Below are 217298 nucleotides of genomic sequence, written 5' to 3'. Positions count from 1 at the left end.
AAGGTAATAAAACAGAATGCTCTTAGATACTTCAAATAAGGAAATTGTGATGGGTTAAAAAAGATGTCAGGAGTTAGCAGTCCCATATTTATCTAACTTATTACAGCCACTCAAGGTCTGAATCCCTATGCATACCAAACATTTGTATTTCATTATGATAGTTCTTTGCATTTTCAATGAGACGAAAGAAAGATGGTGTCATTTTTAGGCTTCGATATTAAACTCATTAGAGTCAGGTGCAGTATAAGTTATCTGCACCCTGAAAATGATAAGCTTTGGAAAAAAGAATGTGAACCGAGCAGTGAATTAAATAAAAAATTCAGCAAAGCAGCAGTAAACTCTAACTTGTAGGGTCAGAACCAGGTTATTGATAAATCAAGTGTTAGCATGTCAGCACTTGTATGTAAATAAGCATTCAAACAAGTGGATGTGAGCTTTGAAATTCTCCACCGGAACAAAAAAGAACCCACTCAGAATAGTATGTCATTGTGAATGACCAGAAATTGTGATGTCAGTTTGCTAGAACACTGCACTAGGTCTTACTTTTTCATCCATAACAGTGAACACTCCATCATAAATTCTGTGGTAAAACTTCAGAGAAAGGTATCTATCAATTAATCCACATGGTGGCAGGTCTACATACTGCCATTATTTTAATCACTAAAAGAAGGGGACTTTGTGAAAAAACAACATCTATAACAATGTGTGTGGGTTTATTTTAGCCTTTAAAATGGAGCAAAATGTCAGCTTTAGCCTTGATTGAATATTGAAATGGTGGCCACCACTGTTTAAATCAGTTTAATAGACCCCATAATCTTTTTTCATATACAGAAAACAACCTTGTCTGTTCATAAGAATTTTCCCTAAATGTTTAACTATTCTTAAAAACACCCACGAACTAAGCAAAGATGGAAAATGTAAATCTCTAAAATAATGGCATGATAAAAAGGGACATATTAGTAACCCAAATTACCGATTAGCTCTGTTAGTAATGAATTTCACCTACTATATATATATATATATATATATATATATATATATATATATATATATATATATATATATACAGTCACCTCCAAAATTATTGGCACCCTTGATAAAGATGAGCAAAAAAGGCTGCATGAAATAAACAACACAGGTAATGAGCTATATTTGATGCTCAAATATATGGGAAACCCATATTCTTTTATTCTAATACAATTGCTCAGAGAAAAAGGTTTTTATTAACAAGTAATAAACATTTTCTCAAAAAGATAGTTGTCAGAATTATTGGCACCCCTAAAGATTCTTATAAATAAAATCAAACAAAATTAAATCTGCATTAACATTCTACTTCTTTAAGTTCATCTCAGTCTTAAGGAACTGAATTGTGGCCTACCATGGCTTCCTGTTTCACTGGGGTATAAAAATGAGGTAAGACGCATATGAAATCCATTTGTAATCCATCACCATGAGGAAAGGCAAAGAACTCACAAATGAAAAGAGACAAATGGTTGTTGACCTTCATAAATCAGGCAATGGGTACAAAACAATAGCTAAAAAACTAAATATACCACTTACCACTATTAGGGCAATAATTAAGAAGTTCAAAACCACTGGAACAGTGGTAAACTTGCCTGGTAGAGGACTCAAATGTTCTTGCCCCCACGCACAGTGAGGCAGATGGTTTGGGGGGCAAAGGGAAATCCAAGGGCCACAGTTGGAGAATTACATAACTTGGTTGCATCTTGGGGTCACCAAGTCTCCAAATCTACAATTAGACGCCACCTCCATGCCAATAGGCTATTTGGAAGGGTTGCCAGGAAAAAGCCTTTATTGAGAGCAACCAACAAACGTAAGCGCCTGGAGTTTGCTAAACGGCATTGGCACTTCGATTGGAACCGGGTGCTATGGTCAGATGAGATGAAAATAGAGCTCTTTGGCCACACACACCAGTGGTGGGTTTGGCATTGAAAGAAGGATGCTTATGCAGAAAAGAACCTCATACTTACTGTAAAATATGGTGGTGGATCTTTGATGTTATGGGGCTGTTTTGCTTCCACTGGTCCTGGGGCCCTTGTTAAGGTCAATGGCATCATGAACCTAGTACCAGGACATTTTAGCTAAAAACCTGGTTGCCTCTGCCAGGAGGCTGAAACTTGAATCTTCCAGCAAGACAATGACCCCAAGCACACATCAAAATCCACAAAGAAATGGTTAATTGACCACAAAATCAACATTTTGCAATGGCCATCTCAGTCTCCGGACTTGAACCCCATTGAAAACCTGTGGTTTCAATTGAAGAGGGCAGTCCATAAGGGCAGACCGAAGGATATCAAGGATCTGGAAAGATTCTGTATGGAGGAATGGTCTAAGATCCCTCCCAATGTGTTCTCCAATCTCATTAAACATTATAGAAAAAGGCTCCTTGCAAGGGGAGGGTGCACAAAGTACTAAAAACAAGGGTGCCAATAATTGTGGCACTTCATTTCTTTTTTTTAATAATTTGAGAAATGTATGATTTTGGTTGATTCCATTGAATCATTAATAGAGTCAAATATATTCCACATGTTGGAAAATTACAATATAGCTCAATACTGGTATTATTTATTTTATACAGTCTTTTTTGCTCATCTTTATCAACGATGTCAATAATTTTGGAGATGACTGTATATATATTGTGGGCATGTGGGTCACGCAGAGAAGGTAGACAGGTGTTTTCCAATTAAAACCAAGGGTTTATTGAGATTTACTTGTTTAAACAGAAAAGACAATCCCGTTACTCTGACGTATTCAAACTGGCAATCAACAATTCAAACAGTATTAAAAAAAAGAAAGACGAAGAGTGGTGTAAGAGTGCTTTCGCCCGGCAGTAGCTGGTCAATAACTGTCCCGAATGTCAGTACAGGAGTCCCCATTTCCATCCCGTTGTTGTTGTCGCACTCAGTCTCCGAATCCCCGATTGGAACTCCACGCTGGGTGTTTGTTTATAAGTCCCGCGGTCCAGACTCCAGCTCTACAGGTGGGTCTCTGCTGATTAGTCCTGGATACGAAACTGAATTTGCTTTTAAAATAAGGTTCCTAGAATTACAAATTGCTTGTGCGCATTAGTAATTACTAACTATATTTGAGACAGTGCATTAGTCTGACAATAGCACAATGGAAGAGTATGCTGTTTTTGCCTTATTAAATCCTGATCCTATGGGTATTGAAAGAGCAGATAAAATTGCTTTCACTAACCCTCTTTATCTTTTACTTGGAAAAGCACAGAATGACACCCAGCACACTGGTGAGATTGTCTTTTAAGACACTGTTTAACAATGTTCTACAATGCTGTGACAGCCCTTAGAGCACAGTTTAAATGATGATTCCGGTTTTCTCTCTGAAATGCTCATTTCACTCTCCATAGATCCTTGTGTAGACACATCTGTAACACAGCTACTGAACTGTTGAGTTCTGGGGCTCATTCGCTTTACAAAACACAAAGGATTAATACAAATGTAAATACTTTTTTATAAAACAAAATCTAGCTACCAAAATAATAATAATAATAATAATAATAATAATAATAATAATAATAATAATAATAATAATAATAATAATAAGAGAAAGCATTTTTGATTTGTATTTTACTGGTGGTAATTGCCTTTGTTAATTACTTTGAACCTGAAAGATGAGATTGAGCTTTGCAACTCATTTTCAAAAACACTGAAAGTACACTGTTAACACGATACATGCAAAAATAGAAAAGCAATGTTATATTCCATTAGTTAAGGAACCTTATAACAACAAATGAGAAAAAAATCTGTTGTATAGGCTAGTAAGAAAAGTCATTTAAATAAAACTGAATGGAATATAATTCTGCCCCAACAATTAGGCCATCATCCAGAAACAAAACAAAATGCAAATAAACAGACACACCTTCAATGAAATTGTACACAATGAGTTATTATTGTAATTACACTGTATTTGCATATGTGGTATGGAAGAACGCAGGCAATTCCAGTGTAAATACAACTTAGTAAGAGAGTAAACTTATACAAGTATATTTATTGACTAAAAAACAGGCACATACTTTTTAATATATTTTTTTCCTACAGTATAGTAGTTTTTGTGTTTTCAGTCACAAAGTCCATCAAGACGACACAATGGGTCCTATTCACTATAACGTATTTGCTTAAAAAACCAAAACTTTAGTTGTGGATGATAATAGGAATGTAAAACAACATTTTGGTAAAAATTGTTTTTCCTTTTTGTAAAAATTCTGTTTTTATTCTCTAGCTTGCTGTGTTTGTAAATACGCCAGGAAAACTCTACTGAATTCCTCTGGGAGCGGAAATTCTACAAGCAGCCGCTGTGCAAGCTTTAGCATTGTGCTTCGCCAATGTCCCTAAACCCTGTGTGATTGGATTACAGTCTGTGAGCGGACTGTTAGGTTAAAATACCTGCCAGGTCATGCCCTCTGAAATTATTATCCTGCCCATGATGGTTCTGAACCTACCTGAAGGGAATAGGGTTCACCATACCAGCATGTATTATTATAATATTAGACAACCATGATTTCTTTGGATGAGACTGAAATTCTCCCCTGTCTTGTTACTAATCACAGCATCTAGCGTATGAAATGTACAGGGGTTGGACAAAAACTTACACCTGCCATAACAGTGGGGTAGAAGACCACCATGCGAAGCCTCGAGATTTGTATTGCATAAGAAAAGTCAGAGATGCTATTAATACATCATAAAATTAGCTTGTATTGAAACAGGCTCTACCAGGAGATTTCAATGTCAAACATGTTTTTTAGTAACTGTTTCACTTTGTGAAAGTCACAGGCCTCACGTGTCTTAAGTCTGCATTTACTGAATCTATGCCTGCTACACTGGGGTTTACTATTTCAACTGCCTTGCACATAGCTTGGCAATCCTACAAACACTGTCAGCTTTGAAAAATAGAGTGGAAAATATGTCACCTGGTGTATGAAGCAAGGCTTTCCGAGAATGGATTCACAGATCTGTCAGTTGAGATATATTAGAGACACATCACTGAAGTGAAAAGGGTGAGTTGAGCCGTGGCTTTCCACTGGTAATCACAGTACTAGAATGCACTAACATACACATTGCACTTGTTTTTCTGATCTTTGCTACCTTAAACCTGATCTTAAAAGTGGGTAAATGGGAGTTTTACAGGGGTCATGGAGCTTTTTTATTTTATATGTAGGCTCTCTCACATATTGGATTCGCATAAGTAATCCAGAGGATATTACCAGTATGTAAGCTTCTCTTTACAGAAACAATCAAACCTTTTTTTTCAAAACCAGAAATATGCTTACATCCCTTCTTAATTTCTGTAGTTATATCAATTGAAGCAGTTCTCTCATTTTAGGAGTGTTGCTCACATGCACATTTGTATCTGTTTTTATATGCATAAGATTTACTGGCTGTAGGAAACATTACAGGTGACACATTGATGCTATTCTTAGCATCCTAATGCAACCATTGCAATGGGTGTTCATAAATAACACTTGCACATGATGTAAACTCCTGGATGATCCAAGTTTTGCCCTTTCTCGTTCGTTTTCAGAAAGCTTGATAGCGAAGGCGACTGTTTCATTTGAGTTATGCCGTATACAGAAGATAGTCTTGTTACTATAATCGCACTTACAGTAAAGCTCTTTCCTCATCATTAAATAAATACTTTTCTAGATGCATGTAAAATAGATGTAAAAAAGTCTGACCTGCAGACTGACAGATAGTCATAAATGTCAGATGCTGTCCACTGAAGAGGCTCTTACACCAAAAATGGATAAGCAGTTCTATGTATGCACATAACTAACTTACATGCTATTGGATAAGCAGTTCTGTAATTGTATGGCAGATGGGCACATTATGATAACTTGTGCTAAAGAGGTTCTCTAGATATATTCCAACATATAAAGTGAGATACAGGTATAAAGCAATTACATTTAATTTTTTTTTTTTTTAAATAAATAATTTATTGTTTTGTATAATCTAATTGTCACTTATAACAAATCCAATCATGCAAGAAATACATTTGACTTAAAATGTATTAACAACTTTGTAAAAGCATTCGCAAGCTACATGCCTCTTCATAATTCGTCACTGGCAGCAATATAGGTGTGCTTGCGTGGTCTTACAATACGGTAACAAAAATGGAAACACTGGTTAACGTAGCATTCCGATTTGCAAATCGACTTTTTGTTTTAGCCTATTAAAATATTTTAAAGATGGTGTGTTCTTCTGCTACTATTTCAGTGTCTTCATGTCTACCTAGAAAGAAAGAACAAAGACCCCTCACATTTACCTTTGTGGAATTTGTGGCCAGTTTATGTTACAACAATTAAACTAACTTTACAAAGATGCATAAAATTAAGTAAATGAAGTACTGTTGTAGCAATATAAATACAGCCAAGACTGGAAGTGGCAATTGGGATACATTGCATGACTATAATTTACATATACTGTGTAGTATGCACAGCATTGTTGAGAAAACTTGGCTCTCCTAATTGTTTTTGTGTTACCACACTTTCCATATTAAAAAAATAAACAAAACAAACACAAAGTATGCTATTCAAATCCATATGAAGCCTTGGTATATAATTATATATAATTAAACTTACTTAAGTAAAGACAAAGTAGACCACCACTGCACATCCCACAATCCAACCAACCATGAGAAGGACTGGCATAACTAATCGTGAAGCATTCATTTGACCTTTAATGAGAAAAACTCATGAGTGAGGAAAGCATAACGCATGCAACTTGGTTGAGGACACTTTCTTTTGAAAACAATTTGAACCCATTACAGAAAATTGTGAAAATGTTATAAAATCTTATAAATATGCCACCTGAGTCATCTGTGATCAAAGGAGAACAGTGAGTTCAATCCCGATATAAAAAGTTTAAGATAGATAGATAGATAGATAGATAGATAGATAGATAGATAGATAGATAGATTAGCAATCACTCAGAAACTGAATAAAAAGCCAAACAAAAGAGATAATCTGGAGATGACTATATGTGGGAATAATGAAAGTCACAATGAGTTGTAAGTTGTACTGGAAAAACAAAGAAACAGATATTGTAATATTAATTCTGACTTACCTGAGTTGCCCATTGCTTCCCTCGTTTAGTTGTCCGATTATAAAGTTATGGTACAACAACTGCTAACCCTTTGCCAAATGTTGCTTTAAATAGAGATGCAGTGGAACGTAGCTGCTCTCCTTCCCAAATATGCCATCATACTTCTAGAAGAAGCCAGTATAAATTCATAAAAGTCGTATCGTTGTGTTCCTAACGAGTGCACTGTAGTGTGCTAACAAGCAGAACAGTGCACACGGAATTCCTTTTGTAGATCACATCATCAATATAGATTGGTACAGCTCCCGACAGCTGTTTACAGTGTGTACAGTACATTTTAGCAAAGATTGGGCTTTGTTAAAAGCTATTCCCTTGTGACAGAAGCGTTGTCTCATACTGACAAACAGATTAGGAATATTTGCCATTTTGCAAGCTGTATTTTTTCTACAGTGCTAAGGTAAATGTAAGAACTTGAGGCCCTATAAAGAAATAGAACAGTGTAAATGTTAGACAATGTTTTGATTATGAGGTCCAGATTATTATTCTTGAATGGAGCTCAATCCAATGTATAGAATGCAAGACTTGAAAACAGATTATAAATATTTTGCCTTTCATAATTATTTCAATGCAGTTCAAAAGTATTCAAGGAGGGGATTTTAATGTTACAACATTTTTTTTACTAACAGTTTGCACATTGTGTTACCATTTTGAAAAATAAAATACTGTAGTACAGCCATCTGTAGTACAGTTCACATTTGTAATTTGAATGGTAAAAATAAATATTCTGAAGGTACTACTTTATATAATAACTATTGCTAGTCTGTTTCTTTGTCTGGCATTGAGCAGTTAGATCCCATTGGCTATTCATAATCTAATTATAAACTTCATAGAAGTGCCTGAAATAATTTCCAACTGAGACAGACAATAGATGGAAAGCAACCAACAGCGAATGGCCTTCACCACATAGATAACTGTTGCATCCTGGTAGGCCTGCCTTTTCTAACAACATATCTGCCTTCTTTCACAAAGCTTATCCTTCTGATTAATCTGAAGAATGGTTCTGGGCTGCTTCACAGTTCATGACTATCACACTGTATTTTATTCATAAAAAAAAAAAAAACAAGAAAACATTTAGTTAAACAACTCTGGCTCTTTGTGCTTTGCAATGTGTGGTGTCAGTCAGTTCATGGCGTCTGTCAAATGTTTTTTGGCCTAGCCTTTCCTCCCTTTCTTTAGACTATATGCATTTGTTATTACTACCTTAATAATAAAAAAAAAACAGACACAAGGTACACAAATCAAAGTTCAGTCACAGTAAATATAAATAGCGTTCTGTTTTATTTGACTGGCTTTGATTGTCCAGGGGATTTCAACAGTTGTGCCAGTCAGCTGTGCATTTCCAGTGGCTTATTTTTCCTGACCTGGGTACAGTTTCCATTAGTGTGATAGAACAGACCCAGGTGCCTCGGACCCTACTCAGATCCCAAGCGGTTTCTCTGTATGACTCGCTTCCAGATGCGTTTACCTACAAGACCTCCGTCTGTTAATGACATTTATAAAAATGTCTTAAAGCTTATCACTAGGAACATATCTTACACATATGGGTGAAAAACAAACAAATTATCTTATGCTTTAGGTTATTGCAATTATTCAATTATATATGATTTCCCCCATGATATTCACGCAGCTGTGAACTTTGTTCAGAACATGGTACCTTTTTTATTATTAACCCAGGTGACACTAATCTGTGTTCCCCAGTGGCATGTGACATGTTTACAGATAGTTCTACACAGAGTGTAAATCATGAGATATTACTGATATGAAAGCTTAAACAGTGTATTTAATTCCAAGGTGACATCACAGTAACTCCGATTTTATGTTTCCCACAGATTAAATCAAACATATTGATTAAGGTACTGTAATGGGAAAACTTTGTATTTAATAAAAAAAATAACCATGATTAGAGGGTATATACCATCTGGTAGTTGACAGCCTTTTAGTTTCAATTATTATTAATATTCTCTTACATGTCTGGTTCCACAAATAACTCTAACCACAATCTTGCAAAACCTTGTACAGCCTTTGCTCATTTATATCATTTATAAAGAACAACACAATGGCTGATACAATGACTGCCATAAAAATAGTGCATAATATATACATACTGTAATATAGGCCCATAAAGCGGACTTACACACTAACCATTTACTGACAAATGTTTTTTGGTTTTTTTGTGTGACTATTCTTTCTGTTAAAGCTATTAGGTGTAAGAAATAAAACACAACTGAGAATGGCTCTGTTTGGCTTTGTTTGTAAGGGATATACAATTAACTTTATTCCTTAAGGGTTTTCTTTTCCAATTACTTACACGTTCCTGCATGCAAAACTACACAGCTGCTGAGAGCTCTGTATTTAGCTGCAGGTAAAACATTATATAAGAGTCCTTAGAAGACAACACTCGCTGTCTCTTTCTCTACCTCTGTCCAAGGTAACAATGTATATGTATTTATTGATTTATTTGTATTTCATTTTTAACAGATGTCTATATCGAGCTGAAGAATCCACTTGCCGACATCATGGGCAACCCGTTTTAACAGGACTATATAAAAAGGGTGACATTAACCTGGGAGGGTTATTCCCTGTTCACTTCAGAGTAGTTAAACCTGATCATTCTTTTAGGTCCAAAGTTGAATCATCTAAATGTGAAGGGTAAGTAACATACCGCATTGGGGGAATTGTACTTGAAGCCATTAGTACAAGAACATATCAACTTGTCAATGACTTCCAAGTGTATCCAAATGTTAATCCAATCTGGGACTAATATAAAGTGGTAACAAGTTACCTGCTTGTAATTGTTTTGTTTTTTTTATTGGTAATTTTATTGTTATTGTTTTTCAGTAGGTAATAATATCATGTGTGAAACACTGCAGACCTGGGTGTTTTTCAGAGAGGTCTTAATTAATCTCTTTGATATTAGTTTTTATTTCAGAGCTTTCCGGTGGGTGCAGACAATGATTTTTGCTATTGAAGAAATAAATAACAGCACTGAACTGCTCCCTAATGTCACACTGGGCTATACCATTTTTGACACCTGCGCTACTTATCTAAATGCACTGGGAGCAGCTATGGCACTTGTGACTGGAGACGAGGAAGCTGTGTCTAACTCCATGTGTGGAGAAGCCCCACAAGTACCTGTGATTATTGGGGATGCAATTTCAACTGCTTCCATAATTATAGCCAGAACACTTGGAGTTTTCAGAATTCCAATGGTAAGATATATACCCTAATTCCATTTAACACTATGGGAGTTTATGTTTATTGCCTCAGTGTTCTCAGGTCACACAAACAATAGTTTGGAGCTCAGTTCTATTAAGCACACAAACAATAGATTGGAGCTCCACGTTCTAAACATAAAGAAGGAATCAAGCAAGAAACCAACATATTAGAGCCATGTGTGAATATGTTTTTCTGGCTCTACTTATACAGTGGTTGTGCTATGGACATATTATAACATGAATGTGCTTGACTGAGGCAATATTCATAGGCATCTTTACGATTGTGCCACTACTGACTATACTTAGTGTGCCAGTAAATGCAATTATGCACTATACATTCATTGATACACCAATGGTTTATGAGAACGGAACCAAATGCTATGAGGTTCCCTGGAGTATGTAGATTATAAATGTCATTCTGTCTCAGTTCTTTGTTTTAATAAATGTTGATAGTGTTGTTTTCTTAACTTATCTGGTACATTAATTTGCTGGATCTGTTTTCAATGTTTTACAGGTTAGTTACTTTGCCTCCTGTGCGTGTCTCAGCAACAGAAAAGAATTTCCATCATTTTTTAGAACAGTTCCAAGTGATAACTTTCAAGCCAGAGCAATGGCCAGGCTTCTCAAACTGTTTGGCTGGACTTGGGTAGGAGTAATAGCAGGTGATGATGACTACGGCAAATATGGAATACAGTTATTCAGGGAAGAAATAAAAAAATCAGATGTCTGTGTTGCATTCTCTGAAATTATACCCAAGGTATATTCTAAGAACAAGATCATGCAAATTGTCAAGACAATTAAGCAATCTACTGCAAAAGTCATTGTTACGTTCGCCATTGAGGGCGACATTTATTCAGTACTTGAGGAAGTGATACGTCAAAACATTACTGACAAACAATGGATTGCAACTGAAGGCTGGATTACATCTACGTTGATTTCAGCGAAAGAAAACTTTCAGTCTCTGGGAGGGACCATAGGCTTTGCGATCCGCAAGGCAGAAATCAAGGGGCTGAAACCTTTCCTTTGTAGAATCCATCCCCAAGCAGACCCAGCTGATCCATTCATTGTAGAATTTTGGGAAACAATGTTTGGATGCTCACTAGACTCTTCAGTAAATGAAACTGTTGAATCTCCATCTTCTAAGACAAGATGTACAGGTTTGGAAGACTTAAATAATATCAAAAGCATCTATAATGATGTGTCACAGCTGAGAGCCACTTACAATGTGTATAAGGCTGTGTATGCAATAGCACAAGCTGTACACGATTTGCTTTTGTGTAAAAGTGGAAATGGACCTTTTGAGAATGGAACATGCCCAGACATGACTAACCTTCAGCCGTGGCAGGTAATAATCAATGCACTGAAAGACAAACATAGTGATTAATGTACAGATTTAACATTGAACTTTATAGGGTTTAAATTAATTGATTTTTGTTTATCTTTGAAGCTCACCCATTACCTCAGTAAGGTAAATTGCAAAAGCCCAGTAGGAGAATATATACATTTTGATGAAAATGGAAATCCAAGCGCAGCATATGATATTATTAACTGGCAGATGGCTGCAGATGGATCTGTTAATTTTGTTCAAGTGGGCCAGTTTGATGCAACAGAGGAGTCTAAAAATGAATTTGAAATTGATGAGGAGAAGATTGTCTGGAGTGGAGGGCAAAGCAAGGTAAGGATACAGTTCTGTTTTGCTCTATAAATGTGAAAACAAATGAAAGATACAGTTAAACAGAATTATAATCCCAGCATATCAGGTCGTCTTTAAAATGATTGGGTTTTGTCACACATTTTCTAGTATTTAAAGAATGCCCTGAGAGGCTGTTCAGTGAATACCTAAACAAATGAAGTGTAATACAAGTTTAAAAGGTAAACATTTCTGATCTACTCCATAAAACTCAATCCTGCATACCACAAATGTGTCTGTAAATCAACAGGTTCCGAAGTCAGTATGTTCAGAAAGCTGCCTGCCTGGGACACGAAGAGCAGTTCAAAAGGGACAGCCGGCCTGTTGTTTTGATTGTTTGCCATGCCCTGGTGGAGAAATTAGCAATCAAACAGGTATGTACTGCATGAAAAAATACAAACATGTAGATTGTCCAAGCCTTTTACTGTTATAGTGGCCCCTTTCTCAGACTTACAAAGTTAAATATTTTCCTGTTCTCTATAAAAAGAAAGTGCCATCTATGCTTTTTCTTTCAAGAAAGAAGTACAGCAGCACTTGTTACAGACTTCCAAACAAATGCATACTGTTTTTCAGAGTACTTTGTTCTTTAGGTAACATCAGATTACATCTAATTGTAGCAATAAAACTGAACCTGCAGTTACGAATGAAAAAGATTGTAAACTAATGTTTTCCATGATGTTCTTCATTGCAGATGCAATAGAATGTGAGAAATGCTCAAGCAATTTTTGGTCCAACGTCCAAAAAACCAAGTGCATTCCAAAAGAAATCGAATATCTGTCCTATGAAGAAACCATGGGAGTTATTTTAGCTGTAGTTGCAATATTTGGAGCTGGCATCACTGCAGCTGTAATCACTGTCTTCTTCTATTACAAAGACACTCCAATTGTAAAAGCCAACAACTCTGAGTTAAGTTTTCTGCTCTTGTTTTCACTGATATTATGTTTTCTTTGTTCGCTTACCTTTATTGGCCAGCCTTTAACTTGGTCATGCATGCTGCGACACACTGTGTTTGGCATCAGTTTCGTTCTCTGCATCTCATGTGTTTTAAGCAAGACAGTTGTTGTGCTAATGGCATTCAAAGCTGCGCTTCCAGGCAGCAATGTAATGAGATATTTTGGTCCTATGCAGCAAAGAGCAGGCATCTTTTTCTGTACATTGGTGCAGGTTGTGATTTGTATGCTGTGGCTGACACTATATCCTCCATTTCCCTCCAAAAACACCCAGCAGAGCGAAAAAATTATTCTAGAGTGCAACATTGGCTCTGTGTTGGGCTTTGCCTCTGTATTAGGTTACATCGGTTCACTGGCATGCATGTGCTTTGTCCTTGCATTCCTAGCTAGGAAGCTTCCAGACAACTTTAATGAAGCTAAGTTCATCACTTTCAGCATGCTCATCTTTTGTGCCGTTTGGATCACTTTCATACCAGCTTATGTTAGTTCCCCTGGAAAATACACAGTAGCTGTAGAGATATTTGCTATTTTGTCTTCCAGCTATGGCCTCCTTGTCTGCATATTTGTCCCTAAGTGTTACATTATCTTGCTAAAACCAGAAAAGAATACTAAAAAGCAGATGATGAGTAAATGATCAGCCAATGCACAGTTTTGAAAGGTCTTTGTTTGTCTATTGCAGCATAATATTTAACATATCTTCCTGGGGTATTTTGAAGTATTACCATAGTGACGAAAGGCTACAGAAGCATGGAAACCATGAAAGAAATAGGCGTTTATGTCTGCAAAAAGGGACTGTCCTGAATCACTGGTTATTCTCCGATATTTCCCATTGAGCAACTAAAACAGATGTGAAGCCTCAATGTTCTGTTGATCCTTATCATCTTTATTCTATCAGATACTCCCAATTCCTATTGCGTAACTTATCTGAATCCACTCATATTTCGGAGTCCCCCAAGCTTAAATGACTTCCTTCTGAATACACAATTATAGTACTCTGCTATTTAAACCAACCTCAGCTATCTAAACTGATGCCAGGTGTGTCATTGTAATTCAGAAAGTGTTTGTTAGAGAAAAGACATTAAGTGTTTATCATTGTAGTCTCTATAGGCATGGATGCTGGTAGATCTGTCTTCTGCTTTAGCAATGCAATTGAAAGAGCTTTTCTGTGTAAGACAAAAGTTGTGATAATATTCCCCAGGGCGATATGGACGAAAGCAAATGTTCTACCGCTGCTTTAAAAGAGCCAGGCTGTGTTACTACAGCAGTAGGAAACACATCTTTAGTTTTGTTTTGACTTTCCACAGCTTACACATGAAGAACACTTCTACTTTGTTTTTTTAAAATATACAGCAGCTTAAATAAAGTGTTACAAAGCATGTGTTTTGCTGAAGCAATGTTGTAAAGTTATCCCATAACTATAAATTCCTTTGAATGTGATATTTAAAAGTTTTAATGAAATAAAAACTAATTTGGAAAAATAGGTGTGGGTCTTTCTAGTTATTCAAGATAAAGTAACTGATTCTCTTGTGTCACACTAGGTAATGTACTGCAGTGTGGAGTAGTGGTTAGGGCACTGGACTCTTGACCGGAGGGTTGTGGGTTCAATCCCCAGTGGGGGACACTGCTGTTGTACCCTTGAGCAAGGTACTTTACCTAGATTGCTCTAATAAAAACCCAACTGTATAAATGGGTAATTGTATGTAAAATTAATGTGATATCTTGTAATAATTGTAAGTTGCCCTGATAAGGGTGTCTGCTAAGAAATAAATAATAATAATTAGAGGAACAGGCAATGCAGGCCAATGGGAGAAGTACTATGAATCATTCTTGTAACATCCCTTCACGCCACCTTGACTGCTGAAATTCAAATAAATACTGAATTATTTGGTTGAATTTTAAAAATAATACCTGGGATTTATTTTAAATAACCTTAAATATTACATCATAAAGTTTATTTTTTTACGATCATTTTATATTTCCTTTAATATGCATAAACAAAACTAAAAATAAACAAAGTACAATGCTTTTAAAAAAAGAAAAAAAAATAGAAATATAAATCTCAAGCACTGACACACTCGAAACTTTGATGACCCAGTGAAGCCAGCTTGAAAGGCAGCGGTGAGGAAGATATTTACCACTATTGTCTTTACATGTTTTATTAGAGTTATAATTTCTATTTACTTTCCAAACATCCCATGGTTGTTAAGCTGGAATTGTAAATGCTCTTAGTATTTTATATCCCCCTGCTGCAGAGAATTGTAAATCTTTTTATTGCACAGTTCAGATAAATAATATTATTATTTGATATTGCATAGTTGTAAATAGTGCACTTTTATTATTATTTGACATTGCATAATTGAGATTTTTGATTTTATAAACTCTTAGTGTAATGCCTGTCAGCACAAACAATTTCTCATACTACTGGAACTGAACCCTCCTTTTTGGCATGATGGTGGTTTATTCCAAAACAAACCCACCCCCTTCAGATGGAGTGCTCTGACACATGACTGGTCACATGATGTACTGAGGGGATATTTGTGAAAAAGCTATATAAATCCCCTTTAACATGGTCTTTTATCACTGTTACTTTTACAATGTACATGACTGTATACATAATGTAAATTTATGAAGATAATTTGCACATACAGCATCTAAAACCAAGGGTGTGCCTTGACATACAGACACAGGTGTGTATGGGGCTAATATATTAAATCAAATGAGTAACTGCATTCTCATATAAAACAGCGTATACCCAAATATAAGCCCATGCATGTTTCACACATACTGTACCATTACTGTGTAGACTGATTGTGATGCACACCCACTGGACCTCACAGACTGAAATTCTACACCACATCTATCATAGAATTTGCAGCCAAGGGTAACATTCGCTAGAAGTTTATCTCCTCTGTAATAAAAATCATTGCTTTTGACCAAGAGAATTCTCTAAAAATTAATTGTATTAGACACGTCAAGACCCCAATGCTTTTTAAATATCATACGGTATGTTAAACCTAAGAGTGCTTAAAGAGATCCTAAATTGCACACTGGTCTTACAGTGAACATACAAATTATTATGTAATTACAACTGCAGTTCCATCAAATCTGTACCAATTTAACTAATACTGTACTTACCCACCTGGTCACAAGTACATGTATTCAATAGTGCAATGTGTACAAACTATGCAAGTACCAATGTAACTTATAAGAATTACAGTATTGCCATATAAGTGAGATTTTTTTTTTTAACCTCATCCATAATGCAGGTTAAAACTAAAATACTGTACCCTTCAAGCTAAGGTGACCATATGGCTCTGTGTTCAGCGGGACAGTTCAGCCTTTTCAACTCAACACAGTGCATTCTGGTAAGCGTAGTCCTGCTTCTCTTAAATGTAAGAATGGTACCTGAGACAGGTACAGTGGCTCTCAAAAGTATTCACCCCTCTTTGACTTTTCCACATTTTATTGTGTTACAACATGGAATCAAAATGGATTTAATTAGGAGTTTTTGCCACTGATCAACACAAAAAAAGTCCATAAAATCCTAAACTGTCCCGCTGAACATGGAGCCATATGGTCACCTTACTTCAAGCAGACCAAAATTTTGGCTAATGCCTTTATCAGTGTTTGTCTACTTAACTTACCCGAGTTCATGCACTGGAAACAGCATTGTAAATGCAGTGCAATTAGAACGTAGTTAAGGTATACAGCTCTAGCTTTGACATTTTATGTTGTTTCACAGAAAAGTTTTCACTGTCAGTCTGCCAACACAAATACAAAGCTGAGCTTGTTGCTGTCCAAGACTTTCACAAAAAACAAGTAACATGTTTTTTTATCAATGCATATTTTCTCCAGTAGCAATAGAAACAAATGAACAATAAATCTAAGTCAGCCTTCAAGCTAGATTGTGTGGTTCATCTGAAGACTATAATAACTGCACTGATATTATAATTACTATTGCAGCGTAGTAGTGGGTGGTCAAGGCTGATCAGCGGCAGAAATAGCAAACCCCAGACACGGAACACTTTTTTTTTTTTTTTAACAAATGAAAGGTTTAAACAAAACTCTTACATTAAACAAACTCTATCAAAATAAACCAAAAAACAGCACCCAAGCTACAGCTATCCCGGTGCAGGGTAGGAAGCACACTGTCACACAACCTCCCACTTGTGTACAACACACATGGCCACTAACCAGCCACCTCCTCCCCCCCTCCTTGAAAACACAACCATTACCCCCCCTCCACCCCCCTTAAAACACAAACAACCTCAAGTTCCACATTGTCCATCTTTATATTCTCTTCTTCAGGGAGAGTTGGCCCACAGTCCGGCGCCCCGACCCAGAGACCGAGATCCAGCGACAGGGGACAGGTCCGCAGTGGATGGGGCATCGGGAGTGCAGGACAGTGACCAGGCGGCTGCAGCAGCTGGCAGAGGCGAGAGCCCCAGCGATTGCAGAGAGCATATGCTAGTTTATCACAGTTAACATAATCAATTCTTTAAATCTATTATCAAGTTTATTAAAACAATGTATACCCTGGATGGAAAAGCATTGTGCTTTCTAAATATTATGGCCATTCAGTTTCCAACTTAAGACAAGAAAGCAGAACCTGCCAAAAAGAAAAGTGTATTTGGGGAAAACCAGTATATTTTATAATTTTATTTCATTTAAGTTCTGTGTTGAGAAGAGCCATGTGTTCCCTTCTTTTTGTGGCAGCCTGTTTTCCCATTTCTCTAGGTTAGGGTATGCAATTACTTTGTTAACTGACATCTGGGTCTTAACAAGTCTTCTTTGGGACCTACTGTAAGTACTTGAAGCTTTTTTATTGGTCCCCTGTAGTGACATACATCACTTAGTGGAAAAGGACATGTGGGCCTCCATTATATTTTACAATTGCAGCTCAGACTTATTATATGAAAGGTCCTTTTGATCTCACACCCTGCTATGGAACTGGGTAGAAGCAGGTCCCTCCAAAACACATACTAACTAACTTTGACTGACAATGTCAATATCAGAATGACAACCATTCTTTCCCCCTTCAACTGTGGAAATCAGACTACTATATATAGAGTGAGTCGTTGTGCACAATTAGAATAGCACATTCTGCTTCCTGGGTAATGGAGTAGTGAGGGCAGAGAGAGGTTAGTGGAAATCTATTTTCTATGGAGAGTGTGAGCATATTATTATCATCCTGAAATAAGCCAGCTTTCTCTGGCGCGCTGAAACGTTTTCAGGTTTCAGGAAAGTTAAAACATCTCATCAGGAGAACGTGTTTTATTTTAGATTGCTGAGTTTGTGGTGGGGCAGGTTAACATGCTGGTGCCTTGCTGGTTTTTTTTGTGCTAAATGTTGGCTTACCCTACCTATGTGTCAAATTACAGTTTTTAAATGCGGCATTTACAGTTCCCATATTTGGTTGTTAAGAGTCATCAGGGAATAGATGCACTGCATGCCCTTTTAAAACCTGATTAAGGGAAGCAGGCAGTTTTTTTTCTGTAGGGCAGTGAGAAATGTAATGTACCAGCGTGATGTTGTTTTGTATCCTTTGCATATTGAGAAATTAGGGATGCCACAGTGATTAAAAAACAATGTTATCACCTTTATTGTTAAATTTGATTGACAATTTCATTTTGTTCTGTCATTTCTTTTAAATACAATGTAACAGGGCGAGGAGCCCTGTACGTATTTGTTTGTTTATTTTTAGAACGGGGTCTCCCCCTCCGCCCGTGCAGTTTTATTTTGTATTTGATTTGTGTTTTATGATTTAGTTGTGTTTATTGACGGCGAAGCGCCGTATGTTTTGTTATTGTTTATTTGTATTTAAATGACGGCGAGAGCCGTGCGCCGTAGGTTTTGTTATTGTTTTGTTATTTATGTATAAATATAGCGGCATAGTCGCATTTGGTGTTTTTATTATTGTTTTGTTTAGTTGTGTGGATGTAATTAAAAACCTCGGGCAGAAGGTGGCCATCTCCCGAATTAATTAAGTGATTGATTTGTTGCTAATCGGGAGATGGTCACCTGCATAAAAGCCTGTAGCTCGCAGCACTCGTGGTGGGTGTAGGAGAGAGCGAGAGAGTGAGAGTGAGAGTGAGAGTGAGAGTGAGAGTGAGAGCGAGAGCGGGAGCGGGAGAGCGAGAGAGCGAGAGAGCTTAAAAATAAAAATTAAATATAGGAACAGTGACAGCAGTTGCCCAGCCTGACCTGTGTTATTTAATATTTTGTGTTTGAGATTTGTTTTGTTTGAACTTTTATTTTCGCTCTGTGAGCACAGTGTGTTTTTGTTTAAACCTTTTATTTTTGTATTATTTGAATAAACAGCGCCGCCGCGTCTTTATTATTTTGAAAGTGCAGTACTACTAGTGTCAGTTTGTTTACGTTCCTGCTTCTGCCTTGACGTCACCGCCCAGCCACCCTGTAACATACAGTTACATGTTTTAAATAATGACGAAAGATTACCAAATACAGAGACTTTATCAGCTTTGGAACTTGATTTAATCCTATTGATAAATGATGTTTACTGTAACAGTAATATGCCCAGAAAAGAAACTTAGAAACCTAACACATTAAGATCTTCAATTCTGAAATGTGTTTTGACTCTTATACTTGTATCGCTGGGTGCTGTGGCGAAGGAGTATTTTCTGATAAAACAAAATATACATGTTTTCTGGTAACACTGGTATGCTCTCCCCCAATTTCTCTGGACCTGTTCTCTCACTCCTTTTCAAGACCTGTTTTTTTTACATGTCTTGCCCTGTCCTGGATACATGCATAACCTGCTCGCATCTCAACCATTCTGATTTAACAGCACACCCTAGTGGTGAAATGAAAAATACAGAAACAGAGGGAGAGTGTATTATTTAATGCATTCAAAATCCACTAATAAACATGTGTACAGTACAAAGAGCAATGTTTTCATAAACAGTGTGAAACTCTTACAAATTAAACTTTGCCTGTGCCCGGCCTGCCCAGTAAGTGCTTCTTTGTATTCTTCTCAGGATTAAGCAATATAATGTAACATTTTGGAGCAAATATACATATGAGCACCCCAAAACTAGAAGACAGAATGGCAAATATTTCAACTGCGACAGTGTATTTTCCAGGGGAACTTACATAAGCAGGGATGAATGTTATCCACACGGCACAGAATATTAACATACTAAATGTTATGTATTTTGCCTCGTTAAAATTGTCAGGCAGCTTTCTTGCTAGAAATGCTAAAATGAAGCACAAGATAGACAAGATTCCAATATAGCCTAGAACACAGCAAAATGCTGTGACTGATCCTAAATCACACTCGAAAATAATTCTACTGTTAAAAAGCTTTGCATTCTTTTGTGGAAATGGGGGTGCAATTACAAGCCAGAGGATGCATATTAATACTTGAATAAATGTAAAGAAAAATATACTCAGTCTTTGCTGCATGGGACCAAACCACTTCATGATGTTGTTTCCTGGAAGTGTCGATTTAAATGCCATCAATACTACTAATGTTTTACCCAAAACACAGGAAATGCAAAGAACAAATGTAATTCCAAATGCTGCATGTTTTAACATACAGGACCAGGGGGATGGCTCACCAATAAACAAGAGGGAACAGAGGAAACAAAGTAGTATTGCAAACAAGAGCAGAAAACTAATTTCAGAATTGTTAGCACGTACAATAGGTGTGCTTCTGAAATGAAAGAAAACAGCAGCAACAAACAGTGTCAGGCACGCTCCGAAAACTCCTAGAACAGACAGTATAATCCCCATGATTTCTCCAAAGGAAAGAAACTCGATCACTTTCGGAATGCAGGTGTTTTTCATTGGGTTTGGCCAGTAATTCCATGGGCATTGTATACAATCTATTGAATCTACAAAGAAAGTAAGAGTTGTGATAACTTCAACTTAATGGCATACAACATTACTGGGTGGAGTTCACAAATCTACACTCAGTTTGAATTAAACAGGGTTTGGTTTATTTTTGTGTTTAGAAACTGGAGCACTTGAGATCCTAATTATAGTGTAACAATCCTACCTGTTGTGTTACTGATTTCATCTTGTGCACACGACACACAGTCAAAGCAACAGATAGGTTCTCCTTCTCGAGATGCCTTTCTTGTCCCTGGTGGGCAGCTTTCACTGCACACAGACCGTATAACCTAAGGATAATTATACATATTATTTGCATTTCTTAAAAATATACTCTAAGTTTCAATATCCCTAGTTTACAGTTCAGCAATATTTAATCATTTGGAGCCCCAAGAAACCAACAGGTGGCACTAGTGTTCTTCATAATGTTCTTCATTTTTTTTTTTTTGCACCTTTTGTGATTTAATCCTATTAAAAATATTTAGACCTATAATTGAAGTATTTTAAATGGTTGCCTTACTGTCTTTTGACCACCATTCCAGATTATAGCATCCTCATTTATTACAAGTTCATGTCCTGGGGGTGCTGACCCATCGTAGTAGCCTATGTCCACGTACTGCACGTTGCCGTTTGTGTCTAATTGCCAATTAATTATATCATAAGCGGGAAATGGGTCCCCGTTTTCATCAAACTGTACTTCCTCTCCAGTTTGTGTTTTAAATTTGACTTCCTTCAAGCTCTGTGTAACCTTTAACAGAAAAAAATACATTTGGAATTAACATAATATCAACTAGAATTGTCTATACTTGCTCAAAAGAAAGAAAGAAAGAAAGAAAGAAAGAAAGAAAGAAAGAAAGAAAGAAAGAAATAAAGAAAAATACCTGCCAGGGCTTAATATTTCCTATGTCCGGACACGTCTTGTTGCCTTTCTCATTTTCACAGAGCAAGATTTTGTTTAGCGCGTGGGCAATAGCATAAACCCCTTTGTATGTGTTGTATGTTATTCTTAACTGTGAGACATCTGTATAAATGTTTTCAGCAGTTTTTAAATCCTCCAAACCACTGCATATCTTCTCTGGGTACAACGACTGAGGATTCTCCAAGGAGTCATGAGATTTTAGAGCACAATTAAATGTTTCTTCCCAAAACTCCTTCACATAGACATTTCCTGGATACTGGGAAGGATGGATCCTGAGAAGAAAGTCCTTTAATCCTTTAATATTAGCTCTCTGAATTCCTAGCCCCAATGAGCCCCCGAGTGTTCCAAACTTTTCTTTGGTTGATAGAAGTCCGGCAGTGGCCCAGCTTTCACTGGCCAGCCAAACAATTCCTGTAACGTTCTGCACCACAAGTTCATTTATCAATATGTAAACATCTATCTCGGTGGCAAAGACAAGAATCACCTTTACTCTTGTTTTTTTAATAAGTTCTACATGTTCAAGGATTTTTTCCTTTGTATAAACTGCTGGAAAGTATTCAGCAAAAGCGACGCAGACATTAATGTCCTTCACTTCTTTCGAAAAAGATTGGATTCCAAATTGACCATATGCATCATCTGAACCAAAAGCTCCTACCCAAGTCCAACCAAAATGCTTCACAACTTTCACCCAAGCTTTTATTTGGAAATAATCACTGGGTATTGTTCGGAAAAATGTGGGGAATTCATGCTTGTTGCTGAGGCATGCGCAGGAAGAGAAATAACTTATCTGTAGGAAACAGTAATATTTGTTGAGGGTATAAAAAAGAAAATAATATGATCAACCCATTGAAATTAACAGTTTACTTTGCTGACAATGTTTTGTTTTTTTCTTCAAAACTGACAAAATAATAACTTGCTATGTAAAAGGTCACTTTTTAAAATACATGCATTGCTCTCCTGTACAGTATATCAGGTTACAAGGTTAATAATTATTTACTTCTTAGCAGACACCCTTATCCAGGATGACTTACAATTGTTACAAGGTAGCACATTATTTTTACATATAATTACATTATTTTTTACACATTATTTTTACATACAATTACCCTTTTATACGGTTGGGTTTTTGCTGGCGCAATCTAGGTAAAGTACCTTGCTCAAGGGTACAGCAGCAGTGTACCCCACCTAGGATTGAACTCACAACTCTCCGGTCAAGAGTCCAGAGCCCTAACCACTACTCCACACATGACAACTTTGTGATCATGTTTTCTAAATGAGCTAAACAGAGGCAAGGGATACAATGATAATTAGTCATGATTCAAAAACGCAGCTGTAACCTCCAAATATTATAATTAGTATTAGTATTAGTAATGACCTTAATATATATATATATATATATATATATATATATATATATATATATATATATATATATATATATATATATATATATATATATATATATACGAGAATGCCTTACCTGTGGTATACCAAAAGACCCCAGCAGCCTTGCTATTGTAATTGACTGAGTTGACCCAGAGCAGCCAATGACTGCAACCACAGGAGAGCCCTCCTTGCATGTGAAGTTTGAAGTGGTTTGCTCCTCACCATTCACTAGAGTTAGAGCTGCTCTGAGGGATTCTGGAGGGTTAGCACACGAGTCCTGGATCCTGTAGCCCAGCGTTACATTCGGAAGCAAGCTTGGATTTTGATTAATTTCCTCTATTGCAAAAATCATTCCTTGTGCCCAACGGAAAGCCCTTAAATTGAAACTTTTTGACATGGTAAAGAACTGATAAATAACATGTTAAGCTTTCATTAAAAAAAATACATCATGTGAACAAGAAAGGATCCACTGATAAGTTAAGAGATTAAGGGTAATATACTTAAGTCTACTGTGTGTTTTTAATTGACTCATCCCTTTATGCTGTTGACAAAAACAAACACATCACACATCAGAAATGTGCCACATATTAAATAACAGACAATACTATAATTCATAATAATAATAATAATAATAATAATAATAATAATAATAATAATAATAATAATAATAATAATGTTTTACATTCAAACCACTGCTTAATGACAATATTTCTATATTTTGATAGATCAGTTCGCAGTTATAATATAGCCTAATTTTTTAAGCATTAAATATTGGCTTGCCTAACAATAGTGAAAATAACTTGTACTCACCCTATGCATCCTGGGTTTTTTGGACTGGTACTGTAAGATATCTGTGGAACTGCTCCCTTGTAATGAAGAGTAAAGATCCCACCAATAACAACATCTCCATCTTGGGATAAAGCTGATGGAGTGAACCTTCCATTAAGTCTGCATTGAGGTTCCCCAGCTCCCAACACAGCACAATAGAGGAATATGAGACAAAAAGCAACACCCATTTTAATGTTGAGAATCTGTCAAAACATGAGAAGGATTGGGTTTTATAAGCTTCCAAATAAACAACCTGGTATTACACTGTCCCAACAGGGACACAGTGTTATATACATTTGCATAATTGTGAAGCCTTTGGCAATTTATTTTATTTTTGTATGTTTATGATATTTTAAATAACCACTAGCCACACTAAAACGTGGCTTTGCCTGTCTATTTGTTAACCTGAATTATGTTAAGAAGGGGGGGGGTATGATAATAATCATTTTAAAAAATCACCTTTTTACGTGTGACCCTTTCGAGGTTTGTTTTTGTTATCCTTAATCAAAAACACTGGACCGTGATTTATCTAGGTTTTTTTTTTTTTTTTAAGTCAAAGTGCAAAGGAAAGTAACTATTTCCACATTTTTTAAAATGTTTTTTTTTTTTTTACTTAGCCTTGTTTTGTTAGTGACAACTTTAAAAATAGGAAACAGCCTTTTTTGGTATGAAGCTTCATGTTCAAAAGGCTGCTTTTATTCCCATTTATTTTGGATCAAAGATATTTTGTGTGTGGAACCTCCACAAGATGGCATCAAAGCTCTCTTGAATTGAAGGCTGGTTAGCAGGCGGTAGGATCAGCAACATTCTGTGCTCATGAAAAACAAAAAAGATCTTTGGTTGCTTCCTCGATATCTGTTCCTGGTTTCGTTTTATTGCTTTATTTTAATTAAAAACATTTAATGTGCACTTGTTATTATCTTAACAACTTGTCAGAAACCCAGGTTTGACTGTGCAGGTTAAATTGTGCAGCAGTGTGGAGTAGTGGTTAGGGCTCTGGACTCTTGGGTTCGTGGGTTCAATCCCTGGTGGGGGACACTGCTGCTGTACCCTTGAGCAAGGTACTTTACCTAGATTGCTCCAGTAAAAACCCAACTGTATAAATGGGTAATTGTATGTAAAAATAATGTTTTTTAAGAAAAAATATATATAATGTAAAAATAATGTGAGATCTTGTGACAAGTGTAAGTCACCCTGCATAAGGGTGTCTGCTAATAAATAAATAAATAATAATAATAATCTGGAAACAACACCTGCTAAATGTTTTTGAAGGTATGGGTCGATTGCAGCATACAGTGACTTAGGCCCGGACCAAATCAAAACTTTGACAACCCGCTAATCACACTTAACAAAACTGTATTTAATAGCTTTGTGTTTGTTTTGTAAGTATCTTATTTCTTCTACTCATAAAAAGAAAACGCAATTAAATACAGTTTTGTTAAGTGCGATTAGCGAGTTGTCAAAGTTTTGATTTGATCCCAGCCTTAGTCCACATCAAGTGGATTAAAATGCAGTCTAGCAAATCCTGCAGCTCTGTACAAAGTTAGTCCTGACTGCAGTGTACCAAAAAGTGAATCCTGAAAATTGGATTAGCTGACCTGAACAAGTGGAACAAGTTAGACCGATAATGAGGACTAACCCATAATAAGCCATTACAAATGCTGATGGAAATTCACAATGTAAAGTGTGAAGACAAACTCGCACATGAAGATATTGAACCTGCAAAAAAGTCAAAAATATGAAAAAGTATGAAAAAAACAAATAATTAATATATTAATGATAAAATGGTAAAATCGTTTCTATTACATTAGGCGTGATTCGGGCAAACACATTTAAGTAAAAGTACCCCCATATTCATAATATAATTGTAGCCTACTACATGTCTTTTTCTGCACATTCCGCACACGGATCATACTTGCATTTTAACCTGCCGGTAGCCTCTTGCTGCTTGACACTGAACATTAAGTTATAAATGTGTTGTTTATATTTAATACACATTACACTGACATTTCAGGTTAAATTGAATACATCAGACGTGCATGCTTTTATATTATTTAAATACAGAGTATCTTGTGCGGCACTTTATTAAAATGGACTAACAGGTACACTGCAATCGACCCTATGTGTCTTGATACGTAATACCGGTATTTTTACACTGCTGGGTCACCTAAGCAATGTTCTACCATTATGGAATCATTACATAGCACTTTTTTCGTTTTTAGATTTAAAGTTGTAAATAATAATAGTAATTGTAAATAATAATAATAATAATAATAATAATAATAATAATAATAATAATAATAATAATAACAACAGGTTGAAATGTTTATTAATAATTTCAATTTTTTAAATATGTCCACAAAACTGGCGCTGTCACGTGGCGCAGTGGCACGTGATCTGAAAATAAACGCCTGCCTTAAATTTTCACAATGTTCTGCTGTATGGCCTAGTACTTCGACTAGTCGTGTGAAACTGTATATGCTGGTCTGTCCACATCGTCTTTCAGGTACTAGTACATAAATACATTCTCTTCTCCGGACAAACATGTTTTCATTAGTAGAATAATTCAATCTATATATATTGTAAAGGATATTAGTTGAAAACTCATCGCAAGTGCAATTGTAACGTTAGATGTTTTGTCGCAGTTTGTCAATGTTGTTTTTACGTAGGTATTGGTGAACACTGAATGAATATACTGGACACATATCTGTGACTCAAAACCACGCCTATTGTGGTACGTCTGTTGACATGACGTTATTATTTGGTCCTACTTTTCAACGCCTACCTTTAAAATAATGGAGTAGATTATTTGCTTACAATGTTCAGTTTTGTTTATCACAGCATTAAAGTTATCTGGTGGCTTTCTAACCAAGAATGCCGTCACAAAACATATACAAGACAGCATACCAATGTAGCCTAATACCAAGGAGTATCCTATTGCTGACCCTATGTTACACTAAAAAAATAATATTTTCTTTATATCATGTTTTAAATTTTATTTTACTGGAAAATTAGGTGAAAATTAAGCCACAAAGCACAAATAATTATTTGAACTGCTGTGCATGCAAAAACAATCATTTGCTGCTGCATTGGTCCAAATAGTTTTGTCATATTACTATTTGAAAGAGTAGCTTTAAATGCTAAGCAACTATTGTTTTTCCCAGCACACAGGAAATGCTAAGAGCAAATGCGTAATGTGTGTCGCAGCATGCTGGACCAGGCCGTTGACTCACCAATAAAGGTAAGGAAACAGAGAAAGCAAAGAACCAAGGAAAACAGTAACAGGCAGCTTAGTTCAGTGTTGTTAGCTTTTACAATTGGTGTGTTTTTATTGTAAATGATGACTGTTGCAGTGGCTACTGTGAAGCATAGTCCCTTCAATGCCACTGTAGTCCAAAAGGCTTCACTGAAGGAAATAACTTCAGTTTCTTTGGGTATGCATTTATCTTTTTTTGCATTAGACCAGTACTCCTCTGTACACCTCATACATTCTCGTGAGTCTGAAATGTATCACAGAGAAATTATTACTTATGTTATGTTGCAAGGTTAATTATACTTTTCAGAACAAGGATGCATTTTTATAAGTATAAAACCCTTAGATTTAAACCCAGAACTCTATTGGGTAATAAATACAGTATCATGACCAAAAATAGCTTGTGCTGTTTCCTACAAATCGGTCAACTATTCCCTCTGACATCACACCCAAGGCCAAGCTGCACAATCTGATACCCATCTTTTCAAATACCACCATACAAAACCATAAACTTTAAATTGGCAATTGAGGAAATGGTGGCATCTAGTGGAGAAAAGAAAATATAACACTTAAATGTCAGTGCTTGCAGTTCCCTTTGCAATCCTAGTTCAAATGAGTTATGATGTTAATTCCAATGGAGCTGTTATTCATTAGTCAAGCTAATTGATCTCTCATTACAGAGAGAAGCAATTACACTTTTTTATTTATTTATATTATTTATTAAGGTTATACTGCAGTTGTTGTCTTAAATTAACTGAACTTTGGTTTTCAGATATACTATATTTTAAGGTACAGTTATGAATACAATTTCTTTAGACACCCTATAAAATAAATTTAGTACATACCTGTTTCATTACTTATATTACCATCAGCACACGGAATGCAGTCAAAACAGCAGATAGGTTGTCCCGTTCTTATTGATTTTCCTGTACCAGGAGGACAAGTTTCTGTGCACACTGATTTTGGAACCTTTTAGACAAAATACATAAATTGTGCAGTCGCATGTGTATTTGTGTTGCTGTGCAGAAACAACATAGTGTGTATATATCATAATATACTACCATAATAAGCTTGATCCGTTGATTTAGTATATTGCAATGTTTTCATGTTTAGGAAGTAGTAGGGAGACAGTGTTGAATACTCAAAATGTTTGTTTTATTTGAAACTACAGAGAATTCCTGGCAGGGGCCGGAATTCACGGCACCAAAATAATAACCCTATGTTTTAGTCTTGGCAGTTTCACTGCATATTCTCTTCAGTCACAGCTCACATGCTCGCTCAGTCGCACCCACAGTTTCTCATTCAAGTTCAGCTCTGGACTGTCTCCAGTCCCCAGGCTCATGCACCCCCTTATTATATAACCTCCCACCATTTCCTGCTGCTGTCCAGCTCATCAACCAGTCACCTCCATGCTCTGCAACCCCCAGAAATAACAACACACATTCTCCCCACTTATTCACTCACTCCCCCTTCCCATGCTAAGTAACAGTGTGACCTGCTCTCCTTACAATACATGTAACATATTAGGTGAACAAAATCTGTATGAAGACATGCTTACCATTTTCCCACTATTCCAGATAATGCTATCTTCATTAATTACAAGTTTAGTTCCTATATCAGAGGATGCATCAAAATAGCCAACTAGCACATGATCAACTATTCAATTTTTTAGGTGCCAATTTATGATGTCTAAAGATAAAAGTCACTAGGTACAGTGCACAGTAGTCTAAATACATTGATTAATCAGAGTAATTTCACTTTACCATGAGCATTCTTAAGGGTCCAAATGTCCTTGAAATCGCTATCGATTGCGATGACCCAGACTCCTATTATAATAACAGGGACTGAAGAAGGACATCCAGAATTGTATTTTGTTTCTTCTTGCCCATTGAGTAGAGTGTGAGCTGCTCTTACAGCTTTGGTTGGAGAAGCACAAGAGTCAAAGATTGTATATCCCAGTGTCACATTAGGTAACAAAATATGGTCCATGTTTATTTCTTGTATTGTAAATATCACCATCTGTGACCAGCGAAATGCTCTCAGATCAAACATTAAAAAAAAAAATTAAAGTTATTAGTAGTATTATTAACAGTACTATTCTGCTTGTGTTTTAAATACAAAGCATAAGTTACATGTTGGGGAAATCATTGTGTTATCAAGAAATAAGATATTTTTTTTCCAGCAATTGTTTAATATGTACTACACAACATCAATACAAATTAACTTACCCTACACATTTTGTTGTTGCTGGTTCGGTTTCAAACATAGCATATCTTCTTTCTTTATTATAAACAAGAAAAACGGCTTCTTACAATGCAAGTGGATAAGCCAGACTGTTAGGATTTGCCAGTGATAGTTTACTGTGACAGTGTAAGAGGAGAATTAAAAATGGTTTCCAAAAAGCAAAACATGTATAGCTAGCTTTGATTCTATAATTCAGGAACCCCCCGCCCACCACTCAAAAAAAAAAAAAAAAAAAAAAAAGGGTAGGTAGGTATTTAATTAACATATCTGAGGCAAACATTAATGCAACGTTGGGTAGGCAATACCTAAACTTAAAAATAAAACAGTGTTCTGGGGGATTTTATTAAGTTTCTACACAGAAACAACTTAGACTTTGTTGTAAATATTTTGTATTCATTGAATGTGCGTCGGGTAAGTAAGAACCTTTAACAGCCCTAGAGCAATCTCATAATGAAGATTCAAATGTGCCTCAAACCACCGCAGCGGTGCACAGGCAACCAATTAGTTCTGAAATTATTATTATTATTATTATTATTATTATTATTATTATTATTATTATTATTATTATTATTATTATGGTATTTCGTCCGTTTAGAATGCCACTTGAATGACGGTGAACGTTTTAGCACATGATAGTCGGTGACTTTTTTGTTTTTTAAAATGCGTATACTAAATGCAGTTTACTAGTTGTTTTTTTTTTCTTGTAGAAATATTTAAAAATACGACACAAACATAGCACAAGTTTTAAAATGCCAACCATTCAAAACTCTGATTCCTCAAAAAGACGATATAAGCTTTTAAACATGTATGAAGATGTATGTATTGTTGCATTGTCAGTGTGCAGGGAAACCCCTTGAGTGCATGGGTGGGGAGGTATGAATCACAAAGGCAAATCGGCTCGGGGATTTTTTTAAAACAGGCTTTAGATAGAGCTTAGAACTTATTCATACAGCGATATCGGAAAATATATTCAGATCCGATCATATTGGAGTGTCTTTAATAAAATACTGTAAGAACCGAGGCGCGTCACCTATAATGCAGGAGTGTCTTCAATTTCTATATTGATCTAGAAGACACTAGACCAGAGAACACACAGGATACAAACATACCAAATGAAAGAAAATACCAAAGACCATTTGCTGAAGTCTACAAAGGTATGTGCTATTAATTATTATTTTTGTATTTTGTGCAAAATAATGTCATTTTAGAACTGCACTCGTTTGCCCTTTAGTTGATCAGGAATGCTGAAACACAGTGACATAACCACAATTATTTGAGGATAGATGCACAATATTCACGCATATGAGGCGCTGTTCAGGAAATAATTAATTGGTTAATTTATTAACAGTATGGTTAATTTATAAACAGTATGGTTGGGACTTTAAATGGCACTGTGAAGGACACGCTTTGGGTCCTTACTGTCATACCCTAAAGATATTTTGGAGGTTCTGCTACAACGCTACGTCGAAGAGGTATAAAACTACGATTTTTAGATATCTGAAGATATTTGAAGATATCTTTACGTATTTAAAGATATCTCTAAGTCATTTTGAGATATCTAAAATACATTTAGTGATATCTTAAATTGATTTACAGATATCTCTAAATGGAGCTTTAAATGGGATATCTAAAATGCACTTTGAGATATCTTTAAATCATTTAAAGATATCTGAAATTCAATTTAAGATATCTAAAAATAACTTCATGTTTATCAGTGATATCTCGAAATCATTTACAGATATCTCGAAATAACTTCCTGTTCATTTAGAGATACTTCTAAATCATTTAGAGATATCTCAAAATAACTTCATTTTCATTTAGAGATACTTCTAAATCATTTAGAGATATCTCGAAATAACTTCATTTTCATTTAGAGATCTCTCTAAATCATTTAGAGATATCTCAATACAACTTCCTTTTCAGTTAGAGATATCTCTAAATAACTTCCTGTTCATTTAGAGGTACAGTGGAACGTCACATACCGACCGTCACATAACCGCCCTGATCAATTAACTGCCTCGCTAAATAAATAAATAAATAAATAAATAAATAAATAAATATAAAAAGTAGGCTACAAGAGTAATGGCATTGGCAGCAAATGCAGCTTCCGCGATGGAAGCAGAAAGAAAGTGTTATAGCAATCAGCCTTTTGGTGTGTTCCCCTTTAAGAGAGGTGGCTGTGTGCGTATGTCAGTCAGCTGCGTGTAGCAGTGACGTTTCAATACACGTGTCAAGAAAGTTTTTTGTGTGCAATGTGTTTTTATGATGGAGCGCACGCTTGCAGATATTGGCGGCAAGCTTTAGGGTAGCAGTGTGGAGTAGTGGTTAGGGCTCTGGACTCTTGACCGGAGGGTTGTGGGTTCAATCCCTGGTGGGTGACACTGCTGCTGAACCCATAAGCAAGGTACTTTACATAGATTGCTCCAGTAAAAACCCAACTGTATAAATGGGTAATTGTATGTAAAAATCATTTGTAAAAAATAATGTAATTGTATGTAAAAATAATGTGATATCTTGTAACAATTGTAAGTCGCCCTGGATAAGGGCGTCTGCTAAGAAATTAATAATAATAATTCATAAACGCAATGCTTACCGGCCATTTGTTTAAAATAGCCGAAGCAATATTCCAAACCGAGCTGCTTATCAGCTACTGGCAATATCAAGAAAGAGTGCAAAGTACCGTGACAGAGATATTAAAAAAGCAGAGGCAGGGACTTCTAGAGTTAAGAAAGAAGCCATCAGTTGCAGGCTACTGTACATTTACCGTTTGTTTTGTATTTTTTCTTTAAAAAGCTTTGCATGGAGATGGCTTGTATTTGTAGCCTAATTAATCTTGTTTACGTTTGCTTACTTTTAAAGCAAAACATTTCTCCATGTTTAAAGCAGTCTGTGAGTTGTTTTTGTTCGCTAACCTATTTATGGATGTGTAAATTCTTTTCCTATAGATGATCGCAAATCCGACTTTTTCACATATCCGTCTATACCCCCAGTCCACAGGGGGCCAGGTCTGCGATGTTGTACTGTATCTCTGAATGGACAGGAAGTCCATTCAAAACATAGAGCATTTTCACAGGAAGTCATTTCGAGATATCTTTAAATGGCTTCCTGTTCATTTGAAGATATCTTCAAATGATTTAGAGATATCTCTAAATGAACAGGAAGTTATTTTGATATATCTGTAAATGATTTAGAGATATCTCTAAACAAACACAAAGGTATTTAGAGATATCTCTAAATGATCAGGAAGTTATTTTGAGATATCTTAAAATAATTTAGAGATATCTCTAAATCATTTACAGATATCTCTAAATGATTTTAACCCTTTGTGGTCCAATGTCGGACCAGGTCCGACATCATCAAAAAGATGTAAAACACAGGTCTCTAGTTGTTTTTTCTCCGGAAAAAGCCGAGAAAACCATTCAATGGCCGAGTGAGACCGATAGGAGCTGAGAGAAGCCGAAAAAAAAGGGCGGATCTGAGCAATACACATAGCCCCGGCACCACAGAGATAACACGGACATAAACAAATAAGATAGCTGCTTCTGCATTCAGCGCTCAAAGAATATCACAGACATTTGCAGAGCTTTTTGAGATGTTCTAGTAATTAAATAATGACTTGGATCGCATTATTGAGGAGTTTGGTGATAAAACGAGTGATCAGGAGATGATTTATCTGTATGCACAGCTATGAAGAGGTATGTGAAAAATACAGCGAACAAGGGGTGGGGCGGGACTGGAGATGCAGTACTGAGTGTCCTGTTGATATGCGGTGCCTTTTAAACCTGTTTTATAGGAAAAAAATACTTTTAAACAGCTTGTCTAAAATAAACTGCGTGTGTGAAAATAAATTGGACCTGACGAGCCTGAGACACGCTGAATAAATGGACTGCAAAGGGTTAAGATATCTCAAAATAACTTCCAGTGTTTTTGTTTCTTTATATTTTTGCAGTTCTGCATTTATTTAAATAAGAAACTCATTCAGTGCTGAAAATAGCATAACAATACAGATGAGACCAGGACTTTAATTTAGCAGTTAACAATGTAGATGGAGAAATTGCTAATGGTTACCTAACAGTAGGTACGCATGGGTCAAGGGATTCAATTACACTTACTTGAAAAAGGGAGATTTCACTTTTATATAATACAAAAAACGTGTCTTGAAATGCATATAATTGAGTCATGTATATGATAGCCTTTATACACCGCAGTGTGTGCTTCATATTTCAGGTGTGTTTGTCAAACCTCTGACTATAGAGAAGCAGAAACAAGGTGGGGGGCCCTTTGTGATTGTGTAATTTCAAAAGGAATACAGTTACAGGTTTCCTCCATACAGGAACAGGTTAGCTAAGTATGCATGGGTGGTACATCTGAATCTATTTCCCTATTCGTATTCCTAATTTGAAAATCGTACTAATATCATTAGCTGTGTACATTTAAAGAAGTACAACTTCTACACATATACTATGCTTTTGTTTGTATTTGCTACTGTTCTTAAACCTAACTAGATCCATTCACTCAGGGGTCTTCTTTTGGTATAATAAGGTAGCCAGGTAGATTAGTACTCTATGTGAAAAAACGTTTAGGACATTTATATATATATAGGCCTACATATTTTATGGTGGACAGAGAGCAATTTTTATTAGTGTGAACCTGCAACTGGAAAACAATATCCAAGACTGGAGTAGAATACAGTTTGAAAAATACATTAGTTTGAATGTACAGATATATGAAACACCTACAAAATACGTCATACATATATACCATGACATCTCTACAACATATTACAATTCTACCCCAAAGCATGCTGACCAAGTTATAAATTGTATGTCTTGATAAATAATAGTACATTGTAAATGCAACATTCCATTTTGGTAAGCCATATAGACATACGTCCAGTTTGTATGAAGGAAAAGGGATGTGTCATAAAAAGAAAAAGAACGTCAAACTGATTTTGTGGATGTTCGGCCCATCAAGTGCTTTTTTGTATTTTTCTCAGGTTTAAGTAATATTATGTAACATTTGGGTGCAAAAATACAGAAAAGCAAACCAAAACTTGAAGCTAACATTGCAAATATTTCTACAGCAACTGTGTACTTCCCAGGTGAGCTGACATAAGCTGGTATAAAGGTGATCCAAACTGCACAGAATATGAGCATGCTAAATGTAATGTATTTCGCTTCATTAAAGTTATCTGGTAGGTTACGAGCCAGAAAAGCAAGCACAAAGCACATAGCAGAGAGAAATCCAATATACCCTAACACAGCATAAAATGCTGTAGCAGATCCCAGGTCGCATTCTAATATAATTTTATCCTTGTAGTGTCTCATATTTCTATTTGGAAAGGGAGGTGATATCAGTAGCCAAAGTGTACATATTAAACACTGAATGAATGTGGATGTAAAAACACTTAAGCGCTGCTGGGTGGGACCAAACCATTTCATAATATTCTTACCCGGTAATGTAGCCCTAAACGCCATTAACACGACGATTGTTTTTCCCAGAACACAAGAGATGCACAGGACAAATGTGACCCCAAATGTCATGTGAGACAGCATACAGGACCATGAAGAGGGCTGACCAATAAAAGTAAGTGAACAAAGGAAACACAGTGCTAAGGAAAACAAAAGAAGGAAACTTAGTTCAGAATTGTTGGCTTTAACAATAGGGGTGTCAATGTAATAAAAGAAAACAATCGCTACAGCTATGGTTATGCAAGATCCAGTCAGTGAAAATATCACAAGCAGCATCCCCATAATTTCTCCAAATGACAGGAATTCAATGTCCTTTAAGATACATTGATCTCTTTTCACATTTGACCAGTATTCCATAGGACACTTTAAACAATCAATGGAATCTGCAAAAAAATGTAAAAGAATAAAAAAAATGTTTAGATTATTTGTAGTAAATTTGGGTGATGCTTTTGCTTCCCATGCTGTACTTTTAACTGTTTTTTATTTTTTTACCACGCTTTAACACAATATACTATTACCTCCCACTGGAGATGCAAATCCCCTGCAAAGGGGATACAGTGGAGGTGGGTGTACATGTTTGCATTTTTTAAGTTTAGCATATACCTAGAGAACCGCTATTCAGTGTGTCTGGGGATATTTTGTACGGAGGCTGTCTGGCTGTCTGACCTTTTGTCAGTGTGTTACAATTACATGTTTACATTGACAGAACTGCTTATCAGGTTGTGATAAAACTTGGTAAGGCCATTCTTAAGCAAAGTGAATTAATAGTAGTAGAATATGGGTCTAAACAGAGGCTGTCTGTATGCCCGATTTCCTGTCACACATTATTACTTTTATCTAGACATCCGCTTAACCAATCATCTTGAAACCTGAAAAAGACATTATTTAGCGCAAGTTTTTAACTATCGGAATATGTGGTATATGCAGAGAGCCTTCTGCTTTTTTTTGTCCCTTTGTAAATCAAAATTATGTTTTTAATATATAACTAGAGAAACTCAATTAAGTTGTAATGAAACTTGATTTGAGCATTCTTTAGCACACTAATAAAACATAAACAATAAATCCTTATACAATTTCAATGTTAGTTAGTTGATAATGATAAATAAATTCATATTGACAATACATTCTGGAATCGTACACAAGTGAATACGGAACATGTATCAAATTTTGCAGTTTTTTTTTAACTGACCTGTCTGATTGCTGATTTCTCCTTCAGCACATGGTATGCAATCAAAGCAACAAACAGGCTTTCCTTTCTGAACAGCCTTCCGAGTGCCTGGAGGACAGCTCTCACTGCACACTGATTTAGGCACCTAGAAAACAAATTAAACATTTCTTAATAGACATTAATCTTATGCTCTAATGGTTTAAATTACTTTCAATATACAATTTTTAACTACTTCTAAACTGTTATTCAGTGCTCAAAATGTATAAAATCTTTAGCCTTACCTCCGTCTTGTCACCAGCCCAGATAATCCCAATGTTCTTGATAGTAAATTGTTGTCCATATGGTGCAGATGCATCATAGTAACCTATTGTAACAAATTCAGTAATTCCTTTGTTATTAAGCTGCCAGTTCACTAATTCATAGGTTGCTGATGGATCTCCATTTTGATCAAAATAGACTTCTTCTCCATGTTTGGTTTTGAAATTCACATTTTTCATATAATGAAGAAGCTATATATAAATGGGGCAAGTTAATAATTAAGGCAACAGATAGTTCAGATTGCTGATTATGGTATTGTAAAAAAGAATGGACCTTTTGTAACCTAATTCTTTTAACAAGCATGCAACATTCACCACCTGTATGGCTGTAAAAACAACATTAGAGTGATCTGTAATGTAAAAAGGTAACGTAAACATATAAGTGGGACACATAGACACCACATACCCCAAGATTATGATACAATACTGGAACTTGCCCTAAAGAAGGTCCTTTGCGAGTGTCATCACAATTGGACAAGCGGTTCTCTAGATCTATACAAAACTTAAAAATGTGTCATATGTACCCATCCCTTCACCACTCTGCAACCCCAACAGTATGAATGAATTAGTTTTGGTGTACATAGTTAATTAGCAAATATTATTTAAAATGGACAAAACAAGATTCCTTACCTGCCAGGGTTCAAAACGTATGTTGTTAGCACAGGTTTTATTGCCAATGGTACCTTGTCCATTTTCGCATGTAAACATATTGTTGAGGGAATAAGCTATGGCATACACAGCTTTATACACATTATTTGAGATTCCTAACTGAGATACGTCAGTAAACGTGTTATTTAGCTCACGTAAAGACTCTGAACCAGTGCATGAATTACTATATTCAGATTTGATATGAGTTGTATTATCTGGCATACTGCAAGAGAATGCTGTTTCCCAAAACTCCTTTAAAATTGAGTTACCAGGGATTTGAGATGGATGAACTTTTTGCAGAAACTCCTCCAAACCTGGGATTAAAGCTTTACGGATTGCAAATCCAATTGACCCACCCAGAACTCGATGGTTTTCTTTGGTTACAAGGTTTGTGCTTGTAACCCATGCTTCACTGCCTATCCACTGTATCCCAGTAATATTTTCTCTTACCATTTCTGTTAGCAAAGCAAACATATCACTTTGAGCTAAGAAAGCAACAATGACTTTTGCAGTAGACTTCTTTATTATGTTGACAATTCTAAGAATCTTTTCACTGGGATCATTTCTATAAAAGGCCTCTGAATATTCAATACAGACGCCCTCTTGCTGGGCTGCTTGAGTAAATGTAGCCATTCCTGAGTTGCCATAATCATTGTCACTTCTAATGGTCCCAACCCAAGTCCATCCGAAATGCTTCACAAGCTGTGCCAGGGCTCTGCTTTGATAGTAATCACTTGGTATGGTTCTGAAAAACGTAGGAAACTCATTCCTGTTGCTGAGACATGCACAAGTAGCAAAGTGACTAATCTGTGTAAAGATAAAATGTAAAAACACTTTAATAAATTGAACTTTTAAATGCTGAAAAACTTTTTTTTAAACCATTTAAAACAGTGACGCTCTTTTACAAAATTATTATTTTCAGTTTATTCTGTATATATTGAGTAATTCATTATAATACCAAAATGCATAAGAAATACTTTTGTGATCTATGTACACACATTATCTGTTATTATAAAATTGTAACTTGGGAAAAAAAGTGATGATTTGAAACATTTCTTATTTAAATATTGTATTATGTCACACCATTTAAATATTTTATTATGTCACACAAATATATATATAGAAAATTAAACTTTCTATTGTCATATCTCTTGGAACTATGTATGCAAAATGCATTATTTATAAATCTCTTTTGTGCAACTTACCACAGGAATTTGAAATGGCCCAACAGTCCTGGCAATTGCTATAGTGGGTGAAGATCCAGACTCTGCTATTATTGCAGGTACAAAGGATGGTTTTGTACAGGAGCTATTAGAGGAGAACATTATTTCATGGCCATTCACAAGTGCCTGTGCTGCTCTGATTGACAAGGGTATGGAAGCACAAGAGTCGTAGATCTCATAGCCCAATGAAATATTAAAAAGTATTTCAGTACTGTTGTTAATCTCTTCTATGGCATACATAACAGTTTGTGCAAACTGAAATTCTGTGAAATCTAATCTAAGAAAAATATGCAAGTAAGAGAGGTTTTAGACATACTAAATATTTCTAAATCTGCCCCCCCCCCTCATTTATTTAATGTTGCCATGTATTTTGGTGTTCCTAAAGTTATAGAAACACAGTGTGTATATATATATATATATATATTTTTTTTTTTTTTTTCTTACAGCACATGTACTAACCTTTGGCATTCCCGGGGTTCTGGTTTAGTTCTGTAGTCAAGTCTCCTGTCAATAACTTTCCTGTGAAGGGAAAAGATTGCTCCAATTGTAATGTCTCCGTCTTTTGACAGCATTGGAATATTTGTTGCTCCTTGAAGTCTACAGACAGTTTCTGTTGCCCTTATCGAAAGGGGAATCATCAGTAAAGCTACACAGACTAGCATCTCAAAAACCAGTGTGGGTGATGGTTCCTGTCCTGAGCTAAAATAATGTAACCTGCTATGTTTATATAGAACCCATTTTCTCCCAGGTGTTTAGATGTACGTGGTGCGAATTTGATATGACAAGGGATATTAATTAAGTCAAATCCACAGGTAGTATACGTTCAGTGTTTTCAGTATGCCATAAAAGCATTGGTTCTCATAAGTAGGATGTTATACTGTGCTTTTGGAAAAAAATATGGAATAGTTGCACCCAGAATAGGGTCCACTTTGTAATTACTTTGAAAACTAACTGGTAGTGCTCCTGTTATATGAAGTGTTTCTTTGTATAATGTGTCAGAAAAAATTGATAATACACAAATATGGAATATGGTCCTCTAAAACTGTGTTAATGCTGCGTAATTGTCAACTGGATAATTAGTATGCATTTATCTGGGGGTCTTTTTTTAATACTCATAACAGCAGCAGATCTTATTAGCTATTAGCTTATTAGTTATAAACATTGTCTTTAATAGACCTAATTCTACTGTATTTTACTATATTTAGTAAGATTAATAAGTGCAAAAAAAAGAATCACCTCTAGGAGAAAATACAATGCAGCAGCCGGTCAAAGGGTATCTACTAACACACAATGTTATTTTGATTGAGAAATCCATGGTTGTCAGGTGACATCTTGTCTGAGTGAAACTCTAAAGCACAGTGTTAAGCTCATGTAATAAAGCTGTGATTTGTAAATGCCTCGTGCCTGGTTGTTTAATAATCTGTTTTACTGCTCTTGCCCAAATTGTTTTTCAAATGTCCATTGATGGGGTGACATATCGATAGCAGTGAATAATATTTCAACTAATTTGTCACATGACTTATTAATTAAAGAAAAAAGAACATAATTAACCCAGAGGTATATAATTAAGCTGTCCAACCTAGCTATTGCAGATCACCATGGCTGAAAACCGGTGTAGTGTTTATTTACAGGTACACAGATAAAAAGTAGTACGCAGCGCACTGCGCATGCCTAAACAACTTTTAGCTCAGGGTCCCGGTAATCATCCGGTTTGATGTCTTTTCAGGGGCGCCTCTGCCTTTTAAAGAGGGCAAATGGAAGCTGTCAGCTTCCCCACGGGGTATGGTGCTCTGTATTTTTCTCAGCTTTGAGAAGTGTATCATGGATACTGGTTTGGGGTCTACCAAAAAAGCGATAAACTATTAGTAAACTGAAAGTAGCCTACATATTTTATGTTATTAAAATTTCTCTGCGGGATAATAAGCAAAAGCTCCCCATTTAGCAAATGTGTAATGCTTATTTGTTGCTTAATTTTGTCGTGGTGATTGATCTAGCACTGCTTGCTGGTAAAAGAAGGATATTCAGTTTGTTGTCTCAGAGAGCTTAACATTTCCTTGTTTTTGTTCATTTTTTAACTGACGTGTATGCTATTGACATGTCCTGTATTTTTTTTTTTTATTATTATAACCATGATTATAGATACAGAATTGATTGATTCATTATTTGTCATTAAATATTGGTCTCCAACCCTGGTCCTGTAGAGTTACTGGGTCTTCTGGTTTTCGTTTTAACCAAGCTCTCAGTTACTTAATTGCACCAATTATTGACTTACTCAGTTAAGATTAACAGGTGTTCCAGATCTTTAGCCAGTGATGATGTAAAGACACCTAGAAAACCTGCAGGATCGGTGGCTCTCCAGGACCAGGGTTGGAGATCCCTGATAGAGACAGTGTTTATGTTTCTTTATATTATTGCAATTCTGTATTTATTTAAATAAGAAACTCATTCAATGCTGAAATGTAGCAAAGCAATACAGATCTGACCAGGACTGTAATTTAGCAGTTATTTATTATTTTTTTTCCTTCTGGACTATGAATTCACTGTTCTTTACAATGAGAAACCATGGTAGTTACTACAATATTTTACCATACTTATCTGTGATTTACTGTGGCTTCCTATGCTTTGCCTATGCTTCTTCTTCTTATAATTTCTTAGCAGACGCCCTTATCCAGGGCGACTTACAATTGTTACAAGATATCACATTATACATTATTTCATATTATACAGATATCACATTACTTTACATACAATTACCCATTTATACAGTTGGGTTTTTACTGGAGCAATCTAGGTAAAGTACCTTGCTCAAGGGTACAACAGCAGTGTCCCCCACTGGGGATTGAACCCACAACCCTCCGCTCAAGAGTCCAGAGCCCTAACCATGCCCACTTTGCAATGATTTTATCATTGTATACCACAGTAAAATGTTATAGCAGTTGATTCCAACAAACAAGAAACAACTTGGATGTAATTAAGAGCGCTATTCTTTAAACCAGGGGCTCCCAAACTTTTTTACCCGAGGCCCACCTGATCAACTGCATTAGGCACTGCAGCCCACTATTAGCACTCCTTGGGAAAATGTCAAATTAAAAACATTTTATTTTTTAGACCTGTAACATTACAAATAAACTTAATCTAAACTTTCCTTTATTCATTTTAATAAATATTGTGAAATATTGAAATCACATAGAATATGCACGAGTGAAAATAACATTTTTTGAGACACTTTAATTTTAGTAAATAAAATAAATTGCAAAAACTAAACAGATGTTTTTTTATCAAATCTTTAAATTAAGCACCTTTGTATAATTGAGCATTTTAGAAATTCAGTTATTTTTCTTGGTTATCAAACAAGAAAGAAGTGCATGTCTCTTATTATTCCCATTCACAAATACCTGAACAGGAATCACTTTTGACTAAAACCAGTACAACGTGCACAAAAACATAACTCTTTGATCCTAATTTCTGAACACTGTGTAACTAAAACGTCCAGCCGTTATCTCTCACGCTGATCATGCACAAAAAACGAATGTGCACAATACAGAAGAAACGAGAGCCTTGCAGAAGTTACTTTTTTCGCCACTACTCGTACAACCAAATACAAAATTACATTCAGTTGGCTTACAACATCTCCACCCCCCCCCAAAAAAAAAAAAAAAAATCGGAGCTAAGCTGCGGCACTTAACCAAAAGAAAACTTATGAAAATAAATCCATCTGCCACGAAATTGGAATTAGTCAAAAAACTTTGTTTTTTTTGTTTGTTTTTTTTTCCAACAAAACATATTCTAGCGTTATTTTAAGACGACTGTGGACGAGCCAGTAATCAGTAAAATAGCAGTGTATCCAAACACTTTAATAAATCAATTACTGGTATGTAACAAGATTTATGAGTTTGATTAATATAACTTGATTTAGTTCATATTGAAACATACATCAAAGTACTCAATATTTTAAATGTTAATACTGTAGCTAATTAGTCACAAAAACGTATTCATCATAGGCATCAATTGAATTTTTAAATGAATGTTATCAAGTACAAAAGTTAGTATGAAAACATTTCTGCAAAATAAAAAAAAACATTCCAGCACCTCAAAACTGAGTCCACTGTACTAATGCTTTCAAATTACTGTAACTGCCTTTTTTGTTCTTTATACTTTGCAAAACGTATTCTTTGGGAGCGGATTCGACTTATTTTAATTTTATTAATACTGAACACACTGTTTACATCTGCCAGCAGAGCGATCACATGACCTTAACACTGCCGAGTTCTCGCTCTACGTCCCACCTACAGGAAGGCAATATGTTAGCTCTGATTTGTTAGTTTCAGCTTTGATTGACAAAAAAAAAAAAATATAATACAAAAAAACTTTGAATTGCATATAATTGAGTCATGTATATGATAGCCTTTATACACCGCAGTGTGTGCTTCATATTTCAGGTGTGTTTGTCAAACCTCTGACTATAGAGAAGCAGAAACAAGGTGGGGGGCCCTTTGTGATTGTGTAATTTCAAAAGGAATAAAGTTACAGGTTTCCTCCATACAGGAACAGGTTAGCTAAGTATGCATGGGTGGTACATCTGAATCTATTTCCCTATTCGTATTCCTAATTTGAAAATCGTACTAATATCATTAGCTGCGTACATTTAAAGAAGTACAACTTCTACACATATACTATGCTTTTGTTTGTATTTGCTACTGTTCTTAAACCTAACTAGATCCATTCACTCAGGGGTCTTCTTTTGGTACCATAAGGTAGCCAGGTAGATTAGTACTCTATGTGAAAAAACATTTAGGATATTTATATATATATAGGCCTACATATTTTATGGTGGACAGAGAGCAATTTTTATTAGTGTGAACCTGCAACTGGAAAACAATATCCAAGACTGGAGTAGAATACAGTTTGAAAAATACATTAGTTTGAATGTACAGATATATGAAACACCTACAAAATACGTCATACATATATTCCATGACGTCTCTAGAACATATTACAATTCTACCCCAAAGCATGCTGACCAAGTTATAAATTGTATGTCTTGATAAATAATAGTACATTGTAAATGCAACATTCCATTTTGGTAAGACATATAGACATACGTCCAGTTTGTATGTAGGAAAAGGGATGTGTCATGAAAAGAAAAAGAATGTCAAATTAATTTTGTGGATGTTCGGCCCATCAAGTGCTTTTTTGTATTTTTCTCAGGTTTAAGTAATATTATGTAACATTTGGGTGCAAAAATACAGAAAAGCAAACCAAAACTTGAAGCTAACATTGCAAATATTTCTACAGCAACTGTGTACTTCCCAGGTGAGCTGACATAAGCTGGTATAAAGGTGATCCAAACTGCACAGAATATGAGCATGCTAAATGTAATGTATTTAGCTTCGTTAAAGTTATCTGGTAGGTTACGAGCCAGAAAAGCGAGCACAAAGCACATAGCAGAGAGAAATCCAATATACCCTAACACAGCATAAAATGCTGTAGCAGATCCCAGGTCGCATTCTAATATAATTTTATCCTTGTAGTGTCTCATATTTCTATTTGGAAAGGGAGGTGATATCAGTAGCCAAAGTGTACATATTAAACACTGAATGAATGTGGTTGTAAAAACACTTAAGCGCTGCTGGGTGGGACCAAACCATTTCATAACATTCTTACCCGGTAATGTAGCCCTAAACGCCATTAACACGACGATTGTTTTTCCCAGAACACAAGAGATGCACAGGACAAATGTGACCCCAAATGTCATGTGAGACAGCATACAGGACCATGAAGAGGGCTGACCAATAAAAGTAAGTGAACAAAGGAAACACAGTGCTAAGGAAAACAAAAGAAGGAAACTTAGTTCAGAATTGTTGGCTTTAACAATAGGGGTGTCAATGTAATAAAAGAAAACAATCGCTACAGCTATGGTTATGCAAGATCCAGTCAGTGAAAATATCACAAGCAGCATCCCCATAATTTCTCCAAATGACAGGAATTCAATGTCCTTTAAGATGCATTGATCTCTTTTCACATTTGACCAGTATTCCATAGGACACTTAAAACAATCAATGGAATCTGCAAAAAAATGTAAAAGAATAAAAAAAAATGTTTAGATTATTTGTAGTAAATTTGGGTGATGCTTTTGCTTCCCATGCTGTACTTTTAACTGTTTTTTATTTTTTTACCACGCTTTAACACAATATACTATTACCTCCCACTGGAGATGCAAATCCCCTGCAATGGGGATACAGTGGAGGTGGGTGTACATGTTTGCATTTTTTAAGTTTAGCATATACCTAGAGAACCGCTATTCAGTGTGACTGGGGATATATTGTACGGAGGCTGTCTGGCTGTCTGACCTTTTGTCAGTGTGTTACAATTACATGTTTACATTGACAGAACTGCTTATCAGGTTGTGATAAAACTTGGTAAGGCCATTCTTAAGCAAAGTGAATTAATAGTAGTAGAATATGGGTCTAAACAGAGGCTGTCTGTATGCCCGATTTCCTGTCACACATTATTACTTTTATCTAGACATCCGCTTAACCAATCATCTTGAAACCTGAAAAAGACATTATTTAGCGCAAGTTTTTAACTATCGGAATATGTGGTATATGCAGAGAGCCTTCTGCTTTTTTTTGTCCCTTTGTAAATCAAAATTATGTTTTTAATATATAACTAGAGAAACTCAATTAAGTTGTAATGAAACTTGATTTGAGCATTCTTTAGCACACTAATAAAACATAAACAATAAATCCTTATACAATTTCAATGTTAGTTAGTTGATAATGATGAATAAATTCATATTGACAATACATTCTGGAATCGTACACAAGTGAATACTGAACATGTATCAAATTTTGCAGTTTTTTTTTTAACTGACCTGTCTGATTGCTGATTTCTCCTTCAGCACATGGTATGCAATCAAAGCAACAAACAGGCTTTCCTTTCTGAACAGCCTTCCGAGTGCCTGGAGGACAGCTCTCACTGCACACTGATTTAGGCATCTAGAAAACAAATTAAACATTTCTTAATAGACATTAATCTTATGCTCTAATGGTTTTAATTACTTTCAGTATACAATTTTAACTGCTTCTAAACTTTTATTCAGCACTCAAAATGTATAAAATCTTTAGCCTTACCTCCGTCTTGTCACCAGCCCAAATAATCCCAATGTTCTTGATAGTAAATTGTTGTCCATATGGTGCAGATGCATCATAGTAACCTATTGTAACAAATTCAGTAATTCCTTTGTTATTAAGCTGCCAGTTCACTAATTCATAGGTTGCTGATGGATCTCCATTTTGATCAAAATAGACTTCTTCTCCATGTTTGGTTTTGAAATTCACATTTTTCATATAATGAAGAAGCTATATATAAATGGGGCAAGTTAATAATTAAGGCAACAGATTGCTGATTATGGTATTGTAAAAAAGAATGGACCTTTTGTAACCTAATTCTTTTAACAAGCATGCAACATTCACCACCTGTATGGCTGTAAAAACAACATTAGAGTGATCTGTAATGTAAAAAGGTAACGTAAACATATAAGTGGGACAGATAGACACCACATACCCCAAGATTATGATACAATACTGGAACTTGCCCTAAAGAAGGTCCTTTGCGAGTGTCATCACAATTGGACAAGCGGTTCTCTAGATCTATACAAAACTTAAAAATGTGTCATATGTACCCATCCCTTCACCACTCTGCAACCCCAACAGTATGAATGAATTAGTTTTGGTGTACATAGTTAATTAGCAAATATTATTTAAAATGGACAAAACAAGATTCCTTACCTGCCAGGGTTCAAAACGTATGTTGTTAGCACAGGTTTTATTGCCAATGGTACCTTGTCCATTTTCGCATGTAAACATATTGTTGAGGGAATAAGCTATGGCATACACAGCTTTATACACATTATTTGAGATTCCTAACTGAGATACATCAGTAAACATGTTATTTAGCTCACGTAAAGACTCTGAACCAGTGCATGAATTACTATATTCAGATTTGATATGAGTTGTATTATCTGGCATACTGCAAGAGAATGCTGTTTCCCAAAACTCCTTTAAAATTGAGTTACCAGGGACTTGAGATGGATGAACTTTTTGCAGAAACTCCTCCAAACCTGGGATTAAAGCTTTACGGATTGCAAATCCAACTGACCCACCCAGAACTCGATAGTTTTCTTTGGTTACAAGGTTTGTACTTGTAACCCATGCTTCACTGCCTATCCACTGTATCCCAGTAATATTTTCTCTTACCATTTCTGTTAGCAAAGCAAACATATCACTTTGAGCTAAGAAAGCAACAATGACTTTTGCAGTAGACTTCTTTATTATGTTGACAATTCTAAGAATCTTTTCACTGGGATCATTTCTATAAAAGGCCTCTGAATATTCAATACAGACGCCCTCTTGCTGGGCTGCTTGAGTAAATGTAGCCATTCCTGAGTTGCCATAATCATTGTCACTTCTAATGGTCCCAACCCAAGTCCATCCGAAATGCTTCACAAGCTGTGCCAGGGCTCTGCTTTGATAATAATCACTTGGTATGGTTCTGAAAAACGTAGGAAACTCATTCCTGTTGCTGAGACATGCACAAGTAGCAAAGTGACTAATCTGTGTAAAGATAAAATGTAAAACACTTTAATAAATTGAACTTTTAAATGCTGAAAAACTTTTTTTTTCACCATTTAGAACAGAGACACTTTTTTAGAAAATTATTATTTTCCATATATTCTGTATATAATTCATTATATTACCAAAATGCATAAGAAATACTTTTGTGATCTATGTACACACATTATCTGTTGTTATAAAATTGTAACTTGAAAAAAAGGTGATGATTTGAAACATTTCTTATTTAAATATTGTATTATGTCACGCCATTTAAATATTTTATTATGTCACACACACATTTATATATATATATATATATATATATATATATATATATATATATATATATATATATATATATATATATATTTCAGATAGACAATTGTTCATCATATTAGCTTTGGAAAATTAGAAAATAAAAACTTTTTATTGTCATATCTCTTGGAACTATGTATGCGAAATGCATTATTTATAAATCTCTTTTGTGCAACTTACCACAGGAATTTGAAATGGCCCAACTGTCCTGGCAATTGCTATTGTGGGTGAAGATCCAGACTCTGCTATTATTGCAGGTACAAAGGATGGTTTTGTACAGGAGCTATTAGAGGAGAACATTATTTCATGGCCATTCACAAGTGCCTGTGCTGCTCTGATTGACAAGGGTATGGAAGCACAAGAGTCGTAGATCTCGTAGCCCAATGAAATATTAAAAAGTATTTCAGTACTGTTATTAATCTCTTCTATGGCATACATAACAGTTTGTGCAAACTGAAATTCTCTGAAATTTAAACTAGAAAAATATGCAAGTAAGAAAGGTTTTAGACATACTAAATATTTATAAATCCCCCCCCCCAAAAAAAAAAACTAAACCCTGATTTATTTAATGTTGCCATGTTGCTAAAGCTATAGAAACACAGTGTGTGTGTCTGTGTATATATATATATATATATATATATATATATATATATATATATATATATATATATATATATGGCATACGTGTCCTTTAGATATTCAGAATCATATAAAATGTATTATATACAAAAAATGTATAAGAACTGTTTAATTTACTCAATATTGATTGTGTACAGCACATGTTTTAACTAACCTTTGGCATTCCCGGGGTTCTGGTTTAGTTCTGTAGTCAAGTCTCCTGTCAATAACTTTCCTGTGAAGGGAAAAGATTGCTCCAATTGTAATGTCTCCATCTTTTGACAGCATTGGAGTATTTGTTTCTCCTTGAAGTCTACAAACAGTTTCTGTTGCCCTTATCGAAAGGGGAATCATCAGTAAAGCTACACAGACTAGCATCTCAAAAACCAGTGTGGGTGATGGTTCCTATCCTGAGCTAAAATAATGTAACCTGCTATGTTTATATAGAACCCATTTTCTCCCAGGTGTTTAGATGCACCGAAGTGGTGCGAATTTGATATGACAAGGGATATTAATTAAATCAAACCCACATGTAGTATATATTTCGAGTTTTCAGTATGCCATAAAAGCATTGGTTCTCATAAGTAGGATGTTATGTTATAACTGTGCTTTTGGAAAAGAATATGGAATAGTTGCACCCAGAATAGGGTCCACTTTGTAATTACTTTGAAAACTAACTGGTAGTGCTCCTGTTATATGAAGTGTTTCTTTGTATAATGTGTCAGAAAAAATTGATATTACACAATATGGAATATGGTCCTCTAAAACTGTGCTAATGCTGCTTTATTGTCAACTGGATTAGTATGCATTTATCTGGTGGTCTTTTTTTAATACTCATAACAGCAGCAGATCTTATTAGCTATCATGAATTTTATAAACATTGTCTTTAATAGACCTAATTCCAGTGTATTTTACTATATTTAGTAAAGTTCATTAGTGAAAAAAAAAGAATCACCTCTAGGAGAAAATACTAGGAAGACTAATTCAAGAGCGATATTTAGATCTACCATTATTTTCATCCTTAAAATAGACACCTTGGCTTTCATGTAGCAATTTCCTAATGTCTCCATATTTCTGGGCCACTGTAATGTAATACTGCAGCAGCCAGTCAAGGGGTATCTACTAACACACAATGTTATTTATATATATATATATATATATATATAAAAATTCAGTAAGCTTTCTTTACTACCAAATCAAAAAAGAACATAATTAACCCAGAGGTATATAATTAAACTGTCCAACCCAACTATTGCAGAACACCATGGCTGAAAACCGGTGTAGTGTTTATTTACAGGTAGAATCCTCTGAATTACTTCGCTTAGTCCTACAATGTCCCACTTGATTCTTCCAAGTTCTTCTTCTAACTCTTGAAGTCTTGCTTCACCTGAAAGAGATCTGCAGTTGTACGTGGCCAGGGTCAGTGTTCTGTGGCAGCCTAAAATCGTAACCCGTGATTCTTAGCACCCTCTGCCTTCGTGCCTAATCCAGCCTCTGGGGATTGAGGGCCATGTTTTTGTCTGTGCTTTCATTGTGGTGGGGGTTGGCCATAACTCACCACGCTTGGCAAGGCAGGTTGGTGAGTGCCCCTTCCACTTTGGCCAAGTATGTTACTCAAGGTTTCACAGCATGGTTGAACCTGCCAGAGTCTTAAGAACCCGCTGTCACCCACTTTGAGGCAGTGGAAGTTAGACTTTAGGAGGGATATATATGTGTGTATATATATATATATATATATATATATATATATATATGTGTATATATATATATATATATATATATATATATATATATATATATATATATATACACATATATATATATATATATATATATATATATATATATATATATATATATATATATATTTCTCCTTGGGATTTCAGGTCCAGGTTTGTATCGATTTCAGAATCAAAGGGACTTCGGATCCAATTCAAATGTTTGTTTTCGAGCTGTGGAAAGTATTCACTGAACTACTGTTGCAAATTAATCAAACGAGACACGATGAGTGGCAGGATGCTGCTAGTACTAATGCTGGAAGATTTAAGTTCTTCATGTAAAAGTGGAAACATTTCTGTCACTCCTTCATTAAGTTTATTTTCCCAAAGCAATTTTTTTAGTGAATGCTCTAACTTTGTCTTTCATATTTAATACAGTTACGTCACGGCCTTGGAGCATTTAACTGGCCAAATATATCCAACAAGTACGCAAGTTTCAGAATCCATGTAGGATTTTCAAAACAACTTGTGAGTTGGCTATTCTCTGTTGATAAGAACTGCTTCCGCTCATGTCGAAGTTCAAACACTCGTTGCATGACTACCCCCCTTGACAGCCAGTGTACTTAAGAGTGGAGCAGTAAGTGCTCGTGGCTTGCACCCATTTCACTACAATTTTTATCACATCCATACGTTTGGCAACAAGTGCTTCACGGTGAAGCATGCAATGACTTGCAACAGCGTTTGGAGATTTTGCCTTTATAAAAGCTACAACACCATTACGTTTTCCGGTCATAGCAGCCGCACCGTCAGTGCACACTCGAGACCTCGAGACCAGTCTATTGAATTTTCTTGAATATATCCATCTAGCATTCTGGATATTTCCTCACCAGTTTTCTTCGACAAATTCCCCCCCTTCTATAAACCTAACATATGTGGGTAGCTGTGCAGCATTTGCAACATCTGTACTTTCATCTAACTGTAAGGCAAAGTACGGGCTAGCACGCAACCTATCCAAAAGTTGAGCAGAAACATCTTCTGCCATGTCACATATCCTGAATAAATAAATAAATACAAGTTTGCTTACATTCATATTCCTAATATATGTAATAACCACCGACATCTAACCACTGACATCTAACCACTGACATCTAACCACAGCAGTGTGGAGTAGTGGTTAGGGCTTTGGACTCTTGACCGGAGGGTCATGGGTTCAGTCCCAGGTGGGGGACACTGCTGCTGTACCCTTGAGCATGGTACTTTACCTAGATTGCTCCAGTAAAAACCCAGCTGTATAAATGGGTAATTGCATGTAAACATAATGTGATATCTTGTAACAATTGTAAGTCACACTGGATAAGGGCGTCTGCTAAGAAATAAATAACAATAATAATAAAAATAATATCCTTCAGCACACAGTGTTGTTTGACAACGCCCCCACTAGAAAAGATGCCTTTAAGGCTCTCTCTGGAACAGTACCGTGCTGCTTAAAAATACTCACTTGTTTTAAAATTTGGGATTCTTTTCTTTTAAAAAAATCTATAGATTTCCCAGCTTCATTTGGGTGTTTTTGTTGTAAATGCCATTTCAACTTTGATGGCTTGAGGAATTCATTAGATAAGATTTCGAAGCACATCACACATTTTAGGTAATCAAGGCCATCTTTCTTCGTAATGCAAGAAAACCTGAACTGAATGTACTCAGCATCATATTTTCGAGATTTAGATTTTCATGGCTGCTCATTTGTACAGATGGTACTTGAGGCACTGGTACTCGTGGAAGCATTACTGCATTCATTTTCTTCCTCAGGCTTCTTTCATTGACGTTTCAGAAACCGCTCCATTTCGACTGTTATACTCTGTCGAGTTCTCACTGTATATGTGCAGAAGTGGAATGTTTTATTTTATCAACAGCAGGGGGAGAAAATATATCTAGAAGTTGAACAAAAAAAATATAAAATGTTTTTTTTTTTAAATAGTATTTCGAGACATTCTGCTTTATATTTAATTGTAGTCAGAATTTTGTAAATTGCATTAATATAGCTGTTTATCCATCCATCCATCCATTATCGATCCGCTTCTCCTGGTAAGGGTTGCGGCTATAGTTGTTATTTAAATTGTAATTGCAATTCACCCTGCTTTTGTGATAATGGTACATACTCTAAGCACAAAACAAGCAACCAGGGACATTCAAAGTACATATGCAGGGCAGGGGGTGTGAGGGCAAGAGTTTTAAGATTTGTTTATTTAATGTTTAACCCTTTGCGGTTTATTCAGCCCGTCTCAGGCGTGTCAGGTCCAATTTATTTCACACCCGCAGTTTATTTTAGACACGCTGTTTAAAAGTATTTTTTTCACAGTAAAACAGGTTTAAAAGGCACTGCATATCAGGACACTCAGTACTGCATCTCCAGCCCGTCCCACCCCTTGTTTGCTGTATTTTTCACATACCTCTTCATAGTCGTGTACACTGATAAATCATCTCCTGATCACTCGTTTTATCACCAAACTCCTCAATAATGCGATCCAAGTCATTATTTAATTACTATAACATCTCAAAAAGCTCTGCAAATGTCTGTGATATTCTTTGAGCGCTGGATGCAGAAGCAGCTATCTTGTTTGTTTATGTCCGTGTTATCTCTGTGGTGCCGGGGCTATGTGTATTGCTCAGATCCGCCCCTTTTTTTTTTTCGGCTCCTATCGGTCTCACTCGGCCATTGAATGGTTTTCTCGGCTTTTTCTGGAGAAAAAGTGACTAGAGACCTGTTTTTTACGTCTTTTTGATGATGTTGGACAGGGTCCGACATAGGACCGCAAAGGGTTAAGATTTGCTTTTAAATATTTCACACATAATTCTCTTTTGTTCAGTAATTTTACATATTTGCTGCAGACCCCCTGAAGCTTCGCAGGGGTCCACGGACCCCAGTTTGGGAACCCCTGCTATAGAGCATGTGGAACCAAGAGAGCTTAAATGTGTGGTTAGATGTCAGTGGTTAGTACATATATTAGGAATGCGAATGTAAGCAAACTTGTATTTATTTATTTATTTATTTATTTATTTATTTATTTATTTATTTATGTGTTTGTTTATTAGTACAACAGTGTAACATGTGCAATAGTTTACAGTCAACCACCATACAGGCAACTGATTATACACTAGGATTGATTGTATGCATGCTGTACTATCTGTATTAGAATTTCGAAAACACTTTCATTATGTTTGTACGTATTGTAGTGATACAGGTTAACGCAGGCCAGCGCATCACACAGGGCGAGGCAATCCACACACAGGTGGAGGGCGGGCACGAACCCGGGACCTCTCGCACTAAAGCATAGCGCCGATACCGCTGTACAAAAGAGCTGGCTCCTTTGCAAGGTGCGTATATAGGGCTTATGTCTTCGTGTGCGATTACGTCACCTACCAGCCCTGTTGTTGCCTACCCCCGTGCATGCTACAATATGTTCACAATTTGCAGCATATATGCATTGAGGATTGAGACATAAAAAAAAAAACCAAAAAAAAACATATGAACATATTTTAGATATTTTATTTAACATCATGTAATCAAGGAAGGGACAAAATTACATCGCAAAAGTCTACCGGAAGCCATAATAGTAGTACAGTATTTCATCTTAGATTTCAAAATGTCATGTTTTTTTATTTTGTCAGTTTTTTTTTTAAGTATATGGACAACTGCAAAGCAATATGTAATTCAATATGTTAATGTGACATTATTCAGCAGATTTCATTCGACTTTATGAAGCAAAATGAGTTAATTGTATACTTTTGGCCATAGCTGTAGACCATTTAGTATGTTCCCTGAATTTAACAAAAATGATTGGGATCTAGCAATATAGATAAATACCAGTAATATAAGTTTGGCTTACTCCATAGCAGGGGAATGGCTTTAAACTTTTTAAAATAACACTTTTTAAACAGACACATAACCTTTTTTCTAATGTCAGTTCTTCTCACATATCATGTAAACACTCAAATGATTGTTAATATGATACTAAAACAGCAGTACAACTGAAGTAAAACAATAAATACAAAAGCATGTAAGATCAATTATTATTATTTTTTTTTTTTTATTGCACTTTACCCATTAAATGTTTTTTGGTATTCTGTTCAGGTTTCAATAATATAACATAACATTTGGGACCAAAAATACAGAAAAGCAAACCAAAACTGGAAGCCAGAATAGCAAATATCTCTACAGCTACAGTATACTTCCCAGGTGAACTGATGTAAGCTGGGATAAAAGTGATCCAAACAGCACAGAATATGAGCATGCTAAATGTAATGAATTTAGCTTCATTAAAGTTGTCTGGCAGCTTCCTGGCCAGAAAAGCGAGCACAAAGCACATGGCAGCAAGAAACCCAATATACCCTAACACAGCACAAAAAGCTGCAGCAGATCCCACTTCACATTCCAAAATGATTCTGTCTTTGTGGGATTTTATGTTTTTGTTTGGAAAAGGAGGGGATATAGCCAACCAAAGTGTGCATATTAAACCCTGAATGAATGTGAGTGTAAAAACACTTAACCTTTGTTGGATGGGTCCAAACCATTTCATAATATTATCACCAGGAAGTGTAGCTCTAAACGCCATTAACACAACTATTGTTTTCCCCAGAACACAAGAGATGCACAGGACAAATGTGATCCCAAAGGCAGTGTGGCGCAACATACAGGACCACTCAGAGGGCTGGCCAATGAAAGTAAGTGAACAAAGGAAACACAGAGCTAATGAAAACAAAAGAAGGAAACTAAGTTCAGAGTTATTAGCTCTTACAATGGGGGTCTCCCTGTAACAAAAGAAAACAACAGCTATAGCTATGGTTACACATGTTCCAACCAATGAGCATATCACCAGCACTATTCCCATGATTTCTCCAAATGATAAGAATTCAATATCCTTTAAGATACATTCATCTCTTTGCTTGTTTGACCAGTATTCCACAGGGCACTTCAAACAATCATTGGAATCTACAATCAAATCACAAACATACATAATTTAGTTTAGTTTATTCAGTTTGGACCTGCAGAACCAGCACAGGTATATCTTAATAGTACAAGCACAATAAAAAGAGAGACATAAGTATACCCTACTTAATAAAATAACAATACAACAATAAAATAATTCCAAACAATTGCTATACATCCATAAATAATACATATACATACATAAATACATACACTATGCATACAGATACACATATATACACAAACACACACACAATAATAATAATAATAATAATAATAATAATAATAATAATAATAATAATAATAATAATAAGCAAGCAGGTTAACACCTTAGTTACTGAAATCAGTTCTGTTTTTATATCCCCACCCTCACAAGGTTTGTTGTAGGAAAGGAACTAAATAGCTGTGATTTACATTTCCTCTCTTTTGTTCTCAGAAAAAAACAAAAAACAAACAAAATCCTGGTATGTGGAATATCACAACTTACTTTACTTTAACTCCTGTGTTAGTGTTTTATTTGTCCTTTCCTCCTTTAACCTACCTGTCTGATTGCTGATTTCTCCTTCAGCACATGAAATGCAGTCAAAGCAGCAAACAGGCTTTCCTTTCTGAATAGCCTTCCGAGTGCCTGGAGGACAGCTCTCACTGCACACTGATTTAGTTGCCTTGGAAACAAGGAGAATAACACATATTAAATGCTGTTTAAAAGATTGCATAGTATATTAGCAATGGATATACATTTGCATGTACATTTATCTTTATATACAGTCATCTATTTCATAACAAAAAGTATATAAGCAGAAAATTATTAGACATTTAAAGGTGATTAAACCCTTACTTTGTCCTGATCATTTGCCCAAACAATGCTGATGTTATTCATTGTAAATTGTTTCCCTGCTGGTAAAGATGCATCATAGAAGCCAACTGTAACAAATTCAGTTTGGCCATTTTTATTAGGTTGCCAGTTTACTAATTCATATCTTGCTGCTGGGTCCCCATTATCATCAAAAAATACCGTCTCCCCAGTTTTGGTTGTGAAATTAACTGTTTTCATGTAATGGAGTACCTAAAAAAAATGTTATAGATACAGTTTTAGCATTAACTCAATATACTATGAACAAATAAAACTGAAAACTGACAATCCCCCTTTCAGATTCGAAGATGCATCTCTAACAGGTTTATGTTTTTTTATAAATAAAATATATACTTAAAAATATTTTTTCTTAAAAGGAAATGAATATCTGAATGACATCTTCCTCCTGTTATATGTAGTTCTGGACCAGCTTTAAGATTAGTCAGCTCATTTGCGCTCTCCTGACTGGACCGGAACTAACTGCCACCACTATTGCCTTATTCCTTAAATAATTAAAGATAGCCTCCTACCTGCCATGGTTCAATCTTCATGAGGTTTGGACATGTTTTATCAGGAAAAGGACTTTGCTCATTTTTGCATGTAAAAAGATTGTGAAGTGAATTTGCTATAGCATACACAGCTTTGTATACATTATTGGAAACTCTCAGCTCAGATACATCGGTGAACTGGTTATTCACATCTCTTAAATTTTCAGACCCTGTACATGGGTTTATATTTTCTGTCTTGTCTCGTGTTGTCAGTGTACAACTGAAAACAGTTTCCCAAAACTCCTTCAAAAAAATGTTGTCAGGGTCATTGTATGGATTAACATTCAGTAAAAATTCCTTCAAACCTGTAATTACTGCGCTACCGATTGAAAATCCTATTGCCCCACGCAGAACATTATAACTTTCTCCGGTTGCAAAGTTGCTGGCAGTAATCCAAGATTCACTGCCTATCCACTGCATGCCAGTGACATTCTGAAGTAACAATTCTTCTAACAAAACTGTCATTTCTCCTTTAGCCAGGAAAGCAACAATAACCTTTGAGGTGGACTTTTTAATAACATCTATAATTCTTAAAAGCACCTCTCTTGGGTCAGTTCTTATAAATGCTTCTGAGTATTCAATGCAAATACCCTCCTGTCTGGCTGCTTTCACAAAAGTAGCCATTCCTGAGTTGCCATAATCATTGTCACTTCTAATTGTCCCAATCCAAGTCCATTCAAAATGCTTCACAAGCTGTGCCAGGGCTCTGCTTTGATGATAATCACTTGGTATGGTTCTGAAAAACGTAGGAAACGCATCCCTGTTGCTGAGACATGCACAAGTAGCAAAATGACTTATCTGTATAGAAGACAAAGATGAGGGAAATCAAAAAAATAATCATGAGCATCTCAATGAATAATGTTTCTCCTGTTCCTTTAGGAGAAATGGATTTGAAAATGGATGGTATATAGGATAGAGAAATATAAAAAACAATTAAGCACGACAGCAGAACAGGGTATCTTTTTGTGGGTTTGAACCACTGCTCCAAATTTAAGACTGGATTTACAATATTATGCTTTTTAAATATCTAATAGCTCAATCTCTAATAGCTTTACAATTAAAAACCAAGACAATATTAAGTGCAATGTTTTCTATTAGATTAAACCACCTGGTTCTGCTTTTAACCACACTACCACATTTACACATATATGTTCAGTCTAGTTTACCTTTATCCATATATCCGTATATATCCTAATAATACACATTAAGATACAGAGGAAAGATAGTACAGTGCTGGATATTTATTAAATATAAGTATTTCTCACCACTGGTATACGGAAACCTCCAATTGTTGTTGCAATTCCTATGGTTGGTGATGAACTGGAATGCCCTACAATAGCTAGAGCTGTTGATGGTTTGGTGCAAGACTTCTCAGAGAGTGTACCTTCTTCCTGCCCATTCATTAAAGCCATTGCCGCTCTTATAGCCAGAGTTATAGAACCACAAGCATCATACATCTTATAGCCCAGGGAAACACCAGGAAGAATATCTGTACTGTTATTTATTTCTTCTATAGCAAACACCATGGTTTGAGAAAACTGAAATTCTCTCAAACTTAATCTATGAAAGAAAACATTGAAAAAGACATTTGTCAAAATGTGTATCTGCCTTATCTTAGTGTATTTTGATAAAAAAAAACAAATTGAAAACAGTGCATGCAACTGTACTTGAAAACTTAAAAAATGATTTAAAAAAAAAAATGCTTTGCATTTTCTACTTACAGTATTTTTTATAAGGTTCCATTATAATGCACTTTTTACTTACCCATGGCATTTAATAGCTTCTGGAATATTCGTGAAGGTCTGTGTTCTGGGAACAATGCTGCTACGGAGTGAAAAGATTCCTCCAATTATTATGTTTCCATCCTTTGAAAACAGAGGCAATTCCGGTCTTCCTTGTAACCTGCAAACAGGCTCTTGTGCCCTTGTCAAAAGAGCAAGCAGTACTACTTTCAGGAATACCATTTCAAAATATTCTTTCTGTTCACAGGCACAGTTTGTTGTTTTTATAGTGGTAGTTCTGTCTCTTGGGTGCCTAAATCAAAATTAAGTTAGGTTCTGACGCCCACCAAAGCATCGATTCTCAAAGGCTCAATTTTTTACGCTCTTAAGGAGGAATAACACTTAAGCAGTTGCACTGAGAATATGGTCCCTTAAGTAATTATTTTGGAAAACCTAACAGGTAATGCTCCCATTTATTGTGTAATACTGCTGAACACATTTTCTTTGTGTAAGTGAAAAGGTAGAACGATAGGTTGCGGATGCAATCCCGGTTCCCTGAAAGAGAAAATAACCATCAAGTATGGGATATTGCTGTCAGGCAGTAGGGATTGGCTGAGCTTTTATAGCAAAGCTGCCGATAGGCCTCTGCGTGAGCTGCCATGTAAGCCCGCCCCCTTGGGAGCTTACTATACGCAGCGTGCAGAGACTGTCTTCCTCTTTTGCTCTTCAGGCCGTGAAGGCTTCCGGAGTGACCTCGCGGCTTGATGGTTATTTTCTCTTTCAGGGAACCGGAGTTGCATCTGCAACCTATTGTTCCCTTTCAAGTCGAAAATAACCATCAAGTATGGGAACAGTGTACCCAAGCCGTCGCGAGGGAAGATTCTCGGCAGTAGGACAGACTTACGTCATAACGCAATTGCGTAGGCAATACATCTACGCATATGCAGAGCCGTGCCTCAGCGTCTACGCTCGCAATGACACCTATCCTAAAGTGGAGTCAACACCATATCGTGACAATACTCAATATGACCGCCAACTAAGGCGTCATAGAGTGTAACACGGATGCTCCGAATGACTGAGCAGAGGATTCCAGTACATTTAAACGGTAGAACCTCATAAAAGTATGCGGTGTAGCCCATCTGGCTGCAGCGCAAATGTCAGACACCGGCACCCCTCTAAAGAGGGCCCAAGATGTCGCCATACCCCTAGTGGAATGTGCCTTTAACTGCCCTGGTGGCGGAAGGCCTGCAGATTCATATGCTAATTTAATAGCATCCACTATCCAATGGGAAAGGCGTTGTTTAGACAACAGCTGACCCAAAGTCCTAGAACCATGGCATATGAACAGCTGTTCTGTTCGCCTCACAGTCATTGTACGGTCAATATAACACCTCAATGCCCGCACGGGGCAGAGCATGTGTAACCGTTCTTCCTCTGGGGAAGAAAAAGGAGGAGGATGGAACGCCATCAACTCGACTGGTTGGTTCATATGAAACGGGGATATGACCTTGGGTAAAAAGGCCGGATTTGGACGCATGGAGACCTTAGAACCGTCTCTTGCGAAACGAGTACATGATGAATGCAATGATAGTGCATGTAACTCGCCCACGCGTTTGGCTGATACCACTGATAGCAAAAACGCAGTTTTCATAGACACAAGCTTCATATCCACGCTGTGGAGAGGCTCGAACGGTGCCTTGGTAAGGGCTTCTAACACCACGTCAAGGCTCCATGACGGTAAACTGGTCATCCTTGGAGGCCGCAAGCGTCTTGCGCCTTTCAGGAACTGAGATGCCAGAAAATGGCAACCTGGTGATAAACCGTCAATGCGTACATGGCAAGCCGATATGGCGGCTAAATACACCTTAAGTGTAGAGGGAGATTTCCCTTCATCTAACAGTTTCTGTAGAAACTGTAATATCACTGCCATAGGGCAGGATATTGGGTCATGGCCTTCCGCCAGACACCAATCTTGAAACAACTGCCATTTGTACGTATATTGCGACCTAGTAGAGGGCGCTCTAGCACTCTGAATGGTCGAAATCACCGCCGTCGAGAGCCCTAAGGCTGACAGGCGCTCCCGTTCAGGGGCCAAGCCCATAGCTGCATGAGCTTGGGGTTCGGGTGCCAAAGCCCTCCTTTGGCCTGGACAATAGGTCCGCTCACAGGGGGAGCTCCCTTGGGCGACTGTGCAGCAACTGCACCAGGCTCGGGAACCATATCCTCCGAGGCCACCGAGGAGCGATCAGAATCACTGTCGCTTGCTCTACCCTGACCTTCTCTAAGAAGGCGGAGAGCATCGGAATCGGTGGAAACGCATATAGGAGCCCTGGCGGCCATTCCTGAGCCAGTGCATCGACTCCTAGGGGGCTGTCGAGGTCCTTCACCGAGAACCATAGGGGGCAGTGCGTGGTCTCTTGCGAAGCGAAGAGATCTACTTGTGCTATGCCAAACCATTCCCAAACGCACTCTACCACCTGAGGGTGAAGACGCCATTCGCCCGCATGAGGGCCTCCTCTGGATAGGAGATCCGCTATGTAATTGACTCTGCCCGGTAGGTGAACTGCACGCAGAGAGGTTAAACGCGGTTGTGCCCATAGCAACATCCGTGTTACCATCTGGTGAAGGCGAGGGGACCGTAGGCCGCCCTGGCGGTTGATATACGCCACAACCGTGGTGTTGTCTGACCGCACTAACACGTGCTTGCCTAGAAGCACTGGCAAGAAGTGCCGGAGGGCGAGGTCCACCGCTCTGAGTTCCAGAGCATTGATGTGGGCTGACCTCCAGGGTCCTGACCACACTCCGCGGGTCCCTGAGCCGTTCCAGACTGCTCCCCAACCTTGGTTGGAAGCGTCGGTCGTGATAACCTCCCTTCGGAAGATGGGACCCAAGCGTACGCCCTGGCGGATGTTCGTTGGAACTTTCCACCAGCACAGCGCTTCCCAGCAGGTTCGGGATACCCTCAACCTGTGGTGTTTGTCTCTCCGCGGATGCAACGCGAAGGCATTGAACCAGGCCTGCAGAGGTCTCTGGTGTAATAAGCCCAAGGGAAGGGCTTGCGAGGCGGCAGCCATCAACCTCAGCATGCGCTGACACAACTCCATGCTGACTGTTTCTCTCAACCTGAATAGGGAGAGACACCGCTCCATCGAGGCAACTCTTTGTGTCGACAGGGTCGCTTCCATGGACACTGAGTCCAGATGCAGACCCAAGAATTCGGTCTGTTGGCTTGGCACAAGGCGGCTCTTTCCTGAATTGACCTTCAGACCTAGCCGCTGAAGATGGTCTGTAACCATCACTGTGTGCCGTGCCGCCTGCTCCTTTGACTGCGCGCAGACGAGCCAGTCATCCAGATAATTCAGCAGTCGGACACCTAGAGCCCGCAAGGGAGCTAGAATGGCATCCATACATTTCGAAAAGGTTCGGGGAGCTAGTGACAGGCCGAATGGAAGGACACAAAACTCGTAGACCCTGCTCTGAAATGCGAACCGCAGATACTTCCTGTGACCCGGGAAGATGGGAACGTGAAAGTACACATCTGTCAGGTCCACGGTGGTGAACCAGTCACCTTGTCGGACAGACTGGATGATGTGCCTGTGCGTAAGCATCCTGAACGATAACACCCGCAGGTATTTGTTCAGTAGCCGCAGATCTAAAATAGGACGGAGCCCACCGTCCTTCTTGGGCACCAGGAAGTATTTGGAATAGAACCCCTGGTCGGTCAGAGCAGGGTCTACTTGTTGGATGGCACGCTTCCTGAGCAATGCCTGTGTTTCCACATTCAGAGCTGAGGACTGAACCGAGTCCTTCACTGCAGTTACCACCACTCCCCGGAAGGGGGGGGGGGGGGGGGGTTAACCGGAACTGAAGTGTGTAACCGGTGAATATAGTTTTGCGCACCCAGCTGTCGTTGGTGCAGTGTTGCCAGAACTGGAGGTGTGGGACAGTGTAGGAGTGGGTTAACAGCTGCCTGGAGTTTTCAGGGCTGTTTTGGTTGCGCTCGTTCGTGAGGGGCCTGGCCAGAGCCACGAGAGCGTGGCCTGCCACCTCCTCTAGGGCGCCACCCTCCGCGCTGCGGTCTTACAAACGCGGGTTGGCCGCGCGCTGATGAACCTGAAGGGGAGGTTTTATTACCCCGTGGTTGCGCCTGCTGCTGTGGCGATGTCCTGCGCCACTGGTGTTCCTGTGGCTGCTTTGGCTGGAACAACACCCGCGCCTTGGCGGAGCGTTGCAGCATCTCCTCCACCACCGGGCCAAATGTGTGCCCCAGTGTGATTGGGGCATCCAGCAACGGGGCCTTGTCAGGCTCCTGCACTCTCGCCTGCGAGAGCCAGAGCTGCCTTCTGGCCACCACCAGAGACGCGATGCTCCTGCCCTGAGCCCGCGCATTCAGCTGGGCAAGCTTTACCAGCAGCTGAGTGACCGTCCCCAACTCGGTCCTGAGGGCCGCGGAAGGGCACTCAGGTAGGTCTCTTATGAGTGCCGCTTGGTAGACCGTCAGCAGGCTGGCCACATTTGACAGCCTGCCCGCCTCTGTGGCCGCAGCATACCCCTTCTTGAGGTGTACCTCTGTGATCCTGCATTGCTTATTGGGGCATGCAGGATCCTTTGTCAGCCCCGATAACGTTGGCTTCTTCACCAACGCGGCGAACGCAGCGTCCACCGATGGGAAAGACGCCAACCCAGCTTCACTTGCCCCTTGCATATTAAAGGCCAAGGCCTTGCGAGAAGTCACAGGGGCAGAGGCCGGAGCTACCCAGGTGGACTGCACCTCCTTGATAAAGTCCGGGAATGCCAGAAGCATCCTGGACTGATGGGGCTGGGCTGAAGGCGACTCAAACAGGCAGCGCCGTGGTAGTTCCGCTATAGGCCACTCGATGCCCAAGTGGCGGGTTGCTCTCTCAACCACAGACCACATAGGGTCATTGGTATCCAACATCTCGAGCTCGATGCCCTGTTCCGAGTGCTGGGAGGCTACCTCAGCCTCTATACTCTCCCCTTTCAGAACGTCAGATGCGTCTCTGGAAACTGCATCGACATCCCACGCCCCTTGAGGTTGCATTGGAGGTGTGGGGACCGGTGCCAGTTGTGAAGGAGCCACTGGCTGGCTAGCAATGGGCCCAGCCAGTTGTTCTGAGACTCGGGGCACCACATTTGCTAGGGACATGAGAAGGGACTGCTGCCCTATCATAACCTCCATAAATTCTGACATCTTCGATGTCAGTTCCGCCACCCCCGACCTGTCTCTGTATCACTTGTCCTGACGAGGGAAACGAGAGCGTCCCCTTCGTCGAGGCGATCTGGAGTGCGATCTAGACTCCCGACGGGGGCGTACCCTACGAGGGGAGGGGCTGCGGGAGCGTTCCCGAGCGTGTCTAGTCGGGGACCTCTGACCAGCTGTCAGCTGGGAGGACGGGCTCCTGGAGAGCTGTAGCCGCACCGGCGGTGTCGCCGTAGATGACGGCGGGGCAGAACTGGTATGGGATGATCCCGAGGAGGGAGAGTGCCCACCAACTGCTTTCTTCGCCCTTTGGCGAAGGGTGCGTGTCTGGAAGCCAGCACAGAGGTGACAAAACGTCCTATCCGCCAAAGCGGATGCGGCGTGCTCTGGCCCCAGACACGCTACACAATCATCGTGCGGATCGCTGGCAGGCAGCTTTGCCTGACAGGTCACGCAATGATGAAAGCCCGACATCTCACCGAGGCGTCGAGCGTGGAGCAACGATCGCCGAAGCATCGAGTGCCAAGCACCGAAGGTGCACGCGTCGAGCACCGAGCGTCGAGCACCGAGCGTCGAGCACCGAGCGTATATATATATATATATATATATATATATATATATATATTAACAATATCATTTATTACAAAAACCCAAAACACAACATTAATAATTAAAATAATTATTAGTAATTAAGCACAGGAAAGACGAAGACCACAAAAAGAAAAACAAAAAGCGATGCCGAAGCAAAGCGTGAAGGAATATATAATTGTAACACAAAATATAATCCTTAAATAATAATAATAATAATAATAATAATTACTCTGAAGAGTATAACTGAAATAAACTCGGAGAAGGGGCAATAACCAGCTTCTCAAGCCTAAGCTTAATGAGTACAGTCAGTTAACAAGCTCTAATGACCTACCGCTACCGATGCTGAAGACAAAAGAGGAAGAGAGTCTCTGCGCGCTGCGTATAGTAAGCTCCCAAGGGGGCGGGCTTATGTGGCAGCTCACGCAGAGGCCTATCGGCAGCTTTGCTATAAAAGCTCAGCCAATCCCTACTGCCTGACGGCAATATCCCATACTTGATGGTTATTTTCGACTTGAAAGGGAACCAGCTTTCACAATGATTATGGTGAATGTTAATGAATTAACCTGACAGGTTGAATGCATTTAATATTTTTGCAGTGTAATAAAAAATGCCCAGTCAAATGACAAAAATACTTCAAAAACAAGCATACATTTAAATAAATAAATAAATAACTAAATAAATAAATAAATAAATAAATAAAAACAAATATATATTAATAAAAGGGCTCCCGAGTGGCCCTATAGCCTGGAGGTTGTCGGTTCGAGTACAGGCTATTCCACTGCCGACCGTGGATGGGAGTTCCAAGGTGTCCTTGGCCCACCGCGCACCAGTGACCCCAGTAGAGTGGCTGGGCATCTACGGGCCTGTCTGTAAGTTGCCCAGAGCTGCGACGCTGTACCTCTGAGGCGGCTGCATGGCGGGCCTGCAGAGTCAAAAGAAACGGACAGCTGACGGCACACTTTTCGGAGGATGTGTGTGTCCGTCTTCATTTCTCCCGAGTCAGCGCGGGGGTGGCAGTGGTGAGCTGGGTTGAAATAAACAATAATTGGGCTTACCAAATCGGGGAGGAAATAAGAAAATAAGAAAAATAATTGGCGATTCCAAATAAAAAATAAAAAAGGAACTATGATACATAGCTCCAGAAATATAATTTCTAGATTTAATAATAATAAACTGTATGGAAGTTAGAGTTAATAGTCTATAATCCACATAATATGGTCCCATAGGTTCTCTAAATCAGTCCCCAGGCTGTATTTACTGGCAACATGTTGCTGTTATAGTCTACGAATTTAGGAGCACCTCCTAAGAGAACACTTTGGCTTAGGAAACAACCTTGTCGTGGAACAAAATTTTGCCAGGAACTTCGCTAAAAAGAACACCTTTTTGGCACTGAGCAATTTGTTACAAACCAATTCAAAACTGATACAGTGCGGTTTTGTAACCTGATAACTCATCATTGTAAAACTCAAATTCAAATGGTTGATGCATTTTTTTTTACGTGTGTAGGGGTGCTGTGTTAATAGCCATTGTGTTAAAATTCATTTTCGTATTCATAATTAGCCGCTGCTGCATTTTTTACTGTAGGTAGGGAGAGCTTTGTTAATTTAGTTTGTCAGTTATTTTATAAACTAGTTTGTCAGTTAGTTTATTAACATATGCTTGCCTATTGATTTTCTCTTACTTATTTTGTTCATTTTATATGTTGATGCACATGTGTCATGACATATATAATAAATACATTTGTATTTATTGATTCATGTCGTGATTGGTCTTGGCATATTGTGTCTGGAGGTCAACTCTGTCTAAGATAACACTTTGGCTAAGAGAACACTTCGCTTGCTTCCTGAGGGATGTCCTCTTATCCAGAGACTACTGTACAGCAATAACAGGTGGAGAAAGAAACCTTATGGTGTGAGCAGCACTTCCATGTATTACATGTTAGTTTTGTGACCCACCCATTCAGGCTTTCATTTCAACCCGTTTTTCACTAATCATCCCTTTGAGATTTGCTCATTTTTCAGTGTGCGTTCCCGTCTGTGCTGCAGAATGAAATGCCAATATGCAGGGTTAGAAACTAACAATATTGTGCTACTAGTCCAAAGGACTAGTACTTTTGAAACTTGGTAGTCCTGGTGTAAACTTACTAGTCCTTATGTGAAGTGCCTAAGTTGGAATCAACAGCAACAGTCAGGGTCCCTAAAATAGGCTTAGATTTTATTTACATTTTTTATTTAACAAAGGACCTTCATAAACGTCCATACAGATCGATCAATCACCTGTACTGTGATTGACCCATCTGTATGCGCTAACTAACTGTACTGTGTGCTGAAAAACTGACACTGACAGCACCAGACGGGATGACAGAGGAAAAAATTCTCTCAGCTGTGTCACCTTGCCGACCATGAAGCTCCGCCTGAAATTGACACCGATGATACAAGTAAAATGTTTATTTCATGTGTTGCTAGTTACAAAAATGCTGATTGGCTATGAATTACTATCTACAATAATTAATGTACTCACGTACACATGCAGTCTTCGCTAAAGTTCGAATTTAAAGACAGTACGTTTCACTGTAGCCCTCGGGTTGAAATTGTTAGCCAGGTGGCTAGCAGGTATAGTAGAATCTGCCAGAACTGACGAACGCTGAATCTACTATATATACTAATGACCGCATAACAAATAGAAGAAAGCTGGGAGACTTTGTATAAATGGATTTTATATTTGTAAACGCTGCAATAACAGTTGTGCTTGTGAAGCATCCACACTATATATTGACAGAACAGGTGATTTATTTGCACTATGCAGGACCTTATGTTCCCCCATTGGTGCTTGAGCCCCGGAGCGCTCACAGAATCACCCACCTGTGCACCTAGTATTATCAGTGATTAAAGCATGGTTTTCAAGCGAACTGATTATCACTCACCAGTACTGTATTGGTATAAGAAAAGTGTTGTTTTAAAAAAGTAATTTCAGCTTCCAATCACTTAAAATATGCTGACGATAATGTAAACAACACCAAGCTACAGACGGAGAGTCCCAAGCTGTAAACGTGTTACTGTTTATAGATAAGAACTCAACTTTATTATGAATATATTGTGTTATTATGTTTTAAGCAACATACTACGATAATGTTCATTATGGTAATTGTGTGTTTATTAGTTTTAAAATGTTTAGTAAAACGTGGCCTATTGTTTGACCTTGTTAGTACAACCGGCCCCCTTTTGCTAATGACATCTTCAGTCAGGGTTGTAACCCAGTATAAATCTCCATATTTTTGTAAAATGACTTTACACTTACTTCAAAAGATGCAACGTTTTTTTCAAAAAAGGGAGAACAGAAACATAAAACATCATTAAGTGGGGTTGGCATTGCAGGGGAGATCAAGGGAGGTTTCAGTTCCGAGTGACTGTTTTATAAGCATTATTTGTGAATGCTTATTCACCATTGCTACACCCCGTAAGATAATTGACTTCCCTGCATTTTTTTAACGCAAGACTGAACGTGAGAGTATATGTGTACATTTGTTTTAAGTACTCGCCCAGAGGACTACTGAGACACAGACATCAACTTAGTCCTCATCAGATTTAATTTGCCTCGGGCAAGCAGACGAGCATGAGTTTCTAACCCTGACAATATGTTTTGTACTATGTATTGCATTTAATTGAAGCTAGGAAGATATAACAAGCACCAGTGGGATTACCAGGGGAGTACTACCATTACAATCTGTACATGCCTGGCGATGCAAATACATTTTTTTTGTAGTCAGGGTTTGTGGCAGGGCGGAAGCCCTACACATGGGGAAATATGTAGTTTTATTGTATATTTTTGCATTATTTGTTGTAAATTGATTTAATTAACTGTTTAATTGATGTTGCGCTCCGCCGGGGACGATTACCTGTCTGCGTGGAGCAGCAGCTGAAAGCAATGAGCTGTTCCAGCAGGCAGGTGGGCGTGTCTCGGCAGAGCGTTAGTATAAAAACATAACGATCGCTGTGATCGGGGCTGCTGCAAGGCCTGCCGTTTTCACGGCACCTTTGATTTATAGTTTGTTGTATTGTGTTTTTATTTTTGAGTGTTTGTACAGTCGTGTATCGTCCTCTGTGCGCTACCATCGCTGGTAGCGTCACATGACATTATTGTTTACTTTTTGTTTATGTTTATTGATTAAATCCCGTGCGCCTGTGTCGGCGTATCAACGTCAATCTCTATCTCAGTCTCGTCTGTGTTCTCCTCGGCTACCTGAGGCAAGTTTGCCAGGACTCTATCACAGGGTTGTAAACTAAAGTGCATTTAGTGGAGAAAATTGAGGCTGGACTGTATATTACAGCAAGTGGTTTGATACTCCTTGACATCTCATGCAAACTCCAGACACTATAGTGTATAAAATCCCCTGGTATTTTATTTTGCTGAGTAATATTTCATTCTTTAATTCTCTCCCATTTTTTTTTATTGTTGTTATATAAAAAGGTATTGAAATATCTGTGAGACTTAAATTTTATTATTTGTTTAATTTTACTCAGTCTTCATGATTAAGTGTTGGCAGTTATAGTAATATTCCTATTGTACATGTAGATAATAGATTGAATACATTTCTGGGTGCATTAATGTTAGGGTTAGGGTTAGTGCGCGTGTTCAGTTTCATAGGGGAGTGCCACACACATTGACGTGATATATTTATTCATTTTTTATGCTGTCATAGACAAGTGGAAATACTGTAGCGATGTATTGATTGGGTTAGAGCAAAGAGATTAATAAATACATTAGGAATTAGGAATACACACTTTTATTAAAACCTTTTATTTATGTTTTATTGAACATCAAAGGGTAGGCTATAACAGGCAAGTACAGTTTCTAAAATTGCAGGACACAAAGTTAAAATCAATGCTTTGCAACCATTCAGGCAACTAAATATACATTAGAATTGATTGAATGCATGCTGTATTTTATAATTATAAACTTATGTATGTATATATGTTCAGAATTGACTCAACAAGTATCTTAAAAGATATAACACCTATAAGAAGCTACGAATATGGCAAAGTTTGGAAAAGTTTGATAATTCAAGGATATTATCGTCTATACCAGGTAGAATGTGACAGACAGACAGACATGATCACTGCATTTTGGGGATGCTGAATTTGACAAAATGTTTGATTCTCTGACAGCTGGAAATTAAATATAGATATTGATACATCATTAAGTATTTGGACAGATAAATGACTTTAAAATATCAGTTGTACTTACTGTACATACTATGCAAGAACCCTCTACTACAATTGTGTTCTATTTAATAAATATGTTGTAAAACATTGTCAGAGTGATATTAAACAACTGAAGTGAAATATATATATATTTATATATATATATATAGTGTATATATATATATATATATATATATACAGAAGTTTGTCATTTTCTTTCTCAAAGGGATTTTGATTGTATTTTACCCATCAAATGTTTTTTGGTATTCTTTTCAGGTTTCAGTAGTATAACATAACATTTTGGACCAAAAATACAGAAAAGCAAACCAAAACTGGAAGCCAGAATAGCAAATATTTCTACAGCAACTGTGTACTTCCCAGGTGAACTGATGTAAGCCGGGATGAAAGTGATCCAAACAGCACAGAATATGAGCATGCTAAATGTAATGTATTTAGCTTCATTAAAGTTATCTGGCAGCTTCCTGGCCAGAAAAGCAAGCACAAAGCACATGGCAGCAAGAAATCCAATATACCCTAACACAGCATAAAATGCTGCAGCAGATCCCAGGTCACACTCTAAAATGATTCTGTCTTTGTGGGATTTTATGTTTTTGTTTGGAAAAGGAGGGGATATAGCCAACCAAAGTGTGCATATTAAACCCTGAATGAACGTGAATGCAAAAACACTTAACCTTTGCTGGATGGGTCCAAACCATTTCATAATATTATCACCAGGAAGTGTAGCTCTAAATGCCATTAACACAACTATTGTTTTCCCTAGAACACAAGAGATGCACAGCACAAATGTGATCCCAAAGGCAGTGTGGCGCAACATACAGGACCACTCAGAGGGCTGGCCAATGAAAGTAAGTGAACAAAGGAAACACAGAGCTAATGAAAACAGAAGAAGGAAACTGAGTTCAGAGTTATTAGCTTTAACAATGGGGGTCTCCCTGTAACAAAAGAAAACAACAGCTATAGCTATGGTTACACATGTTCCAACCAATGAGCATATCACCAGCACTATTCCCATGATTTCTCCAAATGATAAGAATTCAATATCCTTTAAGATACATCCATCTCTTTGCTCGTTTGACCAGTATTCCACAGGGCACTTCAAACAATCATTGCAATCTACAATCAAATTACAAAAAGTCAATATTAAATGTATGTGGCACACTTATTTAGCCGTCCATCTTCCTGTGACTATTTAGGTAAATAAAAATGATGTTATACATTTGTGTGTAAAACAATGAATTATAAAGCTAATACAAGCTTGAAAAAGAAAATTAATATTAAACTATTAGGAATATTAGATGTTTGGTCATCACACAAACAGTAGGAAACTTGTGGAGTCTGATTTTAAATCCACAAAATAAAATAAAAATAATACTTTATAGACAGTGCACAAACACATATAAGAGGTTACCGAATGTTGCATATCTTCAAAAACGAAATCCCATTGTACTGGTTTAGTATTTACTTAATTAATTAGCATCGCTAAATGAGAAAACTGTTAAAAAAAAAAAATAGTAATAATAATACTAAGAATAATAATAAGCAAACACCTTAGTTTCTGAAATCAATTCTGTTTTTAGATCCCTGTACTCACAAGGTTTGTTGTAAAAAAGGAAATCAATAGCTGTGATTTACATTTCTTTACATTCAAAAAACCCCCCCCAAAAAAACCAAAAAAAAACCAATCATTCTCTCCTGGTATGTGGACTATCACTGCATACCTTACTTTAACTCCTGTGTTAGCGTTTTATTTGTCCTTTACTCCTTCTTAACCTACCTGTCTGATTGCTGATTTCTCCTTCAGCACATGGTATGCAGTCAAAGCAACAAACAGGCTTTCCTTTCTGAACAGCCTTCCGAGTGCCTGGAGGACAGCTCTCACTGCACACTGATTTTGGTGTCTTGAAAACAGGGAGATAACATATATTACATGCTTTTTAAAAAAGATTGCATGGAACATTAGCAATGAATATACATTTACATATACATTAAACTTTAAATACATGCATCTCTGTTAAAAAGTATATAATAAGCAGAAAATTATCTAACTCGGATTTAATTTAATCAGCGACTTCCATTAGAAATTTAAAGGTGATTAAACCCTTACTTTGTCCGTATCATCTGTCCAAACAATGCTGATGTTATTCATTGTAAATCGCTGCCCTGCTGGTAAAGATGCATCATAGAAGCCAACTGTAACAAATTCAGTTTGGCCATTTTTATTAAGCTGCCAGTTTACTAATTCATATCTTGCTGCTGGATCTCCTTTATCATCAAAAAATACATTCTCTCCAGTTTTGGTTGTGAAATTAACTGTTTTCATGTAATGGAGTACCTAAAAAAGTGTTATAGATACAGTTTTAGCATTAACTCAATATACTATGAACAAATAAAACTGAAAACTGACAATCCCCCTTTCAGATTCAAAGATGCATCTCTAACAGGTTTATGTTTTTTATAAATAAAATATATACTTAAAAAATTTTCTAAAAGGAAAATAAAATCTGAATGACACCTTCCTCCTGTTATATTTAGTTCTGGACCAGCTTTAAGATTAGTCAGCTCATATGCGCTAAAAAACAGAACTAAAAATGAAACCATCCTAGTATTGCCTTATTCCTTAAATAATTAAATATAGTCTCCTACCTGCCATGGTTCAATCTTCATGAGGTTTGGACATGTTTTATCAGGAAAAGGACTTTGCTCATTTTTGCATGTAAAAAGATTGTGAAGTGAATTTGCTATAGCATACACAGCTTTGTATACATTATTGGAAACTCTCAGTTCAGATACATCAGTGAACTGGTTATTCACATCTCTTAAATTTTCAGACCCTGTACATGGGTTTATATTTTCTGTCTTGTCTCGTGTTGTCAGTGTACAACTGAAAACAGTTTCCCAAAACTCCTTCAAAAAAATGTTGTCAGGGTCATTGTATGGATTAACATTCAGTAAAAATTCCTTCAAACCTGTAATTAATGCGTTATTGATTGTGAATCCAATTGCCCCACACAGAACATTATAACCTTCTCCTGTTGCAAAGTTGCTGGCAGTAATCCAAGATTCACTGCCTATCCACTGCATGCCAGTGACATTCTGAAGCAACAATTCTTCTAACAAAACTGTCATTTCCCCTTTAGCCAGGAAAGCAACAATAACCTTTGAGGTGGACTTTTTAATAACATCTATAATTCTTAAAAGCACCTCTCTTGGGTCAGTTCTTAAAAATGCCTCTGAGTATTCAATGCAAACCCCCTCCTGTCTGGCTGCTTGCACAAAAGTAGCCATTCCTGAGTTGCCATAATCATTGTCACTTCTAATTGTCCCAATCCAAGTCCATTCAAAATGCTTCACAAGCTGTGCCAGGGCTCTGCTTTGATAGTAATCGCTTGGTATGGTTCTGAAAAACGTAGGAAACGCATTCTTGTTGCTGAGACATGCACAAGTAGCAAAATGACTAATCTGTAAAGAAGACAAAGATTAGGAAAATCAAATAAATAATCTGATGACAATGTTCCATTTCGAGAAATTATTGAAAAATTGATGGTATATAAGCAAGATAGCAGAACAGGGTATTTTTTTTGTGGGTTTGAGCCACTGCTCCAAATTTAAATCTAGATTTACAATACTATACATTTCAATCTCTAATACCTCTTTATTTATTTACAATTAAAAACCAAGACAACATTCACTGTGATGTTTTCTATTAGGGCAGTGGTATAGAGTAGTGGTTAGGGCTCTGGACTATTGACCGGAGGGTTGTGGGTTCAATCCCAGGTGGGGGACGCTGCTGCTGTACCCTTGAGCAAGTACTTTACCTAGATTGTTCCAGTAAAAACCCAACTGTATAAATGGGTAATTGTATATAAAAAATGTGATATCTTGTAACAATTGTAAGTTGCCCTGGATAAGGGTGTCTGCTAAGAAATAAATAATAATTAGATTAAACCATCTGGTTTTGCTTTTTACTCAACTACCACATGTACACAGATCTTGTCAGTCTAGTTTACCTTTATCCATACTATTATTTGTTTATTTAGCAGACGCCTTTATCCAAGGCAACTTACAGGAACTATGGTGTGTGAACTATGCATCAGCTGCAGAGTCACTTGCAACAACGTCTCACCCAAAAGACGGAGCACAAGGAGGTGAAGTGACTTGCTCAAGGTCACACAGTGAGTCAGTGAGTGAGCCGGGGATTTGAAGCGGAGACCTCCTGGTTTAACCACCGGACCACACAGCCTCCTATACTAATAATACACATTAAGATACAGAGAAACGAGAGAGTACAGTGCTGGATATTTATTAAATATAAGTATTTCTCACCACTGGTATATGGAAACCTCCAATTGTTGCTGCAATTCCAATGGTTGGTGATGAACTGGCATGCCCTACAATAGCAAGAGCAGTTGATGGTTTGATGCAAGATTTGTCAGAGAGTGTACCTTCTTCCTGCCCATTCATTAAAGCCATTGCCGCTCTAATAGCCAGAGGTATAGAACCACAAGCATCATAAATTTTATAGCCCAGGGAAACACCAGGAAGAATATCTGTACTGTTATTTATTTCTTCTATGGCGAGTAGCATGGTTGTAGAAGCTTGAAATTCTCTGAAGTTTAATCTGAGGAAAAGGCATTGAAAAAGACATTCATCAAAATGTTTGTCTGCTTTAACTTAATCTCTTTTCATAAAACTATTTGAAATAAAAAAATGATCAGCACTTTAAAATGAGGTTAAACATATATATATATATATATATATATATATATATATATATATATATATATATATATATATATATAGTCATAATAGGTGTAACAATATTATGTTGATATTGTATTTAATTTCTCCATTTTCTACAAACAGTACCTTTCACATTTCAGAGGCTCAGGAATTGCTGTGAAGGTCTGTGTGGAGAGGATGACATTGTTATGAAATGAAAAGATTCCTCCAATTATTATGCTTCCATCCTTTGAAAACAGAGGCAATTCCGGTCTTCCTTGTAACCTGCAAACAGGCTCTTGTGCCCTTGTCAAAAGAGCAAGCAGTACTACTTTCAGGAATACCATTTCAAAATATTCTTTCTGTTCACAGGCTCAGTTTGTTGTTTTTATAGTGGTAGTTCGGTCTCTTGGGTGCCTAAATCAAAATGAAGTTAGGTTCTTACTCCCACCAAAGCATCGATTCTCAAAGGCTGAATTTGTTATGTGCTTAAGGAGGAATAGCAATTAAATAGTTGCACTAAGAATAGGGTCCCCTTATTAATCACTTTGGAAAACTTAACAGGTAATGCTCCCGTTTCTTATGTATACTTGCTGAACACATTTCTTTGTGTAAGTGAAAATGGAGAACAAGCTGTTATAATGAATATGGTGAAAGTTAATTAATTAACCTTACAGGTTGAGTGCTTTTAATAATTTTGCAGTGTAATAAAAAATGCCCAGTCAAATGTCAAAAATACATATAAACAAGCATTAAAGGGTACATAAGGACCTTTTCATTTTATTGTGTTACATGTTCTAATGTGTTGCTACAACTGTTTGCATAAGGTGTGTGTATTATTTTAATTTTCTTTTTCTTTTTTTTTTTTTTTACATTTTAACCACTTTTTTAAACTTTTAAATTGCATTCCCTGCCATCGTGAGGCAGGGAATTTAATTTTAAAGTGGTCAAAATGTAAAAAAAAAAAAAATTAAAACAATACACACACCTTACATAAGCAGTTGTAGCAACACATGGGAACATAACACAATAAAATATAAAGGTCCTTATGTGCCCTTTAATGTTTTTGTTTTTTTAATAAGTAAATATGTAAATACATAGCTCTAGAAATATTATGTGTATATTTAATAATAGGATGTAAAATGGTGGGTGGTCCAGCAATAAAAAGAAAGACAGTATATTGTAGTTGCAAACAAAAAGGGGTATGTATGTTTCTTTTTTTTCTTTATCACAAAATTCATAAACTGGGCTAGCCTATGTGCGTGTTTCGGGGGGAGAGAGCCGGGGCTCCACTATGCTTTGCCTGTCAATCTTCTCTTATTTCCTATTTAAGTCTCAATCTCACACAGCTCGCTTTCTAGCATTTCAGTTTGTTTTTCACTCTCTCCTCCCCTCCTCCTCCTTCCCACGTTGCCCTTACAACAAGGTCTCCTCAGGGTGGTAAGTGAGGCTCACTTCCCCGACCTCTATGGCCGCCCCAGCTCTTGCCCCTTGAAATGGAAGTTAGAGTCAATAGTTTGTAATTCACAGAATGTAGTCTAAGAGGTTCTCTAAATCAGTGCCCAGGCTGCATTTATTGGCAACATGATATACCTTTCAATGCATCTATTTTTATAGCAATAAAACAAAGAGAGTAAATCTTTTGGAGCTCTAAGTGTGAGCTGCACTTTCACACATTACATGTTAGTTTTGTGACCCACCCATTCAGGCTTTCATTTCAACCGTTTTTCACTAATCATCCCTTTGAGGTTTGCTCATATTTCATGTGTGCTCCCTCCTGTGCTGCAGAATGAATTGCTAATATGTTTTGTACTATGTATTGAATTTACCATTTGAAGCTAGGAAGGTATAACAAGGACCCGTGGGATTACCAGGTGAGTGCTGTTATTACAATCTGTACATGCTTGGCGATTTTTTTTTTTTGTAGTCAGGGTTTTAACCACCGTAAAGTGCATTTACTCAGGCTGGAATGTATTTTGCAGCAAGTGGTTTGATACTCCTTGACATCTCATGCCAGGGCTAAAAGTTAACTTTTTAAGGCAGTAGTGAGGATTTGCTACCTGCCTGGAAAGTAGGTAGCAAAATTGTCTTATTCGGTAGTCCAATAATTATATATTTAAATAGACTGAATATCCCAAACTATCACACAGTAGGCCTATATTCTGACTAGTGTTAGAAAGTGGTACATCGTCAGAATGTGATATGTTGTCACATTGAAAGTTGTATGCTGTCAGATTTTGGTAGATGTGCAATCACTTGCGATCTGATGGGTGTTTTCCTGTTGTCAAAGAGAGGTACATGTACCATTAATTATATATATATATATATATATATATATATATATATATATATATATATATATATATATATATATATATATATATATTTGCAAACATAAACTAGAAACAGACCATCAATTTCTCTAAAAAGAAAAAAAAATCCACAACGAACATGAGAAGTCCACCACAAAGTTAAAAAAGTAAAAAGTGCACAAGTAAAAAATGACCCAATGTATTGCATATGATAAATAGTCGCATACTACTGTATTTTCTTAATGGTGGAAAAATATGATAAATTACATCAACAACAATGTAAAAGACTGGAAAATATGATATATTCAATTTAAAGTGATGTAAACAACATAACGTACCAGATTTGAATGGGCACTTCCCTGCTTTCTTAGCGGAAGTTGTTTAGGCATGCGCTGCATAGCACTTTTTACCGCATACCTGAAAATAACAGTACACCAGTAATTATGTACGTGTTCACTCGGGGTCAGTCATATAAACTGCAGTGCAAGTTATCACAAAAACACTACTGCATAAAAAAAATAGCAAATTCTGTGTTTTTGTGTAACAAAATGGTACCAAATATATGTAAACTTTGAGCCTTGTCTCATGCAAACTCAAACTCTATATTGTGTAATATTTATTTTTGCTTAGTAATATTTAATTCTTTAATTCTGTCCCATTTTTTTTTTAGTTATAAAAAAAGGTATTGAAAAATCTGTTCTACTTAAAGTTTATTACTATTTGTTTAATTTTAATCAGGCGTCATGATTAAGTGCTTACAGTTATAGTAATATTCCTATTGTACATCTAGATAATAGATTTAATACATTTTTTCGTGCATTAAAGAGTAAGTAGTGGGGTTCTGAAAAATATAGCGTTACACGTCCCCACATATTGCTACAACTGTTTAAATAACGTACCTGTATTTTTTATTTTCATTGTTAACACCTTGACAACTTAAAACTTTAAAGTCTGTTTCAAAGCTTTTTTTCAAAATGGCTGCTCTAGTGTACTGATAGTGTGAGGATTATTTCCCACACTATCAAACAGGTAACACAGCAATAACGATCCATGATGCTGATTTAGAGGACAGATCTCAAACCCCAGTGCACTAGAGCGGCCATTTTGAAAAGAGCATTGAAATAGACATTAAAGTTATAAGTGGAAATACTGTAGCAATGGTGTTGATTTGGTTAGAGCAAAGAGATTAATAAATACATTATAAATTAGGAATACAATCTTTTATGTATGTGTCGTTATCTCATTGAATGTCAGCACATGGTATGCAGTCGAAGCAACAAACAGACTTTCCTTTCTGAACAGCCTCTGGAGGACAGCTGTCACTGCACACTGATTTTGGTGCCTTATGAAACAAGGAGATAACATATATTAAATGTTTTTAAAAGATTGGATAGTACATTAGTAATGAATATACATTTGCACATATATTTATCTTTAAATACAGTCATCCGTTTTATAACAGAAAGTATATAATAAGCAGAACATTATTAGTCATTTAAAGGTGATTAAACCCTTACTTTGTCCGTATCATCTGTCCAAACAATTAATTGTAAATCACTGCCCTGCTGGTAAAGATGCATCATAGAAGCCAACTGAAGCAAATGTAATTTGACAATTTTTATTAAGCTGCCATTACTAATTCATATTGTGCTGCTGGATCCCCATTATCATCAAAAAATACATTCTCTCCAGTTTTGGTTGTGAAATTAAGTGTTTGCATGTAATGGAGTAGCTACAAAAATAGTTATAGATACAGTTTTAGCATCAACTCAATATGCGGTGAACCAGTGGAGGCTCCTTAGAGGAGGCAAGTGATGCAGTATCTCCTCAAAATTTCAGTGAAAAACAATAAAAATAAACATTATATATATATACAGTACTGTGCAAAAGTTTTAGGCAGGTGTGAAAAAATGCTGTAAAGTAAGAATGCTTTCAAAAATAGACATGTTAATAGTTTATATTTATCAATTAACAAAATGCAAAGTGAGTGAACAGAAGAAAAATCTACATCAAATCAATATTTGGTGTGACCACCCTTTGCCTTCAAAACAGCATCAATTCTTCTAGGTACACTTGCACACAGTTTTTGAAGGAACTCGGCAGGTAGGTTGGCCCAAACATCTTGGAGAACTAACCACAGTTCTTCTGTGGATTTAGGCAGCCTCAGTTGCTTCTCTCTCTTCATGTAATCCCAGACTCGATGATGTTGAGATCAGGGCTCTGTGGGGGCCATACCATCACTTCCAGGACTCCTTGTTTTTCTTTACGCTGAAGATAGTTCTTAATGACTTTCGCTGTATGTTTGGGGTCGTTGTCATGCTGCAGAATAAATTTGGGGCCAATCAGGTGCCTCCCTGATGGTATTGCATGATGGATAAGTATCTGCCTGTACTTCTCAGCATTGAGGAGACCATTAATTCTGACCAAATCCCTAACTCCATTTGCAGAAATGCAGCCCCAAACTTGCAAGGAACCTCCACCATGCTTCACTGTTGCCTGCAGACACTCATTCGTGTACCGCTCTCCAGCCCTTTGGCGAACAAACTGCCTTCTGCTACAGCCAAATATTTCAAATTTTGACTCATCAGTCCAGAGCACCTGCTGCCATTTTTCTGCACCCTAGTTCCTGTGTTTTCGTGCATAGTTGAGTCGCTTGGCCTTGTTTCCACGTCGGAGGTATGCCTTTTTGGCCGCAAGTCTTCCATGAAGGCCACTTCTGACCAGACTTCTCTGGACAGTAGATGGGTGTACAAGGGTCCCACTGTTTTCTGCCAATTCTGAGCTGATGGCACTGCTGGACATCTTCCGATTGCGAAGGGAAGTAAGCATGATGTGTCTTTCATCTGCTGCAGTAAGTTTCCTTGGCCGACCACTGCGTCTACGGTCCTCAACGTTGCCCGTTTCTTTGTGCTTCTTCAAAAGAGCTTGGACAGCACATCTGGAAACCCCCTGTCTGCCTTGAAATTTCTGCCTGGGAGAGACCTTGCTGATGCAGTATAACTACCTTGTGTCTTGTTGCTGTGCTCAGTCTTGCCATGGTGTAAGACTTTTGACAGTAAACTGTCTTCAGCAACCTCACCTTGTTAGCTGAGTTTGGCTGTTCCTCACCCAGTTTTATTCCTCCTACACAGCTGTTTCTGTTTCAATTAATGATTGTGTTTCAACCTACATATTGAATTGATGATCCTTAGCACCTGTTTGGTATAATTGTTTAATCATACACCTGACTATATGCCTACAAAATCCCTGACTGTGTGCAAGTGTACCTAGAAGAATTGATGCTGTTTTGAAGGCAAAGGGTGGTCACACCAAATATGGATTTGATTTAGATTTTTCTTCTGTTCACTCACTTTGCATTTAGTTAATTGATAAATATAATCTATTAACATGTCTATTTTTGAAAGCATTCTTACTTTACAGCATTTTTTCACACCTGCCTAAAACTTTTGCACAGTACTGTATATATATATATATATATATATATATATATATATATATATATATATATATATATATATATATATATATATATATATATACACACATACACACACACACACGGCAATTTTGCTGCACAGCTTGTCTGCGCCCCTCCCCTAAAACTTCCACTAACAACTAGTTCAACTTCCACTAACAACTAGTGGGGCAGCAGTGTGGAGTAGTGGTTAGGGCGCTGGGTTCAATCCCAGGTGGGGACACTTGAGCAAGGTACTCTACCTAGATTGCTCCAGTAAAAACCCAACTGTATAAATGGGTAATTGTATGTAAAAATAATGTGATATCTTGTAACAGTTGTAAGTCGCCCTGGATAAGGGCGTCTGCTAAGAAATAAATAATAATAATAATAATAACTTCAGGTAGTGGACAAAAAAATGGAAACACCTGGGTAAATGAGGGACACCAAGTATATTGAAAGGAACGGCTTCCACACAGGTGTGGCTCATGCGTTAATTAAGCAAATAACATCCCAGCATGCTTAGGGTCATGTATAAAAATGCTGGACAGGCCTGGTTGCCTATAATTATGGCTAGCATGGCTGCAAGAGGAGACCTCAGTGACTTTGAAAGAGGGGTGATTGTTGGGGCGCTTTTGGCAGGAGCTTCAGTGACCAAGACAGCTCAACTTGCTGATGTTTCACAAGCAACGCTGTCTAAGGTGATGTCAGGATGGAACTCCGAGGGAAAGACATCATCAGCAAAGGGCAACAGTGGGTGGAAGCACATACTCCAGGATCATGATATCCGTGCATTAATTCAAAGTGCAAGGCAAGGTCAAAGCTAATCGCTACTTAATGGTACTGAGTGATCATCTTCACACATGTTTTAGCTTTTCTTTCCTGCCGGGGGGGGGTGTCTTCCAGGATGACAATGCCCCCATCCACAGAGCACGTGTGGTCGCCCAGTGGTTTGATAAGCATGACACTGTCATCCATATGTCATGGCCTTCTCAGTCACCAGATCAGAACCCAATCGAGCATTTATGGGATATTCTGGTTCGACGCCTGAGACAGCGTTTTCCACCTTCATCAACCAGGCGTGAGTTGATTGACTTTCTCATGCAACCACTAAAAAAAAAGGTGCCTACAATATTCAACAAACTGTTTTAGAACTTATTGATGCATTTCCTTATTTTATTTATGTGTGGTTTTAGATTGACGTTTTAACATGTTCAGTGAGTTTAAAAATTGAATGTTAAAATATAAGTAACGTAATTAATTTACAGTCAGCGTGATACCTCGAAAAAGATGCGCTGAGCCAATAAAGAACCTTATAGAACACATGCGTGGTTGTACAGTACTAGTTCAAAGTAGCATTGCAGTTAAAATGGAAGGCTCTTTTTTAATGCCTACCCCATTAACATTAAAGATTGTACAGTATTTATCGAGATTACTAATGACTTCAAGATAGAGCCCTGTGTTTTTCACAAATACACAATAGCACGAAATAAAACTAATGCAAATATAAAACAAAATAAAACGAAAACCCATTATAAAGTAAACATAGAATGACATTTTTTTAATTGGGAGGTTTATACAAAAAATACTTTAAATACTTGCAATCGTAGTTGTCAAGGGTCAGCCATTACCATAGACACGGTCTGAAGGGAAACGGAAGCTCTGACTAGCACTTGCGCAGATGTATAATTTGGAGCTGTACGTTACTGTTACTGCCGCTAATGAGACAGTATGGTAACTAAATTATTTTTTTGTGCGAGGTCTGTTTATGTCAAAATGTTAAAAAAAGCAGATTTTATTATATATATATATATATATATATATATATATATATATATATATATATATATATATATATATATATATAATTACAACAGAATTGACAACAGGTAGAAGGCACAGGTGTCATATGTGCCATTGAACAGGGCTGGTAGGTGATGTAAACACACACGCCGGCTCTTTTGTACAGCGGTATCGGCACTATGCTTTAGTGCGAGAGGTCCCGGGTTCACGCCCGCCCTCCGCCTGTGTGTGGATTGCCTCGCCCTGTGTGATGTGCCTGTCTGTGTTAACCAAGATCGCTACAATCGCAAAACACGTGGTCAATTAAAAATGTTACTGTTTCTCACCGGGACAAAAAAAAGAAGACTCTACTTATTTCATCAGAATATGAACTAAACTATGCGCAAAATGTTTACTTTCGAGTGGTGTTACCTTGTATAGTTTATTTTGATTATGAAGCATCTCATAGTTGTTTTTCTGTTTGCTATTTGTCATTTTTAAAGCAATAAGTGTATAGTTGGTACACAATTCTATTCTAAGATTCTCTCAATAAAGTTCCACTGTAGGTGTTGTGCTGTGAACATTAACCATTTTAGTGCCATGCTCTTTTTAACTTCTGTACATATCAATGATTTTTCTTTTTCACATTTGCCTTTTACTTCATGTTTACAAACCATTTGATCTGATATGTCATATGCATTAAATTTTGCAACTGGAGAAGCTTTGTTTTTGTTAAAAAAATCTCCCATTCCCAGTTTATTTATTTTGCACTCAAATTTCTGCGGGTCATAATGGGCCAATACAATTGAAATACACCAATTTAAAATTATGTATAGTGGTTGACAATACAATCAGGATTCATTTAGATGGTATGCATGTATATATTTTATTAAGCAAACATATTTTTTTTCATAATATTACTTAAATATGCTTAGCAGAATATTGTTACACGTACAGTAATTATACATAGACAACAATTTTGAATTAGTATGTTTTAGTATTTTAATTCTTCGTGGATACCATGCAATCACTGTTAAGCTTGTAAGCTTAATTCTCAATGTGATTTTGTTTGCACTTTACCCATCAAATGTTTTTTGGTATTCTTTTCTGGTTTCAGTAATATAACATAGCATTTGGGACCAAATATACAGAAAAGCAAGCCAAAACTAGAAGCCAGAATAGCAAAAATCTCTGTAGCTACAGTATACTTCCCAGGTGAACTGATGTAAGATGGGATAAAAGTGATCCAAACAGCACAGAATATGAGCATGCTAAATGTAATGTATTTAGCTTCATTAAAGTTATCTGGCAGTTTCCGTGCCAGAAAAGCGAGCACAAAGCACATGGCAGCAAGAAACCCAATATACCCTAACACAGCATAAAATGCTGCAGCCGATCCTAGGTCGCATTCTAAAATGATCCTGTCTTTGTAGGATCTCATGTTTTTAGTTGGAAAAGGAGGGAATGTTATTAACCAAAGAGTACAAATTAAGGCCTGAATGAATGTGAATGCAAAAACACTTAACCGCTGCTGGGCGGGCCCAAACCATTTCATCATATTATTACCAGGAAGTGTAGATCTAAACGCCATTAACACAACTATTGTTTTCCCCAGAACACAAGAGATGCACAGGACAAATGTGATCCCAAAGGCAGTGTGGCGCAACATACAGGACCACTCAGAGGGCTGGCCAATGAAAGTAAGTGAACAAAGGAAACACAGTGCTAATGAAAACAAAAGAAGGAAACTGAGCTCAGAGTTATTAGCTCTTACAATAGGTGTATCTCTGAATCGAAAGAAAACAACAGCTATAGCAGTGGTTACAAAAGCTCCAGCCAATGAGAATATTACTAGCACTATTCCCATGGTTTCTCCAAATGACAAGAATTCAATATCCTTTAAGGTGCACTGATCTCTTTTCTCAATCGACCAGTATTCCAAAGGACACTTCACACAACCAATGGAATCTGTAAGAGAATAATATGAAGGCTTTAGTACATTTCTGTGGCACAATATTTAAGTGCATCATAGTTTGTTTGCTATTAGACATTCAAACAATAGAATACTATAAGAAAACAATCACTTAAGGATTGTTTTACAGACATGTTAATGTTTGATACATCTTATCCTGATCAGTGAAATTTAGTTTTTGTTATCCAGCAGTTTTACAGTGCCTTGCATAAGTATTCACCCCCCCTTGGAGTTTTCCACATTTTGTAGTGTTACAACCTGGAATTAAAATGGATTTAATTAGGATTTTTTGTCACTGATCTACACAAAATATGTCGAACTGGGGGAAAAAATCTACATATTTTTCAAAATTATTTACAAATAAAAAACTGAAAAGTCTTGATTGCATAAGTATTCACCCCCTTTGCTGTGACACCCCTAAATAAGCTCTGGTGCAACCAATTGCCTTCAGAAGTCACATAATTAGTTGAATGGAGTCCACCTGTGTGCAATTAAAGTGTCACATGATCTCAGATTAAATACACCTGTTTCTGGAAGGCCCCAGAGTTTGTTAGAGAGCATATCTAAACAAACAGCATCATAAAGACCAAGGAGCTATCAAAACAAGTCTGGGATAAAGTTCTGGAGAAGCACCAATCAGGGTTGGGTTATAAAAAAATATCCCAAACTTTGAACATCCCCTGGAGCACCGTTAAATCCATTATTAAAAAATGGAAAGAATATGGCACAACCTCGACTCTGCTTAGAGAAGGCCGTTCTCCAAAGCTCAGTGACCAGGTAAGGAGGGCATTAGTCAGAGAAGCAACCAAGAGGCCAATGGTAACTCTGAAGGAGCTGGAGAGATCCACAGCTGAGATGGGAGAAACCGTCCATGGGACAACTATAACCCGGACGCTCCACGAAGCTGGGCTTTATGGAAGAGTGGCAAGAAGAAAGCCATTGCTGAAAAAAATCCATATCAAATCCCATTTGGATTTTGCCAAAAGGCATGTGGGAGATACAGCAAACATGTGGAAAAAGGTTCTCTGGTCTGATGAGACCAAAATTGAACTTTTTGGCCTTAGCACAAAACGCTATGCGTGGCGCAAAGCCAACACTGCTCATCACCCTGAGAACACCATCCCCACGGTGAAGCATGGTGGCAGCATCATGTTATAGGGATGCTTTTCATCGGCAGGGACTGGGAAACTGGTCAGGATTGAGGGCAAGATGGATGGAGCCAAATACAGGGAAATTCTAGAGGAAAACCTGTTTCAGTCTGCAAGAGACCTGGGACTGGGGCGGAGGTTCACCTTCCAGCAGGACAATGACCCTAAACACACAGCCAAAGCTACACTGGAGTAGTTTAAAAACAAGAACCTGAATGTCTTAGAATGGCCCAGTCAAAGCCCAGACCTCAATCCGATTGAGAATCTGTGGCAAGACTTGAAAATTGCTGTTCACCAACGGTCCCCATCCAACTTGACAGACCTTGAGCAATTTTGCCAAGAAGAATGGGCAAAAATTGCAGCATCCAGATGTGCAAAGCTGGTAGAGACTTACCCAAAAAGACTCACAGCTGTAATTGCCGCCAAAGGTGCTTCTACCTAGTATTGACTCGGGGGTGAATACTTATGCAACCAACAAATGTCTTTTTTTTTTTGTTTAATTAACTTTTGTGTCGCAATAAAAAATATTTTGCACCTTCAAAGTGTTAAGTATGTTGTGTAAATCAAATGGTAAAAATCCCAAATTAAATCCATTTTAATTCCAGGTTGAAACACTACAAAATGTGGAAAAGTCCAAGGGGGGTGAATACTTATGCAAGGCACTGTATTTGACCTTCCCTGGGTAGTTTTGACATACACAGAAAAACAAATACATAGAAACTGCATATAAAAAAAGCATTGTACTGGTAACAAAGAAAGTGCACCAATGCTCTTCTATCCATTCATAACATGTGGATTTACCCTCCTTTTTTAACCTACCTGTCTGATTGCTGATTTCTCCTTCAGCACATGGTATGCAGTCAAAGCAACAAACAGGCTTTCCTTTCTGAACAGCCTTCCGAGTGCCTGGAGGACAGCTCTCACTGCACACTGATTTAGGCGCCTTGAAAACAGAAAATGATTTGATTTCAGTTTACATTTACTTTAAACATGTCGTTTGCCTTTGCAATGCATTTGAATACCAGCATTTTGTTTTGTTAATAGCATTAGTGATTTTTTTCAAACTTAAACTTCTCTCATACCATATACTGTACATAGTATTAAAATATGAAAATCTGGTTTTAATTAATCAATGACAGACCAATTAGAATATAAAAGAAAATTCATCCTTTACCTGATCCTGATCATTGGCCCAAACAATGCTGATGTTATCCATTGTAAATCGCTGCCCTGCTGGTAAAGATGCATCATAATAGCCAACTGTAACAAATTCAATTTTCCCATTTTTATTAAACTGCCAGTTTACTAATTCATATCTTGCTGCTGGATCTCCGTTATCATCAAAAAATACATTTTCTCCAGTTTTGGTTGTGAAATTAACTGTTTTCATGTAATGAAGTACCTATAAAAATGATAATATATAATATTTTAACAATGAATCAGTTGTTATATGAACAACTAATTATTTTTAACTGAACATTCTAAATCATTCTGCAGTTAAGGTATCTGAAGGCCACATTTCCTTTATTAACTTATGAAGTCACTAGCCGAAACGTTTCCCTATTTGATCAGGTTTCTTACAGATGATACCTTATAAAAGTTTGCCATATTAATTTTGTTCTGAAATTTTGTCAATGGTTTTATTATGCATTTCCAATGTGTTACTATAGTATGTCTGATTTGCCATTCTTGCATGTGCTCTACCAGTGCTTCCCTATTTATTAACTGTTTTGTTGATTTAAATGATTGGCTACACTTTATTATGCTTTTGTAATACCACAACAACCTTTGTGAAGCCCTCATCTTATTTGCTGTGTAATCTGGACCTGAACTATCAATACAATTTTCTCAGTATATTCGTATTGCTTAAATAGTTTGCAAAGATTGTCTCCTACCTGCCATGGTTCAATCTTCATGAGGTTTGGACATGTTTTATCAGGAAAAGGACCATGTCCATTTTTGCATGCAAAAAGATTGTGAAGTGAATTTGCTATAGCATACACAGCTTTGTATACATTATTGGAAATTCTCAGCTCGGATACATCGGTGAACTGGTTATTCACATCTCTTAAATTCTCAGACCCTGTACATGGGTTTACATTTTCAATCTTGTCTTGTGTCGTCAGTGTACAACTGAAAACAGTTTCCCAAAACTCCTTCAAAAAAATGTTATCAGGATAATGAGATGGATGGACATTCAGTAAAAAATCCTTCAAACCTGTAATTACTGCGTTTTTTATTGTAAATCCAATTGCCCCATGCAGAACTTTATAACCTCCCTCTGCTGCAAGGTTTTTGGCAGTAATCCAAGATTCACTGCCTATCCACTGCAAGCCAGTAACATTCTGAAGCAACATTTCTCGTAGCAAAACTGACATCTCTGCTTGAGGCAAGAAAGCAACAATAACCTTTGAGGTGGACTTTTGAATGATTTCTAGAACTCTAAATATTTTCTCTCTTAGGTCAGTTCCAGAAAAGACCTCGGAGTATTCAATGCAAATACCCTCCTGTTGGGCTACTTGCACAAATGTAGCCATTCCTGAATTTCCATAATCATCATCACTTCTGATTGCCCCAACCCAAGTCCATCCAAAATGCTTTACAAGCTGTGCCAGGGCTCTGCTCTGAAAATAATCACTTGGTACAGTTCTGAAAAATGAAGGGAACTGATTTCTTTTGCTCAGACATGCACAAGAAGCAAGGTGACTGATCTGCATAGAGAGAAAAAAAGTTTTAAAAAAAATGAAAAAAATGCACACACATTTTTTACAGGGCAGCTTCTATTATATTTAATATTAAAGAACAGACAATGGGTATTTTGCCTTGCCTGACACACAGCTATCGTTTTAATAGGTATAAACAGATGGCTCAAGTGTGTTGCGACTGGTTACATAATATATTTCAATTTGCCAAAATGTACTATTCCTGATTTGTTGTAAGTTTAGGTTTTACACACACACATTATATATATATATATATATATATATATATATATATATATATATATATATATATATATATATATATATATATAATGCTCTGGTGCTTATCATTTTTCCCCATCTTATCCTTAACTGGTCAAAGATCATATAAATCACTTTGCAAGTACTATAGAACCCAATATCTAAACCCACTCCTAAATCTATTTGGTAATCATTTTTTAAATTCAAACTAAGATGGACACAAGTGATGCACAGTGTAGTAATTGTGGTTCTTACCACTGGAACACGAAAAGGTCCTATTGTTGTTGCTGTGCCGATTGTTGAGGTCGATGCTGTCTGTCCTATTATAGCATGAACACTGGATAGTTTGGTGCAGGACTTGTCATAGTGTATTTCTTCTTCCGGCCCATTCAATAAAGCTAGTGCTGCTTTTATAGATAGAGGTATATTAGCGCAGTTTTTATAGATTTTATAGCCCAGGGAAATATCCGGAAGAATATCTGTTCTGTTATTTATTTCTTCTATGGCAAATATCATGGTTTGAGAAAATTGAAATTCTCTTAAATTTAAGCTGAGGAAAAAAACATTGGAAAAGAAGCTTTGACAAAATGTTTTTCTATCTTACTTAATTTCTTTTACGTAAAACTAATTCAAAACAACAAAACAAAAAGATGAAACAAAGTAACAGTGACACTTGAGACTTAACAAACTTGGGGTTAAATAGACAAAAAAGATAGCAATGTATTACATTAAAATGATGTAATATAATAATGATTTGCATTTTCCACTTACCTTTTGCATTTTAGTGGTTCAGGAATGGTGGTGAAGGTCTGTGTGGTGCGAACAAAACTGTTGTGCAAGGAAAAGATTCCTCCAATTATTATTGTTCCATCCTTTGAAAAAACTGGAAATTCTGGTCTTCCTAGAAACCTACAAACAGGCTCTTGTGCCCTTGTCAAAAGAGCAAGCAGTGCTACTTTCAGGAATAGCATTTCACAGCGTTCTTCTCTGTTCAGAGTGAAGTACTATATTCATTGCATTTATATAGTCTCATAGGTGGTGCTTAAATGAACATGAAATGAAGGTCTAACTCCCATTAAAGCAATCATTCTCAAAAGTAAACTGAATATTTGAATGTGCCTCAGGAGTACAAAAGTAGTTATTACTGTATCTAAGGCTGATGATGCCCTGAGAATAGGGTCCCCTTAGTAATTACTTAAAAAAAATGTCGACTGGTAATTCTTATGGTTATTGTGTTGTAATAGTGCACATGTTCTGTATGATGTGTATTTGAGTTCATAAAGCAAAAAAAAATGCACTACATGAACAATAGTTACAGTTCTGTTAAAACATGCTGCCTAATTGGCAACTGGTAATCATCTTAGTTCTGTTATTGAAGAATATGTAAAAATAAGCATGTACTGTAGTACAGCAGTGTGGGGTAGTGGTTAGGACTTTGGACTCTTGACCGGAGGGTCGTAGGTTCAGTCCTAGATTGCTCCAGTAAAAACCCAACTGTATAAATGGATAATTGTATGTAATTGTAAATATCACATGGGAGATACTGAAATTGAAGCAGGAATCTATGAAAAAGACCTAGGAGTTTATGTTGACTCAGAAATGTCTTCATCTAGACAATGTGGGGAAGCTATAAAAAAGGCCAACAAGATGCTTGGATATATTGTGAGAAGTGTTGAATTTCAATCAAGGGAAGTAATGTTAAAACTTTACAATGCATTAGTAAGACCTCACCTAGAATATTGTGTTCAGTTCTGGTCACCTCGTTACAAAAAGGATATTGCTGCTCTAGAAAGAGTACAAAGAAGAGCAACCAGAATTATCCTGGGTTTAAAAGGCATGTCGTATGCAGACAGGCTAAAAGAATTGAATCTGTTCAGTCTTGAACAAAGAATATGCGGTGATCTGATTCAAACATTCAAACTCCTAAAAGGTATAGACAATGTCGACCCAGGGGACTTTTTTGACCTGAAAAAAGAAACAAGGACCAGGAGTCACAAATGGCGATTAGATAAAGGGGCATTTAGAACAGAAAATAGGAGGCACTTTTTTACACAGAGAATTGTGAGGGTCTGGAACCAACTCCCCAGTAATGTTGTTGAAGATGACACCCTGGGATCCTTCAAGAAGCTGCTTGATGAGATTCTGGGATCAATAAGCTACTAACAACCAAACGAGCAAGATGGGATGAATGACCTCCTCTCGTTTGTAAACTTATGTTCTTATGTCAAAAATAATGTGATAGCTGTATAATGTATAATGTGTATAACGTGATATCTTTTAACAATTGTAAGTCGCCCTGGATAAGGGCGTCTGCTAAGAAATAAATAATAATAAATAAGCATGTACTGTATGTGTTGTATTTCACTTGTACTATACCAAACACATATAAAGATGTGACCTTTACAAGGCTAAGTTAATAAAAATGAGCAGCCCAGGAAAAAAGAATACTTATGATATGGGGACCAGAACTGTACACAGTATTCTAGGTGTGGTTATACTAGTGCATTGTATATAGATTTGAATTCAACTGCCATGGTTATATAACCTAACATTCTATATGCCTTTTTTTATAGCTTCTCTGCACTGTCTAGTTGACTTAAGAGATTCATCCACTACTACCCCCAAGTCCTTTTAGTACATAGCTTCCTCTATATTGTTACTATTCATGTTGTACTTGCCTATGATGTTTTTGCGCCTTATGTGCAAGACTTTACATTTATTCACATTAGATTTCATCTGCCATTTGTCATTCCAAGCGTGACTCTTGTCTAAATCTCTTTGCATTATTAGTTGCTGATTGGGAGCTGGCTATCCCTTCCAGTTTTGTTGCTGCAAATTTGCATATCTGATAAAGGCAACTTATGTGTCAAATGTATTGTTTGTTATTTGTTTATCATTTATTTAAAAATGCCATTTGGTTAGCAAAATAATCTATTTAGTTCTGGTTTCAGCTATTTTGTCATCATCGTTTTTTTTTGTTTTGTTTTGTTTTGTTTATTTTCTCCAAATAGTTATTATCGTGTGTAAGATGTTCAAGAATTAATTGGACGTTATCTTAATTTTAACCACCTTGGGTCCTGTCCAACTGTGGATTTTCATTGGGAGACAGTGGTGTGTGAAACAGGGCATGTGTGTTTAGTTTTGTTGAATGGGGATAGTCCCTGCTTCTGAAACTGAAAAACACTCAGCTATTGACATGCAACTTTCAGTGGAATTGAATCAGCTTTGACATAAGGATGACGTATGACAACAGTACACAAAGCTGTTTTCACAGACCATGATTGGCACTAATCTTAAACTAATTTAGGTAAAATATGAATGTTATCAGTACAATACTCTACCTGCAAATTTATGGCTCTCTAAAGTAGCAAAAAGACGCAAAGCATGAGTCACTTTTGCACTGCGATTAAGTGTACCACGACCAGCTTTATCATTGATACTCTCATTATGTCTGTTGTGTACAGTAATAATCTCTGCATTATGTGAGAGGCAGTTGGTCTTCACTGTGAATAGTCTTCAGGAAATTAGGACTCTAGAATTACCCCTCTAGAGGTTGTTTGAATGCATTTTACGGTATTGTGACAATCCAGGGGTTTGCCAACAAATGGCAGCATGTTACTCTCCCATTAAAGTCAATGCATTGTAGTTCTGTTGTGACTTAGTCCATCCAGAGCAATGTATGTAAATGAGCTAGAAATGAGTATGGTAATGGGACAAAATGTGTTAGATAATCGGCTATAAAAAAAAAAAGAAAGTGTTTATTGTGAATTTTGGAAGCCAGAAATGTGATAGTTTGCTAGCTAGTTTGCAAGTCACAGTGATGTCTTGGGGTGAATGTGGTTTTTAGTACCTTAATGTGTTAATGTGTTTTCTGGATGGAGTAGCCTCCTATATATGCGCCAATTAAACTCTTCACCACATGCTGCCTATTGTTTTGGCTGTGATGCTAATAAATACAGCCACTGGCCAATCAAACTGACCTGTATGAAGCATGAGCTATGTGCCTTGTGCTGCCTTGTAAGCAGATGCCACTCCCCGGGCACACTGCAGTATGATTATTCTCTGTATACTATGTACATAAAGTGCAGTTTAAGCTTAAAGCACTGAGAGTCCAATTTATCCCATGAAGTTCTGTGATGCCTATGATGTGAACTCTGAATGCTGTTCTTTCCCACTACTTCTCTCCTTCAGTGCCATGTTTTGTTTTGTAACCCTCTTGGTGTGAGATCTTGTGGAGACTGTGAGCGACTGGATATCTAGTGCAGTGGCATCTTGTATTGGTCAATAAAGCTGATCACTGTCATGTTTGTGTATCTGTCTTCTTATCACTGACCTACAGTACTATATTGTTATGATAACTTACTCTAATTGCGTAAACAGCAAGGGTTAAGTCTAAATGTAATCTATCAAGCTTTTTGATTTTTTCAAAGAAAACTATATTTGTTACTTAATGGGTTAATAACAGTTATGCAGTACTCAGGGTTCTAAACCTAACCTCACAAGTACAGCGTTATTTTCAATATGAATAAAAGCAGAGCTATGCACATACATATTTTTTAAGGGTCAAAAGGTGACCTTTAAAATTGTCATTTTAAAATTAAAGGTATTATAATGATACTTTTATAAAACTATTGTAAAGTGTTAGCAAGTCTTGTTCTGTCTGTTTTGAAAATCAAGCAATGTGTGCAAATGAAAAGAACAGAGGATTGCAGTCTATTTGGAAATAATCACTAAAACATCCATAACTGTACCTTTAATAAACTATGCAATCAAAATAACTATTACACATATAAATGTCTTGACATTTTGAATATCATAACATAAGGTGTATTGTTGAATGGCATGCAGACTAATAAACTGTCAATTTTCACTTTAAATTGTCATTATATATGATAGAATTCTGCTCCCGGAAGTGTAGTGAATGAAGAAAATGGTATCGTTGAATTAAAGACATATATTACAAAATAATTCAGTTAACATAATGATAATCATAACATCATTAACAGTAGTTTTAACAATAATGTAAAAAAGGATTGACACAATAGCTTGCCTATTTCTCACATTGATTTCGAGGTTTTACCCATCAAATGCTTTTTGGTATTTCTCTCTGGTTTCAGTAATATAATATAACATTTTGGAGCAAAAATACAGAAAAGCAAGCCAAAACTAGAAGCTAAAATTGCAAATATTTCTACTGCTACTGTATACTTCCCAGGTGAACTGATATAAGCTGGGATAAAGGTGATCCAAACAGCACAGAATATGAGCATGCTAAATGTAATAAATTTTGCTTCATTAAAGTTGTCTGGCAGCTTACGAGCCAGAAAAGCGAGCACAAAGCACATGGCAGCAACAAATCCAATATACCCTAATACAGTGTAAAATGCTACTGCAGATCCCACTTCACATTCCAAAATGATTCTGTCTTTGTAGGATCTCATGTTTTGGTTTGGAAAAGGAGGGCATGTTATTAACCAAAGAGTGCAAATTAAGGCCTGAATGAATGTGAATGCAAAAACACTTAGCCGCTGCTGGGCGGGCCCAAACCATTTCATCATATTATTACCAGGAAGTGTAGCTCTAAATGCCATTAACACAACTATTGTTTTCCCCAGAACACAAGAGAGGCACAGGACAAATGTGATCCCAAAGGCAGTGTGGCGCAACATACAGGACCACTCAGAGGGCTGGCCAATGAAAGTAAGTGCACAAAGGAAACACAGTGCTAATGAAAACAAAAGAAGGAAACTGAGCTCAGAGTTATTAGCTCTTACAATAGGTGTATCTCTGAATCGAAAGAAAACAACAGCTATAGCAGTGGTTACAAAAGCTCCAGCCAATGAGAATATTACTAGCACTATTCCCATGATTTCTCCAAATGACAAGAATTCAATATCCTTTAAGGTGCACTGATCTCTTTGTGCATTTGGCCAGTTTTCCAATGGGCACTTCAAACAATCATTGGAATCTATAAGGAAATCACAAACACAGTTTTCAGCGTTTTTCATAGTTTTCAGTGCTATAATCACTTTTGTCACAAAATCTATGTTTGTAAACACACTGTATTACATTTTAAAAAGCCAGGCAGTCATGAAGTATTTTTCAACCCTTGTTTGCTTTAAATGTATTAACCCACCAAATGACTAACTAAGTAGTTGGATGAACAAAGTCACTGAGGGTCTGTTTGTTCATGAAACACTAAACTATTACAGTATCTATACAGTTTTTATTGAAATATCTTTTGAAATACCTGTTGTATTGCTGATCTCTCCTTCAGCACATGGTATGCAGTCAAAGCAACAAACAGGTTTTCCTTGCTTGACTGCTTTCCTAGTGCCTGGAGGACAGCTCTCACTGCACACCGATTTAGGCACCTTAAAAAAAAAAAAACATGCAATTCAATTAGTTGACATTCCTAAAGCATTCTATACATTGGAATCCAGTTGTGAAGAATAATGCATTTTATTTTATACTTTAGTTACAGGATGTTTCATGGGAACATATCTGTTTTTATATAAATACTTGCATTTCAAGGTTTTTGTATAAATGTGTCATAATTGTGATATCACAAAACATATTAACATTTGAGTACCTGAAAATTACAAGTTATTATTTGAAGCTTTCAAATAGTGGACCAAAGGAATAATTAAAACCTTACCTTTTCCTTATTCCCTGCCCAAACAATGCTGACATTATTCATCACAAACTGTTGTCCTACTGGCAAAGATTCATCATAGTAACCCACCGTGACAAAATCAATGATTCTGTCTTTATTGGGTTGTAAGTTTACTAATTCATATTTTGCTGATGGATCCCCTTTATCATCAAAAAATACTGTATCTCCATTCCGGGTTGTGAAATTCACTGTTTTCAAGTAATGTAGTACCTATAAGGAACAAAGTCAAATATTTGCCATAGTATAATATTTTTTTTGTATTTTAAAGATTTTAAAATCAGTACAATAATTCTCTAATGTATTAAAAAATTAATTATATAAAATACAGCCCATTACCTGCCACGGTTCAAACTTCATCTTGTTTGCACATGTCTTGTTAGCAAAAGGACCTTGTCCAGTTTTGCATGTAAAGAGATTGTGCAGTGAATAGGCTACAGCATACACTGACTTATATACATTGTTGGAAAATCTCAAGTCTGATACTTCAGTGAACTGGTTATTTATTTCACTTAAACTTTCAGACCCTGTACATTGATTTGTGTTTTCATTCTTATCTTGCGTAGTCAGCGTACAACTAAAAACCATTTCCCAAAACTCCTTCAGAAAAGAGCTCCCAGGTGTATCAGATGGATGGACCTTCTGTAAAAAATCCTTCAATCCTGCTATGTGTGCATTACTGACTGCAAATCCAATTGCTCCACTGAGAATTTTATAACCTCCTTCCTTTATAAGTAATTTCTCAGTAATCCAAGATTCACTTCCTATCCACTGCAAGCCAGTGACATTTTGAAGCAGCAGTTCGTGTACCAAAATTTTGATTTCTATGTGAGACATGAAAGCAATAATAACCTGTGAAGTAGATTTCTTTATAGTGTCTACAATTTTAAGAAGCTTGTCTCGTGGTCCAGTTCCCAAAAATGCCTCTGAATATTCAATGCAAATACCCTCCTGTCTGGCTGCTTTTTCAAATGTAGCCATTCCTGAGTTGCCATAATCGTTGTCACCTCTAACTGCTCCTACCCAAGTCCATCCAAAATGCTTCACAAGCTGTGCCAGGGCTCTGCTTTGATGATAATCACTTGGTATGGTTCTGAAAAACGTAGGAAACTCATTCCTGTTGCTGAGACATGCACAAGTAGCAAAGTGACTAATCTGTTTTGAAACAAAACGGTACAGAAATACAGTATGTTGAGAATAGAAAAAAACACCTGTAGCAACAGTAGTAATAATAATAATAATAATAATAATAATAATAATAATAATAATAATTACAGATTGCTAATTCCATGTTTTCCATGTCACAGTACAACAGACCACGATGGGACCTATTGTGTTTTGCAGTTAGCTACCAACAACAAAATACCCTGGAAAGGTTTTAGCTTTGAAGTGTAACATTGGATGGAAAAGCCTGATGTGGGACTCGAAATTCAATATGAAAATAGTAAATGTTATCAGTGAAATTGCATATTTTCATGTTATCCAGTTGTATTAATTAATGTTAAATACAGTACATCAGCATTTCAGATTAAATAACTCCTAAACCTAGACTAAGAAAAAAACAACCACAGAATATGTGAGGACACAACAAATAAAGCAGCTATTGACGAAATAATTGTTATAATGTTATATATGTTAATTTTTTCATATGTCAAGCGATTTCTGAATTTAGGAAGTATTAACATCTTAGACATAACATACAAAAGAATAACACATTTCTCACCACTGGTATCTGAAAAGGTCCAGTTGTTCTTGCGATTCCAATTGTTGGTGTGGATGCAGAGTGTCCTATTATAGCTTGCACAGTTGATCGCTTGGTGCAGACATTGTTGGTAAATGTTTCTTCCTGCCCATTTATTAAAGCCATTGTTGCCTTTAATATGTTAGAGAAACTACATGAATTATAGATCTTATAGCCAAGGGAAACACCAGGAAGTATTTCTGTATTTGTATTTATTTCTTCTATGGCAAAGATCATAGTTTGAGCAAACTGAAATTCTCTGAAATTCAAACTAAAAGAATTCCACAAATAAATTACCAGTAATTTATAAAATCCACAAAATAATGAAAAAATGGTGACGCTTTAAGTCTATGACAATCATGGACCTTTCTTGGTTTAATTAAACAAACAATGACGTAGTTTGTACAAGGCTTGGACAGTTCAAGTGATAACTGAGGACATGGCTGGAACAACTTACTGGTGGAATGGGCCAGAAGAGTATTGCTTGAATATATTGTTATATAGCACTATAGTATACTTAGTAGATCAGAGGCAACATGTTTAAATAATAATAATAATAATTTGATTTTTGATTTTTGATTTTTTCTCTAGATTGTTTAAATAATATATTTTCCAAAACAATAAAATATGTAATGGCAGAATATGTCGAATTTCATCTCAGTCTATTTATACTTACTTTTTGCATTTTGAAGGTCCTGGCATAGCTTTGAATGTGTATGAAACACCATCCAAGCCTGTTCGAAATGAAAAGATCCCTCCGATTATAATGTCTCCATCCTTTGATAACTCAGGAGATTCTGGTCCTCCTCGTAAACTACATGCAGGCTGTTCTGCCATGGTTAGAAGAGCAATCAGTACTACCTTCAGGAGCAGCATTTCAAAATGTTCTTTCTGTTCGTAGTTCAGATGCTACAGATTATTGTGTTTATATAGTGTCTTGGGTCTCACATGTGCTTACATTGAAACTAAGTTCTTACCTCACCAAATCATCAATTCTCAAAGGTAAATTCACTGTAAAATCTGCCTGAGGAGAGAGAACAACAATAATAACCAGGAGGTCTATGCCACTGAGTGTTTTTTTGATTAATTGAAACTTCTGTTTTTAGTGTGCATGTGTGTATGTGTGTTTACTTTGGTTTAGCTTACAGTATGTATATATGACTAACTTCAAGTAGGCTTAAGTGTCAAAATGTTGGTGCTTTTTCAAATCAAATCATGAATGCATGTCACTCTGTTAAATGCCCAATATTGATCCTTTTGATATGCTGTGAATTGTTGATATTAATGTAAGCTGTACATCTCAATGAGGCTGCATTTGTGAAAGAATATTTAAAGGAAACCTCTTTGTAGTTAATATGCCAGAACTCCAACAATAACAGAAAATCAAATACCTGTAGGAGATTCGTGATTTTAACTTTTACCAGGTGCATTAGTAAGAGATACCTCTTTGTGTCTTTCAAGATCATGATTTTCTCATCACATTGATGTTTAAGAGGTTGAACTAGACCTGCCGTTGAAATAAAAAAAATATTTAGAAAGCAATGAGCATCACATTTTGGTTCTAAATGTCAACATTCTTCAAACAGAATTCATAAAATATTAGGGCTTAATGTGCGTTAATCACACTCCTCTGTTTTGACCCTCTTAGCATACAATAATGCATTCCCTGTGGCACCATTTTATAATATACTCACAAACTTGCAACGCAATGGGTGCCGTCGGCGTTAGCATAGAAAGTTTATCATACAACTGCATTATGGAGCAAAGTACTAAAAGTGAAGAACTTGTGAATGGGAAGTTTATTTAAAAAAAAAAAAAACCTTCTAGGGGTCCCCGAGTGGCTCACCTGGTAGAAGCGCAGCCACGTGGTGCGCAGGGTGAGGATACTGGCAGTGCGAAGTAGGTCAGTCTTCTCTGGGGACTCCGAAGGGAGCGTCGCAGTGGCTCAGGCGCTCCTGTGGGTTAGGGAGGTAAAATTGGCCTAGGACTGTTTCTCCTCATTGCTCTACAGCGAACCCTGCTGGCTAGGCGCCCAGTGAACTCAGACCAGACACCCTCAGGGCTGTCCCTTCTCCTCCAGAGGTCAGTAACTTACTGACATCCGCTCTCCAGTTCCTGGGTGAAAAAGGAAGCTGGCTTGCTTGTGGGATCAGAGGACATCCACTGAATCTTAGGGTCTCCTGAGCCATGTGGGTAATTGCTGCGGTGAGGAGAAAAGCAATTGGGCATTCCAAATTGGGAGAAAATTGTGGGGAAAATTATAATTGGACACACTAAATAATTTTTTTTTTTTTTTAAACTGTCTGACGTATTGTGGCAAAGTGCGCAGGTGTAGAGGTGATGTGATACGTAACAGAAGACAGACAACAAAGTTCACGATCCAAACAGATATTTATTTTGTAATCCCGGTCTGGCGACCGCGAATCATAATTCCAGGCAATAACGTACAAGTGGTGAAATACAGTTTATTAATGTACAGTTGTGAAGTGTTGTCCAGGTTGTACTGTTGTACTGTGACAGTACGTGTTAGCCATCTAATAACAAAAAAACGAGTAGAATTAGACATGACAAAACAAACAAACACTAAACACTCACGATCAGATCGCTTAGCCACGTCCCCTTTTGTACCGTCAGTCACACCCCCTTGGTTAGCGAATGCAGCCTTTTCTCCTCCAATCTGCAGTTGCCACATCGCTTCCCTTCTGGGGCGATGACTTGGTGTACAGTGGCCCCGCCCCCTTCCTAGATGGCCGACTCCCACCTTTCCCTGGAATGAACTGTCAGACCATCCAGTCCGGGGCACACTGTTCCCTTTACACAGCAACCTCACGGGTCAGGAGGGAGATTTATAACCAAGATTCACATATTTACTGTCAACTTGAGTTTCAGTATCATAAACATAGGCTACATCTAATCTGAAGTCCCACCTGCATGCTAAACAATACACTTCCTAACAACACCACAAAAACAAATTCAGGTTCACTGCAAGCCCATGAATCAAGCTAAGGGCCGGACCAAATCAAACCCCCAATCGCTCTTGCGAAAGAGTGTTTATGTGATAATATAGCATATCGCATTTTCTTTATCATAAAACCAAAACTAGCCATTTCCAATCCACGAAATCGGCAGAGAGAAGTTTTGCAGGAGTAGGAGGGACCGCTGAACATAAAAACAGCTGTTGACCAATCCCCAGTCGGTATTTGTGACATTTTGAAGGGGCGGAAACAAGGCAGTGACATGCGAAAAAGCAGGCAGCCAGGGTAGAAAAAAAAGGCTGTGTTGTACTACTGTTTCGTTTGAATATCAGTGAATGAATGATATTACACACAACTACTACTATGAGTAATAATAATAAAAATACATTTAATAATAATAACAATTATCTGCTTTTATTTTTATTGTGTAAAATATTGAAAAATACGGACGTGAGTTTGAAAGAAAACACACACACACGCACACACACGCGCACACGCACACGCACACACACACACACTTACTTGGCAATTACCTCGTTTCCACGACGTCTGCAGCATCGCACTGCATTGTTCTGTCACTGTTATGAAAGCGTGCCACATTGTTTTCATGATTTTTGTAAAAATTCATACTGCCCAGAGCCCTGTTGTGCACAAGGCTGTATAGTAACTGCACAAGAACAAAGATTAAAAAAAAAAAAAAAAAAACATCCAAAAACCAACACTGTTGCCAGGATCAATACCGGTACATATTATACAATAAGCAGATTTATAAACTTCATCTTGATGCTTCTGAGATTACCTTTATAGGTATTACGTAATTTTGTTATCTACACGTATTTATATGTTTCGAGGGGACCGCTTAGCCTGCTGATATATATATATATATATATATATATATATATATATATATATATATATATATATATATATATATATATATATGAGAATATAACTGTTACTCAATGAATGCTTTTTTTATTTAGACAATTAAGTTATTGATAAAAGACAATACTTTTTTTTTTTTTTAAACAGAAATGAGAAACATTAGTAAAGGAAACTGATAAGAAAATATACAGTGTAATTCGAAATGCATTAAGGCGAGGCCCCTCCGGTGAGTGACATCCTTGGTGCCGCCTACCGAGGGATTAAGTAGTCACTCCGCCATGATCACTTTCTCTTTTGCTTCTCACAATCAGGTAGGTAAGGTAAGTATACTAACCTTTCCAGTTGCTGTGATTGAGTGTGAAAGAGCTCTCACTATGAGTTTTCTGGAAGTTCCCCTGCAGTTTTATTGCTAGGAGTTGGACTGCTACTTCCCTGGAATCAGAAACTCAGAAGGCTTCTGAAGACTGAACTATAAACGCTGTGCAACTGCGCTCCATTTCATTTTTTTCTTTTCAACAGCCTACATTGCCTGGCGACTATGGTCTGTTTTTCTTAACCCTACAGCTCTGCTGTGTTGTCTTGTCTTTAAACTCTGCTAATTGCAGCTAAACAAAAAAAAGAGAAAAGAGAGATGTGATTCCTCCGCTCTGCCGCGCCCGCTGTTGAGTCGACGCTGCTGGATTGACTCGGCCTGCCCTCTCAGTGTGCGCGGCCCAAAACAAACAAACAAACAAACAAATAAATAAATAAATAAATAAACCCTAACCCTTCAGCTTCTACTGTGTGTGTGTGTGTGTGTTCTTTTCCACTTTTTCTTACTTCTTACTGTCTGTAGACTGTGCTCCACGCCGCTGTAAGCTACACGCTGCTCCGGTTGTGTGACTGCACGTGGTCCAAAGTAGACACCCAGCCCAGTACCCTCAGTGCCCTTGGTGCCTTGGTGCTTTGGCGCCCTCTGTGTCTCGGTGCTTCAGTGCCTTCGGTGCTTAAATGCTTTGTGCCTTACCACCCTCGGTGCCTCGGTGCCTCTGTGCTTCAGCGCCTTGGGGGCTCAGACTCTCCCTGCATCGGTGCCCTCGGTGCCTCTGTGCTTCGGCACTCTCGGTGCTCAGATGTTCCCTGCATCGTTGCCCTCGGTGCTTTGGTGCCCTCAGTGCCCCAGAGCCTTGGCGCCGTCAGTGCTCAAACGCTCTCTGCATTGGTACCCTCGGTGCCTCGGTACTTCGGCACCCTTGACGCTCCCTACATCGGTGCCTTGGTGCCTCAGAGCCTCGGCACTGATATACTTTCCCAAAAGTATTGGTTGTTGGTCATCTTCGAATTGAAAGGGAACGTTCGGTTATGAATGTAACCCTGGTTCCCTGAAAGAGAAGACGACCAACAAACCTTGCGAGGTTGCATCACTCGTATTCGCGGGTTTGATGCAAAAGAGAAAGTGATCTCTGCAGAGTGACTACTTAATGCCTTGGTAGGCGGGACCAAGTACTTCACTCCCCAGAGGGACCTATCAGCAACTCTGACATAAAATGCTCAGTACATAAATAAGCAATTAAAACCAAGATTAACTAAGATTAACATTTTTAATTGCGATTCATTTTTTAAATTGCTTGACAGCAATATAAAATATACTTTATTATGGATAACTAATTTCTTTTTGACAATTTTTTCCTGCATTTATATCCTGATCTCATATTTTTTTCATTGCATAGAAGATGAAACATCTTACATGTTATCAACATGTTTCTAAGACAGACTGTGTGGAAATTTGGTCAACTGAGAAAGTCATTGTCTTTACGTGAAACAGGGAGTGGCTTCGATTGTTTTATCAGAGTGGGTGTATAAGTTGCCTGTTGCTGTAGATCGCTCAGCTCCTCAGCTGTTGCTAATGACTTCTTTGAGGGTGGGTCCAATCAGATGTGCATGTACAGTAAGTGTTGAGGGTCAGTGTGCTAAAAATGTGCTTGAACAACTGAGACAGCTATGGAGGGGTAACAGCCTTGGTATTTACATGCAAGGATGTCTTAATTTTCTCATACTTTATAAACTGTTTAAAAATATATAATAATAATAATAATAATAATAATAATAATAATAATAATAATAATAATAATAATAATAATAATAATTCAAAGTAAGAAAAGTTTCAAACTTATATTTTCACTTTTATGGAAACTATGGACAAAATCTAACAGAGTCCTAAAACTGCTGCCTTTTTTGGTCATGTGAATTTTTGGGTTCCTGTTAACAAAGACCTAACCTTTTGAGGTATTGACTTCATATTTAGTAACTGTAGTCTATGATTCTCTTGGTCAAGTGTGATTTGGATATCATCCAAGAAAAGAAAAACTTGATTTTATAGATTTTGTCTGTATGACATTCATATAAGTTATATAAACACTGGTATGCTACTGTACATTTGTCAGTGACCTTTTGATGTTGACCTTTAAGCCAATGTGGCTACCAGTAAAAAAAAAAAAAAAACACAACACAAAGAGTTCAATTAAGTAACTGAGCTCTCAATTACTTAATTGAACCCTTAATTGAACTATAATTTGCCTAATCAGAGCTATTTAATTAGTTTAAACAGTTGGAGGTTCCAAGTTAAATATAAAATTATATAAGGAACTTGAATTCTCCAACTTTATGTAAGATAAACAATTAAGAAAAAGTCAAATTCAGCTAATTATTAGTTCAATTAAGGTTTCAATTAAGTAATTGAGAGCTCGGTTGGAACAAAAACCAGCAGGACAGTGGGTCCCCAGGACCAGGGTTGAGAACCACTGCCTTATGTGATACCCCTGGTGATGCATTACTTTTGTTCACAAAAACACTACATCTGTCGTGGTTAGATATAAATGCAAATGTTTATTGAATACAGTACCATGTACATGTCTATCAAAAAAGGCTTAACAATCGGCATATAGTTCATTGGAATATAATTCATGTTTGATTACTAAACCGGAAATCTCACCAGAGATTTGCTATACTATGTAGGAAATAGCTGTCAATTTAGGAAGTGTGTGTACCTTTAATGCACCCTATCTCCAAGCACATTGTGTTAGTATGAATCGGTCCCTTTTTATAGTACATCCTTTTGCTTAAGTGATGCTTCACAATTTGTGGTGAAGCCATTTGAATAAATATAACCAGAAACTGTACTGTTGCAGATATATATGAAATCGACCCATCTGGGTATGGATAAAAACTGGAATAGGCTTATGTGTTCAGAAATCTTTTTTTTGTATTAAGCCGATGAAGGACTTCGAAACGTCCTGATAATTGATTTGTAATCAATTCTACCTTTTTAAGTACCTGAAATATCCTTTTCTTTTTTTCTTTTTTCATATATATATATATATATATAATATTATAGAAAATAGTTATTGACACAGAAGCCTATATATTTCAAAGTGATTTTGAGGGCATTTTACCCATTAAATGTTTTTTTGTATTCTTCTCAGGTTTCAGTAATATAATATAACATTTGGGAGCAAATATACAGAAAAGCAAGCCAAAACTAGAAGCTAAAATAGCAAATATCTCTACAGCTACAGTATACTTTCCGGGTGAACTGATGTAAGCTGGGATGAAAGTGATCCAAACAGCACAGAATATGAGCATGCTAAATGTAATGTATTTAGCTTCATTAAAGTTATCTGGCAGCTTACGAGCCAGAAAAGCGAGCACAAAGCACATGGCAGCAAGAATCCCAATATACCCTAACACAGCATAAAATGCTGCAGCAGATCCCAGGTCACACTCTAAAATGATTCTTTCTTTATAGTATGTCGTGTTTTTATTAGGAAAAGGGGGGGATAGTGATAACCAAAGTGTGCAGATTAAGGCCTGAATGAATGTGAATGCAAAAACACTTAACCTCTGCTGGACAGGCCCAAACCATTTCATAATATTATTGCCAGGAAGTGTAGACCTAAACGCCATTAACACAACTATTGTTTTCCCCAGAACACAAGAGATGCACAGGACAAATATGATCCCAAAGGCAGTGTGGCGCAACATACAGGACCACTCAGAGGGCTGGCCAATGAAAGTTAGTGCACAAAGGAAACACAGTGCTAATGAAAACAGAAGAAGGAAACTGAGTTCAGAGTTATTAGCTCTAACAATGGGGGTATCTCTGTAATGAAAGAAAACAGTAACTACTGATATTGTTGCACACACTCCAAATAATGACAGTATCATTAATAATATGCCCATGATTTCGTCAAATGATAGGAATTCAATTGCCTTTAAGATGCACTGATTTCTTCCCTCATTCGACCAGTATTCCAGATCACACTTAAAACAATAAATGGAATCTACAAGAAAATAATAAAAAAAAAAAAATAGTTTATTCCAACTGATCCAACAAATTTCAGATTAGGAAGAAGGACTAAAGAACAGCTAATGTATTGGCAAGTGGAAACAATTGTGTAATAGGGTGTATAAAAGTACAAGCAAGGTGACTGTTTCTGAGTACTAAACATTTTAAATAATGCATTTGGCAGCCCAATGTGACTTTTGATACTCCTGTGGAAAAGAAAGAGAGTCAATCAGTGTAATTGTAGAAAATTATAATAATAAGGCATAAAAGGAGGGGACCCTCTTCGTACTGATCTTACTATTACATAACTCGGCATCGTTTTTTGTTGGTGTTGTTTTTTTAAATTACCTGTTGTATTACTGAATTCTCCTGCACCACATGGAATGCAGTCAAAGCAACAAACAGGCTTTCCTTTCTGAACAGCCTTCCGAGTGCCTGGAGGACAGCTCTCACTGCACACTGATTTAGGCACCTAGAAAACAAATGAAACATTTCTTAATAGACATTTAAGTACAGATCTCAGTGTTTTATTTGTCCAGTGCTCCTTCCCTTACCTGTCTGATTGCTGATTTCTCCTTCAGCACATGCTATGCAGTCAAAGCAACAAAAATGAAAGCATTTCTAATGACATGCACAAACTGCTATTCAGAGATACATGCATACAGTATGAAGTCAGCTGTGCTCAAATATTTACATGTGTTCATTAAAAGGTATGTAAAGTACTGTAATTACATTCATTTAAACTACTTTAGATATTTACACTGTACGTGTTTACAGAGTTGCTTTTGGCTAATCAGAGTAGGAGTATCATTCATTTATTACACAACAACAGTACTAATTAGGCACACAGCTATGTACATATTAGCTACTTAAGAAAAACTATTTAATTATACTTACAACCACAATGGCACATGCCCCACCATTTAATTATACCAGCAGAGTTATATGCAGTACTTGCATTCCACATGCTTTACAACTGAACACGGATGAATTCTAAAATGAATGAATTACCCAATTACACTATATACAAGCAGTTCATATTAACTTAGTGTTTTTAAAAGTGAAATAATTTCCAAGGGGAAAAAGGACCATTGCTATACTAGATGATCTTATTTATGTAATTCAACAAAATCAATGTAGGCAAAATGTTAAAACTAACTAAACTTATCTGAGGTATGATCAAGCCTCTAGAATGATTTCCCGTGGCCAGCACTTGTGTTTACTAATGCATGTCATGTGTACAGAATCTCTCTGTAACCAGGTACCAGTGCTCTGTTCTGTATTTAATACATGCAACTTAATAATCCTTTCCTTCCCTTATACAAAAGAGAAGTCATTAACAAAAAAAAATGAAATGTCTTAAGCTATTATCCAATTGTTAGCCCTTCAAATGTATAATTCTTCAGTGTAGTTAATAACACTACAGTATATATACAAAAGGCTGGTTCCACAGATCCTGATTAGCACTCATCTTAAACTGCCTTACCTGAAGCAACATTAGATAGACCATAATTAGTGATAATCGAGGTCTGTGAAATCAATGAGTAAAAGTGGGAAATGTGTTTTAATGAAGCAAAAATCGTACCTGACTCTGCCCATCTGCCCAAACGATGCTGATATTTTTTATTGTAAACTGCTGTCCTGCTGGTAAAGATGCATCATGGTAACCTACTGTGACAAATTCAGTGATTCCATCTTTAAGCTGCCAGTTAACTAATTCATATGTTGCTGCTGGATCTCCATTATTGTCAAAATAGACTTTCTCTCCATTTTTACTTGTAAAATTAACTCTTTGCAGATAATGTAGTACCTGTAAGAAGCCATGTGAAACACTTGATTATTTTATTTGAAATATAAATATTTACAAAAAAAAAAGTAGAACATAGCTCCTACCTGCCATGGTTTAATCTTTGTCGAGTTTGCACATGCCTTGTCAGTAAAAGGACCTTGTCCAGTTTTGCATGCAAAAAGATTGTGTAGTGAATTGGCCACAGCATACACCGCTTTATATACATTATTGGAAATTTGCAACTCAGATACATCTGTGTACTGGTTATTTACTTCACTTAAATTCTCAAACCCTGTGCATGGATTTCTATTATCAGTCTTGTGTTGACTAGTCAGGGTACAGCTAAAAACAGATTCCCAAAACTCCTTCAGAAATGGGTTGTCAGGGTCATCAGATGGATGGACATTCAGTAGAAATTCCTTCAAACCTGTAATAACTGCATTACCAATGGCAAACCCAATTGCCCCACCCAGAACTGTATAGCCTTCTGCTGATGCCAGATATCTGTCGGTAATCCAAGATTCACTGCCTAGCCACTGCAAGCCAGTAACATTTTGAAGTGCCAGCTCATGTAACAAAATCTCCATGTCTAAGTGAGAGGTGAAAGCAACAACAACCTTTGAGGTGGACATTTTTATGATATCTACAATTGCGAGAATGTTCTCTCTCTGATCAGTTCTTAAAAAGGCCTCTGAATATTCAATGCAAACCCCCTCTTCTTGCGCAGCTTGCACAAAGGTAGCCATTCCAGAGTTGCCATAATCATTGTCACTTCTGATTGCTCCAACCCAAGTCCATCCAAAGTACTTTACAAGCTGTGCCAGGGCTCTGCTTTGATAATAATCACTTGGTATGGTTCTGAAAAATGCTGGGAATTGATTTCTGTTGCTCAGGCATGCACATGTAGAAAAATGACTTATCTGTAAAGAAAAAAAAAACGACTCTCCTATTATCTCTTTAAAACATTTGTATATATTGCCTGTTTCTTTTTATTATTATGATACACATTAACTGCAAGTATCTACACTTTAGCTTACATTTGATAATATTTTACACACAGAAAGAATGAATCAGAGGTTGAATCTCATATTTTTTTAAATACTTTTTACAAATGATCTCACCACTGGTATTAGGAATGGTCCAATTGTACTTGAGATTGCTATAGTTGGTGTCGATGCAGACTCTCCTATTATAGCTTGAACAGTAGCTGCTTTGCTGCAGGGCTTATCAGTGAGTGTTTCTTCTTGCCCGTTCACTAAAGCCATTGCTGCTCTTATAGACAGGGTTACAGAACCACAAGCATCATAGATCTTATAGCCCAAGGAAACATCAGGAAGGATTTCTGTACTGTTATTGATTTCTTCAATGGCAAATATCATAGTTTGGGCAAACTGAAAATCTCTGAAATTTAAACTTTAAGACAAATAAAAACTTTAATATTAAAATGGTCATCGAAAAGTACATTCAGTATATCTATCCATATTAAAAATGAACTAGCACCGGTAATATTTAAGTAAAAAAAAAAAAAAAAAAAAAAAAAAAAAAAACACACACAATAAATACATAACATGTTATGTTTTGTTAATAAATATATTAAAATGAATATTGTGTTATATTATAATTATTCTTTTTGTTTTTACTTACTGTTTACATTCCAATGGTTCAGGCACTGTTTCAAAGGTTGGTTTTGTACCATTCCAGCTGCTGTGGAGTGAAAAAATCCCTCCAATTACAATGTCTCCATCCTTTGATAACTGTGGAAATTCTGGTTTTCCTCGTACAACACAAACAGGCTCTTGTGCCCTAGTAAAAAGAGCAATCAGTATAACCTCCAGGAACAGCATGTTCTTTCCATTTCAAATACAAGCATAAAAATGAGTTGTCTTTTTATAGTATGATGGGTGTCACAGGTGCTTGAATTAACATGAAGTGAAGTTCATATTCTCACCAAAGCATCAATTCTCATCCAGGTGCCTCCAGAGAACCACATTGTAATCATCTTGGCCTGTGCCATTGTGAATATGGTTTATTTGCTAATTGCTTTAAGAAGTACAAGTCCATTATTAATTGATGCTTGAATTATGTTGCACACTGTGTTGTGCAAACATATTTTATGACTCAGGCAGTTAGATAAAGAACTGGTATGTAGTCTTTAGGGTGGTGTTTCTTACAATGATATTTAGATGTGTTTTTTTATAAAGCATTCAGGTGTCACATCTTTTCATGCATATGCTAACAATTAAATAAACCTCCAGTAGGTATAAAGCAATGAATTAAAAGGAAGCCTACTGAAAGTTCTGTGTTTTATAAGAAGTGTAGCCAGCATATCCTTTGTTGTTGGCCTATTAACAGGCTTATATAGTAGCTACAAGGACACTTAAATCTTTTTTTTTTTTTTGTACACAGTTCTGTTGCTGAAATATTGATATTTAAAATATTTTCGCTTGTACTCAATTTTACTGGCTGTATATTGCTTACTGGTCTGTTTTGCTTCCACCTCTGAAGCAAGTGCAGTCCACAGTTGGCCAATAAAGCACAACCAGCATTTAACACTGTTTTTTTTATATCCCTATATGCTATATCATATATATATATATATATATATATATATATATATATATATATATATATATATATATATATATATATATATATGTATATATATATATATACATACATACATGGATGAAGGCTATATTTGCATCCTGAGCCATTTGAAAAAAAGGCATAATAGCACAGTAGTGGTCAAAATGTCATAATTCCTCTAGAGGAAAATATACTTGAACTTTGACCCATTCGACTCATCGAGACCACTTTCAATTCAAACACAAAATACCTAGTTTTCAGTCACTCGACAACACCCACAGTAGAGAAATGTTCTTTAATGATCAACAAAATGAGAATACGTTTAAAAAAAATAAATAAATAATTGATATAAAGCTGGTACATTCGTATTGCAGAGAAACTATAGAGGAACGGGAAATTAAGACATTCCTGTCAATGACTTTCAACATTTAATCACTCGACAACACCCACAATTCGTGTTTTTTAGGCAAACGAGACACTTCAGCCCCACCCTGCTCCGACAGCAGAACCTGGGGCGAGCCCATTCCCTTTTCCTCTCTCTTCTTCTCGCACTTCATTTGCTTGTCTGTCACTTTGAACTGAACTTCCGACCGCCGTTTAGCCAGGCTATTTATAGTTTAAAAACTGTTAATTAAAATGATCCACGAGTGGGAATGTTACCTTTTAATTTTGTAAAAAATATAGCGTTGATTACATGGTGCTTTATGCATGGTTAATTCATGGAAAGTTACATTTTTGCTTCACTGTATGTGCATTATAGATCGTAGAGAGGGAGTTATTTTATTTTGTATTTTAGTCATATGCCAAGGGAGCATTGTATGTATACACACACACACACACATATATGGTGTTAAAGTATTATTACTGTTTGGTCTATGCTATAAGTAACAAAACTGGGCTTTGCACAGCACTTTTGTTCTGCATCCAAAATACTGTTTTCTGGAAAATACATGTACAGTATATGTCAACAGAAACCCGCATGGGAGAGGAATACAAGAATTTGTTTTCCGCAACTGGTTTTAGTGTTTTGCAATGCCTGTAGTATAATGTTTGATTTTTGTCATCATTATTGGCGAGAGTCATTTTTAATCTCAAAGTTCTGCTGTTTAGAGCAGTATAATCTTGTGTGTCATTAAAGGTAAACATACAAACAATGTCATTTGAGGTTTCATTAGCTGTCAGAAGGAGGGGGCTTTTGATTTATAGTCCTAATTCTTTTTAGAGTGTATGATATATTTAATACATTATTTAATTTACTTTATTATATGCAGTCATTTGAGTTTTTACACAGATTCATTATTATTATTATAAGGAATGTGATCCAAAAGCTCTCCCATCCTTATTCCTGGCTTTCCTAAGTGGAATGAATTGATCCATCTTCCTGTGTAATCTTGCTTTCCCAAATACTGACTCTGTATGGAGTCTCTCTAGACCTAACCTCAAGATAATGGTAGTGTTAGAAAAACTGGGGTTACACTTTGTAGGGCTGTTGATTGTCATGTGGTAAATGTATCAAAAGAGCATAAGGCTCATCGAATATACGGACGCCTGTGGGCGTTGTGAGGTACGAGATGAAGTCGAGTAAATTAATTTAATTAAAACATGTAAAAGAAAGTACATCTTTATTTTTGATATTGTGCCATTGAACAAATACACCAGGGGGCGAAGTTGAGACAGCTCTGACTTATTTTTTTATCCTGTCAATCAGTGCAGACACACTGTTTGAGCAGAACAGATGTGAGGAATAAAGATTTGTTCAATGTCTGCGTCAGAGAGGGGTGCATAATGTGCAGAAGTGTCTTTTTGTGTTTTTCTTTAGCGTTTACAAACCACTAAAAATACATTATTTGAAGTGACCGTCAGGGTGAGTGAGTATAAAGTATTTTTTTCTATTTTGCTATAGTTCATTTAATTGCTCTTCATCCAAATCAGCATGTCTGCATACTACTTTGGGATTTTCTGCAGGTAATTAGTCACTCAGTTTCATAGTTACAGCTGTACATCTGTAACTGTAAGTGTGTAAGCAAGATGGCTACCGATACTCTAAATTCTGTGAGGCAGCAAAGTGATTTAGAATATGTGACAAGGCTCCAATTGTCCGTATCTATCCAATATACGGACAGCAGGAACCTTGCTCAACCAATCACACTGCTTGTTTCACACTCCATTACCAGCCCTGGATTATATATATGTACAGGTAATGGACAAAAAAATGCAAACACCAATGTAAAGTCACTTAATAGGGCGTTGGGCCACTATGGTATCCCGCTCTGTGGAGTTCTCGGCGGACCGATTTTGCGCCCCAGGTTGAAATTTGCAGTCAATTGATCTGCAGTTGCTCACCTGTTTTGCATTGCACTTCAAATTAATGCACCGATATCACGATCCTGGAGTATGCACTTCCACCCACTGTTGCCCTTTGCTGATGATGTCTTTCCCTCGGAGTTCCATGCCGACATCACCTTAGACACCGTTGCTCGTGAAACATCAGCAAGTTGAGCTGTCTTGGTCACTGAAGCTCCTGCCAAACGCGCCCAAACAATCACCCCTCTTTCAAAGTCACTGAGGTCTCCTCTTGCAGCCATGCTAGCCATAATTATAGGCAACCGGGGCTGTCCAGCATTTGTATACATGACCCTAAGCATGTTATTTGCTTAATTAATGCATGAGCCACACCTGTGTGGAAGCCCTTGCTTTCAATATACTTGGTGTCCCTCATTTACCCAGGTCTTTCCATTTTTTTGTCCACTACCTGTAGTTGTTAGTGGAATATTTAGGGGAGACGGGGGAGGGGCGCAGACAAGCTGTGCAGCAAAATTGCCATGTGTATGTGTGTGTGTATATATAATGTATGTGTGTGTGTGTAATTTTTTTTTTTATGTGTCCACTACCTATATATATATATATATATATATATATATATATATATATATATATACTTTCATTGACTTGGATATTTAATCTACAGGAGGAATTTGATTAAAATCGGCATTCCAGGTGCTTGTCTGCACAAAAATGTTTATGACACATTTCCCGCCACTTCCTTTTGCATGTATGAAGGACTCTTAATTAGTGCAGGCTAACAGGGGAAACATGGCTGCTCTATAGTTTAATACATTCTGAACAGTAAAGGAAAGAATTAAAAAAAGTTTTAAATATATGGTAACAAAAAAAGATTATAATACTTTAAGATCTCACATCATTAAAGAAAATGCCCCAAAGATCAAACCATTTTTTTTTAATTAAGTGATCATTTGCATTCTTAAATTGTTTTTCATACATAAACCAAAACAAACAATGAAGAAAAACCTAGAGGTCTACACAACTGATGCAGAAAAATAACATACTTCAGTACATTTATTACATGTGTTATTAAATGACATTATTTGAGACCATTTATAATGACGTTACAATTTATGTATGCACTAATTGAGTTTTTATACTCTTCTAATTGTTTTCCTATTTGTTTAATGCTGAAATTTGTACTATGATATTTCAGGTCACTTTTCTGTATATAGGTACAGTATAAATATGGTGGTTATAGGAATCATCTATTCTATGTATTTCTATGTATTATATAGGTCTACTGTATACCTACTACTGTATTTCTAATGTGATGTTGATGGCATTTTGCCCAACAAGTGTTTCTTTGTATTAAGCTCTGGTTTCAGTAATATTATAAAACATTTAGGGACAAAAATACAGAAAAGTAAACCAAAACTAGAAGCTAAAATTGCAAATATTTCTACAGCTACAGTATACTTCCCAGGTGAACTGATGTAAGCTGGGATGAAGGTGATCCAAACAGCACAGAATATGAGCATGCTAAATGTAATGAATTTACCTTCATTGAAGTTATCTGGTAGGTTACGAGCCAAAAAAGCGAGCACAAAGCACATGGCAGCAAGAAACCCAATATACCCTAACACAGAATAAAATGCTGCAGCAGATCCCAGGTCACACTCTAAAATGATTCTGTCTTTGAAGGAGTGCATGTTTTTATTAGGGAAAGGAGGGGATAGTATTAACCAAAGTGTACATATCAAGACTTGTATGAGTGTAAATGAAAAAACACTTAACCGCTGCTGGGCGGGCCCAAACCATTTCATCATATTATTACCAGGAAGTGTAGCTCTAAACGCCATTAACACGACTATTGTTTTCCCCAGAACACAAGAGAGGCACAGGACAAATGTGATCCCAAAAGCAGTGTGGCGCAACATACAGGACCACTCAGAGGGCTGGCCAATGAAAGTAAGTGAACAAAGGAAACACAGAGCTAATGAAAACAAAAGAAGGAAACTGAGTTCAGAATTATTAGCTCTTACAATGGGGGTATCTCTATAAAGAAAGAACACAATAGCTATAGCAGTGGTTAAACATGCTCCAATCAATGAGAATATCACTAACAGTATTCCCATGATTTCTCCAAATGATAGGAATTCAATGTCCTTTAAGATACATCTGTCTCTTTGCTCATTCGACATGTATTCCAAAGGGCACTTCACACAATCAATGGAATCTGCACAAACAAAAAAGAAAAATGCATTGTTTTTTCACTTAACAGGATGCTAGTAAAAGCAAAATTTCAACAGTTAGTGCCTATTGGCATGTGGAAAACAAATGTGAGATACAAAAAAAAAAAAGAGCTGATCATGTTAACACATAAATAGTTCCAGCAAATTGCACAATTATACATTTAAACTTTTCTTCAAAGTAGAAAAAAAAGAAGGTAACATTTTTTTTGAAGCCTTATGTGTTGCCTAGAACAATAACTATACATTTTTATAGTTAATATAAACACAAAATAACTGTGCTTGCAGTATCCTACAATCATGTTCAGTGTTTCACATAAATATGATTCCTGGGTGAATGTTTACCGTATTCTGCCATAGTTCAGTCTTCTGTGCATTCTGCTTTGTCATAAACCAGTTATTGTTTGCGTACCACTTTGTTAACATTACCAAATTCTGCAGGCATGCATACAAGACTCCTCCCTCCTGAGCCACACTTCGATCTAAACAGCCACCCTCCCTCTACTACCTGCTACTGAATGCAAATTGTCTGTTTTAGCACAGGGAAGCATAGAAACATATTAAGACAAGGAAAGAAAGCAGACCACCCTTACACCCCGTTGTTTAAATGGCTAGTGTTTTTCTATACTGATTGTTTGTAAAGCTAAGTGTTTATTCATCACTTGCTCATTTTTAGCTTACCAGTTGTATTGCTGATTTCTGTTGCAGCACACGGTATGCAGTCAAAGCAGCAAATAGGCTTTCCTTTCTGAACAGCCTTCCGAGTGCCTGGAGGACAGCTCTCACTGCACACTGATCTAGGCACCTTGGAAACAGTTAAAAAGGGTTGAGAATTCAGAGAACCTAATCACACTAGCAGGTGTAGTTATATATTTAAATGTGTTTAATATGTGGTTTTTATTATTTTACTCCGGAGATAATATAAATCACATAAAAACACATTACGAATAATTTTAAAAAATACAGATTTCAAGTATTATGTAATTTTTTTTTTGTTTTTGATCACTACACCTCATGTTGGCCATCTGCCCAAGCAATGCTGAAGTTATTCATTACAATCTTTTGTCCTTCCGGCAAAGATTCATCATAGAGGCCAACTGTTACAAATTGCGTTTTGCCCTCTTCATTGAGCTGCCAGTTTATTACTTCATATCTTGCTGCTGGATCCCCATTCTCGTCAAAATAAACACTCTCTCCACTCTTGATAGTGAAATTAACTGTTTTCAGATAATGTAGTACCTAAAAAAAAGACAATAAATTAGTACAATGGTGCACACATGGATTTTGTTTCTGATAGTATTAACATTGTAGTAAAACATTTACTGTACCTGCCGTGGTTCAATCTTCATATCGTTTGCACATGGCATATCTGCAAAAGGTCCATTTTTGCACGTAATCAGATTGTGTAGTGAATGGGCTATAGCATACATTGCTTTATTGACATTATTGGTAATCCTCAGATCAGATACATCAGTGTACTGATTGTTTATGTATTCGAAACTCTCTGATCCTGTGCATGGATTAACTGTTGCAGTCTTTTCTTGAGAAGGCAAGGTACAACTAAAAATGGATTCCCAGAATGTGTTCAAACCCATGTTCCCGGGTGTATAAGATGGCCGAACATGCTGTAAAAATTCTTTCAATCCTGTTATTTTTGCATTCCTGACAGTAAGTCCAATTACCCCACCAAGAACTCTGTAACCTGCTTCTCTTTTATGAGATTCGGCAGAAGTCCAAGCTTCAGTGCCTACCCACTGAAATCCAGTAACATTCTGAAGCAACAGTTCTTTAAGCAAAACCTCAAGATCTAGGTAAGCAGTGAAAGCTACAATAACCTTTGAAGATGACTTTTTTATAACATCTACAGTTTTAATTAGTTTTTCTCTTGGATACGTTCTGTAAATAGTCTCTGAATATTCAATGCAAACCCCCTCCTCTTGGGCTGCTTTCACAAAGGTAGCCATTCCTGTGTTCCCATAGTCATCATCATTTCTAATTGCCCCAATCCAAGTCCATCCAAAATGCTTCACAAGCTGTGCCAGGGCTCTGCTTTGATAATAATCACTTGGTATGGTTCTGAAAAACGAAGGAAACTCCTTTTTGTTGCTGAGACATGCACAGGTTGCAAAATAACTTATCTGTGTTGAAGGAAAATAGGAAATAATAAAATAATTTAATTATACAAATAAAATAAAACATTATGTACATGTGTATGTTTTTGAGACCAGTGTAAAACGTAAGGCAACCTTAAAAGGCGACAACATATATAATTAAACATTTTATTTTAAATAATAACAAAATTAAATAAATCTGTGTTGAAAGAAAATAGCAATAAACTAAAACTTTAAATTATTAAAAGATGAGAAAATTCCTATCATCTTGATACAACAGCAATAACAAAAGAAAGCATTAGCATATTACATGATAACTATGAATACAAAGTAAAGCTGTGAGATTAACAAGGTAATCCAAAAAAGTACAAGTGCATTGTTTATGTAAACAAAACATATATATATATATATATATATATATATATATATATATATATATATATATATATATATATACTGTATATATGTATATATATATATATATATATATACATACACACACACACATATATATATATATATATATATATATATATATATATATATATAATTTCATACAACTGCAACATTACCAACATGTGAATTAAAAACACCATTGCTACAGTAAGTTGATGATCAGATCAATTTAAATACGTTTATTTTTCAGTGAAAATTTCTTTTTGCAAAAGGTTTAGGGCTTTGATTAAACATAATATTATAGCTTTACATGCATTTATCAATAGCAAACAAAGCATTTTTTATAAGCTTGACTTTTACCACTTATGTCAGTAGCTTTAACTTTGTCAGATAACATGCTATACTTTATTTCTAAAAAAAAAAAAATGTACATGATATTTATCATATAAATATAATATATTTCTCACCATTGGAATTTGAAAAGGTCTAAGAGTTGTTGCGACTCCTATGCTTGATGATGACCCAGAATGTCCTATAAAAGCAGGAACAGTAGATTGTTTGGTGCAGGAGTTGAGATCCGTTCCTTCTTCCTGTCCATTTACTAGAGCCAATGCTGCTCTTATAGCCATAAGTGTGGAACAACAATCATCATATAACTTGTAGCCCAGAGAAACACTAGGAAGTAGCTCTGAACTGTTATTTATTTCTTCAATGGCAAAGATCATACTCTGAGCAAACTGAAATTCTCTTAGATTTAAACTGTAAGGAAAATGCACAAAAAAAAATAATTAAAAAGGCATCAGGCCTACAATAAAAAGGAAGTCTTTTCTTGTTTTAAATCCCTTTAAGCTGAATCATTCCTGTACACTTAGCCTAGTATAGATACCGTAAAACTTCAAGTAATCGCCGGTCTCAAATACTCATCAGGTCTCTAATAAGCGCTGGGACTTCTGAGAAATATGGTAAATGGACGCTGGGTCTCTTTTAAATGCCGGGCTATGAATAATAATATAATTCATACTGAATGTTCCAGTCAATACACACACATGGCTGTACAGCGAGCTTACCAATTTGTTTTTCAACAGCGATGAGGCTCAGGAGGAATGATAAGAAAACTGAATTTAACTTATTTTAAGGTACACGTAATGCATATTTTTTTTTGTGATGTTATTCATTTTAAAACCAGTTGTGAAGCTTTTTTGAGCGTGTTGAAAGTAAGTAAAATACAAACTTGTTTTCTGATGTTAACAGGGTTGCCTTTTAGTGTATTTGTAAGGTTTTTTTTTTTTCGTATTAACAGTACTTCTTGCATTGAGTCTTGCCATGAATATTCATATTTTGCTCCTTTTCCAGCATTCTTATTTATCAATGTACACGTTATAAAAATTAGTCACTTTTGCTTTGATTTTGTGATAAAACTGGTACTTGTATTGATTTTATTGTTAATCTTTAAACAGTTTGAAGCATTTTTGAGTGTGTTGTGGGCCAACAGTATGAACCTATTTTTCGTATTAACACAGTATTTCATGTGGTTGTTTTGCAATGAAGATTCGTTGCTGGTTAATTTTTAATCGATTGTCCATGCTTACCAATGTACACATTTTGAGGGTGAACAATAAATATAATATGTGTTAATAAAGATTATACTTATTGCTTTTATTAATTTTAAAACCATGTTTGTTTTTTTTATTGTGCTGCAATCATACCTTAATACACGCATGTGTTCTGGTATTTACAGGTCAGTCTTTAGTGGATTTTACTGTTTTTATTATTATTACAATACAAACTGTTATTACCCACTGACACAACCTTTAATGATGTTGCTGGAATGTTGTAATTTACTTATGTCGTTTCTATAAGTGCACAGGCAGCTTTTTCATGATTGCATCTGAAGTATTTCCAGATGTTAGTGATCTTACATAATAAACGCAGAGGCTACTGGCAAATATTGAAAATATAAACGCTGGGGCATTTATTTAAAGTTTTATGGTGTGTATATATATATATATATATATATATATATATATATATATATATATATATATATATATATATATATATATATATGTTTGCTTTATTTTTACTGTAAATCAATTTTGGTTTAAAAAACCTCCCAGGCTGACATAATACACTAAACAATGAAAAAGCAGTCACATGATAAAGTTAGAGAAATGCACTTAATGCAATTAATTTATTCTATTGAACAATAAACAAAACATCAATTATATGATTCAAAACAGACTTGATCCACCATCCATTTAATATATGAATCAATTAATATTCCCATTTCCCACATTTTGTTAAATTTTAGGCTATTGTTTAAAGGGGAACAGAATGTAAAGTAAAATTATAGTATAAAAACGAGAGAACAAATTGTATCTGTAATTATCTTACCCTTTGCATCTTGGTGGTTCAGGGGTGACATTATATGTGGGTTTGGCATCAAGAAAACTGTCATGAAATGAAAAGATTCCTCCAATTATAATGTCTGCATCCTTTGAAAAATGAGACTGAACTTGTGTTCCTTGTAACCTGCAAAGAGTCTCTTCTGCCCTTGTTAAGCGAGCAGTTAATACGACGAACAGGAGTAGCATTTCAAAATGGTCTTTCTGATCAGACTTGCAAAACTATGACTTCATGAGTTTAAATAGTATGTTGTGAAATCACCTGAGATTAAATTACCCAAGTTAAGTTCTTACTCTCAAATCGTGTATTCTCAAAGGTAAAATCAATTTTTAATCTGGAAGACCAACTGAATTGTAATCATAAACTTGCTGTAGGTATGAACTTGCAATTAATCAGAGCACTTAGTGATTGCTACAATGACCTTGCTGGAGTTTAAAAAAAATAAAAATAAAAATGACCAAACACAATATATTATCTCCCACTGGGTATATTAGACATGCAGCATGTAACAATGTACAGTCTTACGTATTTCTAGAGAACTGTATAGTTTAATTGTATTCTTTAGCAAAAGTTATTGAATATTAGAATCCATTGCAGGGATTTACAGTATAGCGGCACCATCCATATCTCACAATCTCTGTTGCGTGTCTCTACAGCAGTACATATTCAGTTGAGATCAGAGATATTAAGAGTCTTGGAATCTGGTGGTATATGGAATACATTCTGTTGATTATGCCCCTGGGTATGTTTTGTTTTTGTTCACATTTCGTCTTCATTTATTACTGTTTCCCATTTACCATGTTTTGTAAAGTCACCAGCATTTTTATGACAGTCTCTGAGCAATAGCGTGCAAGGTGGAAATGTTCATCTTAAAATGTTTTTGAGACCAGTGTAAAAATGTCCACAGGGGTGCACTTGGTGTATGTGCCGGTCAATTCATTCCCCCTGAACCAGTGAGTTTGTCTGATAATTTCTATTGAAGAAATGACTAGTGATCATTTTAAAACAGACTTAGGGCTTGATCAGAGACTGTCCCAAAGGTAAAACATACTAGTCAGAGCTAAAACATAAATATATGGTGATTTAGAACACATACTGTATCATGGGATAATCAAAAGATACACAAATTAATATTATTGTAATTCAGATGGGAGAAAGTATTTCTGTGTAAGGTGCTAATACTGTGTTCCTGTGAGTGGCAGGACCTATTGCATCCCAGTGAGCATCAACAGCACAGATGATGAAAACAGACATGCTGCATACAGTACTGTAAAACAGATTTGAGAAGGGAAGGGGCTCATTTGTATTAGCAGCTTCTCTTGATTGAAATCATCTTAAGAAGTTTGATGGGTTATTTAAAAAAAATAACGTTGTATTCTGAATATATTATTAACCTATAATATTGTGAATGTAATACAGTAAGCTATAAACTCAAGTAAAATGTTATCTGTTTAGGTTTTAGAATATAGCATCCATCAAATGTTTTTTTTTTGTATTCTTCTCAGGTTTCAGTAATATAACGTAACATTTGAGAGCAAAAATATAGAAAGTAGCAAATATCTCTACAGCTCTACAACTCATATAAGCCAGGATAAAGGTGATCCAAACAGCACAGAATATGAGCATGCTAAATGTAATTAATTTACCTTCATTAAAGTTATCTGGCAGCTTCCGGGACAGAAAAGCGAGATGTGAGCCAACTTCCCAACGTTCCAGTATGTTTAACATACCTTTGTCAAGGAAAAGTGTGTTTGAAAACAAACATTGGAGGTATTTACAGGCTTTTTGATGCCAGGGTAACCATATATATATATATATATATATATATATATATTCGGATACAAAAATCAGATGTTCATATTCGCTACAAATGACAACGTACTCACCAGAATTTGTTTAAAAAAAAAGGCAGTGGTGGAATGTCACAGTGGTGGAATGACCTTCCTACAGATGTCAGGACTGCCCAGTCCCTGACCACATTTCGGCACCTCCTCAAGACTCACCTCTTCAGAAAGCACCTGTAGAACTACTCTGTTTTTCCCCTGGGACACTTATCACCCTTCCTTAAATGCACTTTACTTGCTCTTATCTGCCTCCTATTTTACTGCATTTAATCCTGTACTTTAGATTACTGTAATCTACCAAGTGTTATTTAATCTGTAGTATTTTGTATTTAATTATATCCTGATGTAAGTATCACTGACACTGCTATCAGCTGTATTATTGAATCGTATTTTGTCACACTTGTACTTGCTTGAACCAAAGTCATTGTATTTATCTTGCTCTTAATTGTATTATTACTTGTACTGTGATTCTTGAAATGTATTTGTTTAAGACTGTAAGTCGCCCTGGATAAGGGCGTCTGCTAATAAATAAATAATAATAATAATAAAAAGAGCTCAGTGTGATATGTGAGATTAATATATATATATAAAAACACAGAATCAACACAGCAGCTCTTGAGCATCTATTTCAAAGTTTTAGACATCAAAAAGTAAATAAACCAGATTATGCGCATGCATAGTGATCTCTATGGAAAGCCATCTGGTACAAAAATGTGTTGTGCTGCTCTAGAGAGAGTCAGAATCTCATGGGACAGAAAAAAAGTAAGCACGTCATTCTGAAATGCCTTGCTTAAACAGTACCCAACTTCCTGAAAATGTTGTGTAGTGATTCTTATATAGACTGTATATATTATATATATTTTGTTGTGACTTTCTGTTATGTGGAATGTAATAAACGAGAATCAAAGTGGTGAGTTTTTTTCCTCCCTTCACTTTACAACGCCATTTCCACGTTTTTGTTTTATTTGAAGTGTTTAAAGTTAAATTTCAGTTTTCGTTTGCTTGTTTAGCTACAAAAAGGCACAAGTAAACCTCATGTTATTACTTTATGAAAACGTGTCTATGGCCACTGTTTACTGTGAAGAAATGGCAATGGCAAGGAATGAAAATAAATAAATAAAATTTGTTGTCAACTGATGTGATGTACTATTTATTTTGGGAATAAACAAAACAAAACAATAACTTGAACTGCTATTTGCATCCTTTGTTTTGTAGTTAATTCACTGGGGTAAAGTAAGTCCTACATAACTTATTCTTTACTCATGGGATATTTTTCTATTTTAATGTGTTACATATTGGAAGATCTTGCTGTAAAATAAAGGCACACACATGGGCCACGGCCACACCCCCTGCTCCTGCTGCTATGCTCTCTGTCTGCGTTCAGAGCAATATAATGGGGGCGGAACAACAGTCACGTCACACTGCTCTGATGAGAAGTCTTTGGTATAAAGTTTTCAGGTTCGGGTGTCTTAAAGGGAAACACCCATTTTGTATTATTATTGTTTGTTTATTTAGCTCACGCCTTTATCCAAGGCGACTTACAGAGACTAGGGTGTGTGAACTATGCATCAGCTGCAGAGTCACTTACAACTATGTCTCACCCGATAGACGGAGCACAAGGAGGTTAAGTGACTTGCTCAGGGTCACACAATGAGTCAGTGGCTGAGGTGAGATTTGAACCGGGAACCTCCTGGTTACAAGCCCTTTCCTTTAACCACTGGACCACACAGCCTCCTATTTGTGATGGTTAACATTCCTATTTCAGGGAAGCCTTTTAATTTTTTTGCAGGAAAAACAATAAACACAGACTGCAATTCGATCAGTTACACGTTTTAATGACTATGTAGTTTACAGTAGAGCTGCTAAATGTAGATGTTATAATCCAACTCCAGTTTTCTCTTTGATATATAATCACTTTTAAATTCCCACGGGCAACCAGCTTTTCTATTGTCTAGTAGATCTAAAGGATAAAAGATATGATCACAGCTGTTTAAATGTTACATTCATAGCATAAAATGGTATTCAATCAGTATGCTAGATAGCAACAGCGCTGCTGTAATCAAGGCTCTGTTGGTTTTAAAGAGAAAGCTGTAAAAGTGACATCATAGCTGAAGACATGTTCTTCTGATTTGGAGAAAATGGTTGGTTCCCAGGCATTAGATAAATAAGCAATCATTCATATATCATGTTGTTTTATATGGAATTGACTTCTGAACATAAGTTTCCACAACAGGCCAATGACCTTGGACAAACTGATAATAGGGTAACCAGGAGGTCAAATCCCACCTCAGCCACTGACTCATTGTGTTACCCTGAGCAAGTCACTTAACCTCCTTGTGCTCCGCCTTTCGGGTGAGACGTAATTGTAAGTGACTCTGCAGCTGATGCATGGTTCACACACCCTAGTCTCTGTAAGTTGCCTTGGATAAAGGTGTTTGCTAAATAAACAAATAATAATAATAATAATTTATATTTATGTAAGCAATACTGTTTAAAACACCTGTTTAGACCTTATGATTTTTTGGGGGGTCAAGGAAAAATAATTATGTTAAGTTTTGTGAAAATAAAAAAGTAAGAAAACATGAAAGACGTGCATTATTGTTATTATTATTATATTTTTTTTTTTTGCTGCACTTTATTCAAACAGTGGCTGTTGATGAAAATATAGCCTACAGTTGAAATGTTCCAATACCGAAATAAACAAATTAAGATATCTCTAAACACTCTTAGATAAATATCTGTGTATGAAATATTTTTCATTCAAATCCTACAAACTGTCAAAAATTTTACTAGCAGTCACTTAACAACAGGGCATGTGTAAAACGTATTACAGAATTTATAGCACCCAACAGTGTATAGTAAAACCTGCCTAATCTTGGTATCACATGGGAACAGAAAATTCTGCCTGACAGTACAGTGTGCTGGTTTACAAACATAGCTACTTTAAAATATGTTATAATACTGTAGCTAGAAGAAAAATATAGAAATGACAAACTTGGTATGATATAATGCCCATTTTATATTTCATTTATATGTTGTGTCATTGTTAATTTTCAAGCATGCTGTATAAGAGCAACTTTGAAGCTGTCTTTAAAAAGGGACATGCATTACCTAATGCGGGGGCTGCAGTGCTTGACTGAATGTGTTTTTATACCATGTTAAAGTGACACCCCCTGCATGGCAGTGGTTGTAAATGTAATACAACACCTCAAATTAAGTGAATGTTTAACTTTTCATATTTTAGAACATCTTTATTATTTTTTTTCAAAGTGACTTAGAGGGCACTTTTCCCATCAAATATTTTTTTGTATTCATCTCAGGCTTAAATAATATAATATAACATTTAGGAGCAAAAATACAGAAGAGCAAACCAAAGCTGGAAGCTAAAATTGCAAATATTTCTACAGCAACTGTGTACTTCCCAGGTGAACTGATGTAAGCTGGGATGAAAGTGATCCAAACAGCACAGAATATGAGCATGCTAAATGTAATGAACTTTGCTTCATTAAAGTTGTCTGGCAGCTTCCTGGCCAGAAAGGCAAGCACAAAGCACATGGCAGCAAGAAATCCAATATACCCTAAAATGGCATAAAATGCTGCTGCAGATCCTAGGTCACATTCTAAAATGATTCTGTCTTTGTAGGAAGTAATGTTTTTGCTTGGAAAAGGAGGGGATATAGCCAGCCAAAGTGTGCAAATTAAAGCCTGAATAAATGTGAATGCAAAAACACTTAGCCGCTGCTGGGCGGGCCCAAACCATTTCATAATATTATTACCAGGAAGTGTAGATCTAAACGCCATTAATACGACTATTGTTTTCCCCAGAACACAAGAGAGGCACAGGACAAATATGATCCCAAAGGCAGTGTGGCGCAACATACAGGACCACTCAGAGGGCTGGCCAATGAAAGTAAGTGAACAAAGGAAACACAGAGCTAATGAAAACAAAAGAAGGAAACTGAGTTCAGAGTTATTAGCTTTAACAATGGGGGTATCTCTGAATCGAAAGAAAACAGTAGCTATAGCAGTGGTTAAACAAGCCCCAATCAATGAAAGGATCATCAGCAACATCCCCATGATTTCTCCAAATGACAGGAATTCAGTGGCTTTTAAGATGCATTGTTTTTTTTGGTTAGTCGACCTGTATTCCAAAGGGCACTTCATACAATCAATAGAATCTGCAAGAAAAAATAAATAAAAAATGGTGCAAAGTCTGCAGTTACACCTGAACATCTTATTTACAATATTATTATTATTATTATTATTACATTTAAGTACAGATCCTCTGAGGTGCAATGCAGTGCTCCTTTTTAACCTACCTGTCTGATTGCTGATTTCTCCTTCAGCACATGGAATGCAGTCAAAGCAACAAACAGGCTTTCCTTTCTGAACAGCCTTCCGAGTGCCTGGAGGACAGCTCTCACTGCACACTGATTTAGGGACCTTGAAAACAATTACAATATATTACATTTTATCAACATACTCACAATATTCAATTATCAAGACATTGGGCTGTATGTATTAAGGATGTTCATGTCATGGGGTTTGGGGACAAAATCGTAACGCTGTTATTTCATTTTTAACTTCTCTGTGATGTATACACCTGTCTTGTTTCACCATAAGTGATCGACCTGTGACCGTTTTCGTATTCAACGAGTACAACTTAGCTTCCAAGTTCGTATTGTACATGGCGTCCCCCAAAGTATTATTATTTTAAAGCAGGGATGGACATGGACTCCTAATCCAAGTTTTAATAGGAGCTTTATTAGCCACAGTGTAAAGGTAACAAGCTCAGGTGTATCTTATTAAACTCCTAGTAAAAACAAGAATAGATCAAACTGCTATTTAATTTCAATCAAGAGGAAATTGATATACTGGTTACATAAACTAAACAAAAAAATAAGTTTTCTTTTATTTTGTCTTTGCCTGTTGACAGGAATCTTGGCCACAAAATCATATAGCGTAGCAATTCCTTCATTTATTAGTTGCTAGGAGAGGATAGTAGCCTACACATACAGTAATAAAAGCCTGATACATGTACTATAGACCTTTTTGTGCAAATGTGCAAACAAATAAAGCATATAACATGTCAGCTGTTTTTAATTTTCTGCAACACACCACCTATAAGTAGTTAAAAGTAATAAACCACAAAACATCCCTGGAGGTACACCGCCATGGGGCAAGCGTAAATTATTAGGATACAAATGGAGAACATATGAACAGATGAAAGATTATACATCCAACATAACCCAATTAAACTAATATTCAAATTACATTTACGAACCATGAAAATAAAATGAAGAGCTGACAGACTCGAAAGTATGATTTTTGTCGACTGAGCATATAATATGGTTAAGACAATATGAAACCTTAAACCTAATTTATACTGTACCATACATAAAACACGTCAGTGCACCAAAAAGAGTTATTTACGTACATAAAACATTTATATATACAGCCCATTATCTTGAATTATTATCCCCTGCTAGTGATGAATCTAGTGCTTACTACCTATGTTTTAATCTCTAAGTCTGTCATTCACCCTGTCCTACGCTGTGTCTGTATTGCACACTTACATTTGTACGCATAGCTATGAACATTAATACAACATTGATAAAGTACAAATAGTATTAGGTAGACATTACCTTAGCCTGACCACCTGCCCAAACAATACTGACGTTATTCATAATAAACTGTTGTTGTTCTGGTAAAGATGCATCATAGAGACCAACTGTAACAAATTTTGTGATGCTCTCCTTATTGAGTTGCCAGTTAATTAATGCATATCTTGCAGCTGGATCCCCATTCTCATCAAAATAAACATTCTCTCCATTCTTTGTAGTGAAATTAACCGTTTTCAGATAATGCACTACCTACAAAAAGACAGGATGTTATCACAGTGATTCACACAGGAATGTAATTCCTAATAGTATAAAACATAGTCGCTTACCTGCCATGGTTCAATCTTCTTCTTATTTGCACATGTCTTACCAGCAAAAGGTCCCTGGTCACTTTCGCATGTAAGCAGATTGTGTAGTGAATGGGCTACAGCATACACAGCTTCATAGACATCATTGGCATTTCCCAGATCAGTTACATCAGTGTACTCATTCTTTACCTCTGCTAAATTCTCAGACCCTGTACATGGATTAACCGATGCAGTCTTGTCTTGGGTAGTCAGGGTACAACTGAAAACAGTTTCCCAAAAATATTTTAAGCCTGAATTCCCAGGGCTGTCAGATGGACAGACATTCATTAAAAACTCCTCCAAACCTGTAATTACTGCATTTCTGACTGTGAAACCCAATGCCCCACCAAGAACTGTGAAACTTTCTCCTGCTGCAAGGTCTTTGTCAGAAATCCAAGCTTCAGTGCCTATCCACTGAAAACCAGTAACATTCTGAAGCAGAAGTTCTTTTATCAGGAATTCCAGATCTATTGGCGATGTGAAAGCCACTATAACCTTTGAAGAAGCTTCTTTTATAACATCTACTGTTTTAAGAAATTTCTCTCTTGGATTAGTTCTGAAAATGGCCTCTGAATATTCAATGCAAACACCCTCCTGTCGGGCTGCTTGCACAAATGTAGCCATTCCTGAGTTGCCATAGTCATTGTCACTTCTAATGGTCCCAACCCAAGTCCATCCGAAATGCTTCACAAGCTGTGCCAGGGCTCTGCTTTGATAATAATCACTTGGTATGGTTCTGAAAAATGAAGGGTACTTATTCCTGTTGCTCAAACATGCACAGGTAGCAAAAAAACTTATCTGTATAGAAAACACATAATAGAAAATGGTATAGAGATATTTTATGTACCAGATCGTTTACTTTTCATTAAACACAGGTTTTTGCATTTAAAAAGCAATGCAGTATTCAAAGCATGTTAAAAGGTTAGTCAGTATAATCTTAATAGTAACATATCAAAGCTATTACCCCTAATAACTATATAGTCTAATTTAAATAATTTGATGTTATAGTATTTCACAATTTTTCAAAGCATTATAGTTGATGTTATCACATCATACTCACTTACACAAAGCATCCCTTTTAAATACTAGCTGCTAGTTAGACCATGCCTATCGTATGGGTCTGAATATAAAATGGTACTGTTGATTTGAAAGGGGTAACCCACCTCCAGCAAAAGAGCCACCTACAGATGTCATTAAATAAATAAATGTATGCTGCTGCTATTGTAACACACTGGACATAAGACAACACATATGAAAATAGAGGCAGTAAAAAATATGTGTTACATAACTATTATAAATAAACCTCTAATATGGTACTATATACTTATTTTGAAAAAGTTTTATAAAATGTGAAGTTTTTCTCACCACTGGTATGTGAAAAGCTCTTATTGTTGTCGCAATTCCTATAGTTGGTGAAGAGCTAGAAGGTCCTATTATAGCATGGACAGTAGATGGCTTGGTACAGGACTGGTTAGAGTACATATTTTCTTCCTGTTCATTCATTAAAGCCATCCCTGCCCTTATAGCCAAAGGTATGGAACTACAATCATCGTATATCTTATAACCCAGTGATATACCAGGGAGTATATCTGTCCTGTTGTTTATTTCTTCGGTGGCAAAGATCAGAGTTTGAGCAAATTGGAATTCTCTGAAATTTAAACTGGAAAAAAAAATACACAGAATAATTATACAGATAACAACTAAATAAATAAACCCTCCCCATTCAACAGAGCCATTGGCTCCAATCCAATCCAAACCGCTCCTTCCAGGCTTACACTGACCCTTTAAGCTTCTTATAGTGATAATGAAGTGAAAATATGAACCGCATGCAGGAATGAAATCACTAAATATGATACTAGTCATGCCTATTACTGTTGCAGAGACACATTTTTTGTATACCCCCACCCCCCTGTTAATTCTGCACTGGTGGTAATTGGATAACATTGTGTGAATACAAATACATTCAGAACAGCACTGAAACACTGGTTAAAAAAAAAAAAAGAAAAGTACACACAGTCCATTGAAATAATCAAATATTGGACAAGTACCGTGTTTACCTGTGACCGGATGCATACCTGCAAATTATTTATGTGATTACAATACATCAATACCATTGTGACTTTTACTTATTCATCTGGTCATGTTCTATAAATAATAATGTGATACATGTTATTGGTTCTATAATGTAAATGTCATTCTGGTCATAGTGTACATTTATTGAGTACTGCAACTACTGTGTCATTTCAGTTTAATTATGAATGTAGCTGTATTTGATAATAAAAAATACATAAACATGAAAGTGTTTTAGCAAACTTAAGAGTCTGTAACATATAAATAACAGTATTTAAAACTATTTTAAAGTTTTAATTTTTTTCTTTAATTTTGTTATGCTTTGTAGGTTTCACTTACTCTTTGCATTTTCGTGGTTCAGGCTCTCCTTTAAAGTCAGGTTTGGCATCTACAAGGTTGTCGTGTAATGAAAAGATTCCTCCAATTGTAATGTCTCCATCCTTTGATAATTGAGGCAATTCTGGTCTGCCTCGCAAACTGCAAGCAGGCTCATCTGCCCTTGTTAAAAGAGCAGTTAATATTACTGCCATGAGTAGCATTTCAAAATTGACTTTCTGGTCAAAGTAAAAATAGGACAATTTCTTGAGTATATATACTGTAGTACAATGCTAATCACGTGATTAAATTAATATGAAGTAAAATTCTTACTCTCACCAAAGCAGTAATTCTCAAAGGTATGAATCTGCCTGGGGAAAAAGAACAACTGTGTTTTAATGATCTAGGTCTAAACCACTGTGACTCTCATGACTTAGCAATTACAGAGTGCTGTTTGTTTGTTTATTTATTTATTTATTTATTTATTTATTTATTTAAATAAATTTGGCTGACATTATGTATGATGTATGTTAATTCTAAATACAGTATAACTAGCAAGTAAACTTGTAAATGTATACCGAGCATCAAAAGAAACTTATCACTATTATAACACATTTATTTTCGAAAAAAAAATAAGGTATATAAATGATGGACATTGATTAAATGTTTTTGGTTTCTTTTTAATCACTCGATCATTCATCCTTGACCATGATACGCTTGACTGACTATGACTGAAGCAGATGCACTTAATCACCTAATTAGTGAAACAGTTGATTGGACACTGGATATGGAGTGATTTCAGCTGCTGAATTGCAAGCTTGAATAAAAACAATAAAGAAAATCACAAAAAAAAAACAATATGCCACGTCTGTCAAGAGTGCAGCGCCTTCGTGCAATCGGCATGTTGGAGGCTGGACTAGGGCAGCGTACTGTGGCTCGTCGTCTCGGGTGCTCACAGCCAGCAATTTCAAACCTGACGAGACGGTATAACCAGACACACTCTGTCAATGACAGGCCACAAATTGGGAGTCACAACACCTGCCCTAGATTGACAGATCATTTTGCAGCACCTTCGTGATGTCAGTTGTTAATCAGCACAATAAAAAGTCACTGCACCTGCTCTAAAACAGAGTTTGTCATTTTTCAATCACATCTAGTGAATTTTATCCAAATATAAGTGATAAGTTTGTTTTGATGCTCAAATTTAAGTGATACATTTCTTTTGATGCTCAAATATAAGTGATACATTTCTTTTGATGCTCAAGTATAGAATCACATAAACAAAAATGTTTATGTTTTAACTATGCATTGTACCGGTAATTACAAAGGCCTAGGATTTTCTAGTTGTGTTGAAAATGTGCCTACCTGTATATTTAAATCAAATATCAAGGGTTCAAGGGAGATGCAATATGAAAATAAATGTAATTTAAGAGTAATGCACAGATGGAAATAATCCTGTTGCATAGCAGTTTCACCCATTTCAGGTCTTAATACAATATGTGCTTGATTAGCCCCAGTATATATGTAACAAGCTCAGGAGAGTCTAATAAAACTATTATACAATCGGAGTCTTTGGTCACTTTCACACCTAGTTTGTTTGACCCTTTGATGCGGATTGAAGCGCGGTTCGGTTTGTTTGGAGTGATATGTGAAACCTCTGAGAACCACGTAATCGCACCAGGATGCACATCAAATCAAGTGTACCCAGATCACTTGAAATGGTCATGTGTGCTTTGGGTGAACTTCCGTCCCAGTTTCAGCTTTCTTGCAGAGGGCAGGAGGTTTTCCTCAAGGACTTCTGTGTACTTTGCTCCATACGTTTTCCCTTCTATCCTGACAAGTGCCCCAGTACCTTCCGATGAGAAACATCCCCATAACATGATGCGGCCACCACCATGCTTCACAGTAGGGATGGTGTTCTTTGGGGATGCGCTGTGTTGGGTTTGCGCCAAACATAACGCTTTGCATTTGGGCCAAAAAGTTTGGGCCACTTTTTGCCACATGGCTACAGAATCTCCTGAGTGTTTTTTTGCATACTTCAAACGGGATTCAAGGTGGGCTTTCTTGAGTAATGGCTTCCTTCTTGCCACCCTACCATACAGGCCAGATTTGTGGAGTGCTTGGGATGTTGTTGTCACATGCACACTTTTTCCAGTCTTGGCCATAAAAGCCTGTACCTCTTGCAAAGTTGTTATTGGCCTCTTGGTAGCCTCTGATCAGTCTCCTTCTTGCTCGTTCATCCAGTTTGGAGGGACGGCCTGATCTAGGCAGGGTCTTGTTGGTACCATACGCCTTCCACTTCTTAATAATCGTCTTGACCGTGCTCCAAGGGATATTCAAGACCTCTGATATTTTTTTATACCCATCCCCTGATCTGTGCCTTTCAACAACTTTGTCCCAGAGTTCTTTTGAAAGCGCCTTGGTGCTCATGGTTGAGTCTTTGCTTTGAAATGCACTACCCAGCAGAGAGAACCTACAGGAACTGCTGAATTTATCCTGAAATCATGTGAATCACTACAGTTTAACACAGGTGGAGGCTACTTAACTTGGTGTGTGATTTTGAATGGGATTGGTTACACCTGAGCTAATTTAGGATTGCTATTACAAGGGGGGTGGACACTTATCCAACCAAGCTATTTCAGTTTTTATTTTTAAATAATTTTCTACAAATTTCTAGAATATTTTTTTCACTTGGAAGTTGTGGGGTAGGATGTGTAGATAAATGAAAAAAAAAACAATTTTAATGCATTTTAATTCCAGGCTATAAGGCAACAAAAGGTGAACATTTTGAAAGGGGGTGTAGACTTTCTATACGCACTGTATATATTCAATTATTATACTGTTGTTTTTGTGTGTCTATCGACCCTGTCACACAACCCCGCTTTGCCTGTGTTGTGCTGTGAAAATTATCTACAGTGCAGTGTATTAAAAAAGTGTGCTTATTCCCCTGTTGTTTTTCTCTGTTGTGTCCCACTGGTATATGCTGCGTGCTGACCAGGTGTGTGACATGCGGTCAGGGTAGGCACCACTGCATTAGCTGCCCCCCGGTGCTTCGGTACCTTGGTGCATGCTCAGCCCCTGGTACTTCAGTGCTTCGGTGCACACGGTGCTCGGTGCCTCGGTTGCACAGCGTCTTAGTGCATGTGGTGCTCGGTGCAGGCGGTGCTCGGTGCAGGCGGTGCTCGGTGCACGCGGCTAGATTCCCTTACGATGCGAGCCTACCTGTCGGACGACAGAGTAGCTGCCATTCGCAACTGTCTGGCCCTGTTCAACAAGGGTTCACAGTACAATTGGTGTTGTGTTAAAAACTATTGGGTCTGATGGCCGCAGCCTCATCAGCCACCCAACTGGGGTTACTCCACATGCGCCCGATCCAAGTGTGGCTCAGTGCCTTTCGGCTACACCCCAAGCGTGACAGACACAGTCGGTTGACCGTGCCTCGCCTATTCTGGGAAGCCCTACGCTGGTGGAGGCAAGCCTCTCACCTGAGCGAAGACATAAGGATAGGAGTGATACACAACCGTCAATTGGTGACGACAGATGCATCCAACTCTGGTTGGGGGTCGATCTAGGCAGGCAGAACAGACATGTCTTTGTCCATACGGACAACACATCAGTAGTGGCGTACGTGAACCACCTTTCGGCTGTTGATCTGGGCTCAGAAGCACTTACTTTTCCTCCAGGCTGTCCATCTCCCAGGAATAGTAACCTTGAGTTATGCGGTTCTGACGTGTCCCCCGTATGGTGCCGTTTTGTCTCCCTCGCGACTGCTCTGGTATACTTTCCCATAAGTATGTTGATGGTCATCTTCGAATTGAAAAGGAACGTTAGGTTACTTACCGTAACCCTGGTTCCCTGAAAGAGAAGACAACCAACAAACCTTGCAAGGTCGCATCCGTCGCCCTCGCGGGTTCGATGCAAAAAGAGGAATGGCTTCCGTGGGTTGACTGTTTTGATCCCTCGGTAGGTGGGGCCGAGGACGTCACCCCAGGAAGGGGCCTATCGGCAGCTGTGATATAAAGAGCTCAGTAATACCTACCAATAGGCAGGCATATCCCATAAGTATGTTGTTGGTCGTCTTCTCTTTAAGGGAACCAGGGTTACGGTAAGTAACTTAACGTTACAGACAGTTTCAATGATTTCTCACTTCCTTCATCATTTAAATGGGAAGCATAAGTAACGGGTTGTATCATGAAAAGGAACAAAGGCTGATGAAACAATAAGAGCTTGTGTCATTTAACTGGAACAATGTGTACACTGCCCCACACAAGGTGCGTGGTTATCAGAAAAAGCCTACGTGTTCCAGTTGTATAGTGTGTTATTATGCGTTCCGTGACACTTACCTAAAGTTATAGCATATCACTTTTAACAAAAGTAAATGGTTTTAGAACCAGTTTAAACTGGTTTGATTATGGTTTGTACATAGGCTCAAAACAGCTTATTAAACAGAAACAAAGGTTTTATCATCCCTCCGAGGTCACAGCTGAAATCTGCGTTATGAAAAGCCAGTTACTCCCTACAAGGCCAGGGCAATACATAGGCAAGAGTTTCAAAATCCTTACATACTTTTGTAAAGCATGCTATTAATAAAATATGCCTATGATAATATGGTAGCACATAATAGCATATACAGTGGGATTCATTAATTTCTGTACTGTGAATATATTGATTTGCAAGCTACAAAAGAACAGAGAAAAGTGTAAACATGCACAATTATATTTTATCCATTAATAAAGACAATCTTTAGAAAAATTTGAAATTAAGAAATGCTCTTTTATTTAATTTTTTAATTTTTTTTTGAAGCTGAGGTCATTCTACATAAAGAGGATAATTAAAAAAGATATGGCACAATCCATATGAGGTTTTAAACAGACTTTCAAGTTTAATCTATCATTCCTTAATATGTTTCTTTTTATAGTACATTATATTGAATTATAGTCCTGTATTTCACAGCTGCATACGCTATTTTTTTAATTGCCTAACTAATGTCCTGTTTGAAATGTACTATTTGGCCTACTACTACCATAAATGTGTTAAGTAAATGCAGAGTAAATATAAATGCTAAAGTGTGTGTCAATATTTAGTATTGAGACCGTCAGTACATTATAGATCATTTATATTCAAGCCTATCACCAGTGATCTATTTATGAGGTGGTGTAGGGTTGCACTAAATAAAATAGTAAAGCCTTTTAGTTTTGCTTAGGAAAAACAATAAACACAGACTGCAATTAGATCAATTACACATTTTAATGAGTATGTAAGTTTACATTAGAGCAGCTAAATGTAGATGTTATAATCCAACTCCTGTTTTCTCTTTGATAATCACTTTACAATGTATTATCACAGCTGTTTAAATGTTGCATTCATAGAAGAAGGGTATCCAATCAGTGTGCTAGATATCAACAGCGCTGCTGTAATCAAGGCTCTGTTAGTATGACAGACAACGCGTAACCTCTGTAAAAGTGACATCAGCTACAGTATCTACAGACACGCTCTTATGATGTGGAGAAAATGGTTGGTTCACTGGCATTAGCTAAATAAGCAAACATTCATATATCATTTTCTTTTATATGGAATTGACCTCTGAATATAAGTTTCCACAACAGGGCAATGACCTTAAACAAACTGATAATATAATATACTGTAATGTTTATTTATTTATTTATTTATTTTTTATGTTTATGATCCTTATGTTTATGATGTTTATGATATTAAATACATTTAAGGGCAACAGAAAACGTTTATGTTAATTGTTTATTTTCCTATGACATTTTTTTTTTTCTGTGCTTCATTCAGTGGCCTGAAACATTCCAGTATCAAAATAAACAAATAAAGATATCTCTAAACACTAACAAGTAATATCTCAGCTAAAAATGTTTGTATGAAATCTTTTTCATAGGAAGCCTACAAACCATACAAATATGTTAACAGCATTCACTTAACTACAGAGCAATTATAAAACTTACTACAGAATTTGTAGCATCCAATAGTGTATAGTACCAGTAAAACCAGTCTAACCTGGGAACAGAACATTCTACCTGATAATACAGTGTGCTGGCTTACAGATGTAGCTACTGTAAAATCTAATACTGTACCTTGAAGAAATGTATTAATGACAAACCTGGTATGATTTAATTCCCATATTATATTTAATTTATATATTGTGTTATTGTTTTTTAAGCATGACTTCAAGCATGCTGTATAAGAGCAACTTTGAACCTGTCTTTAAAAAGGGACCTGTGTTACCTAATGCGTGGGCTAAACTGCTTGAATAAATGTGTTTTTATACCAAGTTAAAATTACACTAGCTGCATGGCAAGGTTGTAAATGTAATACAACAACTCAAATTAAGTGAATGTTTAACTTTTCATATTTTAGATCATTTTTATTATTTTTTTCAAAGTGACTTCGAGGACACTTTTCCCATTAAATGTTTTTTTGTATTCTTTTCAGGCTTAAATAATATAATATAACATTTAGGAGCAAAAATACAGAAGAGCAAACCAAAGCTGGAAGCTAAAATTGCAAATATTTCTACAGCAACTGTGTACTTCCCAGGTGAACTGATGTAAGCTGGGATGAAAGTGATCCAAACAGCACAGAATATGAGCATGCTAAATGTAATGTATTTAGCTTCATTAAAGTTATCTGGTAGGTTACGAGCCAGAAAAGCAAGCACAAAGCACATGGCAGCAAGAAACCCAATATACCCTAACACAGAATAAAATGCTGCAGCAGATCCCAGGTCACACTCTAAAATGATTCTGTCTTTGAAAGAGTTCATGTTTTTGTTTGGAAAAGGGGGGGAAATTATTAACCAAAGAGTGCAAATTAAGGCCTGAATGAATGTGAATGCAAAAAGAGTTAGCCGCTGCTGGGCGGGCCCAAACCATTTCATCATATTATTACCAGGAAGTGTAGATCTAAATGCCATTAACACAACTATTGTTTTCCCCAGAACACAAGAGATGCACAGGACAAATGTGATCCCAAAGGCAGTGTGGCGCAACATACAGGACCACTCAGAGGGCTGGCCAATGAAAGTAAGTGAACAAAGGAAACACAGTGCTAATGAAAACAAAAGAAGGAAACTGAGTTCAGAGTTATTAGCTCTTACAATGGGGGTATCTCTGAATCGAAAGAAAACAATAGCTATAGCAGTGGTTAAACAAGCCCCAATCAATGAAAGGATCATCAGCAACATCCCCATGATTTCTCCAAATGACAGGAATTCAATGGCTTTTAAGATGCATTGGTTTTTTTGGTTAGTCGACCTATATTCCAAAGGGCACTTCATACAATCAATAGCATCTGCAAGAAAAAATAAATAAAAAATCAATTAATACCATGATGTAAAGTCTGCAGTTACATCTGAACATCTTATTTAGAATATTATTATTATTATTATTACATTTAAGTACAGATCTCAGTGTTTTATTTGTCCAGTGCTCCATCCCTACCTGTCTGATTGCTGATTTCCCCTTCAGCACATGCTATGCAGTCAAAGCAACAAACAGGCTTTCCTTTCTGAACAGCCTTCCGAGTGCCTGGAGGACAGCTCTCACTGCACACTGATTTAGGCACCTAGAAAACAATTACAATGTATTACATTTTGTCAGCATACTCACAGTATTCAATAATCAAGACATTGGGGTGTATGTATTAACAATGTTCATATCATGGGATTTGGGGACAAAATCGTAATGCTGTTATTTCATTTTTAACTTCTCTGTGATGTATACACCTGTCTTGTTTCACCATAAGTGATCGACGCGTGACCATTTTCGTATTCAACAAGTACAACTTAGCTTCCAAGTTCGTATTGTACATGGCGTCCCCCAAAGTATTATTCTTTTAAAGCAGGGATGGAAATAGACTCCTAATCCAGGTTTTAATAGGACCTTGATTAGCCACATTGTAAAGGTAACAAGCTCAGGTGTATCTTATTAAACTCCTAGTAAAAACAAGAATAGATCAAACTGCTATTTAATTTCAATCAACAGGAAATTGATATACTGGTTACATAAACTAAACAAAAAAATAAGTTTTCTTTTATTTTGTCTTTGCCTGTTGACAGGAATCTTGGCCACAAAATCATATAGCGTAGCAATTCCTTCATTTATTAGTTGCTAGGAGAGGATAGTAGCCTACACATACAGTAATAAAAGCCTGATACATGTACTATAGACCTTTTTGTGCAAATGTGCAAACAAATAAAGCATATAACATGTCAGCTGTTTTTAATTTTCTGCAACACACCACCTATAAGTAGTTAAAAGTAATAAACCACAAAACATCCCTGGAGGTACACCGCCATGGGGCAAGCGTAAATTATTAGGATACAAATGGAGAACATATGAACAGATGAAAGATTATACATCCAACATAAACCAGTTAAACTAATATTCAAATTACATTTACGAACCATGAAAATAAAATGAAGAGCTGACAGACTCGAAAGTATGATTTTTGTCGACTGAGCATATAATATGGTTAAGACAATATGAAACCTTAAACCTAATTTATAATGTACCATACATAAAACACGTTATTTACGTACAGAAAACATTTATATATAGAGCCCATTATCTTGAATTATTATCCCCTGCTAGTGATGAATCATTCACCCTGTCCTACTGTGTGTCTGCATTGCGCACTTAAATTTGTACACATATCTATGAACATTAATACAACATTGATAAAGTTCAAATAGTATTAGGTAGACATTACCTTATCCTGACCACCTGCCCAAACAATACTGATGTTATTCTTAATAAACTGTTGTCCTTCTGGTAAAGATGCATCATAGAGACCAACTGTAACAAATTTTGTGATGCTCTCCTTATTGAGTTGCCAGTTAATTAATGCATATCTTGCAGTTGGATTCCCATTCTCATCAAAATAAACATTCTCTCCATTCTTGGTAATGAAATTAACCGTTTTCAGATAATGTACTACCTACAAAAAGACAAGATGTTATCACAGTGATTCACACAGGAATGTAATTCCTAATAGTATAAAACATAGTCGCTTACCTGCCATGGTTCAATCTTCTTCTTATTTGCACATGTCTTACCAGCAAAAGGTCCCTGGCCACTTTCGCATGTAAGCAGATTGTGTACTGAATGGGCTACAGCATACACAGCTTCATATACATCATTGGCAGTTCCTAGATCAGTTACATCAGTGTACTGATTCTTTACCTCTGCTAAATTCTCAGACCCTGTACATGGATTAACTGATGCAGTCTTGTCTTGGGTAGTCAGGGTACAACTGAAAACAGTTTCCCAAAAATCTTTTAAGCCTGAATTCCCAGGGCTGTCAGATGGACGGACATTTAGTAAAAACTCCTCCAAACCTGTGATTGCTGCATTTCTGACAGTGAAACCCAGTGCCCCACCCAGAACTGTGAAACTTTCTCCTGCTGCAAGGTCTTTGTCAGAAATCCAAGCTTCACTGCCTATCCACTGAAAACCAGTAACATTCTGAAGCAGAAGTTCTTTTATCAGGAATTCCAGATCTATTGGCGATGTGAAAGCCACTATAACCTTTGAAGAAGCTTCTTTTATAACATCTACTGTTTTAAGAATTTTCTCTCTTGGATTAGTTCTGAAAATGGCCTCTGAATATTCAATGCAAACACCCTGCTGTCTGGCTGCTTGCACAAATGTAGCCATTCCTGAGTTGCCATAGTCATTGTCACTTCTAATGGTCCCAACCCAAGTCCATCCGAAATGCTTCACAAGCTGTGCCAGGGCTCTGCTTTGATAATAATCACTTGGTATGGTTCTGAAAAATGAAGGGTACTTATTCCTGTTGCTCAAACATGCACAGGTAGCAAAAAAACTTATCTGTATAGAAAACACATAATAGAAAATGAAATAGAGATATTTTATGTACCAGATCGTTTACTTTTCATTAAACACAGGTTTTTGCATTTAAAAAGCAATGCAGTATTCAAAGCATGTTAAAAGGTTAGTCAGTATAATCTTAATAGTAACATATCAAAGCTATTACCCCTAATAACTATATAGTCTAATTTAAATAATTTGATGTTATATACAGCAAAAGAGCCACCTACAGATGTCATCAAATAAATAAATGTATGCTGCTGCTATTGTAACACACTGGACATAAGACAACACATATGAAAATAGAGGCAGTAAAAAATATGTGTTACATAACTATTATAAATAAACCTCTAATATGGTACTATATACTTATTTTGAAAAAGTTTTATAAAATGTGAAGTATTTCTCACCACTGGTATGTGAAAAGCTCTTATTGTTGTCGCAATTCCTATAGTTGCTGAAGAACTAGCTGGTCCTATTATAGCATGGACAGTAGATGGCTTGGTACAGGACTTGTTAGAGTACATATTTTCTTCTTGTTCATTCACTAAAGCCATACCTGCCCTTATAGTCAAAGGTATGGAACTACAATCATCGTATATCTTATAACCCAGTGAAATACCAGGGAGTATATCTGTCCTGTTGTTTATTTCTTCAGTGGCAAAGATCATAGTTTGAGCAAATTGGAATTCTCTGAAATTTAAACTAAGGAAAAAATACACAGATTAATTATACAGATAAAAATTAAATAAATAAACCCTCCCCATTCAACAGAGCCATTGGCTCCAATCCAATCCAAACCGCTCCTTCCAGGTTTACACTGGCCCTTTAAGCTTCTTATAATGATAATGAAGTGAAAATATGAACCGCATGCAGGAATGAAATCACTAAATATGATACTAGTCATGCCTATTACTGTTGCAGAGACACATTTTTTGTATACCCCCACCCCCCTGTTAATTCTGCACTGGTGGTAATTGGATAACATTGTGTGAATACAAATACATTCAGAACAGCACTGAAACACTGGTTAAAAAAAAAAAAAGAAAAGTACACACAGTCCATTGAAATAATCAAATATTGGACAAGTACCGTGTTTACCTGTGACCGGATGCATACCTGCAAATTATTTATGTGATTACAATACATCAATACCATTGCGACTTCTACTTATTCATCTGGTCATGTTCTATAAATAATAATGTGATACATGTTATTGGTTCTATAATGTAAATGTCATTCTGGTCATAGTGTACATTTATTGAGTACTGCAACTACTGTGTCATTTCAGTTTAATTATGAATGTAGCTGTATTTGATAATAAAATATACATAAACATGAAAGTGTTTTAGCAAACTTAAGAGTCTGTGACATATAAACAACAGTATTTAAAACTATTTTAAAGTTTTAATTTTTTTCTTTAATTTTGTTATGCTTTGTAGGTTTCACTTACTCTTTGCATTTCCGTGGTTCAGGCTCTCCTTTAAAGTCAGGTTTGGCATCTACAAGGTTGTCATGTAATGAAAAGATTCCTCCAATTGTAATGTCTCCATCCTTTGAAAACTGAGGCAATTCTGGTCTGCCTCGCAAACTGCAAACAGGCTCATCTGCCCTTGTTAAAAGGGCAGTTAATATTACTGCCATGAGTAGCATTTCAAAATTGTCTTTCTGATCAAAGTAAAATTAGGACAATTTCTTGAGTATATATACTGTAGTGCAATGCTAATCACATGTGATGAAATGAGTATGAAGTAAGTTTCTTACTCCCACCAAAGCAGTAATTCTCAAAGGTATGAATCTGCCTGGGGAAAAAGAACAGCTGTGTAGTAATCGTCTAGGCCTAAACCACTGTGACTCTCATGACTTAGCAATTGCAGAGTGCTGTTTATTTATTTATTTATTTATTTATTTAAATACATTTGGCTGACATTATGTATGATGTATGTTAATTCTAAATACAGTATAACTAGCAAGTAAACTTGTAAATGTATACCGAGCATCAAAAGAAACTTATCTACCTAAATCACGATTTCGCGGAAATCATGAAATTGAGGGGTCACCGCGAAATTCAAAACCTTGTTTAAATGAACTACTGCACAACGCAAGCAACGCAAACTATGTATCTTCCTTCTGTAGATAGCCCTTTTTTATCCATTCGTCATCCTGTGTGCATTGCACTTAAGCAAAAACAAACAAACAAACAAAAAACATCCACAAATAACATTTACACAAAAAAATTATCCAAAGAGGTTAACGTTCTTGTTTACTATTCAAATGACAACGTTTTAATCAGCCTATCAGTGCGTCTTTACTGCTTTTATGTGATCTGTACAGGGTGGGACAAAGTTGGTGCTGCATTGTTTTGATTTAGGTTGCTAAAATCTAGTTTTCAGCATTGGAGGCTAAATAGTAGAAATGGACGACAAAAAAAGCGAAGTATATTTCGGCTGATGATCGTTTCAAGATATTTCCCAAAGAAACTGTACATGCAGACTGAGGTAATTGTTTTGCATATGTTAATGTGTCTTTGGAGAAAATACGATCGATCGCTATTTAGCTTCAGAATCACACATTAAACAAAAGGCTACTACAGAGGCTGCTGAACAGAACGTAAAATAAACAGCTTTCAGAAACTGAACTGGAAAGTCAGCCCAGACAAAAAGTATTCCTGTCTGCAAGTTAAATCAGTAGCCTACTAAAACGATCCAGCACAGCCACCTCGCTTCAACCTGCTGCTTACTTTTTCGCAGTTGGAGTTTTAGACCCGAATAGCCACGTTCTCTATGTTTTGACTCGGTACTAATAAAATAAATTATTAGATGGGACAAATAATGACAACGAACGTGCTGCATACATTGCCTTTATTAAAGTATGCCAGATGCCCTCGTGTAACCAAGTTTTGGGGATGTTTTCTAATGGATTTCCACATCTATATAACTTGGCAAAGCTTTGCCTTAACTTCCAACCAATTCAGTGGATGCAGAACGTGCAATCTCAGTGTATGGGCAAGTCAACTACAGGGTGATGCTGCATGCTTGCTTTTAACAAATGACAGCACTCTGTTTTAGTAAGGAAGCAAGTACCACTATTTTTAGGCTTTATAGTGTTCTACGGCTAGCTGGGCTACGCCGCATACTTTCTGTAGGTTCTATCGCCTTAATGTGATAGATCCTTCCATTGCCTTCATTAGGCACGAGGGTCCTTGAGGTTGCACGCTCGAACCGCTAACCTTTTAGTATGCGGTTCTGACATGTCCCCTGTTCTGTCTCCCTTGTGACTGCTCTGGTATACTTTCCCATAAGTATGTTGATGGTCATCTTCGAATTGAAAAGAAACGTTAGGTTACTTACCGTAACCCTGGTTCCCTGAAAGAGAAGACAACCAACAAACCTTGCAAGGTCGCATCCGTCGCCCTCGCGGTTTCGATGCAAAACGAGGAATGGCTTCCGTGGGTTGACTGTTTTGATCTCTCGGTAAGTGGGGCCGAGGACATCACCCCAGGAAGGGGCCTATCGGCAGCTGTGATATAAAGAGCTAAGTAATACCTACCAATAGGCAGGCATATCCCATAAGTATGTTGTTGGTCGTCTTCTCTTTAAGGGAACCAGGGTTACGGTAAGTAACTTAACGTTACAGACAGTTTCAATGATTTCTCACTTCCTTCATCATTTAAATGGGAAGCATAAGTAACGGTTTGTATCATGAAAAGGAACAAAGGCTGATGAAACAATAAGAGCTTGTGTCATTTAACTGGAACAATGTGTACACTGCCCCACACAAGGTGCGTGGTTATCAGAAAAAGCCTACGTGTTCCAGTTGTATAGTGTGTTATTATGCGTTCCGTGACACTTACCTAAAGTTATAGCAGATCACTTTTAACAAAAGTAAATGGTTTTAGAACCAGTTTAAACTGGTTTGATTATGGTTTGTACATAGGCTCAAAACAGCTTATTAAACAGAAACAAAGGTTTTATCATCCCTCCGAGGTCACAGCTGAAATCTGAGTTATGACAAGCCAGTTACTCCCTACAAGGCCAGGGCAATACATAGGCAAGAGTTTCAAAATTCTTACATACTTTTGTAAAGCATGCTATTAATAAAATATGCCTATGATAATATGGTAGCACATAACAGCATATATTCATTAATTTCTGTACTTTGAATATATTGATTTACAAGCTACAAAAGAATAGAAAAAAGTGTAAACATGCACAATTATATTTTATTTTATCCATAAATAAAGAAAATCTTTAGAAAAACTTGAAATTTAAAGATGCCTTTTTTATTTTATTGTATTTATTTATTTATTTATTTTGAAGCTGAGGTCATTCTACATAAAGAGGATAATTAGAAAGATATGGCACATTCCTTATGTAGTTTTAAACAGACTTTCAAGTTGAATCTATTTTTCCTTAATATATTTATTTTCATAGTACATTATTTTGTAATATATCCCTATATTTCACAGCTGCATACACTATTGTGTTTAGTAGCCTAACTACCTTCCTGTTTGAAATGTACTATTTGGCCTACTACTATCATAAATGTGTTAAGTAAATGCAGAGTAAATATAAATGCTAAAGTGTGTGTCAATATTTAGTATTGAGACCTTCAGTACATTATAGATCATTTATATTCAAGCCTATCACCAGTGATCTATTTATGAGGTGGTGTAGGGTTGTACTAAATAAAATAGTAAAGCCTTTTAGTTTTGAGTAGAAAAAACAATAAACACAGACTGCAATTAGATCAATTACACATTTTAATGAGTGTGTAGTTTACATTAGAGCAGCTAAATGTAGATGTTATAATCCAACTCCTGTTTTCTCTTTGATAATCACTTTAACACTGATAAATCCCCATGGGCAATCAGCTATTCTAGTGTCTAATGGATCTAAAGGATACAATGTATTATCAGAGCTGTTTAAATGTTGCATTCATAGCAGAAGAAGGGTATCCAATCAGTGTGCTAGATATCAACAGTGCTGCTGTAATCAAGGCTCTGTTAGTATGAAAGAGAACGCGTAACCTCTGTAAGTGTCACATCAGCTACAGTATCTACAGACACGCTCTTCTGATGTGGAGAAAACTGTTGGTTCCCTGGCATTAGCTAAATAAGCAAATATTCATATATCATTTTGTTTTATATGGAATTGACTTCTGAACATAAGTTTCCACAACAGGGCAATGACCTTAAACAAACTGATAATATAATATACTGTAATGTTTATTTATTTATTTATTTATTTTTTATGTTTATGATCCTTATGTTTATGATGTTTATGATATTAAATACATTTAAGGGCATCAGAAAACGTTTATGTTAAGTGTTTATTTTCCTATGACATTTTTTTTTTTTCTGTGCTTCATTCAGTGGCCTGAAACGTTCCAACATCAAAATAAACAAATAAAGATATCTCTAAACACTAACAAGTAATATCTCAGCTAAAAAATTTTGTATGAAATATTTTTCATAGAAAGCCTACAAACCGTACAAATATGTTAACAGCATTCACTTAACTACAGAGCATTTGCAAAATTTACTACAGAATTTGTATAGTACCAGTAAAACCAGTCTAACCTGGGAACAGAATATTCTGCCTGATAATACAGTGTGCTGGCTTACAGATGTAGCTACTGTAAAATCTAATACTGTACCTTGAAGAAAGGTATTAATGACAAACCTGGTATGATTTAATTCCCATATTATATTTAATTTATATATTGTGTTATTGTTTTTTAAGCATGACTTCAAGCACGCTGTATAAGAGCAACTTTGAACCTGTCTTTAAAAAGGGACCTGTGTTACCTAATGCGTGGGCTAAACTGCTTGAATAAATGTGTTTTTATACCAAGTTAAAATTACACTAGCTGCATGGCAAGGTTGTAAATGTAATACAACAACTCAAATTAAGTGAATGTTTAACTTTTCATATTTTAGATCATTTTTTATTATTTTTTTCAAAGTGACTTAGAGGACACTTTTCCCATTAAATGTTTTTTTGTATTCTTCTCAGGCTTAAATAATATAATATAACATTTAGGAGCAAAAATACAGAAGAGCAAACCAAAGCTGGAAGCTAAAATTGCAAATATTTCTACAGCTACTGTGTACTTCCCAGGTGAACTGATGTAAGCTGGGATGAAAGTGATCCAAACAGCACAGAATATGAGCATGCTAAATGTAATGTATTTCGCTTCATTAAAGTTATCTGGTAGGTTACGAGCCAGAAAAGCGAGCACAAAGCACATGGCAGCAAGAAACCCAATATACCCTAACACAGAATAAAATGCTGCCGCAGATCCCAGGTCACACTCTAAAATGATTCTGTCTTTGAAAGAGTTCATGTTTTTGTTTGGAAAAGGAGGGGATATTATTAACCAAAGAGTGCAAATTAAGGCCTGAATGAATGTGAATACAAAAAGAGTTAGCCGCTGCTGGACGGGCCCAAACCATTTCATCATATTATTACCAGGAAGTGTAGATCTAAACGCCATTAACACAACTATTGTTTTCCCCAGAACACAAGAGATGCACAGGACAAATGTGATCCCAAAGGAAGTGTGGCGCAACATACAGGACCACTCAGAGGGCTGGCCAATGAAAGTAAGTGAACAAAGGAAACACAGAGCTAATGAAAACAAAAGAAGGAAACTGAGTTCAGAGTTATTAGCTTTAACAATGGGGGTATCTCTGAATCGAAAGAAAGCAATAGCTATCGCAGTGGTTAAACAAGCCCCAATCAATGAAAGGATCATCAGCAACATCCCCATGATTTCTCCAAATGACAGGAATTCAATCGCTTTTAAGATGCATTGGTTTCTTTGGTTATTTGACCTGTATTCTGAAGGGCACATCATACAATCAATAGAATCTGCAAGAAAAAAATAAATAAAAAATCGATTAATACCATGGTGTAAATAAGTCTGCAGTCACACCTGAAAATCTCATTTACAATCTTTATTATTATTATTATTATTATTATTATTATTATTATTATTATTATTATTATTATTATTATTATTATAACATTTCAGTACATATCCTCTGAAGTGCAATGACCAGTGCTCCATCCCTACCTGTCTGATTGCTGATTTCTCCTTCAGCACATTGTATGCAATCAAAGCAACAAACAGGCTTTCCTTTCTGAACAGCCTTCCGAGTGCCTGGAGGACAGCTCTCACTGCACACTGATTTAGGCACCTTGAAAACAATTACAATGTATTACATTCTGTCAGCATACTCACAATATTTAATAATCAAGACATTGAGCTGTATGTATTAAGGATGTTCGTATCATGGGGTTTGCAGACTAAATCGTAATGCTGTTATTTAATTTTTAACTGATCTGTGATGTATACAACTGTCTTGTATCGGTAGTGGCCACCATAAGAAATTGCGAAGGAATACAAAACAGGTTCATTATACACCAGCTTACATTATTGCATATATTCATTGAGGTCAAATTCAGGTATTCAACAAGTGCAACTTAGCTTCCAAGTTCGTATTGTACATGGCATCCCCCAAAGTATTATTCTTTAAAGAAGGGATGGAAATAGACTTCTAATCCAGGTTTTAATAGCAGCTTGACTAGCCACAGTGTAAAGGTAACAAGCACAGGTGCGTCTTATTAAACACTTTGTAAAACCAGGAGTGGATCAAATTGCTATGCAATGAGAGTCTTATTTCTAACCCTAGAAAGTTTAACGAAGAATACCCAATAGAAAATTATTGTACAGGTTGAAGAAATTGAACAAAAAAAAGTTGTATTTGATTTTGTCTCTGCTTGTTATCAAGAGAGAATAGTAGCCTACACATACAATAATATAAGTCTGATACATGTACTATAGACCTGTTTGTCCGTAACCTAATAAATACAAGTACCATAAAAATAGGTATTTACAAACTAAAAACATATAGCCCATTAACTGGAATGTGATTTATGTTCATAAAAAAAGCATTGCTAATGTTATATGGAAGTGGAGGGGATATCGGGAATATAATACATTATATTTTTTGTATTATTGTAAAATCATTCAAAACTAACCAGACTTATTGATCCCCGCTGGTGATGAATATAGTGAAGGCAGGCATACATTGCTTATTAACTGTCCTAATGTGTGTCTGTATTGCGCACTTACATTTCTATACATATCTATGAACATTAATACAACATTGACACAGTTCAAATAGTATTAGGAAGACATTACCTTAATCTGACCACCTGCCCAAACAATACTGACATTATCCATAATAAACTGTTGTCCTTCTGGTAAAGATGCATCATAGAGACCAACGGTAACACATTTTGTCATGCTCTCCTTATCGAGTTGCCAGTTAACTAATGCATATCTTGCAGCTGGATCCCCATTCTCATCAAAATAAACATTCTCTCCGTTCTTGGTAGTAAAATTAACTGTTTTTAGATATTGTACTACCTACAAAAAGACAAGATGTTAGCACAATGATTCACACAGATATGTAATTCTTAATAGTATAAAACATAATCGCTTACCTGCCATGGTTCAATCTTCTTCTTATTTGCACATGTCTTACCAGCAAAAGGTCCCTGGCCACTTTCGCATGTAAGCAGATTGTGTAGTGAATGGGCTACAGCATACACAGCTTTATAGACATCATTGGCACTTCCTAGATCAGTTACATCAGTGTACTGATTCTTTACCTCTGCTAAATTCTCAGACCCTGTACATGGATTAACTGATGCAGTCTTGTCTTGGGTAGTCAGGGTGCAACTGAAAACAGTTTCCCAAAAATCTTTTAATCCTGAATTCCCAGGGGTGTCAGATGGACGGACGTTCAGTAAAAACTCCTCCAAACCTGTAATTACTGCATTTCTGACAGTGAAACCCAGTGCCCCACCCAGAACTCTGAAACTTTCTCCTGCTGCAAGGTCTTTTGTGTCAGAAATCCAAGATTCAGTGCCTATCCACTGAAAACCAGTAACATTCTGAAGCAACAGTTCTTTAACCAGCAATTCAAAATCTGTATAAGAAGTGAAAACTACAATAACCTTTGAAGATGACTTTTTTATAACATCTACAGTTTTAATTAGTTTTTCTCTTGGATACGTTCTGTAAATAGTCTCTGAATATTCAATGCAAACACCCTGCTGTCTGGCTGCCTTCACAAAGGTAGCCATTCCTGAGTTGCCATAGTCATTGTCACTTCTAATGGTCCCAACCCAAGTCCATCCGAAGTGCTTCACAAGCTGTGCCAGGGCTCTGCTTTGATAATAATCACTTGGTATGGTTCTGAAAAACGAAGGGTACTTATTCCTGTTACTCAAACATTCACATGTTGCAAAGTAACTAATCTGGAATTAACAACAAAAAAAGATTTTTAAAAATATTGAAGAATTAAATAAATAATTTATGCAAAACATGAAAAAAAGCATTACAAACATATTTGTTATACAACTATTATAAATACTGTACATCTCTAAAATGGTACTATATACTTATTTTTAAAAGATGTTTATGAAATATGAAGTATTTCTCACCACTGGTATGTGAAAAGCTCTTGTTGTTGTCACAATTCCTATAGTTGGTGAAGAACTAGAGGGTCCTATTATAGCATGGGCAGTAGATGTTTTGGTACAGGACTGGTTAGAGTACATATTTTCTTCCTGTTCATTCATTAAAGCCATCCCTGCCCTTATAGCCAAAGGTATGGAACTACAATCATCGTATATCTTATAACCCAGTGAAATACCAGGGAGTATATCTGTCCTGTTATTTATTTCTTCGGTGGCAAAGATCAGAGTTTGAGCAAATTGGAATTCTCTGAATTTTACACTGTTGAGAATGAAAAGACATTAAGAACAGCACTGAAGCTGTTGAAAAGTACACATAGTTCATTGATATAATCAAACATTGGACAAGTACTGTGTGCTTACCTGTGACCGGATGTATACCTCCAAATTATTTATGTGATTACAATACATCAATAACACTGCAACTTCTACTTATTCATCTTGTCATAGACAATAAATAATAATGTGATTCTATAATGTAAATATAATTCTGGTCATAGTGTAGGATTTTGTGATAAGCACATGTATTGAATACTGCAACTACTTTGTCATTTCAGTTTAGTTATTAATGTACCTGTCAGTAGTAAATTTGATAAAACAAAAAACACATAAATATGAAAGCACTTTAGTGTTTTCACTTACTCTTTGCATTTTAGTGGTTCAGGCTCTCCTTTAAAGGCAGGTTTGGTCTCTACAAGGTTGTGGTGTAACTGAAAGATTCCTCCAATTGTAATGTCTCCATCCTTTGAAAACTGAGGCAATTCTGGTCTGCCTTGCAAACTGCAAACAGGCTCATCTGCCCTTGTTAAAAGAGCAGTTAATATTACTGCCATGAGTAGCATTGTGATCAAAGTAAAAATAGGACAATTTATTGAGTATATATACTGTAGTGCAATGCTAATCACATGTGATGAGATGAGTATGAAGTCAAGTTCTTACTTGCACCAAAGCAGTAATTCTCAAAGGTATGAATCAGCCAGTGGAGGCCTTTACAGCAATTAGATGTACTATCTTTACAGCAATTAGATGTACTACGGCACTTGTGAAAGGTGTTGTTTTATTCATAATTATGGAGATGAATATCTATTCAGGTCTATAATGTGGACTAAATGTGATTCCATGTACAGACGTGCTCATATTTGTTGGTACCCTTACAGCTCATTGAAATAATGCTTCATTCCTCCTGAAAAATGATGAAATTAAAAGCTATTTTATCATGTATACTTGCATGCCTATGGTATGTCATAGAATAAAGCAAAGAAGCTGTGAAAAGAGATGAATTATTGCTTATTCTACAAATATATTCTAAAATGGCCTGGACACATTTGTTGGTACCCCTTAGAAAAGATAATAAATAATTGGATTATAGTGATCTTTCAAACTAATTAGTTTCTTTAATTAGTATCACACATGTCTCCAATCTTGTAATCAGTCATTCAGCCTATTTAAATGGAGAAAAGTAGTCACTGTGCTGTTTGGTATCATTGTGTGCACCACACTGGACATGGACCAGAGAAAGCAAAGGAGAGAGTTGTCTGAGGAGATCAGAAAGAAAATAATAGACAAGCATAGTAAAGGTAAAGGCTACAAGACCATCTCCAAGCAGCTTGATGTTCCTGTGACAACAGTTGCAAATATTATTAAGAAGTTTAAGGTCCATGGAACTGTAGCCAACCTCCCTGGGCGAGGGACCCCAGATTGAACAGAAGGATAGTGCGAATGGTAGAAAAAGAACCAAGGATAACTGCCAAAGAGGTGCAAGCTGAACTCCAAGGTGAAGGTACGTCAGTTTCTGATTGCACCATCAGTCGCTTTTTGAGCGAAAGTGGGCTCCATGGAAGAAGACCCAGGAGGACTCCACTTTTGAAAGAAAAACATAAAAAAGCCAGACTGGAATTTGCTAAAATGCATATTGACAAGCCACAATCCTTCTGGGAGAATGTCCTTTGGACAGATGAGTCAAAACTGGAGCTTTTTGGCAAGTCACATCAGCTCTATGTTCACAGACGAAAAAATGAAGCTTTCAAAGAAAAGAACACCATACCTACAGTGAAACATGGAGGAGGCTCGGTTATGTTTTGGGGCTGCTTTGCTGCGCCTGGCACAGGGTGCCTTGTGCAAGGCACAATGAAATCTCAAGACTATCAAGGCATTCTGGAGCGAAACGTACTGCCCAGTGTCAGAAAGCTCTGTCTCAGTCGCAGGTCATGGGTCCTCCAACAGGATAATGACACAAAACACACAGCTAAAAGCACCCAAGAATGGATAAGAACAAAACATTGGACTATTCTGAAGTGGCCTTCTATGAGTCCTGATCTGAATCCTATCGAACATCTATGGAAAGAGCTGAAACTTGCAGTCTGGAGAAGGCACCCATCAAACCTGAGACAGCTGGAGCAGTTTGCTCAGGAAGAGTGGGCCAAACTACCTATTAACAGGTGCATAAGTCTCATTGAGAGCTACAGAAAACGTTTGATTGCAGTGATTGCCTCTAAAGGTTATGCAACAAAATACATGTGAGAATGTGGCTGGAAGCCTTAAGTGTTTAATTGTTAATTATTAGTTAATTGGGCTCCAGCCACAGACTATAAAAGACAGCTGAAACCCTTTGTTAGGGGAGGGTGATTTGGAGTGTTTGGTTTGAAGAAAGAGACAGAGTAGGTGTTATCTGTAAGCCTTTGTTTGATGTTTAAACCTTTTGTTTGGCCCTTGTCCCTTTTTATTTGTGTTTTGTCAATTAAAATATTTTGGTTTTACTGCATTTTTTGTCTCCGAGTCTTCCCTCTGAGGCTATCCTGCAACAAATACATATAGGGTTATTAATGATAAAAGTGTTTTTATTAGGCTACATAATCTATATCGATAGGCCTAATTGTAAATGTCTTTTTGTGCACATTCCACACTATCGGATCATACTTGTATTTTAAGTCGCCGGTACCCTATTGCTGCAATGACACTGAACGTTAAGTTCTAAATTTGTTGTTTATATAATACTAATTATACATGTGACGTTTCAGTCTGTTAAATTGAATACATCAAACGTGCATTTTTTCATTATTATTATTTAAATATAGGAGTATCTTATTGTGTGGCACTTTATTAGTTTTTGCAACATTTTTATGAATAAAACAAAACCAGAATATTTTGTTCCTCAACCATAATAAATGAGAAAAAACAAAAAAGGTGCTGCATATTTAAATTGTAGGCTACCTTTTCGGTCTACCTAGAAAATGTATAATTGCTTAATATTGTGTATCAACGATACAAGGTAATAATTTAAAATATTGTATATAGTTCTGTATTCTGTTACATTTTGAGCATGAAGCGCTTCATGCAACATCGCGAGCAAACCTTACTGAAGAAAATGCTTCAAAAGGCTTCACTTTTCATTTTAATACCTTTCAGACGTAATTTCAGAGAATAATGGAGCTGTCTTTGTTTTAAAATGTGCTGTATAAACGTAGGACGAGCAAGCTTACTAAGTTAGTCTTATACTTCGTAGTAGTAGGTTAGTCCGCCTGAACAGGATCATCTCACATCGGATTTGGTGCACTGCAATCAGGATCTTGCTTAGTCCGATTTAGCGGATGATCCACCTGTGGTGATTATCGTCTGGTACGCTGCAATCGGGATTAACAAGTGTACTAACTTTAGTCCAAGCAAGTGGACTAAACCTGCTTAATCCACTAATTAGACGCATCAAGTGGACTAACTTTGGTACGCTGCAATCGACCCGCAGGTAGTCACCCTCTGGCAGTGGAGGTGGGAGCAACAAGCGGTCTGCTTCTTGTGGTAGAGGTGGCAGCTGCAGATAGTCTCCCTCTGGCGGTGGAGGTGGGAGCAACAGGTAGTCTCCCTCTGGCGGTGGAGGTGGGAGCAACAGGTAGTCTCCCTCTGACGATGGAGGCGGGACAGCAGGTAGTCTCCCTCTGGTAGTGGAGGCGAGAGCAACAAGTGGTATCCCTCTTGTGGTGGTCGGAACTGTAGATAGTCTTCCTCTGGCGGTGGAGGTGGGAGCAACAGGTACTCCCATGGTGGCGGAGGCGAGAGCAGCGGGCAGTAGGAAACCATATGTGAACAGGCTGCCTGGTGGTGACGTCAGACCCAGAAGACAGTGGACACAGACAACAGTGCTGGAGTAATGAAAGAGCTGCAGCGCGGTTTAATAATAAATAAACAAAAGGTTTAAACAAAACTGAAAATAAACGTCACGTTTACCAAAAACAGACAAAACAAACAGACATGGAACAGACAAGTATTGTGCTAGTCTAAACCAGCACGCATAGCAATTGTTATTCTTAGCTTTCCTTTGCTTTACCTCCTGACCCTCGTTCCACCTCAATAATTACTAGCCGCAAGTCACGCATTCTCACAAGGTACTAAAACAATAACAAAACAGCGTGCTTTAAATACATAAAACAGTACATTTAAGTAATACAAATGCAAAAATAATACAAAACATAATATGCACAGTGTCGGGGTGTACCCTGTCACACATGCTTATGATAATATGGTAGCACATAATTGCACAGTTGACTAAACCAAATATACAGTGGGATTCATTGATTTCTGTACTGTGAATATATTAATTTGCAAGCTACAAAAGAACAGAGAAAAGTGTAAACATGCACAATTATATTTTATCCATTAATAAAGACAATCTTTAGAAAAATTTGAAATTAAGAAATGCTCTTTTATTTAATTTTTTTTTGAAGCTGAGGTCATTCTACATAAAGAGGATAATTAAAAAAGATATGGCACAATCCATATGCAGTTTTAAACAGACTTTCAAGTTTAATCTATAATATGTTTCTTTTTATAGTACATTATATTGAATTATAGTCCTGTATTTCACAGCTGCATACGCTATTTTTTTAATTGCCTAACTACTGTCCTGTTTGAAATGTACTATTTGGCCTACTACTACCATAAATGTGTTAAGTAAATGCATAGTAAATATAAATGCTAAAGTGTGTGTCAATATTTAGTATTGAGACCGTCAGTACATTATAGATCATTTATATTCAAGCCTATCACCAGTGATCTATTTATGAGGTGGTGTAGGGTTGTACTAAATAAAATAGTAAGGCCTTTTAGTTTTGAGTAGAAAAAACAATAAACACAAGACGGCAATTAGATCAATTACACATTTTAATGAGTATGCAAGTTTACATTAGAGCAGCTAAATGTAGATGTTACAATCCAACTCCTGTTTTCTCTTTGATAATCACTTTAACACTGATAAATCCCCATGGGCAATCAGCTATTCTAGTGTCTAATAGCTCTAAAGGATACAATGTATTATCAGAGCTGTTTAAATGTTGCATTCATAGCAGAAGAAGGGTATCCAATCAGTGTGCTAGATATCAACAGCGCTGCTGTAATCAAGGCTCTGTTAGTATGACAGAGAACGCGTAACCTCTGTAAAAGTGACATCAGCTACAGTCTCTACAGACACGCTCTTCTGATGTGGAGAAAATGGTTGGTTCCCTGGCATTAGCTAAATAAGCAAACATTCATATATCAGAAACATTCCGATATTGAAATAAACAATTAAAGATAGCTCTAAATACTAACAATTAATATCTCATCTAAATATGAAGCCCTCAAACCATTCCCTTAACAAGAGAGCATTTGTAAAAACATATTATGGAATTTCTAGCATCCAATAGCGTACAATAAAACCTGTCTAAGCTGGGAACAGAAACTGCTGGCTTACAGACTTAGCTATTATAAAATATAATAATGTACCTAGAAAAAATGTATACATGACTAACTTGGTATGATATAATTCCCTTTTATAGTTCATTAATATATTATGTTATTGTTTTTTTAAAAGTGAATCTTCAAGCATGCTGTCTAAGAGCAACTTTGAAGTTGTCTTTAAAAAGGGACATGCGTTACCTGATGCGGGGGCTACAACGCTTGAATGAATGTGTTTTTATACCATGATAAAATGACACCCCCTACATGGCAAGGTTGTAAATGTAATACAACAACTCAAATTAAGTGAATGTTTAACTTTTCATATTTTAGATCATGTTTTATTATTTTTTTCAAAGTGACTTTGAGGGCCCTTTTCCCATCAAATGTTTTTTTGTATTCTTCTCAGGCTTAAATAATATAATATAACATTTAGGAGCAAAAATACAGAAGAGCAAACCAAAGCTGGAAGCTAAAATTGCAAATATTTCTACAGCTACTGTGTACTTCCCAGGTGAACTGATGTAAGCTGGGATGAAAGTGATCCAAACAGCACAGAAGATGAGCATGCTAAATGTAATGTATTTAGCTTCATTAAAGCTATCTGGTAGGTTACGAGCCAGAAAAGCAAGGACAAAGCACATGGCAGCAAGAAGCCCAATATACCCTAACACAGCATAAAATGCTGCAGCAGATCCCAGGTCACACTCTAAAATGATTCTGTCTTTGAAATAGTTCATGTTTTTGTTTGGAAAAGGAGGAGATATTATTAACCAAAGAGTGCAAATTAAGGCCTGAATGAATGTGAATACAAAAAGAGTTAGCCGCTGCTGGACAGGCCCAAACCATTTCATCATATTATTACCAGGAAGTGTAGCTCTAAACGCCATTAACACGACTATTGTTTTCCCCAGAACACAAGAGATGCACAGGACAAATGTGATCCCAAAGGCAGTGTGGCGCAACATACAGGACCATTCAGAGGGCTGGCCAATGAAAGTAAGTGAACAAAGGAAACACAGAGCTAATGAAAACAAAAGAAGGAAACTGAGCTCAGAGTTATTAGCTTTAACAATGGGGGTATCTCTGAAACGAAAGAAAACAATAGCTATAGCAGTGGTTAAACAAGCCCCAATCAATGAAAGGATCATCAGCAACACCCCCATGATTTCTCCAAATGACAGGAATTCAGTGGCTTTTAAGATGCAGTGGTTTCTTTGGTTATTTGACCTGTATTCTGAAGGGCACATCATACAATCAATAGAATCTGCAAGAAAAAAATGAATAAAAAATCGATTAATACCATGGTGTAAATAAGTCTGCAGTCACACCTGAAAATCTCATTTACAATCTTTATTATTATTATTATTACATTTAAGTACAGATCTCAGTGTTTTATTTGTCCAGTGCTCCATCCCTACCTGTCTGATTGCTGATTTCTCCTTCACCACATGCTATGCAGTCAAAGCAACAAACAGGCTTTCCTTTCTGAACAGCCTTCCGAGTGCCTGGAGGACAGCTCTCACTGCACACTGATTTAGGCGCCTTGAAAACAATTACTATGTATTACATTCTGTCAGCATACTCACAATATTCAATAATCAGCACATTGGGGTGTATGTATTAACAATGTTCATATCATGGGGTTTGCAGACTAAATCGTAATGCTGTTATTTAATTTTTAACTGATCTGTGATGTATACACCTGTCTTGTATCGGTAGAGGCCACCGTAAGAAATTACAAAGGAATACAAAACAGTAATATGGTGGTTCATTATACATCAGCTTGCATTACTGCATATATTACGTGAGGTGAAATGGAGGTATGTGATCGACGTGTGACAATTTTCGTATTATTATTATTCATTTCTTAGCAGACACCCTTATCCAGGGTGACTTACAACTGTTAGAAGATATCACATTATTTTACATACAATTACATTATTTTTTACATACAATTACCCATTTATACAGTTGGATTTTTACTGGAGCAATCTAGGTAAAGTACCTTGCTCAAGGGTACAGCAGCAGTGTCCCCACCTGGGATTGAACCCATGACCCAACGGTCAAGAGTCCAGAGCCCTAACTGCTACTCCACACTGCTGCCCAGTATTCAACAAGTACAATTTAGCTTCCAAGTTCGAATTATACATGGCGTCCCCCAAAGTATTATTCTTTTAAAGCAGGGATGGAAATAGACTCCTAATCCAGGTTTTAATAGGATCTTGATAATCCACAGTATTAGGAAGACATTACCTTAATCTGACCACCTGCCCAAACAATACTGCCATTATCCATAATAAACTGTCCTTGCGGTAAAGATGCATCATAGAGACCAACGGTAACACATTTTATGATGCTCTCCTTTTCGAGTTGCCAGTTAATTAATGCATATCTTGCAGTTGGATCCCCATTCTCATCAAAATAAACATTCTCTCCATTCTTGGTAGTAAAATTAACCGTTTTCAGATAATGTACTACCTACAAAAAGACAAGATGTTATCACAGTGATGCACACAGGAATGTAATTCCTAATAGTATAAAACATAGTCACTTACCTGCCATGGTTCAATCTTCTTCTTATTTGCACATGTCTTACCAGCAAAAGGTCCCTGGCCACTTTTGCATGTAAACAGATTGTGTAGTGAATGGGCTACAGCATACACAGCTTCATAGACATCATTGGCAGTTCCTAGATCAGTTACATCAGTGTACTGATTCTTTACCTCTGCTAAATTCTCAGACCCTGTACATGGATTAACCGATGCAGACTTGTCTTGGGTAGTCAGGGTGCAACTGAAAACAGTTTCCCAAAAATCTCTTAAGCCTGAATTCCCAGGGGTGTCAGATGGACGGACGTTCAGTAAAAACTCCTCCAAACCTGTAATTACTGCATTTCTGACAGTGAAACCCAGTGCCCCACCCAGAACTCTGAAACTTTCTCCTGCTGCAAGGTCTTTTGTGTCAGAAATCCAAGATTCAGTGCCTATCCACTGAAAACCAGTAACATTCTGAAGCAACATTTCTTTAACCAGCAATTCAAAATCTGTAAAAGAACTGAAAACTACAATAACCTTTGAAGATGACTTTTTTATAACATCTACAGTTTTAATTAGTTTTTCTCTTGGATATGTTCTGTAAATAATCTCTGAATATTCAATACAAACACCCTGCTGTCTGGCTGCCTTCACAAAGGTAGCCATTCCTGAGTTGCCATAGTCATTGTCACTTCTAATGGATCCAACCCAAGTCCATCCGAAGTGCTTCACAAGCTGTGCCAGGGCTGTGCTTTGATAATAATCACTTGGTATGGTTCTGAAAAACGAAGGGTACTTATTCCTGTTACTCAAACATTCACATGTTGCAAAGTAACTAATCTGGAATAATAAAAAAAAAGTAAATTATTCAAAAATGAAATACATAAATTTATGCTACTAAGGCAAAATATTTTGTAACATACTGGACATTATTAAGACAACACATATGAAAAGAAAGACGCATTAAAACATATTATAAATTATTATAAATAATTATAAATTAATTATAAATACCATAAAACTTCAAATAATTGCCAGTCTCTAATAGGCGCCAGGGCTGCTGGGAAATATGATAACTAGACGAAGGGTCTCTTAAACGTCGGGTTTGCAATAATAATATAAGTAGGGCTTCTGATTTTCGATTTTAACCGATAAAACCCATTAAGTCACCTCCGATACAAAACAGTGAAATTGATGGATAGCCAATAAACACCGGACAAACCGTGGAAATGGTTAATCAATTTACGTTGACTTTACCCTTTTCCCATTAAAAAAATAAAACCTACTAGAAAAATAATAATAAATACATTTCCCGCCTTCCTGACTTGTATCTATCATTTGTTCTGAATAAATTAAACCCGCCCCAACTACTGAGTGACAGCACATTCCTATATTTCTATGAGACTCCGCTTGCGAGATTTAAAACGAGATTACAATCAAGAATGGAAGCTTGTGGGATTTTAAACTGTATTACAGTTAAAACACGGAGGATTTAAAACAGAATTGTGCAAAATGTACAAAAATGCCTACACACAAAAACCCCAGAAGAATGTGTCCGTGACCATAGCGGGATTTCGTTGTGGAAGACAGCAAAGGAAAGAAGGTACAACTTAAGTTAAGTGTGCAAGTACTGTCCAGGTACTACTAGACATATTTTGACAGAAAAAAAAAAGCTCACGCATTTTGGAAACTAACCGAAAACAGTAATTTCATACAGTATATCAAAAACGACTGCCCCGAAAAAAACCTATTTACATAAAACTCGAAAATAGCTTAAAAAAAAAAAAAAAAAAAAACCCCACCGAAAATACAATAAATAAAAAACGAAAAACAGAATCCCTAAATAATGCGCATCCTACTGAATGTTCCAGCCAACACACACACGGCTGTACAACTACGAGCTTACCAATTTGTTTTTCAACAGCGATGAATAGACCCTGAGGCTCAGGATGAATGATACGAAAACTGAATTCAAGGTACACGTAATGCATACATTTTTTACTGACGTTATTCGTTTTAAAACCAGTTGTGAAGCATTTTTGAGCGTGCTGAAGGTAAGTCAAATACACACTTGCTTTCTGATACTTTAACATGGTTGCCTTAAGTTCTACGTGTGTGTGTTTTTTTTTTCGTATTAACAGTATTTCGTGCATCTTGGTCTCGCAGTGAATATTCGTATTTTGCTCCTTTTCCAGTATTCTTGTTTATCAGTGTACACGTTATAAGAACAAATGTCACTTTTGCTTTGATTTTGTGATAAAACTGGTACCTGTATTGATTTTATTGTTAATGTTAAACAGTTTGAAGCATTTTTGAGTGTGTTGTGGGCCAACAGTATGAACCTATTTTTCGATATTTACAGGGTTGCATTTTTTTTCGTATTAACACAGTATTTCATGTGGTTGTTTTTCAATGAAGATTCGTTGCTAGTTATTTGTTCATCGATTGTCCATGCTTACCAATGTACACGTTTTGAGGGTGAACAATAAATACAATATGTGTTAATAATAATAAAGATGATAGGCCTATTGTTTTCATTAGTTTTAAAACCATCTTTGTTTTTTTTTTTAATTATTATTATTATTGTGCTGCAAGCCTACCTTAATACATGCTTGTGTTCCGATATTTGCAGGGCTGTCTTTAGTGGATTTTACTGTTTTTATTATTATTGTAACACCCGCTCAGCTACAGAAATGGGAGAATAATTAATAAAATATTGTAGACTGACCACGCCACTGGAGAATTGCACCCTTGAAATTACATATGTGTAAATGTGAGGTTAGCACCAGGTTATTTTATTTGGGCCAGAGGAGAAGGTCTGACAGCAGCAACTAATTTAGATCAAGAATACATAGTCTCATTTCACTCTCGTCTTCAAACACATACACACACAGCACTAGCACAAACGGGAGATTTTACCAAATTAAACACAAACATAAAGTAAACGAAAAAGACAGTGCTCAACATAAGTGACAAGAAAAAGGCAGGCTTGCCCTTGGAGTCAGGGATGGCAGCGGAGCTTTCTTTCAAAACCGAGTTCCAGGGACCGCTATGGATACCCAAAATGCACATCATCTCGCAAACACAGGTGCTTCCCAACTCAGCGCGTAAATTGCTTCTCTGCAGCCATCCGCTGCAACCGTGCCTCCCAGGGCGAGTCTAAAACACAAACGGAACCGCACCGAATATTTTCCCGGCAAGGTTCGTTTTTAAAACGAAGTATAAATGATCAACAGTACGCGCAGGGGAAGGAAGGAAGGACGGACGTACACAAAAACAAGGTGCTCAATTCTAAATCATAACACGTGAAGGTACAAATTAAAGTGCAAAATAATAAAAATTCAAATCAAATATGCATACCAATACAATGAATCCACCCTGTTACATTATTATTATTATTATTATTAATATTATTATTATTGTTAACAGTGGTAGATGCAATTGAGCTTTGCAATATAGTTTTGTTATTCTGCTTGTTCATTTTCCAAAGTTTTGCATATCCCTGTTTACCAAGCAAACTAACAAACTAGCTCTTAATAATAAGAGTTTAAATGCTCTTTACTGAGCTGCTACAGCAATACTACTAGCACTGAACTTGGCAGAGAACAGAGACAAATAGAGGGGAAAGAGGGGTAGCCTACTCCAAGACGTGACCTGCCACATGAGTGTTGAGCACACAAAATATGAAGAAAACACATAAATGGTGAAGGAACACAAAGGGCATGCACATTTAGATATAATTGTGCAACCGTGCAGCACATTTAACACATAATAACACAAATTACACTACTATTTGCAATCTGCCCCGCAATGGATTCCAGTTTAACGTAATTAGATATAATGGTATTTAATCGTAAACTACACATGACTTTTTTTTTTAAACTGGTCCGTTAAAACAGAAAATATCAGTTTTTATTTTTTTTAATGTAAAAAACTTGTAAAAATAAACATTTTCTTGTTCTTAGTATGAAGATAATTTGCTTTTAAACTATAGGTAAATTGTCATTTTATAAGAGAAGGCATTTTACCTTCACTATTTACCATATTTCTACTGTTGAATTTACAGACATTATTTTACAGTGTGTGTGTGTGTGTATATATATATATATATATATATATATATATATATATATATATATAATATACTTTTGTTTATACTTGGCGGCGTACAATACAAACTGTTATTACCCACTGACACAACCTTTAATGACATTGCTGGAATGTTGTAATTTACTTATGTAAGGTTGTGTGCAGGCAGTTTTTTCATGATTGCATCTGAAGTATTTGAAGATGTTAGTGATCTTACATAATAAACGCTGAGTCTCAAATAGTCGCCGGGGCTACTGGCAAATATTGTAAATAAACGCCGGGGCATTTATTTAAAGTTTTACGGTACATCTCTAATATGGCACTATATACTTCTTTTTAAAAATATTTATAAAATATGAAGTATTTCTCACCACTGGTATGTGAAAAGCTCTTATTGTTGTCGCAATTCCTATAGTTGCTGAAGAACTAGATGCTCCTATTATAGCATGGGCAGTAGATGGTTTGGGACAGGACTTGTTAGAGTACATATTTTCTTCCTGTTCATTCACTAAAGCCATCCCTGCCCTTATGGCCAAAGGTATGGCACTACAATCATCATATATCTTATAACCCAGTGAAATACCAGGGAGTATATCTGTCCTGTTGTTTATTTCTTCAGTGGTAAAGATCATAGTTTGAGCAAATTGGAAATCTCTTACTTTTACTCTGTTTAGAATGAAAAGACATTAAGAACTGCACTGAAACACATGGTTCAAAAAATATGAAAAGTACACACAGTTCATTGATATAATCAAACATTGGACAAGCACTGTATGCTTACCTGTGACCGGATGTATACCTGCAAATTATGTATGCGATTACAATACATGAATAACATGGCGACTTCTACTTATTCATCTTGTCATAGACAATAAATAATAATGTGATTCTATAATGTAAATGTCATTCTGGTCATGGTGTAGGATTTTGTGATAAGCACATGTATTGTCATTTCAGTTTAGTTATTAATGTACCTGTTAGCATTAAATTAGATAAAACAAAAAAACACATAAATATGAAAGTACTTTAGCATAGAAAACTAAGAAGCCAGTAACCTATAAATAACAATATTTAAAACTATTTGAAAGTTTTTTTTGTTGTTGTTGTTGTTGTTGTTGTTGTTGTTGTTTAATGTTATCACTTACCCTTTGCATTTTAGTGGTTCAGGCTCTCCTTTAAAGTCAGGTTTGGCATCTTCAAGGTTGCTGTGTAGTTGGAAGATTCCTCCAATTGTAATGTCTCCATCCTTTGAAAACTGAGGCAATTCTGGTCTGCCTCGCAAACTGCAAACATGCTCATCTGCCCTTGTTAAAAGAGCAGTTATTATTACTGCCATGAGTAGCATTTCAAAATTGTCTTTCTGATCAAAGTAAAAATAGGACAATTTCTTGAGTATATATACTGTAGTGCAATGCTAATCACATGTGATGAAATGAGCATGAGGTCACGTTCTTACTCGCACCAAAGCAGTAATTCTCAAAGGTATAAATCAGCCAGTGGAGGCCTTTACAGCAATTAGATGTACTATCTTTACAGCAATTAGATCTACTACTGCACTTGTGGAAGGTGTTGTTTTATTCATAATTAAGAAGGAGATAAATATCTGTTCAGGTCTCTAATGTGGGTAAATGAGAAATAAATGTCACCTTATCATTCGTCTCCTATAACATTTTGAGGTACCACTGCTCTTGTGATAGTGCTTGCCCATTAAAATGTGCCTATATTTCAAGAAGGGAGAAGAACTACTGTAACTACTGTACCATACTTAACTTCATGGTAAATCTATATATATACAGTGCCTTGCAAAAGTATTCAGACCCCTGACTAATTCTCTCATATTACTGAATTACAAATGGTACATTGAAATTTCGTTCTGTTTGATATTTTATTTTAAAACACTGAAACTCAAAATCAATTATTGTAAGGTGACATTGGTTTTATGTTGGGAAATATTTTTAAGAAAAATAAAAAACTGAAATATCTTGCTTGCATAAGTATTCAACCCCTGTGTTGTGGAAGCTCCCAGTTTACACCGATGCAAGAAATTGCCCTAAAGAGGACACAATTACCTTACCATTGGCCTCCACCTGTGAACCATTAAAGTTGCTGTCACATTTTCTGGATAAAAACCCCACTGTTGAAGGATCATTGGTCAGGCTGTGAATCTGAAGGAAAATGAAGACCAAAGAGCATTCTACAGAAGTTAGAGATAAAGTAATACAAATGCATAGATTAGGGAAAGGATGCAAAATATTATCCAAGTGTTTGGATATCCCAGTGAGCACAGTTGGATCAATAATCAGGAAATGGAAACTGCATCACAACACCCAGGCACTGCCAAGAAAAGGCCGTCCCTCAAAACTCAGCGCTCAGACAAAAAGGAGACTTGTGAGAGAAGCCACAGAGAGGCCAACAATCACTTTGAAGGAGCTACAGAGTGCAGTGGCTGGGAGTGGAGTAATGGTGCACCAGTCAACCATATCAAGAGCTGTGCATAACACTGGCCTGTATGGGAGGGTGGCAAGAAAGAAGCCGTTACTCAAAAAGTACCATCTGAAAGCACGTCTGGAGTTTGCCAGAAAGCATGAGAGTGACCCAGCTGCGATGTGGGAAAAGGTTTTGTGGTCAGATGAGACCAAGATAGAGCTTTTTGGCCAAAACTCAATGCACTATGTGTGGCGCAAACCTAACACTGCCCATGCCTCAAGACACACCATCCCTACAGTGAAGTATGGCGGTGGCAGCATCATGCTGTGGGGATGCTTCTCATCAGCAGTGACTGGGCATATTGTTAAAATTGAAGGAAGAATGGATGGAGCAAAATACAGGGAAATACTGCAAGAGAACCTGCTTCAGTCCGCTAAAAAACTGAAGCTTGGGAGGAAATTCACCTTTCAGCAGGACAATGATCCCAAGCACAAGGCCAAAGCAACATTGGAGAGGCTCAAGAACAAAAAGGTGAATGTCCTACATTGGCCCAGTCAAAGTCCTGATCTCAATCCCATTGAGAATCTGTGGCACTATTTGAAAATTGCGGCCCACAAGCGTCGTCCAACCAACCTGAACAACGTGGAGCAAATCTGCCAAGAAGAATTTACACTGTGTGCAAAGCTGGTACATACTTACCCCAAAAGACTTAAAGCTGTTATTGCAGCGAAAGGTGGCTCTACCAAATATTAATGTGTGGGGTTTGAATACTTATGCAAGCAAGATATTTCAGTTTTTTATTTTTCTTAAATATTTCCCAACATAAAACCAATGTCACCTTACGATAATTGATTTTGAGTTTTAGTGTTTTAAAATAAAATATCAAACAGAACGAAATTTCAATGTACCATTTGTAATTCAGTAATATGAGAGAATTGGTCAGGGGTCTGAATACTTTTGCAAGGCACTGTATGTGTGTGTATATATATATATATATATATATATATATATATATATATATAATATACAGTACTGTGCAAAAGTTTTAGGCAGGTGTGAAAGAATGCTGTAAAGTAAGAATTCTTTCAAAAATAGACATGTTAATAGTTTATATTTATCAATTAACAAAATGCAAAGTGAGTGAACAGAAGAAAAATCTACATCAAATCAATATTTGGTGTGACCACCCTTTGCCTTCAGAACAGCATCAATTCTTCTAGGTACACATGCACACAGTTTTTGAAGGAACTCAGCAGGTAGGTTGGCCCAAACATCTTGGAGAACTAACCACAGTTCTTCTGTAGACTTAGGCAGCCTCAGTTGCTTCTCTCTCTTCATGTAATCCCAGACAGACCCGATGATGTTGAGATCAGGGCTCTGTGGGGGCCATACCATCACTCCCAGGACTCCTTGTTCTTCCTTACGCTGAAGATAGTTCTTAATGACTTTCGCTGTATGTTTGGGGTCGTTGTCATGCTGCGGAATAAATTTGGGGCCAATCAGATGCCTCCCTGATGGTATTGCATGATGGATAAGTATCTGCCTGTACTTCTCAGCATTGAGGAGACCATTAATTCTGACCAAATCCCCAACTCCATTTGCAGAAATGCAGCCCCAAACTTGCAAGGAACCTCCACCATACTTCACTGTTGCCTGCAGACACTCATTCGTGTACCGCTCTCCAGCCCTTCGGCGAACAAACTGCCTTCTGCTACAGCCAAATATTTCAAATTTTGACTCATCAGTCCAGAGCACCTGCTGCCATTTTTCTGCACCCCAGTTCCTGTGTTTTCGTGCATAGTTAAGTCGCTTGGCCTTGTTTCCACGTCGGAGGTATGGCTTTTTGGCCGCAAGTCTTCCATGAAGGCCACTTCTGCCCAGACTTCTCTGGACAGTAGATGGGTGTACCAGGGTCCCACTGTTTTCTGCCAATTCTGAGCTGATGGCACTGCTGGACATCTTCCGATTGCGAAGGGAAGTAAGCATGATGTGTCTTTCATCTGCTGCAGTAAGTTTCCTTGGCCGACCACTGCGTCTACGGTCCTCAACGTTGCCCGTTTCTTTGTGCTTCTTCAAAAGAGCTTGGGCAGCACATCTGGAAACCCCTGTCTGCCTTGAAATTTCTGCCTGGGAGAGACCTTGCTGATGCAGTATAACTACCTTGTGTCTTGTTGCTGTGCTCAGTCTTGCCATGGTGTATGACTTTTGACAGTAAACTGTCTTCAGCAACCTCACCTTGTTAGCTGAGTTTGGCTGTTCCTCACCCAGTTTTATTCCTCCTACACAGCTGTTTCTGTTTCAGTTAATGATTGTGTTTCAACCTACATATTGGATTGATGATCATTAGCACCTGTTTGGTATAATTGTTTAATCATACACCTGACTATATGCCTACAAAATCCCTGACTTTGTGCAAGTGTACCTAGAAGAATTGATGCTGTTTTGAAGGCAAAGGGTGGTCACACCAAATATGGATTTTTTTTTATTTTTCTTCTGTTCACTCACTTTGCATTTAGTTAATTGATAAATATAATCTATTAATATGTCTATTTTTGAAAGCATTCTTACTTTACAGCATTTTTTCACACCTGCCTAAAACTTTTGCACAGTTCTGTATATATATATATATATATACATAATTGTGTTTCAGGTAAAGTATACAAATGAGATGCCAGACATTTTTAATTAAATATGAGTAAAAATTAATATATAAAAGGGAAATATAACCGCAGGAAATGACAACATACCAGTATTGTTCCAAGTATTATAAACATAATGTAGTGCACTACATTGAAATAAATATATAGTAGTTGATTAAAAATACAGTAAACTATATTTTATAAGCTGAGTGTGATAGAGTTTGTACTATTCATTCTGCACTAGGAATTACAATAGTTATTGATTGAAAATACATGCATTAAGATAATATCAACAGTATACTTTAGTAAAGCATGCTATTAATAAAACATGCTTATAATAATATGGTAGCACATAATAGTACAGTTGATTGAACCAAATATACATTGGGATTAATTATTATTATTTGGCAGACGTCTTTATCCAAGGCAGTTTACAGAGACTAGGGTGTGTGAACTATGCATCAGCTGCAGAGTCACTTACAACTACATCTCACCCGAAAGACAGAGCACAAGGAGGTTAAGTGACTTACTCAGGGTCACACAATGAGTCAGTAGCTGAGGTGGGATTTAAACCTGGGACCGTCTGGTTACAAGCCCCTTTTCTTTAACCACTGGACCACACAGCCTCCTATTTCTGTACTGTGAATATATTGATTTGCAGGCTACAAAAGAACAGGAAAAAGCCAAAGAGATGTTATTTTCGATTTGACAGAGGCATTTGTTTGTGCTAATATTCCCCTGAAAAAAGCTGATAATCCCAAACTACGTGCATTTCTGAACAAACATGTAATAAATGTGGGAGTAATTCCTACAGCAGGTCAACTGAGAAGGGAATATCTACCCCAAATTGCTGAGTTGCACAAGATGAAAATTGTACAACTGGTAAAGATGACTGATGGTGTATCTGTAGTTACTGACGAGTCTACAAATGCAAAAGATCAGTATGTTTTGCACATTTTGTTTGTTCTCCAAGGACTATCGAATACCTTCGAACTGAAAGTAATATTAGCCGATACAGTTAATCTTCACTCTGTAGCACAGGGCGTTGAGAAATGTTTAAATGCACCACGGCCTTGTGTACCGTGGGAAGCCTGTGGCTTGATTAGCCGTTCCTTCCCGGGATCCTAGTACATTAGACTGACTCGCTCCAGTTGGAGTACCAACATATAAAAATATATTTTTCTGTAAATCTTATTGTGTATTTATTACATGTAAATAAATATAAGAATATTTTGTGGACCGTGTGGTTTTACGCTTTCGTTTTCACCGGAGTGTATATATGTTTTTCTGTTTTCATTCTTACAGAGGTAAGTATTGAAAAATTCCGAGCAGCTATTGTAGGCGTTCCTACTAGCAACTTGATGCTGTTTTAGTCCTGCTTCTGCATTGCTATTACAAAGGTCCACCCGGACTTCCTGTACAGTCCAACTGGGAACAAAGTGCCCATCCCCACCACGCAAGCCTGCAACACAATGGCACCCTGGCTACAGCTGCAGAAGAATAGAAAATATGGCACATTCCATATACAGTTTTAAACAGACTTTCAAGTTGAATCTATTATTCCTGATTATGTTAATTATTAATATATGTATTTTTATTTTATTAATATATGTATTATTTTGTATTCTAGTCCGTATTTCACAGGTGCATACACACTGTTTAGTTGCCTAACTACTGTCCTGTTTGAAATGTACTACTTGACCTACTGCAACCATAAATGCGTTAAGTAAATTCAGAGTAAATATAAATGCTATAGTGTGCATCAATATACAGTTATGGCCAAAAGTTTTCCATCCCCCTATAGAATAAACTAAGTTTGCTTCATAAAGTCGAATTGAAACCTGCTGAATAATGTTAAGTTAACATATTTTATTACATAGAGTTTTGTAGTTTTCCATATACACAAAATGTCAAAATGTGACATTTTAAAATCTAACATGAAATACTCTATTACTATTATGGCTTCTGGTAGACTTTTGCAATGTAGAGTAGTGGTTAGGGCTCTGGACTCTTGACCGGAGGGTCTTGGGTTCAATCCCAGGTTGGGGACACTGCTGCTATACCCTTGAGCAAGGTACTTTACCTAGACTGCTCCAGTAAAAACCCAACTGTATAAATGGGTAATTGTATGTAAAAAATAATGTGATATCTTGTAACAATTGTAAGTCATCCTGGATAAGGGCATCTGCTAATAAATAAATAAATAAATAAATAATAATAATAATAATGCAATAGCCATAGCTTTACACTATTGAGACCTCCAGTACATTATAGAGAAGTTCTATTGAAGCCCATCATCAGTGATATATCTAGGAGGTGGTGTAACGTTGCAGTAAATAAAGTAGTAAAGCTTTTTAATTGTCCTTAGGAAAAACAATAAACACAGACTACAATTAGATCCATTACCCATTTTAATGACCTACTACAATGTATTGGCCCTTGTGCCTTTTTATTTGTGTTTTGTCAATTAAAATATTTTGGTTTTACTGCATTTTCTGTCCTCTGTGGCTGTCCTGCCACAGGTGGTGTCAGAATTGGGATAGCGCCCCCTGGAGACTCAGAGCGGAAGTGCAGGTTTTTTTTGTTTTGTCTGGGGGAAAAAAAAAAAAATTGAATTTAAAAAATGGGCAAGAAGAGCAGGCAGCAGCAGAAGCTGAAACAGCAGCAGAAGCAGCAACAGCAACAGCTGGAGGATCCCTCTGGCGGTGGAGGTGGGAGCAACAGGTAGTCTCCCTCTGACGGTGGAGGCGGGAGCAGCAGGTAGTCTCCCTCTGGCAGTGGAGGCGAGAGCAACAAGTGGTATCCCTCTTGTGGTGGTTGGAACTGTAGATAGTCTCCCTCTGGCGGTGGAGGTGGGAGCAACAGGTAGTCTCCCTCTGACGGTGGAGGCGGGAGCAGCAGGTAGTCTCCCTCTGGCAGTGGAGGCGAGAGCAACAAGTGGTATCCCTCTTGTGGTGGTCGGAACTGTAGATAGTCTTCCTCTGGCGGTGGAGGTGGGAGCAACAGGTACTCCCATGGTGGCGGAGGCGAGAGCAGCGGGCAGTAGGAAACCATATGTGAACAGGCTGCCTGGTGGTGACGTCAGACCCAGAAGACAGTGGACACAGACAACAGTGCTGGAGTAATGAAAGAGCTGCAGCGCGGTTTAATAATAAATAAACAAAAGGTTTAAACAAAACTGAAAATAAACGTCACGTTTACCAAAAACAGACAAAACAAACAGACATGGAACAGACAAGTATTGTGCTAGTCTAAACCAGCACGCATAGCAATTGTTATTCTTAGCTTTCCTTTGCTTTACCTCCTGACCCTCGTTCCGCCTCAATAATTACTAGCCGCAAGTCACGCATTCTCACAAGGTACTAAAATAATAACAAAACAGTGTACTTTAAATACATAAAACAGTACATTTAAGTAATACAAATGCAAAAATAATACAAAACATAATATGCACAGTGTCGGGGTGTTCCCTGTCACACATGCTTATGATAATATGGTAGCACATAATTGCACAGTTGACTAAACCAAATATACAGTGGGATTCATTGATTTCTGTACTGTGAATATATTAATGTGCAAGCTACAAAAGAACAGAGAAAAGTGTAAACATGCACAATTATATTTTATTTTATCCATTAATAAAGACAATCTTTAGAAAAATTTGAAATTAAGAAATGCTCTTTTATTTAATTTTTTAATTTTTTTTTGAAGCTGAGGTCATTCTACATAAAGAGGATAATTAAAAAAGATATGGCACAATCCGTATGAGGTTTTAAACAGACTTTCAAGTTTAATCTATCATTCCTTAATATGTTTCTTTTTATAGTACATTATATTGAATTATAGTCCTGTATTTCACAGCTGCATACGCTATTTTTTTAATTGCCTAACTAATGTCCTGTTTCAAATGTACTTTTTGGCCTACTACTACCATAAATGTGTTAAGTAAATGCAGAGTAAATATAAATGCTAAAATGTGTGTCAATATTTAGTATTGAGACCGTCAGTACATTATAGATCATTTATATTCAAGCCTATCACCAGTGATCTATTTATGAGGTGGTGTAGGGTTGTACTAAATAAAATAGTAAGGCCTTTTAGTTTTGAGTAGAAAAAACAATAAACACAAGACGGCAATTAGATCAATTACACATTTTAATGAGTATGCAAGTTTACATTAGAGCAGCTAAATGTAGATGTTACAATCCAACTCCTGTTTTCTCTTTGATAATCACTTTAACACTGATAAATCCCCACGGGCAATCAGCTATTCTAGTGTCTAATGGCTCTAAAGGATACAATGTATTATCAGAGCTGTTTAAATGTTGCATTCATAGCAGAAGAAGGGTATCCAATCAGTGTACTAGATATCAACAGCGCTGCTGTAATCAAGGCTCAGTTAGTATGAAAGAGAACACGTAACCTCTGTAAAAGTGACATCAGCTACAGTATCTACAGAAACGCTCTTCTGATGTGGAGAAAATGGTTGGTTCCCTGGTATTAGCTAAATAAGCAAACATTCATATATCCGAAACATTCCGATATTGAAATAAACAATTAAAGATAGCTCTAAATACTAACAATTAATATCTCATCTAAATATGAAGCCCTCAAACCATTCCCTTAACAAGAGAGCATTTGTAAAGACATATTATGGAATTTCTAGCATCCAATAGCGTACAATAAAACCTGTCTAACCTGGGAACAGAAACTGCTGGCTTACAGACTTAGCTATTATAAAATATAATAATGTACCTAGAAAAAATGTATACATGACTAACTTGGTATGATATAATTCCCTTTTATAGTTCATTTATATATAATGTTATTGTTTTTTAAAAGTGAATCTTCAAGCATGCTGTATAAGAGCAACTTTGAAGTTGTCTTTAAAAAGGGACATGCGTTACCTGATGCGGGGGCTACAACGCTTGAATGAATGTGTTTTTATACCATGATAAAATGACACCCCCTACATGGCAAGGTTGTAAATGTAATACAACAACTCAAATTAAGTGAATGTTTAACTTTTCATATTTTAGATCTTTTAAATAATTTTTTCAAAGTGATTTTGAGGGCACTTTTCCCATCAGATGTTTTTTTGTATTCTTCTCAGGCTTAAATAATATAATATAACATTTAGGAGCAAAAATACAGAAGAGCAAACCAAAGCTGGAAGCTAAAATTGCAAATATTTCTACAGCTACTGTGTACTTCCCAGGTGAACTGATGTAAGCTGGGATGAAAGTGATCCAAACAGCACAGAAGATGAGCATGCTAAATGTAATGTATTTAGCTTCATTAAAGCTATCTGGTAGGTTACGAGCCAGAAAAGCAAGGACAAAGCACATGGCAGCAAGAAGCCCAATATACCCTAACACAGCATAAAATGCTGCTGTAGATCCCAGGTCACACTCTAAAATGATTCTGTCTTTGAAATAGTTCATGTTTTTGTTTGGAAAAGGAGGAGATATTATTAACCAAAGAGTGCAAATTAAGGCCTGAATGAATGTGAATACAAAAAGAGTTAGCCGCTGCTGGACAGGCCCAAACCATTTCATCATATTATTACCAGGAAGTGTAGCTCTAAACGCCATTAACACGACTATTGTTTTCCCCAGAACACAAGAGATGCACAGGACAAATGTGATCCCAAAGGCAGTGTGGCGCAACATACAGGACCACTCAGAGGGCTGGCCAATGAAAGTAAGTGAACAAAGGAAACACAGAGCTAATGAAAACAAAAGAAGGAAACTGAGTTCAGAGTTATTAGCTCTTACAATGGGGGTATCTCTGAATCGAAAGAAAACAGTAGCTATAGCAGTGGTTAAACAAGCCCCAATCAATGAAAGGATCATCAGCAACACCCCCATGATTTCTCCAAATGACAGGAATTCAATGGCTTTTAAGATGCACTGGTTTCTTTGGTTATTTGACCTGTATTCCAAAGGGCACATCATACAATCAATAGAATCTGCAAGAAAAAAATAAATAAAAAATCGATTAATACCATGGTGTAAATAAGTCTGCAGTCACACCTGAAAATCTCATTTACAATCTTTATTATTATTATTATTACATTTAAGTACAGATCTCAGTGTTTTATTTGTCCAGTGCTCCATCCCTACCTGTCTGATTGCTGATTTCTCCATCAGCACATGCTATGCAGTCAAAGCAACAAACAGGCTTTCCTTTCTGAACAGCCTTCCGAGTGCCTGGAGGACAGCTCTCACTGCACACTGATTTAGGCGCCTTGAAAACAATTACTATGTATTACATTCTGTCAGCATACTCACAATATTCAATAATCAGCACATTGGGGTGTATGTATTAACAATGTTCATATCATGGGGTTTGCAGACTAAATCGTAATGCTGTTATTTAATTTTTAACTGATCTGTGATGTATACACCTGTCTTGTATCGGTAGAGGCCACCGTAAGAAATTACAAAGGAATACAAAACAGAAATATGGTGGTTCATTATACACCAGCTTGCATTAGTGCATATATTACGTGAGGTGAAATGGAGGTATGTGATCGACGTGTGACAATTTTCGTATTATTATTATTCATTTCTTAGCAGACACCCTTATCCAGGGTGATTTACAACTGTTAGAAGATATCACATTATTTTACATACAATTACATTATTTTTTACATACAATTACCCATTTATACAGTTGGATTTTTACTGGAGCAATCTAGGTACAGTACCTTGCTCAAGGGTACAGCAGCAGTGTCCCCACCTGGGATTGAACCCATGACCCAACGGTCAAGAGTCCAGAGCCCTAACCGCTACTCCACACTGCTGCCCAGTATTCAACAAGTACAATTTAGCTTCCAAGTTCGAATTATACATGGCGTCCCCCAAAGTATTATTCTTTTAAAGCAGGGATGGAAATAGACTCCTAATCCAGGTTTTAATAGGATCTTGATAATCCACAGTATTAGGAAGACATTACCTTAATCTGACCACCTGCCCAAACAATACTGCCATTATCCATAATAAACTGTTGTCCTTCCGGTAAAGATGCATCATAGAGACCAACGGTAACACATTTTATGATGCTCTCCTTTTCGAGTTGCCAGTTAATTAATGCATATCTTGCAGTTGGATCCCCATTCTCATCAAAATAAACATTCTCTCCATTCTTGGTAGTAAAATTAACCGTTTTCAGATAATGTACTACCTACAAAAAGACAAGATGTTATCACAGTGATGCACACAGGAATGTAATTCCTAATAGTATAAAACATAGTCACTTACCTGCCATGGTTCAATCTTCTTCTTATTTGCACATGTCTTACCAGCAAAAGGTCCCTGACCACTTTTGCATGTAAACAGATTGTGTAGTGAATGGGCTACAGCATACACAGCTTCATAGACATCATTGGCAGTCCCTAGATCAGTTACATCAGTGTACTGATTCTTTACCTCTGCTAAATTCTCAGACCCTGTACATGGATTAACCGATGCAGACTTGTCTTGGGTAGTCAGGGTGCAACTGAAAACAGTTTCCCAAAAATCTCTTAAACCTGAATTCCCAGGGGTGTCAGATGGACGGACGTTCAGTAAAAACTCCTCCAAACCTGTAATTACTGCATTTCTGACAGTGAAACCCAGTGCCCCACCCAGAACTCTGAAACTTTCTCCTGCTGCAAGGTCTTTTGTGTCAGAAATCCAAGATTCAGTGCCTATCCACTGAAAACCAGTAACATTCTGAAGCAACATTTCTTTAACCAGCAATTCAAAATCTGTAAAAGAACTGAAAACTACAATAACCTTTGAAGATGACTTTTTTATAACATCTACAGTTTTAATTAGTTTTTCTCTTGGATACGTTCTGTAAATAGTCTCTGAATATTCAATGCAAACACCCTGCTGTCTGGCTGCCTTCACAAAGGTAGCCATTCCTGAGTTGCCATAGTCATTGTCACTTCTAATGGATCCAACCCAAGTCCATCCGAAGTGCTTCACAAGCTGTGCCAGGGCTGTGCTTTGATAATAATCACTTGGTATGGTTCTGAAAAACGAAGGGTACTTATTCCTGTTACTCAAACATTCACATGTTGCAAAGTAACTAATCTGGAATAATAAAAAAAAAGTAAATTATTCAAGAATGAAATACAAGGCAAAATATTTTGTAACATACTGGACATTATTAAGACAACACATATGAAAAGAAAGACGCATTAAAACATATTATAAATTATTATAAATAATTATAAATTAATTATAAATACCATAAAACTTCAAATAATTGCCAGTCTCTAATAGGCGCCAGGGCTGCTGGGAAATATGATAACTAGACGAAGGGTCTCTTAAACGTCGGGTTTTCAATAATAATATAAGTAGGGCTTCTGATTTTCGGTTTTAACCGATAAAACCCATTAAGTCACCTCCGATACAAAACAGTGAAATTGATGGATAGCCAATAAACACCGGACAAACCGTGGAAATGGTTAATCAATTTACGTTGACTTTACCCTTTTCCCATTAAAAAAATAAAACCTACTAGAAAAATAATAATAAATACATTTCCCGCCTTCCTGACTTGTATCTATCATTTGTTCTGAATAAATTAAATCCGCCCCAACTACTGAGTGACAGCACATTCCTATATTTCTATGAGACTCCGCTTGCGAGATTTAAAACGAGATTACAATCAAGAATGGAAGCTTGTGGGATTTTAAACTGTATTACAGTTAAAACACGGAGGATTTAAAACAGAATTGTGGCGAAATGTACAAAAATGCCTACACACAAAAACCCCAGAAGAATGTGTCCGTGACCATAGCGGGATTTCGTTGTGGAAGACAGCAAAGGAAAGAAGGTACAACTTAAGTGTGCAAGTACTGTCCAGGTACTAGACATATTTTGACAGAAAAAAAAAAAAAAAAAAAACTCACGCATTTTATAAACTAACCGAAAACAGTAATTTCATACAGTATATCAAAAACGACTGCCCCGAAAAAAATCTATTTACATAAAACTCAAAAATAGCTAAAAAAAAAAAAAAAAAAAAAAAAAAAAAAGCACCGAAAATACAATAAATAAAAAACAGAATCCTAAATAATGCGCATCCTACTGAATGTTCCAGCCAACACACACACGGCTGTACAACTACGAGCTTACCAATTTGTTTTTCAACAGCGATGAATAGACCCTGAGGCTCAGGATGAATGATAAGAAAACTGAATTCAAGGTACACGTAATGCATACATTTTTTAATGACGTTATTCGTTTTAAAACCAGTTGTGAAGCATTTTTGAGCGTGCTGAAAGTAAGTCAAATACACACTTGCTTTCTGATACTGTTTAACATGGTTGCCTTCTAGTGTATGTGTACGTGTGTTTTTTTTTTTTTTTTTCGTATTAACAGTATTTCGTGCATCTGGGTCTCGCAGTGAATATTCGTATTTTGCTCCTTTTCCAGTATTCTTGTTTATCAATGTACACGTTATAAAAACAAATATCACTTTTCCTTTGATTTTGTGATAAAACTGGTACCTGTATTGATTTTATTGTTAATGTTAAACAGTTTGAAGCATTTTTGAGTGTGTTGTGGGCCAACAGTATGAACCTATTTTTCGATATTTACAGGGTTGCATTTTTTTTCGTATTAACACAGTATTTCATGTGGTTGTTTTGCAATGAAGATTCGTTGCTAGTTATTTGTTCATCGATTGTCCATGCTTACCAATGTACACGTTTTGAGGGTGAACAATAAATGTGTTAATAAAGATGATAGGCCTATTGTTTTCATTAGTTTTAAAACCATCTTTGTTTTTTTTATTATTATTATTATTGTGCTGCAAGCCTACCTTAATACATGCTTGTGTTCCGATATTTGCAGGACTGTCTTTAGTGGATTTTACTGTTTTTATTATTATTGTAACACCCGCTCAGCTACAGAAATGGGAGAATAATTAATAAAATATTGTAGACTGACCACGCCACTGGAGAATTGCACCCTTGAAATTACATATATGTAAATGTGAGGTTAGCACCAGGTTATTTTATTTGGGCCAGAGGAGAAGGTCTGACAGCAGCAACTAATTTAGATCAAGAATACATAGTCTCATTTCACTCTCGTCTTCAAACACATACACACACAGCACTAGCACAAACGGGAGATTTTATCAAATTAAACACAAACATAAAGTAAACGAAAAAGACAGTGCTCAACATAAGTGACAAGAAAAAGGCAGGCTTGCCCTTGGAGTCAGGGATGGCAGCGGAGCTTTCTTTCAAAACCGAGTTCCAGGGACCGCTATGGATACCCAAAATGCACACCATCTCGCAAACACAGGTGCTTCCCAACTCAGCGCGTAAATTGCTTCTCTGCAGCCATCCGCTCCAACCGTGCCTCCCAGGGCGAGTCTAAAACACAAACGGAACCGCACGGAATATTTTCCCGGCAAGGTTCGTTTTTAAAACGAAGTATAAATGATCAACAGTACGCGCAGGGGAAGGAACGAAGGACGGACATACACAAAAACAAGGTGCTCAATTCTAAATCATAACACGTGAAGGTACAAATTAAAGTGCAAAATAATAAAAATTCAAATCAAATATGCATACCAATACAATGAATCCACCCTGTTACATTATTATTATTATTATTATTATTATTATTATTATTATTATTATTATTATTATTATTATTATTATTATTATTATTATTATTATTATATAATAATAGCAGCAGTGTGGAGTAGTGGTTAGAGCTCTGGACTTCTGACCGGAGGGTCGTGGGTTCAATCCCTTGTGGGGGACACTGCTGCTGTACCCTTGAGCAAGGTACTTTACCTAGGTTGCTCCAGTAAAAACCCAACTGTATAAATGGGTAATTGTATGTAAAATAATGTGATATCTTGTAACCATTGTAAGTCGCCCTGGATAAGGGCGTCTGCTAAGAAATAAATAATAATAATAATATTATTATTATTATTATTGTTAACAGTGGTAGATGCAATTGAGCTTTGCAATATAGTTTTGTTATTCTGCTTGTTCATTTTCCAACGTTTTGCATATCCTTGTATACCAAGCAAACTAACAAACTAGCTCTTAATAATAAGAGTTTAAATGCTCTTTACTGAGCTGCTACAGCAGTGCTACTAGCACTGAACTTGGCAGAGAACAGAGACAAATAGAGGGGAAAGAGGGGTAGCCTACTCCAAGACGTGACCTGCCACATGAGTGGTGAGCACACAAAACATGAAGAAAACACATAAATGGTGAAGGAACACAAAGGGCATGCACATTTAGATATAATTGTGCAACCGTGCGGCACATTTAACACATAATAACACAAATTACACTACTATTTGCAATCTGCCCCGCAATGGATTCCAGTTTAACGTAATTAGATATAATGGTATTTAATCGTAAACTACACATGACTTTTTTAAAACTGGTCTGTTAAAACAACAAAAAATATCAGTTTTTATTTTTTTAATATAAAAAAACTTGTAAAAATAAACATATTTTCTTGTTCTTAGTATGAAGATAATTTGCTGTTAAACTATAGGTAAATTGTCATTTTATAAGAGAAGGCATTTTACCTTCACTATTTACCATATTTCTACTGTTGAATTTACAGACATTATTTTACAGTGTATGTGTGTGTGTGTATTATATATGAGTCTCAAATAGTCGCCGGGGCTACTGGCAAATATTGTAAATAAACGCCGGGGCATTTATTTAAAGTTTTACGGTACATCTCTAATATGGTACTATATACTTCTTTTTAAAAATGTTTATAAAATATGAAGTATTTCTCACCACTGGTATGTGAAAAGCTCTTATTGTTGTCGCAATTCCTATAGTTGCTGAAGAACTAGGTGCTCCTATTATAGCATGGGCAGTAGATGGTTTGGGACAGGACTTGTTAGAGTACATATTTTCTTCCTGTTCATTCATTAAAGCCATCCCTGCCCTTATGGCCAAAGGTATGGCACTACAATCATCATATATCTTATAACCCAGTGAAATACCAGGGAGTATATCTGTCCTGTTGTTTATTTCTTCAGTGGTAAAGATCATAGTTTGAGCAAATTGGAAATCTCTTAATTTTACTCTGTTGAGAATGAAAAGACATTAAGAACAGCACTGAAACACATGGTTCAAAAATATGAAAAGTACACACAGTTGATTGATATAATCAAACATTGGACAAGCACTGTATGCTTACCTGTGACCGGATGTATACCTGCAAATTATGTATGCGATTACAATACATGAATAACATTGCGACTTCTACTTATTCATCTAGTCATAGATAATAAATAATAATGTGATTCTATAATGTAAATGTCATTCTGGTCATGGTGTAGGATTTTGTGATAAGCACATGTATTGTCATTTCAGTTTAGTTATTAATGTACCTGTTAGCATTAAATTAGATCAAACAAAAAAACACATAAATATGAAAGTACCTTAGCATAGAAAACTAAGAAGCCAGTAACCTATAAATAACAATATTTAAAACGTTGTTGTTGTTGTTTAATGTTTTCACTTACCCTTTGCATTTTAGTGGTTCAGGCTCTCCTTTAAAGTCAGGTTTGGTCTCTACAAGGTTGTTGTGTAGTTGGAAGATTCCTCCAATTGTAATGTCTCCATCCTTTGAAAACTGAGGCAATTCTGGTCTGCCTCGCAAACTACAGACAGGCTCATCTGCCCTTGTTAAAAGAGCAGTTATTATTACTGCCATGAGTAGCATTTCAAAATTGTCTTTCTGATCAAAGTAAAAATAGGACAATTTCTTGAGTATATATACTGTAGTGCAATGCTAATCACATGTGATGAAATGAGCATGAGGTCAAGTTCTTACTCGCACCAAAGCAGTAATTCTCAAAGGTATGAATCTGCCTGAGGAGGCGTTTACAGCAATTAGATGTACTACTGCACTTGCGGAAGGTGTTGTTTTATTCATAATTATGAAAGAGATGAATATCTATTCAGGTCTCTAATGTGGGTAAATGAGAAATAAATTTCTCCTTATCATTCATCTCCTATAACATTTTGAGGTACCATTGCTCTTGTGATAGTGCTTGCCCATTAAAATGTGCCTATATTTCAAGAAGGGAGAAGAACTACTGTACCTTACTTAACTTCATGGTAAATCTATATATATATATATATACAGTACTGTGCAAAAGTTTTAGGCAGGTGTGAAAAAATGCTGTAAAGTAAGAATGCTTTCAAAAATAGACATGTTAATAGTTTATATTTATCAATTAACAAATTGCAAAGTGAGTGAACAGATGAAAAATCTACATCAAATCCATATTTGGTGTGACCACCCTTTGCCTTCAAAACAGCATCAATTCTTCTAGGTACACTTGCACACAGTTTTTGAAGGAACTCGGCAGGTAGGTTGGCCCAAACATCTTGGAGAACTAACCACAGTTCTTCTGTGGATTTAGGCAGCCTCAGTTGCTTCTCTCTCTTCATGTAATCCCAGACAGACTCGATGATGTTGAGATCAGGGCTCTGTGGGGGCCATGCCATCACTTCCAGGACTCCTTGTTCTTTACGCTGAAGATAGTTCTTAATGACTTTCGCTGTATGTTTGGGGTCGTTGTCATGCTGCAGAATAAATTTGGGGCCAATCAGATGCCTCCCTGATGGTATTGCATGATGGATAAGTATCTGCCTGTACTTTTCAGCATTGAGGAGACCATTACTTCTGACCAAATCCCCAACTCCATTTGCAGAAATGCAGCCCCAAACTTGCAAGGAACCTCCACCATACTTCACTGTTGCCTGCAGACACTCATTCGTGTACCGCTCTCCAGCCCTTCGGCGAACAAACTGCCTTCTGCTACAGCCAAATATTTCAAATTTTGACTCATCAGTCCAGAGCACCTGCTGCCATTTTTCTGCACCCCAGTTCCTGTGTTTTCGTGCATAGTTGAGTCGCTTGGCCTTGTTTCCACGTTGGAGGGATGGCTTTTTGGCCGCAAGTCTTCCATGGAGGCCACTTCTGACCAGACTTCTCCGGACAGTAGATGGGTGTACCAGGGTCCCACTGTTTTCTGCCAATTCTGAGCTGATGGCACTTCTGGACATCTTCCGATTGCGAAGGGAAGTAAGCATGATGTGTCTTTCATCTGCTGCAGTAAGTTTCCTTGGCCGACCACTGCGTCTACGGTCCTCAACATTGCCCGTTTCTTTGTGCTTCTTCAAAAGAGCTTGGACAGCACATCTGGAAACCCCTGTCTGCTTTGAAATTTCTGCCTGGGAGAGACCTTGCTGATGCAGTATAACTACCTTGTGTCTTGTTACTGTGCTCAGTCTTGCCATGGTGTATGACTTTAGACAGCAAACTGTCTTCAGCAACCTCACCTTGTTAGCTGAGTTTGGCTGTTCCTCACCCAGTTTTATTCCTCCTAGTTAATGATTGTGTTTCAACCTACATATTGGATTGATGATCATTAGCACCTGTTTGGTATAATTGTTTAACCATACACCTGACTATATGCCTACAAAATCCCTGACTTTGTGCAAGGGTACCTAGAAGAATTGATGCTGTTTTGAAGGCAAAGGGTGGTCACAGCAAATATGGATTTGATTTAGATTTTTCTTCTGTTCACTCACTTTGCATTTAGTTAATTGATAAATATAATCTATTAATATGTCTATTTTTGACAGCATTTTTTCACACCTGCCTAAAACTTTTGCACAGTACTGTATATATAAATTCCATGTACATAATTATGTTTCAGATAAAGTATACAAATGAGATGCCAGACATTTTTAATTAAATATGAGTAAAAATTAATAGATAAAAGGGAAATATAACCGCAGGAAATGACAACATATCAGTATTGTTCCAAGTATTATAAACATAATGTAGTGCACTACATTGAAATAAATATATAGTAGTTGATTAAAAATACAGTAAACTATATTTTATAAGCTGAGTGTGATAAGAGTTTGTACTATTCATTCTGCACTAGGAATTACAATAGTTATTGATTGAAAATACATAATATCAACAGTATACTTTAGTAAAGCATGCTATTAATAAAACATGTTTATAATAATATGGTAGCACATAATAGTACAGTTGATTGAACCAAATATACATTGGGATTAATTATTATTATTTGGCAGACGCCTTTATCCAAGGCAGCTTACAGAGACTAGGGTGTGTGAACTATGCATCAGCTGCAGAGTCACTTACAACTACATCTCACCCGAAAGACAGAGCACAAGGAGGTTAAGTGACTTACTCAGGGTCACACAATGAGTCAGTAGCTGAGGTGGGATTTAAACCTGGGACCGTCTGGTTACAAGCCCCTTTTCTTTAACCACTGGACCACACAGCCTCCTATTTCTGTACTGTGAATATATTGATTTGCAGGCTACAAAAGAACAGGAAAAAGCCAAAGAGATGTTATTTTCGATTTGACAGAGGCATTTGTTTGTGCTAATATTCCCCTGAAAAAAGATGATAATCCCAAACTACGTGCATTTCTGAACAAACATGTAATAAATGTGGGAGTAATTCCTACAGCAGGTCAGCTGAGAAGGGAATATCTACCCCAAATTGCTGAGTTGCACAAGATGAAAATTGTACAACTGGTAAAGATGACTGATAGTGTATCTGTAGTTACTGACGAGTCTACAAATGCAAAAGATCAGTATGTTTTGCACATTTTGTTTGTTCTCCAAGGACTATCGAATACCTTCGAACTGAAAGTAATATTAGCTGATACAGTTAATCTTCACTCTGTAGCACAGGGCGTTGAGAAATGTTTAAATGCACCACGGCCTTGTGTACCGTGGGAAGCCTGTGGCTTGATTAGCCGTTCCTTCCCGGGATCCTAGTACATTAGACTGACTCGCTCCAGTTGGAGTACCAACATATAAAAATATATTTTTCTGTTAATCTTATTGTGTATTTATTACATGTAAATAAATATAAGAATATTTTGTGGACCGTGTGGTTTTACGCTTTCGTTTTCACCGGAGTGTATATATGTTTTTCTGTTTTCATTCTTACAGAGGTAAGTATTGAAAAATTCCAAGCAGCTATTGTAGGCATTCCTACTAGCAACTTGATGATGTTTTAGTCTTGCTTCTGCATTGCTATTACAAAGGCTTTTTGTATTTTTGTGTGCGAATTTAGAATTAGCCAGTGGCTGAATCGCAGGTGGGCATCCCTGTTGATTCACCATATACAGTGACTGCGACTCATCGCCCCCGATCCTTAGGGACCGAGGTTACTGTTTCAGTGCAGGCTGCTGCTGGTTTTGTGTTCACACTGACTATGCAGTTTAGCCAGTGGCTGACTTGCATGTGGGCATCCCTGCTAACTTGCCACTTGCAGTAACTGCGATTTATCGCCCCCGATCTCACTTGCAAGTTTGAGGTTACTGCTTTGGTACCGAGGGTCTTTACCAAGTGCATCGAGTTAGTGCGGAGTGTCGGTGCCGAGAGAGTACTGTGTCGGTGCCAAACGTCTGTACCGAGAGACATATCGGCAACATACAGAGTGCCTAGGTGCTAATAAACAATACCAAAAAAATAAATAAATAAATAAATCCACATTTTAGTGTATTGCACAGCATTGTTAACATACCTGGGTTCCATGCATGTACCACTTGCAAAGCCAATCTGCCTGCACAGGACGGTCATATGGAGTGCATTGTGTGCCTCGGACCCAAAAAAGGGCTTTGACAAGCATCACTTTGTGTGATATCTGTGCATTGTTCAAGAAACGTGCTTTCGAGAACCGAGTAGCACTCCACTCTAAGGAACGAACCCTCATGGTCCTGTCCTGTCCTGTCCTCGTGGTCCTGTCCAGAGAGAGGGTAGGAGTCAAGCTAGGAAGAGCCCTATATCTAGCTCTGCCTCTCGTTCCTTGCCCTCTTCCTACAGTTCCCTCTCACCTTCCTCCCCTCCAAAGAGGAGGAGGAAGAAAGCCCACCGATCACGTTCAGCAGGCAGGGAGCAGATCGACAAGATCTGGAAAGCGGTTTTGAGCCAGCAAGCAATCCTTGCGGAATTGCTGAGAGAGCGCTCAGCTCCACCATCACTGCCAGTAGTGTCACTGACCGCTCCTTCTGCACCCTTGCAGACAGTGACTGATGAGATAGATGACATGCTCTCCATCGCTTCCTAAGAGGAGGTGGATGATCAGCTGGTCCTCCCATCAGATGATGCAGAGTCTGACATGCCAATGTCACAGCCCTCACTTTCGGCCGAGCTTATAAGAACATAAGAAGAACATAGGAAAGTTTACAAACGAGAGGAGGCCATTCAGCCCATCTTGCTCATTTTGGTTGTTAGTAGCTTATTGATCCCAGAATCTCATCAAGCAGCTTCTTGAAGGATCCCAGGGTGTCGGCTTCAACAACATTACTGGGGAGTTGGTTCCAGACCCTCACAATTCTCTGTGCAAAAAAGTGCCTCCTATTTTCTGTTCTGAATGCCCCTTTATCTAATCTCCATTTGTGACCCCTGGTCCTTGTTTCTTTTTTCAGGTCAAAGAAGTCCCCTGGGTTGACATTGTCTATACCTTTTAGGATTTTGAATGTTTGAATCAGATCGCCGCGTAGTCGTCTTTGTTCAAGACTGAATAGATTCAATTCTTTTAGCCTGTCTGCATACGACATGCCTTTTAAACCCGGGATAATTCTTGTTGCTCTTCTTTGCACTCTTTCTAGAGCAGCAATATCCTTTTTGTAACGAGGTGACCAGAACTGAACGCAATATTCTAGGTGAGGTCTTACTAATGCATTGTAGAGTTTTAATATTACTTCCCTTGATTTAAATTCAACACTTCTCACAATGTATCCGAGCATCTTGTTAGCCTTTTTTATAGCTTCCCCACATTGTCTAGATGAAGACATTTCATAACATAAAGTCAACATAAACTCCTAGGTCTTTTTCATAGTTCCCTTCTTCAATTTCACGATCTCCCATATGATATTTATAATGCACATTTTTATTGCCCACATGCAATACTTTACTCTTTTCTCTATTAAATTTCATTTGCCATGTGTCTGCCCAATTCTGAATGCTGTCGAGATCATTTTGAATGACCTTTGCTGCTTCAGTAGTGTTTGCCACTCCTCCTATTATTGTGTCGTCTGCAAATTTAACGAGTTTGCTTACTATACCAGAATCTAAATCATTAATGTAGATTAGGAATAGCAGAGGACCAAATACTGATCCCTGTGGTACACCACTGGTTACCTCACTCCATTTTGAGGTTTCTCCTCTAATCAGTACTTTCTGTTTTCTACCTGTTAACCACTCCCTAATCCATGTGCATGCATTTCCTTGAATCCCTACTGCGTTCAGTTTGAGAATTAATCTTTTATGCGGGACTTTGTCAAAAGCTTTCTGGAAATCTAAATAAACCATGTATGCTTTGCAGTTATCCATTTTCAATGTTGCATCCTCAAAAAAGTCAAGTAGGTTAGTTAGACACGATCTCCCTTTCCTAAAACCATGCTGGCTGTCTCCCAGGATATTGTTACCATAAAGGTAATTTTCCATTTTGGATCTTATTATTGTTTCCATAAGTTTACATATAATAGAAGTCAGGCTTATTGGTCTGTAGTTACCTGGTTCGGTTTTGTCTCCCTTTTTGTGGATCGATATTACGTTTGCTATTTTCCAGTCTGTCGGTACAACCCCTGTGTCAAGAGACTGTGTTGCATGATCTTGGTTAGCGGTTTGTAAATAACTTCTTTCATTTCTTTTGGGAGGATCTCATCTGGCCCAAGCGATTTATTTATTTTAAGAGCTCCTAGACCCTTTAACACTTCTGCCTTTGTTATGCTAAAGTTATTTAAAATTGGATAGGAACAGGTCGACATGTCGGGCATGTTGTCCGTGTCCTCCTTTGTAAAAACCTGTGAAAAGTAATCATTTAATATATTTGTATTTTTTTTTTTCTTCATCTATGATTTTGCCATAAATGTGTCTCTTAGACATTTAACCTCCTCTATGTCTTTAATGCAGCGAGCGACTGCAGTGTTACAGGTGCCCTGACCTGCAGCGCAGACTGAAAGGGGCTGTATTTATGATGATCAGCCAACAGTTACCCCTGCTGCCCCACTGGTCCACCCGGACTTCCTGTACAGTCCAACTGGGAACAAAGTGCCCATCCCCACCACGCAAGCCTGCAACACAATGGCACCTTGGCTACAGCTGCAGAAGAATAGAAAATATGGCGCATTCCATATACAGTTTTAAACAGACTTTCAAGTTGAATCTATTATTCCTTATTATGTTAATTATTAATATATGTATTTTTATAGTACATTATTTTGTATTCTAGTCCGTATTTCACAGGTGCATACACACTGTTGTTTAGTTGCCTAACTACTGTCCTGTTTGAAATGTACTACTTGACCTACTGCAACCGTAAATGCATTGAGTAAATTCAGAGTAAATATAAATGCTATAGTGTGCATCAATATACAGTTATGGCCAAAAGTTTTCCATCCCCCTATAGAATAAACTAAGTTTGCTTCATAAAGTCGAATTGAAACCTGCTGAATAATGTTAAGTTAACATATTTTATTACATAGCGCTTTGTAGTTTTCCATATACACAAAATGTCAAAATGTGACATTTTAAAATCTAACAGGAAATACTCTACTACTATTATGGCTTCTGGTAGACTTTTGCAATGTAGAGTAGTGGTTAGGGCTCTGGACTCTTGACCGGGGGGGTCGTGGGTTCAATCCCAGGTGGGGGACACTGCTGCTATACCCTTGAGCAAGGTACTTTACCTAGACTGCTCCAGTAAAAACCCAACTGTATAAATGGGTAATTGTATGTAAAAAATAATGTGATATCTTGTAACAATTGTAAGTCGTCCTGGATAAGGGCGTCTGCTAATAAATAGTAATAATAATAATAATAATGCAATAGCCATAGATTTACAGTATTGAGACCTCCAGTACATTATATAGAAGTTCTATTGAAGCCAGTGATATCTAGGAGGTGGTGTAACGTTGCAGTAAATGAAGTAGTAAACCCTTTTAATTGTGCTTAGGAAAAACAGTAAACACAGACTACAATTAGATCCATTACACATTTTAATGACCTACTACAATGTAGTTTACATTAGAGAAGCAATGTAATCCAACTCCTGTTTTCTCTTTGATAATCACTTTAACACTGATAAATCCCCATGGGCAATCAGCTATTCTAGTGTCCAATGGATCTAAAGGATACAATGTATTATCACAGTTGTTTAATGTTGCATTCATAGCAGAAGAAGGGTATCCAATCAGTGTGCTAGATATCAACAGCGCTGCTGTAATCAAGGCTCTGTTAGTATGACAGAGAACGCGTAACCTCTGTAAAAGTGACATCAGCTACAGTCTCTACAGACACGCTCTTCTGATGTGGAGAAAACGGTTGGTTCCCTGGCATTAGCTAAATAAGCAAACATTCATATATCATTTTCTTTTATATGGAATTGACTTCTGAACATATGTCTCCACAACAGGGCAATGACCTTAAACGCACAAATAATATAATTTACATAATATATTAAATACATTTAGGGGCAACAGAAAAATGTGAATGTTTATTTTCCTGTGACCTTTTTTTGTTTGCACTCCATTCAGTGGCCTGAAATATTCCAATATTGAAATAAACAATTAAAGAGAGCTGTAAACACTAACAATGAATATCTCAGCTAAATATGAAGCCCTCAAACCATTCATTAACAAGAGAGCATTTGTAAAACAGATAGTCAAGTTGACTTTGATGTTGAAGGGGTTTTCAGATTGATTAGAACAGGGTAACCCACCTCCAGCAAAGATGCATCTACAGATTTAATCAAATAAATACATTTATGCTACTAAGGCGACATATTTTGTAACATACTGGACATAAGATTGCACATATGAAAAGAAAGAGGCAGTAAAAAAGTACTTGTTATATAACTATTATAAATGCATCCCTAATATTTTACAGTAGTAAAAGGTTTAATTTTAAAAGGTTTACTCACCACTGGTATGTGAAAAGCTCTTATTGTTGTCGCAATTCCTATAGTAGCTGAAGAACTAGAGGCTCCTATTATAGCATGGACAGTAGATGGCTTGGTACAGGACTGGTTAGAGTACATATTTTCTTCCTGTTCATTCACTAAAACCATCCCTGCCCTTATAGCCAAAGGTATGGTACTGCAATCATCATATATCTTATAACCCAGTGAAATACCAGGGAGTATATCTGTCCTGTTGTTTATTTCTTCAAATAAAATAGTAAATCTTTTTAATTGTGCTTAGGAAAAACAGTAAACACAGACTACAATTAATCAATTACACATTTTAAGAGGCCATTCGCTGGCCTGAAACATTCCAATATTGAAATAAACAATTAAAGAGAGCTGTAAACACTAACAATTAATATCTCAGCTAAATATGAAGCCCTCAAACCATTCACTTAACAAAAGAGCATTTGTAAAACGTTTTACAGAATTTCTAGCATCCAATAGTGTACAGTAAAATCTGTCTAACCTGGGAACAGAACATTCTGCTGGATAATACAGTGTGCTGGCTTACAGGCTATTATGAAATCTAATACTGTACCTAGAAAAAAATGTATACATGACTGACTAACATGGTATAATGTAATTCTCATTTTATATTTCATTTATATATAATGTTATTGTTTTTTAAAAGTGAATCTTCAAGCACGATGTATAAGAGCAACTTTGAAGCTGTCTTTAAAAAAGGACCTGTGTTACCTAATGCGGGGGCTGCAGTGCTTGACTGAATGTGTTTTTATACCATGTTTTCATATTTTAGAACATTTTTATTATTTTTTTCAAAGTGGCTTTGAGGGCCCTTTACCCATTAAATGTTTTTTTGTATTCTTTTCAGGCTTAAATAATATAATATAACATTTAGGAGCAAAAATACAGAAGAGCAAACCAAAGCTGGAAGCTAAAATTGCAAATATTTCTACAGCAACTGTGTACTTCCCAGGTGAACTGATGTAAGCTGGGATGAAAGTGATCCAAACAGCACAGAATATGAGCATGCTAAATGTAATGTATTTAGCTTCATTAAAGTTATCTGGTAGGTTACGAGCCAGAAAAGCGAGCGCAAAGCACATGGCAGCAAGAAACCCAATATACCCTAACACAGCATAAAATGCTGCAGCAGATCCCAGGTCACACTCTAAAATGATTCTGTCTTTGAAAGAGTTCATGTTTTTGTTTGGAAAAGGAGGGGATATTATTAACCAAAGAGTGCAAATTAAGGCCTGAATGAATGTGAATACAAAAAGAGTTAGCCGCTGCTGGACAGGCCCAAACCATTTCATCATATTATTACCAGGAAGTGTAGATCTAAACGCCATTAACACGACTATTGTTTTCCCCAGAACACAAGAGAGGCACAGGACAAATGTGATCCCAAAGGCAGTGTGGCGCAACATACAGGACCACTCAGAGGGCTGGCCAATGAAAGTAAGTGAACAAAGGAAACACAGTGCTAATGAAAACAAAAGAAGGAAACTGAGTTCAGAGTTATTAGCTTTAACAATGGGGGTATCTCTGAACCGAAAGAAAACAATAGCTATAGCAGTGGTTAAACAAGCCCCAATCAATGAAAGGATCATCAGCAACATCCCCATGATTTCACCAAATGACAGGAATTCAGTTGCTTTTAAGATGCATTGTTTTTTTTGGTTATTCGACCTGTATTCCAAAGGGCACTTCATACAATCAATAGAATCTGCAAGAAAAAATAAATAAAAAATCAGTTAATATCATGTTGTAAATAAGTCTGCAGTCACACCTGAAAATCTTATTTACAATCTATTATTATTATTATTATTATTATTATTAATAATAATAATAATAATAATAATAATAATAATAACAACAATAATAATAATAAAAATAATAATAAAAATAATAATTATAATAATAATATTATAATTATTATATTTAAGTACAGATCTCAGTGTTTTATTTGTCCAGTGCTCCATCCCTACCTGTCTGATTGCTGATTTCTCCTTCAGCACATGGTATGCAGTCAAAGCAACAAACAGGCTTTCCTTTCTGAACAGCCTTCCGAGTGCCTGGAGGACAGCTCTCACTGCACACTGATTTAGGCGCCTTGGAAACAATTACAATGTATTACATTCTGTCAGCATACTCACAGTATTCAATAATCAAGACATTGGGGTGTATGTATTAACAATGTTTATATCATGGGGTTTGGGGACGAAATCGTAATGCCGTCATTTTTAACTTATGTATGATCTATGCACATGTCTTGTTTCACCATAACAAGTTGCAAAGGATTGCTTTTTTGCATATATTACTTAAGGTTGAATTAAGGTACGTGATCGACACGTGACTTTTTTCATGTTCAACGACTATAACTTAACTTCTAAGTTCATATTGTACATGGCATTGCCCAAATATATATATTTTTTAAAGCAGGGATGGAAATACGACTCATATTACAGGTTTTAATAGGAGCTTGGTAATCCACAGTGTAAAGTTAACAAGCTCACGTGTGTCTTATTAAACACCTTGTAAAACCAGGAATGGATCAAATTGCTGTGCAATGGGAGTCTTATTTCCACCCCTGAAAAGTTCAACAAAGAATATGCATTTTGTTGCATTAAACTAAAAAAAAATTAAATAAGGAATTGTACTGGTTGAATAAATTGAACAAAAGAATATGTTGTATCTTATTTTGTCTCTGTCTTTTGACAGGAATCTTGGCCACAATTCCTCCTTTTATTAGTTGCTAGGAGAGAATAATAGCCTACAGATACAGTAATATAAGTCTGATACATGTACTATAGACCTACAGTAATATAAGTCTGATACATGTACTATAGACCTGTTTGTCCGTAACCTAAATGAAACACATAAGTACCACGAAAAATGTTATTTATAAACAAAAAACGTATACATATAGCCCATTAACTGGAATTAGTTTTATGTTACATGATTTGTTGTTGTATGATCGTAAAAGCAATCAATACTAACCAGACCCTGTTTTTTCCCTGCTGGTGATGAATATAGTGATGGCAGGCATACGTTGCTTATTAACTGTGTTTAAATATCTAACTGTGCTTTAATCTCATTCACCCTGTCCTACTGTGTGTCTGCATTGCGCACTTAAATTTGTACACATATCTATGAACATTAATACAACATTGATAAAGTTCAAATAGTATTAGGTAGACATTACCTTATCCTGACCACCTGCCCAAACAACACTGACATTATTCATAATAAACTGTTGTCCTTCTGGTAAAGATGCATCATAGAGACCAACTGTAACAAATTTTATGATGCTCTCCTTATTGAGTTGCCAGTTAACTAATGCATATCTTGCAATTGGATTCCCATTTTCATCAAAATAAACATTATCTCCATTCTTGGTAGTGAAATTAACTGTTTTCAGATAATGTACTACCTACAAAAAGACAAGATGTTAGCACAATGATGCACACAGGAATGTAATTCCTAATAGTATAAAACATAGTCGCTTACCTGCCATGGTTCAATCCTCTTCTTATTTGCACATGTCTTACCAGCAAAAGGTCCCTGGCCACTTTCGCATGTAAGCAGATTGTGTAGTGAATGGGCTACAGCATACACAGCTTTATAGACATCATTGGCATTTCCCAGATCAGTTACATCAGTGTACTCATTCTTTACCTCTGCTAAATTCTCAGACCCTGTACATGGATTAACCGATGCAGACTTGTCTTGGGTAGTCAGGGTGCAACTGAAAACAGTTTCCCAAAAATCTCTTAAGCCTGAATTCCCAGGGGTGTCAGATGGACGGACATTCATTAAAAACTCCTCCAAACCTGTAATTGCTGCATTAGCAACTGTGAAACCCAGTGCCCCCCCCCAGAACTCTGTAACTTTCTCCTGCTGCAAGGTTTTTGTCAGAAATCCAAGATTCACTGCCTATCCACTGAAAACCAGTAACATTCTGAAGCAACATTTCTTTAACCAGAAATTCAAAATCTGTATAAGAAGTGAAAGCTACAATAACCTTTGAAGATGACTTTTTTATAACATCTACAGTTTTAATTAGTTTTTCTCTTGGATACGTTCTGTAAATAGTCTCTACATATTCAATGCAAACCCCCTCCTCTTGGGCTGCTTTCACAAAGGTAGCCATTCCTGAGTTGCCATAGTCATCATCATTTCTAATTGCCCCAATCCAAGTCCATCCAAAATGCTTCACAAGCTGTGCTAGGGCTCTGCTTTGATAATAATCACTTGGTATGGTTCTGAAAAACGAAGGGTACTTATTCCTGTTACTCAAACATTCACATGTTGCAAAGTGACTAATCTGGAATTAACAACAAACAAAAAATATTATAAAAAATAAGATTTTAAATATTATTCAGGAATGAAAGAAAATGTATGTGTATAGAAAACAAATAATAGAACATGAAATAGAGAAGCTTATGTACCATTTATTTTACTTTTCTTTGAACCCAAATTTCTGTATTTAAAAAACAATGCAGCAGTAGAAGCATGTTGAAAAGTTATATCAAAACGGTTACCCCAAAAAATATATATAGTCTAATTTAAATAATTGTATGTTATAATGTTTCACTTTTTTATTCACCATACTATGGTACATGCCTATCATATGGGTCTGAATATAAAACTGTACAGATAGTCAAGTTGACTTTGCTGTTAGGATAGGTTGAAGGGGTTTTCAGATTGATTAGAACGGGGTAACCCACCTCCAGCAAAGATGCATCTACAGATTTAATCAAATAAATACATTTATGCTACTAAGGCGACATATTTTGTAACATACTGGACATAAGATTGCACATATGAAAAGAAAGAGGCAGTAAAAAAGTACTTGTTATATAACTATTATAAATGCATCCCTAATATTTTACAGTAGTAAAAGGTTTAATTTTAAAAGGTTTACTCACCACTGGTATGTGAAAAGCTCTTATTGTTGTCGCAATTCCTATAGTAGCTGAAGAACTAGAGGCTCCTATTATAGCATGGACAGTAGATGGCTTGGTACAGGACTGGTTAGAGTACATATTTTCTTCCTGTTCATTCACTAAAACCATCCCTGCCCTTATAGCCAAAGGTATGGTACTGCAATCATCATATATCTTATAACCCAGTGAAATACCAGGGAGTATATCTGTCCTGTTATTTATTTCTTCGGTGGCAAAGATCAGAGTTTGAGCAAATTGGAATTCTCTGAATTTTACACTGTTGAGAATGAAAAGTCTTTAAAAACAGCACTGAAGCTGTTGAAAAGTACACATAGTTCATTGATATAATCAAACATTGGACAAGTACTGTGTGCTTACCTGTGACCGGATGTATACCTCCAAAATATTTATGTGATTACAATACATCAATAACATTGCGACTTCTACTTATTCATCTGGTCATAGACAATAAATAATAATGCGATACATGTTATTGGTTATAATGTAAATGTCATTCTGGTCATAGTGTAGGATTTTGTGATAAGATATTGAAAACTGTCATTTCAGTTTAATTATTAATGGACCTGTACTGCCAGTACTACTGGTAAATTTGATTAAAAGAAATAAAAAAAAAAAAAAACATAAATATGAAAGTAACCAATAAATAACAACATTTAAAACTATTTAAAGTTTTTTTTTTTTTTTTTCCTTTTAATGTTTTCACTTACTCCTTGCATTTTAGTGGTTCAGGGCTCTCTTTAAAGGGAGGTTTGGCATCTACAAGGTTGTGGTGTAACTGAAAGGTCCTCCAATTGTAATGTCCCCATCCTTTGAAAACTGAGGCAATTCTGGTCTGCCTCGCAAACTGCAAACAGGCTCATTTGCCCTTGTTAAAAGAGCAGTTAATATTACTGCCATGAGTAGCATTTCAAAATTGTCTTTGTGATCAAAGTAAAGATAAGACAATTTCTTGAGTATATATACTGTAGTGCATTGCTAATCACATGTGATGAAATGAGCATGAAGTAAGTTTCTTACTCCCACCAAAGCAGTAATTCTCAAAGGTATGAATCTGCCTGTGTGGAAAAAAAACCAAACAGCTGTGTAGTAATCATCTAGGTCTAAACCACTGTGAATCTCATGACTTAGCAATTACAGAGTGTTGTTTGTTTAGTTATTTATATATTTATTTATTTAATTATTTAAATAGATTTGGTTATGATTAATTATAGAAATGAATTGCAATGTGTAAGCTCAGAGGTTGCAACTCAGCTGGTTTGGATACTGACACAATTGAGATCCAGAGGAAGTACATTTTGTATTCTTGAAGAAGGGGCCAGTACTGTAGAGGAGGAAGGGGAATGAGATAAGAACAGCTTCCAGAGAGAGGTGTACTTTTCAAGATCTGTATTTCATTCAGTGGTGAGTAGGTTTTCATTTGTTGAACATGCCAACAAAATAATTGATCGATACAAATGTGTAGTAAAGACTGATGATCACAGGTTGACAATACTGTGGCGAACCTCAGTTCCCGCAAGCAGGGGGGTTCTCACAGGCAGAGGTGGGACGTGAACCCAGGACCTCCTGCTTTGAAGCATAGCGCCGATACCGCTGTACACATGAGCCGGGCTCCCTTGCAGGAGCAGGCTTGTCTGCATGTTTAGATTGCATCACCTACCAGCCCTAACCCCTACCCCTGTGCACGCTACAATACTATTACAGTATGTTTTTGATAGATGAAATGATAGCTGTATCAGGTCAGAGACGATAGATAAACAGAAGGAGATGCAATACCTTTTATTGGACTAACTAAACAATAATTAACCACAAGCTTTCAAGACCTCAAGGTCTCTTCTTTAGGTGAAAGTAGGAAAGAGAGATTGATGTTTACATTCAAAGGTGGCATCAGAACTTTAACAAAAACAACCCATTTTGAATTACAACAATCCTGATATAAGGAAAAAAGCTGTGTTGAAAAAAAAAAAACAGGGTATGTGCCTGCATAATAAACAATGACAATAACAAAGACGAAATGAATAAATAAATTATATGAATAAAACACAAACAAAATTAAATATTTAAAAATAAATAAAGAAATAAATAAAGAAAGAAATAATATATCTATATATACACATACATATATACACTTACATGATTTTGTATGTTTTTGACAACTTTTTTCTTTATTATTTTGTACTTTCCCTGGCATTAGTATACAGCGGAGGTGGTCACCTGTCTGTCAGTCTGTCTGCGCTGTATGTATGTCACACTTTAGACTCTGGCCCTTCAGCCCTTTCAATTACTAATTTAGGACCTGGTTGTTATAATGACCTGAACTGGAATATTGAGGGTCCCTTGCTCTTGACATTCCATTGCTTTATGCCTTCCTTGTACTGTGTTTTCACAGCTGTGAAAGGGTTAAGTGTGTAAAGCAGTTGTCTGATGGACAAACCAAGGTGTAATTTCACCAATTTGTAAATAAGTGTTTGTAATGCAATGACCAATGTGTTAAAGGTAATTATTGATAATAATTAATTAATAGATAATAGGGAAAATATAACCACACGGAAATGACAATATATCAGTATTGTTACAAGTATTATGAACAATGTAGTGAACTACATTGAAATGGATTTTTAGTACTTGATTAAAAATGCAGTAAACACAGACTTCATTTTGTGCTGTAAGTATTTAAGCTGAGTGTAAAAGAGCACTAGGATTGCAATAAAAAAGTAAGATAATATTGACAGTATACTTTTATAAAAGCATGCTATTAATAAAGCATGCTTGTGATAATATGGTAGCACAGTTGACTGAATCGAATACAGTGGGATTCATTTTAATGTGTTATGTAAGGACGTATCCCTTGTGTACATATTAATTACCCTTTTCTAATTTCTGTACTGTGAATATATTGATTTTGAATCTACAAAAGAACAGAGCTACTAAACAATACAAAACAAAACGCGGCTACGCTGTCAAATATACATACAATCAATCATAACAATACAACAAAACAAATACACAATAATAAACTGCACAGGGGTGGAGGGGGAGACCCCATTCTAAAAATAAATAAACAAATCCATGTACAGGGCTCCTCGCCCTGTTACAGTGACATTTCAAAATCTAACATGAAATACTGTACTACTGTTATGGCTTCTGGTAGTCTTTTGCAATATAATTTTTTTACATGATGTTATATAAAAGATCTAAATTATGTTCACATATTTTTTTTTTTTAAAGATGTCTCAATCTTAGAAGTCTAGGTGATGCTAAACTTTTGGCCATAGCTGTACAGTGTTGAGACCTTCAGTACATTATAGAGAAGTTCTATTAAAGCCTATCACCAGTGATATATCTAGGATGTGATGTAATGTTGCAGTAAATAAAATAGAGAATCTTTTTAACTGTGCTTAGGAAAAACAGTAAACACAGACTACAATTAATCAATTACACATTTTAAGAGGCCATTCAGTGGCCTGAAACATTCCAATATTTAAATAAACAATTAAAGATAGCTGTAAACACTAACAATTAATATCTCAGCTAAATATGAAGCCCTCAAACCATTCACTTAACAAGAGAGCATTTGTAAAACATATTACAGAATTTCTAGCATCCAATAGTGTACAGTAAAACCTGTCTAACCTGGGAACAGAACATTCTGCTGGATAATACAGTGTGCTGGCTTACAGGGTATTATAAAATCTAATACTGTACCTAGAAAAAATGTATACATGACTGACTAACATGGTATAATGAAATTCTCATTTTATATTTCATTTATATATAATGTTATTGTTTTTTAAAAGTGAATCTTCAAGCACGCTGTATAAGAGCAACTTTGAAGCTGTCTTTAAAAAAGGACCTGTGTTACCTAATGCGGGGGCTGCAGTGCTTGACTGAATGTGTTTTTATACCATGTTTTCATATTTTAGAACATTTTTATTATTTTTTTCAAAGTGGCTTTGAGGGCCCTTTACCCATTAAATGTTTTTTTGTATTCTTCTCAGGCTTAAATAATATAATATAACATTTAGGAGCAAAAATACAGAAGAGCAAACCAAAGCTGGAAGCTAAAATTGCAAATATTTCTACAGCAACTGTGTACTTCCCAGGTGAACTGATGTAAGCTGGGATGAAAGTGATCCAAACAGCACAGAATATGAGCATGCTAAATGTAATGTATTTAGCTTCATTAAAGTTATCTGGTAGGTTACGAGCCAGAAAAGCGAGCGCAAAGCACATGGCAGCAAGAAACCCAATATACCCTAACACAGCATAAAATGCTGCAGCAGATCCCAGGTCACACTCTAAAATGATTCTGTCTTTGAAAGAGTTCATGTTTTTGTTTGGAAAAGGAGGGGATATTATTAACCAAAGAGTGCAAATTAAGGCCTGAATGAATGTGAATGCAAAAAGAGTTAGCCGCTGCTGGACTGGCCCAAACCATTTCATCATATTATTACCAGGAAGTGTAGATCTAAATGCCATTAACACGACTATTGTTTTCCCCAGAACACAAGAGAGGCACAGGACAAATGTGATCCCAAAGGCAGTGTGGCGCAACATACAGGACCACTCAGAGGGCTGGCCAATGAAAGTAAGTGAACAAAGGAAACACAGAGCTAATGAAAACAAAAGAAGGAAACTGAGTTCAGAGTTATTAGCTTTAACAATGGGGGTATCTCTGAACCGAAAGAAAACAATAGCTATAGCAGTGGTTAAACAAGCCCCAATCAATGAAAGGATCATCAGCAACATCCCCATGATTTCACCAAATGATAGAAATTCAATGGCTTTTAAGATGCATTGTTTTTTTTGGTTATTCGACCTGTATTCCAAAGGGCACTTCATACAATCAATAGAATCTGCAAGAAAAAATAAATAAAAAATCAGTTAATATCATGTTGTAAATAAGTCTGCAGTCACACCTGAAAATCTTATTTACAATCTATTATTATTATTATTAATAATAATAACAATAATAATAATAAAAATAATAATAATAAAAATAATAATTATAATAATAATATTATAATTATTATATTTAAGTACAGATCAAAGTGTTGTATTTGTCCAGTGCTCCATCCCTACCTGTCTGATTGCTGATTTCTCCTTCAGCACATGGTATGCAGTCAAAGCAACAAACAGGCTTTCCTTTCTGAACAGCCTTCCGAGTGCCTGGAGGACAGCTCTCACTGCACACTGATTTAGGCGCCTTGGAAACAATTACAATGTATTACATTCTGTCAGCATACTCACAGTATTCAATAATCAAGACATTGGGGTGTATGTATTAACAATGTTTATATCATGGGGTTTGGGGACGAAATCGTAATGCCGTCATTTTTAACTTATGTATGATCTATGCACCTGTCTTGTTTCACCATAACAAGTTGCAAAGGATTGCTTTTTTGCATATATTACTTAAGGTTGAATTAAGGTACGTGATCGACACGTGACTTTTTTCATGTTCAACGACTATAACTTAACTTCTAAGTTCATATTGTACATGGCATTGCCCAAATATATATATTTTTTAAAGCAGGCATGGAAATACGACTCATATTACAGGTTTTAATAGGAGCTTGGTAATCCACAGTGTAAAGTTAACAAGCTCACGTGTGTCTTATTAAACACCTTGTAAAACCAGGAATGGATCAAATTGCTGTGCAATGGGAGTCTTATTTCCACCCCTGAAAAGTTCAACAAAGAATATGCATTTTGTTGCATTAAACTAAAAAAATAAATAAATAAGGAATTGTACTGGTTGAATAAATTGAACAAAAGAATATGTTGTATCTTATTTTGTCTCTGTCTTTTGACAGGAATCTTGGCCACAATTCCTCCTTTTATTAGTTGCTAGGAGAGAATAATAGCCTACAGATACAGTAATATAAGTCTGATACATGTACTATAGACCTACAGTAATATAAGTCTGATACATGTACTATAGACCTGTTTGTCCGTAACCTAAATGAAACACATAAGTACCACGAAAAATGTTATTTATAAACAAAAAACGTATACATATAGCCCATTAACTGGAATTAGTTTTATGTTACATGATTTGTTGTTGTATGATCGTAAAAGCAATCAATACTAACCAGACCCTGTTTTTTCCCTGCTGGTGATGAATATAGTGATGGCAGGCATACGTTGCTTATTAACTGTGTTTAAATATCTAACTGTGCTTTAATCTCATTCACCCTGTCCTACTGTGTGTCTGCATTGCGCACTTAAATTTGTACACATATCTATGAACATTAATACAACATTGATAAAGTTCAAATAGTATTAGGTAGACATTACCTTATCCTGACCACCTGCCCAAACAACACTGACATTATTCATAATAAACTGTTGTCCTTCTGGTAAAGATGCATCATAGAGACCAACTGTAACAAATTTTATGATGCTCTCCTTATTGAGTTGCCAGTTAACTAATGCATATCTTGCAATTGGATTCCCATTTTCATCAAAATAAACATTATCTCCATTCTTGGTAGTGAAATTAACTGTTTTCAGATAATGTACTACCTACAAAAAGACAAGATGTTAGCACAATGAAGCACACAGGAATGTAATTCCTAATAGTATAAAACATAGTCGCTTACCTGCCATGGTTCAATCCTCTTCTTATTTGCACATGTCTTACCAGCAAAAGGTCCCTGGCCACTTTCGCATGTAAGCAGATTGTGTAGTGAATGGGCTACAGCATACACAGCTTTATAGACATCATTGGCATTTCCCAGATCAGTTACATCAGTGTACTCATTCTTTACCTCTGCTAAATTCTCAGACCCTGTACATGGATTAACCGATGCAGACTTGTCTTGGGTAGTCAGGGTGCAACTGAAAACAGTTTCCCAAAAATCTCTTAAGCCTGAATTCCCAGGGGTGTCAGATGGACGGACATTCATTAAAAACTCCTCCAAACCTGTAATTGCTGCATTAGCAACTGTGAAACCCAGTGCCCCCCCCAGAACTCTGTAACTTTCTCCTGCTGCAAGGTTTTTGTCAGAAATCCAAGATTCACTGCCTATCCACTGAAAACCAGTAACATTCTGAAGCAACAGTTCTTTAACCAGAAATTCAAAATCTGTATAAGAAGTGAAAGCTAAAATAACCTTTGAAGATGACTTTTTTATAACATCTACAGTTTTAATTAGTTTTTCTCTTGGATACGTTCTGTAAATAGTCTCTACATATTCAATGCAAACCCCCTCCTCTTGGGCTGCTTTCACAAAGGTAGCCATTCCTGAGTTGCCATAGTCATCATCATTTCTAATTGCCCCAATCCAAGTCCATCCAAAATGCTTCACAAGCTGTGCCAGGGCTCTGCTTTGATAATAATCACTTGGTATGGTTCTGAAAAACGAAGGGTACTTATTCCTGTTACTCAGACATTCACAGGTTGCAAAGTGACTAATCTGGAATTAACAACAAACAAAAAATATTATAAAAAATAAGATTTTAAATATTATTCAGGAATGAAAGAAAATGTATGTGTATAGAAAACAAATAATAGAACATGAAATAGAGAAGCTTATGTACCATTTATTTTACTTTTCTTTGAACCCAAATTTCTGTATTTAAAAAACAATGCAGCAGTAGAAGCATGTTGAAAAGTTATATCAAAACGGTTACCCCAAAAAATATATATAGTCTAATTTAAATAATTGTATGTTATAATGTTTCACTTTTTTATTCACCGTACTATGGTACATGCCTATGATATGGGTCTGAATATAAAACTGTACAGATAGTCAAGTTGACTTTGCTGTTAGGATAGGTTGAAGGGGTTTTCAGATTGATTAGAACGGGGTAACCCACCTCCAGCAAAGATGCATCTACAGATTTAATCAAATAAATACATTTATGCTACTAAGGCGACATATTTTGTAACATACTGGACATAAGATTGCACATATGAAAAGAAAGAGGCAGTAAAAAAAGTATTTCTTATATAACTATTATTAATGCAGCCCTAATATTTTACAGTAGTAAAAGGTTTAATTTTAAAAGTGTTTCTCACCACTGGTATGTGAAAAGCCCTTATTGTTGTCGCAATTCCTATAGCTGGTGAAGAACTAGCTGGTCCTATTATAGCATGGACAGTAGATGGCTTGGTACAGGACTGGTTAGAGTACATATTTTCTTCCTGTTCATTCACTAAAGCCATCGTTGCCCTTATAGCCAAAGGTATGGTACTGCAATCATCGTATATCTTATAACCCAGTGAAATACCAGGGAGTATATCTGTCCTGTTGTTTATTTCTTCAGTGGCAAAGATCAGAGTTTGAGCAAATTGTAATTCGCTGAATTTTACACTGTTGAGAATGAAAAGACATTAAGAACAGCAATGAAGCTGTTGAAAAGTACACACAGTTCACTGATATAATGAAACATTGGACAAGTACTGTATGCTTACCTGTGACCAGATTTATACCTGCAAATTATTTATGTGATTACAATACATCAATACCATTGTGACTTCTACTTATTCATCTGGTCATAGACAATTAATAATAATGTGATTCTATAATGTAAATGTCATTCTGGTCATAGTGTAGGATTTTGTGATAAGCTCATTTAATGAATACTGCAACTACAGTGTCATTTCAGTTTAATCATTAATGGACCTATTAATGGAACTCCCAGTACTACCAGTTATTTAATAAAAAAAACCCACATAAATATGAAATTAACCTATAAATAACAATATTTAAAACTATTTTAAAGTTACATTTTAATGTTTTCACTTACTCTTTGCATTTTAGTGGTTCAGGCTCTCCTTTAAAGGCAGGTTTGGTCTCTACAAGGTTGTGGTGTAATTGAAAGATTCCTCCAATTGTAATGTCTCCATTCTTTGAAAACTGAGGCAATTCTGGTCTGCCTCGCAAACTGCAAACAGGCTCATCTGCCCTTGTTAAAAGAGCAGTTAATAGTACTGCCATGAGTAGCATTTCAAAATTGTCTTTGTGATCAAAGTAAAGATAAGACAATTTCTTGAGTATATATACTGTAGTGCAGTGCTAATCACATGTGATGAAATTAGTATGAAGTAAGTTTCTTACTCCCACCAAAGCAGTAATTCTCAAAGGTATGAATCTGCCTGTGTGGAAAAAAAAACAAACAGCTGTGTAGTAATCATCTAGGTCTAAACCACTGTGAATCTCATGACTTGGCAATTACTGAGTGCTGTTTGTTTATTTATTTATGTATGTATGTATGTATGTATTTATTTATTTAATTATTTAAATACATTTGGCAGACATTATGTTTGATGTGTTGATGTTAATTCTAAATACAGTATCACTGACAAGTAACCTTGTAAATATAGTATCACATGAACAAAAATGTTTTATATGCATTGTAATTTCAAAGATCTAGGATCTTCCAGGTGTGTTTAAAATGTGCCGACCTGTATATTTAAATCAAATAGCAGGGGTTTAAAGGACATGCACTATGAAAATAAATGCCATTTAAGAGGAATGAAAGGCTGGAAATAAGACTTGTATTGCATGGCAGTTTCACCCATTTTAGATTTTAATAAGTGCTTTGTAGTGATTTAGTCTCTAGGCGCCCTGTTTAAGAACGTTAATAACTGAGACATAGCATAATAGTTCGGTGGGATCATGCAGAACTCGGATTACCTTGCATTAGTATTTCCAATACCTGTTTCTCGAGTGACTGCAAAATAAAAAGCGAGTAGGGCTTATATTTTGGTCTGGCCGGAGGAAGCTGCAACGCGTCTGCAGCCTGGAATGAAGTGAAGCTGGTGCACTCGCCAAACAGATCTCAGTGAGTAACCCAGACCGCATACTGGCGGGATCCATTTGTGCTTGGTTTCTTTTAAAAGAAAGACAGTGTTCTGTTTGTACCTGTTTTAAAAAGAAAGTCACCGTATTAAATGGACTGTTACTCACCTGCTTACTTGCCTGCTGTGTGCAGCGTTCAACCCGTTTTCTACAGCTGTATTAATTGTTGCCAAACTGAATACGTTTAAACAAGCAAAGTTTTCTATCGGCGCTATAGTGTGCACGCGCTGAATATATAAAAGCCTGTGGTTTGTGGACTGTTATTTTACTTGTTCTTTTAAGCAACCACATTATCTTCATGGACTGTGTTTTATTTGGGTAAGGCTGGGTACCAAGGGACATATTACTTGGAAGACTTACCTGTTCACCTGGAAAAGGATTACAAACTACATTTCCCAACAGCCCTTGTGGATTATAAAGAAAGTGAACAAGTGACACTTACCTGGCGAGACTTTTTGTTCCGAGACCAGGTTTACTGTTACCAGCAGCGACTGGATGGAACTTGGACTGGTCTCTATGCTAAAGCAACATGTTTTTCCTTGCAACGAGAACAGCTTGTGCAAGCAGTAGAGAGGGTTGAAGAAGTGAGATTAGTGGGCAGGGTTTCTTTTGTTTTGTTTATTTTCATAAACGTTCTGTTGAGTCTTTGAACTTTTGTGTAAGAAAGTAATAAAACTGCCTATTCTTCAACCTTACCAAGTGCCTCGGTGTCACCTCTCATGCTGCCAGTTGGCTACCACACTAAAATACAGAACAGATCGTTCACAATATACACACACACACACACACATACATATATACATATGCATACTATAAACACACACACACACACATATACAGACGTGCTCAAATTTGTTGGTACCCCTCCACAAAAAACGAAGAATGCACAATTTTCTCTGAAATAACTTGAAACTGACAAAAGTAATTGGCATCCACCATTGTTTATTCCATATTTAATAGAAATCAGACTTTGCTTTTGATTTTTTATTCAACATAATATTGTAAATAATAAAACAAATGAAAATGGCATGGACAAAAATGATGGGACCGCTAACCTAATATTTTGTTGCACAACCTTTAGAGGCAATCACTGCAATCAAACGTTTTCTGTAGCTCTCAATGAGATTTCTGCACCTGTTAACAGGTAGTTTGGTCCACTCTTCCTGAGCAAACTGCTCCAGCTGTCTCAGGTTTGATGGGTGCCTTCTCCAGACTGCAAGTTTCAGCTCTTTCCATAGATGTTCGATAGGATTCAGATCAGGACTCATAGAAGGCCACTTCAGAATAGTCCAATGTTTGTTTTGGGTCATTATCCTGTTGGAGGACCCAAGACCTGCGACTGAGACAGAGCTTTCTGACACTGGGCAGTACGTTTCGCTCCAGAATGCCTTGATAGTCTTGAGATTTCATTGTGCCCTGCACAGATTCAAGGCACCCTGTGCCAGGCGCAGCGAAGCAGCCCCAAAACATAACCGAGCCTCCTCCATGTTTCACTGTAGGTATGGTGTTCTTTTCTTTGAAAGCTTCATTTTTTGTCTGTGAACATAGAGCTGATGTGACTTGCCAAAAAGCTCCAGTTTTGACTCATCTGTCCAAAGGACATTCTCCCAGAAGGATTGTGGCCTGTCAATATGCATTTTAGCAAATTCCAGTCTGGCTTTTCTATGTTTTTCTTTCAAAAGTAGAGTCCTCCTGGGTCTTCTTCCATGGAGCCCACTTTCGCTCAAAAAGAGACGGATGGTGCGATCAGAAACTGACGTACCTTCACCTTGGAGTTCAGCTTGCACCTCTTTGGCAGTTATCCTTGGTTCTTTTTCTACCATTCGCACTATCCTTCTGTTCACTCTGGGGTCGATTTTCCTCTTGCGGCCGCGCCCAGGGAGGTTGGCTACAGTTCCATGGACCTTAACCCTTTGCAGTCCATTTATTAATTGCGCGTCAGGCACGCCAGGTCTAATTAATTTTCACACGCGCAGTTAATTTTATATGCGCTGTTTAAAAGTGTTTTTTTTCACAGTCAAACGGGTTTAAATGGCCCTGCATATCAACAAAGCACTCACTAGGCATCTCCAGCCCCGCCCCACCCTTTCGTTTGCTATAGCGTTCACCTATGTAAGAAATAAATAATAATAATAATAATAGTCGTACATACCGATCGATCATCTCCGGATCACTCGTTTTATCACCAAACACCTCAATAATGCGATCCAAGTCATTATTTTATTACTATAACATCTGAAAAAAGCTCTGCAAATGTCCATGATAGTCTCTGTGCGCTGACGCACTCAGCCAGATTGTTTGTTTACTATGACCGCCCCGTTATCTGACACCTGATACCATGTATGACTAATCATGAGATACGCCTTTTTTTTTTTTTCCCGACTTGTCTCGGCTCCTGTCGGTCCCACTCGGCAATTGAATGGTTTTCTTGGCTTTTTCCGGAGAAAAAACGACTAAACACCCGTTTATTGCGTTGCTATAATGATGTCGGACCCAGTCCGACAAAGGACCTGTGAGGAATAATTGCAATGTCGGACCCAGTCCGACAATGGACCGCAAAGGGTTAAACTTCTTAATATTTGCAACTGTTGTCACAGGAACATCAAGCTGCTTGGAGATGGTCTTGTAGCCTTTACCTTTACCATGCTTGTCTATTATTTTCTTTCTGATCTCCTCAGACAACTCTCTCCTTTGCTTTCTCTGGTCCATGTTCAGTGTGGTACACACAATGATACCAAACAGCACAGTGACTACTTTTCTCCATTTAAATAGGCTGAATGACTGATTATAAGATTGGAGACATGTGTGATACTAATTAAAGAAACTAATTAGTTTGAAATATCACTATAATCCAATTATTTATTATCTTTTCTAAGGGGTACCAACAAATGTGTCCAGGCCATTTTAGAATATCTTTGTAGAATAAGCAATAATTCATCTCTTTTCACAGCTTCTTTGCTTTATTCTATGACATACCAAAGGCATGCAAGTATACATGATAAAACAGCTTTTAATTTCATCACTTTTCAGGAGGAATGAAGCATTATTTCAATGAGCTGTAAGGGTACCAACAAATTTGAGCACGTCTGTATATACAGTATATACACATACATGATTTTGTATGTTTTTGTCAACTTTTTGCTTTATTATTTTTTACTTTGGGCTCTCTCTCTGGGGCTCTCTCTCTGGGGCTCTCTCTGTGGGGCTCTGGCAGCGTAGGGCTTTCTCTCTCTGGTGGCAGCTGTGGGCTCTCTGGCGGCAACTTGACGACCGCCTGGATGACTCCCTCTCTTAGCACTACAGCTTCTCCTGGCGCCACACCCCCAGCTGTGTTGTCTCCTACTCATCCGGTGCGGGGCTCTCTGATTCGGCAGGTGGTAGGAAGACAAATAGGAAAGAAAGAGCTGCCGAATTTAAAGTCATATCTCCCTGCCTGTGCTTTTGGTCTCCATTCTGTCATGTATGTGTTTTTAATCTAGTATTTTAAAAGGCATTGGGGTTTCAGAGGAGTGCTGGAGACGGGCTGTATTTGTTTTATTGTTGCTTTTTATTTGTGAGACCCGTCTCTGTGCAGGTATTGAGCCGCACTGCCCTTTAGGTTTAAATTGTAATTCTGTGTTTAGTTATTGTTTGAATTAACGGGCAGTGCAAACCATTTGTCATGACTGTGTATTCTAGATCTGCCCTGTTTGTTAAGTGTAGTTTATCACCTTTAATAAAACGGTGTTCTTTTCCCGACATAGTAGTGTGATCTAGTTTATTTCCCTTCTGGTATTCTGCCTGGCTGATCCCATCCCTATCAGAAAGAACGAGTGCTCCTCCCGGGTGCTACAAATGTTCAGCAGCAATCTGCCACATAGATTAAAGTGTAATTTTTTTTAAATAAATATAATAATTGATTCAGCATAATGCAATTGACATATCCAAATTCGATCATGATTTCATATTATTTTATCAACAGTATACCGCAAATACATACAATAGATACTGTCAGCATTGAAAATGTACAGTATTTGAGCAGTGGACACAATGGCCATATTTAAAATTACCATCCGGTGGATTAGATAACCATGTAATTGCTTTGTCCTCTTTGGGAATAAATGAATGAACCCATTTGTCTTTAATGTTTTCTGCACGTTTAAAAGCAATACAGGGAAGTTTATCTGTCATCAAATTCCAAGGAATTATCATATTTTAGTACCTGCCAATGTTTAAAAAATATTCCCTTTGTATCGTTAGACAAATAATTAAATTCAGAGGTAAAAACACATAGTTAGATCACTTTTAGCGTTTTTAACTTTCTTTTTAAGAAGTATCTTTAAGAATACGGTCGTCATCCTCGGGTAATAAATTTGGAGTGCATTTCTTCAGATTTAATTTCAAATTGTGACTGCTACAGTTCCTTCTTACCCATAAGAATTGACCTTTCAGTATATATCTTATCGGTGAGCAATAGGGGTGAGACGATTCATCGTGTTTTGATGCATCGCGATACTTTACAACATGATATGATATACACCTCCGTGTATCAATTAGTAGTTTACAATGGACAAAAAATGTGAAATAAATGACAACAATAATGAAAAATTAAACAAAATTTAGAGAAAAAAACAAAACTTAGATAAAAACAGGGAATACTGCCACTCTACTAAAGGCTTCAGAACAGGCTGCAGAAACGCTGCCTGGCCAATGGTAGTTGAGACAGCGGTGATTCTGGCCAATAGGAGTGTAGAGGAGGCGGAGACGACCTGCTTTGTTGTGGACCGAGAGGAATTAGGAAGTGACCAGTATCTGTAGCAACTCGCTGCTGTGACTGTAATTTTACTAAAGTTATTAGTTTTTGTATTCAAATGCTATATATTTCTTTGTCTCCTTTTGTGAGAGAGCATTTTATTTCATATAAATAGAAGAGATTAGCTATATGTTTTTGTTTTTCATTTTAATGTATTGGCATTGCTGTCCTTTTAATGCGTCCTAATCATAATCCGGTGTAAATGATTCTATATAGATGAGGAAAGTCTAGAGGCGCTGGAACAATTTTTATAGTGGGGGTGCTGAAAGCCATTGAACAAAACTGTAACCCCTGTATATGATGGAAGCCATGCAAAGCCAGGGCTTCTGCACCCCCAGCACCCCTAGTTCAAGCACCCTGGGAAAGTCTCTTCATTTGTGTGGCAGGATAGGCTATAAGAATTGACATTTTTTTGCGGAAAGAACATTTCCTGTTTCCTATAAAGCTATTTATTATAGATGACAAAACATATCGTATTTCTTAACAAGTTTTATTTTATATTTGCTCCCCTTTCGGTGCGCCCTAATGTTTTTATTTGGTTGAATAACCCTTAAACTTTGATTTGGTTGAATATGTTACTTTCTTTAAAGAAATGTCTTAATCCTGATGAAAATGACTGACTTATTTAATACTAATTTTATGAGGATGGAAGGTGCCCACTTGAAGACCCCAGAGATGTTCCCTACTTAGCTCAATCCAGACGGTTGTCATGCTGATGCGCTGGGGAGGCCGCACTGTGGTTGATCCCCGGAGCCAGCATCGCAGCCGTTGTGTGTGCTGATGCGCCAGGGAGGCAAAATAAGCTGATCCCTGGAGCCAGCATTACACTTCAGCCATTAACACCAGACAGAAGGATATCTACATCATCATATGGAAGGAAACGTAAATGAATGGAGACACATATGGATCACATTAGTTTACTGTAAAGCTACGTCTTAGTTGGTGCTTATCTTGGCGAGAGCCGAGTTCAAATCAGCATGAAGTTTTAACATCTACTCTCGTGTAATGGAAATTATTTTATCATTCATTTTAATCTAATAATTTAAAATTATTTCTAACCACATTTAAAAACAGCAGAGTGTAGAATAGTACACACAGTGTAGAACAGTGTAGTATTCAAAATAAAATAATATACTCAACCTTAACTTCAAAAATACAAATACTTAGTGATAAAATGTATGGTATAATAATAATAATAATAATAATAATAATAATAATAATAATAATCTATTGAGTTAAAGTTAAGTATGATTCAAGCAAAAACGCTGATGTACTTTCTAAAAATATTGAAATTGTTATTGATTAGACATCACAACTTAATGCTGAAAAACTTGATATTTAGATTTTTCTAAAGAAACACATGAACAAAGTTTGTACTTTAATAGTTACCAAACACATTGCTTAGTATTTTTATTCCTTTCTCAGAAATGTGGTAAGAAGATTTGGTTAATTCAGGTAAAATGGATATCCCATGAACTCTAGTTGACATACTGCTTTGTCTTTAAATTCAAACTAGTGGTTTACTATGTGGGAAATAAGTATAATTTATTTTGAACTGAATCTGTGTCTATAGAATTGAAATTGTAATTATTTTCAAGTCCGTCAAGTAGAGATGAGTTGTTCATTAGTATCGCGATACGTATCGTGGCTTGTGTATCGTAATACGTATCGTATCGTGAACTTGGTGTCTCACCCCTAGTGAGTGAGGATGTTGACTTTTTACCAGTAATGAATTCCGAACCGTTGGTTTACTGATTACAGTAGTTTGTAAGGTGCTGTTCTTACCTTTAGATATTTCTAATTCAAAAAATGGTATTCTATCTAGATCAGATTCATATATGCATTTTAAATGACTATTTGCGGAATGTATATAATCCACAAAATGATCAAGTTGAGTCTTTGATCCCAGCCATATTAATAAGACATCATCAATGTACCTAAGCCATAGAGAGATAAATGGTAAAAAGATGTTATCATTTTGTAGATTAATTTCTCCACCCAAAATCCCATGTACAAATTGGCAAAATTGGGAGCAAATGCTGCACCCATTGCTGTACCCTTTACCTGGGAAAGATATCTTGATACACAAAATAATTGGAATGTAAGCACAAATCAAGTAAATCTATAATTAATTGAGAGGGTGGAATAACCTCAGTGGGTCTGGAATTTAAATAGAAAGTGACAGCATCAATGCCCCCTGTACATAAGAACATAAGAAAGTTTACAAACGAGAGGAGGCCATTCAGCCCATCTTGCTCGTTTGGTTGTTACTAGCTTATTGATCCCAGAATCTCATCAAGCAGCTTCTTGAAGGATCCCAGGGTGTCAACTTCAACAACATTACTGGGGAGTTGGTTCCAGACCCTCACAATTCTCTGTGCAAAAAAGTGCCTCCTATTTTCTGTTCTGAATGCCCCTTTATCTAATCTCCATTTGTGACCCCTGGTCCTTGTTTCTTTTTTCAGGTCAAAGAAGTCCCCTGGGTTGACATTGTCTATACCTTTTAGGATTTTGAATGTTTGAATCAGATTGCCGCGTAGTCTTCTTTGTTCAAGACTGAATAGATTCAATTCTTTTAGCCTGTCTGCATACGACATGCCTTTTAAACCTGGGATAATTCTGGTTGCTCTTCTTTGCACTCTTTCTAGAGCAGCAATATCCTTTTTGTAACGAGGTGACCAAAACTGAACACAATATTCTAGGTGAGGTCTTACTAATGCATTGTAGAGTTTTAACATGACTTCCCTTGATTTAAATTCAACACTTCTCACAATATATCCGAGCATCTTGTTGGCCTTTTTTTATAGCTTCCCCACATTGTCTAGATGAAGACATTTCTGAGTCAACATTAACTCCTAGGTCTTTTTCATAGTTCCCTTTCTTCAGTATCTCCCATATGATATTTATAATGCACATTTTTATTGCCTGCATGCAATACTTTACACTTTTCTCTATTAAATACATGTACATGGGATGTTGGTGTACAAACTAGTGACATCAAGTGACACAAGAATACAGAGACGCGGGAACAAATTTCAAACTGGTGGTGCTGAAAATGAAAAGGGGGGGAGCACCTTCGGGCAGTATTTAAATATATACAAAATTGTCATTTTGTGTGCATTTCACCAACAAAATATGCACCTACCAAGTGAGTTTCATAAGGAATAAGAGACAGCAGCACAAAATGAAAAAATCTGAAACACGAGTCTAAACATATTTATGTAAGATTCAAAGCAACAAGACAACGTATTAACTATGTTGCAAATCAATTGTTGAATAAATAAAATGTAATGAGTCGACATACTAAACACTTAGCCTGCTTGTACTGTGCTTGGATGTATTTTTAAAATAGTAAAATACAAATAAAATACATTAATCTTCGGCACTAAAATGCTTCCATTCTATTTGAAACGTTTAATAGGTATATTCACACAATATAAATTGTGGTGGTCTCGTAACACAGATAAGAGTGTTACGTACATTCATTGTGTAGACGCATTGGGAAACAAAGTTACAATTTTAAAGGCAGTGCACTACTGCTTGGCATTTGGTAGCAACTGTTACTTATTAATATAGGATTTGTAGATTTTTACATTTATTTCTGTTCTCTCTACCTGTCTGTAAAGCTGTAATTAGCATAGTTTAACCATGGGCTGGATTAAAACGAGCTCAGATATTTTGTGTCTCTGCATTCCTTAATGACAACTGGTGGCTTTCCTCTCACTGTAAGGAGGATGTAGTCACTACAATACAGATATCCTGTCTGGATACACACGGCTTGTTAAACTTAACATATAGCAAAAATGTACAATTAATAAAGAAATGACTTGAAGTATTATGTTATGTGTTTGCATTAAAAGGAGCGCTATTTAAATTGCAATCTGGTGATACAGTGCAATAAACCTGTTAGCAGTCAAGCTAGTTGCATTGCTTTTATCTGTGAGATTATTTAGAGTGAAATAAAGATTGAAGTCAATATTGCTGTAAATTGATTTGTTTAGGTTTTGTTTTTATTCTAATTGTTTTATTTCTAGTAGTTTCACCCCCTCCCTCCTTTAAAAACATCTTGCATCCTTCCCTGCCTTCCTTTTATATATGTCTTGCATTTCTTTTTTACATTTTGGAACTCCCCCATTACATTGTGGTTAATTACAAAATATTCAACTCAATGTAACAAACAGAATGCTTCTTGGTGATAAATCTCACTCCCGACCTGTGAGGGTGCCGTGTAAAGGGAACAGAGTGCCCTGGACTGGATGGCCAGACAATTCATTCCCAGGATTAGACAGAAGTCAATCATCTAGAAGGGGCGCAGCTATGATACACTAAATCATCGACCCGGAAGGAAACAACGTGGCAGCCGCGGATTGGAGGAGCTCTTGCACTAGTTAACCAAGGGGTCATGATTGACGGTACAAAAGGGGGCGTAGCGAAGTGATCTGTCCCTTGTTATGGTTAAATGCTAAACCGGAAGGAGACCTGTATTGTAATCGTAAGTGTTTTGTTTGTTTGTCGTGTCTATAAAAACTGTTTGTTTGTTGTTATTAGATGGCTAACACGATCCAGAACTGTCGCTAAAGGCCAGCACTAAACCCGGACAACACTGCACCTTGTTCACGAATAACTGTATTTACACCACGATCACTATAGCACTCACTGTGGACTTGTGTTTGTGTGGGTGTTTAGGACCAACCCGTGGATTAAAACAGAGCAATACACGCCACTGTATTGCTTGTTCTCATTGTTCTTATTTACTGCTGTTTGTCAGACTTTTGGATTGTACAAATAAAACACCATTGCACCTGGATTATTGTTGTCTGTCTGTTTATTGATCACCACAGCATTCCTGCACCTGCACACTGTTAACCACTTTGCCACTTGTGCCTGAAAAACACAAGCCAAGTTAGTAGAAACAATTGGGGCAACCTTGGCCCCCACCGCTTTGACAGTTTTGCCTATTTGCTTGGTGCTGGCCAAGGTTGCCCCAATTGTTTCTTATAACTTATGTTGTGTTTTTGATACAAGTTAGAAGAAACAATTGGGGCAACCTTGGCCCCCATCGGTTTTACAGTTGTGCCTATTTGCTTTGTGCTGGGCAAGGTTGCCCCAATGGTTTCTTGACACTTGGCTTTTGTTTTTGATATCTCTACTTTAAATCGCTGGGCACTTTTCCAATGTGTTTTTGTTTCAGATATTTATATAAAGAAAGGTTGTTTTTTTTTTGCAACCAAATGTTCAATTTTAAACAGAAATAAATCATTTAATATAAAGTATATAGACGTCACAATAAGTGTGTTCCCTAGCATATTTCCCTGTTGACAAAACAAGTTAATTGTCATTAAAATCGGATGTCCTGTAATATACATATGCATGGATAAATGTGACTGGGGTCTGCAAAAAAAATACATTGGGAGAAAAAGGAGAAGGACATTTTTACCTTACTCTAGTGACTTACTTCTCTTACTGTATGACTGTAAGAGTGTTGGGAACTACACATTAAAAGTGGAATGGTGCTTTTGGCTGATTTACGTTTGCTGCGCCAATACCCTGAAAACACGTAAAGTATCCGTACTATATAGATAGTCACTGGCAGTTCTCGCGCTTCGCTGTAACTTTGCGCGAGTAACTAACATTCCTCTTGATTTACCGTTTTGTAATTTCTGTACTGTGAATATATTGATTTTGAATCTACAAAAGAACAGAGAAAAGTATAAACATGCACAATTATATTTTATTATTTTTTTTATTATTTTTTACATGAAATTATGGTCATTCTATTTATAGAGGATAATTAGAAACATATGGCACATTCCATATACAGTTTTAAACAGACTTTCAAATTTACTCTATTATTCCTGATTATCTTAATTATTAATATGTATTTTTATAGTACATTATTTTGTAATATAGTCCTGTATTTCACAGGTGCATACACTATTGTGTTTAGTAGCCTAACTACTGTCCTGTTTGAAATGTACCATTTGACCTACTACAACCATAAATGCGTTAAGTAAATGCAGACTAAACATAAATGCTATAGTGTGTGTCAATATACAGCTATGGCCAAAATTTTTCCATCCCCTTATAGCATGAACTAAGTTTGCTTCATAAAGTCAAATTATACCTGCTGAATGATGTTCACATATTTTATTAGATACCGCTTTGTAGTTTTCCATATACTTAATGAAAAACTGACAAAAAATGTAAACATATCACATTTCAAATTCTAACATGAAATACTGTACAGCTATTATGGATTTCGGTAGACTTTTGCAATATAATTTTGCAGTTTATTTTATTACATGATGTAAAGAAAAGATCTAAATTATGTTTACATATTTATTTTTTTAAATGATGTCTCAATCTTAGAATTCTAGGTGATGTTAAACTTTTGGCCATAGCTGTACAGTGTTGAGACGTTCAGTACATTATAGAGAAGTTCTATTGAAGCCTATCACCAGTGATATATCTAGGAGGTGGTGTAATGTAAAATAGTAAATCTTTTTAATTGTGCTTAGGAAAAACAGTAAACACAGACTACAATTAATCAATTACACATTTTGAGAGGCTATTCAGTGGCCTGAAACATTCCAATATTGAAATAAACATTTAAAGAGAGCTGTAAACACTAACAATTAATATCTCAGCTAAATATGAAGCCCTCAAACCATTCACTTAACAAGAGAGCATTTGTAAAACGTATTACAGAATTTCTAGCATCCAATAGTGTACAGTAAAATCTGTCTAACCTGGGAACAGAAAATTCTGCTGGATAATACAGTGTGCTGGCTTACAGGCTATTATGAAATCTAATACTGTACCTAGAAAAAATGTATACATGACTGACTAACATGGTATAATGTAATTCTCATTTTCTATTTCATTTATATATAATGTTATTGTTTTTTAAAAGTGAATCTTCAAGCACACTGTATGAGAGCAACTTTGAAGCTGTCTTTAAAAAAGGTGTTTTTTGACTGAATGTGTTTTTATACCATGTTTTCATATTTAGAAAATTGTTATTATTTTTTTTCAAAGTGACTTTGAGGGCCCTTTTCCCATCAAATGTTTTTTTGTATTCTTCTCAGGCTTAAATAATATAATATAACATTTAGGAGCAAAAATACAGAAGAGCAGACCAAAGCTGGAAGCTAAAATTGCAAATATTTCTACAGCAACTGTGTACTTCCCAGGTGAACTGATGTAAGCTGGGATGAAAGTGATCCAAACAGCACAGAATATGAGCATGCTAAATGTAATGTATTTAGCTTCATTAAAGTTATCTGGTAGGTTACGAGCCAGAAAAGCGAGCACAAAGCACATGGCAGCAAGAAACCCAATATACCCTAACACAGCATAAAATGCTGCAGCAGATCCCAGGTCGCATTCTAGAATGATTCTGTCTTTAAAAGAGTTCATGTTTTTGCTTGGAAAAGGAGGGGATATTATTAACCAAAGAGTGCAAATTAAGGCCTGAATGAATGTGAATGCAAAAAGAGTTAGCCGCTGCTGGACGGGCCCAAACCATTTCATCATATTATTACCAGGAAGTGTAGCTCTAAACGCCATTAACACGACTATTGTTTTCCCCAGAACACAAGAGATGCACAGGACAAATGCGATCCCAAAGGCAGTGTGGCGCAACATACAGGACCACTCAGAGGGCTGGCCAATGAAAGTAAGTGAACAAAGGAAACACAGAGCTAATGAAAACAAAAGAAGGAAACTGAGTTCAGAGTTATTCGCTCTTACAATGGGGGTATCTCTGAATCGAAAGAAAACAGTAGCTATAGCAGTGGTTAAACAAGCCCCAATCAATGAAAGGATCATCAGCAACATCCCCATGATTTCTCCAAATGACAGGAATTCAATGGCTTTTAAGATGCACTGGTTTCTTTGGTTATTCGACCTGTATTCCAAAGGACACTTCATACAATCAATAGCATCTGCAAGAAAAAAATAATAAAAAGTAAATTAATACCATGTTGTAAAATCTGTAGTTACACCTGAACATCTTAGTTATATTCTTCTTCTTCTAACATTTAAGTACAGATCCTCAGAGATGCAATGACAGGATAGTGTGGTCAGTGTTTTATTTGTCCAGTGCTCCTTCTTAACCTACCTGTCTGATTGCTGATTTCTCCATCAGCACATGCTATGCAGTCAAAGCAACAAACAGGCTTTCCTTTCTGAACAGCCTTCCGAGTGCCTGGAGGACAGCTCTCACTGCACACTGATTTAGGCGCCTTGAAAACAATTACAATATATTACAATATTTCAACATACTCAATAGATTCAATAATCAAGACATTGGGCTGTACGTATTAAGGATGTTCATGTCATGGGGTTTACAAGCTCAAGTGTGTCTGTAAATCCTTGTAAATCTGGGGGTGGATCAAATTGCTATGCAATGTGAGTATTTATTTCCATCCCTGGAAAGATTAACAAAGAATATAGAGAAAAAATACTTAAGTCAAGAGGAAATTATTGTCCTAGTTGAAGAAATTGAACAAAAAAATTGATTTTCTTTTTGCCTGTTGACAGGAGTGAATAGTAGCCTACACATACAATAATATAAGTCTGAGACATATACTATAGACCTGTAGACCTGTCCTACTGTGTGTCTGTATTGCAGACTTAAATTTGTGCACATATCTATGAACATTAATACAATATTGATAAAGTTAAAATATTATTAGGTAGACATTACCTTATCCTGACCACCTGCCCAAACAATACTGACGTTATTCATAATAAACTGTTGTTCTTCCGGTAAAGATGCATCATAGAGACCAACTGTAACAAATTGTGTGATGTTTTCCTTATTGAGTTGCCAGTTAACTAATGCATATCTTGCAGTTGGATCCCCATTCTCATCAAAATAAACATTCACACCATTCTTGGTAGTGAAATTAACTGTTTTCAGATAATGCACTACCTACAAAAAGACAAGATGTTATCACAGTGATTCACACAGGAATGTAATTCCTAATAGTATAAAACATAGTCACTTACCTGCCATGGTTCAATCTTCTTCTTATTTGCACATGTCTTACCCGCAAAAGGTCCCTGGTCACTTTTGCATGTAAGCAGATTGTGTAGTGAATGGGCTACAGCATACACAGCTTTATAGACATCATTGGCATTTGCTAGATCAGTTACATCGGTGTACTGATTCTTTACCTCTGCTAAATTCTCAGACCCTGTACATGGATTAACCGATGCAGTCTTGTCTTGGGTAGTCAGGGTGCAACTGAAAATAGTTTCCCAAAAATCTTTTAAACCTGAATTACCAGGTGTGTCAGATGGACGGACATTCAGTAAAAACTCCTCCAAACCTGTAATTACTGCATTAGTGACTGCGAAACCCAGTGCACCACCCAGAACTCTGAAACTTTCTCCTACTTCAAAGTTTTTGTCAGAAATCCAAGATTCAGTGCCTATCCACTGAAAACCAGTAACATTCTGAAGCAACATTTCTTTAAGCAGAACTTCAAGATCTATGTAAGAAGTGAAAGCTACGATAACCTTTGAAGATGACTTTTTTATAACATCTACAGTTTTAATTAGTTTTTCTCTTGGATACGTTCTGTAAATAGTCTCTGAATATTCAATGCAAACCCCCTCTTCTTGGGCTGCTTTCACAAATGTAGCCATTCCTGTGTTGCCATAGTCATCGTCATTTCTAATTGCCCCAATCCAAGTCCATCCAAAATGCTTCACAAGCTGTGCCAGGGCTCTGCTTTGATAATAATCACTTGGTATGGTTCTGAAAAACGAAGGGTACTTATTCCTGTTACTCAGACATTCACATGTTGCAAAGTGACTAATCTGGAATTAACAACAACAACAACAACAACAAAAAAGATTTTAAATGTTATTCAAGAATGAAAAAAACGTATCTGTATAGAGAACAAATAATAGAAAATGAAATAGAGATATTTTATGTACCAGATCTTTTACTTTTCTTTGAACCCAGATTCTGTATTTAAAAAGCAATGCAGTATTAGAAGCATGTTGAAAAGTTAATACTTAATTGTGACATATTAAAGCTATTACCCTTAATAACTATATATTCTAATTTAAATAATTTGATGTTGTAATATTTCACTATTTTTTCAAAGCAGTTATCACATCATACTCATGTCATCAAGTAAGTTTATTCTACTAAGGCAACATATTTTGTAACATACTGGACATAAGATCACACATATCAAAAAGGTTTATAAAAAATATTTGTTATATAACCATTATGAATAAATATTTAATATGGTACTATATACTTTTTTTGAAAAAGGTTTATAAAATGTAAAGTATTTCTCACCACTGGTATGTTAAAAGCTCTTATTGTTGTCGTTATTCCTATAGTTGGTGAAGAACTAGCTGGTCCTATTATAGCATGGACAGTAGATGGCTTGGTACAGGACTGGTTAGAGTACATATTTTCTTCTTGTTCATTCACTAAAGCCATCCCTGCCCTTACAGCCAAACGTATGGAACTACAATCATCGTATATCTTATAACCCAGTGATATACCAGGGAGTATATCTGTCCTGTTGTTTATTTCTTCTGTGGCAAAGATCAGAGTTTGAGCAAATTTGAATTCTCTGAAATTTAAACTGGAAAAAAAAATACACAGAATAATTATACAGATAACAACTAAATAAATAAACCCTCCCCTTCAACAGAGCCATTGGCTCCAATCCAATCCAAACCACTCCTTCCAGGCTTACACTGGCCCTTTAAGCTTCTTATAGTGATAATGAAGTGAAAATATGAACCGCAGGCAGGAATGAAATCACTAAATATGATACTAGTCATGCCTATTACTGTTGAAAAAAAAACACTAATAACCCCACACCCCTTCTAATTCTACACTGGTAGTAACTGGATAACATTTTGTGAATGAAAAGGCATTAACAACAGCACTGAAAGACTGGTTTAAAAAATGAAAGGTACACACAGTTCATTGATGTAATCAAATATTGGACAAGTACTGTGTGTTTACCTGTGACCGGCTGTATACCTGTAAATTACTTATGTGATTACAATACATTGATACCATTGTGACTTCTACTTATTCATCTGGTCATAGACAATAAATAATAATGTGATACATGTTATTGGTTCTATCATGTAAATGTCATTCTGGTCGTAGGATTTTGTGATAAGCACATGTATTGAATACTGCAACTGCAATGTAATTTCATTTTAATTATTAATGGAGCTGTATCTGACAGTTCTGTATTTCATGAAACATTATTTTTTTCTAAAAATACATAAACATGAAAGTGCTTTTGCATAGAAAACTTAAGAAGTCCATAGGCCTATAAATAACAATATTTAAAACTATTTTAAATTGGTTTTTTTTCTTTAATTTTGTTATGGTTTGTAGATTTCACTTACTTTTTGCATTTTAGTGGTTCAGGCTCTCCGTTAAAGGCAGGTTTGGCATCTACAAGGTTGTAGTGTAATTGAAAGATTCCTCCAATTGTAATGTCTCCATCCTTTGAAAACTGAGGCAATTCTGGTCTGCCTCGCAAACTGCAAACAGGCTCATCTTCCCTTGTTAAAAGGGCAGTTAATATTACTGCCATGAGTAGCATTTCAAAATTGTCTTTCTGATCAAAGTAAAATTAGGACAATTTCTTGAGTATATATACTGTAGTGCAATGCTAATCACATGTGATGAAATGAGTATGAAGTAAGTTTCTTACTCCCACCAAAGCAGTAATTCTCAAAGGTATGAATCTGCCTGTGGAAAAAAAAAAAAAACAGCTGTGTAGTAATCATCTAGGCCTAAACCACTGTGACTCTCATGACTTAGCAATTGCAGAGTGCTGTTTGTTTAGTTATTTAATTAATTAATTAATTAATTAATTAATTAATTAATTAATTAATTAATTAAATAGATTTGGCATACATTATGTACGATGTATGTTAATTCTAAATACAGTATCACTGGCAAGTAACCTTGTAAATATAGTATCACATGAACAAAAATGTTTGTTTTATATGCATTGTAATTTCAAAGGCCTAGGATTTTTCATTTGTGTTGAAAATGTGCCTGCCTGTATATTTAAGTCAAATAGCAGGGGTTTAAGGGACATACACTATGAAAATAAATGCAATTTAAGAGGAATGCAAGGCTGGAAATAAGACTCCTATTTCTTAGTAGTTTCACCCATTTCAGGTTTTAATATCTGCTTGATTAGCCCCAGTTCATAGGTAACAAGTTCAGGTGTGTCT

At 36.6% G+C, this 217298-nt stretch overlaps 17 protein-coding genes, 4 long non-coding RNA genes and 1 pseudogene across 34 annotated transcripts; 4 read left to right on the top strand and 18 right to left on the bottom strand.

Annotated features, from left to right (window-relative positions):
- Positions 1–5932: 5932 nt before the first annotated feature.
- Positions 5933–7339, bottom strand: LOC117416919 (uncharacterized). Its single transcript, XR_009330670.1, has 3 exons — positions 7101–7339; positions 6617–6711; positions 5933–6266 (listed from the first exon to the last, which is right to left on the bottom strand). It is a non-coding gene; the product is annotated as an uncharacterized LOC117416919 (long non-coding RNA).
- Positions 7340–9438: 2099 nt separating this feature from the next.
- LOC117416918 (extracellular calcium-sensing receptor-like) lies at positions 9439–14545 on the top strand. The gene is made up of 6 exons (XM_034924919.2): positions 9439–9785; positions 10054–10345; positions 10866–11696; positions 11799–12026; positions 12292–12415; positions 12733–14545. Exons 1-6 carry the CDS (start codon positions 9571–9573, stop codon positions 13623–13625), a joined length of 2583 nt encoding a protein of 860 aa, XP_034780810.2. The 5' UTR covers positions 9439–9570; the 3' UTR covers positions 13626–14545.
- Positions 14546–19742: 5197 nt separating this feature from the next.
- LOC131740050 (extracellular calcium-sensing receptor-like) lies at positions 19743–26201 on the bottom strand. Its single transcript, XM_059034431.1, has 6 exons — positions 23961–26201; positions 23245–23536; positions 21727–22551; positions 21366–21593; positions 21012–21135; positions 19743–20847 (listed from the first exon to the last, which is right to left on the bottom strand). The coding sequence occupies exons 1-6, from the start codon at positions 24164–24166 to the stop codon at positions 19934–19936; spliced, it is 2589 nt and encodes an 862-aa protein (XP_058890414.1). The 5' UTR covers positions 24167–26201; the 3' UTR covers positions 19743–19933.
- Positions 26202–30115: 3914 nt separating this feature from the next.
- Positions 30116–44095, top strand: LOC131740049 (uncharacterized). The gene is made up of 3 exons (XR_009330669.1): positions 30116–30629; positions 34977–35061; positions 44016–44095. It is a non-coding gene; the product is annotated as an uncharacterized LOC131740049 (long non-coding RNA).
- LOC117416785 (extracellular calcium-sensing receptor-like) lies at positions 34416–38964 on the bottom strand. 3 transcript variants are annotated; one of them, XM_059034429.1, is made up of 7 exons: positions 38762–38964; positions 38285–38579; positions 37115–37886; positions 36750–36781; positions 36396–36623; positions 36136–36259; positions 34416–35329 (listed from the first exon to the last, which is right to left on the bottom strand). In XM_059034429.1, the coding sequence occupies exons 1-7, from the start codon at positions 38962–38964 to the stop codon at positions 34416–34418; spliced, it is 2568 nt and encodes an 855-aa protein (XP_058890412.1). The 3 variants fall into 3 exon arrangements, with proteins under 3 accessions (XP_058890412.1, XP_058890413.1, XP_033884065.2); XM_059034430.1 differs by lacking the exon at positions 36750–36781 and having other exon boundaries at positions 37062–37331; positions 37371–37886; XM_034028174.3 differs by lacking the exon at positions 36750–36781 and having other exon boundaries at positions 37062–37886.
- On the bottom strand, positions 43455–48228 carry LOC117417056 (extracellular calcium-sensing receptor-like). Of its 3 annotated transcripts, none has more exons than XM_034924724.2 (7): positions 48026–48228; positions 47413–47707; positions 46146–46917; positions 45781–45812; positions 45436–45663; positions 45177–45300; positions 43455–44368 (listed from the first exon to the last, which is right to left on the bottom strand). In XM_034924724.2, exons 1-7 carry the CDS (start codon positions 48226–48228, stop codon positions 43455–43457), a joined length of 2568 nt encoding a protein of 855 aa, XP_034780615.1. The 3 variants fall into 3 exon arrangements, with proteins under 3 accessions (XP_034780615.1, XP_034780616.1, XP_033884638.1); XM_034924725.2 differs by lacking the exon at positions 45781–45812 and having other exon boundaries at positions 46093–46362; positions 46402–46917; XM_034028747.3 differs by lacking the exon at positions 45781–45812 and having other exon boundaries at positions 46093–46917.
- Positions 48229–53147: 4919 nt separating this feature from the next.
- LOC117417058 (extracellular calcium-sensing receptor-like) lies at positions 53148–57956 on the bottom strand. 2 transcript variants are annotated; one of them, XM_059034425.1, is made up of 6 exons: positions 57718–57956; positions 57219–57513; positions 55936–56751; positions 55391–55618; positions 55094–55217; positions 53148–54555 (listed from the first exon to the last, which is right to left on the bottom strand). In XM_059034425.1, exons 1-6 carry the CDS (start codon positions 57915–57917, stop codon positions 53654–53656), a joined length of 2565 nt encoding a protein of 854 aa, XP_058890408.1. In that variant the 5' UTR covers positions 57918–57956; the 3' UTR covers positions 53148–53653. The 2 variants fall into 2 exon arrangements, with proteins under 2 accessions (XP_058890408.1, XP_058890409.1); XM_059034426.1 differs by lacking the exon at positions 55391–55618.
- Positions 57957–68902: 10946 nt separating this feature from the next.
- On the bottom strand, positions 68903–73774 carry LOC131740046 (extracellular calcium-sensing receptor-like). The gene is made up of 7 exons (XM_059034427.1): positions 73575–73774; positions 73032–73326; positions 71652–72167; positions 71352–71612; positions 70813–71040; positions 70483–70606; positions 68903–69821 (listed from the first exon to the last, which is right to left on the bottom strand). The coding sequence occupies exons 1-7, from the start codon at positions 73772–73774 to the stop codon at positions 68908–68910; spliced, it is 2538 nt and encodes an 845-aa protein (XP_058890410.1). The 3' UTR covers positions 68903–68907.
- Positions 73775–81911: 8137 nt separating this feature from the next.
- On the bottom strand, positions 81912–88029 carry LOC117416786 (extracellular calcium-sensing receptor-like). The gene is made up of 6 exons (XM_034924848.2): positions 87830–88029; positions 87314–87608; positions 85991–86806; positions 85270–85497; positions 84915–85038; positions 81912–82943 (listed from the first exon to the last, which is right to left on the bottom strand). The coding sequence occupies exons 1-6, from the start codon at positions 88027–88029 to the stop codon at positions 82030–82032; spliced, it is 2577 nt and encodes an 858-aa protein (XP_034780739.2). The 3' UTR covers positions 81912–82029.
- On the top strand, positions 82565–103350 carry LOC131740047 (uncharacterized). The gene is made up of 3 exons (XR_009330667.1): positions 82565–82675; positions 92674–92758; positions 103299–103350. It is a non-coding gene; the product is annotated as an uncharacterized LOC131740047 (long non-coding RNA).
- On the bottom strand, positions 92116–96348 carry LOC117417061 (extracellular calcium-sensing receptor-like). The gene is made up of 6 exons (XM_034924726.1): positions 96149–96348; positions 95455–95743; positions 94071–94886; positions 93717–93944; positions 93309–93432; positions 92116–93026 (listed from the first exon to the last, which is right to left on the bottom strand). The coding sequence occupies exons 1-6, from the start codon at positions 96346–96348 to the stop codon at positions 92116–92118; spliced, it is 2568 nt and encodes an 855-aa protein (XP_034780617.1).
- On the bottom strand, positions 102236–107289 carry LOC117417057 (extracellular calcium-sensing receptor-like). The gene is made up of 6 exons (XM_034028748.2): positions 107090–107289; positions 106567–106858; positions 105550–106365; positions 105242–105466; positions 104005–104128; positions 102236–103651 (listed from the first exon to the last, which is right to left on the bottom strand). The coding sequence occupies exons 1-6, from the start codon at positions 107287–107289 to the stop codon at positions 102738–102740; spliced, it is 2571 nt and encodes an 856-aa protein (XP_033884639.1). The 3' UTR covers positions 102236–102737.
- Positions 107290–111254: 3965 nt separating this feature from the next.
- Positions 111255–119767, bottom strand: LOC117417060 (extracellular calcium-sensing receptor-like). 8 transcript variants are annotated; one of them, XM_059034420.1, is made up of 8 exons: positions 119366–119765; positions 119126–119209; positions 117468–117524; positions 115541–115605; positions 113895–114704; positions 113578–113805; positions 113248–113371; positions 111255–112553 (listed from the first exon to the last, which is right to left on the bottom strand). In XM_059034420.1, the coding sequence occupies exons 2-8, from the start codon at positions 119205–119207 to the stop codon at positions 111640–111642; spliced, it is 2280 nt and encodes a 759-aa protein (XP_058890403.1). In that variant the 5' UTR covers positions 119208–119209; positions 119366–119765; the 3' UTR covers positions 111255–111639. The 8 variants fall into 8 exon arrangements, with proteins under 8 accessions (XP_058890403.1, XP_058890401.1, XP_058890406.1 ...); XM_059034418.1 differs by having other exon boundaries at positions 115541–115832; positions 119126–119147; positions 119366–119764; XM_059034423.1 differs by having other exon boundaries at positions 119126–119147; positions 119366–119764.
- Positions 112246–134663, top strand: LOC131740048 (uncharacterized). Its single transcript, XR_009330668.1, has 3 exons — positions 112246–112285; positions 123149–123233; positions 134635–134663. It is a non-coding gene; the product is annotated as an uncharacterized LOC131740048 (long non-coding RNA).
- Positions 121839–127900, bottom strand: LOC117417055 (extracellular calcium-sensing receptor-like). The gene is made up of 6 exons (XM_034028746.3): positions 127701–127900; positions 126657–126951; positions 125274–126089; positions 124969–125196; positions 123643–123766; positions 121839–123501 (listed from the first exon to the last, which is right to left on the bottom strand). Exons 1-6 carry the CDS (start codon positions 127898–127900, stop codon positions 122588–122590), a joined length of 2577 nt encoding a protein of 858 aa, XP_033884637.3. The 3' UTR covers positions 121839–122587.
- Positions 132940–139266, bottom strand: LOC117417053 (extracellular calcium-sensing receptor-like). The gene is made up of 6 exons (XM_034028745.3): positions 138981–139266; positions 137938–138232; positions 136712–137527; positions 136407–136634; positions 135137–135260; positions 132940–134987 (listed from the first exon to the last, which is right to left on the bottom strand). Exons 1-6 carry the CDS (start codon positions 139178–139180, stop codon positions 134074–134076), a joined length of 2577 nt encoding a protein of 858 aa, XP_033884636.3. The 5' UTR covers positions 139181–139266; the 3' UTR covers positions 132940–134073.
- A 3030-nt stretch (positions 139267–142296) lies between these two features.
- Positions 142297–148007, bottom strand: LOC117417059 (extracellular calcium-sensing receptor-like). The gene is made up of 6 exons (XM_034028751.2): positions 147724–148007; positions 147049–147343; positions 146044–146862; positions 145739–145966; positions 144608–144731; positions 142297–144402 (listed from the first exon to the last, which is right to left on the bottom strand). Exons 1-6 carry the CDS (start codon positions 147921–147923, stop codon positions 143489–143491), a joined length of 2580 nt encoding a protein of 859 aa, XP_033884642.1. The 5' UTR covers positions 147924–148007; the 3' UTR covers positions 142297–143488.
- Positions 148008–152219: 4212 nt separating this feature from the next.
- LOC131740045 (extracellular calcium-sensing receptor-like) lies at positions 152220–160759 on the bottom strand. 2 transcript variants are annotated; one of them, XM_059034414.1, is made up of 6 exons: positions 160556–160759; positions 159782–160076; positions 155343–156161; positions 155041–155265; positions 154206–154329; positions 152220–154051 (listed from the first exon to the last, which is right to left on the bottom strand). In XM_059034414.1, exons 1-6 carry the CDS (start codon positions 160753–160755, stop codon positions 153138–153140), a joined length of 2577 nt encoding a protein of 858 aa, XP_058890397.1. In that variant the 5' UTR covers positions 160756–160759; the 3' UTR covers positions 152220–153137. The 2 variants fall into 2 exon arrangements, with proteins under 2 accessions (XP_058890397.1, XP_058890398.1); XM_059034415.1 differs by lacking the exon at positions 155041–155265.
- A 7772-nt stretch (positions 160760–168531) lies between these two features.
- LOC117416788 (extracellular calcium-sensing receptor-like) lies at positions 168532–177412 on the bottom strand. The gene is made up of 6 exons (XM_034924846.2): positions 176999–177412; positions 176262–176556; positions 171742–172560; positions 171437–171664; positions 170602–170725; positions 168532–170447 (listed from the first exon to the last, which is right to left on the bottom strand). Exons 1-6 carry the CDS (start codon positions 177196–177198, stop codon positions 169534–169536), a joined length of 2580 nt encoding a protein of 859 aa, XP_034780737.2. The 5' UTR covers positions 177199–177412; the 3' UTR covers positions 168532–169533.
- An 8287-nt stretch (positions 177413–185699) lies between these two features.
- Positions 185700–191354, bottom strand: LOC117416505 (extracellular calcium-sensing receptor-like; annotated as a pseudogene).
- Positions 191355–192407: 1053 nt separating this feature from the next.
- On the bottom strand, positions 192408–198777 carry LOC117973233 (extracellular calcium-sensing receptor-like; the record flags this gene model as incomplete). Its single annotated transcript, XM_059034200.1, has 5 exons — positions 192408–195301; positions 195528–195651; positions 196746–196973; positions 197051–197866; positions 198472–198777. Coding segments are annotated over 5 exons (2388 nt in total), but the record flags the coding sequence as incomplete, so codon positions are not given.
- Positions 198778–210822: 12045 nt separating this feature from the next.
- Positions 210823–216784, bottom strand: LOC117416789 (extracellular calcium-sensing receptor-like). Its single transcript, XM_034028178.3, has 6 exons — positions 216456–216784; positions 215374–215668; positions 214065–214880; positions 213760–213987; positions 213172–213295; positions 210823–212995 (listed from the first exon to the last, which is right to left on the bottom strand). The coding sequence occupies exons 1-6, from the start codon at positions 216653–216655 to the stop codon at positions 212082–212084; spliced, it is 2577 nt and encodes an 858-aa protein (XP_033884069.2). The 5' UTR covers positions 216656–216784; the 3' UTR covers positions 210823–212081.
- Between the last annotated feature and the right edge of the window lie 514 nt (positions 216785–217298).

Source organism: Acipenser ruthenus, chromosome 12 (genome assembly GCF_902713425.1).
Source record: "Acipenser ruthenus chromosome 12, fAciRut3.2 maternal haplotype, whole genome shotgun sequence".
NCBI lineage: Eukaryota > Metazoa > Chordata > Actinopteri > Acipenseriformes > Acipenseridae > Acipenser > Acipenser ruthenus.
This window is presented reverse-complemented; position numbering and strand designations above follow the sequence as displayed.

Bases quoted from the DNA above. Each gene is read 5' to 3' on its own strand.
- LOC117417053 (XM_034028745.3), bottom strand. From the start codon at position 139,180: ATGCTACTCATGGCAGTAATATTAACTGCCCTTTTAACAAGGGCAGAT. The intron at 138,233-138,980 runs GTAAGTGAAACC...TTTTTTCCTTAG, and splicing joins GAACCACGGAAATGCAAAGA to TTTAAATTTCAGAGAATTCC. The intron at 135,261-136,406 runs GTAATGTCTACC...ATTGTTTTCTAG, and splicing joins GGGCAGGTGGTCAGGATAAG to GTGCCTAAATCAGTGTGCAG.
- LOC131740045 (XM_059034414.1), bottom strand. From the start codon at position 160,755: ATGCTACTCATGGCAGTAATAATAACTGCTCTTTTAACAAGGGCAGAT. The intron at 154,330-155,040 runs GTAATGTCTTCC...ATTGTTTTCAAG, and splicing joins GGGCAGGTGGTCAGATTAAG to GCGCCTAAATCAGTGTGCAG. The intron at 154,052-154,205 runs GTAGGGATGGAG...TTTTTCTTGCAG, and splicing joins AGAAATCAGCAATCAGACAG to ATTCTATTGATTGTATGATG.
- LOC117417057 (XM_034028748.2), bottom strand. From the start codon at position 107,289: ATGCTGTTCCTGGAGGTTATACTGATTGCTCTTTTTACTAGGGCACAA. The intron at 106,859-107,089 runs GTAAGTAAAAAC...TTTGTCTTAAAG, and splicing joins GAACCATTGGAATGTAAACA to TTTAAATTTCAGAGATTTTC. The intron at 106,366-106,566 runs GTGAGATCATTT...TTTTCTTTACAG, and splicing joins GACCATTCCTAATACCAGTG to ATAAGTCATTTTTCTACATG.
- LOC117417061 (XM_034924726.1), bottom strand. From the start codon at position 96,348: ATGCTGCTCCTGAAGGTAGTACTGATTGCTCTTCTAACCATGGCAGAA. The intron at 93,433-93,716 runs GTAAGGTTTTAA...TTTTTTTTTAAG, and splicing joins GGGCAGGGAATAAGGAAAAG to GTGCCTAAATCGGTGTGCAG. The intron at 93,027-93,308 runs GTATTTCAAAAG...ATTTCCTTATAG, and splicing joins AGAGATCAGCAATACAACAG to ATTCCAATGATTGTTTGAAG.
- LOC117417059 (XM_034028751.2), bottom strand. From the start codon at position 147,923: ATGCTACTCATGGCAGTAATATTAACTGCTCTTTTAACAAGGGCAGAT. The intron at 145,967-146,043 runs GTAAGCGATTAT...GTCTTTTTGTAG, and splicing joins AGAAGATTGAACCATGGCAG to GTAGTACAATATCTAAAAAC. The intron at 144,732-145,738 runs GTAATGTCTTCC...ATTGTTTTCAAG, and splicing joins GGGCAGGTGGTCAGATTAAG to GTGCCTAAATCAGTGTGCAG.
- LOC117416789 (XM_034028178.3), bottom strand. From the start codon at position 216,655: ATGCTACTCATGGCAGTAATATTAACTGCCCTTTTAACAAGGGAAGAT. The intron at 213,988-214,064 runs GTAAGTGACTAT...GTCTTTTTGTAG, and splicing joins AGAAGATTGAACCATGGCAG to GTAGTGCATTATCTGAAAAC. The intron at 213,296-213,759 runs GTAATGTCTACC...ATTGTTTTCAAG, and splicing joins GGGCAGGTGGTCAGGATAAG to GCGCCTAAATCAGTGTGCAG.
- LOC117416918 (XM_034924919.2), top strand. From the start codon at position 9,571: ATGTATATGTATTTATTGATTTATTTGTATTTCATTTTTAACAGATGT. The intron at 11,697-11,798 runs GTAATAATCAAT...TTATCTTTGAAG, and splicing joins CTAACCTTCAGCCGTGGCAG to CTCACCCATTACCTCAGTAA. The intron at 12,416-12,732 runs GTATGTACTGCA...TCTTCATTGCAG, and splicing joins AGAAATTAGCAATCAAACAG to ATGCAATAGAATGTGAGAAA.
- LOC131740050 (XM_059034431.1), bottom strand. From the start codon at position 24,166: ATGGGTGTTGCTTTTTGTCTCATATTCCTCTATTGTGCTGTGTTGGGA. The intron at 23,537-23,960 runs GTGAGTACAAGT...CATGTCAAAAAG, and splicing joins AAAAACCCAGGATGCATAGG to TTTCAATTTAAGGGCTTTCC. The intron at 22,552-23,244 runs GTAAGGCATTCT...TGTTTCCTACAG, and splicing joins GGTCTTTTGGTATACCACAG to ATAAGTTATTTCTCTTCCTG.
- LOC117417058 (XM_059034425.1), bottom strand. From the start codon at position 57,917: ATGGTATTCCTGAAAGTAGTACTGCTTGCTCTTTTGACAAGGGCACAA. The intron at 56,752-57,218 runs GTGAGAAATACT...TCTTCTATACAG, and splicing joins GAGGTTTCCGTATACCAGTG to ATAAGTCATTTTGCTACTTG. The intron at 55,619-55,935 runs GTAGGAGGCTAT...CATTTTTTTTAG, and splicing joins TGAAGATTGAACCATGGCAG to GTACTCCATTACATGAAAAC.
- LOC117417060 (XM_059034416.1), bottom strand. From the start codon at position 117,667: ATGCTACTCCTGTTCGTCGTATTAACTGCTCGCTTAACAAGGGCAGAA. The intron at 115,833-117,467 runs GTAAGATAATTA...TTTTCCTTACAG, and splicing joins GAACCACCAAGATGCAAAGG to TTTAAATCTAAGAGAATTTC. The intron at 112,554-113,247 runs GTAAGCTAAAAA...TTGTTTGTGCAG, and splicing joins AGAAATCAGCAATACAACTG to ATTCCATTGATTGTGTGAAG.
- LOC117417056 (XM_034028747.3), bottom strand. From the start codon at position 48,228: ATGCTAGTCTGTGTAGCTTTACTGATGATTCCCCTTTCGATAAGGGCA. The intron at 45,664-46,092 runs GTAAGGAATCTT...ATTTATATATAG, and splicing joins TACGTTTTGAACCCTGGCAG to CTTCTTCATTATATGAAAAA. The intron at 44,369-45,176 runs GTCAGTTAAAAA...ATTTTTTTGCAG, and splicing joins AGAAATCAGCAATCAGACAG to ATTCCATTGATTGTTTTAAG.
- LOC117416785 (XM_034028174.3), bottom strand. From the start codon at position 38,964: ATGCTAGTCTGTGTAGCTTTACTGATGATTCCCCTTTCGATAAGGGCA. The intron at 37,887-38,284 runs GTAAGTTGCACA...ATCTTTACACAG, and splicing joins GGCCATTTCAAATTCCTGTG to ATTAGTCACTTTGCTACTTG. The intron at 36,260-36,395 runs GTAAGGCTAAAG...TTTGTTTTCTAG, and splicing joins GGGCTGGTGACAAGACGGAG to GTGCCTAAATCAGTGTGCAG.
- LOC117417055 (XM_034028746.3), bottom strand. From the start codon at position 127,900: ATGCTACTCATGGCAGTAATATTAACTGCTCTTTTAACAAGGGCAGAT. The intron at 126,952-127,700 runs GTAAGTGAAACC...TTTTTTTTCCAG, and splicing joins GAACCACGAAAATGCAAAGA to TTTAAATTTCAGAGAATTCC. The intron at 125,197-125,273 runs GTAAGCGACTAT...GTCTTTTTGTAG, and splicing joins AGAAGATTGAACCATGGCAG to GTAGTGCATTATCTGAAAAC.
- LOC131740046 (XM_059034427.1), bottom strand. From the start codon at position 73,774: ATGGTATTCCTGAAAGTAGTACTGCTTGCTCTTTTGACAAGGGCACAA. The intron at 71,041-71,351 runs GTAGGAGACTAT...ACACTTTTTTAG, and splicing joins TGAAGATTGAACCATGGCAG to GTACTCCATTACATGAAAAC. The intron at 70,607-70,812 runs GTAAGGGTTTAA...CCTGTTTTCAAG, and splicing joins GGACAGATGATACGGACAAA to ACACCAAAATCAGTGTGCAG.
- LOC117416788 (XM_034924846.2), bottom strand. From the start codon at position 177,198: ATGCTACTCATGGCAGTAATAATAACTGCTCTTTTAACAAGGGCAGAT. The intron at 170,726-171,436 runs GTAATGTCTTCC...ATTGTTTTCAAG, and splicing joins GGGCAGGTGGTCAGATTAAG to GCGCCTAAATCAGTGTGCAG. The intron at 170,448-170,601 runs GTAGGGATGGAG...TTTTTCTTGCAG, and splicing joins AGAAATCAGCAATCAGACAG to ATTCTATTGATTGTATGATG.
- LOC117416786 (XM_034924848.2), bottom strand. From the start codon at position 88,029: ATGCTATTCCTGAAAGTAGCACTGCTTGCTCTTTTGACAAGGGCACAA. The intron at 87,609-87,829 runs GTAAGTGGAAAA...TTTTTTCCTCAG, and splicing joins GAACCACTAAAATGCAAAAG to CTTAAATTTAAGAGAATTTC. The intron at 85,039-85,269 runs GTAAAGGATGAA...TCTGTTTTCAAG, and splicing joins GGGCCAATGATCAGGATCAG to GCGCCTAAATCAGTGTGCAG.